The sequence below is a fragment of the Chamaea fasciata genome, unplaced genomic scaffold (assembly GCF_029207755.1).
Source record: "Chamaea fasciata isolate MVZ Bird 193981 ecotype frontalis unplaced genomic scaffold, bChaFas1.0.hap1 SCAF_6, whole genome shotgun sequence".
Classification (NCBI taxonomy): domain Eukaryota; kingdom Metazoa; phylum Chordata; class Aves; order Passeriformes; family Sylviidae; genus Chamaea; species Chamaea fasciata.
The window spans coordinates 44,809,175-45,094,701 of record NW_027094091.1 but is presented as its reverse complement, the minus strand read 5'-3'; the positions used below and the strand labels follow the sequence as shown (position 1 = coordinate 45,094,701).

Below are 285,527 nucleotides of genomic sequence, written 5' to 3'. Positions count from 1 at the left end.
AAAACACCTGAAGATCTGCCATGGCATGCCTCATCTCACTGGGAACTTGGCCTGGAGACAAACCAGGGACGTTTTTCTCAAGGCTGCCAAGAGCTGTGCTGCTGGCTCTGCCAGCTGCTCCTCTGCACTTCCCACTCCCTCCCAGCTAAGGGAAGGAAGAACATTTCACCACCATCGGCACCTTTAAACACTTTTCCCAGCAGCATTTGTGCTTTGCAACTTCGGAAACTTTGGACCTGTATTTGAGTGGAGTAGGGGTACGACCAAAGCCTGAACCCCATATCCCGCTCGCAAGCCCCAGGTCGGTGTGAGGGGACGTCCACGCAGGTGACTCTTGGACTTGGACAGGGTGGTGTTCAATCTCTTGGGACGTGGGTTGGGATTTCCTCCCTGTGTTTCCCTCTGCGGGCGGAGGGGGAAGCTGTGATTTCCACTCCCGCTGCTCGTGTGCGTCCGACGGGCGCTGAGCACGGACAGCTCATCACAGGCATCTGGGGACCGTCCTCATCCCCGCTCGCCCCTTCCCTGCCCTCCTCCCACCGCAGCACCGGGACCGGGTCTCGCTCCAGGCTCTTGTCCCAGCACTGTCCCCCGCCTCCCTGCGCCTCCATCTTCCATGCAGGGGAAGGAAATTAACAAATCCCGCCCCGTAAGAGGCAGGCAAAGCTTTGCTTCCTCCCTGCCAGAGCACCCGGAAAAGACGCAAGTAACAGGGGGGCTTTGGCCGTGGGCGTTTCGGGGTGCCCTGGCCTCATAAGGGGAGGCTGCGGGGGTGGGTGCGGGGGCTCGGTCTCCCCGAAAGTCCCCAGGAAGTGCAAGCAAGACACCAAGCCTCTCCAAAAATCACGGCTTGGGAGTTTTGCAGCTGGCATGTCCAGCGTTTCTGTCCTGAATGGTGGGTGGAAGGGCTTCCTAGGGAGAGGAGTTCTGCTGCTCGTTCCTGTCTCTGTCAAACCCTCACTCAAACCCCCTGAAAACAAGGCTTACTGTGCTGCCGTAGAATGGGGAGGAAAAAGCAAAGAGAAAGCCAGGAACCCCCCTGACAGTTTTTACACCCAGGAACAGCAGCTGCTAGCTTGGGATTGGCAGCTGCCCACTGCCGCTCTGACCTGAGCTGCCCAGAGCAGGCCATGCCCTTCCACTCTCCTGGCACTGCCCCTTGGGCCCCAAAATCCCCACAGAAAACAGGTGCCTCCTCCTGTGATGCCAGCAAACACAGCATGGTTTCCTTCCTATGGTCAGGATAGCTGGGTTCAGCAGGAACTTTGGGGCATGCAGGCAAGGAGGTGGCCCCATGATGCTCCTCACTGCCAGCCAGCCATGCCACGTGTCCCTGTCCACAGCAGGATGGCCGATTCGGACCCCTATCTGCGTCAGCCCTGGCTCACAGTGCACGGCATCCCCATGGTCAATGCCTTCGCCCACAACTGGGAACGGGTTGACAGTTTCCAGAGCCGCCCTGAGGACATCGTGGTGGTCACCTACCCCAAGTCTGGTGAGCATCCCCAGGCAGCAGAGAAGGGCCATGCTCAGGAAGGGAGGTACCAACCTGCAGATGCCTGGGCTGGGACCGGGGCCATGCCAAAAGGCAACACTGGGAGATGGTGACCCTCTCATGCCTGAGATGGGGCTCCAGTGGGAATGGCATCAGATGGACACCTGACATCTCCCCACCAGGCACCACCTGGGTCAGCGAAATTGTGGACATGACCCTGAAAGGCGGTGATCCGGAAAAATGCAAGAAGGATGACATTGTGAACCGGGTGCCCATGATGGAGTGGGCTGCTCCGGGGAAGTTGCCAGCAGGTAGTGAGAGGGCAGCGGGTGGTGGATGGGGACGGGTTTGGTTTTGTATGGGAGGGCACCACAGTGGGATCACTTCTGGGGGAAATCCTTACAGGCACAGAGCAGCTGGAGGCCATGCCATCCCCTCGCATCATCAAGACCCACATCCCAGCTCACATTTTGCCCAAATCCTTCTGGGAAAACCGCTGCAAGGTAACAGGCTGGAATGAATGTACTGGGAGGGATGCGGCAGATGTAAGGGGGCAGCCTGTCCCGTTGGGACATTGCACATGCCACCAAGCTTTCTGCAGATGATCTATGTGGGGCGCAACGCCAAGGACGTGGCTGTCTCCTACTACCACTTTGATTTGATGAACAAGTTCCACCCACACCCTGGGACATGGGCCCAGTACCTGGAGGAGTTCATGGCTGGCAGAGGTGGGATAGGGCACTCCTGGGTGCATGCAGGGCGCCCTGCGGGGGCCTGCCACTCACTGGCTGCTCTCCCCATGCAGTGGCATATGGTTCCTGGTATAACCATGTCAAGGGCTACTGGGAGCGCAGGAAGGATCACCCCATCCTCTACCTCTTCTACGAGGACTTGAAGGAGGTGATGGGGCAGGGTGGATGGTGGTGTGGGGCCTGGGGGTGGCAGGAGGGGTGAGTGTTGGCCTGTGTCACACAGGACCTCCGCCGGGAGATTACCAAGGTGGCCCAGTTCCTGGGCCAGAAGCTGTCGGATGCGGCGCTGGACACCATCACCCGACACACGTCCTTTGAGGCCATGCGGGACAACCCTGCCACCAACTACAGCAAGATGCCCTCCGAGATCATGGACCACAGCGTGTCCCCTTTCATGCGCAAAGGTGAGTGGCTCCAGGGGGTCTCTGGACCACTGTCCCCCCTGGCCCGTGCTGACCCCATCTCCCCTGCCTACAGGCATCACTGGAGACTGGAAGAACCACTTCACGGTGGCCCAGAACGAGCGCTTTGACCAGCACTATGCACAGAAGATGTCAGGCACTGACCTGTGCTTCCGCACTCAGATCTGAGGAGACATCGCCGGATGCCCCCCAAATCCGTCCTGTGCTGTGATGGCACTGCTGCCGTTCCTGCCTCTCCCCTGGGACTGCTGGAGAGAAATAAAATGTGCTCCCTGACCCTGCCATGGTGTGCTCACTGCCCTGAGCCTCTGCTGACCCCAACCCAGTTGTCCCCCTGGGGTTGCTGTCTTCTTCTTGGGTTGGGGACAAGCTAGTGTCACTCCTCAGCCACTGTGGTGGGGGGATTGCCAGAAGCAGCTCATAGGTTCACTGAGGGTTTTGGCAAATCTGTGTGTGGGGAAGATGTTGGGTGGGTGTGGGCAGTGAGAGGTGTCCTCCACTCTCTCACACACTGGGATGTGGTCTGGGATCTGTGTGGGAGAGCAGGACTGGTGGGGCTGGAGTTGTCCACTGTGGCTCTGCCTGCAGGTCAGGGGCTGCTGGTTTCTCCCTGCACTCGCTCCTCCCTCCCTGCAGCTGCTGGGCTGGCAAACATTACTGGCCTCAGCGCCCTGCCTCTTTCCTTCTCCTTCCTGTAATAACTGCTGCAAGGCCCTGAGTCTCCCTGTCCTCTGCCGTCACCGTCCTGGTGTCACCGTCCCGGCATCACTCTCCCGGCGCAGAGCAGCAGGTCTTAGGTGAGACAAGTGTCCTGGGGTGCCCTGTGGGGGTTCTGCCCATGCTCAGTCACGCAGAGCTGCATGCTTGCAGGGTCTAGGGTGGTGGTTTTGTTGCATTGTGGGTTTGTGTGCAATCAGCACCCCTAAACCTTGCCCTGAATTGTGGTCTCCTGCAATAAACCCAGGGACCCAGTTCTCTGCTCCCCAGGGGTGCTGAGGCAAGGGAAGAGGCGCTGTTTTAGTCTAGTTTCCAAGGTCTGGGTGATGCTGGTACACTGTGGGGACCCTGCCTTTGCTGGGGCGCTGGGTGTGCTCCTGTCCCTGCAGTTGGGACCCGTGTTCCCAGCAGTGAGTGCCACAATGTCCAGAGTGACCTCTGGTCTATGCTCTGGTGCTATCACTGCCGCTCCCTGAGCAGGCACAGTGCCAGGTGACCGGGCTGCCCTGGCTGGTGGCTGCCCTGAGGGGGTGGCGGAGGCCTCCCCTCATCAGCCAGCCCTGCCACGTGTCCCTGTCCCCAGCAGGATGGCCGATTCGGACCCCTATCTGCGTCAGCCCTGGCTCACAGTGCACGGCATCCCCATGGTCAATGCCTTCGCCCACAACTGGGAACGGGTTGACAGTTTCCAGAGCCGCCCTGAGGACATCGTGGTGGTCACCTACCCCAAGTCTGGTGAGCATCCCCAGGACCACCCCATGTGTTGCTACTGTGTGGGCAAGAGTGTTGTTCAGCTGAGACCCATTCCCTGAGGGCATGGAGCACATTCAGGGGCTGTCAGGACAGAGTTGTGTAGGATTTCCCTTTTCCTCCATGGCATCTGTTTGAGGTCTGAGGGATTGTCAGTGCTGAGACGCCCGATGCTGCCCTGGCTGCTCCCCTTGATGGGTTCCTTTCCCCAGGCACCACCTGGGTCACCGAGATTGTGGACATGATCCTGCAAGGTGGAGATCCTGAGAAGTGCAAGCGGGACATAATCAGCAGGAGAGTGCCCATGCTGGAGTTCTCTGCACCCGGGAAGATGGCAGCAGGTAGTGAGGTGCAGGGGCACCCCACAGTTGCTGAGTCCCAAGGGCCTTTGCCAAGGACCCACTGAGGAAGTGTTCTGGGATCCCCCAGGGGCAGAGTTGTTGGCCACCATACCCTCACCCCGCGTGGTGAAGACTCACCTGCCGGCACATATCCTGCCTAAATCCTTCTGGGATAACCGCTGCAAGGTAAATTCTAACACTGGTCCCTGCCCTGGCAGGAACTCTAGCTCTCCTGTTCCCCTGAGACAGGACTCCCCACTGCTCCCTTCAGCATCCTAACTGGTAATAGGAGTTCTAGGACCTGGAGTATCCTCCCTTTTGGGGGTCCTGGGACTGCCTTTTATACCTCCCTGGCCCATCTGCAGATGATCTATGTGGGGCGCAACGCCAAGGACGTGGCTGTCTCCTACTACCACTTTGATTTGATGAACAAGTTGCTGCCGCACCCTGGGACATGGGCCCAGTACCTGGAGGAGTTCATGGCTGGCAGAGGTGGGATAGGGCACTCCTGGGTGCATGCAGGGCGCCCTGCGGGGGCCTGCCACTCACTGGCTGCTCTCCCCATGCAGTGGGATATGGTTCCTGGTATAACCATGTCAAGGGCTACTGGGAGCGCAGGAAGGATCACCCCATCCTCTACCTCTTCTACGAGGACTTGAAGGAGGTGATGGGGCAGGGTGGATGGTGGTGTGAGGCCTGGGGGTGGCAGGAGGGGTGAGTGTTGGCCTGTGTCACACAGGACCTCCGCCGGGAGATTACCAAGGTGGCCCAGTTCCTGGGCCAGAAGCTGTCGGATGCGGCGCTGGACACCATCACCCGACACACGTCCTTCGAGGCCATGCGGGACAACCCTGCCACCAACTACAGCAAGGTGCCCACCGAGATCATGGACCACAGCGTGTCCCCTTTCATGCGCAAAGGTGAGCGGCTCCAGGGGGTCTCTGGACCACTGTCCCCCCTGGCCCGTGCTGACCCCATCTCCCCTGCCTACAGGCATCACTGGAGACTGGAAGAACCACTTCACGGTGGCCCAGAACGAGCGCTTTGACCAGCACTATGCACAGAAGATGTCAGGCACTGACCTGTGCTTCCGCACTCAGATCTGAGGAGACATCACCGGATGCCCCCCAGATCCGTCCTGTGCTGTGATGGCACTGCTGCCGTTCCTGCCTCTCCCCTGGGACTGCTGGAGAGAAATAAAATGTGCTCCCTGACCCTGCCATGGTGTGCTCACTGCCCTGAGCCTCTGCTGACCCCAACCCAGCTGTCCCCCTGGCGTTGCTGTCCTCTTCTTGGGTTGGGGACAAGCTAGTGTCACTCCTCAGCCACTGTGGTGGGGGGATTGCCAGAAGCAGCTCATAGGTTCACTGAGGGTTTTGGCAAATCTGTGTGTGGGGAAGATGTTGGGTGGGTGTGGGCAGTGAGAGGTGTCCTCCACTCTCTCACACACTGGGATGTGGTCTGGGATCTGTGTGGGAGAGCAGGACTGGTGGGGCTGGAGTTGTTCACTGTGGCTCTGCCTGCAGGTCAGGGGCTGCTGGTTTCTCCCTGCACTCGCTCCTCCCTCCCTGCAGCTGCTGGGCTGGCAAACATTACTGGCCTCAGCGCCCTGCCTCTTTCCTTCTCCTTCCTGTAATAACTGCTGCAAGGCCCTGAGTCTCCCTGTCCTCTGCCGTCACCGTCCTGGTGTCACCGTCCCGGCATCACTCTCCCGGCGCAGAGCAGCAGGTCTTAGGTGAGACAAGTGTCCTGGGGTGCCCTGTGGGGGTTCTGCCCATGCTCAGTCACGCAGAGCTGCATGCTTGCAGGGTCTAGGGTGGTGGTTTTGATGCATTGTGGGTTTGTGTGCAATCAGCACCCCTAAACCTTGCCCTGAATTGTGGTCTCCTGCAATAAACCCAGGGACCCAGTTCTCTGCTCCCCAGGGGTGCTGAGGCAAGGGAAGAGGTGCTGTTTTAGTATAGTTTCCAAGGTCTGGGTGATGCTGGCACACTGTGGGGACCTTGCCTTTGCTGGGGCGCTGGGTGTGCTCCTGTCCCTGCAGTTGGGACCCGTGTTCCCAGCAGTGAGTGCAACGATGTCCAGAGTGACCTCTGGTCTATGCTCTGGTGCTATCACTGCCGCTCCCTGAGCAGGCACAGTGCCAGGTGACCGGGCTGCCCTGGCTGGTGGCTGCCCTGAGGGGGTGGCGGAGGCCTCCCCTCATCAGCCAGCCCTGCCACGTGTCCCTGTCCACAGCAGGATGGCCGATTCGGACCCCTATCTGCGTCAGCCCTGGCTCACAGTGCACGGCATCCCCATGGTCAATGCCTTCGCCCACAACTGGGAACGGGTTGACAGTTTCCAGAGCCGCCCTGAGGACATCGTGGTGGTCACCTACCCCAAGTCTGGTGAGCATCCCCAGGCAGCCGAGAAGGGCCATGCTCAGGAAGGGAGGTACCAACCTGCAGATGCCTGGGCTGGGACCAGGGCCATGCCAAAAGGCAACACTGGGAGATGGTGACCCTCTCATGCCTGAGATGGGGCTCCAGTGGGAATGGCATCAGATGGACACCTGACATCTTCCCACCAGGCACCACCTGGGTCAGCGAAATTGTGGACATGACCCTGAAAGGCGGTGATCCGGAAAAATGCAAGAAGGATGACATTGTGAACCGGGTGCCCATGATGGAGTTGGCTGCTCCCGGGAAGTTGCCAGCAGGTAGTGAGATGGCAGAGGGTGGTGGATGGGGATGGGTTTGGTTTTGTATGGGAGGGCACCACAGTGGGATCACTTCTGGGGGAAATCCTTACAGGCACAGAGCAGCTGGAGGCCATGCCATCCCCTCGCATCATCAAGACCCACATCCCAGCTCACATTTTGCCCAAATCCTTCTGGGAAAACCGCTGCAAGGTAACAGGCTGGAATGAATGTACTGGGAGGGATGCGGCAGATGTAAGGGGGCAGCCTGTCCCGTTGGGACATTGCACATGCCACCAAGCTTTCTGCAGATGATCTATGTGGGGCGCAACGCCAAGGACGTGGCTGTCTCCTACTACCACTTTGATTTGATGAACAAGTTTGACCCGCACCCTGGGACATGGGCCCAGTACCTGGAGGAGTTCATGGCTGGCAGAGGTGGGATAGGGCACTCCTGGGTGCATGCAGGGCACCCTGCGGGGGCCTGCCACTCACTGGCTGCTCTCCCCATGCAGTGGGATATGGTTCCTGGTACAACCATGTCAAGGGCTACTGGGAGCGCAGGAAGGATCACCCCATCCTCTACCTCTTCTACGAGGACTTGAAGGAGGTGATGGGGCAGGGTGGATGGTGGTGTGGGGCCTGGGGGTGGCAGGAGGGGTGAGTGTTGGCCTGTGTCACACAGGACCTCCGCCGGGAGATTACCAAGGTGGCCCAGTTCCTGGGCCAGAAGCTGTCGGATGCGGCGCTGGACACCATCACCCGATACACGTCCTTTGAGGCCATGCGGGACAACCCTGCCACCAACTACAGCAAGATGCCCTCCGACTTCATGGACCACAGCGTGTCCCCTTTCATGCGCAAAGGTGAGCGGCTCCAGGGGGTCTCTGGACCACTGTCCCCCCTGGCCCGTGCTGACCCCATCTCCCCTGCCTACAGGCATCACTGGAGACTGGAAGAACCACTTCACGGTGGCCCAGAACGAGCGCTTTGACCAGCACTATGCACAGAAGATGTCAGGCACTGACCTGTGCTTCCGCACTCAGATCTGAGGAGACATCGCCGGATGCTCCCCAATCCATCCTGTGCTGTGATGGCACTGCTGCCGTTCCTGCCTCTCCCCTGGGACTGCTGGAGAGAAATAAAATGTGCTCCCTGACCCTGCCATGGTGTGCTCACTGCCCTGAGCCTCTGCTGACCCCAACCCAGTTGTCCCCCTGGCGTTGCTGTCCTCTTCTTGGGTTGGGGACAAGCTGGTGTCACTCCTCAGCCACTGTGGTGGGGGGATTGCCAGAAGCAGCTCATAGGTTCACTGAGGGTTTTGGCAAATCTGTGTGTGGGGAAGATGTTGGGTGGGTGTGGGCAGTGAGAGGTGTCCTCCACTCTCTCACACACTGGGGTCTGTGGAGAGAGGAGGACTGGTGGGGCTGGAGATGTCCACTGTGGCTCTGCCTGCAGTTCAGGGGCTGCTGGTTTCTCCCTGCACTCGCTCCTCCCTCCCTGCAGCCACTGCATTGGTAAACATTCCTGCCCTCACCTCCCTGTGTTTGCCCGTAAAAACTGCTGCCGTCACCCTCCTGTTGTCACCCTCCTGTTGTCACCGTCCCGGCGTCACTCTCCCGGCGCAGAGCAGCAGGTCTTAGGTGAGACAAGTGTCCCGGGGTGCCCTGTGGGTGCTCTGCCTATGCTCAGCCACACAGTGCTGCATTTGCGGAGGTCCAGGGTGGTGGATTTGAGGTATTTTGGGGTTCAATCAGCACCCCTAAGCCTTCCCCTGATCTGGGCTCTCCTGCAATAACCCCAGGGACCCAGTTCTCTGCTTCCCAGGGGTGCTGAGGGAAGGGGAGAGGTGCTTGCTCTGGGTGATGCTGGCACACTGTGGGCACCCCTGTCTTTGCTGGGGCTCTGGGTGTGCTTCTGTCCCCACAGTTGGGACCCCTGTTCCCAGTGGTGCGTGCAGTTTTGGCCATGGCAACCTCTGGTCTGTGGTCTGGTGCCATCCCTGCCGCTCTCCGGGCAGGAATGGTGCCAGGTGACAAGGCTGCCCTGGCCATTGCAGCCTGCCTGGTCTTTGCCTAGCTGCTTCCTGCCCCAGCAGCAAACTCCCACTAAAACAAACCACTGGCAGGATGACTGAGAAAGTCATGGGGAAAGGCTTGCCATGGGAGCAGGAACAGCAAACATGCATGAAAAGGTGGAATGGAGAAAGCAACTCCTGCTTTTTGGGCTGGTGATCCATTGGATGAGTCCCATCATGTCTGTACTCATGGGATTTGCAGATTTGCCCATCACGATAGCACACAGCTTTCCCAGGAAGGTTGGATAGATGTTGACAAGACAGGAGTGTGCCACATCTGTAGGGAGCTTGGGCAAGTCTGCTGCTCCTCACTGTAGACCTGATAAGGATAGGATGCAGCAGCTATTCTTCCACCAACAATGCAGATTCCTAGCAGGGACACCAAGCTTAGCCCGAACCTTCTCTCATTTCTTTTATGTTTTGGCTTTGCAGAGTGGAAATGGCTCCTGTGTCAGCCACTCTGATGGCTGTTGTTTACCTGCCAAGGTGCCCCTGCAGCATTTCAGCAGCAGTGAAGAGAGTTTGTAGAATCTTAAAATGAATCAAAAAATCGAAGTGCAATGCTATAAACCTAGCCCATGTTTTTTTCATCCTGTGTTAACAGTACAGAGGTATAAAGATACAATTTATCAAGAAGGATGGTCATGGTGAGGCTATTTCATCTCATTAACTTTTACTGGAGTTTCCCCATACCCGGGGGATTACAAGCCTTTTTCTGAGTACATGCACATGTGACTTTGCAGACTTGCCCAATCCTGTCACTTCTGTATGTAGGGATGAGCCAACTTTGAAATTTTCCCGATCTAGTATCCTCCCTTCCCCTTGCCAACCCCCCCACTTCCCAAAAGAAAAAAAAAAAAAGAAAGATAGCTGAGACTTTTAACTCTGCTTTCAGACCAGAAGCTGCTTCATTGCATTAAGTGAAAGGGAAAGCACAGAATCATTTGGTGCTTCTTCAAGGCAAAAGCTTCCCTTTTCCACCCTGGCCCTGAATTTCTGAGGTGCTGGCTGGCATCGAGGTTTCCTAGAAATCAAAGTGCCATGCACACTGCAACCCCCAGCCAGCCAGCACAATGGTGAAGAGACCCATGTGTGGAAAACATCAGTTTGCATTGCCTAACTTTTTCATGAGGGCCTTAGCCTTGAAAACCCTGTTGTTTTTTAACAAGGTTGCATCACTTTCTGTAGCACTTCTGTTAGTAATGTTAGACGTGTGAAATACAGGCACTTAACACCATCTACTTTCTTCTGCCCCACTTCTCTCTCATTTGCTGGATTTTGTTCTTTAATCCTCTCAAAATGCTTATCTTCTCTGATCTGAGTAATCTGAGTATCATCTTTAGGGCTGGCTATGGAAACAAGACAAATTTAACTCTTTGGTTCCCCTAGCAATTGCTCTCATCTGCTATGGAGGAATTTGATACTAAGGGGCTGGAAACAAAGAACAAGTTCCCATCTAAGTTTTTGTCCAGGGAAGTGGTCACAGCACCAAGCCTGAGGGAGTTCAAGAAGCTTTTGGACAATGCTCTCAGGCACATGGTGTGACTCTTGGGGCTGTCCTGCACAGGGCCAGGAGCTGGACTTCAATGATCCTGTGGGTCCCTTCCAGCTCATGATATTCTATGATTCAGTGATCTGCTCTAGCACATATGAACATGGCCTTTCCATAACTGCTGGGAAAAATTTAGTTTCTTATAGGACTTCACAAAATAAGCTAAACTAGCCTGAAATTTTTTTTTTACTCTAGATACAAAGATCTCTGGAGAGACTGTAGTGAAATTCCTGTCTGTAAGGCCAAATTATGGTTGAAACATGCTGGAATAATAGTCCCGGATTCTGAGGGTTTAGAAAAAGCCCTGTTGAATATTATGGACAATACTTAAAAATCATTGAGGTGCACCTTTAGATTCCTGTATTTTCAGGTTATTAAGCACTTAGGTCTCTGGAATAAAGGGCCACAGAAACAACACAAGTAACACACCAACATTTGGAAACTTGAACAGAGAGCACCAGCTTTTGAAAACCTCTGCAAACAAACCACAAGATTCTCTCTTTGTTCCTGTCAACAGTTTATAAACATATCTACTATGTAACAAACAATTTAGTTTTGCCACCTGGGACCCTAAAGGGAGTAAAAAAGTCTTTTTAGCAGTCAGACACCTTATTTCTTATCTCTAGGATATAAAGGCTCCTAAGAACCTGGCTCTGTAATAACATTATAGTATATCCTGGCAAGGGAAAGACCATCTCAACCATTAAATTCCCAGAGCATAACAAAGCAATGAATAAACATAGAATACCTGCCTTGTCACCATCATTACATATTTTATTACTTCTTCCTATTGAAAAGTCCAGTTCAGAGGGTAACTTACTTAAGCTCCTTCTGCCTGATAACCAATCCTGCTGGAGCAGCCTAGGCACAGAGGAGGGGAGCAGCAAGGAAAAGCAGCAAACTGGTGTAGCAAATTGCACCTTGCAACTCAGGGCACAATGTTTATGTACCTCGGAAGACTCTACTAGGTAAGAGTTTTTGCTGATTTATTTTTTGGCATTTGTTCCCCAAATTGTCTTGGATCAAGTGTATCATCATTATATGTGTTGGTTTAGTTATTGTTTTTGGCTCCAGGTGGTTTAAGAACTGCTTCCAGGCATGGTGTTTATATTCAAGGGACAACTTTCCAAGTGAGAGCCATCCCACGTGATGTAGGTTTTGCTCTTTAGCACCTTTAGGGCACAGAAGAGGTCCAGGCCCATGTTTAGACACCTGAACTGAGCCCACAGCATGACCAGGTTGGTGGTGATATGCCACAGGCTGTAGCAATGGACTCACTGTGTTAAAAGTTGTCTGGGAGCAGTTGGAAGCTACTGGAGACCTATTAGGACAAATTGCATGTTATTATTTGCATTATCATCAACCAAATGAAGGATTTGTTGACTTTTCTTAGTGTAAGAAATATCAGCACTTTTAGCATCTCACTGTGAAAAAGGATGCCACTTCCAATGTGGCCTCTCATTCCTTGGCCTGCCTCTGGCATTGCTAATTCATGGGAAAAATGCAAGGGATTTGTTTGAGTCTCAGGGCTGGCATCCAGCGGACTGGCTCTTTTGACAGCAGTGAGGATTGCTGCCATCCTCCTAACAGGAGAATAGAACTCCCTCGGTGGGAAGCTAACAGGGTGGAAGGCAGAAAGGGAAATATGAATCATCAAACATTTTTTTCTTTTCAGAGCTCAGATGAAACACGGATTATAAAGGCACTACCTGTGCAACAGCAAAGTCTCACTTCTGCAAAGAGAGTTAGTAAGGAGCCATCAAACACAACACAGAGGTGCAGCACTCCCAACTGAAAAGGAAAATTCCCAGACTATCTAGCCCTTGACTCTGCCACGGCCATGAAAACAACCGGCTCAAAGAAATACCTCCAGCTGCTCCTTTTTCAGGTTGTTCTTCTAGGGCCTGTCTTCTGTGGGAAGATACTGGTTTGGCCAACAGAAGGCAGCCACTGGCTGAACATGAATGTAATTGTACAGGAGCTCATCCGCCGTGGGCACAGCTTTACCATCCTGGTATCCAACGCTACCCTCTACATTGAACCCAGGCCTAAGGCCACAGAGAAGTTTGAGACCTATTATGTGCCCTTCACAAAAGATGTTCCTGAGACCCTGATTAATGGAATAGTGGATCTATGGCTCAACAACAGGCCAACCATCTTGACCTTCTGGCACTTTTACAAGGAGCTGGGAAGGCTGTCCGTAGGCTGGCAGGAGATGAACAAGATGATGTGTGATGCAGTGCTGACCAACCAAGAGCTGATGGCTCGTCTGCAGAGGTCTGGCTTTGACCTGCTGCTGTCAGACCCCGTGACTCCCTGTGGGGAACTTCTGGCTCTCAAGCTGGGCATTCCCTTTGTCTACTCACTACGTTTCTCCCCAGCCTTCACTCTGGAAAGGCACTGTGGCAAGATCCCAACCCCACCGTCCTACACACCTGCAGCCCTCTCTGAGCTCACTGACCACATGTCTTTTGGGGAAAGAGTAAAAAACTTTGTGTCTTACCACCTGCAAGACTACGTTTTCCAGAGCTACTGGGGACACTGGGATATGTACTACAGCAAGGCTTTAGGTAAGCCTTCTGAAACTTCACTTCTTATTATACAGTCCTTATGACCTGCAGAGCTAGGAACCCACCAGGGTCGCAAAGTGAAGAGAGAGGTCAGCAAGAGTTTGTCATTATGTCCCTTAAAACGGGCCGAGCCACTAGCAGTGAGGGTGCTGTGCTGCTATGCCATTGCACTGAGACAGAATCAGGGTCATCCCAATTGATGGATTTGACTTTTGTCATCATTTTAGTGTGGAGTTTGATACAACTTCCACACCATACAGGGTGCTCAGCAAAGGTGACTGCTTGCACAGAAAGCAGCCAAGAACAGAGACATTTTCCTCACCCAGAGGACCATACCAAGGAGGGGGGAGCTGCTGAATTACAAACCAGCCTTGTCACCCTCAGTAGCAATATTTAAGTGCATCGTGGCTTTGTAATAGAGACTTCTCTTACGTCACTGGTCATATAAAACCAATTCGCTCTGCACAAAACAAGTTTTATTTAGAACATACCCTCCCACCCACAAGGGAAACAATGAAAACAACAAATCTTTCTCTGCAGGCTTTTCTTCTGGACTGTTTTGAGTGATCATGTAGAAAAATATGTCTATTATTAATCAAATGTTGTTTCTACTACCTTCCCACTGAGCTCTTCAAAAAGATCTCTTGCAAATCTCTCAGGGTTCAATTGCCCGCAAACACCTGCATGATGCAAGACTCCACAAGTACACCAAGCTGGTGTCATGTGTACAGTACATGAGGTATCTCAGCTTGGCTGCTCACAGTCCAGCTGTTTCCATGACCCACATTTTTGTCCCGGAAAGGGTGCTCTAGGCACCATGGAAACCATACCAAAAGCCTTGGACGACAACATTAGGAAACCATTGTGTAACAGCACTGGGCAGAAACCCTGTAATAATGATTTTTAGCACAGAAAAGAGAACTTACTCTTAAGATAATTATTTTCTTAATCACACATCAGGAGGGACCATAAAAATAAAACCGTTTAATGGATTTTCTGGTTCAATTTATAGTGCATAATTGACACATAGTGGCAGGCAGGAAGCCTGCACTATCCCTTTCTGTTCTCTCTTGGTGCTCTAAAAGAGGGAAGTTCACATGAAGACAATCTTACCGAGACACTGGAGGAATTTGCTGAGTAGTTTCATCCACTTTGAGACACAACTCTTTAGCTGCAGCCGCGGATCACCACTTTAAGTGTGTTCTAAAGGGATGCTTAGTGGCTTTATAAAAGCAAAAAGGTGCCCACACAGTCAGTGAACATCTTTGCTGCCTACCCAGCTGTGTTTCAAAGAGCCAGAAGAATGAAAACTCACCTCTTCTACCAAACAGGTAACACAGAGACTGTAGTTAGGTGGGCAGGAGGGATGGGATTACCAACAGGATACAATCTTTGCTGGATTCAGCCCCCGGGGCTGACAGATCTTCTTCGTGCTCCAGAGGAATCACATCTCCCAGCTTCAGCAAGCTGTTTACCACCAGAGGGTGCCAGCTGGTGCCAGTCACCTTTTTTGTGCCCTGGGAAAACATGGTATTAATCATGCTATTATCCAGTACAGGATTTCACACCGCCAACCTTTGGCTCCCTGCCCTCAGGGTCAAGGCAGTTCATGCATGCCCAGCCCAGTTCGGGAGCGCCCCTGCTCTTGGTGAAGGAAGGCCACAGAGGCATTGCCACACAGGGCAGGCTATGGCAGGGAAGGAGGTGGCAGTGCTGCTGCTGCTGGCCGTGTTGGGCTTAGGATCTGGGGGGAAGGTGTTGGTCTGGCCGGCTGACAACAGCCACTGGCTGAACATGGAGCACATACTACAGGAGCTTGTGGTTCGGGGCCACGAGGTGACCGTGCTGCTGCCTTCGTGCTTCCTCATCCTTAATCCCACGCAGCCCTCACCCTTCCAGTTTGAGGTGATTGAGGTGCCAATCACCAAAAAGGAGATGACTGACTTAATGGATGAAATGTTTTATTTCTTTTTTTATGAGGCGAGAGAGCTACCTATCTGGAAAGGTGCTTACAAGATAGCTCAAAACATGTTGCAGATGAAGAACATAACCAAAATAATTTGTGATGGAGTTGTGAAGAATGATGCCCTGATGGAAAGACTGAGGGCATCTGCCTTTGATGTCCTTTTGGCAGACCCACTGTTTCCCAGTGGGGAGCTGATTGCTGAGAAGCTGGGTGTCCCCTTTGTGTATACCTTCCGGTTCTCCATGGGCAACACGATGGAGCGGCTCTGTGGAACACTCCCAGCACCTCCTTCCTATGTACCAACCACCCTAACCGGCCTAACAGATAGGATGGCTTTCCAGCAAAGGCTAAAAAACACCTTCAGCTATGCTTTGCAGGATTTCATATTTCATTACCTTCTCTGGGCAAGCTGGGATCAATACTACAGTGAAGTTTTAGGTAAGGCTGCTCTCTTTCTAGAAATTACATCTGCTGTACACACAAGAGTAAATACCCAGAGATGAGAGGTAAGGCACAAACCAGGAGCAAGACAGCACCAAATTCACTCTCTTTCTTTCAAACTTCCTGCATCAAGTCAAACAATCCAGGCAATACAAGCATCGCTGTTAATCCAGACCTGCTAGAGTGGTAGAGCTAAGTCTGTACGGGTACTTCCAGGATATGTAAAACACTGCTAAAGCACTTGAAACAGGGCTCATTATTAATATTCATAGATGAATCATGACAAATACTAAGAAGAGTAAAATACTGTATACCCACCAAACACTAGTACTTCTCCCATAGCACAGTTCTTACTTGCTACCTTGTCTCAAAATTAGAGACAATATCCTCCTCTGGACCTTTAAAAACCTGGGAGATCACATGAGCCCCAATTCACAGTGATAAAAGGCCCTCTGCAGAGACATGTTTTTTTTGCTTTTCTTAAAAGTGTCTAAAAATTTATTAGATTATAGTTATATTTATTTATAAGTGGTTTTAAGTTTTTTAAAAAATAGTAATTGTATAATTGTTTTCCCATTTTTGCTCTAGGTGACTATAGTAATGCTTGAAAGGAAACAGGCCAAACATGCATTGCTGGTGAGGAGATAAAATGGGTATTTCAACATGAGACTTGAAAGTGTTTTTATTTATATTTCACTAGTAAGGTGTAATTCTGTTGAGAGAGCTAAGTTGTTAAGATATCCTACTCTCAGAGTACCTAGCTGTGTGTTTGTGTTGCTTATCATGTTATGATGACAGAGACTAGAAAACCTTGTGCTGGCTGAAGCATGGTTTGGTGTCTGTTGTGTAAACCTCAGAGCTGTTTGGATCTTGTGGTATCTTTTTTTATTGTGAACTGTGGGGCTTAGCATTTAAGGCTCCATGTGCAATACCTGTTTTCTTAGCTTGCATGGGCTGCATGATGGATTTGTGCTGAAAAGAGTTTTGATAACACTGGTATGTTTTAATTACTGCTGAGTGGTGCTTACAGAGTGTCAAGGCTTTTTCTGCCTCTTACCCCACTCCACAAGAGAGGGGGCTGAGGATGCTCCCAAGAAGCTGGGAGGGGACACAGCTGGGACAGTTGACCCTGACTCACCCAAAGGATACCCCAGCCCATGACGATTTTGTGCTCAGCAAAATAAAAGATATGGGGGAGAAGTTTGTCAGGGCTGCTCTTTCTCAGGAACTCACTGGGCATTGGCTAGTAGTGAGCAACTGGGTTTTTTGCATCCCCTGCTTTTCTTGCTCTTTTTTTTTTAAATTTCCCCTTTCTTCCCCCTTAAGTTGTCTCAGTCTTAATCCATGACTTTTGCCCTTCCTTTTCTCCTCCTTCTGTGGGAGATTTAGAGGCTCTGTGGTGCCTGGCTGCCTATCAAGACTAAACAACAACACAGGGAAAAGGCTTCTGGTCTTCACGTGCTGCAAAATGCACTTTGTGGTGAGCAGATAGGAGCTGCTGTAATTTTGAGATCAGCTGTGGCTCTGCAGGACACCCCAGAACAGGATTTGCTGCTTGGCCAGTCCTCCCATGAGTGTTGTTTTGTGTTACGACATTTCATCTCACCACATTTCCTATCACCATGTTTGCCAACCTTGACACGTTTGCCAGCCTAGTCACCAAACAGATTGCCAGCCTAGTCATCAAACAGTCACTTTTAATTGGTTGGTTCTACAGTGTAGAGTGCACAGTGAAGCAGTGAACTGCTTCCAGTTCGGTCAGGCCAGAGTCGTACGTGGAATGCTGAGATGTTGGGGCCAAAGTTCCCCTGGCTGCTCTGGGCCTACACATGCTGCTGCAGCACCAGTTTTTGTGGGAGGGTGGTGGTCTGGCCCACTGATGCCAGTCACTGGATCAATGTGAAAGTGCTTCTGCAAGAGCTCGTTCTCCGGGGTCATGAAGTGACTGTGCTGGTGCCCTCAAGCAATCTGCTCATCAACTACCAGGACACCTCCTCCCCCTTCACTTTTGAAGTCCTGCAAGTCCCCTTTAGCCAGGAGACCCTGGATGCCTCCATGGAGGACTTCCTGAATTTCTGGATGAATGAAGCTGCTAATCTCTTCCCCTGGGAGATCATGTGGACGATGAAAGAGCAACTGGAGGTCTTTACCAATATGTCAAAGCAGACCTGTGACACCTTGGTGAAGAACTCTCACCTGATAGCAAAGCTGCAGCAGGCCAAGTTTGATGTTCTGATTGCTGACCCCCTGTCTGTAGGTGGGGAGCTTGTAGCAGAAATCCTAGAGATCCCTTTTGTCTACAGCTTCCGCTTCTCTGATGGGAATGTGGTAGAGCGGCTGTGTGGTGGGCTCCCGTCCCCACCTTCCTATGTGCCTGCTAGCACAATGGGGCTGACACACCAGATGTCCTTTACAGAAAGACTACAGAACTTCCTCTTTTACATTTGCACGGATTTATTTTTCATGAAGTTTTGGCGAGATGAATGGGATGGGTACTACAGTAATGTCTTAGGTAAGGCAGCTGTTGAGTGGTTTCTTTTCTTGCATAGGTTGTGCCTTTTGAATGCTTTGGGACCACCATGCTGTTGTCTCAAAATACTCCTCAAATGCTAGCGGAGATGGCTATCTTGAAGTATCTTGCAACTGCACAGTGCAGGATGCTGATTCTGAGTTCAATTCTCAGCAGTGAATGCTGTCACTTTTCCCTTTCATCCACCATTCAGAGTTTGAAATAGTCTCCTTAAACTACATACATACCTGAAAAATTTCCTCCAACATAGTACAACTCAGTCATGATTTAATATTTAATAAAGAGACCTTTTAGTTCAATGGACTTTGAATCTTGTCCAGGGTATCTCAGTTTAGGCAGATAATGAGTGAACAGCAAACACAAGGGCATGTCTTCTGTTGCTGTTCCAGTCTTTTCCTGCAGTTGCAAGGAATGCCTTCGTGCTATGAAAACTATTCCCTCTTCCCTGGATTGAATTTTAAACACCACATAAAGACTTAATTACACCTTTATATCACACTATTTGTAATGCAAGCTTGATTTTCACTTCAGCAACTGTGTAACTTACTCATTGCTCTTTAATTTAGATATAAAGAAAAAAATTACTGGTGTAGATTATTATAGTGATTAAGTAGTATAAGAAGATGCCCTACAGCTAGTTTTTATCTTGCTGCATATTTAGCTTGATTCCTGCTTGCATTAGACTTGCTTTGGAAAACTATTTATCAATACTTCTGACCCGTTTATTCCCCAGTTTCACTTTGTGGAGAAAATACTGCAAAGACAACCTGCAACATGTACCTAAGAATGTATGTTTTTCCAAATAGTAAATTATAAAACATCAGATTACCATTAGATTTTTTTTCAGATTAATTTCTAGAAATATTGGATTTTGCATACCATGACATTAAAAGTATCTATGGAGTTGGTCAATTTTTCCCAATATGTGTAAGAAGCAGCCGACCCAGTCCTCAAGAAAACTAGAGATGTCTGTACCTGTCTTTTATTGTTGTCTGAGCAGCCACTAAATGAGTCACCATTTGAAAAATGCTACAGAACTTTGTTTAAAAACTTTCCTCCTCCCTGACAGGCGATAATAACTTGGTGATTCATTCCTTTTGTATTTGGAACTAAATTTTCTGTGATTGTTCTCTTCCCTAAGTGTTCTCTGTGTTTTTACTATAAGCACAGGTAATAATTCAGCACTGCAAGAACTGCACTTCTATATTAGATACTAAATGTTTCTCGCTTATATTTCTCTAAAGTAATCATGAAGGTTCAAAATCCTTTTAAGGATTGTACCACCTTGCTCATGGCCACCTGCCAAAGCTGAACACAGGACAGGGCAAGGAATAGATTAATATTTGTGATGTTTTCACTTTATGCATGGTTTGATAAACTACACTGATTGGGAATGCCAAAAGACAAAGGTAAGGCTCCTGTTTCACAGCCTAGAGCAAACAAAGTCACTCCCATGCATGTTGTAAATTTCTTGTACCTTGTCCACAGGAAAGCCCACAACCCTGTGTGAGACGATGGGGAAAGCTGAGATTTGGTTAATCAGAACATACTGGGATTTTGAATTTCCACGCCCTTTCCTGCCCAACTTTGAGTTTGTTGGAGGACTTCATTGCCAGCCTGCAAAACCATTACCAAAGGTATCCCAGCTTCATTCTGCCATTGGTTTGTTACAAAGACTGTTTCTCCCCCTGATAACCATGCAAGCCATGTCCTGAGAAAGCTCATTGTTAAAGAAGATGCTCTGGTGCTGCTGGGGAGCAAGGAACTATTTAGCATCCATACACACTTGTCCAAACTAAGGGCTGGTTTATAGCCTGCTGTCTTAAAAGAGGATAGCTGATGTCAGCACGGGGTAATGGAGTGTCTGTTTTAGGAAAGATAGGTGCTACCTCAGGGTAGTTAAATGTAATATTTAATTCTAAGACACAGACTTGCAGCCCATGATAACATTGAAATAACTGATGCCAGAGGGCACTGTGACAAGACAAATTCTTTAGGTAAAATGGCGTCAAAATTTGTAGAAATAGATGAGTGATAAACATTTTTTTAATTGTACCTTAGTTTAAGACATCTTAAAGGGAGTAAAACACTGAGCATCTCCAGCCTATGCGCTGCTGTGAATTGCAGTATTCAGGTGGAATTTGAAACTCTCAAATACTGAAGATGAGAAGCTCTGGTGTAATCACTCCTGTAGGAGGAGCCTTGGAAGATACAGGCCATCTTCAGTGCAAGTTGTCTACTCAAAGAAATCTAACTCTCTTACCACTCCCCTGTAGCATGGGTTGAGCTTAGGGAAAATGGATAACCATTCTCTTTTCCATATTACTGCTCTAGTTCACATGACACTGACTAATAAAAGGAACAGGAAAACCTATTGGTCTGATTTGTAGAAAATGTTTTGAGCAATGTGGTGTGTTGTAAGAAATGAGAACTGTCTGACTAGCAAAGTGATGGCACCAACTTGGTGAATCTGTGACCAGGATGCTGAAACACCCTCTCAGGTTTCAGCGGAGCTATATAACACAAAGTATTTGTTTCAGGAAAATCCAGAACCATGACCATGCTGGGAGAGTGTCACAGAGTGTTGCCTGCTCATGATAATACCAGAATTCATTCCTGCTTCTGAAATATATCCTGAAACATATCCTGAAACTTGCTTTCAAAAAGACAAAGAATCTGTCCCCTGTCTCAACTTGTCCTGCTCATCACTGGGGAGAAACTGACTGTTTTCCACAGGGGCAGGCCTGTCTTTGTCAAGCCCTTCTTTCAGGAGGTGCCCACACCACCATTATTTCCTAAATAAGCTGAAAAAGGTTATGCTCTCTATCACAGAAATCTGTGTAATCTGAATTGTGTAATTACCCTTGATTTGTTTTCTGCCTCTCCTAGGAAATGGAAGAATTTGTTCTGAGCTCAGGGGAACATGGTGTCATTGTATTCACTCTTGGGTCGATGGTCCACAGCCTAAGTGACGAAAAAAGTAATGTGATCGCCAAAGCCCTCAGCCAGCTTCCACAAAAGGTGAATTTCTTTTCAAGCCTAAAACAAGTTGCCCTGTTGCCCTGCTTTTTTCACTCACATTGCTCTCAGTGAGCCTTTTATGTTTGAAGTGGCCTGTTCTTTACCTGCATCCCTGATGGATATGATACAGCCAGGAAGCTGGGCTCTCTCAGAGAGACAGAGTGCTGAGTTACTTTGTGGGGAGTTCTGCTGTTTCACCTCTGAACCAAATGACACAGAAGTGTGCCTACAGGGCAAAAAAATCACTCCATTTTTTATAATTAGCACATAATAACCCATCAAAGAGTTCAACTGGAGCCAAAGCTATTTGAATTACTGGGAGAAGGTACACGGGTTTGAGATAAAGCTCTAAATTACATGTAATAATACAGAAAGGCACATCACATGTACCATGTTCATCTTATTCTTCCTTTGTTCAAGGTCCTCTGGCGGTACAAAGGGAAAAAACCAGAAACTCTGGGCTCCAACACCAGGATTTATGACTGGATACCACAAAATGACCTGCTTGGTGAGACTGATTCTATTTGGCATGGATTGCAGTCTTGGAAAAACTGTTTCCTTTGTTTTTCCACTAGAATGGTTAATTCAGGCAACAGAACCAGGTAGTGCTTGTGGATACAATCTGTCTCACAGCCTTAACTGCAGAACTTTGCTCTTGGGGGCCTTAGTTTCCTAACAGGCTCTGACTTAGCTTGGTGGCAGTTGTCTTGAAGGGCTCAAAAGCCCCCATAGGCAGGAAAAAATACCAAAGTAGAGATGCATTCTGGACCTGGATTTGGCATCTGCAGTTCATCTCCAGGGCTCATTCTTCAAAATGCTTGACCTAAGCAAGGCTGAAGCACGGGGCTGTTCTGAACCTGATACCATGTGAAAACTACAACTGCACAATAACAGAAGGGCCGAAGTAACTGTGGGGTAGTCTGGAGGGACATGCTGATTCACATGTTGTGTTAAAATACGTATGACTGTGTGAAAGCTAAGCATGCAAGCTGTGCTGCTGATCCAGAGGTCAGGGTTGTTCCATTCTCTAGCAGTGCACTGGCCCCTCTATGTAGTGCTCACATCCCAGGGAATGCAGTCCGCCACAGCTGCTGTAACATGCACCTCTCCTTCCCTGTTCCAGGCCATCCCTTGACTAAGGCCTTTATTACACATGGTGGGACCAATGGGCTCTATGAAGCCATCTACCACGGGATCCCAATGGTTGGGATTCCCATGTTTGCTGACCAGCACGACAACATTGCTCACATGGTAGCAAAAGGAGCTGCAGTTCAGGTGGATTTCAACACAATGAAGACACAGGACCTGGTTGATGCACTGAACACAGTAATTTACAATTCCACGTGAGTTTTGTTCTTGCCTTACAGTAGGCTGAAGTTATTAAAAGCCTGGGCTGTTGATGTGAGAAATTCTGCTGGCTCTTCTGGGAATGGAAAATACAGACTAGCTGAAGTTTGGATTTCAGATGAAAACCACCTTTCCTTTCTGAGAATCAGCATTTCTCAAAAAGAAGAGATCAGTAATTTGGTTTTTCTTATACCACATTTTATGAGTGCTTTGACAAAAATAGTTCTTGGAAAGTTCAGAGGAGATTTTGAGAGTTCTCTGCTAGTGTAAATCCTCTGGAGGCTCTGAATGACAATTCTAGTTTTATTAGGTCTTAGCTGCCTTTAGTCATAACAGTTCTTTCTCCTACCCCTGACTTAGCAGTATCCTTAGGTTACTGCACCTATCAGTCAGGACTTGGAGGAGAGGGAAGTCCAGCAGCTGGGATTCCTTGCAAAGGATAAAACCACTGACAAAGGGATTAGAAAAATTCAGAAGTCCTCAATCTTTAGCAGCAACTCCTGTTCAGTGTGAAGGACAGGTATTCCTTCAAGTAAGAACTTGCAAATTCCTGAAGCAAACAGACCAGCACTGATGGAGGTTATCTAGTATCTGAGGGAGACAGCCATGGTGGAGGTGATCTGTAACAACCTGGATAGCAGCTGGTACACGTGGCTTTGCCAGCCTTCCCTCTAGTTTTACTACTGAGCCATGACACCATAGAGTCTGGGATCCCCTTGGGTCACAGTTTTCCTTGCTTTTCTTGCTGTGTCCCAATTCCTTGTGCAGCCCCAGCCTCCTCGCTGGTGGGGTGGTGTGAGAGCCAGAAAAGGCCTTGACTCAGTATAAGCTCAGCAGTAAGGAAAACATTCCTATGTTATCAACATTGCTTCCAGCACAGATCCAAAAAATAGCCCACACCAGCTACTATGAAGAAATTTAACACTATCCCAGCGCAAATCAGCAAACTATTATACTGGAGCAGAAATGCTGCAAATGTTTCCATGTTGGTTTTTTTTAAAGAAGTATCTGGAATAATTTTGAATACCTATTCTTTTTGCAAAATATTGGCTTTCTCTATTACTCTTCTTAATGCAATTTTATGCATACAGGAATAAATTGGACCAGTTTCAAATATAGTTAAATAAGACTGACGAAAGTAAAAGGAGGACTGCCAGGTGGTAAATGGTTTGTTTTAGGAATAAGTGAAAAATCTCTTTGTTGTTCTTTTTTTTTTTCCCCAGCTATAAGGAAAATGCTCTAAAGTTATCCAAGATACAGCATGACCAGCCTGTTAAGCCTCTGGACAGAGCTGTCTTCTGGATTGAATTTGTAATGCGTCACAAAGGAGCAAAGCACTTGAGACCAGCTGCTCACCATCTCACCTGGTACCAGTACCACTCCCTGGATGTTCTGGCATTCTTGTTCACCTGTACAGCCACTATTGTCTTCATTCTTTTCAAGTGCTGCCTATGTTGCTGTAGGAGATGTGGCAGAATTGCGAAGAGGAAGAAAGAATAGACACCTTGTTCCCAGCAGCAGTTTTCTTCTCCTAGGCTGATTAAGCAAGGCATTTATGCACACTCTTTGGTGAACAAGTTTATTGGGATATGCTTTAAGCTGGGCCCATCATGAATGCACCACAACAAAGCTGTTGTGGGGGAGAGCTGCTTGCTTAGCCAGCAAATTCTTTCTGGTCTAAATAAAATTGAATTATAGTTGCTTTATCCCTTGGGACCATGTTAGCTGATCACATGTGGTCCTTGCAATGGTAATTGTTGCTCTAAATTTTCAAATATCTCAAATCTTTTGGAGTATTTCATAAATTCTGCCTTGCCCTGTGTGGTACTGTGGGTCTGCAACTAGGCTCCTTATCCTCTGTCCTCTCCTCTAGTGTCATGCAGGCTTGATCACTGATTCACAACCAAAATGCCTCCTCTCTTGTCAGAAAAGCTCTCTCTAGACTAGACAGTGAATCCGAGATCATGGGCTCCTAAAAAGCACCCATCTGAAGGGCCACAATCATGAAAACTGGGAGCTGCAAGTGGCAAATGCCCTGACTACCTGGGGGCTAAGGGGAGACTAGAATCCCAAGAGCATTAAAAAAATTACTTTCCTGGGACCCATTTCTCTTTCCCATTCAGTCTGGAATTCCTACTGCACAGGCCATCATTCTAACTGCAACACCACAGGGGTGTAAAAACCACCTCTGTCTGGAACTTGCCCATCTTAACCCCCAAATGCCTCTGAGCCATGCTAATTGATAAATGCAGGAAAACATCTAGAGAGGGAACTTGCAAAAAGATAACATTCCACCTAGGAACAGCACAACAGCCGCTTGCCTTGCCTGAAAAGTTGGGGAGAAAATAGCGCTGCACTTGGGTCAAATAAGAGAGATAGTAAATGTAGTACTTCTTCAGGTGTTAAAGATACCTGTAAAATGCTGCTAGTCCAGGCCTCCTGTTCTAAGTAAGGTTATTTCACTGCTGTGCCAGCTTACTCAAGAAAAAACCTGCTAGAATTTTAACTGATTTTTTTTCAATACTCTGGAATTGTTTTCAAAGAGAACGTGATTATTTGTTTAAATAATAAAATTCCTTACACCACATCAACTTTTTTTTATTAGCACTGTCATGTTTCAACATCTGCTTAAACTTTTTCATATTATAACATGTACAAGAGCTCAACCATTTCCCAACTAAAGAGGGGTTACAAGACTACTGCATCTCATGACAACTTCTGGTGTACTGTTCCTGTTGTCATGATGGGATCATAACCAGGAATATGCACAGTGAATAGAAAGGGGCATAACACTAAGGGTCCAGATGAGAAAGGGGCTGCAGTAAGCGTTCAGAGAGCTGGGTGGGTCCCTAGGCACAGCTCCACCAAGCTGGATCACTAGGAGCCCCTGTCACCCAGTTGCAGAGACGTCAGTTCGGATGCCAGAAGGCCAGCAAGCCTCCCAGCATGCTGCACAGATATTGGTCAGAGAGAGTTAACAAAGGACACTGGAAATAGGACAGATGGGAAAAGCTGGACAAAGTTGCTGCACAGTCGCTGTAAGGAGGTGCTTTGTTTCTGTAACCTACTCAGAGAAATTTGGTTTATCTAGTATTGAATTTAAAAAGTAAACAAACAAACAAAAACCAAACAAAAAAGCTCAAACCCAATACCCCCTCTTCATTTTAGAGTCTGTATATAATGCAGAGAAAGATATCAAAGTATGAGGGTGGTCTATGATGCAATCTTCAAATTAGACACAGAATGTATTCTAAATCTGACAGACTGATCTAATCCTCCAGCTAGTAGGCAATACCACTCTGTGCACAATTGTGCTGAGGAACCCAAACACACATTCAGCCTCTTGTACTGCTTGAAGAATCCAAACATACTTGTACATTGGAGGTCTTTTTGTTTAACACATGTACATGTTTACTGTGATTGTAGACTAAAATAAAAAGAGCACAAATTATTGCCAGATCAAAAAAACACATTTCCACAAATGCCACACAGTGGCCAGTCCTATATTGCCTTTTACAATAGCTACAGCACCCAGCAGGGTAGAGCTGGAGGTGTTTGAAGCACAGTCTTGATTTGTTACATGAGAAGACACTGAAAAGAGTTTACGTAGATGTCCACCAAGGCAGTGCTACTCTTACAAGCTTTGGAAAGTTGGAATTTTCTGGATAAACCGAAGAACTTTAACTACAGGTTTTACTTTTCTTTTCCCCGTCACAGTTTTAACACTGGCATTTCGGTTAAAATACTTGCTATTTAAGAGAAGTAACAAGTGATCACTACAAAGAACACATATGCAGACTTGTGGATCTTGCAGGACTAACACATTCCTGAGACAGGTACACTGTGGCTGAGGACAGCTTCTCAACAGCTTGAAGATCATATGATTAAGTTGAACATATAAGGCCTTAATAACTCTGATGAGCTGCAGGAGTTATTGGCTACTTCACTAAGGAAACAGAAATGCAATTACCTTTTACATCAGCAGTCCTTTTCCTAAATTCAGGCTTCAGATCAATTTCACTTACCACAAAGAACATTTGAACTATTTCTGAACATAGATCTTTTCCTAGAAGTGCCGGCATCTAGCAAAGCTGTCAAACTTAGAAAACCAAGAAACCCGAAATGGAGTTTTAAACATTTCAATAGTTACCAATTTATTTTTATAAAAAAAAAAAAAAGGTAGCAATGTAGAATACAGCAATATTTTCTGGTTCCACACACGCAGGTTGTGAACATTCCAAGCAATGTGTACATTTTGGAAAGAGACTAGACAAGAGAATTGACCAAAATGTTACTGAACACAGGAAGATTTTTAAAAAAGGCTAAAAATAAGGTATCAATAGTGTCTTCTTAATATTGCTTTCCTTACTGAAGACTGAAAAAAACCCACTTGACTTCACAGATAGGGTGAAAATATGGGGGGGGAAAGAGGTGGGGAAATAAGGCTGCTACAACACTGCCATACCGTCAAAAAAAGAAAAAGAAATCATACTTCAATATTTGCATACTTGATAGCAGCATTCTCCCATCGAACCATATGAAACTACAGGAAGAAAACATCAAAGCAAAAAAAAAAAAAAAGAAGAAAAGAAAAAGGCAGTTATCCATCAGTATTCAAAAACCTAGAATGAAGTCACTAAGTAGATGAACACTTATTGAGAATTAATCAATATCTACATTCTTAGCTGCTTCCAACTCTGTTCCAATAGAAACAAGAAGTTGAGTGTCAGCTTTGTGTATTTTATTTTTGGCCTATTTGAGTTTTTCCAGTTCATAGTTCACTGCATGCTTGGAATAGAGAGGGTCATTATAAATCCTTCTACACAATGAACTTTAAGTAGACAGCTGAAAATAAAAAGTACTACTTGTAAACACACAAAAATACAAGCTTTTTTTGTTTCAAGTGAGCACTGGTTCCAGATAGATTATCTTCGGTATCTACCTCTTTCACCTCTGTCTCTGTCCCGGTCACAAATCCTCTCTCTTTCCCTTTCCCGATCCCGGCCTCTGTCCCGTTCTCTGTCTCTCCGATTATCTCGAGGCCGGTCGCGCTCCCGCTCTCGGTCCCTCTCCCGGGGCCGGCTTCTCCGGCCGCTGACAACGGCTTGTGTGCGGCGAAGGAAGTCGTCTACTCTCATGTCATAGTCGTGCTGTGATGAGAGGACAGCTCTGCTATTTTCTTTCCCAGATCAGAATTCCCTCCCTATTACCTATAGGGCTGACTAACTCTTCAGAAAGCCCAGTATTTAAAAAAACGACAAACCCAACCAAACACGTGTCCAGCATCCATGTGCAGAATCTGGGGTTCAAATGCTAGACACCAGCAAAACCCCTGAAAGCTAAGGAGCCTTTCAAGTCAGCTAACAGAAATTTAACAATCTACCCTGTTTTCCGATGTGCCTGAAAGAAGCTTTTAAACAAAATTCTGCTGATAAAGTAATTTGGTGCCCATGAGCACAAACAAAGTTACAGGCATGTCCTTACTCAAACCGGGCTCAACATGAAAATGTTCAGAGGAGGACAGACTGGAAGCCAATCTAAGCATACACTTCACTTTAAGAGTCTCAGAATTTTTCAATTCTACTTTACCAGGGAGAGAAAGGCTTTTCAAGTTTGCTGGAAGTGTGTAGTCAAGCTAAACAACTGATCTTTCCAAGGAACTCTAATGCATGTCATAAACATGCTGTTTATCAGAGCCAACAAAGCTCAGGCTAGGCTACCCCTGGACCCCACATTCCTACCCCAGCCTGCAAACTTGCATTCCCTCTGTGTGGACACTTACTACTCGTTTGTCTCTGTATCTTGCTTCATGGGGTACAGGATGATGTCCTGAGTATGGAGGGTGAGCTTGAGGTGGAGGTGCATGGTGCTGATAGTAAGGGTGGTGTGGTGGTTGCTCCATACCTGGATACGGTGGCTACAAGAAAGTTACAGGAAGTTTGTTGAAGCAAAGGAATGCACACAAGGAGTGCATCATTCAGATGGAAAACACAGCATCTAAATAAATCTGATCACAGCCTCCTAACTCAACAGCAGACTACGTTCCATTAGGCTGGCATGCTTTACTACCCGTCTACCGTTGCTTGGAGAAGTCTGGTAAACACCCTCCCCACAGCCCAATATCCCTTCCTTCCTTCCTTATTTATCTACCTTAACATGACACCGTACATAAAACTTCTGCTACTTAAATATGGTAGTTTCGGTTTGGGGTTTTTTAAACCTTTGCATATAGAATGTTAATTCTGCCCAAACGAGTGAGCTCTTATAGAAACAAGTCATACTCATTCCTTATGAATGTGTTTCTATTCTAAATTAAAAAAACCTGACTTTGCAAGACAAATTATTTGACAAAATGCTGGCATATCTTTTTTTTTTTTTTTTTTTTTTTAAAACAAGACGTATTTTGGCTGATTTCTTCCATTTCTTCAATCACTAAGATCTTCCTTTGCCATAGTACCAAAGCATCTTTGCTTGCATTCTTGTTACAAAGAAAGTAAATGGAAGCACTGGATTCTAGGACATACTTGGACTGCATGCAGAAGAGGGGAAGAGAAAAAAAAAAAGGGAGTTTCTGGAGGCTTAACTGTGTTTGAAAAACTCTTTTCCTCCCCATCTGACAACCCTGTTTACTTCCTTCAGTAGTAAAGAGCTGCATGTCAGCTGAGAAAATTAAGAGTGTCTCTTCATCTGCCACTGCTTCTTGCTCATTGCCAGCACAAACAAGAGCCAAAAGACTCATTACAGTTATGCAAAATCAGGCCAGGCTTACTAAATATAACCAAAATAATCTCCCTATGACTACTTCTCCTGACATGAAGGCAAAACCACAACTTGCACAAGTGAACTATCTACACAGTTGTAGATATGTACACTCATGTATCTGCTCATCTGACTGGGAAAAAAGTGCATTTCAGTGGAGGCTGTAATACAGGAAGACTTATTTGAATTATGTTGTGCAGCACATTTTGCTCATTTCTTGCATGCTTCATTGCCATAGCCAAAAGCAAGCCACTGCACAATGCTAGAGCCCAGCAGCCCATTCCATGAGCCTCTTCAACAAGTCTGCTGTTCGAGAGCCAAATACCATGAACATTTAGCAGAATACAGCTTGTGATCACACCCCTCCCGTCTAGGATAAAGGAGGGTGTTCTGCTATTTCCTCAGAGCTTACTAAGAATGCCAGACTAGAGTTGAGAGTAAATTTCAAAATACTTGCTATCAGTGTTTTTCCCCTAAAATTTTTACACTGTTACAGCAAAGATACATTTTAGGAAAAGCGAAGAGTTGAGAGCACACTGAATATGCCAGGCTCCGTTAGGGGGAAACAAAAAAAAGCTGTATGCTAAGGAGAAAAGTCAAATTCAACAAGACACAAACCATTCCTTGCCATGGTGGTGGTGGTCCCATGTTGTGGAACTCCCTCACGTAATCATTGTAGGACTAAAATGAAAGACAGTAATATTAAAATTTGTGTTGAGTGTTCCTTGGAAGTGCAGAAAGCTGAATATAAAGTTCCCCAAAAATTTGCATGCAGCAACTTACCCCATTTAAAAATACATCTCGTCGAACTCCTGAAAATCGTCTGTTGGAAATAAAAATTTGTAGAACTAAATCCAACTTATCCATGCAGACAAGTTACCAGGGCATAAAATGAATAACATGAACACACCTTACCTGTCTACTTCGGGATATCTGGGATCCTTTATATACCCTGTTCGAACATCAAGCAGTATTAATTCAATTCACCATCTCATCTTAACAATCTTAAAAATTATATTCATTAGAAAGTATCCTTTTATTTTGTGCCAGCTACAAAATTATGTCTACCTGCCATTACCCTCACTTTAAAAATAACTCTTGAAAACTTACAGCTTCTAACAGACAATGCAGACAATTACTTGTAATATAATGTAATAACAAAAAAGTTACATGGATAAACCTGTAAGAACTTGCACACAGTATCAACAAATATGCAAGAGGGAAACTGTGCAAATAAAGACTTGAAATTTAGTCACATGAATTAGGAATGCACATGAATTTGAAGAGCACTGTTTCCAGGCAGTTAGCATGTGGCTGTTACTACTTCCTAACTGTGTATTCAGTAGAATGTGATCATCTGGGCAACCATTAAAGCTCATTTCCTCATTTGTTTTGGATATAATGCCACACAGGAAATTACAAACAAACTAAAAAGTAACTGGAAAAGCCCCACAGGGCAAAGAATTCTTACAGCTTCAGTAAATCCCTTTAAAGAGCTCAGCAGAATGATACAAAACACCAGCCATGCTTGTGCTAAATTAAAATAGTGCTTCTGAGCTTCATTATCTTTAAAAAATCTTGTCCTGTTTTTTAAACAATGGCCTTAGAAAGATGCAGAGCAGCAACAACACTTTTTGCATGAAAGAATGCAGGCTTTGCAGACAAGCTGGACAGATAAAGGCATATTCATAACAGGTTTAGAAATCTACGACTGAAACAGCGGAATGTGCTTTTGTAAGGGATGTGAACCACAGTTTGGCAGACTAAAGTTGACAATTTCTTAATAGCTGCTTTCTGAAGAAAAGAAAAAAAGCTGCACTACCACTGCAAACATTTCTTTCAAGGGAACAACAGATTTCTCTTCATCATTAGATCCTCTTGTACAATGCAGTGCAACATTCCCCTCCCTAACTCATGTTAAGCTTGTAAAAAAAAATTCTCTCTTAAAACATAACTGAATGTCTACCATCATCTCCACACAAAGGCTGCTAGTCAGGCAGTCTCAGCTGACATTCCCAGGTAGAAATTTCTCAAACATTTTCATTTGATGATTAGCATCTTGACAAGTAGGTCAGATCTATTCTTGTGCCACATTAACACAGCACGTGTGAGGATCATTCACAACAATGTACACAATTCAAGACTCTTGGAAAGGGCTCAGCCTAGGTTAACTCAGCTCTCAAACCAGTGAAAAAGCATCACTGACTTCTGCGAGAGGTGGGTTAAAGCAGCAGGCAGCACTTGGAACAAGTCACATTTTTATATCCCAGTTTTACAAGTATTTTATTTTTGAATTAACAAGGATATACTAAAAGAGAAAACACTTGTGAATTGGTGCACACAAATCTTCACAGTAAGATATTAACCTGGTCTTTGGTGAAACTCAGGGGGATAGTCAATCCTTGGTTTCTTTCTGCTGTTATGAATATCATAATCTTCTGGTCGACGCCTACACAAATTAGATATCAAAGATTAAACAAGGTTGCTTGGAGCATTTGTCACAGCAGAATAACTCACAGGAATAGTTTGAGCTGCCCAGGATATCACTGTAATCATTCTCAACTCTATTTGCTTCAAAATATTCTACAGCTTTAAATCTGAACTGAAAGAATCAGAAATAGCTCAATTACATACACTCCACTGTTACTTTCTGCCTACAGGAATTTTGGTAGTTAAGGAAGGAACTCTACCCAACTGTACCTTCATACCAAACAAAAGGGAACAAATTTGTCTAAACCAAACTCAAATTTGGGCATTAACATTACACTTTCCACATTACATTTTGAAACAAGCTATTAGACAACAAAAAATTTCACAGAACATTGCAGTCAGAGGATATGAAGACTTCTGCATTTGATAGCTATAGGGTAAAGAATTCTTTAAAAGATCTATTTCCATAACATTTGTAAATAAAATTCTGCATGCTTTGTGAAATTGCAACTTTAACTGCAACATTCCTAGTTGAATAGGCCAATTATATTATTTCTAATAATTTCTGTTCTAAGCAATTTACTAGTAATGCCCTGGTGCATTTTACAATTTAATAACACTCAAGCTTCCTAATAATTAAAATAATTAAGGCTCTTTTCTATAGAAACAGCTCTTTGATGGAAGAGATGTTAAGAACTCTGCTCCTCCTTATAAAGTTACATTCCAGTTGCTGTTAGGCTGAAAAAAGAGCTGACAACTAGCTGCTTATTTTGCTCCAAGGTACATAAACATTACTGTACTGGGAGACTCCAGTGCTAATGTAACAGTGTTTCTAAACACAAGCAGCTACAAAACCATTCCCTTCCCACACCCTTCCCCCTCCCCAACAGTATAATTCTTTATGTCAAGACATTAACACTTTCTTAAATTGCTTAATTACTGTGCAACTTGCTGGCTGAGTATTAAGCTTATACAGTATTAAGCTTTTAGTTTTATAAATAGTGACTTCTCCCTCCCTTCCCCAACTTCAGTCTTTAAAGCCCACCATACCCAGTTACTAAGCTTTTTAAAATGGAAGCAGATTCTTTAGTATGAGCAAAAAGCCCAAAAACCAAAGCAGTTGCATCTACAGCAAATTCAAAGAAAATAAAAGCTGGTGTAAAGAATAAACATACCGCTTTCTTGTAGTTTTGAGAGTGCATTTACGACCGGTATAAAATATGATAGAAACAGTTCATATAGTAGTCCAACTACTGACTTTAAGCTGTAAGCCACATACATAAATGGAGGCCCTGGCAGGCTTGAGAAGGTGTGGTGGTGTTATATGTATAGTTTGCAGTCCATTGCAAAACCTTCATTTGTATATACTTTATTGCACTGGAAACCTCTTAGCTTAACTCCAAAAGCCATCTTGGTGTTCAGTCCTTTAAAGCCAAAAATAGGGGGGCGCTGCCAGGTTTCCTCCTACCTACTCGTTACAGTGTCCTTTTTTTAAAAGCTCAAGGAAATGGGGACTCTTGTTGGGGCTCTGTACCTACCACAGGACGTTTCCACAAAAAGGAAACTTAACCAAAGGTTTCAGCCCAAACCATACATCAGTCTGTATGCAAAGTGGCTACCACGGGGAAAAGGTGTTTGGCAGAAGGGCTAGTGTCAGTTCTTTGCAAAGACTTCTCCAATTCTGTAACAAGTTATACCCCCTTTTTTCTGGAAAATGATGTTAAGTTCATATAGCAGTGATCAATAACCATGTCGATCCTCTAAAAATACTTTAAGTCCACAGGTACTGCCAGCATCTGGAAAGGTTGTATATACAGACACAGCAACAGCCATTCTTTTTGGTTTGTTGCCGGGTCTCCAAGGGCCACTTGATCCCTTTTGGAAAGAACCTACTGTTTTCAGAAGCTCAGCAAGATGTGTGAATTCAGTGGTTACATGTTAGAGAATATTTGGCAATAGGGTTAACACATCACGGTGACACAATTTGAAACAGTCCCAATAATGCTCCTCTTGAATATCAAAATAACTTAAATATTTTATCCTCAAAATGAGGCGGCATCTTCTGTAAAATTCTAAGTGATCCTTATAAAAGTCCCATATTTGATAAGGCTTATCCAGAGACACACCTGAAAGAAAAGGCTTTTACAAGATATTAACACATTTTTGGCATATAAATACTTCCTCCTCTCCATCTAGCCTGCTCATAATCAAGCCAAGCTTACCTACGGCTAGCATTACATGTTGCATTAGCTCAATAAATGATCTAAACTAAACTAGAGACACAACTTTAAGAGCTTTTTTCTGCAAAAGCAAAGATCCCCATTTTCCTCTTGAAAAATGACAGACCAGGGAACCATGTGAAATCCTCAATGAAGCCACAAACTTGTCCATGCAGCTTGATTTGAGGATTTTCTCTCTTCTTTATCGCAGGGAAAGCTTTGACGAATCACATTCCTCCATCACGTTATTCTGACACATGTGCCTATTATCAGTCCAAAGAACGTTTCTAACCTTCCCACATCCCGAACGGGGTCTCGACGGGATGGGCGTCCTCTTGATCGGGGTTGTGAGTGCATTCTTCTCTTGTGCCTCATTTTATGAATGACTTGATACAAGTCAATACTTTCATCAGGAGGGAAGAGGAGACAAAGTTGGGTTCCACATTCCGGCTCAATTTCCTAGAATTAGTTAGAAGTTCAGTAGTGGTTCATAAACTGAAGAAATGAAACTCTCCCCAAATACACTGACAGCAAACATTTAAGGAAAAAAATAAAAAGGACACTTCAAAGATATTTCAGTATCACTAGAGACAGCAAAATTCACTTACGTTACCTTTCACTCTTTAGGCACTACTTAGAATTTTCATAAAATAGTCCAACACTTTGGGTAACCATATCTTCCCATGAGACACAGAGGCCACATCACTGTTTTGCTATAAAATCAGAGAACTGTTTTTCATCACAAAGAAAATGATCACCTATTACAGAAAGAAAAGTGACACACGTAGGAAAAAAAAAAATCCATCCCAGCTTCACATATAAAGCCATGGCATGAGGAAGTTGACTACTACCACTCAGTGTGAGTTCTTCATCATATGGTAGACAGGTCCATGAAAATATGAACTCAATGTCTGACCGCAGTCAAAACAAGGTGTTTGTGTGTTCAGGGTTATTAGGAAAGGAACACGGAATAAAAAAGTCATTTTATCACACTGGAAGTTTATGTTCCACACACACCTTAAATACTGGGTGAAGTTGTGCCTCTGAATCTCAAAAAAATAGGGGGACAACAGAAATGGAAAAGCTTCAAAGCAGGGCACCAAGAATAACTGAATGCGTGCACCAATTACTACATGCAATGACTGAGCAGGACGGATCTCCCCATCCTAGATCAGGAGAGAAATATGCAGTAAAAGGGGAACAAGACGGAGATAATGGGACTGTCGAACACCACAAGTTGTCTGGGGGAGAAAGGGACAGACACCAACTTGCTGACTCCCTCTTCCAGTACAAGAACGTGGGCCATCAAATAAATCTAGCAAGAGCCAGGTGCAAAACAATCCCAAAAAGAGCTTCTTTAAACAGGTGACAGAAGGCCTGCAGAACACCTTCCCAAATGATGTCCTAAAGGCAGAACTTCAGTGTACACATCCTCAGAACACAGATCCATTCAGAGTTGTGCAAATATAAATGGATAAATGACAACCACTTCAGGAAATAACCAGACTTGAAAAGTAGGGAGAGCAAGCAACAGACCAGATGCTTGTCCAGAACACAACAGTACAGTAATTTGATGAAAAAAGCTGAAACTCACATCCAGATTGCAAGTCTATTGTGGACAAAACATTAAAAAAAATTATTTCCTTGACCATTTAACAGAAGCTAAGTTAACTGAAATACTTTTTTTTTTTTCCCCATGTTCACACTAAACTAAAAACAAGACCAAAACTGTTGTTTTTCTCCTGCTTCGCAATAAAGCAAACATACCTGTGGGCAAAACAATGCAGCATGGAATTGACATTTTCCATACAGTGTGGAGATTACCTCCCACTTTGTCTTAAGAAAGCACAACCTGTTATTTTACCCACAGCTTAGGTACGTGGTGACAGCAGCAACATACCTGCACTCTGGTATCAGACAAGACAAATAGCCAGCCCCACTTAAAATTTGCTTAGTGTATATTCTATAATGGGAGTCTATGCCTTAAGCAACACAGTATATATAAAAAGATGCAATGCAGAGCACAACTGGAAATACCGGAACGTTTTCTTAAAACCTGATGCTATGTGGTTTGCACACCATACAATGCAAGGCACATTACATTTCAAATTCAAAATATCACACAGTTTTGAAGCAAACACTGTTTATCATGAAGATGACAACAGAATTGGCACTGTATTGTTTCCTTTTCCTTCTTCCACAACAGCATTAGAAAGCAGCAGAGTGCCTTTGCCACAGCACTCCACTGCAAATAACTGCTCTAAAAACACTCCTAATCTCCTGCATATTCAAAGCTGGAAGCAAGCACTAGAGGATGTCAGTTATAGAAAAAAAGTAAGAATTAACAAACCTGTCCATCGCGTCCAATCTTTACTGGCTTATGTTCGTTCCAAGGATTGGTCAGGTGAGCAGACTTAGTGAACGGCAATTCCCGCCTAAATATGCAAGTGGCACCATTTATAGTTTTGCCTCCATTTTTTTCTTAAGAAAATAATTTAAAATGTATACAGCAGGAAATTACATATAAAATAATCCTGTTATCCTTTGTACTGTCAGGTCTTTGAACATATTATTATGTTCTACATATTAGTAACTGAAGATTTCACTTTGACTTATTCTAGTAGTAACTAATATAATCCGTACTATGACAGGCTCTCCTTTTAAAGAAAGCATTTTGGTCTTTGTGCAATATTGAGATTGTGCTTACTTATCATCTCACCATCTGAATACACTGACCAGTCTCTATATGTGGTAGCTCTTGGGACCTACTGAAATAAATGCCCGAGCACTGACCTAACTATGAAACAAGAAGTGCTCTGAGCTGGAGGTGGGAGTCAGTAGCTTCAAGAGGACCTTTCCAACACAGATTTTTCTCTAATTCAAAGTCTCACTTTTCCTGTATTTAGTTTTTCTGGCAGTCCACAGTACTTGTACAACCAGGCAATGTGTTTCACAGGACTGCTTAAAGTTTTTTTCCTTAATAGAGATTTAAAATCTTTTCTGTAAGAACATACCCAGTTAAATCAATGAACATAATGCTCACAACCTGAACATTATGCAATACTTGCACTATTTCATATGTCGTTTTAAAACAGTAGTATTTTCTTTGCTCAGTCAGATCAAGACAGATTTGTCCTTACATCAGTTTTTTTTTTTTTCTTTTTCATCCACAGCTGTCTATTCAAGTGAGTAGTGAGGATAGATCTCTGGTTGAATCAAGTTTCAGAAGGATGCCGTTGGCACTTGATTAGCATGTGGTAATGATATTATAATGCCTTGTTACTAACAGCAACATAAATGCACAATTATTTACCTGCAAATCCAGTCAATTTTAAAGACACCTCCCAACATTTTTGCATTCATTCCTGCAGGCAGCACCCAATGTATAGGTGATCCTCCATGATGGGACTCTGAAGATAATCTTGCAAACCCTAAAGGATTTTGTATGAATTGTAACAAAGATGCAACAGAAAGGCTATTGCACATAAAACTCACTTTCACTCACCTTGATAACAGCTCATTTTTACTTACCTTGGAATTTGCCACTCTCTCTTACAGAAAATATCAAAATAACACTCCTTGCTGATCTAAATGCAGCATTAAGCTTCTTTTCATTCACTGGAAGTGTTGACCATACTCCCTAAAATAGAAAAACACCCAACCCCATCACCAAAACATAAGAATTCATCTCGAATGATTTCACTAACATATATATATATATAACATAGATGAGGAAAACAAGACCAAAATAGTGTACTGGAATAGAAGAAAATAGAAAGAAAAAGGTATTGCTAAATTAATTTCCTTCAAGAAGTGTTTTAGCCTGCCTTATGCTAAAACTTTTAAAACACTGACTTTTCAATATTTTTTTGAACACTGAAGATGCATTTTGACCATCTATAAGACTTCCACTGTAATTATAATGACAGGCAGACAACTTAAAAATAGGAAGGGTGGAAGTTTTCATGTATGTTTCAAGTGACTTAGGGAATTTATGTATTATATAGCACACAGAAATTATGAAAACCAACAATATATACGAAAAGGTGGGCAGGTAGACTTGAATATAGTATTGCAGATTTGTTGAGGACAGTTTGCAGACTTTAAAACTCTTTCAGTGAAGTGCCAGCAACATGAAAGACACCAGAGTAACACTTTAAATTGGCAAGACAAATCATTTTGATTAGCCTTACACACCTACTACTACTACTACTACTAAGCAGTATCTTTTCCCTTTTACCAGCTGTTATGCAGCCACACACAATAAAACCCACCCTGTTTTAAGGTACCAACAGAGCTAAGATATAGAATAACAGTTTATTGAATTACTCCTCTGTCCACCTTTGGGCAAACAAGCTTCAGCCTCAGAATGTCATCTACATACCAAAGGCAACGTTCCTTCCCTTGTGTTTTTTTAGTGAAGGTAAGTATTCATGCCCTATTCTGAACGCAGATCAATGTTTGTGTCATTCTGGCAATTCACTATAGCCACCAGAGAAATATTTGGGGTTTTTGCTAGCTTTCAGTCAGATAACATGGCTTTTGGCTGCCTGTAAAGCCCTGCTGTGAACTGAACAAAAGCACCACAAAAGCAAGTTTCATGGAAGTCCAACATCAAAGCACTGATGCCTCTACACTGAGACACAAAGCATCCACTCCAATAACTTCAGTAACAAGGATACTATTGCAGCTCCATACACAGACGGAGAACAAAAAAGGATAGACTCCTTCACAGAGCTAAAGCAAACACCAGTCAGAATGGTGTTCACTGCACCTTCAAAGCTGGAAGGAAGGGTGTAAACCAAACATGCCCAAGACTGTGAGATTTGTTTAATCATTTTAATGCAATTTTCATCCTAATTTAAAAAATCCTCATAAATAGAATCACCTACTTTGCGTATACTGTGTAACAGCAAATCAAGTATTCTCTCGATAACCTGTTCCAAAGAACACGTGCCGATACAAAACCACTGGAGTGGTGCAATGGACACCTAGTGCAATTCCTCAACAGCTGAAATCCAGTGCTCTGGAATCCCTCCCAAAGAACTCACTTATACCAGCACTGCCAGGCATGCGTTTCCACACAACCTTCTGAACCTTCTCAGAATACAGCAATATGAACAGAGGTGCTGATGGAGGGGAGAAAAAACCAGCCCAGCATTCCTGATGGAGGCTGGCTTAGGATGTTATAAAACAGACCCTAACGCAGGCTCTTTTTAACCCTATTCTTGCCAAGATAAATGGCCAATGGTCTAGGACCTTTTCTAGGTTACAGTGGAAGCAGAAGAACCAAGGCACAGTAACTTTTGTTGCTGCATCTACCGAGATCTGTGAGATAAAGAGAATAACACATCTAACCACACACTCTTCTTAACTAAGGTGGGTGTGTCTGAAAACAAAGGGATCAGTTTGAAGAAAATTCAACATACCTTTGCCTTAGCAAGCGATACATTTTCATGGTTATTACTCTTGATGAGAAAGAACCTTGCATCTTGGAGAATGTATTTAAGTTTACTTGTTTGGTCTGAAAAGAAAACAAAGTATCAAATAAGCTGAACTGTACATACTTACCAAACATGTTGCTATGAATACAGAGAGTTGTTTGCTTCCTTCAATATACACAGTATCCCACCCATTTCCTATCTATGTATTATCACAGTCAACCACCCAACTTGAAGTCAAAGCTGCAGAGCACAAAATGCCAGGGGAAACCAAACCAAAACTAAAACTTAGATATCCAAGTAAAGAAAAAAGTAAAGTAAAATCAGCATGATTCAGTGATGTTCCGATATGTAGGACTTATTTTCTTGCTTAAGGATCTTTGCATAAATGAGGGGTAACACTTGTAACAAGCACAAACTGTTCAATAGAGAATGGTGAATGCTGCTCCTCTTTGCAGTTTTAAGCACAGCCTTTTTAAATTTGCTGCCTCTGCAAAGAGCACAATGACTGAACTTTTTGCATATCGCTCTCAAAACATGCAAAAGTAGCTCAAGATTCAATTATCATGCTCAGAACAATGACGTGCTCAAATTGATTTATATCAGAACATCACTACTTACAGGTAATTTAATCAACAGAGACAATGGCTTGCTATGGGGCATGCATTAAAAATTCAAATTTAAATGATACCTTTTTGGACAGCACGAACGGAAGATGATAATTTCTCATGCTTCTTTTCTGAACCTGTGTTTAGCCAAAGTACATTTGTTCAGATTGAGCCTTAATAGAGATAATATACAATTTCTACAGCCTTGTCCCATACAATTTTCATTCATGACAAATTATGCTTTCTGGCGCGCACCCACACACACAAAAAATACTATTCAATGCGCACGAGTGGTTTTTTTTGTTTGTTTGTTTGTTTTTGTTTCAGTTTTGGGTTGTTTGATTTGGGATCGTTTTTTTAAAATCGTATTTGAACAATTTCTTACTCAGAAAACTAGTCACTGAATCATCATCTTCCAAGTTAAAAAAAAAAAAAAAAAGTGAAATTTCCACTTAAGCAACAGAATAGCATTAAAGTAACAAGAAAGCCTACTTCCCCCCCCAAAGGTATCCACACACAACATGCCAGAAGTCAATTACAAATTATACAAAGCTACATACCCCATAAATCTCTACAGCCAGTTACATTTATTTTAGATTACACATTAAGATTTGATGCAAGTCACAATGATAAGCAACGAAAGGGAAGAATACCTGCATATGATTCTGATGCAGAACTTCCACTTCTGTCAAAAACAATTGGAGAGATACCTCTAGCTCTCTTCCTCTCCTTCTTTTTCTCATCTAAAATAAATGATAAAAAATAAAAGCCGTATTTTAAACACAGGCACAGTTGAGATTAAAAAGTAATGAGACAGGAAAACAGCATCAGTAGAAGTGAAGTTACCATTTGGCTTGCACATTAAAATTGTGGTTGCTGCTACAAAAACTATCATGCACAAAAGAAGCAAATGCTAGTTACTCAAGCTTTTCATTCACAAAAGGAAGATGAATGGCACAAATCTAATAAATCTGTGCAATGTTTAGAGACAGAATTTATTATTATTATATTTTTAGTAAGGGTGGGTTAGCACTTCTTTCCAGCCTTCACCCAAATGTGCAACATCTAGCACAAACTGTGTAGCAATAGTGATATGAGCTCATTTGCTCAGAGCTTAAAAAATGGTAAGAGACAGGAAAACACTGTGGCACACAGGCAATTATTTCCACTCCTAAGAAAGTGTTTCGTTATACCACAGAGCTTTTTAGAACAGTTATTACAGCTTCACTTGTCTTTAGGTTACACCTCGCTGTCTCTAATTCCAAACAGCAGAGCTGAGCTAAAAAAGGCAGCATATTAAGCAGGATGACCACCTATGGAGACTTCAGACAAGGAAGATACACAATAGGAATCTTAACAGGATTTGCAAGCTGCTTTCCTAGAAAAAACAAACAACGAACAGCCACACTCAAAAGTATTTACGTCATTAGCACTTCACATCTGTAAGTTAGGACCAGCTACAATATACAAATACAACTGTTTCTAGTTTCTGCTTAAAACATTTATTCTACCCTAAATTTGCCCTAATAGGTAGTAATTTCAACTTAGATTTAGATTTCCCATGATGAACACAGCCACTATTTAAGATTCAGCCATTCTTCCCCAGGGATATGGTGGTTTTACCACACCAGTCTACCTGGTCACTCATCTAGATGGATGCCAAACAGCTCAAAGTTAAATTAAAATGAATTGTGTGGAAAACGAAGCCATTAGATACCCAAGAAAATACTAATTTTAGTGTTTCAAAGCATTGAACAGCAATGCCAAAGCAGTCAAGAATACAGTGAATCCTCAACACAGTAATCTGGATATTCACAATTTTGTTTTACTACCTTCCAGTACATTTTTTCCTTGCCTAAGGTATTTCATAATTAACATCCTCCTGACTTCTGCTACCACAGCTTACTTTTGACATGGTCAGGAAGTGATTATTTTTAAAATTAAGCCAAACTTTCAGTGGCAAGGCATTTCACATTAGCATGCTGCCTACCTGATGCATCTGAACCAGACCCAGATCTGACTGACCCATCTGTGAAAGAGGCAGATTCAGATTCAGAATCGCTGGCTTCACTTCGTGTGTCATAGTCATTTCCTTCCTTCTGATCCCTCTCATCCTGTTCATACTCTTCTTCATCTTCCTCCCCATCTTCTTCCACCTCTTCATCCTCCTCTCCTTCATCATCTTCCTCTTCTTCCATTCCTTCCTCCTCATTCTCCGTGTTGCCTTGTTCAGAGGAACCACTACTGCCAGTCTCGTGATCTGAACAATATTCCTCAGAGTTCACCTCTTCTTTAGAAGAATGGCTAGATCTGCTTGGTCTTCTATCCACATCATGCCTGATTCTCTGATGTTTAAAGAAAAAGTGAATCAGCAGTCATAAAACATTGTCAGGATGCACACACAGTCCTAAGAGAACGTGCCTTACAAAAGTCTCATAAAATTGCTTTATTTATAAGGCAGCAAGAATACTTAATACCTCTGAACCATCCGGTGTAGAAGACTTTGCCCTTCTGTCACTATCCCTCTTCCTCAGGTAAGATTTTTCTGGTTGTCCTTTGTAAGGTTCCCTGGAGCTGCTTGACATTCGCATCTTTCGATCAGCATCTGGGCGCTTGTTTCTGTCCGACCTCGGATACTCCTCAGTCTTGTATTCTGACACTGGCTTTCCTTTCGTACTCACTATCCTCTTGTTATTGCTGACTGATGAGCTGGGAGGCTTTGGCATCATCTGCCTCGAGGAATGCACAGAAGGTTTTTGCCTCTTGCTTTCGGCATTTTCCATCCTGTCAGTTTTTCTTTTTGATCCTTCAATAGAAAGAAATATCAAGTTCTGTGTTACTTCTGATATCAAAACAAAAACTGTACAGAGGCTCCTACTTTCTCGGTTTTAGGTAATTATCCTGCTGCAGTTACAGGGAACATCCTCCAGTTGTAGGCTTTGCAGCAACACTCAAAATTGCCCCTTAGGAACAGCTCATGTTCTAAAACACGTACTTTACTTCACAAGAGGTAGATAGTTCTTAGATTTTATACATGGAAATCCTAAATTAAATGCTTATGGGTTTGGCCTAAAGCCAAATCAAGAACTGAACTGGAATCAGACTTTGCAACCCCTTTGCTCCACTTTCATCTCACTTCATTGAGCCAAAAAGGACAGTCATTTTCTACCAGCAAATGAATTCAGAACAAGCCAGACTCAGCAACTGCTCTTGAGACAAAAAGAAATGGATTTGACTGTTTGCTTGGAGGGTCAGGTGAAAAAACACATGTCCATGAAATAAAGTCTTTTGGAACCCATTCACTCTTTGAACCAAGTTATAAAATCCACTACTTCAAAGACTAACTGTACTAAGAGAGACATTTTTTACCACTCATGTTTCTGCACGACATCCACTACCAAAGTCACATACCCTTTTTCTCACTTTTGTCTTGCTCACTGTCGGGGTTATACAACTCATCATCCTGGTCAGGAGCATCAGTCAAAATGTCATCCAGAACATTCAGTTCACCATCTGAAAATACACAAAAGAAGTCAAAACCAACCATAAAAAGTCTGGATATGTAAACTACAGAACTAGTATTTACAAATCCAAACACTTCCTTTAGAGCTACAGATCTGCAACAAGGCAAAAACTGACATCTTCTTGATTTATTTCCACGCTTTCATTTGGAAGGATCAAGCAGAGCAAATAAAAGAATTAAAATACGTCACAAGATGCATTTAGACCTCTAACAAGGTCCAAGTTGGCTCCTCATGTCACAAAAGCTTTGCAGGAAAGCTGACCTACAAATGAAAGCTGAACATAAAAGTCTGTATAAGATTTTAGGAAAAGGGAGACCAGGAGACAGTCTGAGTGTCATAAGTAAAGAGGAGGGACCCTTATCCCTGCAAAATTCTGAAACTTGCATGTTGAATTATCTCTCCCCCACTATTTTTGTTGTCATTGCTGCTTTGTCATCCACTTACACATAGAAAAACACAATGGGGAAAGCAGTACTTAACTTGCTGCATCATTAACTCTGAGCTGTTCTGAAAAAAACACCCCACAACTTGATCAAAAGTGCAAGTGTTAAAGAAAATTCATGCCAGAAGCAGTAAATGACCACACCTGCTCACAAAACTTTTAAAATCTGTCCCCATTTCTGGCTGTTTCACTTTGCCTGAAACCAAAGGGGATATATGGTGATTCTATTAGAAGAGGGAGCCATGAGCTTTAGGGTAGCAGATCTATATTCCAAACATTTTAAAAAGTAAGAGTGAACTAGGCCTAAGCATGCACAGGGAAAAATAAAAAAGGTACTCATTTTGGAATCTCTCCAAAATTCTCAGTTTTTCCACTTTGCGATTGATTGCATTTTCTGTGCTCAGGAAAAAGAAACCAGAGTAAACTCCAAGGATTCAGCTAGTCTACAATATCCGTAGCAGATGCAGGTAAGGACTTCTGTACTGCATGAAACTGGGGTAATGCAGCAAATTAACTCCTCCAGAGCTTGGCAGCTTGGCTATCTCAAAACATTGAGCTGAGCCACAAAAGAAAAAACCCCAAAAATAATCCACATTATTTATACTAAAAATAAATTAGTATCATAATTGTCTTTCTACTACATACTTCCAAATCTGAAGTCAGCATGTGCAGTAACTTCTCTGCTTGCACTTCTTCACATTTTCAGTGGTAGGGGAATGCAGAAGTGATCCCTGGACTGCTCAGCTGGTGTCTCTAGGACCACATCAATGCAAAGGAAATGGTGCAGAGAAGTGGATCAAACCTTTCCCTGGCAGTTCACAATTAGCAGGCATTTAAATGCGACACAAATGTGCATCATAATTCTCTTGGAAACAGAGAGAAAATCTCCTTTTGTTTGTAGACACCTATACATCCACAGCAAACATTCTTGCTGTGACTGATAAATATATGAGAGTCAGATTCATGGCTGTGCAACTGCCAAACATGGGATGCAATTTCCTGGCTTGTATTCTGCTTGCCCACAGGAAGCCTGGCAAGTCTAGAGCACAAGGTTTTTTTACTGGACACTTAATGAAAAAGAAGTGCACTGGGATTAGAAAATCAAACATATCATCCATCTCAAATCACACATATTGAACCTCAGATTCGTTTCCCTCTTGGTGAGACAACAACAAAAAGTTTACTTGAGTAAACTACATTTAACCTACCTACTGCAGCAGCATTCAAAGGTGCTAAAAAAGTCCCGTATCAGCTCATTCAGAAGTAAATGAGAAGGAAAAATTAACAGAAAACCCAACTCTGATACACACTCTCTCCTAAATCCCTTCCAGGTTAGATGGGCCTCATCTGCAGCTGGAACCTTAAAAAGAGTGCAGGAGACAGGAGCAGGATGAGTTACCCCATCTCCTTCTATAGGCACACCGACCTGATTTGTTTAGAAACACATTTCCAGGTTTATTTAGCAGCCTGCTTCCTGTCTCTCACTTGCACTGGATACACGGCTTGACTGACTAGCACAAGATGATTCCTCTCACTGAACTGCCACTGTCAGAGAGGTATCAGGAAAAACACAAAAGCAGAAACAGAAAAATGGCAGAGGACAGGTACTTTATACCACCACCACTGAAGAGGGAGGGACCAAGTGAGTTCTTTCTGTGACAGATACTCCCAACAGGGCTCTCCTGACACTTGGCTTTTGTGGGATCCTTCCATGAACAAATTTAACTCACCCAAAATAGCAGGAAGGTAGCCTGGGAGGCCATTTCCTCTGCCGAGCAGGAGAGTTAGAACTATTGGAAGGGTCAAAGCAAAAATCCGAGTTGGCACACAAAAGAAATAAGACTCTGTGATTTCAAACCAAACAGGCCTGCAAGCCTTATTTCTGTCTTTTTAAAGTGGTAAAACAGCATTTCTCTTCCAATGGAAGCACTTACAGCAGAAATCAGTTCAGCTGCAAATGTGCATCAACACCTGCTATTCGGTCAAAATAACCCATTTCATATGAGAAATAACTAAAAACTAATTGAAGTAAAAATATAACTTGACCACTGGCAATGATTAACAAACACAAAAAAATAGAATTCAAGCCCAACTGGATAAATAATTATATGAATTGAAATTTATGGATGACAACAGCAAACATTTAAAATTCACAGCTCATCCACAGTGGATGAGCAGATCTGTTTCAACACAGTCTGATCATATCCTAGTCTACCAGTCTTATAATAATACCATTAAGGATCAAGCACCACTAATAATTTTATTTATCAGTTCTAACAAAATCCACTGGGAATTTTCCATGCCATATAGCTTCACAATAAATATCAGACAGTAAACCTTTACGACTTTGAAAAGCCATTTTGCGGACACATATCCTGCAAAAGGCTTTACACGAAGCACCATTCTCCACAGAAATCCAAAGGAATGCAATCCAAACCACAATACCCTAGTGATACTTCGCCCTTTTCATAAGTCCGCAACTCTCTGCACTAACCACCAAAACCGCAATCTGCTACACCTAACTTTGGGTTTGCGGCCTAAAGAGGCTATTTTGTGAGGACTGATCAATATAATCTCACAGATGACGTGCGGATCACTTCAGCTTCCGTGAATAGCGGTAGTTAGTTATAAGAGCTGTGATTCCATTATTCGACACTAATTACCCCAGCTTATTATTATTCCTGAGTAATGACTCTGAAATCGCCCGATTCCTCTAACTCAAGTTTATTTACCCACAGTGCCCAGAAATCACAGCTGACTGCAAAAAGCCGAGCAACAATCGCCAAAATAAGATTCCAACACTAGTATCTGCTTACTGAAGTAACTACATCCCACCACAGAAAATCGTGCAAAAAACCCCAAAACCAAAACGGCCCAGCGATCCAAGCAGAAACAAAAAGCCGCAATAAAACCAGAAAATACTTTCTGCGAAAAGACAACCTGCAGTAACTCCCTGTCGATAATGTAAAACTTACGGCCCACGAACTTCTCCGTCTTCCCGCTGCTCGAGTCACCTTGCCCCGAGCCCGCTACCGCCGGGACACCAAGGTATGAGGGGCCCTATTCCCTCCTGCCCCCCAGCAAAACACAGGGAGCGCTTCCGCAAAAAAATCATCTTCGAGGGGTCACTCCTGACCCCGCCGCCCCTCCGCTCCCCTGGAGGAGACGTTCGTCTCCCGGGCTGAAGGCCCAGCACCAGCTTCCAAGGTGGCCCCGGGCACGGCTCAGGCCCGATCCCCGCCCGAGCCTTCCCCCCCCTCCCCGGCGCCTAACGCTCGCCCCCCTCTCTACCGCCACATACCCTTCTCCTCCCGGCTATCCGTCGCCATCCCGCCGCCGCGACGAGCGCCTAAGATGGAGGCTCCCTCTTCCTGCACGTAGCGCTTCCCTCTTCCCACAGGGCGCCGCTTTGTTTACGCTCCTCGCGTCAGAGCGCGCCGCGGGCGGGCGGTGGCGGCGCATGCGCCACGCGGGGCGCTGAGGGCGCAGCCGACATGTCGGGCCCTGGCAGAGCGCTGGGCTGTGATCACCCGGCCGGGCAAAGAGCTGTAGGGAGGGAAAGGAAGAGGTTTTTCTGCTCTCGGAAGTGCGGAAAGCTCGCGTTTCTCGGCGTACCCGTGCTGGTGTGATAGCCGTGTGTGGTGTTGGATCCCTTTCTGAGAGTCTTCAGTGGGGCAAAGTTAACAGTACTTACTTAACCCCTGGTGTTTTGTGTTGCTGTTCCCTGGTTTTCTCTTGTATTTTACCTTTTTCCCCCCTTCTCATTGTTTTTTTCTTTCTCCTGGCAATCAGGCCAGTTCAGAGGAGGGATACCAAGCTGATGAGGAGGCTGGAGCACCTCTCCTATGAGGAAAGGCTGAAAGAATTTGGATTGTTCAGCCTAGAGAAGACTTTAGAGTGACCTAATTGTAGTCTTCCAGTACTTGAATGGGTCTGCAAGGAAGATGGTGAGAGACTTCTTACAAGGATATGTAGGGTGAGGACAAGGGGGAATAGCTTCAAAATGAAAGAGAGTAGGTTTAGGTTATAGATCAAGAATAGTGTTTTTATGATGAGAGTGGTGAGGCACTGGCACAGGCTGGCCAGAAAAGCTGTGTGTGCCCCATCCCTGGGAGCGTTCAAGGGCAGGTTAGATGGAGCCCTGAGCAACCTGATCTAGTGGCAGGTATCCCTGCCTGTAGTAGAGGGGTTGGAACTGGATGACCTTTAAGGTCACTTTTGTCATTATGTGAATTATCAAACAAGTGTGCTTTATCCATGTACTTTTTTTTTTTTTTTTTTTTTTTTTTTTTTTTTTTTTTTATCACTTTGGAGCATCACTCTTTTCTACCATAACGTAGGTGAAAAACTTACCACTTCATCTTAGTTGCCCTTTCGGGCAGCTTATGAAGAAACTTGGGCACTAAGTGGCATTTGCTAGTTTATTAGTATGTACAATACAAGTAGGGGATCAGGCCACAGAATGGGTTAGGAAAGGCAGGTCTTTCTTGACTAACCTGATCTTCTTTTATGACCAGGTGACCTGCCCATTGGATGAGGGAAAGGCTGTGGATTTGTCTGCATGGACTTCAGTAAAGCCTTTGGTGCTGTGTCCCACAGCATTCTCCTGGAGAAGCTGAGAGCCCATGGCTCACCCAAAAGAACAGGAGTCTCAGGGGAGACCTTGTTGCCCTCTACAACTACAGGAAAGAAGGGTGTTGGGGGTTGTCCCCTTCTCCAGGCAAGTATCAGCAGGATGAGAGGAAATGGCCTCATGCTGTGCCTGGGGAAGTTCAGGATGGATATTGGGAAGACTTTTTTCACAGGAAGGTTAGTTAAGCCTTGGAATGGGCTGCCTAGGGAAGTGGTACAGTCACCATCCCTAGAGGCATTCAAAAAATAACTGGCCATGGCACTTACTGCTACTGTGTCGCTGACATGGTGGTAATTGGCCAAAGGAGGGGGAGATCTTTTCCAACCCTTGTGATTTCATGATTCTGTGATTAAGGCTGTGTGTAATTTGCAATTAGGAAGTAAAGCTTGTTTTGTCCACTGTGGTTATTTATATGTTTATATCTTATTAGCTGATATGCTACTGTTATAAAAGCTCTACCAGCTTTTTTTTTTTTTTTCTTTAACTGGAGTATATAGACTTAGTTAGGTGAGTAATGCTGTAGACTGTGGGATGACTTTTGTTTTAAAGGCTGCAGGTATTCACTAGAGTAGCTTGATAGATGCAGCTTGTCAACTTAATTGCCTTGAATTCCCCCCTCCAAAACAATGCAGTTCCAGGAATCTTCACTCCTGATATTCAGTGTGTTTGCCTGTGCTCCCAGAGTGGACAGGTTGTGCCTGATCAGCACAGCAGCTGTTGGCTAACTTGAGGGAGCACTTTTCCTTTCCAATGAGGGGGGCTGGAGTGCAAAAGGCACTCTGTAGCACTGCTTGGTGTTGTCTGTCTCATTTCAAAGCTGTGCAAGCAAAGTCTGAACAGAGGATGAAAGCATGCCCTGAAGAACGGAAGTATTTCTGCAGAGAGAGATGATGAAAGATGGAATTATGTGATGAGGTGAAAATTAAGAGGTGATTGTGATGTTTTACAGAACTAAATAAAGGTACCTATTCTTCAACTTTGTATTGGCTTCTTGATTTGATGAAAGGTGATTACTACTGTAGTGCTACAACTTGAATTCATTCAACATTTATCCCATTTATCTGTTCTCTGGAGTGTTAAATAGGCAGGACTTGACACTAGTAGTTTTACTGGCACTTCTGATTCTGTAGTCGAACACTGAAGCATTTCTTGTGTGTCTGTTCTGATCACATCAATCACCACTTGGGTAAGGTGCTTGTGGAGTGACCTTTCAGTGTCTGTTATGCACACAAATTTGTTTAACTTTATTTAACAATACCTGTATTTTCTAATTTTACTAGAAATAACTGTGTGATGTTAACTTTGCTTCCTCTTTTGCTACCTATGGAAAAAAGGTCTGTTTGCATATAATGCACTAGATGGTGCTGTCAGCACGAGTTAAATGGAAGGGCACTTCTGCGGGGCTGCTGCTGGTGTCAGTTTTTGTACTTCTCTTTGAATCTGCAGGTGCACCAAGACAGCTTTGGAGAATACTGTACTTTAAAGCCCATCATGGACCTTTTGGTGGGTTTCGTGCCTTTCATATGGGATAACATTCAAATATTGGTAGCATGAGTCCAGCACTTCTACTGTAATATGTTGTGAGTGGTAGTGGGTGAGTGAGCATAGCTGCTGATGCGTTTTTAAAGGATGTAATGGCTCTTATATAGACTAAACCATCTCCAGAGGTCCCTTTCAGCCTTAACCATTTGTATGTTTTATTTATTGATGGGCTCTTGTTCAAGAATTATAGGGTAAGAGAGACCCCTTAGTGCAGCAAGCAGCTGGTAGCTGTGGCTTCCTGTGTAGATTACAGTATAGCAAATAGCTGTGGAAAGGAGGGAAAAATGGTGCTCAGCTTGGTAGAGAGTTCCCTTTTAGATCTTGCTGTGTCAGAGATTTGATAGATACAGTTATTTAAAGGGACAGCTAATTGCTTTGCCCTAACCTGTTTTAAAAGAATATTGAAGAGTTCCCTTGGTGTCTGCTGAATGCCTTTCAAAACCAGATTACTATAGCTGCTTGGAAATTCTCCCTTTGAAATGGTCTTTATAACATCTTAGTATTAGCCAATTTGTCCTTCTTTTTTGTGCAAGTGACTGCTAATGGACATTCTCTGAAGATTGGCCACTGCTGAGAAGTGACTAAGGGTAACTGAGAATATCTTTGTTCCACATAGGAGACAACTTGGGGTACCTTTTCTGTCCAGACCTTTTGCTATCTATCAAGAGGCTGAGTGGGAATGGTTGCCGATTGCTTGAGGTGTATTTTTGGAAATTATTTTTTTCATAGGCCTGTTGCAGTCTGTACAACTTAGAGCTGTGGAGAACCAAGGTGAGGTGGGACTGTCACTTCAGTAAAGTAGATCAATGTGTCCGAGAATAAAATGCACATGTCCAGTGTTTTGGAATTTGAGTTCCAGATCAGAGGATAAGCCTTGTTACTGCTCCTGCTCTTATCAAAAGTCAGACTTTCGTGATGCAGGTTAGCAGCGAGCCATCCATGTAGCTGCTGCCTGGTATTTAAGTCTACTGATACACCCAAACATTTTGCTGGCGTTACTGTGTGTGTGATTCCTATGAAGCCTGATACCTTCCAGAATGTATGGGCACTAATGGTTGTCATCTGCCTATAACCCCAAGACAGTAAGGTGCAGGTTATAAGAAAAATTCCCTCGGCTTTGCTCTTATTCATTTATGCCTAAAAGCCTTTCAAAAGCCACCCTGTGATGCCTGCAAGTCTTTTGGCTATATCAGCCCATGGAAGATGTTTATAGTTTAAAAAAAGGTATGATCTTTCAAGAAAGCTTCAGAGAGTGCTGACAAACACTTGTTGGCGTAGATATTAATGATGTATTATTTGATTTAATTCCTGATTTACATTTGAAGTAAGCTGCAGGAGGTGCTGGTGGTGAAGTATAACTTCTGTATGCTTCTTGTTCCTGTGCCTTGGTGCACTGGCAGTTTCCTGTTTACAAGGTAACTGCTATATGCTGGACTGAGTGTGTGTCAAGGTCACGTACTTCAGGCCAAGGAGTTTATTGGATCACAGAGTAACTGCTGTGTAAACAGGAAACTCCCCATAAGGATTACTCAAAAAATTATTTTTAATTAGCAAGTTAATAAGTTGGAGGGGGGAGGGGGGAAAGGGAAACTTAAGTTCTTGGAAGCCAACAAGATTTTTCCCTGTATCCCACAAGATATGGGTTTGACTGCTTTTCCCATCGTTTTTTCTGTTTGTGTTTGTTGCCTGTTTTTTTTTTTTCCCTGGTCAGGCTTCTTCCTCCTCCCCCTCTCCCCTCAGCTGGTGTGATTTTCATGCTGGTAGTGTTAAGGGCAATATCTACTTGTTTTCACTGGGTTTCAAGGAGGGTGAGCATTTTATGAATAGATAAATAAAACGTGAGAAATGCTTTTGGAAGTGCGTGTTGTGAGACAGACTGACCCTGAAGAGTTGAGTAGTCACTTCAGTGACAAGCAAGTTAGGACAAAGCTGAGTTTGTTGAATGGTCCCATTGATTTTTGTTTTGTGCGGAGACCTGAAGAATCTGCATTTCATAGTCATCACTGCAATTTTCCCTTCTTTGAGCACTTCTGCTTTAGAGAGAAGACAGTTTCTCTGTCCTTTGCCTTTTCAAATCCCATGAAATAAGGTTAAATGATCCAGCTGAAGTGGTCTGTGTTTCTGCTGCAGGTTATGGTGACCTTCTATCTTGCCTGCTCCTTGCTTTCAGTTGTGCTGTCTCCAGTTTTCATAGTCATCACTGACCAGATTTAAATTGCTTATCTGAAATAAAAATTTCGTTTTCCTTTCATGGATAGTTTTCCAGAACACAAGTTGAAATAGCTTTTCAAGAGGCAGGGTGAGCAGAGAGAAAAGGCAACTGTCCCCTTTTGCTAGCCTTGAGTAGTACTTAGATGGGCTCAGTCCTGCTGCAACCCTATTTAGCTTTGTGGGTTTTCTAGGTCAGTCCCCTACTGAATCAGGAAGCAGCAGCATCTTGTGTTTGGTGCACATTTTGATTCCAGACCAATATGAAATATTTTATTTTCTTTGCTGCAGTAAAGGGGTCTACAGTGGTTATGGCTGGAGGAAATGCAGGACCCCCTCGAGGTCACTGTCATGAAAGTGCTGCTTGGCATCCTAGACCTTGTGTGGAGGTGGCAGGGTTTGTTTGGGTGATATTTCAAGTAGTAAATTTTTCTCCTTGCGGTGTCTGCTTCCCTGGGAAATGAGAGGCCATAAGGTTGCAATTAAGGTCATCCCTGAGATGTGTTTTTGACATTTGCATTTGTTGAATTCAGCTGGGCCTTTACAGAACTATGAGAGCTGTCGAGCCTTACAGTAGCCACAAGATCCTAACCAAACACCTGAAGTTAAGCATGGCCTTGTGGTCCTTACTAAATCCTTTTGCAGTTACTCATTACTGGCAGTGAGCCCTATACTTGAAGCTCAGCTTGCATGCTGTCCTGCACTGAAGGGGTGGGGTGTGTATTTGGTAATCTCTACTCACTCCCCTCTGCTGTGATTTATAGTTGCGGAAAGTACAGCTCTCTTCTTAGCTGTCACCTCACTGGAAGTGTATGAACAATTACCGTGTGGTACAAACTGTCTAGCCCAATTAGACAGGGGTTTAAAGAACACGCTTGACAAGACTAGGTGTCTACGTGGTACTATAGTAGACCCTATCATTAGCTAGATAGCCCTACCTTAACTTATCCTGAAATAGATGAATAGCACCCTGATGCAAACCAAGAAATTCTTTGGGTAACAAAAATAGTGTCCAGGGCTCTCCACATAGTATTCACACCCATGGGCAGTAGCACAGTTTAAAGCTGTACAAAATGGATAGATAGCTTTAACAACATCATGGAGAGAACATGTCAGGTTTCCCTGTCTTATGCCAGTGTATTTTTCTCTATTCTGTCCTGAGAAAGAAATGTGAAGGGTTTTCATTTCTGATACTTCAGATTTTTAAGAAAGAATTGAGGACAGGCAACACCATGTGCTGTTTAGGTACCAGACTGTAAAGGTCACCTTTTCGACCTCTCACTGTTGTAGCCAAGTACAGCAAGGTGCTGACAGTTCTGAACATCTTCTGCTGTGTTTCTCTCTGCAGAGAGCTGTTCAGGGTTGAAGGTCGGATTAAAGACTGAATGAAATCACTGGGATAATGTTTCTGGGAAGTCATCGTTAGAGAAAGAAGGAAACTTGTACTCGGTGAGTTTGTAGGGGGTTTTCTGTTAGTAAGTAGTTCTTTGGGAATCCTAAACAAATTAAAACACAGTTACCTGTATGTCTTTAGCAGAGTTTCCGGTGTCTAACAAGATGAGACCACAAATGGAGGGGTAGTAGCCTCTTTTCCTGCTCTGTTCCCCACCCCTTCCTCCAGCTCTTAAAATGTCAAAGCCCATTGAGTTTGTCGGGAGACACTGCCTGCAGTAATGGTCGTTCTTTGAGAAATCAGGCTCAAAGTTGCAGTTGCTCCGAGGTTTGGACTATTGGAATCAATATCCAAGGGGAATTGAAGGGCAGGAAGCAGCTAAGAAAAAAAATGCAATCCATCTCATAATTGTAGAAATTCTTCTTTGGCATGCATATCTGATTTTGGGTATAGGTTATGTATGTTTCCTTCTCTTGACCCCAAAACCATGAAGCTACATCAATGGGACCATGTTTTGTTTGTTCATTTAAAAAAAACCAACAGTGTGTAAATAGACATTAGCAATTGCATGAAGAGATACTTTCTTGTTCTGCACATATAAGGATGTGGATGGTCAAGTTGAGATATACATTTTGCACATTTTACTGTGGCAGGAAATTCATTTGCTCCCAATATTATTCCCTTTTGCATCTGCAGTCTTTATGGTCAGACTCTTGGTTGTGACTAAATGTCTTGGTTCAAATTGCAAAAGCTGTGCTGCTTTGCAAAGTAGCTTTACTGTATTTGATTGCAGATGGCTGTGTGTCTGCATCACTGTCAGGAGATAAGCTGGTAATAGCCATTTGTGTTTGTGATGGCTTTTGCTTCAGTGACGGCCATAGTTTTTCCTATTATTTGTACTCATGAAACAGGTTGCCCTGTTCTTAACCTCTCATTCCAGCACCAAAGGAGATGTTAAGGCTGTGACCGTGTGTTGTCATTACAGTGCAGGTTTTGGCCTGTCTCTTGCTTTTGTACTCTCATTGTCTTCCAGCTGAATCACTGCTGTTATCTGGTATCACACCCTATTTTTAAGCCACAATGCTTTTCTGTTTCTGGGGCTGCTGGAATACTCATGCTTCATAGGATTGGATTTTAGACTTGCTCATTCTGTGTCCTGTTTCAATTATCTTGAGTTTTGGAATTTTTTTCCGTGTGAGTTTGATTGTTTTTCAAATTGTCTGATTGCTCATCTGTGTTACCCTCATTGGATACTTAGAATCATTAGTCAGATAGCAAAACTGTGGGGTTTCATAGATCAACAGTAGAGCTGTAATAGAAACTAGGGCTCAAAGGGTATTGCTGGGTCTTCTGATTCCTCTTCCAACTCACAAATGATCAACTACAGTTCAAGTGCTCTTGGCTGTTTGTTTATTTACAGAAGTCTTAGATTATCTGTAACTGAAGTTTAGAAGAGCAGATTGGACAACTATTAAGGGCTCAGACACCATAAGAGTGGGTATTCTATTGCCTTTAAATTTTAGAAGTAAGATTCATACTTTGATGCTTTGCCTCACCATAAATGTTAAAGAAATGAAAGTAAATTACCAGGAAGTGTCGTCAGGAGACAAGTGGTAAGTGGTGAAATGTTGGAAGGAAATGATTAGACTCTGAATCAGTGATCAGAATCAGTATTGACAAGATTGCATGTGTTTGAAGCCTTGATCTCATGTACATTTCAATGTAGCACTGCAAAAGTTGAAGCTCAAAGAATTGTATATCTTTCTCAGGAAATTGTCCGTAAGTTGGATTTAAGAAATGTTTCTTATTTGAGATGGCACTTCTCAGCCTGTACATATGTTCCTCTAAAATTTTAAATTATGTCCTAACGGGCTTCTGCACATCTGGAGCCATTAAGTGTCCTCCAGTTATGCATTTGCCTCCCACACTTTCCCCCAAGGAACTCCCCATCATTTGAAATTAGGATACAACGTGACCCCTCTCCTTGTACAATGTGTGTTGTGATACAGTGCTTTGGCTGGGTAATGTATGTGAGCTAACCTTTAATGACTGAGTCCTACTGCTGGAAGCTGAGGTGCCAGTTGCAGGGCAAGGCTTTCTGTGGGGCATGATAAGTCTTGATGAAACACAGTGATTGTCAAGGAGGCAGCACATGTGCCAGAGGTAGCAGGAGGGGCCTTAGGCAACTCCTGTGCCTTCACAGGTTTGCCTCAGAGAGGAGTTATTGTGGGAGCAGGTAATGAAATGCAATAGATTTGAGATGACAGCAACAGTTGTTCATCCCAGAAGAGCTTACGAACTTAACTTGACCTTTCAGATGTTTTCTGGGAGCATCTACTCACCAAATGATTCCATATAGCTGTGGGTTGATACATATGGAATGTGGTTTATCCTTTTCTTCTCAACCTTGGTTCTCTATCTGTTGTTATTGGACTAATCTGCTTCTGCAGCTCATCACAGCTGTACTCTGAACTTTCATTTGTTCTGTCTCCTTTCTGCTCCTCCTCTGCCACCTGGCTTTCTCTGCAAGGTACCGACAAGTTCTCCTGCAAAGCAAGGCAACTGAGTACAGATTACCTTCTCTGACCCAGGTGTAGAAATCCTTCCAAGCTGAGATATTTTTTCAGACACAGCGTGCTTGACAATTATTCAGATGAGTCATAATGCATGGGTCTAATTTAATCTGTGGGGTGGTTTTGAATTTGTCAGCACCGTTGGCTCACTCATTTGCTTTTTTCTGACATAGGATTTAATGTTTCATTTTGAGTCTATTTGTAGGGTTTTGTACTTTGACTTTTGTATCTTTTTTTTTTTTTCGCCCCCAGAAGTACTTTGCATTTCTCTAAAAAGAGTTAACACAAGTCTGAGGATTTTCTGTTCCACATGTCCTAAAGTGAAAGCAGATGCAGAAATATGTAGTGTCACTGTGCTGACTTTATCTGCCTTATCTTTGTCCTGGTAGTTTAGAACCTGTTCAACCAGCTGGCTTCTGATGTATTGAATAACATACATGGAGGTTTTTTGTTGTTGTTTTCTGCTCCTGAAATCCCTAGCTGTTACAGTAAATTTCAATTCACCTGTAGTTTTTTTTTTCCAGAACCCCAAATTATCCTAAATTTTCTTTCTTCTGACCTGCATGACTCCCTGTTCCTTGGTTTGTAAGGAGTAAATCTGTCTTTTGGGATTCTGAAGGGAGCTGATCCTGGTTAGCAATTAATATCAGCTGATGGCTCAGGTCCATCCAGCAAGATGAGGGAGAGAATCAGAAGAGCAAATCCAAGAAAAACTCTTGGGTCAAGATGAAGACAGTTTAAATGAAGGACAGTGTGTATGTGTATGGACATCAACTGACACAAAGGCAGTAACTCACCACCTTCCACAAGAAGTGGGATGCTCAGCCAGTCTCTAAGCAACAATTAGTTTGGAAAATATGACACACACACACACACCCCCTGAGTTTTTTGCCAAACATGGTGTTATGTGATGAGGTATCCCTTTTATCAGTTTGGGTCAGCTGTCCTATCAGTGACTGCTCACAATCTTCTGCTTACCTTTTGGCCTACTTGCTTGGCAGGGAGTGAAAAAGTAGAGTGGGAAACAGAGAAGGTCTTGTTGCTGTGCAAGCACTGTTCAGCAACAGCTGAAATATTGGTGTATTATCAATACTATTTCGATATTTTGATTTTCAATACAAATCTAAAACACTTATGGGCTGCTGTGAAGAAAATTCATCCCAATCACATCAAGTATATTCTTCTGTGCTAGTAGTCTCTGCAATCAGTTGAACAGTTTTAATTGTCTCCTGTTTTATTTTATAACCTGCTAACTGCTGCTTTGAAGTTCTTTTTAAATTTGTATCATGTAGCAACATGTTAGTAATTCTTCCAAGTATTGAAGTAGAAATCATAATTATGTGTGTATGATAGGTTAATTATCTTAATTATGGCTTTCTTGGGTATTATAGTTGCTTCAAATGTGGATGTATTAGATAAGAACTTGACAATCCAAAGATCAGCCAAAAAATTACTTTGCTTTGGGAACAAAAATAACTTTGCTCTGGGAACAAAAATGTTTGGTTGTTTGAGGTTTTTTCCCCTTCAATGTCATGCTGACAATGTTAAATTACTTAAGTTTTAAAGCTTCTATATTTTTTTTAAAACTAAACTTAAACTGACTTTTTTTTCAAGCTGTTCTATAGGGTAAAATGATTTTTAAAAATTCAATTTCTGAGTTACTTCAAATTAATCAATTCCATTTATTCTGCTTGTCATGGCTATAAATTTGAGAGGTGGTGACAGGATATTTTATTCAACCTCAGTAAGCATCCAGTCTTAGGTCTGACAAGGTGGCTGTGACACTGAGGAAGGCAGGAACCTTCAGAGCTGGTTCCTTATCATTGTTGTCTCCTCATCTTGGAAGGCTATATGACAGCTGTCCCTCTTTGGAAAAGACTTTCCTAGGTTTTGTGGACCCCTTGGGTCTTAGCTGCCCTTTTGCTTTGGGAAAGTGTGTGGGCCCTATTTTGTGGCACAGCTACCTTACAGTGCTTATGGGATTGTTTATGAATGGGACAGGTTTCAATTCCCGTGTTACAAAGCAGATCACATCACATCTGGGTGGTTTAATCTGGACAGTCAATTAACAACTCTTAAATGGATGAAATTAGATTGTGTATGGAAATATGGGCAGTATCAAGGCAACCCAAACAACATGAAGTCTGGCTTTTTCAAAAGAAAGAAAGGAACACTACAAGGTCATGAAACCTAATGTCTAGGATGTAATCTCTGCTTGATTGGTAAGTTGCAAAAGGGATGCCAGAGCCCTGGGAGCCTACACCTGATGTGGGGATGCTATGGAGTTGGGAAGCAGGTGACCATGCCTCTTGTGACAGAAAGAGCAACTTCCTTGGGTAGGGGATTGTATAGTGTTTGCTGCAATCCAGAAACCCACCAGAGTGACCAGAGTCAAACCTTCCAAAGAAGACAAGTCTCTCAGGAGAGACCAGCCTATACATGTTTTGGATTTTTTTTTTTTAAATTTTGTATAGGCACTTTGCTTTTCTTGCCTAAAAGGTTAATTTTAGCTTGTAGTAAAATTTTCCATTTTAAATTGAAAAGTTTTTTTAAATTTCTGCAGAGCTTGCCACTCCAGAGATGTCTTGACAGATGCAGCTGGAAGGTCAGCCTAGCAGGTGAGAGCTACTACAGATGGCTGTGTGCAGGGAGGCTGCTTGGCAGCCCCAGCAGGCCTGGACTGCACAGACACTGCCTTTTTGACTACCTGCTGGCAAGGAATGGTGTGTTGTGATGACTTTCCCATCTGCTGTTGCATGGGAGAGTAGGATGTGGCTTTCTTCTGAGTGAGAAACTAGGCACTATTAGCAGATTAACAGTCCAGGGTCTTTTTGCTGTTTTCTACCATCAGAGGCTTTAGCCATTAAGCAATAGCTCCATGCCTGTCCTAGCTCCTGCTGTCTGCCCATCTGGATTGCCAGCACTGCTCATGGAGCCAAAGTCAGATTTTTGCTGCTTTCTCAAGATACCTGCTGTTGCAGCAAGGCCAAGCAACTTGGGTTTGTATGGATCTTTGTCTGACTGGCTTTTGGTTAGTGTTGTTGGCTGTATCATTGATCACCTCACCCCTAAGAGTTCCCTTGTTATCTAGGAGCCCTGAGTTCAAACACCAGCCTTTCATCAGTACAGGTTTAAACATCATCTCCCTTTCATATGTGGCATGGAACTATTGAGGGTAAGTAGAGAGGAAATGTGGTGGCAGAAGACTTTTTTTCTCCATAAGAAACCAGGCTTTGATATTTTTTTCTGGGTCTGATACAGATCCAATATCACATCTGCTATTTCACTTGTAGTTCAAAAGAGATGGAAATACCAGAAGTGAATAAAGTCTGATGATCAGGTTGTCTACTGTGGGAGATACTGTAAGGATGTGCTTATTGCATTTTCTTTCTCTTTTACTCCACAGCTTTGTAATGTAGTCCTCCAAGGGCAAGTTGGGCCAGAACAATTGTACCTCACACTGATCCTGGTTGAATTAGTGCAGTCGGTTATGTCTTACAGGCCAATGTCAATTGTGCAGAAGGTTATGTCCTTGGGAGATCTTTGTTTTTATGACCCATTTTTATATGTGCTAAGTGAGGACTTCGGCAGCATTGCCACAGCTGGAGACAAATTCCCTCCAGTTACATGCAAGTAACAGTGATGTCAGCCTAGTACTGCCCTGTTATTTGAAGTTGGATAGTCAACTGCTTTATACTTTTCATAAATATTACACAGCTGTTTGTCACATTCATATCTTGCAGCAAGGTAGTAATTGGATAATGTAGGAAAATCTGCTGTAAATTCATTGCTTTTAAACTCACTAAACGCCTGTAGCATTTGCATTGTTTGGTAATTTTACAAGTGCTGGAACTTAAACCTGGCCCTGCAGGTGGTTAAGTCATGTCTCCTCTCTAGTGTGATATCTCTGCCTGTGTGTCATGCTGTCTTAAGGAGTGAAAATTAGAGACAGGTACTTCCTTTTTTTTTTTTTTTTTGGTTTTTGTTTGTTTGTTTGTTTGTTTGTTTGTTTGTTTGAGAAAGGCTGATGCTTGTTCTGGCTATAGGTGCTTAGAAAGGTTGGCAGAGATATCAGAAAATAGAGTGATTAAAAACATCATACTCCATGGTCCCCTGCTGTTTTGGAGGCATGTTTGGTTGCTTCTCACCTTGCTAGGGAAACTGCTGAGCTTTTCAGGCCTTGGATTTGTCAATTCATTCCCTCTTGATACTTACCAGAAATTTTGATACCTACCCAGCTTCTGCTCTTGTGTTTATTGTCATGTGCTGATGGTCTCTGATTTGCTAGCTACCTTTTGTGGGGGGAGGTAGCATCTTGAGAATCAGCTCAAGTTTTAATGTTGTAACTGCTGTCACACGTCTTCAGGATGGAGAGCTTCTGTTCTCCCCTTCCTCACAACTCCACTCTGTAGGAGTTATTTTTGAATGTTTGGTTGAAATTACCTGACCTTAGCAAATGCTAATAAAAGAATTAATAAATTCTGTTCCACTGAACACAGAAGATGAACTGCTTCTAAAGAAGGACTCCAGAGTACAGACCTCACCAGGCTGGTGTGAAAAATTTCCTTAACTTTTTGTTTTGAATGCATCTTCTGTCGGTACTCCTTTAACAGTCCGGTAGTCTGTTGGTCCTAAGGACTTTCTACCCAACATGCCAAAGGAGGATTTATCAGACAGTTTGTCTTGACCAAACTGTTCATTGAAACTTTCAGTGATTCTTTGTTGTGTTGGCATTTTAGAACCAGAGTTTGCTATTTTGCCATCTGCCTTTGGAGATATCACCAGCTTTTTGAAGGGCATCTTAATAGACTCCCTTCTCCTGCTCTGTGTTTCTAAAGCCTTTTTTGTCACAAGAAGATAAACATGGCCCAGGCTTCCAGTATGGTAACCTGAAACAGCCTTCATATTTCTATAAGAAATATAATCCATTTAGTTGTCAAGACCTGATGGGAGTCGCTAAGAATAGGTCCAACACGCCTACACTGCTGTCGCTCTGAGGACCGGATGTGTGGCAGACATCCTGCAGGTAGCATTAAATTGGATGAACTGCATTCTGGAAGAAGTCTGACCAGCTAAACTCAGTATGGCAGTGCTATGTAGACAGACAGTGATACTGGGGCACATTAGTGAAGCAATTAGATATGTCTAAACACCAACAGCTTTAAAAGCCTTAGTTTGTTGATAAGATGTATCTGAATTGCCTAGCTGTCTGTAGTATAAAACTCTACACTCCAAACAGATCATCTCCCTGTTCCAGGTGTTCAGTACTAGTACACAGGAGCCCTGGAAAGAGACTGGCAGCCAGAGCTACTTCCAGTCAGAGAGCAATTCAGCTCTCTTCAGGGCTATATGATGTAACAATAAGCACTGGTGTTTTCCCATCTGGAGCCAAGTGTCTACTTGTTCATGGTGGATTTTCATTGTTTGGCTTCTCTTTCTTGAAAGAGAATGAAGAACTGAAGAGAAATAACCACCCTTTTTTATTAAATATATATAGGTATAATGTGTATCATGTCTCAGTAATATGCCATTGCAAGCAGCAAACTGATTCTGGTTTTCCTTTCCATATAGGAGTTGGTTCAAGTTTTAGGTGGTCAGAATCTAGGTCCTTGTGAAGCGTCTTTCATATTTGATACACCATTGCAATTTCAGCAGACTTTTTCTTAACCCCTGCTTAGATGTTCAGGCAGTAGGAGCTAGTCCTCTCCATCCCAGAAGTGCAACTGAATGTAGCTCATAATCAAGCTGTCATTTTAAAACCTGCCGTCTACAGAGGAAAATAGTGCAGTTGAAGTGCAGAAGCAGAGGTAGGGGGAAGGTCAAGGAAGACTTCTTTTCAAGATGGAAAGATGGAGACCTTCATCTGAAATACAGAGCAGTTCATCATATGCTATTCCAGTAATGAATAATGGTTAGAACACAGCAAGCTGCTTTACTTAACAGTTAGGAATGTCTAATGAACACCTAGTAGCATAAATGATACAAATGAGTCTTCACTCCTCACACAATTATGTTTTCCATGTTATTGGCAAACATTACACTTGGAGCAGAATAGCACGAGCTTAGATTTCTTCAAACTGATTATATTTAGATTTTTGTCTTGCCTGGGTAGAGTGTGTGGGAGAATTTTGCTTGTTAGGTTTTTATCTTGCATCTTGTGGCTAGTGACAGACTGCTTCTTGCTGTTACAGCAGCAGCTCCACCTATTTCCAACATCAATTAGGAGAAGTTACGTACAAATTAAGTAAACTGGTCCTGGGGCTATTTGTGAGGATGACCACAATGATACAGGGCATGAAGGGGAGGCAGAGGGGGAAAAGGGATTCATGGTTAACAGGTTTCTTATGCTGTCTTCTAATATTTTTTTCTGATGTATTTTCTGTCAGGATAGGGGAAGGAGATAATACTTAACCACAAATAATGCTGTGAAGGTGCTGCACCCTGGTGCTCCAGGAAGGATGGATAGGGGTGCCAGGAAAAAGGGGTGACCTCTGGATTGTTTTTGTTCAGCTTGGTACAACTCAGCTGAGTCATGTTGACTGCATGGTTGTTTCTTTCCCATCACAGCACAAAGCAACATTATATTGGCTTAACATGTTGTAAATCAGATGGAAGTAAATTCGAGTCACCCTGCAGTTGGCAGCTGACTAGTGAATGCCATTCAGCAGGTAAATGGTCACTAGTCAATGTGACTTGGCTGGTAGCAGGCATTTCTCCTCAGCCTCAGCTTCTTGCAGGACCACCTAACAAAACTTGTGCCTTGTGATCCTAACTGCCAGCATAGTGGGTTAAATATGTGGCTTTGGAAGGCAAGCTTGTGTCTTCAAACATTGGACTCTCAAAGATGTAGAGCTTGCTGTTTCTTTCAAAAATCCTTGGAGCTGTTTTCTTGGATAATTAGAAAGGTTTACTTATTGTTGCCTACTAGGTACAAACTTTTGGTCTTGGTGCAAAATTAGGTCCAAATGGCTTCAGCAATGTCTCCCACAGGTTATTCTCAGTGTAAGAATCCTGGACAATTTATGGTATAAATAGCACTTTCTGACCTGGTCATGTCTGAGAATTGTCTTGCCTCCATCAGCGCTGAACTTGCAGGGAGAATACTTGAAGTGAGTTATATTGCCAGTGCGATGGAGATTTCTGGCCCTGGAAAGAACAGTGGTAAGAGCAGTCTGTGTCCCCCTAGGGTTTGAATCAGTTGTCATCAAATTGGTTTCTAACACTATCTGAGACACCTTGCAGTATATGAAATGTGCTCCTGGGTCTGGCACATAGGACTTGGTCAGACCCTCACCTTTCCTGAACAACTGTTGGATCCTGTGTGTGACAGAGATGTCAGCACAGGCATAGAACTGCCAGCTGTTAGCCCCTTGGGTCTTGAAGAAAGAGGAAGGAGAGCCAGTCCAGCAGCACCTGACTGCTAGGCTAAGGGGATGGGGAACTGATGCTTGTGAATGTCAGCTGCTTTGCCTACAAGTGTGTCAGTGTTTGAAGCACAGCTTATAGTAAGAGAGCTTCTCCCTCCATCTGCAGCTGGATGTGTTGGAAATTTGTTCTCCTTTTCAAATGTATTAGCACTCATTCTGGTCTTCCTGGTGGTAAAACCAACTTCAGTTATAGATATCTTTGTACAGCGTAACAACTTTGAAATGTTGTATTTTTTTTTGTTTGTCCTTTGTTTTGACTTTTTGAAGTCCTCTTTCTTGACAGCCCAGGTTTTGCTGACTTGTGGGAATGTCATGGATGGCTGAACATCTTGAATACATGCTCATCATCTCCAGCATGATTTAAAGTTGCCAAGCACTTTACAAGGGTTTGGCCTGGGAAATTTCAGGAGTATTTGAACTAAAATACTGTTTACAATGGATGAGCACTAGTCTGTGCAAAGTTAACTGCCAAGCTCTTGTGGAGTCACCATCATTGCAAAAGCATTTGTTTTGTGGACTATGTCAGTGTGTGCAAGACTGCCTTCTCAAATTAAAAATTTTGCAAACTTACAGACTTTTGCATTCTGCTAGTGCTAACAGCTGTGCTGAATGAGCTTTGGATCAAGCATAGAGGGCATTTGCATGGCTTCAAGTTGTAACAAAATTGGCTGTCTTTACATTGTGGAAGGAAAAAGATTTCCTGTTATTTATTAGCAACTTAACTAATATTAGCAACTAAGTTGTATAGTCATGAAAGCTCTGGGCTAGATCTGTGTCTTGCAACACTTGTTCATACTGGGTGCAAGACCAATTTTTAATGAATATTATGCACTGGCCCTGACAAATCCTTTATGTTCACCATGAGACTGAGTGTAAAAATGGAGAGGGCTTCACAGATATTGCAATTGGTCAGCTGACTGGGAGGCCATGTGCTGGCCTGAGCTCACCTCACAGCATAATTGCCTTGTTCAGTGTACCATCCTACAGGGAAGCCACCCTTTTAGAAAGGCAGTGATCAGATGAAGGGTGAAAAGTCACCCTTCATGCATGTTTTCCTTACCTGAGCAGTGCCATAGTTAGTCTGGCAAAGGTCAGAGACCTTCTCTCTGTGGCTCAACAATGAAAATAGCTGGATGAGCAAAGGCAGCTCATATATGGAGTGGTTTTTTCCTGTCCTGTGGCTTCAAGATGTCAGCTGTGTGGTGAAAGATAGTTTACATGATTAGAAACCATACAGTCAGTTTTCTTTAAGCATCATGTATCCATTTCCAAACGGTTCTTTTCCTCTGCTTCTTTCACTCAAGTCCAGAGAATGTGGGGAAAAAAGGTTTAGTCAGGATGGAGCTGATTACTTAAGGATGAGCTACCATTCAGGAGTACCAGTGAGATGCTCTCCTCCATGTTGTTGACTTGTTCCTGTACAGGAACAGAACAAGAGCTGGCTTATCACTGTACAAACTTCTCCCCTTGTAGTTGCTGTGTGCTGGAGCATGCTGCCCTGATTCCCTGAACAGATGCTGCCTGTCATCATAGCAGAAATGATTAGATGAGATGGAGGCTTCTCCCACTTAGGTCCAAGAGCCTCATTTCTCCCCAAGTAAGGGAGGTACAGTTTATTTGTAGTGTGCAGACACAGCCTGAAAAACACAGCTGTCACCAGCACTGTTTGATTCCATGTCCCCACCCAAATGCTTTGTGAGTCCAGCTCCTTGCATCAGCACTCCCTTTTTTTAGCATCCCAAACCAAGGCTTGGCCCACCCAGTTTCAGCAGGCAGGAAGAATAAAACATCCTGAGAACTCTGCCTGGCTGCAGGGAGATCACATGTGTGATCATGTGAGATCATTACGTGCTCAGCACAAAGATGTTGCTATGTTTTTATTGCAGCCCTGTTACAGCTAAGCATTCCAGATGTATGTTTCCTGCTTTAGTGTAAGTCTGTGCACTACTGGTACCAGGGTGGAGGCCACCCTCTTATATCTAAAAGAATGGGAAAAAAAGAAATCCTAAATAATGCTGTGTTCCAGCTAGTAAAAATCTTGAAGCAAAGACTATTGGTGTTTGCAGTGGAAGGTTGCTGGTTGTAGAAATATTCTCCCACCACTGTGTGCTCTTTCTTTGGTACTGAGTGTTACAGGGTACTCAAAGCATAGTCTGTACCTTTTGTTTCTAGCAGGTGATAAAGCTCCAGACTTACTAGGGAAGTCATCTGTGATTGCTGCTAGTCTTTGCAAGAGAGCAAGAGGGAATTTGGATCAGTCTGCCAGAATAAACCTTCTCTGAGTACTGGAGCTGCAGGCACAGGCAGTTGTATACAGCCAGGGCAATGCTGTTCTTGATGGTGCATCTCTAGTGCACCTCTGCACAGCATGGACTGTTGCAATGAAATGCAACAGGTTGTGCCCCTCTTATGTTGGTGGTTACTTGTATGGTGTCTGCTCCATATTCCCTGAGTCTGGTATCTCTGTAGTGGGACTGTAACATGGCCTTCAGTGTGGTAGGGAGGTTTCTGAATCCGTGAGACTGCAGGATCCACTGAGTTGTTATTGAAGAGCTGTTCCTTTTTCCTGTCCAGGAGTTCTAACATTGGTATTTCTTTATTTGTTGCTATAGCCTTTAATTTTCCCTGCTTCTTTCTGGGTGGATGAGAATAATGTAAATTTCTGAATTGTTTTCCCCCTCTGTTTAGCTGAGTTTAGTTCTTTGTCATTTGTAGCAGCCTCAGCCTACACAGGGAAGTGCTTCAAGGTTTAATTTCCAGTATTTTTGATTCTTGTCTTACTGATGAGAATCTCACCACTACTTTCCCTTTCCTGATTTAGGAACTAGAGCTGTGCTCAAGATCATATCTATTTCCATTTCCTTGTGTCTCCTTCTTCATACAGACTAATGACAACCTAGAAATATTTTTGTCCTTTCATGAAGAGGTTATTAATTTCATTGTTCACAATAGGAATAAGTTAATTAAATATCTCTTCTTCTTAGTACTAGCTTTGTAAAACAATTATGTTAAACAGAACACACAAATACCAAATTACTTTGCTCTTTGGAGTCGTCTTTCATCTCTTAGAGATGTATGTAAATCCAAAAACAAATTCTAAGGAGATATATTTTTGTTAATCACCGTTTTCTTCTCCCCTTTTTTATTTTGCCGTTAACTAGACTTGCAACTTAGGCTCCAAGCATGTGTTACTGCCTGCACGTGAATAATCATCCCTGAAGTAATGGGAAGAAATCTTCAGCTAGTGAGTCTTAGCACAGCTCTGTACTGGGTAACACACTGAAGATAATTCGAGTCTCCGTAGACCTGCACCAGCCTATCAGTTTCTATTCTTGCACTAAGTCCTACCCAGGCAATTCATTACAGCAGCAGCTAATTGTTCTTGCTTCTCTGTGTTTCAAGGACTGCCCAAGGAGAAGTTAAATACTATGGACTGTGGGCTTATCCACATCTCAAGAGCATTTGCAGAAGAAAATGAGAGCTGTCCTGGCAAACATGATGGGGAGGAGTCACAAAGGTTGCTGAAGCAATTCTTGTGACACATTAGTAGAGCAGGATCTTGTTAATGGATTAGTGTTTAAGACAACTCTTCAGCATTCTGCAAGTCAGGGCAGTTCTGGATAATGTTCATTTCTCAATTAGGGAAGAGACTGACAAGGTGGCAGGAAGCTCCAAACAGAAAAATTTCTATGCAGTAATTTAATAAGGAGGAGAGGGTTTTTTTAGGATTATCCTAAGTGAGAGATTGGTTAAATGTTGCTTGATTCAGAGCCTTAGGTGAAACTGTACGGTTTGTTCTTAGGGGCACAAAGGAAATAAAACAAAATGGAAAAAAAAGTGAAGGTTCACAAACCAAAAATTACTTCAGTATCCACTGGCTTTGGACCTCTCTCTGTCTGTTTGCAATACATGAGTTCAATTAAGTTCATACTACAGCAGTAGAAAAGGACAGCTGAAGATTCAAGTTTGGTTGTGCTATAAGCTCGGCTGTAAGTAATATCCAGCTTGTACACAAGCTGTTCGCACTGGTTGCTGCTGAGCAGAATCCTGGCTATTCTGTAGCTTGTGCTGATACAGTTTGTAGCAAAGCAACCTATCCTGTTAGTGTTTTGTTAGGGACAAGTCAAAGCAGTGTTCTAAAAGGAGGAAGTTATCAAATGCCTTTTCAAAGGCTGAAACAGCACTTACCTTTGTTTGCTTATGGCTTGCTTACTGTATCCTTTTGCAAGGATAGAGAATGAAGTCATAGGATGTGGGATTATTTAGGTGACACTAAATGTATCAGAGCATTTGTGGATGAGACAGGATGGGGAACTCTTTATGGGAAAACTTCAAGCTCTGTGCAAGCCCTGTAGGAAACTTTGCAGCTTAAAATAAAGCTGTGAACCTGCTCTGGAACCAGTCACATGTCTACCCCTCCATGGATTTCCTTCCTTCTCTGTAACAACCAAACCAGGGCTAAGTGACATATATGCCTTGCTACCACAGGGTATTCCTGCTCAAATGTCACTTTTTTTCTTTTTTCAATTTTTTTAAATCTAGCTTTGTGTTAAAATTCTTCCAGCTTCAGTTCCTGCAGTTACTGTGCTTGAAGGCTACTTAGATTCTCATGTTCAGAGGGACTTGACATCAGCAAGATGATCTGGTTTGGACATATCAGGCAGACCAAGATTCAGACTAGAGCACATTTCCAAGCTGGGTTGAAGGCTTCAAGTTCCAAGCATATTTTGACTTGAATTAAGCAGACTATTAATAAAATAAACTTGGCAGCAAGTCCTCTGGCAGTGGTAATCAATCACGACCCGATGACAGCCTGCAGTGGTGTGACCAAGTGAAAAAGCAAAATGTTGATGAAGGTCCTTACGTGTTGAAATCTTCTCTTGTTTCCTGAAGTTTCATAATGAAAGATATTCCCTCAATAAAATAAGAAAGGAAAGGTTTAGTAATTATTGTTTGTGTGGGTCTGATAAAAGATATTCCCTTTTGTGAAAGTACACTCAAACTAAGGGACGGGCCAAGTTGTAAAGTGTGTTGGGTGTATACTCTTTTTTTTTTCCTCATACAGGAGATTGAATACGCCTTTCCTGAATACTTTAAAATGATTACTTTAAAATATAATTTTGTTTAACATTTTAAATATTGCTAATATGATACTGTGCAACCACGAGGAAAAGCAAAAGCTATGGAATTTGAACTTGCATTTGTAACGGGCAGCAAGAGAGCTGTGTTGCAAATTTTTTTTGTCATTAATTATACAGGTCTTACCTTTTCCATTCCAATTTTCCCATCCCATAGGCAGCCTTTCTTTCTTTCGCAAATGTGACTGTAGACCACAACTGTGACACAGTTCCAGTGTCCTGTGCTGAGGACTGAACTCTCTAAACTTGTGGCTACAAAGGTGTGGTGAGGTGTGTGCCTCAAGAGTTGTGCATTGTCTTTTTCTTGAAGGAAAAGGAATTAGTCAGGCAGAAGCCTCTGTAAATGCAGATGTTTTTTCAGGAGTTTTTTATTCTTATGTTAATTTAGAATTCTTATGAATAAGGGGGATTTATTTCCCTGGCAGGTGTCTTGGTCACTGGACAGCTTTGGAGGGGAAAAGATGAAAAACGTGCTTGGCTCATCAATCACTGATGTATTAATGTCATCTCAGTGTTCCCATGTGAAAGAAAAAGTAACTTTCTGCCTTGACTTCAGGTAAGTGCCTGTTGTATACCATAGCTCACCTGCCAAACTTTGGGAGTATCTAAGAAAATTACAGTGTGTGTCCGAAATTAATTTTTAAAAGGAGTGGCAAATTTTGGTCCTGTGAAAGACATGAGGTGCTTTGCTTTAAGCTCCCTCAGATCAGAAACTCTGTCCAGCTAAACTGGGGGACCACAGCCCCTTTCTGGAGTCTGATGTGTCATCAGGTGCAGACCATTCAGAGAGGGCAATCTGTAGCCAGGAATGCCTGTTGCTGCAGAGCACAAGCCTGTCTGTACCTGGAGCCTAATGCACTGTCAGGTGCTGAGAACATAAAGCCTGTAGCTTCTTGGCAGTCAGGCTAAATGATCCTTGCAGGACCCTTCCAATTGAACTATTCTGATGAGAAGTGTGCCATGGTTCCTCAGTTGTCTAAAAGAAAAGACACCAATATGTCCTTCCTGTGGCTGCTGGTCCAGGTAGGTGGGTCAGACCACATTTTGCTCAGAAAACAGATGGGGAAAACATCGATTCCAAGATATCACTTGTTCTGTTAAAGGATTAATAGTACTTTGTTATTGTTATGAAGGAATGCCTGGCAGCTAAATGAATTAGATCCTTTTGGAGTAATCAGTGGAGGGCACCTAGAGAATATGAAATAGAGCAGTCAGATCATGGTTCTTCCTGAGAGTGTTTTTTAAACTTCCAGTGATCAGAGTCAGGAAATTCTTTGATCACAAAGCAGAATCATCATGTTAAGGAGCTCTATGTGGCATTTTCTTCCAGAAAACTGGTTATCTCATTTGAATGTACAAAATATTTGACATTTTACATACCTTTCAGCAAAGAGTCACATACTTGAGCTCTTTATTATATATCAGTACTTTCTGGTGCTTCTTTTAAATTGGCCATTCTTGTTTGAAGTCCCCTAGTCATTGTATGAGGTGAAACACTGAACAGTGGTTTCCTGTTCACTCTCACTACTCCACGTGATACTCTCTAGACCCCTATCCCTTTCTATACCTTTGTCAGGTTGCACAATCCTGTTTATTTGGGCATCCCATGCATAGAAGCTGCTTTGTTCCTTTGATGAGCTGTACTGCTTCTTCCAGGACCTTTTAGTATTCCTCTGTATAAGCTTTGAGATGGGCAAATGGACCAGAATTTAATGCAATATTCAGGATGCAGGCATAATGTGAATTAACACTGGGATAGAACTTTTTTTCCTTTTACTTTTCTGTTCTCTTTACAAGTAGTTTCTAGCTTCTTGGGGTTTTTTTGGGGGTTTTTTTGGGTTTGTTTTTTTTTTTTTTTTTGGTTAGTTTTGTTTTGTTTTGTTTTGTTTTGTTTTGTTTTGTTTTTTTTACTGCTCCTGAGTTGATATTCTCATAGGACACTCTGCCTCAGTCTTTTTCTGAAAGGAATAATAACTTCTGACCTAGGGAGTAGGGTTAGGACTGGCCTTTTTTTAAAGTGTGGCACTTTATACTTTTTAATTCCAAAGTGCATCTGTTGTTTTATTACATAGTATCTCAATATTATGTTTCTGCAGCATGCTGTAGTGTTTCTCTGTACTGTGATAACTAGACAGTTATTATATGATTATCATCTCAGTACTTTTTTTTTCCAGACGATTTATTAATATAGCAGAGATTCCTATGAGATAACTGGCTTCAGAAAAAGCATTATCATTGATTTATTTTCTTTAGTTGTTGCAAATAGGTTTGTTGCTTTTTAGATACCATTATGTTTAGCTTTAGTCTTCCTCAAGGCTTTTTTTTGTTTTGTTTTGTTTTGTTTTCGTTTGCCAGGCAGGATGCATTTGCTCTGAGACTAACATGATATCTTGAAATAGTCTCTCTGTCTCCAGAGAACATGCATTTTAAGGTTGCTCTTTAAGGGTTTTTTTATAATTTTACATGATTTCTACCTTTGAATTTCAGCATGTCAGTAGTTGATCTGCTTTTTAGTGTCTGTAGAAATGCTGAATCTGATGCTGATATAGTTCAGACAGAAAGATGATAAACCGATTGTTTATACTGGTCAGGACTGAATTAAGAGTTGCTTCCAATTTTGTGGATTTCCTAGCTACCTGTTCCTTAAAAAATAATTTACAGCATCTAGAAATCCAGTGTTATCTGTGTGATCAATGTAAAATGTTTCACATTTTACTTCATAGTAATTAAAATGGAATGATAGTTCCTGGGATTTCTACATTCCATTGCATTCCTGCCACCATGTTTCCTTTATACATGCAGTGTCCAAGTCCTTTTTTAGGGTAAGCATTCTGGGTCTGCCATCAATGAATTATAGAACTCTGGAACATGGAAATGGTTGTTTTGTCTTTCTGTCACTGTATCCTACTCATATCAGGAGCTTTTAAATTTTTTTTTTTTTACTCTGTTACTTTTGTGTAACTTCTATCACATTTTTTACTTGAGGTTGCAGTGTCTACCACAGGATACATTGTTTCCTCTGTGCACCAGTCTGCTTTCTACTTGTCAGTTTGAAGCTTCTGTATAGTCTTCCTGATATGAAGTGCAGATCCAGTTTCCCTCTCACTTTAAGCAGAAATTTGTTCATCCTTTTCTGAGTTTAAGCTACTTTAGAAGCTCTCCAGTCCCTGGTGAACCTGAGCCTCACTTCCTTACTTCATTGGTATAGCCAATCATTGAAACTTTGTCTCCTCACTACCTGGATTCTGGTGGGGGTCTTGATCTTTAGCATTTGATGTTCAACCTCCAGAATCTTTCTTCTTTCTTTTACATGTTACCCAGATGGGCTACAACCTCTGCCTCCTTCCCAGCATTTCCTAACTTTTCCAAGCCTTTCTTAAAAAAGTGTTGCAGTGTAGCACCAAAGGGCACATAAGAAGATTGTCTCCGGAATCAGGAGCCAAACCTGTTTGCTACCTAGCAATGGAACTACCTGTGACTATTGCCTGTCTCTTCTTCTCGTATGAGCTTTTTGCTGCAGGGAGTTATTGCCAGTAAAAGAAGAAACTTAGACGCCTTTTACAGAGAGGGGACCACTGACCAGATTATCACATTATTTAGCAGTTGCCATGAAATTGGGTCGGCAGAAGCTTTTCAATGCCCTAAAAAAGCATCCTCAGTTTAACGTCTTTCTTTAAGCAGCAGTAGGTTTTTTGCCTGCAGGTGAGGCTGTGCAAAGATTGCCATGAGGGCTCTGTGCTGTACATCCTTCCACCTATGGCACAATCAAGTCACAAGGCAGAGCTCTGTGTCTGAACATCATGGGCTGCCTGGAATGAATGTCTTTGCATCACCTACATGCAGGTCAGGTAATCATGTGACACTTGATACTTTACCCTGGAAATTGTCACCCTCTAGCTAGGCTTCTGACTGCATTTCTCTTGCACATCTGGACTGACTCAGGTGTTCCTATATGGGATGGCAATGCAGCTTCCAGTTAAAGAATTGAGAAGCTATTACATTCAATGTGTCATTAACAACTGTATTCGTCATCTTTTGTAACAAATTATGCTGAGACATTGAATCCAAATTAAGAGATGCTGAGGCTTATCTTTAGCTTATGCTTCATTTGAAAGAAGCTGGCATTCTCCAAAAGGCAGTCTTTACCTGTGGACTTGATGTAAGGTGGAAGGAAGAGCTCCAACCTTGTAAGATGTATTTGCATCAGCGTGTTACTAAGCTGGTGATCCCTGAGCTGTAGAGGGGTCAAACAGAGGTCATTAAGGTGGAGGAAAGGAGTCCCTAGAGGTTAGAAAGTTTATTGCAGTAAAGCACCGAAACGTGTGCCACTTGTTTCTTTTTGTGAGGTCTGTCTTCCTTATTGTCCTTCTGAAACAAATCTGTGTATCAGGCTATGTGATCTTCTATACCTTCTAGTAAGTTTAGTGGTACTGAGAAAACTTAAAATTGAGGGCTCAGAAATGCTTCTCTAAGTTAGAGCTTGAACTTGTGTTGATTGTTTGCCAGCTAACTTGCTGTCACTAGCACAAGTAGAACTTCTTATTTAGACAAATTGAAAATATTTATATGATAATTGTTTATGACAAAGAAGAATTTTTCCAGGACAGAAATTGTGTGTAGCTAGGTAACCAAAATTAAAATTATCATCTAAGGAGTCAAAGAAAAAACTGAAAAAATCTAATTTAGCTGTTGTTATGAGGACATATTCTTTTCTGGCCAAATGACCGATTTCAAGGAAGTTCAGGGGATTTAAGAGGCACATACCATTGATTCTGCATCAGTTTGTCAGCTCCATACCTGGCCTAGGACTGAACATTGTCTCTTGAACATGCAAATGTTCTGCATTGGTCCTTCCCACAATTTCTGATTTGTTCTTAATTATACCAAAGAAGGAAATAAACTCTGCGTCCTTGCAAAATTTTCATGGCTCTTCTGATTTGGGGTGTTGCAGGGTGTAGCTAATGCTCTGAAAAGGCTTCGGGATTCCTGGATGAAAGGTGTGATGAAAGAAGTGTATTGTTATTGTTTTAGGGGAGGAATCATGCTACTGGGTAAGCCTCTGTCACTGAGACTTGCTGGACTTGTTTGTTCTGACTTGCCTATGACTCCTTTCTTTCTTAATTCAGGAGATAAAGCCTCAAGTCTATGCTGAGATGCTGCACAGTGTGTTGTGGTGTTCGGGACGGTGGATCTCCCAGAGAGAAAAGCTTCTTGCTCTCTCAGTGGTACTCAGAGGTGAGTGCCACAAGCTTCTGGCTTGCTTCTTGGTATTTTGGACAGCATGGCTACATTGTGTGTAGATTTATAGGGCAGTTTGAGCTTTGACCAAAGCTGTGGGGAGAATGGCACTAGTTCTGAGCTTGTTTCTGATTTGATCTGCCTTCCATGCATCAGTAATCCATCTGATATTTCAGCCTTTCTCCTCACTCAAAATGCTTTTGTTTTCTGAGAATTCTCCAGCTCATCTACAGCACAGTATGGGAAATCAAGGAGATTTGAGAGCAGGTGGAGAGTCGTCTCATGCTGCTCTGACTGACCTACCATTTGTGCTAGCACGATTAGAATGTGTTGCAGGCACAATTGCTGAACCAGAGTACAGAGCAGAGTACAGCTTGTAAATATGGCTTCTGGTGCTTTTGATTATTTTCATGGACTTCATATGCAGCCAGTGAAGTGTTAATCTGTGCAGAATCAGCTTGGAAACACACCAAATCTGGCACCTGACCATTTTGCCCGCCCTGTGCTGGAATGAAAATCAAACTGAAAATCCACAGAGAATATAACTGCTTCTATGGTGTCTTGCTTTTGGAGTAGATTTCAAAAAATCAAAGGACAAAAGGAGGCAGGCAGAGTTATTTTTGAGGGCTGGAAAACAGAGATCTACTGCTATAATCTGTGACTGCCAAACTAACAGAACAAGATACTTGTCTATGACCAAGACAGCTGGAAGGGGAAATCTGGGAGGTAAAGATGACGTAAAAGTTACAGAAATCTATCATAAACTGATTGCAGTCAGTGGCCATGTACTTAACATTTTCTTTACACTGAGATGGCCTCTCAGTGTTCATGCAGATTGTACGTCTTTGTGTAGTGAGTAGTCCTCCTACTTTTACTAAAACTTGTTTCAAGAACATGAGAATCTTTCTCAAGACATTGGCTGTGGCAGTCAACTGTAGAAAGACAAATAAGTGATAAAGATATCTCAGTCATTGGCATTAGAGTTACATTCCACAGACTGTTGTAGTGGTATGGGAGGCTACCTCTATCCCAACCATTAAAGAGCTCAAAACTTCCAAACAGTCATGCGCAAAATGGATGAGAGACTAAGGAACAGCAAACCTTTTGTGCTGATTGCAGAGCTGATTGGATAACCAGGGAAGCCTGTATGAGCAGCATTTTGGCATTACAGATATAGTTGCTGGGAAGCTCTGAGTTAAGCCATCCCGAAGACGGAATGCTGCCCTTGAATCTTGAAGCAAATGACAAGAACCACTCCGTGTTCGGAGCAGTTGTCTTTACCCAGCTGAAGTGTGCTCTGGGGAAGCAGCAAGACCTTGGTAAAATTGGATGGTTAAGGGGAGGAGCTCAATTAGTAAGTGGCAAATACATTACTGATGCTTTATCTGACTGCAGAGGGGTGGCATGCAGCACCTACTGTTTTTGTGGGCTGTTCAAGGGTGTGGGGAGATCAAGCTGATTCAGTATGACGCATAGAAAAACGCACACTTCATTTCCCTCAGCAGATCCCTTCAATGTTTGGAAGTCTTTCATTGTATCAAAATGCTTTAGGAGATATCAAATGTTGAGTAATTGAGGCTGGTATGTAACTGACCTCATCCAAACAAGGGTCTGGCAGTACTTAGGTAGGCACTAGCTTCTTCTGCTTCAGTTCTCAAAGTAGCTAAGGTTGTTGTCCCATTCTTTTAGAAGTGCCTGTCCTGAGTATGCCACAAGAGCACAGGAGAAGTGCTAGGCTGGTGTAGTTGTTTTTGGTAAAGGTTGGAGTGAATTTAGGAAGTCTTGCTTTGTAGCCCTGTGCTTTTTCTATAGGCCTCCTGGACTAAACCAGATGTATCTCATTTGCTGCCATTCCCAACCACCCTGCCAAGGCAGATAGCTCCAGGGACCTAGTCTGGATTTTCAAATCACACTCACCAGGCCAGCAGATTAGTCTGTTCAGTTGTCCTGTGAAAGGTCATATTTCTAGGAAGAGTATTGTAGGCATGTGCCTGAATCCATCAACTGGGAAAACTGGTCATGCCTATAGATGTGGAGAGACCCTCCTCATCAGATGTGTCACCCAAGCTCTGCCACTAGCTCTTCTGAGAATACTGGATTATCAGTTGGCAGGGGTATAATAATAAAAATGTAATAAAAAGTGCACTATAGGAAGACAGCAGCAGATCACGTAGAAGATGTTGCGTGTTTTTTTCTGTGCGGAACATGGCAAAACACTTTCAGTAAAGAGCTGGTACAAGAAAACATGGTGTGGATTCATCTAAAAGTAAATCTAGTTTGGGATGCTATGAAGTCGTAGCTTAAGAAGTCAAAAAATATCAAGGGCAGATCTGCAAAGGGTAGCTGTGCCCTGCTTATCCAGCAGTTCAGTGATTAGGGCCGCATGATAAAGTTACACTTTCTTTTCTTGTCTGAACAGATACTTTCTGATCAGTTTGCTGGTATTGCTCTTGCTGAGGCTTTTGATAACACACAGTAACTCAACCAGAAGAGATGGATAATCTCAATAAAGTGAATCAAATCCTGTCAAGCAGAGGTGGGAGCTGAACTTGCATCACTTGCATTGGGAATGAATATAGTAACCTTTCAGGGAGTTTGGTACAGGATGAGAGAGGAAAACTGGCTTGTCACCTGTGTATTGTGCTTGTCTTTTGCTTTTGGGCAAATGTTTCAAATTCAAAGGTAAAGAATTTATTTGGGACTGATCAGAAATTCAACCTGAAACCCTATGTGCTTTCTCATTGGTTTCACAAGGAAGACCAATTTTAGCTCTGTAAAATTTCAGTATAACACTTCTTCATAATATGCCAATAACCATTAATGTAGCTTTATTTCTTGCTGTATTTCACTTATTAAAGTGTCTTGTATCAAGGTTTGATTTAATGTATCTCTTTCTAAACACAACTTTAGTGCATTTAAAATACTTAATTACATGAAAACATATATACTTTCAGAATAATTCATTTGGATTTTTATTTTCAGAATAAGTTTTTAGTGATCAGAGTCTTTGTCTCACAGCCAAGGTTGTAAACTAGGAGATTTAACAGTTTGCTCTTCCCAACCCAAGTTAGCTGTGATATGAACTGGAGAGGTGCTGCTGTCTCCATGGATTATCTTGGGCCCCTTGGGAATGACGCATATTTTAAATGAGAACACAGATTGCTGGAGGAGGTTTAATGTTCGCTGATAGTATTGCCAAGATAAGCAGGTCTGTACTGAACTAAAGGATCTTGGGTTTGAAACTTCTCATTAATTCACTGTTGACTGAAAGCTGCCAGATATAGACCATGAAGAGGTGGTTTTAAGAGCAGAGAGGACTTGGCCTTTCAGGTCTCCCTGTGGAGTCTGGGTCTGATCTCTTGTTAGGGTTTGCTCCTGTGGAATTTGAGTTATCTCATTCATGCTAGAGGGTGAATGCATTGGTGTTACCTGAATTCCCCTGTCGGCCCCACTAAGAGTTAATTTGCAGCTTACTGGAGTTTGCGCAGTAAAAACAATCAAAGCCTGTGATATAAGGAAACAAGAAATGTGAGACTGTACAAAACACCAGACTCTAAAAGTCATCACACAAACAGCTGTGGTATTCGGGGTCTTCTGAGGAGAACACCTATCTATTAAGCAGTGTCTTTTTGCCACAGGAAGAAAGAAAGAATGCATCCATGGTGGGAGACTTTCATCAGCACTGCAGAGGATCAGTGTTTCTCTGGCCACTGAGTGTTGCTGGGTGGAGCAGAATTTGCTTGGTTACTAGAGTGCGGAGAAGACCATGTCTAATTCCTAAGCAGGGAGATCCACCTGCCACTAAATTATATAACTATGGAGCCGGATGTCCCAAGCACAGGAATCCCCATCAAGGTGGTTCTTCTGGTAGAGCACAACAGCCCTGCCCTCTGTGGCACCATAGCAAAAAAGGCTAGGGATGAAGAGCTGCTTGGAAGTATAATGTGTATGCATGATGAACATATTGAGTGGATATAACCTGAACGGTCTTTCAGTAACTATCCTAGCCTCTGTCTCAGCAGAGCTAGGCATACCTAGAAAACAAAAATACAACATGGGGGCTGCTGAGCTGGGTCCTGCACACAGACATTACAGTTGAAGGATACTGGTAACTATATACTGTGGGAATTGGCGAGTCTCTGTGCTTCCATTGCAAAAGGTTTTTTTTTCCTTATTCTGTTGCACTTAGCAAGATGGAAGTCAAAAACATCCTGCTGAAGGGACAAAACTGTTTTGGTTTTGAAGAGATACTTCCACTTTAATTTGTATATCCTATATACAAATTAATTTCCTTAATGTGGATGTTGGTTCGCACCTCGGGGATGTTGGTGGATGAGAAGCTCAACATTATCTGGCAATGTGCATTCACAGCCCAGAACGCCAACTCTGACCTGGGCTTCATCAAAAGAGCTGTGGCCAGCAGTTTGAGGGAAGTGATTCTACTGTGCTTTTACAGAGTAATGGAGTACTCATCCAGCTCTAGATAAGCCCAACATAAGAAGGACATGGATCTTTTGGAGCAAGGCCAGAGAAGGGTTGTGAAGATAATCAGAGGGCTGGAACAGCTCTCCTGTGAAGACAGACTGAGAGAATTGTGGCTGTTCAACCTGGAGAAGAGGAGGCTCCTGGGAGATACTATGAAGAAATTCTTCATTGTGAAGGTTGATGAGGCACTTGAGCAGGTTGCCCAGAAAAGTTGTGGATGCCCCATCCCTGGCTGGAAGTGTTTATGGCCACGCTGGGTGGGGCTCTGAGCAACCTTGTCAAGTGCAAGGTGTCCCTGCCTAGGGCAAGGGTGTTGGAACTAGATGATTTTTAAGAGTCCGTTCCAACCCAAACCATTCTATGCTTCTATTATATGAATGGTTTAAAATTTTTCTTAAAAAAATGTTAAGTGAAATCAGTATCAGAAGTGGCATAGGGTTTTATTCCTTATCTCCCATGTTTCCATTTCCCTCAGCATTACAGCACTCCCTAAGGTTTCTGTTTCCCTTTGCAAGTCTGTGTGACCTGTGGAGAATGAGCAGTTCCAAAATGTTGGAGGAAAAGGGGGTATGTACTGCCAGTGTTTGTGGCTGTAGCTGGTATTTGCACAGAAGGGAAATAGAGACAGATGGCTGGAAGGACACAGTTGCCCGTGAGATCATGGGTCTCACAGGCAAGGAGATGCTCCGTTTTTTTAAACTTAGGTTTTGTAGCTTTGGCATAAGGCCATGTTTTGAGGAAAACTATCTGGATACGGTTCACAAAATACAGCAGTTGTGATCCAAGAGTACAGTTGCCTCAGAGTCAGCCATACACTGCCAGGGCTCTGCTGTGTGTTCTCTGTGCTGAGAGCAGTGGAGGGATGGTTCTCCAATTGCCATTCAGATGGAAGCCCATTGGAGTGGGGACAACTGCAGGACAGGGAACCAGTCCGATTGAGATGGATGGGAGCGGCTCAGGCTGGAAGCAAAAGATTTCCAGTGGGGAGAGCAAAGTGAGATGCAAAAGCTGCCTCTTTCAAGCATGAGATATGGCTACTAAGGAGGGGCAGAGGTATGTTGCTATAGTGGGCTGTTCCGATATGCCAAGAGGCTTGCCCTCAAGGGTAATAACTGACTGCCCATGGGGTATGTTGTAATCCCCTGGGACTGGGAAAGGCTGTGAGATGGGTATGGGAGTGTTCCATGAGAGGCTGCAGCGTATTGAAGAAACTGAGGCAGAACAGTGCCACTGGTTTTAGGTTTTTATCTGAATCTCTTTTGCTGCTAAACCCTCAGAGCTGATGGATAGTGTATACAGTGAAGGTCTAGATGGTGACAAGCCAAGGCCTCAGTGGAGTCAGTTGAGCTCTAGTGGGTGTTATTTATGTGCTTATTGCAACTTGCAGTTTGCAAAGAAGTACTCTTGGCCAGCCCGGGTTTTCAGACTCCTATCAACTGCCCTACAGCCCTGACATCAGGAAACTGAGCCAGTCTGGTGGGGGAAAACCTGGGCTGTGTATTGCAAAAGCAGAACTTGCCCCAGTAAAGTAGGAACAACAGAAGGAAAGGTACTGGGTTTCTCCATAGCGTGTGACTCTGAAGCAGAAGACTTGATCTTGGTTGCCTGTCCTGTAGATTTTGGTAACACTAAGCTGCTGCTTGTGACTACCTGCAGTTGTGATGCTGGCTGAAGCTTCTCCATTTTAACATTTTCTTTACAGTATGTCACCTGTTTGAATAGGTAAAAAATTTGCCCATTTGCCTAGAACTCTCATTAGCCAAAATCGAGATTTTATATGAGGAGATTAAACTTTAGGTTCCAACTTCCCTGTCTCTTGCTGAATGCACCCTTGCTGTCTGCAGATCTCTCATTGCCTTCCTCTGTAGGGATATCTGATTGTTTGTTTTTTTTTTTTTTTTTTTTTTTTTTTTTTTTTTTTTTTTTTTTTTCTTCTCTGTTTGTTTTTCTTGCCATTTATTGCTTGTGGCTTTCCTTGGTTTTCTTCCCATCACAGCAGAGGGAAGAAAACCTCCTCTCTCACCACTTCACTGCCTTTTGCTGTCTTGGATTTGTGCACCAGATCCTTACCTTTACTGCTCATCTGCCCACTCAGCTCATTTCCTGAGATGGAGCCTCTACTGGTAACCTGCTCTGCTTTCACTGTGATTTCTTCTTTTCCACCTTGTAGTCAGAAAACCTGCAAACACTTATTCTCTCTGCCTGCCTTTCTTCCTCTTTCTGCCTGCATCTTCTTAGAATTTTGCTCAGAGATGGCTGTGCCATAGGCCTAAAAAGGGGAAAACAGTGTTTAGTATGTCTGGGTCACTGCAACACAAGCATGGATTAGGGGGCATGGTGAGTAGCATGGTGAGTAGCCAGCCAGTCCTCCTCCTGAGGGCTGGCTGCTGCCATTTGTCGCTCCAGGATATCTGAGAGATTATCTCAGGAGTTTTTGTGACATCTTGTACTAATGCAGACCATGTTGTGGAGACTCAGTATGTGGCATGACAATTATCACATGGTGTGCTGTGGAATTACTGGGGATCTTTAATAATTGTGCTTAAGGTTTTGCATCATCCTACAATAAAGCTACTGAGGGCATGTGCAAAAATGCAGTTTTCCTAATGTTCTGTTGCTTAATGCTGCACTGGAGGACATAAGTGGGGGAGAAAGTCTTCTGTGCCTTTGTCCATCTGTGAGTCAAGTTCTCAACCATTTTACAGGTCTGTTCTCGGCTTTCAGAGAGTTACTACTGAATCTTGTTGCCATATCACATTTACACACACTTTCTCTATAGATTGTCTGGCAGGAGACAGGATGTGGTCGCTTTCAATGTATGTGTGGCTTTGGAGCAGTAAGCCCCAAACCCTGTAGGTACTCAGTAAATGTTACTACTCATACCAATTAAATATGACCAAAGCTATATATTATATGGCATCTCTGGATGCCTAGAGTCTCCTTGGGGCAGAGGTTATTTCATCAGTCATGAATTATAACATTTATGTGCAGTTTAAATGCCTGTGTGGACAGCCGGCTGTACCTGAAATCTGTGTAATATTGCTTGAAGTGAAATTGTCTCTACTAGCAATACCTGCACAACTTTTTCTTGGGGTTTATGTGAGACAACAGAGGCAAGTTAGAACACAGGAAATTCTGACTAAATATAAAGGAAAAGCTTTTGCCATGAGGGTGAGCAGCGACTGGACCAGAAATCTGGAGAGACTGAGTTATCTTTCTCCTTGGAGGTACTAAAAACTTGACAAGGCCTGGGGCAACCTATTTTCATGGGGCTTAGCTTGAACAGTCATACCCCACCCTCAAAGTCCATAGGTCCTTCCCAACTTACCTCATTCCATGGGGGTTTTCAGCTGAGCTAAGCTGTGCCAAATAGGATTAGACTCTGGATGAACTATTGTCTTTATACTAGAGTTGAATTTCTCCATGTTGTTTTCTTCAATACAGGCAGTGATCCAGATGGACAGAGCAATAAGGCGCATAGAGCCATGGAAGATTGCAGTCATTGTTGTGTCAGTGATAGTAGGCTTAGCCCTCATCATTGGCTTGATTACATTTCTTTTGTGTGACGGTAAGTGCCCCATTATTTTATTACAAGCTTTCAGGAATCTGTTGTGTTTCACTTGCTACTGTGGTCCTGCCAGATGATTTAGGCATGCAATTTGCCCCTGGTATAAAACTCACATTAAAACTTTCTAAATGCTATTTGAGAACTAGATTGATCTGAAAACCTCTAAGAATACTTGAGATGTGCTTTACTTGAAGCAAGGATTTCAGTTTTAACCCTCCTTTTGTTTCTTGCCCTGGTGTTTCCATTGGTATTCAGTGTCTCCACTGACTGACCAAAGGATAACAGTCTTCTGTATAAGCCAGAGGTGTGTCTAGTGCTTAGCCTATGCATAGTAAGCTTAGTCTTGAATGGGGTTTTTGCAGAAGCTCAACCTGGCCCCTCTAGCTGAGAATATTCCAGAAAGAGAGAGGACAGAGCTTTAGGCTTTTCAGAGCTCAGGACTCAGTTCTGGTTACCAAGAGCCCAGTTTCAGTAGCAGATTATAGAATCATTAAAGTTGGAAAAGATCACCAAGTCCAACCATCTTGGCTCATGACTTGAAGACAATTAATTCCATTCCCAGTCACTTGCCTCATGAATGAAGTTGAGTCATTCCATTCCCAGTCTCTGAGATACCAGTGTGAGTTTATTGAAATGCTTTCCTGCTGGAATGGAATTAATCATGTGGACACTCAGCTCATCAAGAGTCAATGAGGCTGTGGCTTGCACTAGGACACCAGAAGGAGCAGTGGCAGAGATACAGCTCAGCCTTCCTTTTTGCCAACTCTGTGTTACAGGGCCCCTCTCTGCCATACATCTAAGAATCAGATTTTAAAATCAACCCGACCACTGAATGCATGCAAACAGCTCTGCCCCACGTGCCTCTCAGAGGGGCAGGGATGTGCCAGAGTGCAGCTGGGGAGGAGTGGATGTGTCTGAGTCAGAAGGGCTCCTTTGTCTCGTGCTGTGCTCACCTCAGGCCAACAAAAAGATGGGCCCCAAGGAAATGTTGTAGTGGGTATAATTTGGAGCTCTTTGGGATGGTCCTTAAAGAAGAAATGAGCCCCTAGATGGTCTGTGGAGCAACAAGATGGTCCAGAACCCGCTTTTCCCAAAGTGCTGCTAAAGCTGTAATCTCAGAGTTGACAGGATCACTGCCAGTGCCAGGGACCCTTGCTTGCGCCACCTTCTGTGAGATTCTGTGTATCCTGGAATTGTACTAAAGATGCTCAGCTACCTTTCCATCTTTTTCTCCTCTGTAGATCAAGACAGATATTACAATGCATCTTTCCTAATCACCAATGTCGACTATAATCCTCAGTATGAAAGGCAAACTACAGATGAGTTCAGGAACCTAAGCGAAGATATTGAAACCATGGTAAACTAAAAGCTTTTCTGTTTACACCTGACCTATGGTGAAGAGTTCTGCAAATATATGATTGAAAATAGAGGTGATTGTGCCTCATTCCTACATGGCTGGCCTTACCTTTCACACCTTGCTGTTGTGGGTTAAAGATGCATGGCTGACTTTGCTCATGCAGATGGTAAGCTCAGGTGCTGTCTGTTCCAGAAGCCCTGTGGTGGAACTGGCAACCACAGAGCAGAATGGACAGTGGAATCAGCCAACTCAGCTGTTTATTTTGGATCTGCATTATATGATGGAAATTTAGGGGTAGCTTTGGTGCAGAGGGGGTGATCTGAAGGCATTTTCATGTGTTTCAGAGGCTCGTGTGACTGTTATATTATAAAAGCATGTACTTTTTGCAGATGTATTTTAACAAACTCTTTTATTTTAACAGATATCTGCAGTATTCAGGGGGTCCTTTCTAAGTAAAAGATACATCAGGTCCCATGTGGTCAGTCTAAGGTAAGTAATGTGAAGGCCAGGAATAAGCAGGGATGTGTTAAATATCTTTTCTTCATATTTGTTGACAGTATGGAACATTCCTGGTTGCTCATGCTTTGGTTAAACCAGCAGAGTGACTAAGCCTCGTCTAGTTGTTGCTGTCCTCCAGTGCTGACAACACTGAGGACTCAGTTACCCTTAGAGGTCAGCAAGGAAGAGAAGTTGGGCCTTACACTTCTGCAGATTGGTTGCCTGTACACCAGCTGTTTGTGGCTGTGATACAGTAACTGGATTGTTGGGTGATCCCCATCTTCACTACTAGTTTACAGCCTGAGACATCCACAATAAGCTCTTTTTCACACTTATTTCTTCCTGTGTAAGCTCGAGCTGGTGTTTACCCCTCTACATGATGTACGGTAGGAGGTGATTATTCTCCTCCCTCTGTAAAAAGGCCTGAAGCAATAAATGATTCCACTGTGAGGTACTGCGATAGAGACGAGGAAACATAGACCTGGATATAGTAGAGGGTCCTGTGTGACAGATTTTTCTGTTTCCCGTGCAGTAACTATGTATCATTCTCAGTGGTAAGAGCCATTGCTTCCCTCTCTTCCATGTTACTTTATTTTGGAGTTGTACTTCCATAAGGCTCAATTCTGTTGTGGAATATTTTTCCCTAGATAGCAAAAAATGCCAGACTTCCCACAAACGTCCTTCACAGCACTTCTGGGATTTTTTGCCTTTACCTGTCTCTGGATGGAATGAGTAATTTCTTAAACTGCTCTACAGCATTTTCTGATGCTGGTTTCTTCCACAAGCCTCCCACAGTGTATGTCAAGAGAAATTGCAGAGCTTGGGAGCTAGAGTCCAAGTGACTTCTTCACACCTTTTAGGTTGATCTCTTCCAAACAAGTTTTCACTACAGATACTTGGTACAACTAGGCACTGGGGCAGTTTAGCTGCATCTCTGCTCTCTTTCTCTCAAAGTTTCAGTTGGTTTTCCTTTAGATGGTTAGTTTAAGATATTGGGCCCAATATTTTATAGTATCAGTAAGTGACCACAAACTATTGAGAATGTTTATCTAAACACAAGGGATCTAACTGGCCAATAAATGGACAAGTGACTTAAACGGAGAAAAATGCCCAAAGACCTTTTTAACTTCTGTTGTAACTGGATCTTTTAAATGGCTGTTAGGCATGGCCTGTTGGATATCTGTTGAAGGATTTTAGTTTGCTGCAGTGTTTTCTCTGTCATTTGTCTTACTGATAAGGACCTGTGTGGAGGCCAAAGAGAGTGATCCCTTCTTTGCTTCTCAGCTCTACTGTTCACACCTGTTCCCAGAAAATTCCCTCTGATCACTGTCATAGCAAGAAGCTTTTGCTGTCTGCTGACATATCATCATCTTCCTTTACTTGAGCACAGCCATGCTGTTTGTTCTGGACGTCTGTGCAGACCAGACCTGTTCTCATATAAAGAAGGCAGGCAGTACAAAGCAGAACCAGGAGCATTAGTAGGCAAAGAGAACCACACCATTTGTTTTTGTTGGTTTGTAGCCCAGATCCTGTTGGAGTGCTTGCATCTGTTGTTCTGGTATTTAAATTTCCCTCTGCTGACAGTGAAGCAACGACCTGGGGTCAAGTCCACCGTGTGTTACTCAGAAGACTGAAAGCAACCTCAACATACCTGGATGTTGACCAGTCTACTGTTAGACTCACAGGCAAGTGCCTTAGGTTTGTGTTTTCAGCTTGGAATTTGTTCCTTACATTTTGCTGTTCTCAGTGTAATACATTTCACCTTAGTATGCTAATATAGGTTATTCTTGTTTTCTTTTTTTTGCCTTCTCAAAATTGTCTGTTAGGCTGACAGCCTGGGAAGTTGGAAGACAGAGTATGGAAAGAACTAAAACGTATTGGCACTGATTTATGAGTGTGAACTCTTCTCCATGCATCAGAGGCTTTCCCTGTGTGATCTAGTTGTGTTGAATGAGATAGTCCCCCTCAATTAATCAAAAAAGGCTCAACTTTGTGACCATGGATTCACAAACAACTTTAAGACATACAGTAAATTGAACAAGAACTTTTATAACCAGGCACTAAAATGCAGAGTCCTCGAGCTTTTAAACAATTCAAGGCTGAGGTGGTTCCCTTCTCTACCCTCTGCCATTTCCTTTGTTATTTGACAGATTGCTGTAGGAAATGTCCATAGGAAGATCCTGAGGATCCCTGGGCAGTAATCTTCTCCCATGAATCTGTTATGGATTGCCATCTGACTCTGACAGAGGGGTTTTTGTAGGAAAGAAATTAGAAATGTTGCAATTTATCTGCAGACAATCCCAGCACTGAGGATTTGTGAGGACTCATCCGACCACATTGCCACACTAAACCTGAACAAAGGCCTGTAGGCATTTGCTGCTGGTTGTACATGTAGATGTAACTTGGACCCACTAGCAGTGATCTGCTGCTTTTGTTAGCTCTGAGCTAAGGCAAGGTGCATTCTGTGGCCTTTCAGTGAGGAAAAGAGACTTAACTGAACTTCTCCAACAGAGCAAATCATTGCTTCTTGTACTGTCACTCGAGGCAGAAATGCAAGCCATTTAATTTGTGTTTCATGGGTACAGGGAGAGAGTCTGGGCTAGATCATGTAGCATATGAGATAAACTTACTGTGGTCTTTACTTTTCATTCCAGAGTTGAACAAGGAAAAGGGAGATAACCTTTTAAACAACTGTAAGTACAAATGCTTTATAGTAAAGGTCCAGGGACATAGCGCTGGAGGTTCTGTGCCTACAAAATCCATATACTTTTGTGATACAAGTTGAAAATAGAATTTGTTGTAGATATTAGAGCAGTAGACAGTGCATGAGCCAGGGAAGACTTCAGCTCATTTCCTTGCAGTTTTTCTGGCTCTATACATTTATAGAATCAAACATTCTGGCTTGGTGGTGGGAAGCACTTGTTTAATGTTGGTTGTTGGAAGTAGGGGCATGTAGTGAGCTGCTGTTAGCAAGTTTGCAAGACTACAGTTTTGCTGTGGGCCATGATTCTTGCTGGAATCCTTTAAAAAGCATTTTCCCTCCTTCCCCCTCCTCCCTGAAGAAAGGTTTGGCAATAGATGTCTGTCAGATTTGAGCTAAACTTTAAGGAAAGGCCAGAGAGTGGGAGAGGGAGAAGAGCTGTCCACACTTAGAGTAAGGCAGCGGCAGCAACCCGGAGAGTGGAATGGCAGGTTCGCTGTCCTCCTGTTGTGCTCCCCCTTGAGGTCTTAGAGCTCCTCTGGAGACAGCATGAGAGCCCTCCCAGGGCACTCCACCAGTCCACTGAGTGCTCTTTGAAGCTTTCTATCTTCAAACGGCCTCTGAGAATGAACTGGTTTGAATCTAACTTTTTTCAGCTGGGTAATACCTGATTGTTGGCACAGTAGCTGTAAGTAAATTCTTGGGAAGGGGACACTATTTTTTTGTTGCTGCTGCCAAGGCTAATCTGGAGGTCACCTGACAAAACTCCCTTTTTTTCAGTGTCTCAGATACACAGCCTTCAGGTCCTATGAGAGTTCGGGCCTTTGGGCTTGTGTGGCTGAAAACTGGCTTAATGAAAAAGCACTGACTCCTCTACCAAACTTTTTTGTTTACCCTGCATCTATCCTGAGACACTTGTGACCTTGGCACTTGGTTTCCCTGCTTTAGGGGAAGGCTGTCTCTTGACAGAGACTCCTGCCCTGTAACACTTGTGCCTGCAGCCATGAGGGCCTTCAATCACCTAAAGCAGAGCTGCCTTTTCTTTGACAGGCTGTGGAATACGAAAACAGGCATTCTCCTTCACAGGAGTGGAAAGAATAACTGGTGGGCAGCGTTCACGTGAGGGAGAATGGCCATGGCAGGCAAGTATTCAGCTCGATGGGACCCATCGCTGTGGTGCATCAATCATCAGTAACACCTGGCTGGTGACTGCAGCCCACTGCTTTAGAGGGTAAGTCATCAGCACCTTTCTGATCCTACAGGCCTTAGGATTCTTGAGTTCTCTGACCTTTTGCAATCCTCTAATATCTGTATCTGCTGAAAGATAATGAAGTTTTACTCTTCCCCTTTGGCAGACCTGGTCACATTGCTTTTTGATGCTTAAATGGAGACCTAAGTTCCCTCAGGGATGTTGTTTTGTGTGGCCCTGGCATAACCTCAAACTTCTTACAGAGTAAGAGATCCTCGGAGGTGGACTGCCAGTTTTGGAATTCTGCTGAGACCTCCAAAGCAGAAAAAATTTGTCCGGAGGATTATTGTTCATGAGAGATATGGTGACAATCTCCTTGACCATGAATATGACGTGGCTGTTGTAGAACTTGCCTCTGCTATTGAGTTCACAAGTGACGTGCACAGTGTCTGCCTTCCTGAAGCATCTCACGTTTTCCCAGACAACGCTTCCTGTTTTGTCACTGGCTGGGGAGCTTTGGAGAATGATGGTGAGTGTCTTGCCTCCCTGTGCCCTGTCACACATGTGCCTGAGAAGATTGATGTTAGTTTTTGGGGGCTTTTGGTTGATTTTGAGTTCCTTAGACTTGGTGTTTAATAGGTGCATGTCCCAATGAGACTTAGTTTGCTGCTTTTTTTTCTGGCTTGGTCAGTGGATTAGAAAGGGGGGGGAAGACCTTGAAGGTTAGTCTTACTGGATTTAAGAGCAGCTTTTCTTAGTTGCTGCATGCACAGCACTAGTTGAATACATTCTGTTCTCCAGTCCCTCTGGGTTTAGCTCTGACATGAGTTCTTTTGCTATTCAGATTTTTTGTAGATGCACCATGACAATTTTTATCAGTTATTCTCTCTTTGGTCATATATGAGGCCTCAGCCAGTGATTTGAGTGAGCTTCTTTCAAATTAGTCTGTGTCATTGAGGTTAGAGAGGATGGGACTATAAATCAGTGAACTATATAGGTTGTGTTTCATGGGAGACCCTTGGGGTGTGTAGTGATTGCCCAAAGCTATGCTGCAGTTAACCAAATGGATCTTTTCAATGACAGCAAGGACATAACATGTAGCCTACAGTTGAATGCAGCACTGAAATATGTACAAAAATCCATTTGTCCATTATGCTAAAGAACATCTGGTGATGATGAAAGATGATAGGAGTTATGCTTGGGAACAAGTGAGGGACTTTGGCAGTGGGGGAAACTTTCTTAATCCTGAGACATTTTCTGGGTAGCTCCCTTGATTGCCTGTGATGGCAGAAAAGTGGCAGGAAAATTTGGCTAATCCTGATCTTTGAGGTTTTTTATATTGCTTACCCTGTCTGCAAATTCTAATGCCACTTCTCCTTCTAGGCTATAGTGTTAATCAGCTTCGACAAGCAGAAGTGAGAATTATAAGTACTGCGGTTTGTAATAGGAGACAAGTGTACGGTGGAGCAATAACACCTGGAATGTTGTGTGCTGGATACTTGGAGGGGCAGGTGGATGCTTGCCAGGTAAGTCTCTTTATCAGTAGCAGTAAAAAGGAAATAGGTGGGATGGAAGATGATGTTTTCTACAAATAAAATGTACTTTGGGCAATCTTAAGTTTATGAGTTTCAGTATCTTGACAGATACAAATGAAGAGCTTCGAGGCTCATGTGCTGGAATCTGCACTTCAGTTTCCATGAGGTTTATATACAATGTACAAGTGAGAGAATGCAGATATGAGGGTGTGGACTAGCAGAGACTGAATTAAACAGGCTGTGAGACTGTCTTGTCAGTAATCTGTGTGAAACTTGAATTATAGCTGAGGTCTACAGAAAAATACCTGTCAATTGTAACAGAAGAACTTGAGATTTTGAGTTCGTTAGTGAGGTGAACACTGTTTACATTTTTTTTCTATCTGTTGACATTTTTCTCCTTAGGGTGACTCTGGTGGGCCACTGGTGCATGCGAATTCCAGAGGAATCTGGTATCTCGTGGGAATAGTGAGCTGGGGAGATGAATGTGGCAAGCCAAATAAACCAGGAGTATACACACGAGTGACTTACTATCGAAACTGGATCCACTCCAAAACGGGCATCTGAAAACTGGAGCAAGTTTTGTGGGCTGTGTACAGCTATTCCTCTGACACATCCTGCTCTGTGGTCACCCTCTAAGCAGCCGCCAGCTTAGCTTGTGGTCGTGTATAAAGTACCTGTAAGCTTGGAGCAGTCTTGGACTTGAAATTGGTTTGGCCTACAGCCAGACAAGAACGGACTTGATCCATGTGACATTTGTTTGCTCAGGAAGTAGTCTGTCAGAGGCACAACTGCCTTCGTCTATATGCAATATATTGACCCTTTTTTCTCCATGGCCACGTGTCTTGGCCCCGGCTTTTATACCCAAGCAAAGTCTTTGAGCCCAAACAATAATCTACCAGCATCCAAGACAAGCTATAACTGAAACCTGGCCCATCCATTTGCTGAGTGCTCACAAGGCCCTATCTATCCAAAGACAAGCCACAATCCAGACCCTGACTCCAAAGGCTGCTGTACTTTTGAATTCTTGAGCTTTCTCCTGCATCATTCCAGGGAGTGCACTATAATGAAGAATGGAAGATGGCTTAGAGAAGTCCTGGTTCCTAATATCACATTGGACTGTTACTTAAGTGAATAGAGAACTTTTCCTTGTCTGAGAAAGAAATTAGTGGAAAACACCAGCTTGTGTCCACCTTCTCTGAACAAGTGAATGTATGCCCACTCATCAGTTCATATAACCAGTCTCCACCACAGCATTTGCCAGGGAAGCGATTGCTGGACTTAAGACCAAAAACCACTTTATGTTCATGCCAATTTGTTGTTAGAACACAATATTTGGCTGAATTAATTTCCACTTTTACCTTTCCAGACTGTATTTTTCTGAATAAAAGTTCTTTGCCTTTTGTGCAGGATGGAAAACTGTAACAACCTTAGTATGTCGAAAAAAGCTTCTCAAATTTCTTATTCTTGTAAATCCTGTTCTCAAGTCTTTATAGTTTTATATGTGCATCTTTATCTATATCCTGTAAAAAAAAAAAAAAAAAGCTTTTGCATTACAGTGGAAATGCCCCTCTCCTTCAGAGCAGGACAGAACTTCTGACAGACTCAGAGATCTCTCTCTTCTCACAGGAAGTAAGAATTGCTTGTATTGCATTGCCAGACTGTAACTGACTCATTTGATCTCAGCCACACAAACCTCATATTCTCTCTGGCTTCATGTTTTCAGGAGCACATGTTTCTGTCAGCCAAGTAGATATCCAATGCTTTCTACAACCCAGCAGTAGAACACACCTATTCTTTTTGGGGATGCTCTCTTTGGTGTGTCTGCAAGCTTTCCAACACTCCATGTGGATCCTGATCCTAACAACAGCAAGTGCTGTGGACTTAACTGCTGGTTAATGAGTCACTCAGCTGCTCTCTTCTCCCTCTGTGGTCAGAAGAGAAAGAACTCAGGAGAGGAGATCCTGGCCACAGTGCCAAGACTCAGAGCTGGTCCAGCATGGCAAGCAAGCAAGAATCTTCTCCCAGGCTAGAAAAGGGAAACAGCAGGCTTTCAGCATGCTCTTAGTTAGAAGGGCTGGGTGAAACAGGCTCTCAGTGATTATAGGCTCAGAGTGTCATTCAAGTTGAGCAGCAGTCAGCTGGCAAAGTCAATGGCAGTTCAGGGATCCCCTCTGGGCTGTGCAGCTCACTGACAGCGCTGCCAAACAGAACAGTGATCCTTCCAGAGCAGTGGTAACAGAAATATTTTGATTACATGTCCTGTGATCTAGTTGTCAGTCCAGAGAACTGACAAATATTCAATTATAGTGCTTTTCTAGAGCCTCAGTGGAGGTACTGGAATAGTTGGAAGCCCACAGAAGGTCTACAGCTGTTGTGTGTTCTATACTTATATATACCTGGCACTTGATTTTTTTTTTCCCCTTCAGAAACTTTTCTTGTGAAATGTTGCGAGCTTCAGAAACAAACTTGGTGGTTTAATTTCTACATAGGAAATAAACACTGTCAGACTGGTTCCATAGGTGTGAGCCCAACAAATTTCATTTCAGCCTCGTCAGCCGAACATGTCTTTGACATATATTATTTGTTAGAGGAAGCTTAAAACTGATATATGACAAATATATATGAAATTTTTTTCTTGGTTGTAGCAACCGTCTTGCCAACATGGTGAATAAAATTTTATATTTTCTTCATAAATATCGCTACAAAATGTTACGGATCTTCAGTTCTTGAAGCACTTTAGGCTTGGGTTTTCAAAGGGTGTAATGGTTTCCCCATCTGCTGGATTTCATGGTAACTTGCACACTTCACATTTTTAGGGTTACAAATACCAACTTTCTTACTGATTCCCCAAAAGAGATAAGTAGATGTCCAAAACAATAATTTTGAATCTGTGAGCTTTCCAATTTGTTTCTTTTGGGTACTATATCAGAAAGCCTTAAGCGTTTAGCTGAGTCTCAAGGGCTGGAGTAAATCTCATTCTCCAAAATAGTGCAAACAAAACTTAAAAACTCAACTTGTCATTTGCTTAAGGAACTGCCATTTCTGAGGGTTTACTTGTAGAGATACGGTACCTAATCTCCCCTATTGCAAAGTGCCAGCACAGTGCAGCCAGGTGGAGTGGGGAAGAAGAGCACCTGGAATTTACTTGGCGTATGTTTTGGAAGCCTTTATTCTGGACTACCTTGTGGAAATTCTCCTTATAGCATCGGGAAATTTCTGTTCCAGTTTCTTCTGGAAGCAGTGAGGCCTCTTGGTGATGCAAAGCAGTACAAATTGTGACTATCAAGAAGAGCATTTGAAAGAACAGACTTCATTCCAAGGGTATTATTGGTGTGGTTGGACATGATGGGCCTGAATGCCTTACTTGTGGCAAAACTACACTGATCTCAACCTTGTCTGGCTTTTCATAAGGGAAATTAAGGAAACCTGAAGCCAAAACTTTTTATTTGCTTTAGGTGGTCTGGCAGACCTGTATTTATTTTAAGCTGCATTTTCACCTATTTGTGAAGCTACAAGCTGCAGTTTCTCTCATCTGTGTTTTTAGAGGAATTAACATCTTCACTCAAGGCAGAATGGGATATATCTAACTGTACAATCATGCATGACACACAGGAATGTAATTTATATGTAAATTTAATAAATAAAATGTGTTAAATTTACCTTCGGTTTCATGTACTTACTTATTCCCTGCATCCCAGTAAGCAACTTACAGTTGGAGACTCTTCTGTTTTAGAATGTTACACTGATCCTATACCATGGATTTATGTGCTGGCTTTTATGTACTTTTATCTGGCTCTTTTGATTGTTAGAAGCTTTTGGAGGAGCAAAATGTCATTCAGGCTAGGACAGAGTTGACCCATCTGGGCAGCAGTTACCCAAATTTTTGTGCCGGTAAACAGGTCCTGTGTCAACCACTAGAGGGTGAATCATATTGTACAAGAGGCTTACACCCTTGGCAGCTGGTGGTGCTCTGCTTCAACTCACTAGAGAGGGGCTGGAGGAAAAGGTGTTCCTGCTGCCTTGGAGATGCAGAGATGCTACACAGTTTGCTTGCAAAATCTGGGGAGGCTGCAGCTGCTTAAAGCTGGAGGCTCTAAACACAGGCATCAGCAGCACTGCATGAGTTTCAATGCTTCTCCCATGAGAAAGCTTGGCATCTCTCTCCCCTTTATGTATGTTAAATACAGTAGACTATGACTGTGAGAGCAAGGGCTGAGCAGGTTTTGTCTGCTTATCTGCAACAACAAAGCCAGAGCTTTGTCCTGTGGAAGAGTAGACTGGAAAGGCACGTGGTCAGGTAATTTTGGCATCATGGGTCAGTTTTCTGAGCTTGTCAGCCTTCTTGTAAACCAGATAGCAGAGAAGCAGTAATTTTGAGAACTTGATAGTATAAAGATAGCAAGGTTTGCAGTGGCATGCTTTGGTCTCCCATATTGACAATTCCTGATGATTCTTGTAGATTAAAGACACTGATCAGATTTCTTCTTCTCCGTTTCCTGTCATAATGGGAAACTTGGTACAAATTATACCATATTCTGACCTGGAAGGGAACTCATGCTGAAGTTCATCAATCCTGGTCTATAATACCTAACAGCCAGCAGGATGAACTTGGAATTTGAGGTTATTTAAGAGGATGAAAGGGAGTGTAACAGCTTTATTGCAGTATTACAGGACATGCCATGTTGGCTATAGATGGGAAGGTGGTCATTTGTTTGAAAGAAGAGTAGCTCTTTTGTCACATTTTACTGGGTCCAGTGCAAGAAAGGGAGTGTTAGAGACAGATTTCTTAAAGCACAAAATTTTAACAAATTTTTTTATGGCTTAGAAAACAGCTTTGTGCTGGGTTTCTGACAAAGCCTGTGTTGTGTATGTAACACTTAAAGCATTTATGAGCATTCAGTTATGTTGGCAACTGTGCCATGACCCAAAGATATGCTCAGCTGTTGTGGTTGTATTTGGCTATGTGGGTGGAGTTTCTGTCAAAAGGTTTGAAGTAAAGAACTGAAGAGAAGAATAATTCTTGTGATCTTTTGTATGCGTGGCTAAACAGCATCCTTCTATAAAACAAAGCTGTCAGTATTTCAGCTTGCTGGGTGTCTCATCTATAAAAGATTTAAAGAAAACTTTTCAAAACTCATCTGGTTGGAAGACTTCAGAAACAAATAGAGCAGATGGCAGTTAATCTGCTTTATCTTTAATTTTATTTCTAATTGAACCCTTTCTAAAATCACACTTCCTTTGAAGAATATTTTGTTTGCCATTCATTGTTTGTGGCTCTTTCTCAGGCTCCAAAAAATTGTTTCAATTTAGAAAGAGAAAAAGCTTTGAGGAACTTGTCACCCAAAAAATGGAACCCTCTCTTTTATATAAGAATGCATAGGTCTGAGAAATACATAGCATATCTCCAATTTACTTGATCAGCTACGGGATTCCTTTCTCCCTGCAGTATACCAGAGTTGTGCTTGTGATGTTGTGCTATGTGATGTTTGTCCCTTCTGTGCCTGTGCTTTCCACCTTCCAGTTGTGCCACTAGGCTGTCCCTTACTTGAGGAAGGACTTGCCATCAGCCTGGCATCCAGAGCCTGTTTTAACCACAGATTGTTCTTTGCAGATCAGTACAAACAAACAGCAATTGTCAAACATCCCTGGCCTTCAGCAGGCTCTTGGGATCATCCGCAGCCTTTAGAGCTGTGACTCAGACAGTCTGGCACTGTTCTCCAGGCCAGCACATGACCTGCATACCAAAGGGGGCTGTTGATGGCAACATTCCTTCTCCAGTGGACAGACCAGATGGAGGGACTGTGCTAGGAAATAATGTCTCCTCGAGCATGATGAAAATGTAAGAAAAAACTTCTTTAGTGTGAGAGTACTTGAACTTTGAACCAGGTTGTCAGGAGAAGCTATAGAGTCTCCATCCTGGGAGATACTCAAAACAGAATTGGACATGATCCTGAGCACTGTCATCCGCCTGTGCTTGTTTTGAGCTGAGATTTTGGGCTAGATGAACTCCAGAGTTCCTTTTCTGCCTCAGCTTCTCTGTGATTCTGTTCTCTCCAAGTGCCTTAGCAGCTTCAGGGAAAGGCACATGGCCATGGCCAAGGGGTAGGTACTGTCTCAGTGAACTGACTGCCCCCCTCAGCTGTGTCTGTGACAGCCGAGTGCTCTGGTAGCCAGCCTGAAGAAGCCTGACACCAGGTTCTTTTCGTGCTTGACCCTTTAGTACCGTAACAGTCCTGTTGTCCCAAACTTGCCTTCCACTGTTGCTTTTGAATTATCAATAGAAACAGCAGGGCATGGAAGGGAAAACTATCCATTCTGTGCCACCCAAGTAGAAACCAAGTTATCCGAGAAAGAGCTCAGACAGAAGGTCTCACAGGGAGGCAGCTAACCAAGTGGGCCCCTGGTTTGGTACTCTGCATGTTTCTATCAGAGTGATTGATCTCTTAAACTGTGGCTGAAAATACAGCCAGAGTCAAAACAGCTGCAGGATGGAGGTCTTGGACATGATTTTCATTATGTCAAATTTAGTCTATGAAGCCTTGAAGGCTAATGCAGTTTATGATAAATCAGGTGACCCCTGACAAGAATGCCACATAGGATCTTGCATGCTGCTGCAGAGTAAACTCGAACAGGTACTATTTGTGGCAGAAAGCATCTCAGACTCTGGCTTCTACCAGGCAACTTAGCTGCTAACAAATAACATGAGAGCAAATCCAAACTACCTATATCCTGAGGATGTAAAGATGTAGGAAAAGCCTTGTTTTGCATCTGCTGCTATTCGCAGAACTCTAAGTGCTCCCAGTAAGTCCCTCTAGCACTTCAGATGTGTAAATCAATGCTGCTCTTCATTTGTTCAATTGGACCTGTGCCTGTAAAAGATTTATTTGTATTTTAAAGTCCTCTGTTTCTTTATAGGCCTCGTCTAAGTCATGTAAAGATCACCTGTCTCTTTGGAGATGCTGTGTGCCTTAACAGGGAGAGGAGGATTCATACACTGGATATAGAAAGTGGCTTGTTAGCCTGACAGAAGAAGATGCAGGCTGGCCTGTTTCACTGCACCAAGCAGCAGTTCTGTCTGAGCAGCTGTAGAGGACAGGCACACGTGTGCCACCTTTTTGCCTCAAACAGGGTGATGGGCTATGAATTCTATTTTAATGACTCTGGCACTGGGGGACTTCTGTTGTTGAAGGGCGTTGCTGGTATTCTGGGCTGGCCTCCCTGGCTGCAACTCAGACGGGTGTAGCAGTTTCTGTTACAAGGGCCTGGAAAGAGGGACTGTTTGGAAACCAGCCAGGGCATGATCTAGCATACTTCAGAGCTTGAGGCCATTGCTGTAGCATCCCAAAGTCTCCACACGTTCAGTATCTCAAAGCCACATGATCATGTAATAAAACCTTGCCCCAAGTGGCTTTTCAGGGCACAAGATAAAGGCCCTGGCTTCTCTCCCAGCCCTCACATTGGCTCTGGAGAATAATTCTATTTTTAATGGATTTTCTGCTTTTGTTTTTCTACTTATCAGTTCTCAACTGGCATCAGTTATTAAAAGCCATGGCTATCATTTCATGTAGCATAGGAAAGCATGGGATAATAAACTGGTGACCTTTTTCAATCAAAAGAATAAAGTCATGTAGCATGTCCACAGCTGAAATTAAAAACTATAATGAAATGCAGCTCATTTAGAGTTTCTGCTGATTTTTTAAGGCCAAATGCAAGATGTTTTTGTGTTTTTTAGGAGGGGGAGGCCTGAAGCTGTAACTGAGCTGTCCAGGTGTGCTGATGGTAAAAGGAGTGGACTTGTCCAAGGGAAGGATTTCCTCTCAGTGTACCAGTTTGGTCTTGTCAGATGGTCACAGAGAATCACAGAGTAATTTAGATTGGGAGGGATGTACAGAGGTGATCTTGTCAAACCCCCTGCTCAGAGCAGCTCTAATTAATTCAGGTTGTTTAACATTCAGGCTGTTTAACAGAGTTTCTGTCAGTTCTGTTAAACATCACTGACAGGAACACTCACTTCTTAGTTTAAAAGTAATGATTGACTGCTGTCTTTAGTCTGAAATTCATGGCCTGGCTTGAGTAACTGGTAGACAGTTATGCCAAACGTCTTTGTTTATAAATTCCGAAGATGTTATTGCTACAGGACTGGCCAGTGGTCTTCTCCAAAGGTGTTCCTTGTCTCTAGAGCCCGTGAGTCTGTGTAAGTATACAAACACAAACCCAGGTAGTCTGTTATTACCATTCTTAGGCAAGCAGTCTGTCTGACCGGCTGGGCTGATTTTGCAGGGTTAAACTGAGAGCATGGTCATTACATCTTTTTACACTTTCATTCGCAAAATCCTGTGCACCCACATTCTTGGATTTCCACCCCACGCTTTGATAGCTAGTTTCCATACTGCTTCCCTGGTATTAACCAAGAAAGGTTACTAATTGCCTGGCTGACTGACACCCTAATACCAAGTTCATTGCAATGTGATAATTTATTGTGAGGAAAATTATTTGTTAATTATTGTCTTTTCTTAGTCTGTCTGTACCATTGTTCCTGGGGCACAGGTATGCGTAAATTGATTTTGCATCATCTGAAAGAAGCAAGTGTATTTCCTTATTTCACACTGTTTTGCAGGACAGTTCATATTAATGTTTAATTAATTTGCAAACAAAAGCAACCTACTTAAAGTTTTGTTAGGCAGGTTGCAAAATATTCTTGATTGTAAAAAAATGAAATATTTTTTTATCTTTGTTATTCATATTCTGGAGTAACAATAGGAATATTCTGTTGTAGTGTGATCTGAAAGTTACCAGAAGTTCATTCATCTGTTGTCCAATTCCTTTCCTTTGGCACTTCTTCCTGAGAACCTTTGCAATTCTAATGAATATTTTTCATTCTTGTTTCAGGGCTCAAGATTTCAGGTAAATGATGCCTCAAAAATCTAGCTGTTTGGTAAAACCTACTTCTCCTGTAATACGTTTTTTACCTGATCCAGGTGGTCAGAGTTTGCCACTGAACTTCTGCACACGTCAGGGAGAATTCTTCACATCTCACAGGGTAAGCACTTCAAGGGCCACTTTTTTCCCAGCATAAAATAGAAAAAAAAAACCACCCAAAAAACCAACAAAAACAAACAAACAAAACCAAACCAAAACAAACAAAAAAATACAAAGACCAAAGAGGAAAAAAGCCCCAACAAGGAATTCTAAGGTATTTTCTTGACTCTTGCATTGAATTGATTTGAAATCAATCTCCATCACTGCATCAAGTGCTTGAGTTCCTGTGGGGATGTGTGTGTTTCTGGGGGGAGCAGGGAATATTTTTTGAGTTTTACTAATTTTGAAAAAGAAAAATAACAGGGTGGGTGGTGGGGAATGGAAGGTACAGCCCAGGGAGGATATTAGTATTTGTCAGGTACCTGTGTACTCAGTCAATTAAAGCCTCAGGTAAGGCAGGCAACGGTGACAGTGCCCTTTCCACAGAGAGCTTGGAGAAGCCAAAAAACCCAATTGATTTGATCAAAGCAAATGAAGAAATCAGAGTTACAGAAACAGCAGATGCAGTTCAGCAGTGATCAGCTTTTCCCACTGTCCTCAAAATGGTCTGCGCAGACACTCCTACAATTGCATTGAAATGTCTGTGAATGGATAACTTTGGGGAAAGGTGAAAAATGACTTGGTATGTTCAGGTAAAATTTTCCTGAAATTTTCCTCTTGTCTTTTTTTTTTCCTCCCCTCCCTTTATGCTGAGGCTGTTTTTGAAAGATAGTGAATGTTCCAACAAAAATGACTGAAATCTTGAGACTTCATGGGAAAACCAAATGCTTCAAGCTTTTTGGCACAAATGCAAGTGCATCAAACAGCAGAAAACAGATTTGCTTTCTTGTAATTTTACTTTTAGATTTGTGATTTTCTGTTTTCGATGTAAGCGCACATTTTCTCACTAGTGAATCTCCATTTTTCCCCTTTCCAGCTGGCTCTGAAGGATCACATTTGTGCTGGGAGAAGGGAATTCCAAGGAGGTTGGTGGCCCTTTTCACAGAGTAAGCATTTTCCACAGGCGGGGTTATGCCAACCATTAAATGACTAACATGTAATTAGGAGGCTGGATACTTATAGTTGTCTTGTCCCTGATGCCAAGGGAGTCCAGCACAGCTGTGGATGAGTGAGCACCGAGGTAGATCAGGCTTGGTTGACCAAGCCATTTATGTCCATATTTGTTTTTGTGTTGGCTCTCTCAGAAGACAAGTGACTTAGCGCTGTGGACAGTGTGGTGCCTCTCCGCTGTGGGTTTTGCAGTGAGCATGTGGTAGAAGGTGCAGCCACTCAGGACAAGGCCTGCTGTAGGGATAAAAGCTGGACAGAAAGGGAGTGCTGGAAAAGGGAAATCTCACCCACTTCCTGTTTCGCTGTAGTGAAGAACAAGTCTTCTTGCTTGGGCCGGTTTATCTGCTCACTCCATCTCTGCCTGGGGAGCTCTTTGATGCGGAGCTGATCGGAAGGTTACAGTCTCCTTATCAACTCCATGCTTACCTCTGTTTGTTTTTATTCTGAAGTTCGTTCCCTCATTTTGCAATAACCCACAGGGTGCTGGGTGTTGCGCCAGCCGTGCCTCAATGAAGGATCTTCATTCAACACCATTCCCTTCCCGTCACACCAGTCAATGCGACTCCTGCGTTTTCCAGCACCATTCCCTGCGCAGCCCAGGCTTTAGTCAAGCCTTCGTTGACGGGCCGAAAGGCTACCAGGCCTACCGGGACCTACCATGGGATCTTCAAAAGTAGGTGGCATGTTTTAACCTGGCAAGTTTTATTTGGGGGCGTAATGGTAGTAAAAGGGTGCTGTCTTTGGGAAAGACTTAGGGCTTCAAGGCCATAGATCCAGAGGATAAATCTGTTTTCTCTCTTACCTTTGGTGCATCAATGCTCTACCTATGCCTCTTTCATCCTTTTAGATCTGGGGTACATCGTGGATCTGTTTGAAATGTGCAGCCTGAAATGAATGATAAACAGAGAAAAACTGAACAGGAAATTGCAGGATGAAAGGGTGGTTTTTGAGGTTGTGGTCTGGATGAAAAGAGTAACATGGCTCAAGTGAGAAATGCAGAAGGAAATCCTTCTCTAGCATGGCCAGGAGCACAATGATTTGCTGTCTGTTTAGAAAAATGATGTCAGGTTGAGGAAAACACTCATGTTTTCTTCCTTCTGATCATCTTATTCTGCCTGCAGCAGGCTTTTATCACAGCAGTGCAGAAACCAAGAAGCTCTTTTGTGTCACAATCAAGTGCTAGTGACGTGATTTTTGAAAAACATAGGGTTCAGTCATGTGTAGATGCAATATTATTTCCCCCAAATCCTGCAAAACATCCTGGTTAAAGAAGTGATGACTCAGCATGACTACATAAGGGGAACACTATAGGTGTTCATCATTCTGGTTTTAACCCTTGTATTTTAACAAAGAGGCCATGATTTTTAGGGAGTAGCGAGTAGGTGATTTGCATCAGAAAGTATTTCATGCAGTCAGAGATGCTGGATAGCCTTAGTTTTATTTTACCATAACAATATTTCAAACAGCACTGGAAAATTCAGAGTAGTTTTATAAAAATAAGACTTCCAGGTGCAACACTCAACTACTGTCTCTTGGGTCAGAACAGAGATTGGGTTCTAGACATACCAGAAACCTCTTGGAATTAGTAATTTCTGTTTAACTCACTGGATTATGGATTAATGTGGCAAGAGGGGGCTGCTCAGCCTCCCATGAGTTTGGTTTTTGTTGTTGTCTCAGCAGTTGATGAAGCTTAAAAGTATGACCTCAGGAACAAAATTCTAAAGAAATTCAATTATTTTTAACATCTTAATGATTTGGCTGGATGGTTGAATTTTTGTGTGTGTTATTGTTAAAGATTACAACATTATTCTTCTCTCTGTGTTGCTTTGGGCAAATGGCTGTGGATGATTGCTATTCAAGATACTACCTATTTTTTCCATCCTCAGTATTTTTAATAATTGGGTTTTTAAAATAATTTCAGAGTATGCTGAAATAGAAAGACTGCTTTTGGATGGACAAAACTTATTCTTTGTGCCCACTGAAGCGTTGCTCTCATTTTGTGGAAACAGTATAATTTCAGACAATAGTGCTGACTTTGCCAGGAGAGGATGAAGTTTATCTTTGTGTTCTGTGCTGCTTAGTATTACCCTGCTCAATACCCAAAGATTTTCTGCCCCATTTAATATCTATAACTTAAAAGATATTCTACTCTAACTGTCAGGTAAATCAGTTGTGATTACCAGTTTGTGTTTGTTACATAAAAAGGGAAAACTAAAAGAGAGTTCTCTACCTAACAGAATGGAAAAACCTTTTTATTCTAGTTAGATGTAAATTTACTTCCCATGTCCTTGTGATATCAACACTGGTGTAAATAATTTTAATGACAGTGTGCTAGAGGATAGTTAAATAACCTCCGAGTACAGTTTGCTTGCTTCCTACTTAAGAAAGGATTTAATTATTTAAATGGTTGTTTAAATTATTATGAAAGCCAAGTACATTAGAGGAAATCTGTGTTGGATAGTTAAATATTTACATGTTTGGGAAGGGATGGAAACTGCCTAGTCTTAATCAAAGCCCCTGTGCAGCCCGTTAGATGTCCAGAGTACTTTGCTGGGCAGGGATGTGGATCTGAGTGTGGAGCTGTAAGCTTTGCTCTTTGAGGTCATCCTCTTCCTCCTTAGTCCCTTATGGAGTTTCACTGTTACCTTTATCCAGTTCCAAGATGCCTCTTTTCAAAGCATTTCAAGCTAAGTTGGAACGTGTGCTCTGTAAAACCCTTCAGGAAGCAAATCTGCTGAGGAAAACTGGGTGGAGTAGACAGCCTTGCTGGTCTTGTCCCGCTGTTGTGCTGTGTCCTGCACTCCGGGAAGCAGGTGCAGTGTCCTATCTGCAGCTTCCTTGTGAAGATCTCGTGCCCTGGCAGGGTGAGGTACAGAGTAGCTGGTGTTGTATATGGCAGTCTAAAAGTGAATATGCAGGTGGAAATGCAGTGCCACTTGCACCAATTTGTCATGCAGTAGGTGGGCAAAATGAATGCAAATTATAGACTGCTGAGGTGTAGCAGGAAATAGATACCAGCCCTGGTGCAAGGACACTCATGTGCCACTGGCATTAGTGGGAGTTTACCTTGATTATTGCAGCACGCAGATGTGGTTCCTGCATGGTGCCAAAGAGAAAACTATTCTGCTCAGTGTGTCCCAGAGCAGATCCTGAATTCAGGAAACCCTATTGAAATACTCTTGCTTCTGGTACACACCACACCTGATTTGACTCACATGCCATTGGAACCATTGATGTTTCCTTGCTGATTTCCTTCAGTTTCTGGCCATTTTAGACAGGAAATCTAGAATGAGACAAGACTTCCTCCTGAGCCTTAAAATCTTGTCATCTTCACTCCCTGAGCAAGCCCCAGTGTAATCCCAGCAGCTTTTCTGGCCTCTGCTGTTCCTTTTAGAGAACGTTTCAGAAGTGTTTCCCTTTATTGGTTTTTTCCCATGCAGTTTTATGATTGAGCATTTTGGGTCAGCATAAGCTTTGCAAATCAAGGCATTCTGCTTCCACCACATACTCCTTCTCTCTTTGTGTTTTTTATTACATGCAGATCCTCCTTTTGGACGAAGCCAAGCTTGGGATGGCTTAATTTGACATGCTTCTGGTACAAGACAATCTGAAAGCTTCATGTAGTCTGTGGACAGATTTGGTGATAACAGGGGGACAGATTTTATATAGAATTGAACACGGGAATTACCCAATTTCTCTGCCACTGGAGAGTTGCCTGGGGTTTTAGTATCAGCTGAACCACCTGTCTATGGAGCTTTCTCTAATTTCAGAAGCATTTCTCCCATGAATAAATGTGTCCATCTCTATTCAGTGAAAATACATTGCTAGATTACAGCATTTCACTGTTTATCTACCCAGCCTAGCAACAGTTTATTATATATTGTGGTTTAACCTCAAACAGCAGCTAAGTGCCATGCAGCCACTCACACCCCACACACACCACCCCTCATCCCAGTGGGATAGGGAGGATATTTAGGGGGAAAAAACGTAAAAAACCAATAGGTTGAGATAAGAGCAGTCTAATCATTGAAATTATTATTATTATTAACAATATTATTACCATTAATAATATTAATGATGATGATGATGATAATAATAATAGCAAAAAAAATACCAAGAAGGACAACTGATGTACAATTCAATTGCTCACCCACTGACCAATGCCTAGCCCATGCTACAGCAGGGAATGGCCCCTTCCAGCCAACTTTCCCTCTCATTTACATACTGAGCATGAGGCTCTGTAGTATGGAATATCCCTGTGGCCAGTTCAGGTCACCTGTCCTGGCCATGCTCCATTCCAGCATCTACTCTCTGCCAGAGTGTGGGAAACTGAAAAGTCCTCGACTGACAGTGAGCACTACTGAGCAACAACTAAATCATCACTGTGTTACTCACATTGTTCTCACACTAAGCCTAAAACACAGCTCTGTACCAGCTACTAAGAAGAAAATTAGCTATATCCTAGTGAAAACATAAAGTACATGTTTATACACGTATACTTTAAACATACACTTTAAACATATTGTATGTTCCTCACAGTGAGGACATAAAGTATAAAGCACAGAAATATGTATTGTTATCCAGAAATACAAGCTTTTAAACTGCAGAAGAAGGTCAATGCTTTGGGTCAGATTCTGAGTTGACATAAGCTGTCACAGATGAACACCAGCAGAAGAGCTGTATCAGACTTGCAGTACTCCTTGGGAGTGATAGTAAGTATAGTTTTCATGTACCAGTAAAGAGATTTATTTCAGTAAACAACTTGAAGCACATCACAGTCCTACTATTTGTGTATTTTTAATATTACATTACATTGTAATGTAATATTAGAACCATTGCTATAGTGATTTTTATAATTTATTTTTTCTCAAAGCACCTTAAGAGATAGGGTCTATACATATCCTAAAGCAGTGGAGCAATTTTGTCAGTGTAAGCATGCCTCTCTTATAGGAAGGACTAAACGCAAAGGACATGTAATAGCCCACAAGAGATCATCTCTAGGTGACTGTTTTGGGTTTGGCTTTTCAGCAGTCTGTCCTGTCAGCACCTTTCTTGAGCAGCCACTGCCAGTGGGTGCGTGCCAAAGCAGAGCCTGTGCTCTCTTTCCTGGTGCATGCTGACTTAGCTGGACACTGCCTCTGACACGAAGCTCACTGCAGGTAATGGAGGTCTTCCACTGGTGTCCAAGTGTGCTTCCAGCCTTGGTGAGGAAAACCTCTGAGGCTTTTCCTCTGAGACAGACAGTTTGACTCATAGATAGCAGTTTTAATTCTGCTTCATTGTAAAAGTGAATCTAAATTTCAGTAGGTAAAAGAATCTAATTTCTTCTATAAACTAAGAGTTCCAGGCTGCAGTGAGGCAAGTGCATTTATGATTTATCTAATGCAATGTTTATCATTTGTTTATTAAACACCCTTAAAAATCCAAGTTAGGATATTAGGTAATATTTTTAATTTTCCTTTGAGATTAACATTTTTCTTTTAATAGTCTTCTCTTACTGAAAGTCAGACATAATTAAGTGCATCCTTCTTATGCCTTCTGAAATGCATAATGGGAGGGATCCCTCTGGCTCTGTATTCATTGGTGTGAGCTCCTTGTTGATGAAAAGGTTCCTGAAAGGCTTCTTTGTGTGTGATGTGAAGGAATCCAAGTATGGAATGCAGAGCTCCAAATCACATACCACTGTTCAGGAGAGGTCTCAGTGGGTATTTCTGGGAAAATGTCAGCTGAATGTCAGTTGAAAAAGCTGAGACAATATTGGGAATTACTAGGGAAACCAAGAGAGGACAATGAAGTAAAATTGTTATGCCAGTGTAAACAATTCTATGTCAGTTTTCACTGTTTCCCTCTGCCGGCAAGTATTTCACTCCTTTTCCTCATTGGAAAAATTTTAATCTGAGACTTGACAGTCTTCTGTCAAAAGATGAAATCCAGCCCTTGTTTGCAGTGCATTTAAGATTACTGCACAGGCATGGTTTCCTGGGAAAGAGCAGCAGTTTCTTCCCAGGAGAAGAGGGAAGGGCCACTAAAGCTGCAAGCAGAAGGGACCTTGTCAGAAAGCCCTCTGAGGTCGGTGGGGAGTTTTCATCTTCAGATATTTGGTTCAGGCATAAAATTTCCACTTCTACTCTGGAGGACTTCAGGACTTTTCCAGCTGGAGTATTTTTAATCTTAGCATGCATTTCTAGGCTTCAGTCCTGTCCCCTTGCTTAGAGCACATAGCTGCCATGGAGTAAGCAAAGACTGCATTACTCTTGGTCTGAGAAAAATAAATTCACAGCGCTGAACTTTTATCAGCTCTCTCCAGAGTGTTCAAGCCCTGACAAGTCATCACATGGATCTCAGTTGTTTCAATTCTGGCATAGTTATTTCTCTTGTGTGCACTGAATCCACTTGTTTACACAATGGGACACGTAGGATAAAATAATTAATTTTTGAGGAATGAACCGCAGAAGGTACAGCAAAACACTAATAAAGTTCAAAGTTAAGGGGAATTAAAAAAAAATCAGTTCAGTGATCTTTGTGGGTTTGTCTCACAGATATTTTTGAAAATCTGGATTAGAAATCCTCTTAGTCTGCAACATATCTATTCAAGATGTTTATCCAGAGGGTACAGTCTAACCAAGGATATTTTGCTCAAAAATACCCTTTGTTTTTAAAACCAATTTTCATTTTTAAAAGAAATTCGGAGTGGAGGATAAAATTTAACAGCTGTTTCTAGTTTATGTATAAAAGGAAGGAGGAAAGATTAAGACAACTCAAGAAAAAAGATATCCAAGTCCCAAACAGCACCTCCTCTCCCTGTTCAGTGACTTTCTAAGATGAATTTGTCAAACAGCTTCTTTTTGAGGAAATTCAGTTTAGAAACTGGTGCTGAGACCCCTCTGCACCTCTTTGAAATGATGTTCTTAAACAGGTTTCATGAATTAGGTGAAAGTCATGTGTGTGAGTAGAACTACATGTGTGAGTAACTGTTGTGGACTGGGGCTTCTGTTTGTTAATGATGACATGAAACTTGTAATAGAAGAAATAAACAGTAAGAATTACAAAAAAAAACTTACACTATATACAAGAGAATGCTGAAAAGGTTTCAAATTTATAGTACTCTATTTAACTGTGTCTCAGCCATGACACTTCTGGTCTGAAGCTGCTGTTTCACTGATATGATAGGCAGTAATTTCTTCAGGCTCATCTACTGTGGTGCAGAGGTGGCATTCAGCCTTTCAAATGGGCTTCTCCAACCCAGCATTTTGGTTTGAGGTTATGCCAGGACCATTATAACTGAAAGATCTTCCTAGTGTTTTCCTTCTGTGCGGCCTAATCAAGCTAACAGCTTTTAAAATGAGAGTATCTACAAGAATACAAGAGTAGGTTGTCTTACATTAAATGCATTTTTGTGCTAGTTTTGTTGGCTTTTCTTGTAACTCAGTCTCATTTCAATCACAATGCAAAGCATGTAAGCCGTGCAAAAGACTATTACCCGGAGTGAGGAAAAAAAGCCCCAAAAAACCATAAAACAACAAATGCAGTTGAATGACTTTATGATTTCACCTAAAAGCTACAACTGAGAATTATTCTTGTTAGTGAGGTAGAGTCCTTACTATTTACACTTCCACATTTTTCATTTCTCCAGTTGAAGTTTTATGGCAGTTTTCATACAATAGTCTCAGAAACAATTTTGGAGGTGCTCATCTCTAAACTGCTAATAGGACTATTTAATTTCAGTCTTTTTGGGGGGGGTCTTGTTAGTTGGTTGGTTGGTTGGTTGGTTGTTTTTTGGGTTTTTTGGCATTTGGGGGTGGTTTTTTTTGCTATGGAGTCACAAATGAGTTTTGATGCAAACTTGATGAGAGGTTAATGGCTGTTGTGCAGGATAGCAGGAGGGAAGGAAACACTAAATAGGACATGCAGAACAAGTCAGAACAGATCCAAGTGACAAATTATTACTCCCATTTTCATTCAATCACATATCATGATATTTGGCTTGAGTCAGTTGTTTTCCAAGCCAAAGTAATAAGATTGTAATTGTAAGGCATCACAATGGAATTAGAACGAAATATCAAGATCTTCTTTGGTATTTATGAGTCATGTACTGTTGCTTGCTGTCCCTTTCCTGCACACAGCTGCAGGGGTCACTTGCAATTATTTCAACTTATTTGAATGTTTTTAACTTCTGGCTCATAAGGTGTGTGTTCTAGGAATGAGCTGCGTGTACTTTGTATGTTGGAACTCACTGAGAGGCCTCACACCCTCAGGAGAGGATCCCTACAGCCTGCTTTTCTGAGGCAGGCTGTACTTTAACCTGCAGGAGTGCATGTCTGCATGAGTGGGGTATCTGAAATAGAATGAAGGACTCTTTACCAAGAGTTCTTGTTCTGTGTTTTGTAATGGCTGATAATGTAATATAAAAATGGCTTTAAGGTTCTTAAGGAGTCTTTGAGTTTATAGACAGAGACAGAATTTGCTGTAACCAACCTTTTTTTCAGGGAGTTTTTTTTTAGTACTACTGACTGTCCATTGGCTTTCCATGAGTTAGTTTGGATTAGTACCCATGTAGTTAAGAGCACAGCAGAGAGAAGCATCTGGTGATGTCCCTACTCACATGTCCTTGTCCTTCCCTGTCATTTTATCATTTCAGCAAATACTGCTTAAAGCAGCACTTGCCTTTGTGTTTAGATTCAGTCTGAGTAAGACAGGAAGCAGAGGCCGGCCCTCTGAAATCTCTTTCTCTTTTTTGTTCAGCTCTGTTTTGAAGCCTGAAATGGACTGAGCAGCTGGAAAAATATATAGATATGTACTATACAAAGTATGGGGTGCTTTTTACCAATTTTACTGCACAGAGCACTTTTAGGAGCAAAGGTGCCAGTGTATCTGATAACTGATTTACTTAACCTATTGAAAGCTGTATCCATTGCTGTGTGAAAGTTCACCTAGCTGAAAAATAAGTTTCATTCTTGCAAATTTCTAGTCAGGAGTCACACAAGAATCTTAGTGGGACTGACTCCTATATGATTTGGCCCTAATAATACTCAAAACCCTCAAACCTGTCTGTGTTCTTTGACTTCTAGCACATCCCAACATCTATTTCAAAATTGTCTTGTGTTATGGTTTCATTTTCAAGGCTGTTGGGTGAGAAGTCAATTAATATTGCTGTGAAGAATCAACCGATGTTGAGGGAGAAAACTTTAGCCTAATTTTTTTGGGGGGGGGGAGATGGGGGCCTTAAATAGAAAAGGATCTCTTAATAATCTCCCTTTGTTCTTATTTTTCCCCAGAATTCATCAGTCACCCATCAAAATAAGACATCTTGAGCCTTGGAAAATTGCTGTAATCGTTATTGGAACAGCAGTGGCAGCAGCAATCACCATTGGACTCCTAGTTTATTTTCTGGCATATGGTAAGTTTTGCATAATGCATCACTTCCTGTGCTTAGTGAATTTCCTCTGTGCCTGTTGTGCCAGATGATGCTGGGAGTTTTCACCAGTCTGTCTAAAGCTTATCTGGGGGAAAAACACTGGCTTCTCTAGAGCACTCTTTCCTTCCTCATTTAGCATCTTTGCAGATCTCCTAGGAACATTTCCTGGTATGCAGAGTGATTTAGGGCTGTGGTTTCTGCTGGGTTTTATTTACTTTCACTCGTTTCACATTTTTCTCATTATCTACTTCTGGGATGAAGTCCACATGCAAGTGTCTGGTCTCCCTTACTTGAGTGGAAAACAGAGCCTTCTGCATGTCTCTCTGGGGTGTTTCTCTGCTCCTTTTCCCTGATCTTCCTGCCAGGGCTTGGTGGTGAGTGGACAGGCCAGGAAGGAAGGTAACTCAGCAGCAAGGTGCAGCTTGTGATTCTTCATGAGCCCCATGTGCTGTTGGTTGGCCAGAAATGTAACTCCTGGGAAAACTTGGATTAGATCACCTAACTGAATCAAGTGCTCGCTTCTAGCTTTTGGAAGATGTATTTGAATGGATTGGATACAGGTGAAGGCTCATCCACTCCCTAGATGTCAGGATATCAGCTCCAGGTGTTACTCTGAAGTTCATTCTTCTTGGTGCTTTGAGTATTGCCTGTTCCTCTTCTTTCCCTTACAGATCAGAAGCTGTTCTATTACAGTGCCAATGTAAAAATCACCAACATCCGGTACAATAATGAATTTTCCAGACAGTCCTCAGGAAGGTTTAGAGACCTGAGCGAGAGGGTTGAGAGACTGGTAAGTTTGGATCATTGTGCCTTTCCATTAAGGACTGTGTGGTAATACAAGAGTCATTAATGTGAACAGCACACTTGGAGACCACAGGGTCTGGTGTACTTTCTGTCCCCCGGTGGGCAGAACTGAGAAATGGATAGCAGGAGAGGCATGATCATACCTGCCAGATCAGGCACTTGCCACTTGGCATCTTCTAGCCTGTCACTTCTCTCTATCTCTGCAGTGGTGAAGTAGATATTTAAAATAATCTCAGCTTCCTCCTATATCATTGATCATAGAATCACAGAGTACTCTCAGTTGAAAGGGTCTCACAAGGACCATCAACTCCAGCTCTTAAGTGAAGTGCCCATACAGTGATTGAACCTACAACCTTGGTATTTTTAGCAGCAGGCTCTTATCAAACTGAGGTAATCTCAATCTCATTTGTGTGTGTTCTCTTTCCATGCCCTGAACCTGGCTTTGTGATTTATGTCCCATTGTCTCTAAGGAAAGCATTCTTTTACACCCTCTCCTTTACAGGGTGGGGAACTCTACCTGTTGGGCTGTTACTGTGTGTTGAGAAAACAACACACAAGCCCTTTTCCTGCGCCTTTGGTATGTTTTGTTGGGAAACCCTCCTACAAATAGCAGAGGTTGCTGAGTGGCTCTCAGTCATAGAGTAGCTATGGAAATAAATAGACACATTGCAATTTCCTTTCTTGTTTTCTCTTTGAGACACTACCCCAGAGATGCTAATTACAGAGTTCATCTCTATACAACAATAAGCATATGATTGTGCTTGTATCTTTTTGTGTTTCATTCATCAGAATCCGATGCATATCTTACCTCCTGTTTGGCAACCATGCACAGATACCCAGTTAATAGGACAATGCTTTGCTCCCCACTATCATTTAATTTAGGGCAATGTCACTTGTCCACAACAAAATGTGAGCTGTGCTGGACATTGCTCTGGAGAAGTAGGGTGTTGTGTAGGGACTTGGCAGTGCTAGCATCTCTTCACAGCTCCGCTGCTGAGGGCTTCAGTGATCTTAGTCAAGTTGTCTTCTTTGTATGTGTCTGTTCTCTTTCTGCCCTCTTTGTCTACTGGGACCCATACCAGATTTCCCTGGTATGCTTCTGGTGCCTATCTGTATGTGTGGAGTCTTACACAAGCCGTGTTTGCTTAGGTGCTACCACTTTACAACTCTTACATAATAATTGCAGGCTTTTCACCGTGAGATATAGGACCTTGGAGAGGGAATGTTCTCCCTCACCAAGAAGACACTGTGTATTGCTGAGGGGGAAGGAAGGCAAGGACTTTAGAAGGAGTCTGAGGAATAACACATCATTGAGTACAGTTGTATTCCTTCCTCCCAATCCACTCCTTCTTCATTTTTTTAAAAAAAAACATGTGCCTCCTTTGGCAAAGAAACACTTATTTTAGCTAAGGAGCTCTTTCAGAGTGTCCAATGCAGTCAGATTTCCTCTGAACGTGGCTATCAATTTAGATGCTTGAATGGATGCCAATGCTTTAGAAACCCCATCTCCTCTCTGGGTGTTAAGCAGTTCTGACAGTAGTGACAGTAAATACCAGTGCAGGTTGAGCAGTGAGAACCATTATATCAGGGCATGTTAATTGTACCTGATAAGTAACATCATAACAAACATACACAGAACTGTGTTGTTTTTCCTTCATTGCTGTAACTTTTCTTAAGAGCTGTCCTTAATTTAGCCATTAAATTCTATGTTCCTCTCTCAAATTTTATGAATTCTTTGCTTATATAAATGGTTCCTACCATAATTTTGACTTTTTGTTGTTTTAGCTCCAGATGTTCCATTTAACAAGGATGTATAAGATTGAGAATTGTCCGTAACCTTTTTGAAAGCAACTCCATAGAGTAATGAAAAAGTGTGTTCCTTGTAAGTCTTATTTTATAACATCATAACTCATCTTGTGGTGATAAAAATCAGAGCAATCTTTCCAGACATATGTATCCCTATTGATATCATGACAGAGAGCTGTCTCAGAAAATTTGCGTTTTTATTCGCAGCATCTTCACAGCAACTCTATGATAGAGAAGGAGGGAGTTGAGGTCTTTATCACATTTTCTAATTTTTCTGGATTTATCAAAACTCTTTGCCGTCTTTCCCTGGCTGGTGTCAGGGTTTGGATGTCCAAGCCTTCCCATTGTCTTAGTAGTAACGATGCCTTAAGCTCATGTTGTGAAACAGTGAGTCAATGCAGATAAATGCAATGTCTTTCTCAACACTTGGTGTAAAGTGAACAGAAGTGAATCATCTCTGATAATCAGAAGCATTCAAATTACCTGAATTAGTGCAACTCCCTGCCAAGTGTTCCCTTCTCTGACTCCTTCCTGATGAAGCCCTCCTCCATTTGTCTCCAGAAAGACCTAGAAAAGAGGTCTTTTCAGAGCTGGTGTTTCACCAGGAAAAATGCTTTTGCTTCCATATGGAAGTCATATCGTGACTTTGGACCTGCAGCAAATGCCTGATGTTTGCTTTGGTTTCCAGATTTGAATAGTAACACCCATTGTGTGAACAACATTCCTGACTCTTATCTCATTGAAGGTGGGAGGGAATGCAGCCAGATCATGCCAGAGAGCTGATGAAGCTGGTGCACAAGTCAACATCTCAGGGCTGACTGGAAAGTCTGGAAAAAGTCTTCTGGGGTGGAGCTGGGGGGACTGAGGAACAGATGATGAAAGGTCTTTGCTCTTTGACTGGCTTCCTGTGAGTGTCTGTGAGTGTTCCCTTTGTGCTCTCTTGAAAAATCAGACTTGACTGAATGCCACTAGGGAAAGAGATATTCCAACTCACAAGAGCCTCCTCGTTTTTCTAGTTGGACCAGTCCCTCTTCCCTTGCCAAGCTAAAATGCTCTGTGCCACACTGTCCTCTCTTACACTGGATAAAAAGGACACAGTCACAGCCATATGGCTCCTTCTCCAAGGAGCCTCTGTTTTATAGTGGGTTCACTCATTGTGTGGCTCATCTGCCACAACTTTTACACTGTTTTTCTCCAACTCCTTCACCACACTTGGATTTGTTCTTCTTCTCCCACAAAATGTATTAATTCTTTTGGATTTCCCAAGAATGCCTAGGAGATGCTAACTACTCTCTTACTAACAGTATCCTGGGGGAGATTTCCAAGTCTCTGCTTTAAGCTTTGCTTCTTCAGCCTCTCTGGCATGCCAAAGAGTGGAGGGAGCTGTGACAATCAGATAGACCTGGGTGACTGGGATGATCCCAGTTACCTGCTCTGGGCATCTGCAGGAACTGCCCTGTGTGCAGGAAGAAGGGTGGAGAGGTGTTGTGTCTTACATAGAAAGTCATCTTTGACCCCAAGGAAAGGGGATGTGCAGTCAGGAGAGCTTGAAATGAGTATCTCAGTCTCAGTGGAAGTTGTCTCAGCTGAAGGCTGGCAAGTTTCTAGCTGTGAGAGAGAGGTGGATATCAAGCAGCCGTAGCAGGTGACCCCTTCAGTAAATGGCTGGTTGTTCAATGGAAACAGACATCAGCATTTACCCTGCCTACCAAGGGTTTGTAAATATACCTGTTGGCTCTTTTTTGCCACTATGATAAATTTCTGATACTTCCCCCTGGAAGTGGTGGGCTTTCCCCTCTTCAAAGAGAGCCTATGCAACCCTTCTCCTTTCTCATGCACCTTGTTATCTCCCTGTCTCCTTCTCTGGCCAGAGCTGTTTCCAGCCCTGCTGTGTGGCTGCTTCTCCCTGTCCATGTGTCTCTGTGGAATCTTGTGCTGGACACTGTACCCTTCCCAGCTTCTGGGGCTTTGTCCTGTTATTCCCTACTCACTCCTGCTCCCATGTGCTGGTGAGCCAGGCTGTGAGCTGAGTGGATGGATGTTCCTCAGCTATGAGTGTAGCATGGCTCCCTCCTTGGCTGGTTGGGTGGCTGGGTCAGGGTTGAGGTGCTTGTTTTTCCTCCTGGAGTGCCTTGAGCCATGGAATGGACTGACTTGGGTTTCTCCTTTTGTCTCATAACGCAGAAGGCACCTGGGCTACCCCCTTGTCCTTCCAGCATCTGAAAGCAGCACAGAACTAACTGGCTGGATCTGGGCAGAGGGGTTGGGGATTATATTAAAATGGTACCTGGACACTTCCCCTGGGAAACTACTGTCTATCCAAATATTTCTATTGAATTAATGGAATTTCATCAAGTATTTTCACCTCAGAACTCAGCATTGTGTATCAGGACATCTTTTAGAAACAGACATCTTGCTTCAGCTACTTCAAGTGACAAGAGAATCTTCTACATCCTCAAGTACAGGTGTTGGGGAAAAGTTTTTAATTAATAAATCTCTTGAAGTTTTTCCTGTCTGATAGAGCTGAATTAGTGTGGGTTTAATTTATTGTCTCTACTGGTTATTGCAGAAGCACTTGAGATTTCACAGTAAAACAGTGCACAGCAGTTCTGACAATGGTGCCTGTTCTTGGTAGGTTGAAGGGCTCACTGCTGAGTCCCTGTACTGGAAATGGTGAGGGAGGAGGCAGTTTTCTCCCTTGGCAGATGATGATTTTAGAGGCTATTAAGACACATCTCTCACTATGAATTGGGTGGAGAAGAAAAAGAGGAACAACCACCTCTTTCCTTGCCCCCCAGCTCTGATACCTGATAACCCTGTTTGGTGCAAGGGTTCGCCTTCAACAGGATGCTTGTAACTGAAAGGCTCTCTGCTTTATACCCCGGGATAAGCTTGCATCATCCCAATCTCAGGAAGTATCTTGTATCCTTTAAGTTGTGAACAGATTACTGTCACATCTGCAGGGCCAAAGGGCCAGTCAAAGTTCTGATTAGGGTTTCCACCTGAGCTGAACTCCAAGGAAGCCTTATCTGAAAACACCAAGAACACCAGTGAGTGAGCAGATGAGGCTGCTGTTTTATGGCACTTGGCCTTTTAGGGTCACAGATGACTCAAGTCTTCCTGGGGAGCAGAAGTGTGTGTATTTGGGAGAGAGAGTGTGGTGAAATAAAAATCCCTTCAGAGCACAAAGCTGCAAAGCCAGGTGAAACTGTGCATGAGGTGTGTTTGTCACACCTTCCACGTGGGTGTTTAGATAAAGCTAAAAAGTCTGTGGCTTGCTCCATCAGTGCCTTATGATCCTTGTGTTGGGAGGTTAACTCAGTAGGAGCAGATCCCCAAGGCAGCAGGATTTTCAAACTCTCCTGAAGAAGACCTGGTCTGGGAGACCAGACTGTGAGGATCATTTTAGAGATGATAAGTAAACATGCCCCAAGAAAATGGAGTGTGCTGAAGATCAAGAGAATCTAACATGACTCTCATTTTTACAGCAAATGGAAAAGTGCAGGTATCTATAAGTATCATGTAGCTCCATTTGCTGTGTGAGTAAAACCCCCACTTATTTTCCTCTCTTAGCCCCTAAAACAAAAGGAAATTTAATGTAAACTAGCCAAATCAGAAATTATGGTATCTGCAGCAGCCAGATCTTTCCAAGGACTTTACAGGGTCTTGCAGCACCCAGACCAAACTCAGTAAGAATGTTCTGGCTGTAATAAATTTCAAGAGAGATTTGGAAATGTTTATGGATAAAGATCGCAAAATCTAAAATCTAAGTCTCTATTTAAACTCAAGCATTCCTAGGCTTCATATGTGATCCCTCAAGTAATTGCATACTATCAATATGAGGTGAAAAGAGCAGAATTTTAATTGAAAGATTTTCTTGTTCATCGCTAAAGACAATTTTATTTACAAATGCATCTGTAGTACAAAAGCCAGAAGAGGATTTTTTAATTTAGCTTTTTAGAGACTTTGAAAATAACAGTCTCCTTTTTTTTCTTCTGAAAAACAATATTGTAAAATCGGGAAAAAATATTTTATCTATGTAAAAAAAGTTATTTAAGGAACATTTTGAGAAGAAAAATACCAAAATAAATTTAGGGAATTTGATAACTTTATAGGCTTAATTTTAAGGGAATGAATCTTAGAAATAGGAAGCATTGCCCTTGGACTAGCAAGGTACAATCAGGGTGCCCTCTATGGGTGGCTGGGACTAGAAACAAAGCAGAAAGGATTTTCAAGGGTAATTCAGCCAAGAGGGAAACTGGTGACAGCCTGGCAACATGTTTATTTAGCTCTGGAATCAGAGGTTGACAGTGCACTTGACTGTCAGTATGTATCTATACAAGTGCGCCCCTAAAGAGATAGGTGAAATGCTCTACTCTGACAGAGGAAATAACTCACAGAAAACAACTTGATCTCACTTGTTTTTAGAAGTTCCCATTGAAATTAAAAGAAGAAAAAGACCATTGGCATAGGTATATACTGCATCAATTTAAAAACCTGCATGCTTTCTTGTTTTTAATTTTGCTTCCACAAAACATGGAAACAGGGAAAATAGGTCACATGGAAACAGGAAAAACTAGCACAGGAAAGAGTAGCACAGTAAACTAAATAGTGAAGAAAATATGAAGCAATTTTATATGCTGGTGTGAGTTGATGCAGTGTACCACATGAAGATGTGGCTTAGTGCTTTTCCTCACCTCTAAGAGCTCAAACTTTCAGTGAGATCTACCTAAATTTCATAAATTTTCAGGATGAAATCATTAGTAATCAAAAATGTGCCTAATATCCAACTTTTTTTCTCATGTAAAGTCAGTGACCCTTCAACTTGTTTGATTCTTTGACTTTCTAATGCAGTACAATTTTCTCAAGTAATAGGCATGCAAGTTGATTTTTCTTTTTCATTTTTTCGTTGGTTCATCAAAGCAGAAGTTGTATCATGCATGTACAAATCCAGAAAAATCATAAGATGCCTCACCCCCAATAAACAAGTAACTCTAATACTGATCCAGTGTGCATCACAAAAAGCTCTAAAATGTGCACAAGGAGAATGGATGTGAACCTGAGGTGGAAAAAGTAATTCAAAATGAAGTAAAGCACAGCTATCGATAGTGTGTGTGATTAAGGGTAGAACCTTATCTTAATTATAGACTCACAATCCAGAATTACTGCATTGTTTTCAAGTAATTATATCAATGAAGTGATTCAAGATGCAAACCAGTGATCAAAATCTGGCTGGTCAAGAGAGTGGCTGCTTAGATCCTGGTGTTGTCCAAAGGGAGAATCCAAATTCAATACTGATGTTGTGTGGTTGGTGGTATTTGGGCACTTGTAAGCTGAGTACATAACCAACGATCTTCCTTGGATTTCACAAAACAGTTATTTTCCTAAGAGGTATTTGCTCTTGTATTTCAGCTCCTTACCTCTAAGTATTGTTTAAAAAAACCCCAGAATGCACATAGTAATTTTCCTGGGGAAAGCATGCTCTTTTGGGAAGAAGAAAAACCCCAGCCACAAAACTCTTCTCTGGATATTGGCACACAGGCTTTTTTCACCAAATCTGATTTTCTCTCCAAAAGTTGGAAAATCCCTCCCCCTGCCCCAAGTGGACAAAATTTTAATAGCAGTGTGAAAGTTTTAGGGAGATAATTATGGATAATTGAAAGCAGGGAGTAGGAATGAGAATACTTAGGTGACCTTAATTCCAGCTGTCACTAATACACATTACTATAATGAAACACTCATGTCATTACATGCCTTTGAAATTGGTTGCACCAAGCATAAGCATGGTACTTTAAATCCTGACGTTATCCCATATATTAGTCCTCTTAATTTCTTTTATCCGAAAGACCAATCTCTTTAGGAACTACTGTACAAGGACAATTATTCCTCTTTAGTGGATGTGGCCTCTGGGAACCATCAAGCTGAGCTCTTTATTTCAGTGCAGTACAGGCAGTGCTCACTCAGCCCTCAGCTTTAGGAGCCCTGTTAGCTTAAACTCTGTGAGAAGTTTGTGATGCCATTTGCTGGTGTTTGGGACCACGCAGCCCTTGCCTGCTGTGAGACCTGCTGTCTTTGTGTGTGTGGTTTCTGATGGGGAGGTTTCTGATCCTCTGGTTTGCTGGGGGCACGGGGACCATTGCACTTGCTCTCCCCTAGGTCCGTTTCCTTCACCTCAGGCAAAGACTGTGGCTGTAGGGCTGTGGTAGGAATTGGAATGTCTGTTTCCAAGGAGAGTGTGATGTCCACATCCTGGTTTGGAACAGTACCACATTCTTTTTTTTTGCTGTCCCTGTCAGTCTTTCTCCTCGTGTCCTCTCTCAACCCTTTAGCTGAAATCAGGGCAGTAAAAATATCAGGTTCTCAAAGGGGCAGCTACTGGATTTGTAATATGGTCAGCACTAGGGGTCTCAGCATGTTGAGCTGTAAATTGGGGAGAGTCACTGAATCAAGTGGTATGTTGAAATTAATATTTATGGTCAAAAAGCTTTAAAAATCACTAATAATAGGCTTTACATCCTAAGTAGCTACTGAGGTAAGAGGAAGAATGTAGTATGACGATAGCTGTTGAAGGACTAAACTGGCAGCAGGCAAAAAAGCAATTCTGTTGAGCAACAAGAGCCTTTGTGCTCCCAAGCCTGAACACTTTTGAACATCCCATGCAAGTAACTCAGTGCCTTCAGCAAATTCCTGAGGAGAGTTCTGTCAACCAGATTTAAGACAACTTTTTGATAAACCTTGTGACCCAGTGTGTGGTGGGAGAGGGTGAGGGCTTGACACAGCCAGCCTTGCTGGGTCACTTCCAGACACAGCCACACATCTGGGCAAGCCCAGCTCATGTCAGTTCTATACTACCCTGGAGTGATGAGATCCCTGTCGTGACCTATTCCCAGAGCTTGGGTGTTTTTTGGGTCCCAGGGAGGAAGGACATCGTGTGACTCTGAAATCATAAAGATTTTTACAAAAAGAATCATAAAGATTTCAATCGGTTGCTCACTGAAAGGGCCTTAGAAAGTCGAAGCATGGTGTGACACAAGAAAAAGAGTATGATTTTGAGATCTGGAGTTTTTTGAGACAGAATAGGAAAAGAAGTCTTGTTCATCAAAATATAAAACAACTTCTGACTACAAGGAACAAGGAAGCATTTCCTTCTTCTCTGGGTTTGTACAGGTGGGAATGTTTTGCCCTCTTACTGCATCTTTGGTGCTAGCCACTATTAGTTACTGTATTGGATGGACCAGCAGTCAAGAACAAAGTCCAGTTTGTCTAAGAAAATTGTTCTGCATAGAGAGAAGTGTAGTAAAAAGTATAGAGAATGTGAAATTAAATTGAGGAAATTAGAAATGTCATTAAGCCAAGCTAGCCAGCAAACATCAGCTAAAAGAAAATCTTGTCTGGACAAATGCTAAAACAAAGGCTGTCAGGAAATTACTTCTCACTTGAAAGGAGCAGGACTTGGCACTTGGTTCAGAATGCTCATAGACTTTGCCCGCAGCAACAGCTGTCACAGTTGAGCTGTTGCTAGACAAGGGCCAGGAAAAACAGTGAGATGCACTTAAACAGTGGAGAATTTAGGAGTGTGGTCATGACAGTGTCACCTTTGAGGGGCTGTAATCAAAGCAAAACATTTAAAATTAGTGTAAATGCTTCTCCCAAGGAGGAGTAGGTCACACCTAGTCATTGGACAAAGTCTTAGTTGCTTTTGCTCCCACGGTTGTAACTCAATGTGAAAAGAAAGCTATAAGCAGGCTGGAGAGAAATGTTTTCTGTTTGGTGCACGAAAGGCTTCACCAGAAAAAGAACTGTAAAAATACAAGGCAGAACATTAATCTCTGAAAGTTTTTATCTGAAGGTATCTTCCTACAGACTCTCCTCTTATATAAACTCTGTATGAATATAAAGATTACTCTTAATAATTCAGGTTACCAAAATCATGGGTGAAAGAAAGAAGAGATTTGGGTCGTATTTGCCAAATGAATTCATCAGCAGGTGAGCGGTACGCCACAGTGCTGAGGTTTGTTTAGCCTTTCTTTCATGATAAGACACAGTAGATTGCAAAAGTAAAAAATGTTAGCTCATATTTGAAGGTGTTAAAGGCCCTGCAAGATTCACTGAAAACAAAGCCACTCTTCAGTTATTTTTTTTGTCTGTGGGTGATGTAGTGCTAAGGCAACTCTTAAGGGTGGGAAAGTTAGTGACAGTGTGTAATGGGAAAAGTGTTTACTTTCCCATTTAGATATGAAAGTGTGAAAGAGAAGGGAAGTAACATAAATTTAGTATAATTTTAAATCATATGCTTCCTGTTCTCCCCATGAAAATAACTAACATGCTTTCTGGATTGAATGTTCTGAAAACAGTGTCTGTTGCTGATAGTTTAGTTGCATTTGGACTCAATAGATTCTTTTTGTTAAAAGCACTGTGCGTAGTTGTGTTTTGTGAGATACCACTGGAAGTCTTTGTCTCTGCGGAAGCACATGGTGTTCCTAATCAGACAGTATGGGACATCTTGGTAGTGGTCCAGGCTGAGGAGAAAAGGAGAAAGCTGAACATGTTGGGAGTACAAAAACCACAATCACAGCTGCCTAGGCTGTAACAAAAATACACAAAAGAATGAGTGATAGAAGTAAGGACCCCTGTAACTGCTGCTGAAATACAGGTGGAAAGTGTAGCAAAAATACTTGACATCTGAGACAATAAGGTATCTTGAAAACACAACTGCCAGGAAGAGATAAAGGGTTTGGGAATGTTAAATGGACGCAACCTTCTCTTGCAAGGGATTGCGAATTCCTGTCCTCTTCACTTCCAAGCTGAAAGTCACTCTGCATTCACTGTACTTGTTAGCAACGCACCAGCTTGAGGTGTAGCTCAGCCCAGCTCAAAGCTGTCTTTTGATTGCAAAGCACTCTGCAAAGAAGTCCATGTCCCAAAGATCTCAAAAGTTCTCAAAGACAATGCAGCCGAAGATAGCACATGCCACTGCATGCCACAAAGCAGTGCTGCTTAGCCACATGCTTCTGCTTGCACAATCACTGGTGAAGCAGTTAGCACTGTGACAGAAATGATAAGCAAATGTTATCATTAAAAAAGGCAAAGCAATTTCCCTCTTTTTCTCTAAGGGCAACTGCTTCCAGTAACCAAGGGAAGTTGTGGTGGAACAGGATGCAGGAAATAAAACTCTTTTTAACTGGATGCATCATAAAATGTAGTGGTAGCAGCTAGCAATCTGCAAACTGAGAGGATAAAATGCATTCTGCATATCTACAGTAGCTTGTTGCAGTTGAGATGCCTTTTTCTATAGAATTTTGCCTGTTCCAAATGCCAAACTAATTGCAGATAACTGCCAGTAAGAGCAAGGTAAAACACCAGCTAAATGCATGACCATTAAAAATGTTTCTTTTTTTCCTTATTAACGTATGCTTAAAATCACCTTAAAATAATCATTGTGCAGTTTTCATCTTGAAATTATTCTGCTTCAGTATCCCTGTGTGATGCCATGAAGCTTCATCTTGTGACACCCAAGGCTGGAAAAGGGGGTGTGTGTGTGTGTTCCTGGACAGGAATCACCCTCAGACTTCATGCTTACATGCTTGTTTCTGTATCTGACATATTTCAACATACTAGTAGTTTGAGAACCATTATTTTTTCCTTTCCTTTGGAAAATGAACATCTTGAGACTTGGCTAAAATTGACTGGCTTTAAGGGCTAAAGATAAAAAAGACAGCTTACATGAGGTTGCAAAGCATTTCTGTGCAGTTTTTCCTGTAATGCATTTGATGTTTACAGGATATGTTCAATTTACTAGGTCTTATTGGTAGGAGGAGTTGCTGCATAACTCACCAGTGACTCTGCTATTTCTCAATCCTTCAGTTATCCTGAGCCATTCCTGGCAGAATTTCATGCCATGTTATATCACACTGAGCTGTCTCAGACTGATCATGCAATCTTGAGATGACATCTTGACAGGATGTGGTTAAGCAGGAATCAGTAAAGATGTTATTTGGGGATCGATTCTGCAGGAGTCCTAGATTTCCAGTTTCCTATGAGAATTGCTTGGCGATTGTCCAAGCATGTGGAAAATTACAAGGGTGATAGGGAAACATGATAATTGAATAATAAATTGAAATCATAGGTGGTTTTGCTATAGATTTCTTTAAGACCAAGGGTAAATGCTGTGTCAGAAGGGACCCCTACAAGAGAGGCTCAGTGCACTGCAGAGCACAGGATGCTCTATATGTTCTGTGGGCAGTCTTTAGGAAGCTGTGCTTTGGAAGACTGCACCAATGTGTTCCAAGGATGTTTATGTATCTCTCATTAATCCTGGGAGTGGACGGGACAGCACTGCAGTGGCACACTGTGTAGCCATAGGACATTTAGAAAAATGAGCTTGCTTTTTTATGATGTACCTTTTAGGTCAAATGGGAAATGGTTAGAAAAGATCTGTGACAAATGTTACCTAGAGGCTGGGCTGCATTATGTTTCTTGGCTCTTCAAGCTGTGAGTTTGTAACTGAATGCTGTTTTCTGAATGCTCCTTCCAGCAATATGTCTGCTTCCATCCTTTTTTGTTGTTATCTTATATTTTTCTTTTTTCAACAGATCGACAAGACATTTTACAATTCCATTTTAAGGAAAAAATACATCCGTTCACGCTTAATCAGAGTGAGGTATGTGAGATTATAATAAATGCACGCAGCTGAGATAAAATTAAATGTACACCAAGCCCAGCTAGATCTAATTCAGTAAAGTGTATTGTGTGTAAAACCAGAGCATAATCCCTAACTGAGCATAATCTGGTTCTGAACCTTGCTCTCCTTTGGATCTTAATGCAGAAGATACCCTTCAGTCAGTCCAAATTCCAAAAAGTTTGTGTTCAGATCTTGAGCAAGCTTTAGTTATTAAAGCAGAGATAACTAAAGCTATCTAAAACCAAAAAGGATTTTCAGAATTATTTCTTACACTGTAATGCAGATGTCGTTTCTAGCATTGCTATTGCGCTGGGCTTGTCAAGTAAAACCAGGCTGTGCTGGCTTGGAAAGTCCCACTTATCATTGTGGCTCTAAGAATGGGCATAAATAGGTGCCCAGGGAACAGTAGAAGCACAACAGACATGTGAAAACTGCTTCCTGGTATGCTCCCTGCCTCCAGGTATTTACCACTTGGGAGTTCTTGAAGTGGTTGTGGTTTATTTAGCAGCCCTCGATGGCATTATTTCCCAAGGACTTGTCTATTGTCTCCTGGACTCTTCCATGATCCTCAGTCCTTTAGGAAGGAGATAATTGTGAAGATCCACCTTCTTTGGATCATTCAATTACTCCTAGCTCTTGTGCTGAAAGAGATGATGAAAAGTTGATCACTACTCCTCCTCTCCATGCAATTACTGATACTGGACACTCCCATCATATCGTTTTCTCTCTTGTATTAAGTAAGAGCCACTGATTTTTTGTTTTCTGGTGGGTTTTTTTTTGGTGGGTTTTTTTTTTTTTTTTCAGTTGGAAATTCCAGTCTACTCAGCATCCTCTGCATTCAAACTGTTTCTTATCATCCTGTTCCATACATCTTTCAGGTCTGCTGTTCCTGCTTTTTTGAGATGAAGGGGTCAGATCCATAGTTGAGATTATCATCAAGCAATGTAGAGCTGTTTTTCCTCTTTTACTCTCTGTTCAACTGCCAATAATACATAATGTTTGATTTGATTTTTTTAAACCACAGTTAAGTGCTGAAAATTATCTTTTTATATAACTTTCTATGTAGTAGTAAGATCTTGTTCCTGAGTGACAGTGCCCATCACTTTGCAAATAAACCTTGAATCTCTTCATAATCATAGACTAAAGCAGCAAGACTAAGATCTAAAGATCTAATCCTTGTGAATGTGTTTCTCCTTGTTCTTACATGGTTTGTGACATCCTGCCTCTTCCTCTACCTTAGCTTAATCCCCAGTTACACACAAGTCATTACTAGAATGTAGCTTTAAGGATATTTTTGATTCTGACTAGAGTGTTGCAAGCATAGGTAGGGTGATTTAGGGATCTGAGAGGCCAATATGTAGGGATAGGCGGTATTTTTCACCACTACTTGTTCCCAAGGACAGACAAAAGTACTTGTGATGTTTGCTGTGTTGGATGCAAGATTTGTATGCGCCAAAACTTGTTTGTGTTTTCAGATATACATTTTTTATGCCTCTTCAAAGGCTCAGACAGCAAGTTCTTTTGACCAGGGTCATGGTTGTGAATTTACTTGGAAAGGACCATGCGTATCTTTTTGCTCAGTATGAGCAATGCATTAATAATAATGCCCACTGGTCACTGAGAAAGACAATACTAATCTGGACTAGGTGTCTTTGGCTCTGGATCTCTGCTATATAATAAGTGAATCAAGGTGGGCAGTACTTACCTGAGGGTTTCGAGAGGTGTGGTGTGCTTGCAAGAGCTGGTACGGTAATTCCAGTGTGGCATAGCACAGGAAGAGGAGTGGGGGGAGAGGTGAGGGAACACCTCAGAAATGCAGAGCAACACCCACAGTTGGATCAGATAGTATCTGGAAAATAAACGAAGTGGCAATCATGCTGAAGTTGGAACAAACGGAAAAAACAGTCTGTTGAAAAGTTCACATATGACTTATCAGTCTCAATTATGAGATCCTTGAGGCAAGGAGTGCGTCTTTCTGCTCACCTACGAACCACTTGGCATGCCTTGGTGTGCTTAGAACACATGGCCTTTTCTTTCTCTTCACTGAAAATACCAGGAATGTCTGTTTCAATTTGGTACATGTTCCTTTGAAAGACTAAAGCCTGATTGCATGAATTCTGTATAAGCTGCCTGTCTTCTGTTTTTCCTTTATGTAACTACAAATTTCCAAGACAGTGAGATACAACTAGGAGATCTTCTCTTTTCCTATCTAAAGACAGAGCAACCTGCTTTTACCTCTCCCCCTGTACTGGAGTAACTGTGATTTCATCTGTTGTGGCTTGTGTCTCATTGCTTCTTGGTTCAGGTGGGAGGAGGCACAAGAGAGAAGGTTCCTGGTGTAAGCTCTTATCTTCCCTTCGTGATGACCGGGGATAAGCCATCTGCAAGTACAGAGCAAGATTTACTATGCCAGATTAGTCAGTTTGATGTTTATAGTCTATCATTCCATCTATTGCAGTATCTGATGCTTTGAGGAAAAAAAAATACTACTTCCAGGTGAATTCAACCGATTACAAGACTTTTTTCCCTTTTCTTTCTTCTGATCTTACATTAAAACTGTGGAATTGTGTGTTTCAATGTGTGTGCTGTTTGCACTTTTCAATGAGGTGTTAAAGGCCCCTTTTGTGAACCATCCATTTGACTTTAATAAATAGACTGTGGGTATGCTGCCAAGTTTCATTTATTGTTGCACAACGTGAGGTTATTAGGAACATTCTCCGAGAGGTTGCTCTGGTAGAATTAGGTTGTGTGGTCCCTCCCCATCTCCCAAAAAGGCCCAAACACCTTTCTGGTGGTGATTGTAAATTTTTATTCTGTGTATGTACAAGGCCATTGAAAGAATTGTGTAGATCCCATTAATCATCTAACTCATGTTTCTGAAGTGCTGTTTATCCAGTTTTTCACTGTAATCAAATCAGTTCGTTCCGCTCTTCTGTCTCAGGCATGTAGTCAGCGACTGCTTTTCAGATTCTAATATTGGTCTGGCCATTTGTTCACAGAAAGTATCATGCCACCTCCTAGCCTATGATGCATTTGACTATTCAGTGTTCTTGGATTTCTCTTGGAAATTCCTTCTCACAAATGCTTGAAAATGTATCTAGTCTTTTATGTTACATTGCCATTGCTAGAAACGCTAAGATAAAAGCTAAGAAATGCAGAAATGGGCTGAAGGTAACGAGACTCTTTCATTGGTTTGTAGCCCAGATACTGATGGTGTGATGGCAGAGGCTTTGCTCACATTCTGGTTCTCCTCTACGGATTCTAGAGAAACATTGCGGGAAAGAGTTGGAAAGATCCTACGGAGGGGCCTGAAAAAATACACAGGACCTCTGCGAATAAATGTCCGATCTTCCACTATCTCAAGTAAGTATATTACATTTCTTTTACGAGTAATTCTTGCCATTTTTTGATTGATGGGACTTGGTTTTCTCTTTTGATGATAGCTTTTGGTGTTACTGTGTCTGAATGATAGTTTTTGTGCTCCTTAAGTAGACCAAAATCAGTGGCAAACCCCCTAAATCTTTTAAAAATACCTTAAATATGGATAAATGGGAGCAGTTACTTTGTGGTTTCACAGTACAACCTTTCACAGCCTCAGCCTTCCTCCAAACTGCAGTACTGACTTTATGTTACTGTCATGGAGTCTGAAAGTGCAGGAAATATACTTGGATGACAAGGGGAAAGAACCAATGCACTGAAAAAATAGTATTTGGTGGAAGGATCAAAATCCTTGCAAATTCCCCAGAGGACAGGCAAAGAGAGGCATGATGTTCTTATCTACATGACTTCTCAGCTAAGGATTCTATTCCCTTCTTCACAAAGCAGACATGAATCTGCAGGATATGAACATAAACTGCACTATCTTCTATACTTCAGTTCTGCTACAGAATTTTTGTGCAGGCGTAGAAATCTTGTCTCTGTCTTGGCTTCAGTTATACATAGTCAGCAATATTTCTGGGTGTCACACTTTTCAAGAAGGAGTTGCTGGTTGACAGGTAGGGACAAACAGTTGCTCCATTTCTTTTTGCAGAACTTCTTACTTCTAAGTGCAAGAGTGAGAGTACAGTAATTAGGGTGGGTGCTTGCTGCTTGCTGTTCCACACTAGACTACTTGAACCAGCAGAAATCTGCAGAAGTTAGACAGCTGTATTTAGAGAGCAAGGAACCTGGACAAGCTTCCATGCTGGATAGATCCAGACTTCCTCCCACTCAGAAATGAGCAGAAGCAGCTTCTTGTTCCTCCTCTTGGTGCTTAAACAGGGCACACATTTGATTGTGTAGGCATTGTGATAATGCAATGAAACTCAAATATGAGCTGTCACACCTCCATTGTTTCCTGATGGGCCAACCAGCCTTCCCCTTTGGAATGGCTCAGAATAATAGGTGACATCCCTCTGGGCAAATAATCACCATTTCCCTGCAGTGTTGTTTATATGCCAGTAGTTCCTGTTCAACAAAGTGCACATGTAAATTCTCCCAGATAAAAATAGTGTGTGGGCACCAGAGAGATTCAAAGAGTTTTGCTTTTTGTTTACACAGTTGGGTCATGGGTCTGTGACTTTTGAATCTTCAGTTTAATTTGATGCTTTACATAAAGGATGAAGTTGGAAAGAGTACAAAAATTATTGTTAAAAAGGGACTGTGGTCATATCAAGTCAAGCTGCTTTTATTCAGCCTGGTAAATGTGGGAAGCGACTCAAAACTGTTTTAGTTGACCTTGAACTGCACCAGGATTGTTACAGTAATGTACTAATAGCTAACTAAAAAATTGGTTAATACAATCGAATTGCAATGTTTTCATTATACAGTCTCACTAAGAGATGGCATCTGTGTTACTTTATCAAAGCTGGGTGACAAACTTCATGTTGCTTTTCTTGGCTCTCCCAGCCTAACCATAAAACACTGACTACACAGGTCAGCTGCTCATTACAGGACATTGTGCAAGTGCTACGAGTGACACAAAGGAACATAAACAACACCTTGGCATTTCTAAGAGACAACAATAAAAGGCTGTTGAAAATTTTTTTTTCCATCTTTTTTTGCTAATAGGATTTCAGCAGTGGTATGAAGCTTAGGCCAGCTCCTGAATGCTGTTGCCATTTCAGGTCGACTCAGGAGATGAGAGTATTGAATGGACAGCTCCTGTGCTTTTAGATGCTGGTCTCAATTTATAAAACTTATTCCTCACACCAGGGAGAAGTGCAATTTGCAACAGATCCTAGAGGTCCAGAGAAGAATCTAGGTTTTGCATTCTCTACTTTTGTCTCCCCTCCTGAAATATCTTGTCCACCATTAGTATTTAAACCATGGAAACCTAAGAAGCCCTAGATTTTTTCCATGCTCTGCAGGCACCTTTCTAAATCTTGCTTCATTGCACCTTTTTGCCAATGAATCCTTATTCATCCTAAGGCATTTTTAAAATGACGCTTTCATAGTGACTTGCAAAAAGTCATTAACCTGCTCTTTGTAACCACCTTATCAAAAGATTCTAATTTAGGGGCCATGATATATCTCAGTTTAGATGAGCATAGCTCACTAGTTGAACAAATCCAGGTCAGGCACTTATCTATATGGCATGCTAGGGGGAGTCTGATAAAGGGAACCTCCTTAAGTCTTCCTCCCCCGAAATAATCACCTTGTTGTTCAACACCATGTCTCAACTTGTGCTTCACTCACAAGTATTTGCCTTGAGAATCAGCTCCAACAAATTCCTCCAAACTGGGTGCTACACTTGGGACCTTCAAGCTGTTCTGGGCAGCACTATCACACTAAGGCATCTGCCAGACCAGGTGTAGAACTTGCTTTGCCTCTGCATTCCTGAGGATTGGGAATAAAGAGGGGATAAGGTCTAAACTGACAATTTAGTTAGTTAGTTCTTAGTTAATTTTTTTCTAAAACAGAAGCTTGATCATACATACGTGATAAAATAGAAAATGTGCAAAACTTCAAGGAAAACAACATATTACTGTCTCTGGTTTGTCTGTCACTAAACTGTAGATGTTCTTTACTTAAGACTGCAAAAATACATTTTTGTCAGGGTACCTTCAAATGTATTATTACTGAAGCTCCTTCTTTCTTATTTAGCTAGATATCAGAGTCTCCTGGTCAAGGATGGTTTACATCCAGACATTCCCTCTGATTTTGATAGAAAATAAGAATTCTCTGCACTTGTGTACAAACCCCACTAGAAGCCCAAATATTTTTTCAGTGAACAATTAAGCAAACTAATTTCTACCTTCCCTGAAGAGCAGTGCAAGGGCAATCAAAGTGAGACATCAAAGTGTCAGATGGCTTGGAAACACCCATGTTAGGACTTGCTCTTCCACTGGCACTGAAAGAAGGTGTTGCAGTTTGCCTTCTGTATAGTTCTGGCAACAAAGAGCTCTTCCTACAAGGCTGATTTATTTTCCTGAGGGTTTCTTGGTTAGAAGTACAGTCATGTGACAGTCTGGATCCGTATTAAGTAAAGTGTAGCGCAGCTTGCCAGACTACTTCCCTTTGTCAGGTAGGTTGGAAGTATCCCAAAATATATTTTTGGGAATGTACTTCTGACGTCAGAAAGCAGCTGGTTGCAAGATCACTGGCACTGTACAAAATGAGTAGGAAGTATTCCCACCTGTTGCACAGCCAAAGGTTTTGACCACGAATAATGAGTCATGAATTGGTTTTGATCAACAAGCCAACTGTTATTGTTTCTATTTATCTGCAATCTGGGGCTTGCTAAAGCTCCTTACAACTACAAAGTACAGAACCTGGCAGACAGATTCTTACTTCTTTATCGAGTCTTCTGTGGGAGTCACACAGATGAGTGTCTGACAGGGTTGATGAGGAATGTTCCACGTCAAATAATCCATGGGGCAGTCTTGATATTTGCTCTTTATCAGCCACAACAGCATCTCTGGGGAGTGGAACTGAACATGCATCTGTACATTGGGAAACAGTGGAGATCTGATAATCCCCCCCTTTGAGGTCACTAGTTTGGCACAAGGTGGTACATTTCAGTAAGAGTCTAGAGAGAATGATTGAAATGGAAGGCACTGAAATGTATTTTAGAATTAGTATTTTGCAAAGGTATACTTGTGATAAAGGAATTAAGCAGAAAGTCATCTTGACCTCACTTCTCATGACCCAGATACATTAATTTAATTGATTTTCTCACTCAAACCTTGTTTTTTCCATGCTTTGCCGGCAGAGGTTGAGAGCAATTTGGGCTGCCTTTACTGTAGTAAGACACTGATTGCAGCTGGGGCATGACTGTAGGTCAGGAAGAAAAGTAATGCTAGAAATCGTATCTGTTTTGATACTTGTTACAGAACTGGTACATAGCAGATCCCTCCTCGGGCTGCAGGACAACCAGATGGAGTTGGAAGTATGCTGTGAGGTATGGACCTGTGTCTGCCCCATGGACAGGATTAAGATGTTGATGGGGGACGGTGGAGGGAGTCATAGATGTAAGGACAGGTGCAGTGAGAATCAGCAGGGAGGGGACAGCTGGGTGACAGGACAATAGAGGCACAAAGCAGTTGTTGTGTCTCCATCAGGTTACTCTGCTCTGTTGAAGGAATGAGAATTGCATCACCTGTATTTAAGCCATGTTTTGCTACTTCTACAAGGGTGTATAAATCTGGAGAGGTAATTCCTGTTGAGAGAGCAGTGAGAATATTGGAAGGTTAGTAGAGAGACATTTTAGGACGTATGAACTATGTAACCACACGAGAGCATGCCTTTCCTGCTGAACCCAAAGCTCATGTTTTGCCATCTTTCAGGAAATTCCTGCAGTTCCTTTTGAGTGCAGTTTTTGGAACATGACCGAATCTGCTGCTCACTACTCTCATTCCCATTTCCCCCAATACTTCAGACCTTTATGGTCTTTACCATAATTAAAGAGCATCAGAGTAGAGCTATTATCCCCACCTCTGTCTACACCGCAGGACATGCACTCTGGGACATTCCTCTCAGCTGCCCAGTTTGGTGACCTACTGAAACTCACCAGTGATCCTCTTTTTGTCTGCATGCACAGTTGTTACCCTACATAACACTGGGTGAGGCCTCTGTTTCTGATGTAGCTGAGAATTTTGTAATTCCCTCTCCTTTCAAGAAAATTGTTATTAAAATGTGGCAATGGACAGTGGGAAAAATGCTTTCTCTGCTCCCTGGTGCATTTCCCAAAGCTGTGCTTCAAATGCATTTCAAACAATATGTTAGGAGTATTGAAGCACATACTCTTTCTTATTTTTGTTTACAATCCTTTCCTCCATTCTTATCCCTTTTAAAATAATCTCTACCTTACCTCCTCAGTGTGAAAAAATATCTTAGACAAATAAGATGTGGGAACTTGATATAGTATAGGATGGAACATGCAGTTTGCTTTTGAGACTAGGAGTTATGTTTTCACATTTAGAAAATCTATAGGTGTAGAAACCTAGAAAGTAATTCAAGTTTCTTTTATGAATCAAAACCTGTGAAACATTATGTAATTGGATAAAACTGCATCAGATTCTTAAAGCATTTATCATCTTTAATTTTGCAGCCATCTCTGGCCCTTTCTATGCTGAAAATGCATAATATCCTCTAATAATTAATTTGCTTGCCTTGCTTGCACTATGTCAATATAATGACTGATACACTTGTGTCACAGAGTTCTGTCTGATCTTTTCCTTTTAACATAAACACTGAACCCTGTGGATAAAATGAAATGAGGCAGTGGACACACGACTGATTCCTCTGATGCAGTGACACTGATACTATTTAGTAATGTAGCAAAGTGAGCATATTTTTCCACAGGAACCTCTGAACCACTCACAGATAAGCTATCCCATTCACTCTGCAGTTAACTATGAGCATTTCCTTCCATGTTTGCTCAAACATGTATGTTGAGGATTAAAAAAGTTCTTTAGTGATAATTCATTAACCTTAAATAGTAAATGCAAGTTAAACAGAAATTAAGAATCTAGTTGTTTTATTTTGTTTAATAAATATGTAAAATAACAGTATTAACAAAATTGCTTGTCCAGTTGGAGAACAAAGCTCTCTTCTGAGAGATGGAATCCCTAAGCTGCATTTCAATAGATTGCTGTGATTTTAATTTACACATTCATTTTCTCATTAAAGTTAAGCAAGCTTGAATTCATTAGCAAGCTCCATGTTACAGGTATTCAATGCAAGTTCTAGTCGAACTTGTTTACAGTAGAAGCTTGAACACTGCTTTGCTAAATGTGGCACAAACAACTACTTTTGAAGCCTTATGCAGTTGAGGCAAGATATGGAACTTTAATTGTTACTAATTGATGCTTTTTCTTGGTAGTGCAAACAACTAGGGCAAATACTAAATGAGAGGGCAGCAAAATTGTCTCTCGTGCCTTACAAGTGATTGCTTCAAGGCAGGGCTTGCAACACATTGGCTGGCACAATATGAACATCTGTGCTCTTGAACAGGCCAAAATGTGAAGCTGGCAACAAATGAAGGCAAGCCCCTAGCAAGGTAAACCAGTAAGCAACCTGATTTTCAGCGGTATCATGTAACCCAAAGTGCTCCCTGCTTTTGATGGGATCCGCTGTGGGTTCAACTTATCTGAAAATAGGGTCACTTCCTTCAGTTTTCCAAACACGTGTGCTTTGCGTTTGCGACCCTACCCTAGTGAATACAGCACTGAATTTGCTGACAGGGTATCACTGGCCTTTTTGCCTCAGCAGTGGGTGGGTAGAAGAGTACAGCAGTTGCATTGTAGTGATGCTGACATTCCAAGCTGTACAGATGGCAGTGTGCATGTGGAAGGCTTGTTTCTCCAATTACACAGAAGTTGATCCAAGTGGAATCAATGGGTAGAATTTTGCCCACGTGAGGTTTGTACATTTTTCTAGGTGCCTCATAAAAGGGCAAACAGAGATATAGACAGGTGCCTTGCAGAGCACCTGTGACTCACAGCAAAACGCCATGCAGTGGGAACATGCCAATTGAATTGCTTCCGGCACTGCACTTGAACAAGCTGGTTGCTCCTTTTGTCTTCTTGATGAGCTTTGCAACATAATGTAAGTGATAATAATTGGCTGCAGGCTTTATAATTATGAATTATGAGGTAAATGTCTCTCCACCCAGAGAAAAGCTAAAAAACACTGTTGTCAATATTGCAATTAAAGGCAAAAGGGCCTCTTTCATTGTGAATTACATTGGTTGGTTTCTTAGCAGTTTCCAGATATAAAGTATTGGTGTGATTCCAATGATAAATTAGTTCTGAAGGCTGCATGAATTTCTAGGAAAACACTGGCTGCTCATCATAGTTGAAAGAAACAAGTAGGGCCAGATTTTTCAAAGCACTTCTGGCCAATATAAATGGGAAGGGGCCAAATCCTTAGTACAGTTTAGCAAACAGTAATGTTTACACCACTGCTGCATCCCTCTGCTGACCTAGCTTTTGCTCTGTGGTATTATTCCATTTTGATGTAAGGGTTCTAGGAGACAAGCAACCATATTATCCATGGAAATTCGCAGAATACAACTATCTTACTGAAATGCAAAAGTATATGTCCTTTTAGTGTTTTCCTCCCTTTTTAGTGTGAATTGAGAAAGTACAAGTGAGCATTTTTATCTGGAAGAGGACCTTGGAAGTTGTGTCTTGCCTACAAGTGAAACAATTATCTTCATCATGTGAACAGTTCCTTTTATAGTGAATAAGACTTCAGTTTCTATAGTGAATAGACTGTGTTGCTATATAAACATCCAATTTTAACTCCTCTCTCATCCTTATAAAATAAAGCAGTGGTTGCAGACACACATGGCAGCCCTAGTGCTGCCTTTGGTCTGTAACATTCCCTGCAGACAAGCTGTACTTGTGCTGGAGTTCTGCCTGTTTCCTTTTTTTCTATCATAATCTGCTTACTGTCATATTAAGAAATGAGTGAGCACACATCTGGTGCTGGTGGATTGCAATCAGCCTGCATACCTGAGGATGTGTCAAGCCTGCAAGCAAAACACGTGATACAAACCCAACCAGTGACAAGTGTGAGCCAGACCCCTTTACATTCAAAAGAGACTCCTCCTGACTTGGTGTAGGTTTGGCTCAAAACTAGGATATTATTCTGTGTAGCAGCAAAGATAAATGAAGGAAGTGGATAAGGATAGGGATCTACCGAGAAAACCTATCCAGATACAAAATATGAAGTTGCTGACACTAGTATAGGATCACTATGTAACTAAAAAACTATATTGAAATTCTGGTTTTAAAAAAGTATTACTTAAAAAATTGTTTCAAATGCTGAAAACTACAGTGGTAGCTCTGGTGAAAAACAGCATTCTGGAAGAAAAGGGATAGATATAAACCTTGAGCCAATGCTTGTTATTGTCAGCATGAGCATGCCATATTTTCAGTAAACACACAACATGCATGTTAAAGGAGGAAATGTATTGCTAGAACCTGCTGTGCCATGCAATAAATTGCTAGGAACCACATATTTTAGTACTAATAGCGTACCAATAAGATAGGAGAAAGGAGACTGAGCCACTGCTATTGTAGGCTCCCATTGCTGCAGTGAAGTGAGTGCCCTCTGATCTTGAAGAGGGCACAGACAGAGTACCAGATCTCCTCTGGCCCTCTCTTGGGTGTAATATGTGAACTGCTGACTTTTTTTTTTTTTTTTCCAAAAAAGAGGATCTTCAAAAATTTCCCCCATATAGATTTCTCCCCAACAAAATCGTAGATCTTGCATAATACAAGACTTGTTTTGTCTGTACTCCCCTCCAGAAACACCAGGGACCAGCAGGATGGGCAGGATGAGTGCCTGGTCCTCAGACAATACTGACTGCATAGGAGGGCAACAGCCCGCACATGAACACGATAACATATGAGCTACACTGGTTTTCTAACAGCCCCCTCAGCCGTGTGTCCTGTGTGCCCTGAACTCAAACAGCTGTCAGGGAGATGACCATGGGGATGGGGAACCTTGTCTGTGCTGGCCTGGCCTTATCCTGACTGTTTGTTTTTTTGTTTCAGATGTGGACCCAATAAGAGCAGAAGCCATCTTCAATGACAGTAAGTGAGGCTTTTTTTAAACATCAGAAATCTCATCTCCATCTTTTTAAATTAGCATTAAGAGTCCCTGAGCACTTTTCCTGGCCCTTAAGAGCCTTTTCTCATCCTTCTGTCTAACGGATGTGACCTTGTACTCTTCAGAAATTTGGACTATATCATTTTCTTTAGCATGCATTGAAAGGAGAAAGGTACCACAAGGAAATGTATAGAAGTTACATCAGCCTCTGATTAAAATAAAAATGTTCTCGAATTTGCAATGGCTGACAGCACAAAATTGTTCCTCATGGAAATATATGGAAATGTGACTGGTCTTCTCAAAGCATCGCTGTAGGTGCTAGATAGAGATGCCTTGTTTCGTAGAGATTATTTTTAATTTTTCAGAGAAAGAAGTCAGCTTGCTTGCAGATTAAATAATCATAAAAGCTATCTCTGCTTACAAGTTGTGTTTCTTTTAACTCTGAGAAGGTTTAATGAGTTCCTTGGCAATAAGTTGTTAAACAATGGAAGATGAAATTACATCACTTTTTGGGTCTGATGTAGGTGCTGGTGTTCTGGGGCACTGATGGAACTGGGTTTTTTTCCCTTGTGTTTTGAACATTGACAGCTCAGGTGGTTGATAGGTTGTGCAGTTTTAGGATCAGTTACTGAGGATTAGAAAGAGCTTTCAGGAGGGAAAAATGTTAGTTCAGACAGTCTTATGAACTATGGTATATTCTGAAGTTTGTCTTTTACACTAAACTTTTGGACAGGTAGATTTTGATTTCACTGATTTCCTTCATTGTGGTTTTAAATCTCAGAAGGCAGCCGACTCTGCACTGAGCCCATGAACTTCTCAGTGTGGTGTAACTTTTCTTCCTTCTTCGAAATTCATGGACAGGTTTCAGTCTGCTGTGGTATTCCTGCCACTTTTGACCATGAAGTACTGTTAACATAATGTTGTGCAGATCCTAGCAGGAAAGGAATAACATTCTCTGTGGCTACAGTTTTCCACTTCTGAGGACTTCAAGGGCCCTGGGGCTGGCAGCTCCTCAGTGATGAATTAACGAGTTCTGCTTTGGCCCTCTCCTGGGTCAAAGTCTGGGAGATGAGCCATGCAGCAATGGTTTGGATTGTGTGGTCACTATGCAAATAATTCTCAACTCTGCCTCTTTTTCAATGAATTGGGATAGTCCTGTGTGTCAGCTTTCCTAATGTCTAGCTGAAATTGGGACCTGGATGAAAACTAGTGGGTCTTGGTCCAGGTATGATGGATTTGATGCTGTTTGGATGGGGGAAGACAGCTGAAGTAGGTCTGTTCATTGAGGAAGTTTCTAAAGCTATGCAGGAGCTTCAGGTGCTCCTGAATATCCTGAGTTTAATAGCTGAAACTATGGATATTTTCAGTTTCTCTCTGGGTTTGGATAAAAATGTTTATTTTGTGTCATGGATGCAATACCATGCTGGAGGTATCCATGCCTTTTGTCATCTCTGGTTGAAGCAGTGTGATGCTCTTTGCTTGAAGTGCCTCTCCAGGTCCACTTGCAGACTGCAGTGATCAGTTGCCTGTCTCCAGGTGACATCTTGCTGATGTAATCTGCATGCGTGCATGGCAAAACCCATGACTTGGGTCATTCCCATTTTAGGCTTTGCTTTTTTCATATTTTATCTTAAAGAGAAATTACCTGGGACATTAAAGTTGGCAATGCCTCTGGGAATTGTCTTGGGTGTGTGGTGAAGACTTTGATTCCTGAGTTGGGCTGCTTACACAGCTAAGCCTGAATGTTTGACCATCATGACTTTCCATGATAGTCAGTTGTTCATTCAGGCTTCTAACACATGGGTTTGTGCATGAGGAGCTCTGATTTGGGAGGGCTGGCGAAAGGTATGTTTTCTTGTTGATGGCAGTACATTTTTACGGAATGTACGGTGGTGTGTAATTTCACTTACGTTTCCCACAGCTGTTTGCAGGATTTGCTAAACAAAAGAACAGCTAAAACTCTCTTGGTCCTTTCTGACAGTCTGTGGGTTACGGCAGAATAGATCAGTGAAGTCGATGGCAAAATCCTCATCGCTGCGAATCGTTGGCGGATTGTCTTCTGCAGAGACGGGGGACTGGCCGTGGCAGGCCAGTCTGCAGTACAATAACATCCATCGCTGTGGTGCAACACTCATCAGCAACACATGGCTGGTGTCTGCAGCTCACTGCTTCAGAGAGTAAGTTGCCATCTTAGAATCCGCAGCAGAATGTGTCCCTTCCGTATCAAGTTGTGTGGCTTTCCAGATTTGCACCATACCCCTGACTCTTTCCCAGAGAAACAGTTTTGGAAAAGTCAGGGTTAAGTAGGCCAATCAGCTGGATGTTTCAATGAGAAACTAAAGACTGGCCCTCGGGAGCAGAACTGGCAATTTTATGAGTGAAAGTCAGTAGTCACTGGCGTACTGACCAAAGAAGTGCAGAAAAGGTAAGGTGAGTGGAATGGTGGAGTATTTGTTTCCTGTTATACATTCCTTAAACGTATTTCTTCGTGTTACAGTGGGGTTGTGTGGAGGTGTTACCTCTAGCAAGGTCTGGACAGAATACACTACACATGGTGGTATCTCATTCAGACTTGGTTGTTTATCGTATCTTATCTGTGGTACAGCCTCATGAGGTGTGAGCTCTAACAGGACAAGAAAATGTCTACTTCTACTTTGTTTCAAGGACTTTTAAGCAATAAGCAAAACCAGACAAAACCCAACATCCAAGTTCTTTTTATTTATAACCCAATTAAAGATCACACAATGTCCACACTGTGGTTTTCACAAACCAATTAGAAAAGATCACCCAAACCTGAAAAGAAGGAGGAAGAAGAAAGCAAAGAAAGAAACTCTCATACATGTGTGTATATATGTATATATATATGTATATATATATAACTATTCTATATCCTAAAACCCTTAACCTTAAATATTTCACCCTGTGACATCCCACACTTCTATATAACTGCACACACATACTCTCAGTGCTATCACTCAGTTTTGGAAGCTGTTCCCACGGCCTCAAGTCAAAGGCAGTACCTCTCTGAGGGTCACCACCTGTCAAAGCAGAACGCCTGATATTTTCAGCATCCAGGGTTCCAACAGGGTTACTGCCACTGCACACTGCTACCAGCAGTTATCATCTCATGTTCCTGTCCCTGTGTTCAGCCATGCACTCCCAGTATTTTTTTGTTTAAAGCATGGCAATTGTGAAGCTGCAAGATATTTTAAGATGGAACAGTTGATTGAACAGATTATCAATGTGCAAAAAGAGTAAGGGGAATGAAGAGTTTACAGCAGAAGAGCTTTTGGATTTGATGACACCCTACAGCCACACAATGGTTAGATCAGGGGCAAGGAGCAGGGGAGGAGTACAAGACCATGGCTGAGGAGGGAATGCAGGAGTGCCCTCTTCTAGAAGCAGCCCACAGTTCTGTTATGGAAAGTGATATATATCCCGCCTAGTAGGGAGCTGGTTTGAAGGAGTTTTACAGTAAAGGTACTCTGCAAATTTAAAGTCCCAAACACATATTTACAGCAAAATACTTACAGCACTCTTACCTTTTTCAGCATGACTCATCCTCAGAAGTGGACTGCTACTTTTGGAGCTCTTTTGAAGCCACCAAGCTTGAAGCGATCAGTCAAGACAATAATTATCCATGAGAAGTACCTCTACCCAGAGCATGACTATGACATTGCACTTGTGCAGCTCTCTAAACGAGTTGAGTTCACAAGTAGCATACACCGTGTCTGTCTGCCGGAGCCATCTCAGACTTTTCCCTACAATATTTACGCTGTCATCACAGGCTGGGGAGCTCTCACCAATGATGGTGAGTCCTGAGTTTGCCAGGTGACCTGTATGGTCCATAAACAGCAGCTCTGAGTGAACTGATATCATTTCTGTAGCCGCATGTGATATGACAGCAAGCCTAATGTTTGCAATAGGTTTGTTAAGTTGTAGGCATCAGTTTCTTGTTCTAAAACTAGAGTGGATAAAGACAGAACTACAGTCCACTGGAACAAAAATAAAAAGAAGACTCTTCTGGTTTTCCAGCCTTTCCATTTCATATTGTAAATTTTTAAGACAGGTAGTCCAGCCATGCACGTGTTCATATAGCACCTTAAAAACTATTTTGCCAGCACTAGTCAGAAGCTGTGAGCTTTCAGGTAAAGATGCAGAGTGACCTGTGAATTACTCAAGCTCATACTCTCACCAGGCCACACCAAGAGTAGATAGAGCAATGGAATCAAGATGTCCTCATTTTGTATCATCTGCCCAAATTGCTAGGTAATTTGTGTTCCATGGAAATTGTGTTATATGGAACATGTGTAAAATACATGGCTTCACACTTACAGCACTATGTACCGTGCGATCATTACTTCAGTCTTAGTGGTACAGTTCCTAAGTGAGTCTGTGATTCTCTGTACACTCTCCTTAAGGGCCTGACCTAGGGAGATCAGCAAGCAAAACCTCCACAATAAACCAAGCCAAGCTGGTCCTCCATAAGAGGACATTAAACACTCTTGCTGCATATTAACTACTGCAAAGTAATTTTGTTGATAAATGCCCAAATTGTATTTTCACTCAGGTCCAGCCCCAAATGCTCTTCAGGAGGCAACAGTGAAACTTATTGACTCAGACACTTGCAACAGAGAAGAAGTGTATGATGGGGACATAACACCCAGGATGTTGTGTGCAGGATACTTGGAAGGAGGAGTAGATGCTTGTCAGGTAATTGTAGCTGAAAATTAGAAAGGAAAACTATTTTAATGCTGACTCCAGTATCTTAATGGTTGACCAAATCTTAATGGACAGTGTATTAGTCCTTTAAATAGGCTCCATTCAAACAGCAATTTAGTTGTAAAGTGAAACAGCATTTAGTACATATTGTTTAGCACTAAATGCTGTTATACTAATTATGAACTAAAAATTAAATGTCTCAAGTAGCTAACACCGGACATCTGTAGAGGTAAGAAGGAAGAAGGTTAAAAATGTTAAGTTACCAGCAAAAATGCACTGTCACTCACTGAAATTAAATTCTGGACTGGATCATATCAAACCAGATCTGTTACAGTGTGATCTTTGGTCACTGACTTGGCTCAGTGAAAGGAGAACTGTCTGAAACAAAGATAACTATAAGGAAGGTAGGTGTAAAAGGATGGGAATGAAACATCCATGCTGCAGGTTTACAAATGTTGCAAGGAAATGCTTATTTTAAAAAAAAAAAAAATTCCATAGTGATAACTTTCAAAAACATAATTTCTATTTATGTTATTTTTAAAGATTGTACTCTTAAAGTGCTGGTTCAAAACAGACTCTTCCCTTAATCCCAGTCCTGCAGATTTTTGCCCAAAGACAAACTCCCTGCAGAATAGCCTGGAAAGCTTATTCCTCTGTTCCTGGCTCAGCACAGAAAAGACCTAAGCAGAAGGGTGCAAACTGCTGTTTAGTTCAGTAACTAATTTTGGTGAAAGCTGGGGAATTTGGTCTGTTGTGTGAGGATTGCCTCTCAGTCTGTAAGGTTTCCAGTTTAACTATTACTACCATGTCATGCTATTAACAGTATCAGAACTGAGCCCTGGAAAGTGGGCTCCAAATACCTTATGGAGATATCATCTAACTAGAAGACCAAGTTCTTGATGAAAGCTCCAAGCAAAAAGGAGCTCTAAGCTCCTTTTTGAAACATTATTGCTGAAAGTGACTAAAATAATTTATTTTAAGAATATAAATTACTATTAAAACCTATTCAAAAAAAGGTTCCTGCAGTCTTAGATTGCTGCCTATGCGGGTGTTTCCATACTCTGTACAAGGAAGAAGACAAGGCAGGTGGGAAGCAGTGTATAACAAAACAGAACAGAAGCTTTTTGTTAGGTTATTTTACCGAAACAGAGGTCAGGAGGTGCCCTGGCAAACAGGAAAATGCCACAGACTTCTGACTCAAGTTTCAGAAGCAGCCTGGATTCTGCATAAATGGCTGCTCTTGAAATACCGCTCGTTAACTTCTCTTATAGGATAGACCCTCCTGTCTATGGACAAAACTATATTTTCTCTTCTGATCAATTAAATATTTTTTCCCCCTCCTCTTTTTCTAGGGGGACTCTGGGGGACCACTGGTTACTCCAGACTCTAGACTGATGTGGTACCTCGTGGGAATAGTGAGCTGGGGAGATGAATGTGCCAAGCCAAATAAACCTGGAGTTTACACAAGAGTGACTTATTTCCGTGACTGGATTACCACAAAAACAGGCATCTAATTCCAAAGCAAAACATGGATTTAACTACATAGACTACATGTAACTCATATTTGTCTGTAATTCTGAAATGTTATTTTTTTAGTATACATATTCCTATGTAATTTTGGTTGAAGCAACCTTAGTCCACAGCAAGCGCTATCCTTGCTGTCAGAGATCCTAACCCCTTTTGAATTCATGCTAAATGTATGAAATTGTCTGCCTCATCTTTGAGCTGTGAAACTTTCTCCCTTACCAGAAATTATGAACTGACATCATTAAAATTATGCTTAAAAGCCACCAATTTACCTGCTTTATAAATGCAAACATTTTCCAGGGGAAGAAAAAAAAAAGAAAAAAGAAATTTTTCTTCAGGCATGGGCAAGGTCTACAGCTGAATCTTCCTCCTCCAGTGAAGCAAATGCTGACACAGCTGTGTTTCTAGCAAAGTGGACCCTTGGTGATTATTCTTGTTAGAGACTATCATCTGCACTAACTCCAGCTGAGAACCTGGATGCTCACCTTGCTCCGTGGCCTTGGTAACTCAAAGTGGATCAGCAGGACTGAGGTTAGGTCCTAGCTAAGGAAAAGTAGGATTTCTGTGCTTGCAGTAGGTTGGAAGGGGAAAGAGAAAATCTTGATGTACTTATTGCAAAGCACACTTTAAACAGGAATGTTTTTGTGGATTCTGTGAAGTTCAAGTTGCTATTGTGGAAGTGTTTCATCACAACATTGTGCTGCTACCTCTGTACCTGTTGTCTTCTACATCTACTCTGCTCAACACACTGTATGCTTAAGACGCAGAAACACAAGCTCTACCCAAACTGTTTTCTTTAAAAAAAATGCCCCCATGAACAATCTCTCTACAAAGAAATATGGCATTTAAATTTGTTTTAAAGGAAAAATAAATACTCACCACAATGGAACCGGGAACTACCTTTTTTGGTCAAGAAACAGCATGTTTTCCAAGGGCATGCCAGCCAGTGGAAACCATCTCACTGCAAAGAAAGTGATTACTGATACTTCACTGATGGATTAATCTCTGCTATGAATGAATATGATCCTGAATATGAATATGTCTCATGAGAATGAAGAGTAATTTCATATTAAAGAACAGTCCCAGTAAGAACTTCAGAGTAAATGCAATCCTTACACATTGATTAAGCTCTTTTCCTACCTCTGTGCACAACCTCTCATGGACTGCTGGTGGAAAGGGGTCCTCTAGAGCCAAGGACTTCAATATGGGGATCCAAAATGTCACTCTAGTACTGTCACCTGTAGTTTTCAAATGGCCACTGGACTGCTTAGGCTCTGAATGCAGGACTCACAGGAGTCTGTATGAATGAAACTGCAAGTCCCAAAGCTGCACCTACTACAGCTAAAATTCTGCTGAAGCATTCTGCCTCCCCCATGCTCAGGACTGGATCTCTCCTTGGCCTTCCTACGTGTAAGCTCTCCAATACTCAGCATCCCTGGGAATGAGATGTTTGGCATTTCTTGAAAACTCACAGCTGGAATTACAAGTCTACATATGAATGGAAAAACCTATGCTTAAGGCTTGCTGGTGTAGGAGGGGTTGTCTTGTAATTGGGCTACTTCCAGTCATTCTGTATATCTTTTGAATTTTGGTAAAACACAAGTTGCCTTATCTCAGAAAGGAATCTACTGAGGATTTTAGATTAGTTTTAGTTTCAAAATAGTAGTAACTTTATTCTGATTTTCCATGTCATTGTAAAAATAAAAGGATCTTGGGACAGTTAGGAGGATAGTTAGATGCAGCAAATCCATTTCCTTAATTTACTGATGAAGTTAGTAATTTATGCACTTTTGAGTTGCTGCTATTTTTCAGTTAAGAATTTACTCCAGGCTGGGTTCAGTTACAAAACAGCAACTTCACGGAGCTTTGAATTAGATAATGTGAACACGCTGTTTTCTTCTAGTGCTCAAGTCTCCTTTTTTCAAAGGCATCCTTTTGGGGGGGAGGGGGGAGAAGTTACATCTAGTTTTTTGAGCCTCTTATTGCTTTGAAGGTGAAAATAATGACAAGTGTCCTTTACAATCAGCTGATGAATTGTGACTGGAAATAAATTGTGACTGTCACTTTCATAGACAGCTAAGGCTTTGTTTTGCACTTAAATCTCTTTTTGCATAGCAAATGGAGGGGCAACAATAAGGAGGTGAGGCCCAGATACAGCCCCTAGAAACTGGTTCCTACCTCACACAGCAAGTGACATGTAAATGCAGTACCTTTAAAATGAGAAAGGCAGATAGTATTTCAGATTTTCTCATGAGTGGCTAAATAGCCAAGAGGTGTGTGGGAGAATGTCTACCTTACTCAGGGAGTCCTGAGCCAGCCAGATGCACTTTTCATAAACTTTTTAGCAAACTGTCTGGCCTGGGTTGGTCTTATATTCCATGTCAGTGTTTTATTTATGAGTCTGTTTGTCTTCTGCCTTAGAGTAAAACAGTGAGACTACTGTGTGAATAAAGGATAGGTTTTTAAAAGCCTTTTATTATTGTTGATGTTAAGATTTGGCAAGGATTTAAACAAAATAAAGGCAATATGTTTCGTAACATTAAATGTATTTAAAAACAAATGATCTTTTTCTGTCCATTTTCTTTGCATAATAATAATCAAGCTAAAATTTAAATATGACAAAAATAGACTAATCTTCCTTATTTTATATAAAACTATTCTAAAACTACAGCTTCCTGTCCAACCCCTGTCCTAGGAATTGTTTTGTTATTAACAGTGGTTGAACTTTACAGGTGTTTCAGTGAAGACAACATAAGACATTTGCATTTCTAAAATACTCAAAGGTGAATTTCAGTTAAGATAGTTCTATGCAAATTTGAGTATGGATGTGAAGCTTCATTCAAGACTTCACCACCTTGCTTCTGCCCTTGTGAAAAAACCTGTGTGTGATGTTGCATCCTTGCAAACTGGCTATTGGGAGCTCTATGCTGCTGGTACCAAATCTCCTGAAATTTCCCAGGTATATTTAAAGCATCAAGAAATGTGTTCCAAACCTCTCTTTAATCAAACTGAGTTGCCTGGGGCTTTCCCAGTGCTAATTTTCAGCTTGGAGCCGAAGTAGGAAAGAAAGAAGAGGCTGATTGCACAAGGCCAAATCATATGAAGGAGGTCTGGTTGAACGACATCAATCTGTCATCAGGATTCCTTAAGTAAGTAAAGCTTGTGGAAAATCCCATTCTGTATCTGCTATTCCTGTTAACAAATTAGATGAGCTGAAAGCCAAAAGTCATTATTTAACCCAATGAATGTTTATCTGGCAACTTGCAGCCTGTGATGCAGATTCACAGGCATGGAAAAGCTGGCTCTTGCTTTTGGAAATACATCTCAGTGTGAAATCAGTTTAGGTAATTGGTGCCCTTGTTTATCTGGATTTATCAACATTATTAACGTGGTTTCTAGGAAGGTGTCACTTGCTAGAGCGGCTTTAAGTGGCAAGATCCTTTGGCCCACCCTGCTGGGAAGCTGGAATCCTTTTAAATATGCCATCAAAACATTCCTACACTGCATGGGTTGCCAAAAAGAGGAGACAAAGCCTTTCCAGTCAGCACCTTGCCTATGGCAGAATGTTTGGAAACCCACTGAAAGATGATGTAGATTTATGGTAACTTCTGGACTGTCCAGTGCGCTAAACTGAACTGTGTTTGCCTTAGTGTTTTCAAATAACACATTTTTAGGGAAAAAATACAAGAGTTTTGTGTGCTAATTTGCTTATTAAGTAAAGCAATCAGGGAAACAAATGTACGTCCCCAAATCTCCACTATGAAGTCCCCACTGAGAATGTGAAATTGCACCTGTAAACCAGGAAATTAAAGACTAAAAATACCCAAGTGGCTTGGATTTTCCCAGTAGATGGAAAAGAGATTTACAGCTATTTCAACTTCAGCTCCTTTTGAAAATACTGGCTCTAAAGATGTACTCAATACCTGGATGCAGAATGAATCTACAGTGGTGCACATAACCTGAAATTGCAGAGATCTGGGACATAAATAGGCTCAAGTCTGGAGGAGGTGATGTTCTCCTGGCCAAAGCCTCATCCCACTCATTGCTTCAGCAAGTCTGTAAACTGACAGCTCTGCTTCCTACATCAAAAGCTATAGCTGACTTTAACATGATGCAAATATGGAACTGGGATTTCCTTTAAAATTAATTTATTTAACCAAATTTACTACAATCTTAATGTCATGTGTAGTTTTTAAGAAGAAGAATATGGGGAAAAATAAAAGTCAAATGACTCCAGATGTTTCAAATTTTGCAGTCTTAGAAAGGTAGGGAGAAAACTCTATGTTTTCTGATTTGGTACCATCAGCCTACAGAGTTCCTGAGTCCACCTGCTAATTGATGCATTTGGGAACTCATTTCTTTGGCTTCTGGGGTAAATAGAATCTGTCCATTGCTTTGTGGCATTTCATATTAGAAGGCCCATATTCATGGTTTCACCGATGGTTAATGTTTGCCTGGTTACTGTTAAGGGGTTATGTGAGAATTAACTGGATGTTGCCGTTTCTCCACTTAGGCAAAAGGCTTGTCAGTATTTGCTGTGACTATGCTAAATCTGTTTCATGTGAGATGACTGTATCAAAGTGGACTGGTCTTGAAAAATGTAATGACCTGGACACAAAGACGGTAGGTAGCAGATTTTAAAAATTGTCATTATTTTTTGTAACGAATCTGATGGGTAAGTGCTTGAAAATAAGAATGGTTAGGTTACCCTTGGAAAAAAAAAAGTTGATTTTTAAGGAAAGAAACCACAAAAATAACGGTAAAAATCACCGACAAGACTAAAAATTATACAAGTGACAAAACTGAAGCTGACTTTTTTTGGTGTCTTTAAACTTATCTTCATTCCCCCCACCTCCATTTGTCACTGGGAGTGCTGTTAATTCCGTTCATTAGATACATGCACTGCTCTTTGAAATTACTGTGTTGAAATAATGGAAGTAATTCTTCCATGTTCTGATTTTTATGCGCTACAGGAAAAAGCTACAAAGCAATTACCAGGCTTAGCATCAATTCCTTTACTGGTAAGGGTTGCAGTCGACACCCCGAACGGCTTTCTCCGATTTTCCCGTCCCTAAATTCGGCATTCCAGGCTTCTAGTGGCCTCTAGTGGTTCCCCGAAATTTGCCCACATCTTCTCTATTTCTCCGAGTGTAAAAAGCAGTGCAGCAGATAAGAACCTTTACCATGATCCTGCCAAAGCACAGCCCAAGTTTGAACGAGCAGTGTTGTCCAGCTGTTCTTAATCTTTGTTTCTAATTAAGTAAAAAGGCTGTGGGCTCTTGGACTGAGGTGCAAATCTTGGTTGCTACAACTCTGTTAAAATAAATGCCAAAATAACGCACCGGATGCTCACAAAGAGCACAACACTTGGGTCATCTTGGCCTTACAAGGTCCCCAAACCCCAATCAAGATAGACAAAAAACTTGCGCTTTTTTTTTCTCCTTGTGTACTGTAGGATGCAGGTAGTCGGTTGGTCAGTTTTAAAGTTATAAATATTTTAAAATACAAGGTGACCATTCTATATTCACCGTATGCAAGGACACTTTTGAGCGCTTGAATTCCTCCCATTCTAGACAAGATTTGCTAATGCTGTCAAGAACGATTTAAACTCGTCTCACCTGCTCCAGTGATCGGGGTAACAAAAGGGAAGGCAGGGTTCAAGGTGAAGGGAGATTAAACTGGATGATGGGAAGGTGGGCTGTGCTGGGATCTTCATCAAGAGTTTGGGAAATGGGTGAGAAAATATTGATAGGAAGAGATGTTGGGTTTACGGGGTGGTGTGGAGTTGGTGGTGGAGGCAGCGCAGTGGCTGCCATGGCTTCCTCTCTCCTGCTTCATCACCACGAGACCAAGACAAAAGGTTTCCACAAGCCTAGATACCACCCGGCATGGGCTGTACTTTGGTTTTGATAGCTCTTTGTAGATCTCCTCTACGGCCTTGGCCACTATCTAGTATTTCGCAGTTGGCTCCCTAGACCCTTTGAATGAAATTCTGCCTGTTTGTGTGGTCGGTGACATCCTGCTGGTGCTCTCCTGCGAGATGCAGAGGCAGGTATCGCAGGAGCAGGGCCTGGAAGCGCTCTTCATCATTTAACTGGTCATGCTTGAACCTAAGGAGGATTTATTAATTTTATTATTTTTAAGAGCTCGGTGTGCTACTTTTCGGGCAGAAAATGGCGGGGATTTCAATGGCTCAAGCGGCCCCGGTCGGGCATTCCCTGCGCAGCCCCTTCCGCTGCCGACTCGCGGCGGACGCGCCTCCTCAGGGCGGCACCGGCCCGGCCCCTCTTGTCGGCGCAGGCGGGGAAGCGGCGCGGCACCGGCGCTGCCGCTTCCCACCCCTTTCCTGCCGCTTCCCCTGTCGCCGGCGGCTGCGCTTGGGCCTGGATCGCCACGCCAAGGCCGCCGCGGGGTGAGGAGAGCGGGCGGCGGCGGAGGCGGGCGGGGCGCGGCGCGGCCAGCCCGGGCTGGCCCGGCCGGGCGGCGGTGCCCAGCGCCGCGGGAGCGCCCCGGGAGCGGCGAGTGGGGCTGCAGCCGCCAGGCGCTGCTGGGGTCGGGGTGGCTCCGAGGTAGCTCGTGATCTCTGTCGGTGTTCCTGCATTGGCCCGGCTGCGCAGGAACTGGATTTGAGCCTCCTCTCTCTCTCTCCCTCTCTGTCCCTCTCTCCGCCGGCTGAACAGGGAGCCTGCATCGACTGGGATCAGCTACTGGAAGCTCCGCGTAGGTGGGATGAGTCCAGGCCTCTGTGCCATCCCAGCGTGCTAGACATCGAGGAGTTAACACTGCTTCAGCCTGCGCTGACTCGGAGGTAAGAACACAGTGAAACCAGCACACCGCTACAGCTCCTGTGCCTTTGCTGCTCTTCAGAGCATCTTAGTCCTTCTTGGTAACATGTTTCTCGGTTTGTCCCTGGGGTATTTCATGCAGGCAGCTGAGGCTTTAAAAAATGAAGAACATTACTTAGTGTAATGCAAGGCTGACATTGAAACTGAATGTGTTGGCTTTTAAAAGGAAACAGACAAGAGTATAAATGTTGAGCTTCTGGTAAGAACTAGGACATACTGTTAGAATGACTTTTTTGCCTGCAATTCTTTGCAGCAGATTCAATACCGGTGGAACAAGAATGAGAAATAACTTGGATGCAGAAATACATTGACCAAGTTTGTCCTACAGTCACTTGACCATAGTGTCACTAAATCCTCCTTGTGGAAGGAGGTGTTTTGCTCTACCTGATGGGTGCACTGGCAGGATCTCAGTGCTGTAACTATGATTGTGACTGCAGGAGGAGAATGGGGAATTAAAAAGTATATTGAAAGAGTCACTGTCAAATGAGTCTGTGTGAAACAGGTGGCTGAGTTTCTCTTGCCAGTTGATCACACGTCGTAGTTGTTTACAAAGGACTGGGAGGGCACAGAGATTGAGGTGGCTGAATGGCTGAGCATTTTTATCCAGGGGTGGATCACCGTCCCCATCTTAGTACCCCAATCCTTTTAATGTTGTGTAGTCCCAGAGTGCCACTGCTGTTTGTGGAGGGTTATTGTGGTGGAGCAGAACAGCTCTGGTCTGTTAAAAGATGATGCTGGCTTGCTTTGAGGGGGACTTCCAGTTTTGTGTTTCAGGCAGTGGCTGAAATGAAAGCCCTTATTTAAGCAGGGACTGAGGCCTGTGACTGTAAGATGTGGTGTGTTGCACTCTAGCTTGAGATCTGGCTCTAGTAAAATGCTCATTGCTTGTCCTCAGCCCATGTGGTGTCAAGGGCGTGGGAGTTGCATGGAAGTGGCTGGTGGTGTGGACTGTGATGGAGCTGTCTCATGCTGACTGCCTTGAGTGCTAGCTGAAGGGTAGGAGTTAATATGCACACTGTAGAAGAGCTTTGTGGATGGGATTTGTGGCCTGTGTTCACTGTAACTCTGTCCCTTTCTGTGCTATTTCAGTGCTTTGTAAAAAACCAAAAGGAAGAATTTGGGGTCAGAATGTTGAGGTCTCCATGCTGTGAAAGACTGCAGGTTCCATACCTCAGAAATGTTAAAATGTTTGCCAGAGTCACCTGAACAGTGAATAGGAATTAGATTTTGGTCAGGTTTGAAAGCTGTTTTAGGGTATATCTGTGCTGTCAAAATAAAAGTCCTTAGTATGTCTGGGCCCTTACTTTTCAGTCTCAGGAGAGAGGGTTGTCAGCTATGCGTAATTTCCAAGGCAGTTTGGAGAAAGCTGAAATAAGATATGTGACCCAGAAGGTCAGTTCCTATCACTACTACTAAAGTACACACAGGGTCTGTTTGGGTCAGCCTGTTTGGTAGCAGTCACCTGCCAGGTTCAGGAAGCACCAGTTCCCAGTGTGCATAAGTAAGAAACAAGGTGCCCGGGGGCAGCTTGTTCCTAATTCTGGTGCTTAGCTATCACCAACTTAAGAATGAAAACATCCTTGTTAGTGGCCAAAGACCTTCATAGCATAAATTATGTTTTTTCTTACAATCCTATCAAACTGTCTAACTGCATGTCTCAGTTAAATGTTGCAATAATTTAGATCTTTGGGTGTTGGTTTCTTTAGTTAGCTGAAACGCTTGTTTCTTAAGGATTTTCACTTAACACAGAAATACTGCAGCATAAATGCCTATTTTTAGCCATTCAGTGATCTTCTATCTTCTTTTCAAAAAAACCCACTGATCAGATGGATGCAAGTTGATCAGCCTGGCGCTCTTCATATAAAATGAAGTTGCTTTTTCAGTAAATCTAACTTTGGCAGATATAAGAAGTAAGTCTTGCCTTTCCTCAGTGGGGAAATTAATGTTTGTATTTTGAAAGCATTTATTGATGATTTGGGGGTTCTTGTCTCCTGGCTGGTGTGTGTTTTCCTTACCCAGGTGCTGTGATGTTCCACAGGCTGCTTAATGTTCAAAGTGATTCCTGTGTAACATCACTTTTTTATTTTTCAGTTCCTTTAATGAAGACCTGGATGGGGCAGGGAGGGGCTGCCAGCTGTGAAATTGCATTGACATAACCAGCTCATTTCTTTCTGTAACCCTTCTAGTGTAAACAAATCACATTGAATCATGGCAGCAGACTCTATGGAAATTGATGATGCTTTGTATAGGTAAGATTGTCTGATTTTTAAGTGCTGCTCCTGACTTTTCAGTATCACTTACATTTACATGCAGTAATGTTATAATTTCACTCATCCCTCAGCCTTTGCTGTGCTTTTCAGTCCTCATCACCAATATCTCTGTTAGTCTCCAGACTTCAAGGTGGTGGATTTTGAGGAGTTTTTATAGATTTCAAAAGAAAATATTTTTCTTTCTTTTGGTTTAGTTTTGTTTTAATTTGTTAGCTGGGAGTGTCTTGAGATCACTTGGCATGGTAATAGTTCTGAAAGTCTCTACTGGGACAAATGGTACCCCTGTAAAAGCATGGTGGGATGAAAAGCTTCTTTGTATGTCAAAAAATAAAAAATAATTTTAAAAATGCTTGTATGCAGAACAAATAAGGCTTCTTTTTAATTCAGTGCAATACTTCTGATGTTGTGTCACTTTACTTTTTATCAGTAGCCTCATAAAGTTGTTCTTTTCCTTGGTGAAAAAGTTGATGTTTAGAATGGTATAAGTTTAATTACACAGTTGGAAGTTAGAGCTTTTTCAGATTCCAGGGTGAGCCTACAAAAGCTGTGTCACCCTCTGTTTTGAAGATTTCTGATAACAAAAAAATTCCTATGCATGCTTGTGTCTTCAATTGTTAATTCCAAAAAGTTTGTTTCTCCTGAAGAAGTTTTGCATTGATTTAAAATTATAACTTTATTTATCCTCTCTAAAACCTGGCACTGTACTAAATGCATTTCGCTGTATGCATTTTGAGTGCAAATCTTGTGTTTGTTTGATAAACATTTGAATTTTTAAGAAGTTTTTTAATGACTGGGAATTCTTGACTTGCTTTAATATGCTCTTGACTTTGTATCTTGTTTTGATCTGAATTTGTCTTTTGTTGTAGTCGCCAGAGGTATGTTCTTGGAGACACAGCAATGCAGAAGATGGCTCAGTCCCACGTGTTCCTGAGTGGTATCGGTGGCCTGGGTGTGGAGATTGGTAAGTTAGGTAACATTTATTTAAGAAGACACAAATATGTGTAAACATGTTTTCCCAGAATACTTGTAAGCCTTAAATTTAAATATAATAAGCATGTCTGAACTATCTGAGTGAATTTATGTGTGCATGATGCCTACATATTTCTAACATTGCAGATGCAGGAAAGATCCTGGACTTAAGTTCTCATTTTACTAGAACAACATTTCAAATTTTACTGTAAAATGTGCTTCCATAAGCCAGACTGCTTTACTTAAATATGGTGTCCTGGGTGAAGGTTTAGGGTAGGTAATCCAAGTTACTCATTTAGGCATCAGTATCAATGAATGTATTATAGGAATAATATAGCCCAAATTTTTCCCGTGTATGAAATGGGAGGGTGTTTAGGAGAACAGAACTATTCGGTGAAAATGCATAACTGCCCTGATGCCAGAGACTCCTTAACAATTTCCCTTACTCCTCATGAGCAAGACTTGTTTTGGCTGGTTTGTGCCTGGGGTATTACTCCTTCAGTTGGCTCTAGTGGTTCTCTGCACCAGATGCCAGAACAGAGTCATGGGGTTTTGCAGTTTATTGTCATTACTATCTCTGTAATCACAATTGTGGGATGAACAGCTGACAAGTGACAAATGTAGAGAGTCTTTTTAACCTTGCTTATGTTATTTTGCTTTCAGGGGTGCTGTAGAATGCTTGAGCCAAATGTAAAAGAGAAAAAACCCTTAAGCTGTGAAATTCTTAACAATGAAATACTGTCATTGTCCACCTGAATAACTATCCATTTATATAGATTTGCAAGTAATCTGCAGTAGTCCCTCCCTCTGTTTCTGCTTTGTTTTTTCAGCCAAAAACATCATTCTGGCCGGGGTAAAGGTATGTAAAACAGTTCTGTTGTTGGGTATTCTTGGGCAAGCATGAGAAAAGGGCAAAACACTACTAGCTAATTAATCTAAAATTTCTGAATCTGTTTTTCAGTAGAAGTGTTGCAAAACGTTTGAGAACATAGGGGTGAAAACTTTCAACAATCTCATGTTCTAGTGGTGCAGTCAAAATCTCATGTTAATGTCCACTGCACTCTGAAATAGCTCATAAAGTATTTTACCAGCTGCTGATTAGATACTGAATCCTTTTGTACAAAGTGGCTTCTAAATGCAGTGGTCCAAATTCGAAAGCCAAACTATTCAAAATATGTTATCTTATTTTGTGATCCTTTAGAATCCTTTTGCGTAGACATTAGAATGGTTGGGTGTTTTAATCCAACAATTTCTTTTGTGCTGCTGGGATTAATTTTATTAGCAAGAAGCCTTTTAAAACTCTTCTTTTCAACAGAAAAAAATCAAGTGAGTCCATTAATTTTCAGATCACAATTACCCCAGTATCATAGTCTGGCAAAAATCATCCTTCATTTTTAAGTGTTGTCTGTTACCACTTCAAACTGGGAGGAAAATGCTGAATGAAGTGCACGTTGCAGAATGTATTTTGCTCTCTGAAACAGTAAGAGTTTTCTTGGGAAAGAGGTTGGAAGAGCTTGTTCTTTTATGTGCTAGAACTAAATCTTCTGCAGTTTTAGTCCTCCAACATTTTATGTGAGCCTTAATCCATGCTTTTTGGGGCTGTGACCTTGTATATTTCCTCCAGCAAATACTTTTTGACAAACTTTTCTTAGGCACTTACAGTTCATGACACCAAGCACTGCACAAAATGGGATTTGGGGATCAACTTCTTCATCCATGAAGATGATGTTACCAGTCAAAGGAACAGGTTAGTGAAGTCTTTGGAGTGAGAGAGGACTGAGCTTGACAGTCTCTGTCATGGGCAAAAATAGCCGCTGGTTGTCCAAGAGCTGGTAGTACATATCAAATACCTGTTAAACCCTTTCTCTGGAGCTGCTTGCTGTGAGTACAGTGCCCAGGTAGATATTAGAGCAAGTCTAGACTGGGACTGAGGTTCAGAGTCACAAGTGTCACTGCTTGTAATGCAAATTTAACAGCAAGGGCCAGCATGCATTTCTTCCTTGGGCTTTCTCAGCCACCTGTACAAGCTTGGACAGCAGCCATGACAGCAGACCATCCGTGAGTCCTGTGGGATACTGGAAACAGCAGTTTTCCTCAGACTTGTTAGGAATTCAAGTGTGAATAAATTAGTTGTTGTTGTTGCCAGGAGACATTGTGAGGGTCTCTTGTAAAGCATGTGTAGTATAAAATTCTGTATTGAAAATAAAATTTTATATCAACATAAAAAATTTAAAATTGCTTTTCTTTCAGGGCTGAGGCCACACTTCCTCGTATTGCAGAGCTCAATCCATATGTCCATGTAGCAGCATCAGCTGTGCCACTAGATGAAACCACAGATCTGTCTTTTCTAAAGCACTACCAGGTATGTCACTCTTAAAGCAGTTGTATGTGTATTCGTGTATTTTGCTCAGAGCATACAACTTGGATGTTTTATGTAAGTAAATAGAATTAAGAACGTTGAAGTTTATTTTGAGATGGTGTAAAGAAAACAGTAGGTCTTGTATTTGGTCAGATGAAGTGTTGTGCTTGTTTTTTTCAAGACTGAAACAGTGGGTTTGTGTTCCCACCACTTTCTTAATGCACTTACTATGGAATTTGCTAAGACAATAAATAGCTAAGTGGGGTCACTGTACAAATTTTTTTCTTTGAAGGTGAAACTCTGACTTTTCCTGGCAGCTACGTAGCACAGTTGTTCTACATATATTCTGTGTGCTGTATTCCAGGCAGCAGAGGCTTAGGCTATATAATTTGATCATTCATGTATGTATGTATGTAATGAAATGTAGGTGCCTCTTTGTGGAGTGAGGGCACTTGCAGTTGTTCAGTCAGCTGTCTCCTGCCTGTGTGCATGGCTCAGTCTGAGTGGGGAGCCTTTACTGTGTGTCTTGCATGCAAGCATACCAAGTTTCTCAATGTCCAGCTACAGCAGGCTATGTGTAACTGAATGAGTTGCTGTGCATGTGCCTTGGAACCCAATACTGTCCTAGGCATTAAGGGAATGTGTGTAGAAATTCTACGTCTGCAGTTTTATGACCACAAATACTGGAAGCCTATGCAGACTTCTTGGTGTGCACTGATGAGTATTTTTTGTATTTGCTAGCTTTAATCCTGAATTTCAAAATCTACATTTTTGCTGAGATTATCCATAACTGTTTTGGTAAATATTCTATTGGGTTTTAAGTTTCACAGCTGCAGTTAAAAAAACCCAACCAAACAAACAAAAACCTGGGAATTTGCTGTTCCTGCTCTTCCTCATTTTTTTCCCAGAACTTATGGGGTGGTAGCCAATCTGCTTTAATAAGAAAACTTCCTCCAGACTGCTTTCTCTTAAGTGTGGAGGATAGGAGTCAGGACACCTAAGTAACTTACTCTAGGTACTAAGTTTTCTCATAGCCTGAAGATACTGGTTACTTTCAGTGTCTTAGAAGTATTTCTGTTCTTGTTCACAGTGTGTCATACTGACTGAAGTAAGTCTGTTGCTGCAGAAGAAAATTAATGACTTCTGTCATGCTCAGCAGCCACCTATTAAGGTAATAGAAAAAATGCAACACATGAATAATCTGTGGAGCGGGCATTCTGGACTTCCAGGGTGTTCTTTCCAAAAATGGAGAAAGCTTGTTATGAGGTATATAATTCAATGCAGATGGCATGTTGATGGAGCAGCAGGAGTTTTGGGAATACAGTGCTGCTGCTGGTATTATCTGGATACCAGCACAGGTAACCACAGCTTGGTCCTTAATTAAAAAGCAATTGTGTTAAAGAAATAGTTTGCACTGTTAACTTAAAATGGTTCTGAAGGAATGTGCTGAGACTGAAGGACATGCTGAGGCTAGATGTGAGGGAAGTAGAAATGGCAGCATTTCACTGTGTAGTAAAGTTACTCCTGTGTTGTGAATGGGCTCAGAAATGCTCCTGCAGGTTCAAGGCCTGTCCTCAGTGCTGTGCTGTGTAGTCAGTGGCCTGAGTACCCAACAGGTTTCCACTGTATTAAATTCTACAGAATTAAACCTGCCGGCCTTGAACAAGGTCCAATGTGAGGCATCATCTTTGGCGTGTGCTGTTCTAGAGATGCTCATGATTTTTGCTTTCTCTTGTAGTTCATCAGTGCAGATGTGTATGGAGTATGTTCACGTTTGTTTTGTGACTTTGGTGATGAATTTGAAGTACTGGATACAACAGGAGAGGAGCCGAAGGAGATCTTCATTTCAAATATAACACAAGTAAGGGATAAAAATTATTGTGTTGCTTTAACTGTTTCTAAAAGGACTCATTATCGGCTCTTTGAAAAGGAGAGTGCCAGAGTGCTTCACTTGAGCAGTCTGCTAATCAATTTAAAAGTGACACTATAGGAGAAGCAAAGCTACTTTCTTTACTTTGTTCTTACCCTTGCCTCCTGGTTGTTACTTTCTGTGTAACACACAATACTGTTTTTTTTAATTTGAGAGAATGAGAGAAAGAAAATAAGGAGATGTAGAAAGAAGAGGTTGTAACTTTGGTGTGGGAATAGGGTAAATCTTCCTTCTAAGGAAGTGTGAAAATAGGTGTGAAAATAGGTGTGAAAAGAGCCCTTTTTATGAGAAACTGCAGCACTTACAGGCGAGTTACTGGAATAATCAAGGGGGTTGAGAGGATATTTTGAAAAGAAATTTAAAGGTTTGTTTTAACCTACCAAAGCAGAGGCAACGAGAAGGGGATAATATTGCTAGTACTTCCAGTGCAGAATGTTAGGATGTCCGTTTAATCTTGTATTATTGTTTTATAAATGGAAATTACTTCAGGTTCTTTTTTCAGTGCTGGAAGTCCAGACAGTAAGCTTGCTCATCCAGCAGCAAAACTTTTGTCCTATCTCCTATCTAGATATAATAATAACCAATCTAGGAGGGGTTGTACAGCAAGTTGGGTTTGGTCTGGATTAAAGCTTATGATATGATGATTTGGGTAGCCTGTTCCTTGGTATCTTTTGAAGGGAATGGATGACGTGATTGTTCTCATTAATTATGTAAGGAATGCATAACTGAGTTTCATGGCTTGTGCTGATTATCTGCCAAATCAAGAAATGAATATGCATTTGTATATATGTTCTGTGTTTAATAATCTGTTACTTAAATTTTGTTGTATATTCTTCCACTCTGGAGTGTAAAACTAAGTGTTGAGAATTAAAACTTAAGTGCCGTCAAGTTCTTGTCCCATAGACAAGGTCAAGGTGGCACTGTGTCCCTAAATGAGAGCAGAATTTTCTCCAATCAACTCCTTTGTCATTGTTCATTGTCCACTGAGAATGTGGTCTACTGTAATTAAGTTCTTTGCTACTTAACTGAAAACTTTGTTATACTGGGGACTGAGGAAGGGATGAGAGGAGACTTTGCAGGCCAGGTTTGCTTGCAGATCCACCAGGTTACAGCCTGAGGTTCAGCACAAGGTCTTGATGAGCTGTGTTCAGACTGCAGTGAGGTCTCTATGTGCATGGCAGGTTGGCATCACATCCCAGAACAGGATGAGGTGTTGTCTGAAATTCCTGCAAGTGTAAGCTTGTCTGTGATGTGCTGAAGCTGTGTCTCTCTTGTATGATGTTCAGCTTTTTAAGCTTCTAAACTTTCGAGTTTGGATGTCCTCTCTAAGGATATCTGACAGAAAGGAAGCATGGAGTAATAAAGACCATTCACAAGACTATTTTTTAATGCCTCTGAAAATTTCTTTGCACATAGGGACTATTTTTAGTTTGGGAAAAGGGCATTAATCTGCTACTATTTTAGAACATGACAATGGATCTGACTGCTGAGAACTAGCAAATGCAGTTTGCTAACATACTGAGAACTGGCAACAGTGAAAATGACAAAGTTGTGTTATAGAAACACTGTTAAATTGAAAATCTTAGGACTGAAAAAGCTGTCGTGGGTAACTCTTGCTGTGACAGGAATGAGATGTTAAAAGCATTAGAGACTGCAGTTTCAGTAGACAGTAAGCTGTGTGCCTGCAATACAATGTGACCCCTTTGCACGAGGCACTTTCTTCCTTGCTGACTGCTGTTTTTTATTTCAGTCAAATCCTGGTATTGTCACTTGCCTTGAAAATCATCCACACAGGCTTGAAACAGGACAGTTCTTAACCTTTCGGGAAGTTAATGGAATGTCCTGCTTGAATGGATCCACACACCAAATAACAGGTAAAGTGTTGCTGACTCATTTGCAAGGTACTTACTTTCTGGCCTGATTTAGCCACAGAAGTGTTGGTTCCTTTTGGATGCTGGGGAGTTTTCCAGTTTCCACATCTGAATGTCTGTTTGGAGGAGAAGAGAGAGCAAGTGGGTGGGGGTTGTTTGTTTTTAACTGTTTTGTGGTCTGAGACAAAAAACAGTACCCTTGAAACATGTGCTTGAATCTGTTTCCTCTGGGCCCTTGCATTTTGCTAGAACTGATGCTGCAGTCAGTTCCTTCCTGCTATTCATGGCTTAGGTTTTGGTTTTAGTTTTCCATGAATTAATAATTTTTCTGTCTTTTTTCCCTGCCTGAATAATGCTTCCTGTGTATGAGGGGGAAGATATGACAAAATGCTTCAGCTGCCTTTTTTGATTGCCTGTAGTTCTCATCACAGGGCTAAAATCCTACTCAGAGCAGTTAATACTGGACACTGCTGTGCGCACTCTAAAGAAAATTAAACGTGATTTCATTTTTGTTACAGAGCTGTGGTCATCAGAGTTCTTGTTAAATCTGCTGCCACTTAAAAAGCTCATTTCACAACAGGTCATGTGAAACTAATACTTTGTCCCTCTGCCAGTTTCTGGGTTAATCCTGTTAGGAGGATCAGCTGTGCTTTTGCTTTCAAAACAAGGTTGTCCACTGCAAAACTGCAGCACAAAAAGCACTGGCAAACCCCCACTTTGTTGTATACAGAACTGTAGCATTCAATGACACTTTGAATTGTCTGTCACTGTTTATTCTTTTCTCTTTTCAGTGGTGTCACCTTATTCCTTCAGCATTGGTGACACGTCAGAGATGGAGCCTTACCTGCACGGAGGCATAGCTGTCCAAGTGAAGACGCCCAAGATGTGTTACTTTGTAAGTGTGTGCTTGACAGAGTGAGCATTAATGCTCTGAGCACTGGAAGCAGAGTTCAGCACGTACATGTTTCCTAGAACTATGCAATGTCCTTTGTTTGGAAGGGACCCACAAGGATCCTGGAGTCCAGCTCCTGGTTCTGCTCAGGACAGCCCCAAGAGTCACACCCTTTTAAAGATGAGTCTTGCTACTAGGATGTGAAACATCTTTCTGACCATTTTTGATAGAACTTGCAGCAGATAATATTTTTAGCATCTAGTTTGGTGTGAATAATGAAGAGAGCAATGGCAATGCTAGTCAGAAAGGATATTTACTTCTTAATCACTATAGGAAGAGTATGTTTTGTCAGGTAGCAGTGTCTGTTGTGTTCTTAAGTAGTGTGTTGTTGTCATGAATTCTGTGTTTCCAGGAACGGCTGGAGAAGCAGATAACAAACCCATTATGCCTTGTTGCAGATTTTAGCAAGCCTGAGGTAATTAGCATGTGGGGATTTGGGCATAAGTGCTCTAATAGTAAAAATATATGGATTGTAATCTGTAGCTTTATGTTTAGAATAGTATAATTTCTACTTTTTGCCTTTAATGCTGGGCTTTGTTATTGATGTTTGGCAAAATGCAATACATTAAAATGTCTAGTTAAAGGAAGATTACTTCACTTTCCAATTTCAGCTCTAAATTCTTTTGGGGACTCTTCAGTTGGACTTAGTTGAAGTGGGTGCTGAATGTGTGTGAAGAGTGTTGCATTACTGAGCAATGCTTTTCAAAAAACATTAATAAAAGGTATTTCAAATTCACTTTTTAATGTTATTTTAAAACTTTTTTGAGTGTTATACTTGAGAGACAAAAAAAGAAAGGGTTCAGATAGTTGTTTTTGTGTACTTCATTTCACTCTAGTTTGTAACTGATCAACAGTTATTGTTGTCTTAACAGGCACCTTTGCAGATCCATGTTGCCATGCTTGCCTTGAACCACTTCCAGGAGAACTTTGGTCGCAGACCGAACATTGGGTAAAGCAGCAGTTCTGCATTTGCCAAGCCTTGAATCAGACAGATCTCTCCTTTTTGTGTAGTTGCTGTCTGGCTGTGCAGCATGGTACCTTCCCTGTCTGGTACCTGATAGACCACATAGAAATGGAAACACAAAAAATGTTACCTGATGTGTGTCTGGGTTTGTAACCGGGCTTTCCCAATACAGCAATGACACTTTCTGGGCCCAGGTAGACAGAAGATACTTCTGAAGGAAGTAACCTTCTGTTCTAGTTTTTTTACATTGTGGGATTGATATGGAAAAGTTGTTTCAGTGATCCTGAATTATCTTTAGTTCATGGATTTAAAAAAAATCTGAATAATTTGGGTTTAATTTTCAGTGTTTTTCATTCATCTGTAGTTCTTTATGGGTGTAATTTTGAATTAAATGAGACAAAATTACTTAAAAAATAGAAATCTTATTACTGTATTTGCACATGGGCTTTTTCACTGAGACTCCTGTTCTTGAGCTAACCCTAATCTTTAGAAGGACATCTTGAATGCTCACTGTTAAGGATAATGTGAGATTGCAAGCTTCCTGCTGTATCCATTGCTTTTTTCTTCCATTGATGGTGTTTCTAGAAGAACTCTGGAATGTTTAAGTCATCATTATTGTTTCTACCCTTGTGTCTAGATGCCTTCAAGATGCTGAGGAAATGCTGAAAATAGCCATGTCTATAAATGAAACACTGGAAAACAAAGTGAGTAAGGAATCATTATCATTATGAGTCATTTTTTTTAATGGGCTCATTTACTTGCCTAAAGGTCATGCATTTGTTGTTGGTCCTTGTTCTGGCCTTTGAATCCATCTTTAGATGGATCAGCTGGCTGTTTGAATGCTGTCTGAGGAAACAGAATTGGATTTCAGCATGGGTTCTACTGAATGTAGACCTGACATGAAGGTTGATCCTGTGGCAATGTGAATCCAATTTTTAGACAAATGCATATGATGAATTCAGGGTATATGGTGGATCTGTTTTGGCTGGAAACTTTTTTGCTAGTCAGAGTGAAATAATCTTGTAGTGAAGAATAATGGTTTGTGAATCTGTCCTACACTGATTTGTTTACTGTGGGGGTAAACCTGTTCCTGTGTCTTATTTTTCAGCCTCAGGTGAATGGAGATGTGGTGAAATGGCTGTCTAGGACTGCTCAGGGATTTCTTCCTCCTTTGGCTGCAGCAGTGGGTGGTGTTGCTAGCCAGGAAGTCCTGAAAGCTGTAACAGGAAAATTTTCTCCATTGCAGCAGTGGGTAAGGCTGTCTTGGATTTTGAATGGATAGCTGTTTGTAAATGGTGTATGATCAGAGTAACCTGAGGAACTTCTGTAACATGGAACTAAAAAAAAAAAAGATTTGAGACTATATTTAGAAAAAGCAGTGGTTTTATATATACAATAGAAGTTCAACCAGTTTTCGTTAAAATTTTTGTTTTGGGGTTCAGACAGCATGTTGTTTTTCCACACTAGTGAAAAGAGTATTGGCTTCTCACTGCATGGATGCAAAGGTGTGATATAGTGCAGATACCAGCTTAAGCTACTGTACATAAGAGCAGGGCTTTCCGACTCTCAGAAGAAATGTCAGAGTACAGTTGGATTAGAAAATTCACAATCTTCAGAGTTTTGTATGGAGGGATAATATGCCTGTCAGAAGTCAAAAACTTGTAGCAAACTCACCTGTTTGAGTGAATGTTTTTTCCCCTCTGTGTGCAAATGCTTTCTCCTGTCCACTAAAATTGTGAACTGTAGGGTACCAGATGCTGTGTAGTCTTTCACTGACAGTAAAAACTTAGTGCTTCTAAATTTCTAGACTCTGTTGTTCATACGAAGTAGTTAGTTTTTAAATTAAAATAACCTGAATGTTTTTCACAGGTCTTTTTTGGATTTTTTCCTTTTTTTCTCTCTTTTTTTTTTTTTTTTTTTTTTTTTTTTACAGCTATATATAGATGTGTTAGACATTGTAACACCTCTCAGGAAGGTGAGCTCTGAGGAGTTTCTCCCAAGGTAAATACAACTACAATCTGCTGGTTTATGTACTGTTCACATCTGAGTCTGAAGCATGCACAGATGTGTTTTAAAGTTAATTCAGTGCTGTTTGCTGGAGGGACAGGTTTGGGGTTGAGAAGGTGTGTTCTATTTCAGGATGGGATGAACAGAAATTATAGACTCTGTCTGACTTTCTTAGTTCACATCAAAGTGCAGTTTGGCATCAATGGTACTACCCTGATAAACAGTAGATTGAAGTCTCCTGTTTTTGTCTCTTGTACCTGCATAGGGGAGATAGATATGATGCCTTGAGGGCTTGTATTGGAGACTCTCTGTGCCAGAAGCTCCACGATTTGAATGTTTTCTTGGTGAGTATGACTGACACTGTTATACTGTTTGCAAATGCTTTGTTTGTACAGCTAATGCCCACTGTCCTCAAAATACATGAGGACAGCTCTGATGTGTGCCACTGCAGAATAAACGGTCCAGAATTGCAGTGGGACTTGTCTTTGTGGTTTCCACTTAACATTTCTGATTCTATGTCATGTTCTTTAGGTTGGCTGTGGAGCGATAGGCTGTGAAATGCTGAAAAACTTTGCACTTCTTGGTGTTGGTACTGGGCAAGAAAAAGGATTGGTAAGTCACCTGTTAACCTTACTTCTCATTAGAAGTACTGTGACAGGGAAGAATTAAATAATTAGACTACTAAAATTGTTAAAAGCCTAAGACTTATTTCAAGTTGATCTCTGCGCAGAGGATACAGTGGCCTTGGCATAGAACGGTGTGCAATTAGAAGCAGAATACACTTGGAGTAGTCTTGCTGTATTTTGATTTTAAGACAAAATTTAGTCCATCAGTATAAGGAGAGCTTTGGCCACAGTGGATGCCAGTAGCAGTGTTTTATTTGGACAAGTGTCTGTAGAAGTTTCATCAAGATCATTGCTCAGTGTTACACTTAAATTGTAACTTCAGCTGTTGCTTTTGCCCCTTCTGACTTAGGTTACAATTACAGATCCAGATTTGATAGAGAAATCCAACCTGAACAGGCAGTTTCTTTTTCGACCTCATCACATACAGGTAGGCTTGCTTATTCAGTAAATTTTCTGGACTGCTGTGTTTCCACGTCCTGTGTCCCCACAGAGAGATGAACTTGTCTGTACTTCTGTCCAGAAAAGACTTAAAGGCTGTAATGAAATGTAGGGGCTTTTTTAAAGGGTGCCTAGAAATCCTAATGGCATGCAACTCATCACTAGTATCAGTTGAGTAAAACTGGCTTGTCTAATTTGTACTGGTATTTTTGACTAATGAAATCTCTCAGATTTGACAGTCGGATGAGTACTGTATTGCGTAAGAGCCTGCCATAGGTTGCTGTATCAAAAATGCCCCACTATGCCATTGAAATTTGGGGGAAATAAAAAAACCAAAAAAGAGCGCTGGCAGAAGTGTTCATGATAGAGCTCAGTAGTGCTGCTGCTGCTGGAACTTGACCAAAGTTGATGTCTTCTGACTTAATTCAGTTTTCACTAAGATGGTAAATAGTTTTGAAATCCCCAACATGTACATTCAGTACATGCATAACCCAGAAGCTGTTAATTCTTTGAAGCAGAGAGAGCATCCTCTTACTTGCAAACACAGCACAAAATAAGAAAGGTGGCTTAGATCTTGACAGCAATGTGGAAAAAGGTTTCCCCTGCCCAAAACCCAGCAGTTGAATTTTCTGCCTCCTGTTTATGTGTAGTAAATCTGGGAACAGATTGCACTTTGGATGATGGGTAGGTAAATGGAAAGTGAACCCTGCAAGCTTTCAGAAGCCACAGGCTTGAGTGCTGATCCCTAGATAATTGTGGTATGGCTAGAAGTGTCAGGTAGATCAAGAACTCTATTTCAGTTTAGCTTCTGAAATCGATTTTGTGGGGAATACCTTGCAGTAATGTGATTATTCACAGGTGCTTGATATCTGTGCTGCACAGACACAGAGTTACTAATGGATTTATCCTGAGACTGTCATGAACTGCACCCTTCTTGTGAAGAAATTCTTACAAGAGGCAGCACGTGGCATCAGTTTCAGTTACTTGATAAACCATTTAAGCACTTCTACAAGTGGTCTCTGAAATACTTAATAAAACAAAAATAAAACTAGATTAATAAGATGTTTATAATTTTTATATGATAAAAAATTTCATTTATTGTCTCTTTTGCATACTAACATTACTGTCAGTGGATTTTGCCTGGTCAGTAAATGAAGTCGGTATTTCTGTGTTCCTGATATTCTTTATCAACATATTGCTGATCTCTGTGTTTATGCTTTCAGAAACCTAAGAGCTACACTGCAGCAGAAGCAACTCTGCACATCAATCCTTACATAAAGATTGATTCAGATATAAATAAAGTTTGTCCAGCCACTGAGAACACTTACAGTGATGAATTCTACACCAAGCAAGACGTGATTGTGACTGCTTTGGACAATGTTGAAGCCAGGAGATACATTGATAGGTAGGGGGTGGAAGGGGGAAGCAAGGGCAGCTGTTAACTTCTGATGAGGGTGAGAATACTCTGGCAGTTTTAAGGTTGAATTATTTAAGCATAAATATATGTATCTGAATATAAAAGTAGAGGTATTGACATTTACAAATAATTTCTAATGCTCATAATCCGCACATGCTGAGGTGTACGGTATTCTGATCTAACCTGAATAGTTCTTACTTAATCTCTTTTTTTCTTGAGTTTGGTGTAAGCTTTCCACTCTTCTTAAAGTGCCTAGAGACAGCTCTGGTTGCATTCCAGTAATGTTTGCAAGGCAAGAACATAGAGATTTTTCTGTACTCTGATAGTCTGTGTCTTTCCATGTCAGTCGTTGTGTAGCAAACCTGCGTCCTCTTATAGACTCTGGAACTATGGGAACAAAAGGACACACAGAAGTTATTGTGCCCCATCTGACAGAGTCCTACAATAGTCATGTAAGTCTTTCATTGCTCACCTTCTGTAGCTTGTCCCATGATGCCCTCTGATTCTTTGATCATTTTTATGTGTCTTTCTAAAATAAGTGGCCTGTTTGAGCTTCTGAAGAGCAGTACTGTTAGGAAATAATTACTTCCTTTGTTTCTGAAGAAAAACTCACAGGAAGTAAAATTTGAGCAGTTCTTTACAAGCGTACCTAACAGTTCTGTTTGAATGGGAAAGGGGAAAATCAACCTTCAGGCACTATCACTGATAGACACTACCTGCAGTATTCCTCTGTTTTAAGTTCTTGTGGAGAAATTCACGGGTTGAGAACACCATGAAATAGTGCCATGTGGACACAAAGACAGGATTTTCAGCATCCTAGTTGTCTTGTTAGGGTCCATAAAGAATCCTTTCTGGCCTTGGGTGACAGGGTATGCTTCATGTTGAAAGTGTACATGCATGCCAGCTGCACATCTTGCAGACAAGCTGGCTGGCAATTTCACCTGTTGTTTATGTTTCACAGTTCAGTTTTTCTTTCCAGTGTTGAGTTTAGACTATTACTGATAAAGAGGAATGGACAATGCTAGCTAGTGTTTGTAAAACAGATTGCTAAGCATAAAAAGCCACTTTGTGTTCTATGAGAGCAGAGTTTTTAACTTAAGTAGTGTACAAGTTCTTGGTAGTATTATTAACAATTAACCTGGATAAGCCTGCATTGACATGCAACCCTATTTAATTACAGCGGGATCCACCAGAGGAAGAAATACCTTTTTGCACCTTGAAGTCTTTCCCAGCTGCTATTGAGCATACAATACAGTGGGCAAGAGATAAGGTAATGGATTAACCTTTCTGGCATTCAGCACAACTCCATGTATGTTTGGAAAGATGGGCACCTGATATACTTCCTGCACAATGTCACATTTGTTCCTTTTTTTTTTGCAGTTTGAAAGTTCATTTTCTCACAAGCCTTCATTGTTTAACAAGTTCTGGCAAACCTACCCGTCAGCAGAAGAAGTTTTACAGGTAAGGGGATGTTGCCAAGGTAAAATAGAAGGTTTAAACTGCTTTATGGATTTTGTTTTAAGGCCAGTGAGATTAGGGTTAGTTCCTGACTTTTTTCAGAAAATCTGAAGATCTACTTGGCCAAGTCATTAGTTGATCATATGAACAGTATTTCTGGTGTGTCTCATAATTAAAAGCTTCTCCAGCTCATGGGCTCTGTACATGATGTAGAAATACCAGAAAGACTGAGACGCTGCTAGTGTGTGATTAGTGTGTGTCACACTAATGTGTAACTAGCTGGAGAAGGTGAAAGTAAGACTGAGTTTGAAATTAATTCAAGTAGTAATAAAATTGATTGAAATTGTTTACTATCCTTTTCTTGTGAGTTTGTGATGGCATGTGGTCCAAAGGGCTGCTGGAAGTAAATGGGGCAAAAACCCCCTTGGAGAGGAGCACATAAAGAATAGTATTTCACGAAGTGAACCTCTGTTTCCTCTTGCCTGTGGATTAATAAAAACATATTTATTGTTTGACTGGATTAGAAGGAATCTTGTCTGTTTTAACATTTTCATGTTTCTTTATCTAGAGAATAAAATCAGGAGAGAGCTTGGAAGGCTGTTTTCATGTTATTAAAACACTCAGTAGAAGACCCCGAAGTTGGACTCAATGTGTAGAACTAGCAAGAGTAAAATTTGAAAAGTATTTTAGCCATAAGGTAGGTAAGACCTATAAATGAGGTAACACTAGACTGATGAGGAATTTAGAAAACTTGGTGGCCCTAATAACAAGGTGTCCAAGTCTTTACACTCACTTCCATCTCTTCCTAAACAACAAATTATATTTGAAACCTAAAAAATGCTGCATCCCATTTCACTGTAACACTTCTAGGTCTGGTTTATTAACTCAATCTCAGTACTCTGTGCAGTAGTCTCCATGCAGTTTCTTGGCATTTTTCCAGTGTTTTCCACAGTATCAGGATTATCAAATCTGATATCACTTCCAAAGTATCAGTCTTTTATTATGTAGTGGGGTTTTGTTTCCCACACTATACTCCCGTTGCTGAACTCATCTTTGTACCCTGATTTTCTCCAAGATTTTTCTGAAATGAGAGCCAGTTATTCTAACAGTCTGGTCGACAGTATCGCTTAAAGTATGTGTGTAACTCTGTAGGAAAGATAGGATTGGGATGCTGTGGATTAATAAGCATTCCTGTGCATACAGAATTCCTGGTGGTAGTTGTCACATTGAGAAAATACTGCATTCCAAGTTGCGAATCCATAAGCAAGAATCCTAAAGTGACAGTAAGGTCACTAGGAGAATGCTTTGCTTCTTGGATTAATGTCCTGCTTGAGCTTTGTATGGATGAGGTGACATTGTCATCTCTGTTCTGTGAATGAAATGGACAAACACTCTGTCTAGTAGTACTTGTCTTTAGGCTGTCTGTCTTGACAAAGGTGTTTCATGATTTTCTTAATTCTTTAAATTACTTCAGCTCGACAGGCTTGGTGTAGTGTGGTTGTGTCAGTCTATTTGCCAAAATAATAAAGCTTCTCTGGCTTTTCCTCTAGGCTCTTCAGCTCCTTCATTCATTTCCCCTTGATACACGATTAAAAGATGGAAGTAAGTACAAATGCCCCTTTATGCCTGTTGAAAATTCATAGCATATGACATGTTGTTGCTGCTCCTCCTGGTTCCTTAGGATTTCATCTTAAGTCTGTTTTCTTACCAGGTTTGTTCTGGCAATCACCAAAGAGGCCTCCTTTCCCAGTGAAGTTCGAATTTACTGATCCTTTGTAAGTATGGTACGGTCCCAGATGCACAGTATAGCATCCTATAAAACTGACAGCAGGAGGTGCAAGGCAGTGGCTTTACAGCCCTGGAAGTTGGTCTGGAATCGATAGGTGTTAGTGTACATTCTCATCCTGAGGCAGATTTGGTGAGCTGTCAGATACTTTCACTGCAGATAATTTAACTTTCAGTGACATGAGATTGCAGGGTACTGTTTTGACTTCATCTAATGTGAAATGGCTTAGAACAACCCATTTCATGTCTTATATGGCTGCAGAATAACTGAGTGCTTGCTGTCACACCTCCTTGCCCCCACTGTCCACATCATAAAATGCAGGATGTGCCAAGTGACCTAGTGAAGGGACTACTTTCCTTGTTCATCACAATTTGGGTCTGATCTAGATGGCTTGGGTATTACAGATAATTTAAAAAATTGATGTCGTTGATGGATTAAACAGCTTTTATCTGCTGTATATCTACAATTGCTTTGAGAAACTGGAACACTGTTTTTAGTTTGAGTGAAAATTGACATCATGATAAATATCAAAGTAATTCTGAGATTAAGCTTTTTATCATATTGATGTCATGTGACCATTTTTAATTGTTTGCTTGACTGCAAAGGTTAAGGAGATATGGTTTTCATTAAGGAACTCCCCACTCATCAAAACTTGCTTAGTTTTGGGGACAACTTCTGAGTCACTCAAAATATGCTATTTTGTACTGCGTACACTGAAGGATGGAAATTCTGTTTCTCAGTATGTTTCTTCAAGATCTTGAACATGATTGCAAACATTTGGGCAACTAAAGTAGAAAAAACAACCAACCAAAAAGAATTCTTTTTTCTTTAGGCACTATGGCTTCATCGTGAGCACAGCAAAACTCTTTGCAACAGTATATTGTGTTCCTTTCACAGAAAAGGTAATCCAGACTGTAAGATTGTTCCCTTAACTTGGTGTTCAGTCTTGGCCGGATGTCCAGCTGCCAGTTCTTTTTGAGAGCTGATTAAATTGATTCTTACAGTAATCTACCATTCAGCACTGGCTGTTTGGCAGCTACTTACACTTTCTTTCTTTATTTAAATCCCTAACCTGGAGAAGAAATGAGTAGTGTATTGGGTATTTTCAGTAAGCACTGAACTTGGGAATTACTATTTTGATGCAATATAACAACTGAACTGAAAAAAAAAATCTCTTTAAGGCTTTTTTAAAAATTAAGTGTCTTAGGTATAGTATGGGGGGGGGGTTACTTTTTACTGCTTTCAGCATCTGCATTGCTTATCCTTTGTTTTTTCTTGTTTGTTTTCTAATTGGACCTTCCTGTAAGTCAGGTTTAAACTTCTGTATAGTTTTCAAGTGCTAGGTACTTAACGCTGCTCTGGTTTGCTGTGGCAAATGAATTGCCATTTGCTGTTTTAATCATGATGTTTGGCTGAAATATCATTGAATATCTGTGAGACTTTTTGGGTCTAGTAGTCTTTGAAATCCTGTTGTATCTACAGTCTTTTTGTGGAGGCCTTTTTGAGTTGATATGAATTTAAAATGTTTTTCTTCAAAATCGTAACAGGACTTGTCAGAGGAAACCATTTTGGGCATTATTTCATCTGTGAAGGTACCAGAGTTTAGGCCATCAAACAAAGTAAGTGTGATATTTAATTTAAAGAAAAAGAAGAAAATATTCCACAAGCAGTGTCCCACATAACCAATGACTGCATTGATGCTAATGAGAAATTAACACAAATTATAATTTGTGTTTTGGGGAAATAAGTGTTTTAAGGTTAGAGGGAACCTCTGAAGACCACCTAGTTCAATCCTCTTGTTTAAGCAGGGGCAGCTAGAGCAGGTCATCACGGACTGTGTCCCATTGGGTTATGAATATCTCTGAGAGTAGAGACTCCACAGCCTCTCTCTGCTACCTATGCCTGTGTTCAACCATCTTCAAAGTTTTGTCTGGGATGTTTTTGTTTGTTTCTTTTCCTTAGGAGTATTTTTGTATGTTTCTTAGGGAATTTTATGTGCTTCAGTTTGTGCCCTTGTGCTGTCACTGGGCACAGTGAAAAGAGTTTGTCTGTGCTCTCTGTACTTCTCCCCCAAGAGATACTTGCAGTCATTGCTAAGATCCCACTGGCCCTTGCCTTTTCCACTCTGAACCATCAGAGCTCTCTCAGCTTCTCCTCATATGAGAGATGCTCCTGTCCTTAGAAACTCTTGGGTGGAGTTGATCCAGTAAATCTATGTCTCTTGAGCTGGGGAGGAAAGCCTGGAAGAAAGACAGGAAATTTAAAGCACACCTGACACTTCTTCTGTATGAAGCTCATGTATTTCATTACTCAAGCACTGTGCACATTTGCAGGTTGTACAGACTGATGAAACTGCAAGAAAACCAGATCATATTCCCGTCAGCAGTGAGGATGAAAGAAATGCTATTTTCCAGCTGGAGAAGTCTATACAATCCAATGAAGCTATGGAAAGTGAGTAGCGCAAATCAGCTTCATAGTTTAGTAGTATCCTGCATTTGCATTTGCCACTGGTGACATTCAGACCTTTGGATGAAGCAGTTCTGGAACTCTGCAAGAAGTAGAGCTGATACCTAAAGCTTTCTGAAGTGCCGTGTCCTGTTGCTTGACATTACCCTGAGATTCTGTATTTCTGAGATTCCTGGAAGTTTTAGAGCTTTCTGTTACACTTGTTTGTAATTATAACATGGATGACAGTGAGCAGGCAGCAGCAGGGAGTTGAACTCTTGAGGGGGAAGAGTGCTGACTGGATCCCAGATGGACTACAAGTGATTCAGGCATGAGAAGGCTGAGTCACTACTTAGAGCTCTCAATCTGAAATGGTCCTAAATTGTAAAGACCTCAGCGTCTTCTAGATTTAAAATGAGGATGCTTACATCCCATTATTGTGCTTGGCCACGTGAAGGGGTCACTGGGCAACAACTACAGGCAAGCTTTTTCAGCCCATGAATCCAGGAGAAAGATTAGCTTATCCCTAACTCATCCCATGAAGTGTCAACCCAAAACCCTGCCTCTGAGTCCATATTTTGAAATTTTTGCAGATAAACTAAGCTTTAAAAGGGAATTTTCACAGGATGGAGCTTTAGTGAAGTGGGGTGTATGAGAAACATCCATAGGAATATTCAAAATCTATTGCTGGTAGTGCAAGCAGAGTAAAATTACGGAGCTCTGTTGATGTTTGTTTCATTATTTACTTTTAGCAAGTGGTATTGAGAGGGGCATTTCCTAGCATAGGAAAACAAGTAAGGCACCAAGCTCCAGGATGTGAAATTTTTAATTTGTTAAGGTTCTGGTTCCTTTAAATTAAGTTTAGGACATCTTCAGTTTTCTAATAATAATTTTTGCTTTTTTTTTTTTCTTTTTTTATAAGCAGCTGACTTGCAAATGAAGCCCATTTCCTTTGAGAAAGATGATGATAGTAATGGGCACATAGATTTCGTAACAGCAGCATCAAACCTGCGAGCCAAGATGTACAACATCGAGCCAGCAGATCGGTTCAAAACAAAGCGCATTGCTGGAAAGATTATTCCTGCCATTGCAACAGCTACTGCTGCAGTATCAGGGCTGGTGAGATTGATTTTTAAAATGCATATTTCTTTCTCTTACTGTTGTTGTCTGTTGTCTGGGTATTGATTACTGCTCCCCTGACAGAGGCTCATTTAAAGAAATGTATTTTTTTCTTATGTACCAATAGCAAAGGTCATGGCTGGTTCTAGATGTGGTTGCTGAGGAATACATGTAGTGCCGGTTGCTCAGTGTGGAGCTGCAGTCCCAGCTGAAGATGAAGCTCTGGGTGGGAGCCTCAGGCAAGAGGTTGTGAACTGATGCTGACCCATTGCACAACAAAGGGCATGGGGACGTGTGGCCCAGCCCGGTGACTGGACACTCAGGGATGCAGCAGGAGCCAAGGACTGAGCTGGAAGACCCTGGACTGTTGGGCACACAGACTGTGAGGGTACAAAAGCCCAGGCAGTCCTTTTTTCAGGACCCCTTCTCCAAGGCACCAGCTTCAGTTGTTATTCTGTTGCTACACCATGATAAGATTACTTAAGGAAACCAGAAGTCTGAGACTCTGCCTAAGGGAAACCCAGGGTCCAGCCAGCAAGGAAACCTTGTCTGTCTGTGAGAGTGGGATGGGTAGTGAGGCAGTGATTGAGAAGCCGCCCACTGTGAAGGGGATTCAGTCCCAGCAGTGAAAGTCTTTGGCGGTGTGAGTATGGCTGCTGGAGTGGGTCCTGAATGGTTAAAAAGAGAAGTTTCCTTAACATGTTGAGCCTTTGGTGTTTTTATTTTTGATTTGCAACACAGAAAGATGGGTTGGAATTCAGCATTTTGGTTTCTTTTTGGACAGTAATACTAATTTCCAACAGAATGCCACTGCCAAGAGTGGAAAGGATCTGTTCTGTAGTAGTTCATGTTCATGCATCTCAACATAACCTCTCCTTTGTGGAGATTGCATAAACCAAACCGTTTTGGAAGAGTACTACATTAAGAACAGTTTTGAATGTTTTAAGTATTTCCCTGGGGTGCAACAGAATCTATTTCTGTGGCACAATGGGTTCCATTTCTGTGTTACTTACTCTGCTGATTGGACAAAGGCTGATCTCATTAACGGCTTCCTTGGTAGTTGCTGGCCTCTGAACTACACTAGAGTTGATAACGCTAAAACCTAATAAGTAAATTCTAATTTACTGCAGGTTGCACTGGAACTCATCAAAGTTGTGGGTGGCTACCCAGCTGATGCATATAAGAACTGTTTTCTGAACCTAGCCATTCCCATAATGGTCTTTACAGAAACTGCTGAAGTAAGAAGAACGGAAATCAGGTAGGAAGAACAGTGTCAGAAGGGCAAGGACAGTACTTGGAAACTACTAATTGATGCTTAGAACTTGCTGAACCATTCCAACAGGTGTGAAGTTTGAATAGTTACTAAATCCAGATAGCCACATTAAGACCTTATGTGCTCACGTAGCAGAACTATGATGGACCCACAGCTCATGGCCATACTCTAGTTAAGCATTCTAGATATTCAAGGGTATTTTTTTGTTGTTTAAACTTGGAAGATGATGAATTGCTTCATGCTTGCTATCAAACTCTGCTATCCACTTACTGTGTACTGCTAGAGGTGTAAGTGATCCTTGTAATACGGCCAAGGGTGTCCCATAATGCATTGCCCAAGAATTTTCTGTTTGGAAAATGCAGTCCATATTCATCTGTCCTTGTTTAAAAAATAGTGGGTTTAAAGGCTTAGTTTGATTTTCAGTGGAAGCTGTTACTTAAGAGACTTTAAAAATCTAGAGAAGGTAGATTGTTCTTAGGAAACATCCAGGACATGCTTTTGCATCTTGTTTAATACAAGAGCTATTTTCCAGTATGTCTGAAAACTCAGTAAGTTCATTGTCAGATACCACATTTACTTAGAGGTCTTCCTCTGTCTTGTGCTTAGCAAGGTCAGAGGGCTGGAGAAATGGCAGCAGGGAAGAGATCTTTTTCTGAAGATTAAACAGTAGCACATTGCCAAGAAGACATGGCAGTTCTTCAGTACGCTTTTAAAGGGAGTGACTGAGTTCACATTCTAAAGTAACAACCTTTCACTTTTTAAAACAGAAATGGGATATCGTTTACCATCTGGGACAGGTGGACAATTTATGGGAAAGAGGATTTTACTCTGTTGGACTTCATAAATGCTGTCAGAGTAAGTTTTCTACTGTCCTGGGTTAATACAGGACAAGAGGAAAGGAATTTCTTGTTTTGGGTTGTTGAACTGTGTTCTGTTTTTCTTTTTTATTTCCATCAAGTTACTGTTCAAACCAGAACATTTAGTAATTAATAATTAGTAATAATTTTAGTAGTAATTAATGTCAATGGGGGATGTCTCTAAAGAAAGGCATCCAAGTCTGTTTTCAAATTCCTTGTTAATTCAGTTGGCTCAAATGTATCTTAATAAAACTTTCTATCAGCATCCATGCATTAGCAGCTTTTCTGGTTTGGATCCTATGGATTTGAATAATTAGCTGTAGTATTAGCAGCAGTAGTATCTGCTGGTTTGGGCAGCTGTTCCAGTCTTTAAACAAATTTTAATTTGTGAATTCCAGGAGAAATACGGAATTGAACCAACTATGGTTGTACAAGGAGTCAAAATGCTCTATGTTCCTGTGATGCCAGGCCATATTAAAAGATTAAAGTTGACGTAAGTATAATTGGAAAATTGATTAGGGATGCAATATAAATTATGTTCATTGGTTATATCAAAAGGACATGTGTCTGACAGCAGTATTTTCTCCCAGAGTGGTTTCTAGCCATTAATACTTTGGAAAGAAAAAAGATACTGGAAAGAAAAAAAATAATTTCTTACTTTTTGTAAAAAAAAAAAAAAAAAAAAAAAAAAAAAAAAGAGGAAGTAAATTAACTTCTGTGATGAGGAAAGGAGACTTGCAAAATGCTGCTTTAGCTGTTGAATACCAGAATGAGAAAGCTAAAGAAAAGAAGTCTGACAGTAATTTTTGCAGGGGAAATAATGGTTCAATTAGAGCAAGACTACTAGAACCTTTTGAAACTGGCTTAAAACTAATACTGATGTTTAGCAACTTAGCTCTGAAGGAATAATGTATTGCTTGCAGTTTAAGATTTTTATGGAAGTCTGTTCAGTTATAGTAATTGCTTGAGATTCTACATAACTTTAGCCCTTTTAAAAATGATGACATTCACAAAGGCTTTGCAATACTGCTTACACACAGGAAATGGAGGTATTTCACCCCGGCAGTTTGGCAGGATGTGAAGGCAGGTCATTGGGTTTTGACTGAAGGCCTTTCCAAATAACAGCCAGATTCATCCAGGTTTTGTTCTGCCTTGCATCTGTGGATTGAGCTACTTTAGCTCAAAATTTGTTCCTTACAGCTCCTGTGAAGTGTGTGCTAGTCACTGCTCACAGGCTTTGCTGAAGCAAGTGGATGCACTGCTCAGTACTGTTTTGAAGGCCTGCCAGTAGGTATCAGGCAGAGAAGTATGAGTAAGCTACTTCAGACTCCTGGGGAGAGAAGAGCTGCTAAGCTGTAGAGTGCCTGGCATGCTAAGATGAGAATTTACAGCCTCTCTCCAAAAACATTGCTTATATGCTTTCTCTTACAGCTGTATAAATAATATTGAATGAGTGGGGTATGCAATGAAGTCAAAGTCATGGTATGAAGCTGCCTTCTTGTGAATATCAGAGGACTTTTTACTACTCTGAGACTTTATTGGGCTGTGTCTGTCAGGAGAATGGAATATGATTTGCTGAAGCTCAGGTGGAGGAACAGCTTTTGTGTGCAATTTAGAGGTGGCTTATCCTCTATTTTAATTTGGTCTGTAGTATGCTGGACCAGTACATACTGCTGGCAGTGAAATTCCTCCTAGTCTGGCCCTGAATTCCCACTGCCAATCCTCTTGGTACATTTATGAACCATTCTTCATTTCTTTAATAGAATGCAAAAGCTTGTGAAACCATCAGCTGATAAGAAGTATGTGGATTTGACAGTATCGTTTGCTCCAGAGACTGATGGAGAGGAAGACTTGCCAGGGCCACCAGTGAGATACTACTTTGTTCAGGAAGAAAATTGACAGTAGAGACACAGAAGTCACTCACGGACCGTTTGTTCTGGGAATGTGCTAATTTTCAGCTATTAAAGATGGTACTATATATTTCTTTTTGGTGAAGCCTTAATTAAATGGTGAAAATCAGTGGCTTTGCACGGAAGACAAACTGGATTTGTTTCTTCTGCTCCTGTATTCTTCAAGCCTGTTTGCTCAAAGGAGGATTGGTCACTCCATGGGATGGAATGTCCAGTACAGTCCTTACCTTAAAGGCAAGATTGGTATTGAGGAAAGCAAGAAGAATGGTAAACCTAAGAAATGGTCCCCATATGCAAATTAGGCAATTTGCATTTACTTAGGGAAGATTGCAAAAAATAGGAAAAGCACCATTTTATGATACTCCTGGTGTTCTAAGAACATCTCAAATTCATTTCATATGTTACTTCATTCTCAAACAAGAATTCCATTCTTGCCATCTACATGTGAGATTTAATCCATCTGAAAGGCTTAAACTCCCACTTAAAAGCAGAGGATCTGCTTTCTTGTGTGGCTGGTTAGTGGTGCCATGGCCAGCACAGCTATCTTGTGTCAGTCTCAGCATGGAAACATAGGCAGGGAGTGTAAATTGTCAAAACTCCCCTGAAGTCCAGAGGGCTGGAATTGTTGGTTATCTGCACTGACTCTTCTTTGTGGAATACTGCAGTACGGGGAAAGTGAAAACCTATCAGAGAGCCGAATTAGCACTTTCAACAATAAAACTTGGTCTTCAACAAAGAGAAAATGTGGTTGAGCCTTTCTCCCCTCATTAAATTCACTGTAGCACTTGATGACTTTAAAAGGTAGGAAAAGACAACTACCTCTGGATGGTCATAGCAAACTGTTACCTCAGCTGCTCCTTTTGGTACCATTTCCCTATAGCCAATTGTGCTGTACACCTCTCCTCAGAACAAGTCTGAACTGCACTGAACAGCAAGGTTTTTATCCTCATTGGGTCAGTTATTGGGATATCTAATTATAAAATTCCTGCGTAATTGGAAATCATTATGGACTAATTTTGCTGCTGTGGTGAGGCAGAGGTGTGTTACAGAAACATCATCATTTAACTCATTTAAACACTTGATACTTGAGGTAGTACTTTTTTTGTCCCCATCATAGTAGAGCAAGGCAAGGTTAGAATAAAAATGTACAAACTGAAATACCTTCTCATAATGTTATTGAACATTATGTCCAGTTGCTGTTGGAAAAGCTATTAACAACTTAGCTGTTTATCCTCAAACATAATTTATTAAGTTTTAGGGATGTCTTCACGTTTAATTTAGTGATGTCACTTATTAGTGCTAAGGATCACTTAAAGGTTTAGGTCAAGTTAAAAACACCGTCACCTCTCACAGTTGGAGGCTGGGAAACAAATGAAAAACTTTGAGTAAGTATACTCTGTTGCATTAGTGTGGTGTTAACATCATGCTTATGAAATAAGCAGCATTTAAAAATAGTAGAGTCTCAGATCTATTCTGGAATGCCATATGACTGTCCTCAGGGTTTACAGTAAACTGTCAGATATAATTCATTCAATGGGTTTTAGTAATGACAACATGTATACCTTTGAGATCCTTGTAAAACTTCCAGGTCAAGGCTGGCAGGGATCACAGCCAGAATTTACAGATGTGGCTGTATCTTTATGCTGCTCTTACTGTGTGTGTCTGCTGGAAGGATGGATGCTCTGTGGATGGGTTCTGCTCAGTTAAAAAGTAGGGTATGGAAAAACTAAAAATGCACAATGGCTCTAGGTATTGATTAGCACGCCTTTGAAACTTTTGTATATAAATAATCTAGGTAAAATGTCACATCTAGTAACTTCAAGAGGACTTTCTGTCGAAGAACTTGGCATGTCAAGTGCCTTGTTAAAACTGTTCTTCATGCTTTAAACCTTTTTGAATTGCTTATATGGTGAGCAAAGGTGTTTATATGGAAGATAGTGGAGTGCACATTTCAAATTCAAATTTCAAATTCAGTGTGAATTTGTGTTTGATAGAGCCTGTTTCTCAATCTGTTCCTGCTTTTTATCCAAAGTCTCTGCAGGTGTTCAGCATGATCACACTAAAAAGGCTCTGTCAAACTGGGCAAGTGAATTTTGGAGTCCTGATCTTCCAAATCTCCAATGTTGTCACAGTGCTACCAAGCTAAAGGCTTGTAGCGTTACCCGGAATCTGAGAACTGCTTTTTCTCTTTTCCATTTTTTTTTTTTTTTTTTTTTTTTTGTTCATAGCAGTGAAAGCTTGTGTTTGTCTAGGACTGTTTGATGCACAATTCCTGTGGAGCAGCTAAAGGTTGCTGTCTTCCTGCAACAATGAAGAACTGTCTTTTCACTAGAACACTCCGAAAGCTTTCTTTCAAAATGTTACTCTTTGAGAGAGTGGTTGATTTGGAGGAATGAAGTTTTGTATCAGTGATGAAGAGCCTTCTCACTCAAATGCTTTCTTGAAGAGTTTGCTTGTATTTGCACTAACTTTCACTGAATTTCTATCACTCTTAATAGATACATTTAATTAATTTGTGCATGCAAAGCGTTAAGCAGCCAGATCAACCTTTCTCTGGTTCGTCAGTATGTTTATTTAATGTTAGGAGTAGTGAGGATTCTGTGTGAGGGTCTCAATTCTGTTAACAAGACTGCTTTGATGGATCAGATGGATTTAAGCTTTTATCTACATCACAAGTAAAAAGTAGATGTTTCCATATTATTTTCCCACCCTTTTCCTATGTATGGTGAAATATGTGACTGCTTATTAAAAAGATAAAGCTATTCAAGAATAGTTGTATCTAGGAAGAACAACTCTGGCACCGGTTGGGCTGTCACCTCTTCATGGCTTCTCACATCCTGAAATAATACGGGTTTGAGCTAGACAGAGTTCATACTTCTGTCAGACTTGTCATCAAATACAAGTAAAGATTTTAGATAAGTTCATGATCCTCATTTTTGTAAGTTTTCCTTCTGTCTTTGAAACAGTGTGGATGTAGGCCAGTTGTTTTAAGAAAGGAGCTGAATTTCAGCCAAAAGCTGAAATTAACTTGAAAATTTATCAATCCCTGTACAATTACAGAAAGCAACTGTGCAGCACAGTGCAGCCATCTAAACCTTTGTCCAAAGGTTGATACATTTGACCAGAGACCTTCTGAATATTTCTTTTAGTAAAGTTATATTGTGTGTGGTTGATGAAGTAGCTGGTGCAGGTGCTTATCCATGGTCCACAAAGCTTATTGAGGCTCGAGCTTAAAGGTGCCCTAAGTTCCAGCACGGCTGACAGCAGAACTGTGTTGCTGAAGAGTATCCTTTTGTATGGCACAGGTGAGACAGGGAAGAAGTGTTGAGTCAGCACTTCTCCCAGCAGCATACAAGTTTCCATTTCAGAGGGGAAAAGCTGCAACTCTGATTCCATACATACTGAGCAGCATCCTCTTCACAAAGCCATCTGAACTATTTTCATGGAAGGAAAGGTGCTAGCCTCTCACGTTATGTACTCTTAAAATATAATGGGCCTTCCCTTTAGTGGTCAGAATAGGAATCGGAGACCTGGTGTTCGGTCACAAGCGTGTGATAAAAAGCATCATTAAAACTGTATTTTTGGGCAGTGTTTTGCTGGCACTGTAAGGTACTGCGGCCTTAAGTTCTCAAACAGTTGGTTTTTTGCTCGTTATTGAGTCCTTCAGTAGAATTTTAAAGAAAAAAAATTGCAACGCCTCGTGATGACAAGGGATTTTTGTGGCGTTTGGAAACCCGACGATTTGAGCTAATGTTTACCTACGGGGTAAATAAAGGGAAGAGTTCCCTGCCCGTCCCCTAAGAGGAAGGCGGGGGTGGGGGCAGCCGCTACTTCTGCGCAGGCGCAGCAGCCGCGCGCGCCTAAATCAGCTGCCCTGTCTGACGCGCGACGGCCGCCGACCAATGGGACGGGGCCGGGGAGGCGGGGCCGGGGAGGCGGGGCCGGGGCGCTGCCGCTCGCCGGCCGTGCGCGCGCGCCCGCCTGCTTGCGAAAGGCGCGCGGGGTTTGAAGGCGGCGCGGGGGGCGCGCCCCCGCCCCGGTCTGGGATGGCGGAGGCCTTGGTGAGAGAGCGGCCGGTCTGTGTGTCTGTGTGCGTCTGTCTGTCTGTCTGTCGTGTTTGTTGTGGGCGGCGGCCGGGCCCGTGCGTAGCGCAGAGGTGCGGCCCTCTGCGCGCTCCTGAGGGGAGGGACGGGGCAGGTCTTTCACTTCCCCCTGAGGATAGCGAGGTGGCATTGGGGTTCCGCGCTCGCTCCGTATCCGGGCTGTTGGCACAGATATATTTGTGCGCTGAGGGCTGCTCTGTTGGGAGCCCCGTTCCTCTCAACGCACAAGTGTCTGTGTCAGACCCCGTTCCCCTCAGGTTGCCTCTGGAGAGCCGACTTCCACGGGTGAGTGAGCACATCAAGAGCAGGACTCTTGTGCAGGCACGCTCGAATCGTGGTTAAGTTTTAAAATTCTTCATGTGTAGCGCGACACGAACGCAATAATAAATGAACTGTTAAAGGCTCTTTTAGGTCCGTGACAGGAATTTTTTATTTCTTTAATGCGCAAGGTCACTTTCCAGTGCATTATGCTGCGCTCTGCTGCGAGGAGAAGGGGGTTTAAGCTCCAGTGCCGGATTGACAGCGGAGTGTGGTTCTGCATAGTTTCTGAAGTGGTGGCTTTTGGTCAGTTGTTTTCCTATGTCACCTGTAACTTCCTTCTGCCACTTTAAACTGATATTGAAAATTTGCAGTGAAGTCAATCTGTATGGAGTTTGGTTATTTTTGATACCAGAAGTAATATTCAAAGGGGAATCACGAAGAAGTGCAAAGTACTGTCAGTATGGCAGACTTCAGAAAAAATGTGCTGAATTCTCTTGTGTTAGGATTAAATAATCTCCACACTGAATATACTCTTTAAATTTACACAAATTAGAAAGAGGTTATAGTTGTTTTTCAGCTAAACATTTACATTTTTTTGAGATGTTTTCCTGTCACATTTGTGAAGAACTGCACTCTGCTTTGCTGTTGAATTTTTCTTGTTCTTTCTTCCCATTTTATCCTCTGCAACCATTGCCGGTTCCCAGGTCAGTGACTTTATTGGATTACACAGAGAACGTGCTGCTGCTTGAATTATTACTGCTCTAGTTGTGGAAAATGACTGGAGTCCTGCCTGCTGTTTGAATGACTTTGGTTATACTTGGGTTTCAAGTGTATGAAGAGGCACTGTGGCATTCTAAGAAAAACAATGCTGCAATAACTCCCACTCTCTCACTACTTTAATATGTCTCAAGAATCCTCAAGATCTTGTTGTTCTGTCAAGTGTCATCATGCTAAGTAAAAATTGATTCTTATATCTTCACAGAATCATTTAAAAAAAGACTACAGAGCAAGATTCTGCCATGGAGGAGGGTAATTTGCATTTAAACACCTATTCTTAGATTCTGGAAAACTTACCTTGATTTTTATCTGAGAGCTAAACGTCAAAACTACGTGATGTACCTTATTAAATTGATCAAATGGCGTTTGCCAAATTTCTCGTATTTCTTAGTGGTAAGAGGAGCAAGCTCGGTGGGGGGACATGGCTCCAAGGTTTTCCTTTGCTGAGGCAGCAGGTTGTGGTTTGGCTATGCCTAAGGTACCCCTCACTGGGCTGCCTGAGTAGGGAAACAGTGATCTGTGCAAACATGTTGCCTTTCAAGGAGTAGAGAAATGAAGCCCATGCAGAGTTGCAGCATATTTGGACCTTGCTGCTAAATGTTGGAGATGAGTTTGAGCACTTGCAGTGCTGTGACATTCTTTACATGTGTGTTCGGAGTCTGTGAAGGTTTTGTTACTGAAATCCATTTTTGGACATGAGCTTCATGAGCTTACCAAATCTACCCAATTAGTTGTTTTTAAAGGTATATAAAGACCACTATGGGATTAATACTCCATGGCTTTTCTAGTGTTGTTTTGGTTTTGATCTCTATTGTCTGGCTGGTGAATCACTCATTTCTTCCCTTTTCATTTGTGCTGGTTTGAAGTAATAATTCAACCAGCTGAGCTGTTCACTTACTTATGGATTGGATATGTCAAGCCAGTTCTTGCTACTGGAACTTTTGTAAAAGCACAGAAATAGCTTCTTTTACAGGGTGACTCCCTGCGTGGAGGGATAGATGTGTAGCAGCACATTTCATTTCTAGGTCTGCTGTGACTGTATCACTGTGCAGGCAACATAGCTCAAGGTCTGATTCATTAAAAAATTATTTATTTCAAGTGAGACTCTAGCCAGCCTAAAGGCCATTTACTTCAGGGCTGTTGCAGTAGTTACATGTTTTCTTTTGTATAGAGAGAATTCTTCATTCTTATTATAATCTGTGGCAGTGAGACTTCTTTTCCTGGAATTCATACTTAGACAAATTTCTTTGCAGATATCTATGCATGGAAATGGTAGGTAAAAATATATTGAAGTTGGAACTAGGGAAAATAATAACCTAAAATATTAAGAAGTAAAACTTTGCTGCTTTAATATTTGGGATAAGAGCATTTGGCATTTTTGATTGAGAATATTTTTTCCCCTCTTCTTTCTAGAAATAAGATTGATCTCCAGCCAGGTCAAAACGTACTGAAACTTATACAGGATTGTTTTGAAAGTAAGCTCTTATTTGGTGTTTTGCTTTATTTGCTGATAAAAAGAAAAAAGTATTTTCTTCCTTGTGTTATTTAGTAGTAAGTAGATAGAAATAAAAAATAGGGATAAAATGGATAAAAATAGTATTTCCCAGGGTTTTTAAGAATAGCCCCTTCTCAGCTTTTTAAAACTGTCTTAGCTTCTTATGATCGCTTTCTCAAGTAGCTGATTCCTTTCTTGTTTGGATTAACATGACATTAATAAGCCTTAGAATTGTTAAAATAAATGAAACCTGTACAATTCCAAGATTCCCATATTTAATGTTTTTTTCTTCATAGGTTGCAGCAGTGATCTTACTATAAACTCTCCAAATTGCTCAACCAATTTTTTGAAAAATAAGAAGAGGACTTCAGCGCAGAGACAAAGGATAAGTTCTGTCAGTGTCATAGGGCAGCACTGGGTACAAGTTCAATTATGTAGCATTTAGTTCTGGATGAGCACCTGTGAAAGTATATAGGCTATAATTTAACCATCTATAATAGCTGTTGAAAATGTGGGGTTTTTTCTTAGTTTGTTGTGCTTTAATAGTAAATATAAGTAGAATTATTTAATAGCTTTTTTCTTTGGGTTTTTACTAATGAAAGCTCCTTCAGCTTTTTGTCCAGGACAGTTAAATTTCTCATGGTCTCAAGCTGAAGCACGTTGCCTTATTACTGGTGGTGGGTATGGCTGTCTTGGATTCCACTGGAGTTGGTTGTGGTCACTTTGCTAGATAAATGGACACAGTTCTTAGCTATCAGATGGACAGTTAAATTTAAAGGTGATTCATGTAGAAAAGCAGCTGGTTAACTCCTGACAGTTATCTGTGCAATAACTTCATATGGCTGTAACTTTGTTGATGAGAGGAAACAAATTGAAGGCCTTGTTTTATGTGCTGCCTGAGAGGATGATGCCAATAATCTGGAATGTATATTTAGCTTTAATATTTTGATTTTACTTTTTTCTTTTAAATCGGATATTCTATTAATGGCAGGGTTTAGAACAGGCAACCTTATAATGGTGTTTGTTTAATTTAGTCTGATGTTAAAATATTATCTCAAGTCAATTCTTGCTAAATCTCAGCCTGTCTTAGTAAAGTGTAATTAAATAGTTTTAATAAATTAATACTAATGACAATAATAAGTAGTTTACCTCAAGATTAGCAGGATGTGTGGTTAAAGCTGCATATAGATTTCTACTGTACACACTGTTTTACCTGTTTTCTGAAATTTACAGTTACTTTTAGAAAGTTTTACACAATAGAGAGTGTTTAGGTAAAATAGAACTGTGATTTAAGTGAGCATGAATTAAGGGAAGGAGATTATATCCCCTTCTGTAGAAATGCATATTTCTGTTAAAATACCTCTACTTTATCAAATATTTTATTTTGTCTCAATATTTGTTACCAACTATGACAGCCCAAGGCAGGGTCAGCCAGCTCTGTGAAAAGGGCCCGTAAGTCTGCAGATCCCTCACCCGCATCACCGCTAAAACCAGTCAGCAGCAGAGGTTGGTCACACTATTACTGAACTAAGGTTTTTAAAGTAACTGTTTCTGGGGATTTTGTAGGGTTTTAAGTAAAATAATTGAACCTATTCTATGTATATGGCAGGACAGTCATGTGAATCACACCTGAAGCCTGCAGCACATGTAGCTGCTTCTGAAAACACAGAGTCTCCTGTGTCTAACAGTGAAAAAAAAAATACATTAAAAGATGCTGAAGCACTGGGGCAGCATCCAGACGTGCCTTTGGACTCTGAGAATAATCGTGGGTCTGTTGCATCGCCTGTTCCTGTGGAGGAAGCTAAGAGTTCTCCCGTAGCTAAGTAAGTAGAGCTGAACATGGTTGTAGTGTCATATTCTGTGTGTGCCCTCCACCTCAGGGTAAATCGAGTTTGGATTGTGAACTCATAAAAAATAATTCCAAGCTTTTTAGAAAGTTTTTATGTCTGGGTTTAGAAAGGGCAGAATTATTTTTTATTTAATATTCTGGTGATAAGTGCAGTACCCAAGTGAAGGAAGCCTGTCAAAATAGATTTAAACTCTTTTTTTCCAGGAAAGTGCACCAAATTATCAGCTTCTCAGATTGTCTAGACTTCTTCACTGAATCCTATTGACAGTGTTGATGTTAAAAGTTAACAAGAATTTGTTAAAGCAGAAATGAGCAGTTGTTGTTCCTCTTGCTCTGAATATGCAAATACTTTGTACCAAGTAAAATAGCTTCAGTTGTGATTATTATCTCCTTGTTGGAAGATTTGAAGCTGAACTGCAGCACTGGCCACTGTCATGGCCACAGTTTTGCTTTCCTAGAGGTCTGAATCTGGGGTGGATCGTAAAGATGGACTGACACTGATCCCATTGATTCCCATTGATGGAATGAGATTGGAAAAACAATGCACCTACAGTCTAGAAGAGCTGATAATTTCTCAAGCACATTCTCCTAAAATTAGGAATTCATCTTGCTGAGCGGTCTTTACTTTAATCAAGAATCACATGCTGACTCCATGTTGCCTGTGGACACTTGCTACAATGCTGGAAAGTACTGCTGCTAACCTGTGTTGCAGCAAGTTTCCAAAGGGAAGCTCATTCATAAGAAGTGAGATGCTGTCAGCCAGGAGCATCTGTTCATCCTCACGATACTGTTGTGCCCTCAGGATTTATAGCAACATGTTTGAATACTGTTTCTGATTCATAGGTTACATTCTGAAAACTGGAATACGCCAGCTGCAGCAAAGAGCCGTGGAGAAGTTGAAAATTTGGAAGGCCCTGAGCCTGGGAGAGATGAGCAGGTTGTTCCTGTGCTAGGAGCAGGACATATTACTGCATCGTCTGTTCGGCCAAACAAGTCTTTCTCTTCAGCTGTCTTAGCAGCTGTAGCAACAAGAACACTTGGACAGAGGTTTGTTGGGAGGCTTAGTACAATGGATGAGCTTTATAATAATTCTTCTGAGGAATGTTCTATACTGTGTCTAGATGTTGGGAGATTTGGAAGACTGGAAATCAATGTCTCCCCCACCCTGAATGATATGAATTTTTTTTCCTTCCATTCTTTAGATATTCAACCTTGATATCACCACCATCACCTTGTCCTGTGAAACATCAAGATATAGAGATAGAAAATGAATGTGAATTTTTAATTGATGAATCAGGTGGTGCATCTTCTACTTCTTGGATTTCGATACCCACTAAGAACAAAAAATCCAAAAAGGATGGCTCTGCAACTGTCACTTCTAAACCTCAGCCCTCTGAGAAGGAGAAGACACAGAATAAGAAAGTCAAGGACAGAAAAGTGCAGGTTAAAGCACTTACTAAACAGAAACTGGATCATCTGGATGTTGGAGCTTTTGACTTCAAAGAAATGTCAGAGTCAGATCCAATCCCTAATAGCGAAGAAAATGTCCTTACATCTCAAAGCCAAAAGAGTGCTCGTATTGGTAAGTTATTTAACAGCTCTTCAGACTTTTCCTTCCAGGTCACATAATTTTACTGGATTATTTTCTGGTGGTTTATAAGGAAATTATAATAAAGCAGATGATAGACATCAGTGGATTCCTTTTTGGTGTTTCAGTTGCACAGTTGGATTTGGGTGAGACAAAGCGGAAGTGAGACTGCCTTCACTTTTTTTGTCACACCTTTTACCTTTTCTGTTGGGACATAAAAAATTAAATTAGCAATGTTATCTTTTATTACGGAGAGTCACAGAAGGTAGGTACCCAACAAAGCTTTTATTCCTTTCTCCGTAGAAAAGTGGTTATGTGCTTTGAACAGAAATGGAATTGAGTTTTAGGAATGATTTGTCAAGGGTTTTGTAGCACAAAACACTGAAAACTGGAAAGCAGATGGAATGTAACATTTCTGCCACCCTTTTTTATAAGGAAATACTGGAAGTACACCAAAAAGTTTTTTGGTAGACTGTAGTTTAGTGAAAGCCTTCTTTTAGCCAGTGGTGATAAAACTTGTTTTGTGATACCTTCCTTCCCCATTTTGATTCTTTGGTTTGTTTGTGGTTCTTTGTTTTTTTTGCATTCTGATGTCAACATGTATCTTCAGGTTTAATGGGAAAAAGTATTAATGTCCAAATTATTTGTGTATTGACAGGAAAGACTAAAAAGGATGCACTTAGACAAGAGTCTCCAAACCAGAAAAAGATCACATCCTGGAAACCAGAAGCTGAAGACCTGATGTTGTCATGGTCTGGATTGGAAACAAAACCATCTGATGAAGAGCAGTGTAAAACGAGGATGCTGCCAAGTGAGGATTTACCTACGCCCTCATCTGGACATCAGGAAGAGCAGATTGTGTCACTAAGAAAGTCTTCCAAGTCTTCTAAGAATCTGCAGAATCTGGCCAAGAATCTGGCTTCTAAAACTTCTCAGGATTTAGTTAAGAAGAAACGAACTGCTAAGGAGAAACTTCCAAAAGTCAAAGTAGCTAAGGGAGGGACAGCAAGTTCATGGAAGAAGCTTAAAAATTCTGTCCAGAAAAGCAGTGATAAAAAGCTTCAGTTACAAAGAGAGGAGAGTTCTGACAGTGAACCTGGTGAAGAAGAGCTTGAAAGAGAGCCTATGGAATTGAATGAAGTGTGCACCACACCCTTGCAGCAGAAATCAGAGACTCCTGTGATTCAGAAGTTGACTAAGTCTGAAAAGCATAGAAATGTATTGCACACATCAGAGTCACCTGGTGGTGCAAATAACAGAACTCCTCTAAAAGCACTCCAGCAGCCCATGGAGAGTGTGAAGAATCCTGAGAAGAAATTGTTGTCTGCCAAGTCTTCAGGGAAGATACCCAAAAAGATTCCACGTAGAACCAGTAAAGCTCTTTGCTCAAGCCCTGAAGATGCTGAATCTGAAGCAGATTTTGCCAGCTCTTCTGTACGCGACATGGCAAGGAAAGAACAGAAGTTATCAGATATGAAAACAAAAAGTAACAAAAGAAAACATAACAGGCAGCGTGGACCACTGTAAGCTTTTTGTGTGATTCCTTACAAATTTGTGTAACTTGGTAGATGATTAAGCACATCTTGTCAACTTTCAAACAGTGATGGCCCAGTTGAAGTATGTGATAGTTTGAGGCTGGTAATAGAGAACCAAGCAGTTTAATCAACATTCTTTTCTGAAAGCTGGGTGCCATATTTGGTGTATCCTACATGAGGAAGCTTGTTCTAGTTAGTGTTCTTGTGAGACTTGCATAGCAGATCCAGTTGAACACAACCCCACCATCCACAGAGTAACTTCTCTGTCAAGTTTGTTCCTTTTAAAAAATAAATTTAGAAAGTACAGCTTTTAATTCTTCAGAAATACTTATTTTTTGTCAATCTAAAGACTAAGTTTAAGTGGTCTAAAATCTGGTTTTTAATCATTGGTCTTTGCACTGCTTTTAATTTTTTTAATGCCTTTTTTATATTTTTGTTCAGATATAGAATTATTGACCTACAGGTTACTTTCATTAAGTTTACTTAATACCAAATGTAATAAGAATGTTTTTTTTTCTTTACCAGGAATTCCCTTGTAGCTGAGAAGGTTGTGAGTTGTGAAAGGTAATTTCCTGAGTAGTCTGAAAAACGTTAATTGAATCCTACTTGTGCCCCCCTGAGACTGGGCAGCTGGTACAGCTGCTGTGTTCTGTGCCCTACTCGTGAAACACCAAGTAGAACAGGATTGTGATTCTGCTTCAGGGCTTTAAATACTGTGCTAATACAGTTAATAAAGTAATACAATTTTTCTTCCTGTCGTGAATGAGGGGTCATAATAAGCTTCTTGCCTTTGGGGATTTCTTTCCTTTGAGGCTTGCTTTCACATTAGTGTGTAATTTTTGAACAGAAAGACCAGTGCTCCTAGAACTAATTACAGCAGCACTGACATAATTGATGTCAAGTAGGGTATAGAACTCTGTCTACAATCCAAACTCTTTGTGCACGTACATAGGCATATATCTTCCCCTTTCAGGAGGTGGGAACTTAATAACAAAGCAAACAGGAGTGGCAGTCTGTGAATTAAATTCTTACGCAGTCATTCTAATGAACATGTTGGGGGATTTAATTCTAAGGGAACCTGCTGCGGACTGGCTAGGTCAAATTTGTAGTGTAGGTTTGCTAACCCAGATGATTGAAATGCATCTTTTGGAGTAGAAGTGGATAACACCTGAATTTCACTGGCACAGTAAAAGCAGTGAAGCACAGCCTCATATGGGGGAAGAAGGAAGGTCAAGGGTACTGATGCTAAGGCTGTAGGAGAAGTTCTGTTACAAGTGGCTTGATTGCTAGAGCATCTCTGTTGGAGTTAGATGTGTAAATTGTTGCCATTTTATGGTGGAGATTTCATGACAGACTACATATTAAAAGCTGTTTAACTGTCCTTTCCTTAGTGTATGCAAAACAATTCTTTAAAGCACTTCCAAAATTATGGTATATGGAAAATCGTTCATAAGGTAATGCTACAGAGGCAAGAAGAAGGTCTGTTCTGAAATGGAGAAAAAAGAAAACGTTTAGTAAACCTCTTTAGAGAGGAGGTCTGAACTCTAATTGTCTGCTGATGACTGAGTGGAAGAGTAATTCATGAACTTCTGACCTGTGATTTCTAAGGAGTAGTCACTTGTGTCAGTGTCTTAATTGGTATAGACTTGTTTAAAAGCAAAATGTAATCCAGCCCATGTGATCTGAAAAAAATTTAAATTCGCTATTCTTGGTAGTGCTGTAATGTTCCTTTGACACTTAACATGTTCAAGCAGGTGTATTTTTTTTCCTTTGCAGTGGGCCTGTTCTAGAAGATTGTGATAAACTTGCTTTCAGCACTAACTCTCCTGAACAGGATGATATATCTTCAGGTAATGTTTAAACGTGGTATTTCCTTGAATTTTATGTGTAAGCTTCTTAAAAACTGTAACTGACAGTTCACTAATTTCTGTTGTATTCGGCTTGTCCAGAGCAAGAAATGCAGATTTTATCGGCTGTGGTTACATTTTTGTCCGAGTGTGTGGTACAGCATGCCAGCTTTATGTTGTTAGCTTTGGGAGAACATAGTCCTCCATGGTTTGGCATCTTGCCTACCAGAATAAAGTTTTATTCTTTCCAAAATACTTAAACCAAATTTTTCAGGCTCAGTTTGTACTGGTTTGATGTGTTGCCATGTGATGGTCCTGTATGCAGTCACTTCTGGCAAACCTGAGCCAAATTACAGCATTGATAGAGCCATGATCTGTTCACCAAAGAATACTTTGGTTTAGTGGATTTTGGGGAGGATTGTTTGTTTGCTTTGTTTGTTTTTTTTTTGTGTTAGTGGAGTTTTTTTTGTTTGCTCTGTTGTGTTAAGGGGTTTTTTTATTAGTCGTTTGGTTTGGTGTTCGGTTTGGTGTTCGGGGATTTCTGTGTGGGGAGGGTTATTATTATTTGTTTGGTTTCAGTGTTAAATTTCACTACGCAATTCCATATGTTGTCATAATGAATATGAGCCCGGGAGATACAAAATCTTTTCTTTAGTGTTTCAGTGCCAGATGTGAATATTATTAGTCCATGCAATGCTTTCTTCAGATACCTAGTTTTCTGTGTGTTCTGGTAAAATATTGTTCTAAAATTAGGTTTGAGTGATATAAATCTGAGTGACTTTGCACTTTGATCAATAAAATTATATAGTTTATAATTTGTTAATGTTCACTTTATCAAGAGGAATAGATCTGAGGAGTATTTACTTGAATGTATCATTTTCAAGTAATTTTTAAGTTTACTCTGTTTAAAACTAATTGCAGATACTGTTTATCTACACTGGATTTCGTATATGTTTACAGCAAAAGGTATTAGTGGAAGCACTATCCTTGGGACTTCTGTTTGTGTTACTTTTGGTTGCTTCTAGTTGGCATATTGAATAAAAGTCAGGAATAATAAATGCCTTTGGTGGTGGGGTTTTTGAATGTGTTTTCAGATAATTCTGAGGACTTGAATCACAAATTAAGACATCTCTTGTCAGATGAAATGACAAGGCGTAAAATAGGTAAGAATATTTTAAAATATCATAATGTGTGTAAATGAAAATGCATTTTCAGCTTGATGTAAAGGTTGCTGAAGGAGACACAGGCAAACACCGAGAAATGGGTTCATCTGTTTGTATTTACAGATAGGGTTTGTTATTGCTTCAGGTATAGCCCTTCTCTTAATTTAAAAGTTATTTTTAAAAACTTCTGGTGTTTCTTTTTTTTATTGCTCTGTTCAACAGTTATCTTTTTAACTGCCACACTTTGGTTTTTCGTGGTATTTTGTTAAGGAAACTTTCATGTCTGACCATCCAGGAGCCACTCGGGCACTCACACTCCCACCACCACAGACTTTAAGTCCTGGGACTGAAACTCCTTTACAGTGGGTGGCTCCAGTGCCCTGACAGGTGCCCCATTTGACTCCCTTCACAGCCAGACAGGGTTTCCTTGCTGGCTTGACCCTGCTTTTCCCATAGCAGTGTCTCAGACCTCTGATTCCTTTAAGTAATTTTATGGTGTAGCAACAGAGTAACAGCTTAAACTGGAATGAAGGACTGAGTATCTGGGATTTTGTACCCTCACATTCTGTGTGCTTGACACTCTGGGGTCCTTCTGGCCCTTCCAGCTCAGTCCTCGGCTCCTGCTGTGTCCCTGAGTGTCCGGTCACCAGGCTGGGGCACACGTCCTTGTGCCTGTTGTTGTGCAAAGGGTGAGCATCAGTTCATAACCTCTTGCCTGAGGCTCCCACTCAGAGCTCAATCTCTGGCTGGCACTACAGCTGCACACCCAGCTACATGCACTGAATATATTCCTAAAACACTGAGTCAGGACAAACTCTTACTGTTCAGTAAGAACAGTAAGAGTTTGAATGGGTTTTATGCTGTGAAACTGAGGGTGCAAATAACCTGCCTTCTGTGGTGGTCTGAGTCTGGATAGGATGGAACAATGGTCATGCAGTCAGTTCTAGTCCCATGCTTGTCTGTTTTACATTGTGGGTGTTTTTTATTGGCTTCATTATTATTTTATGCACTACACTTTAGTTGTCTACCTTCAAAAACTGTTTAAGGAACTGTTTTGTATTAACCATTTTTAACATTTAAATATTCTTGATTAATTTGCTCTGAGATCTTAAGGGCCTTTTACTCTTTCTTACAGAAAAGAGTAACTTTCTGTAAGAAGGTAATTACAAACACTAAAATAATACTGTATTCATATATGGCAGCTTACACTACTTGAAGTTGAGACTATGTGATTAGTACATCTGAAGATAAATATCTGAGAAGTCATGGAAATGTGTGTAGTTTCTTTTTGCAAAAGTGCTGCTCTTCTGGACTCTAGAAACAGGACTTCTGAATCTGGAAGAGGAGTATGTACTTGTGCAGTCTCTGTTACCCTCCCCGTCCCATAACTGAGGCAGTGCCTTTTCATGGCTGCTAATGAAATCCCGCAGATTCAGGCAGGGTTCTTAGTCTTTTGAGAGCCTTGTCTTCACAGATGCAGCGTGTTTTCTGTCCTTGAGCTTGAGTTCCTAATGTCTGTGTATCAGTGGTTCACTAAGATAGAATGAAATCTAATGTTAAGTCAGGATGGTGATTGTTTAAGAAAAAGAAGAGTGATATACTGATGTATGCAAGAGAAGGCATTTGGCAATACTTGCATCCTATTTTCTTGACACGATAGCAATGGGAAGTGCTGACCCTCTTGTGGTACAGAACAAGAGGAAAGAGTACTTAATATTTTCTGTCTCTGAATTTTTCTTTCATACTTAATGTGAATGACTTCATTCTTCAACTCAGTAATGCCTTCCAACACACCTAACGTTCGTCGGACAAAAAGGATACGGCTGAAACCATTGGAATATTGGAGAGGCGAGCGCGTAAACTATACTATGAAGCCTTCAGGTATTGGATCTGAAATACCTATTTGCTTCCTTCTGATAGAGCAGAAGAGAGAAATCTGTGAGTTGATCTTGTGCTGTGCAAGCTTTGAGATGCATATTATTGGGTAACTTTTTAAAAAAAGATTGTTTGTGGTCTCCAGTTATTTAGTCATCTCTCCACATAGTTTTCTTCTCTTCTGACACTCCTGTGTCGGCTGGAAATAATATCAGCAGAGCAATTTAAGTACTTTTGCCTTCACTATTGAAGGAAGAACAGAACAGTTTCTCTGTACTAGTGGGTTTTTTTATGTCAGAGATTGTGCATGTTAGTGGAGAAAGAGGCAATCTACTGCATCATTCATTGGAGCGATTCTTTTTGTGTGAGGATTGTTTTCCAGAGCAGATACTATAACATTTTATAGTCTCAGTGTTAAATACCCTAAGTGAGAAAATAGGTCTTGTTCTCAGGAATTTTTTTATTGACAACTCAGCCTAATTTAGTCCTTACCTAATTAATTAGTTCACTTGAAAATAGTATTTTTTGTGTCCCTAAAAGTGGTATTTTTTCTTAAAAAATTATTTGCATGTCATGGCTTTCTGAAATCTTCTTTGACTGAAGTTTGATCAAATAATTTTCAAAATGTCTCAAGTTGCGTTGCAGTCCAAAGTGTTTAATGTTGAAAAGCTTTTTTGTTTGTTCTGGCTTTCTAAACGAACCTGAAAAGTTCAGCATCAGGGAAGTATATTCTCAATTGAAATGCTGGTTGGTTGTGCAAGTTTGCATTCTTTTAAATTTACTATGAGTTAGTGGACTTTGTTTAATTTCCTTTTGTTTCAGGAGGGCTTGTGATTAGTGGACTAGTGCATCCAGAAACCAACACTCCCAGGAAGAGTAAAAGGAGGAAGGATCCTCCCAAGCGGAAAGGAGATAAAACAAGTAGGAATACAGACTTTTTTCCTTTGGATACTTGTAAAAGTCTCTTTAATGAAATGTTCTACTGCTCTAAGATTTTTCTCCTCTAAACACTCAGTTCTCTCTCTGGGTGAAAATAATTCTATAGCATAATTTATTAATATGATTTGATGAGGGAAAACCTGCTCCTACTGGATCTATAGCAATGCTGTACATTCTTCTTGTAAAATTGTTCACTTAGCATAAGAAAGGAAGAAATGCTGGACATACCCAGAAGTGCTCTTAAGGCAGGGGCTGTAGAAACTAAACTGTACTTATTTTGTGTTCAGATCATGATGCTAGTGTGCATAGTTAAGGTATAAAAACTTGTAGCCATTTTACTGATACCTGTAATAACACATCTAAAAATGCAGCAGAGAGTGTTAGTAGGGCTTCAAGCTGTTGTAGTTTAAATGCAGAACCACAACATGGTAGGTGAAGAGAGAATTTTAAGAGCAGTGCATAAAATGGTTAAAAGTGGCCTATAGATCTATGTTTAAACAGAGACTCTCTGGCCAGTAGATAATAAATATATAAGTAGTGCTCAGAAAAAAAAGTCAAAGTCCAAAAGCTAAATTATTTTTGCTGTGCTCTTTGGCAGATGTTTTAATGCTAAAAAGCCTTTCTTTATGGGGACTGTCTAGAACTTTTGTTTGAAGCTCAAACATTTCTCTGTTTAGTTATAAAACTAATAAAACAAGTGCTAAAAAACATACAAAATGCCATATGATTCTAGCACTAAACTAATCAGGACTGACATAATCACCAGAGAAATAAGGAACCAATCACTGTTGGTGCCACTTTCTGATTTTACATGTGTTTCATGTAAGTTTTATTCCTTACCTCAAAAAGAAAGTGGTAGGACTGGAGAAGGTGTGGGGAAAGCTTATCAGAAGCCTAGAAGGACTTCTGTAGTGAAGGCTCCTTAGTCCTGAAGAGAATACTATGGAGGTCTCTAAGGAAGAGGTCTAAAAATGGCTCTGAAACATGGAGAAGGGAAGTAGAAGTAAATGGTCTTGTTGGGGTTTTCTGCTTGTTTTATTAAATACAAGAACTGGAAGGTGTGGAAGGAAGACGGTGAGAGCTGGGTTATTCAGCAAAATAAGGTGGTCATTCTCACTGTGTGCTTCCTGCCCAGAATATTGTGCATAAAAATATTTATGTAGTTTCAAGGCAAAAACTAGATACATTAACAGGAGACTTAACAGGAGAGTTAATAGCTCTAAATAAAGTGTGTGAGCTCCAGGTTAGAGGTGGAAAGTATTCCATTGAAGTGTCAGTATATTATTATGGCATTTTGTGGAATGGAAGGAATACCTCCTTTGGGCCACTGATGGGAGACAGGACCCTGATCAACATCAATATTTGATCTAAGTACAGTTTATATTGTAGTATAAATCATTTGCAGCCCATGACAACCTGAGCTGGTAGTAACTGTTCATACTGTATCTTGCAAGAACTATTGGTTGCTTCAAGTGCCTTTGAACTGTCTTCCAGAAGTGATTGATTTCCTCTGTGACAGACATTGATCCTCAGAGAGTCTTTCGCTCACATGCTTGAGTCTTAGTGATGCATGTAAGGCCTGTCAGCCACGTAAAATTTCTAGCAAAAATTCTTAAATGTTATTGATACAATAAAAAATCTATTTTTATAGAATATATCTACAGAGTTACACCTGTTGCTGCTTCTTTTTATGGAGATACAGTTATGTTGGAACAAAGCTGTTCAAACACAGTGACTTTCTTCCTCCCCCTGATTGTCTTGCTGTAAGAGTATTTAAGCTGTCATGAGTGCCTACAAAGTGCTATAACTTGCCTTTAGCATGCTTCCTCTGTCTGTGTTTAAAGAAATTTCCTGTGCACTGTAGAGCTAAAATTGTCTGCTTAAGAGAATTCTGCAAGAGAGCTTCGGGATATTTATTCTGCCATGAACATTATAAAGCATCTCTTTTCTGTTTGAAAAGCATAGTGTTGTCATCAATTCTTAGGGTATTTCTTTTTCTGGAAAAAACCCTTTTTATTGTAGCAATAGATCTCAGGTTTAGAACTTACAGTGAGATTCCTGTAATGTTATTTCTTGAGAAAAGGAAAATTGGACATGTGCTTCTCTTTTCAATGCTTTCTGTTTAAAGTCTCCTGATGCCCATCAACAGTAGGTTGAGCTAAAACACTTGTTCTTCACACACTTCATCATGTATTTCATATTCTCTCAGCATCTGTTGCTAGAAAAACACTTCTCTCAAAACATAGAGTTTAGTTTTGAGTAAATACAGTTGTTAATAGCATAGAATAAATAGTTGGCATTTCCCTAAGAAATTCCTTCGGATTTAGAGAGTGTTCATCTATTACACACAGATTTTATTTCAATGAAAAAGACATTTTCAAAGAATTGTTATGGATGGCTTTCTTTGTTTGAAGGAAGAGTATTCAGTCTATTTAGTCACGTACTAAAGAAAATGTAAGTACTTAATGCGTGACATTAGAAATGTGGAAAAGTTGTGGTTAAATGATCAATTGTTTAAAATCTATATTGACTACTTTTCTGGTTTTGTTTTGGTTTCTTTGTATCCTCAGATAAAAAAGAGATACCTGCAAGAAAAGAGGTATCTGCAAGTTTGGACCACATCCTAGCTGATGCGTCTAAGCCAGCTGTTGTACTGGACCCAGTTACAGATGAGGAAGTGCGGCTAGGTGAGTTGAATGGATGTAGCCAAGGGATTTCCTGAGCTGTGTAGACTTACAAGAAAAATAAATGTTCATGCCACACTGGGCATAAAAAGGTGAGGTTTTGAAATATTCCATTGCTCTTCTGGAGAAAGTTCTGAGGGAGACACAAGAAGTGTCCTGATTTTTTGCCTAATAATTGAGTCTAGCTTTTGTTGTGAAACAATATGTATTGCACTGAGCATGTAACGAGAATAATTATGTGGTAGCATTAATGCTAATCTCCTGGACATTTTTTGTAGATTGTATAAACACTGCAAGCAGTCCCTGTTACGTCTTCAAAGATGAAGCAGTAGAAATATACAAAAATTTGAACACATCTCTTTTTGCAACTGGTAGATTGATTCTGAAACCATATAAAGAAAAAGGCCACCAGTTTGTCCACATGGATACAATAGTAAGTGTGCTTTTGTAAAATTTTTATAAAATGGACTTTGTAAACAGAAGATCTGTTGGGGTGGTTGGAAATAACACATGAAGCTGAGAGGTCCCCCCCCCCACCCCCCAAAACAAACATTAATGAATAGTTTGCTGAAGGTACTTTGCATGCACATTGCCCTGCTTTGCATGTGCTTCTACTTTCTGGATCTTGCAGGCAAGATCGAAATATCAGAAAAATAAAATTGGACCCCATCTACTTTTGAGTTGTGCATCTTAGTTTTCACCAGTATAGGGAAAATGGATTGCAGCTCTGCTGGCTGATTTGGGTTTTTATCTTTGTTAGGTGTATGCAAGTGTTTTCTTGGATATCTTCTTAAATGTTGCTAACCTTAGAACCCTTTGGCTTCCATTAAGGCTTTCCATATTATCAGTGGCAAGGTTATGGTAACATTACACAAGACATCGTATAACCTGACTGCAGGAGACTGGTTCTATGTTCCATCAGGTGAGTGCATGTGTCTGGGACCCATTTGTTGGGAGGTGCACAAGATTAAATTATCATGCTAGGAATCAAAACCAAACAGAATGATTGAATAGAGAATGGGATAGTACAGCATGATGAAGAATGGAGTGTGACACAACACTGGACATTGATGATCTAATGGTTGAATGCAGGGATACACATACCGCTTGTTCATGTGAGTTGGTCTCAGTTTTGATGACACTACCAAATTCTAAGAGTAAATTTCTCTTGGTATTCTGGTTCTGTCACTAGCTGTAATGTTGAGGAAATATCACAGACAGCCTAATGTTACTAGTAATTAATATAATTGTTTCCATCACCATATGCTTCCTGCTTTTTTCCTGTGTAAAATTATGAAAATCCATTTAGATCAGTTCACCATATTTTGTGCTTTGTGCTTGTGGGTAGAAGGTTCAAACAATCTTGTTGAATCACATGAGGTTGTAAATTCATATGAGTTTTTGAGAATTTAAAGACCTAATTTTGTCCTTCTGATGTAAAAGTGACATAATTCCATATAGGAGGCTGTTCATCAGTGAGTTAAGACACTAGTCCAGAGATTTAGTAGTAGTATTAAAGCAGGCTGTCCATGAAGCTGTAGGACTTTTTACAGCTTTCTTGTGAAGAGGCTTATCTTTAGAAAATAAGGAATTAGCCCTTTTTTTCCTTGTTAACTTTTCAGCACAGTGTGCTGACTGAACAGTCATTGCTCAGTTAATGCTTGGTGCTTTGAAGCTGTTTTTTGATGTTTCAATCTTAAAAGTCTAGTGGGTCTGCAGAGACAATTTTGTCATTTGCTTTTTGGGAAAGCAGATTATACAAAATGCTGAAAGTTTTGTATGACCATAAGAATCTACACTTCATTCTTCCCTGCTTCCTGATGTCTGGTCTCAGTATGGCTGGATGGACAGTGAAGTGTTTGTGGCAGGTGATCCCTGTAAATTCATTGTGTGACTGTATATGAGTGTGAGGATGTTGCTTATTTCCAGTGTTCAGGGTGGTCATGTTAGATCATTTGTGGTCATGTTAGCATGCATATCTCAAGTGAAGATCTGCAGATAAGTTTCCATGTGCAGTTTTTACTGATAGTTTCTGTAGGAAGAAATTAAAGTAAATTCAGTCACTGTTAAGTTTTATTGTGGGTTTTGAGAGCTGAGAGCTCATGCCTGTTACATCCTTCTCAGTAAAAATCTTCTAAGCGAAGATGTAAATGACACTAGCTGTATTCCTTGTTCTCTCTTTGAAATGCACCAGCCTGTCTGTAGAAGTGGCATCCTAGATTAAGAGCTCATGTTCCTTCTGTTAAAATATATAAAATTAACTATACTTGACTGAAGACAGAGAGGACTTCAAAAATTGCCAGTGGCTCCTAAGAAAAACTTACTCTGTTTTTATTTGCAGGAAATGGATATAACATACGTAATCTTCTGAACGAAGAAAGTGTTCTTCTCTTCACACAACTCAAAGACAGGTGAAGAACTTTCTGCAAAGAAATTTGCTTAAACACCTGTCAAATTTTTATGTGTTCTGAAGTTCTTTTTATGTACAAAAATACTTGAATGGACCCAACCTAACATTAAAAATGAATACAGAGCAGCTGAAATCAACATAAGAAGAGTTGAGGGAAAAAAACCCAGAAGAATGTTGATAGTTTGCTGTCAAACTGAAATGACATACTGAAGGGCCTTGCTCTGCATCAATTACTGTTCTTGTGCCATCCAGTGACAGAAAGATATAAGTATGAAATGTGTGGGTATATTTGTTGTTCCAAATTGTATCAATATGCTTAATCTCCCTAAAGATGCTTAGCACTTGAAAAAACCCTGGCATCGTCAGCTAACATCTGATAGATAGTCTTAATGACTGCCTGGTACAACCTGCTTAGAATAATCTCTGTTTAAATGACAAACCTGCTGTTTGCATTCCAGTAATTGTTGTCTAGGAGATGGGCTGCTGCAAGGCTGCTGTGCTGGGGTCCAGCTGCCTTCTCATATGTTAACGACAGGCACCCCTTCCTTGTCTGGCAGCTGGATGATTAGTGCCTCCAATCTGAATAGGAAAATAGGAGCTCTTAAGTAGGAGCTTATCAGTTCTGTCTTTTGGGTGGAAGCTATGGCCTGATTAGCTCTGAACATTGTTGATAGCTTTATTTTGTGTAACAGTGATAGGTCATTGCCAAATGTATTACTTTAATATCTCCTTTTGATTTGCTTGCTATGTTCCTGGATAATAATGAGGACCTTTGGGAAAGCTGTAATTATACTGTATATTCCAGAAGCCAAGTCTAGACAGCAGATGGTATACATAGCATTTGTCTCCCAAGCTCTTCGAGGTTTCTTCTGGCTGAAGATAAGCATAAACTACAGCTATTCTCCTATGCTGCTTTCTCTCTCTGGTCATTGCTATCCTTGAAGAGAAATAATAATATAAGGAAAACTGAATTGGAATTGTGAACTTTAAAGGACTTGAGGGTTGAGCTTGTGCTAACCTTGTAACCAGTCTTGGCCATGATCTTTATGCTACATCTAGAGTATACATTTAAAGTAGGAAAGAGGAATTGGCTTTTAGGTGTCACCTAACTTCCTGTGTCTGTGAAAGGGCTTGGACACCAAGATTACCATGTCTCTATGAAAATCCTTTGGATTGGGGAATTTGAGCTAATACTTTCTGTCATTCTCTTTCAAGCAGTAGTTCCTATGGTTAGTGTATATATAGACTGACAGTGGAAGTACTTGGTAGAAGTTGTGTGCTGGCTTTTCATTCATGGCTAAGTCACGTGTAACTCTGAGAAGGTGAAACAGGAACATGCCCATTGCCATTTGGTTCTGTCTTGAAACAAACTACTGTCAGCATTCAGACTATACCAAAAGTCCTTTTTTTTCCAGCCTCAACTTTTGTGACCACTTTAAGAGTTAAAAAGGAAAAAAGTCGTTTAGTTACTAGGTAAAAATTCCATGGCAACTTTTGTAAATTTTGGGCTTGGGTTTGTCTCTTCAAGGTCAGCAAGATTCAAATAATGTCCTTCCTGTGCTGGAGCCATATGAGCTACCAGATGGGCACACATGCTGTCTCACTGCTTGAGGTGATGCCACCCCCTAAAACATTTAGTTTTTTAAGTCTTTCAACTCCTCAGGCCTACAGAGATCTGGAACTTTGCCACTTGGAAAAAGTACAGGGCTAGGATTAAACCAAAGACTCTAACCTGAGAGTCTTCTGCTTCTAACCTAAGCAGGTCTCCCAGTGGTCAGGCCATGGATGTGATGTCTCTGATCCCAGCAGCAAATTGGTTCCAGTTGAAAATCAGAACAAGAAAACTTTTCGGTTGGGTTAATGGCCAGGGAGTTCTGAAGAAAAATACTCTACAAATTCTTTTCTGTGTTACCTGTCTGTAGATTGAGCAGCAGAAGGATGGATACTTAAGGGGTTAGTGTAAGTAATTTACGTGGATGGACTACAGGGCTTGTGGTCCTAAAGGAGAGTGTGGGTGGCTGCTGTCGCAGAGCTGTGGCACATCAGGCACTGATGTGTCTTTGCCCACTGCAACTTGGCAGCAAGGTCATGAGCAGGTTTTCTTTTGGGTGGAGAGAAATAAGTCCTTCAGGATGGTTTCTTAAGCAGAATTAATGTGTGCAGACCTTTCCTGACATAGGCTGGAAAGTGCAGGTTTCAGGTCAGCATGCCTGTTTGTGTTTTCCTAATTCTGTGGCTTGGAGTGTCAACAGAACAGGGCAGATTTGGTAAAGTATGTCACTTTTTAGGCTGGCTGGTTTTGTTGCTCTCTGGCTGGTTGGTTTCTTGAGAGAAATGTCCTGTGTAGTTTGCAGAGAACATTTTGTAGCTGCACTACATCTGAACATGTTTATGGTTTGCTTTTTTTTTTAAAGAAGCAATATCAGGTTTGCCAAGGGACATTCTCTGGAATGTTGCTCTGGTTAGGAACAATTCTGTTATTTGTCAGTAGATGGGGCTTCAAGCACAGCTCTTAGTCCTTTGCTGGCTTCTATGCTCATTAGGGTCTGGTTTTGAAAGGCAGGAAGAACAGTATGTTACAAATGGAGATAAATTTAGTTGAATTCTCTTGCAAGGAGATGTAGATCAGTTGCTATTCACAGTAGGACTTAACTACTGAACGTTGCTAAGTTCATTCAGTTACATGGATGTTGTACTTGTTGCAGCCACTTGCACAAAATTGTTCTTAAAAACATTAGTACACAGCAGGACCTGGGTTGTTCAGCGTTTGTCTGGATTGCATTTCAAATTTTTTTCGTCAACTTGGCACTTGTTAGAAATTTACTGCTGTGTCATTAGCCTAAATATAGTGTGAGGAGGTGCAGGAGAATGTTCAGAGTGCCAGGACTCCTATGGCTGCTGAGCTGTGCAGTGTGTCAATCAATCAGTTGTTAGTCAGAAGCAGCAGATGATGTTTCACCTCTGCCGGGTCTTGTTTTGGTTCCTGCTTCCTGTGTTTTTGTATACAGGAGGCCAACTAGGATATTGCAAAGAAATAAGCCTTTTCTGAAATTGGGGAAGTTAGTGTTCTTTCTGCATATGTGTGAGTCTTTTTGCCAGCCTGTTTTCTGCTCTGCTGAGTAATCTCACTTCCACTGGCCACTGTGTTTTAGCCAGGTGTTTGTGGAGGTAGGCTGAAGTTGGTTAACCAGTGTTATCAGTTGTGATGTTGGGATCTTTGTCTTGAAAGAGACATGGCCTTTTCTGTTGTCTGTGAGATACACTTGATATTCCTGGAGGATACATACTGATATCCCAGTGGATATCCCTATATCAGTATTTTTATTAAATAATAATATAATAAATTATTGAATTATTGAATAATAAGTATTCATTGCCTTCTATCAACAGTAATTGAAAGAGTTGGAAACAAAAGCCAAATCACATATTTCAGCTTCATCTTAATAGGTTCATGTGTTCTATATCAGGTACTATGGTAACATCCAGGAACTTGTTTTAAGAGGCTTAACTGAGAAGCCATGCCCCAATAAAAAGTCAGAGTTTTGGAGGCTTTGGCTCCCTTCAAAAATATTAAAGGTTAGTAGGTTCTTTTGCAAATCTATATTTTTGTAGTTTCATTTGGTTAGAAAGCTGTTCCTTTTACTAAACAAAGCTTTTTAAAGCTTGAATTAGAAGAAGAATGATTGCAGAACAGTCAGATGTGTATGCACATCCATATTTGTACAACTCTGTAAACATAAAATAGGAGATTGTGAGCTGAGTAATTATAGACAAAATAAACAGGACCAATAAAACAAAGTGTTGAGGCACATATACAGCTTCTTCTATTTTTCAAGTGCACAACTAAATTGGTTATCTGGAGATGATTTTAAATTAACATTTGGGGAATACAATAAACCTAAAGAGCTATTTCCTCATTTCATAACAGCTGAGAAGGCATTTCAGCATGAAGGAATATTTCTTGTATTTCTACTGCTGTATAGATTCTGCATGATGTCTTTTGTAATACAGGATTTACTTTTAAGTGGTGATTGATTGCAGGTGATACATCTAGCTGAAGAGCATGGACCATGCCTCTTTAATGGTATTGACAGCTGTTGTAACTGAGTATCTTACTTTTTCCAAGCTGGTACATTTCCTTGGCAGAATCCTGTCACTTCCCAGATGTTCACAAATACAGTCAGAAGAGATCTCAAAGGCAAACTTTTTGGGTTGCATGGATGAACTTCAGTTAGGATTTGACAACCAAAGTGAGTCCTGTGATCCAGTTCTAAAATGAAAACATGGTTGAACATCAGTCAGAACAGTAGGCTGCAGATTATTAGGAAACAAATGTGTTAAAAGGTTTGCCTGCAGAGCTGTTCATTGTTTTTAGCCCAGTCACAGAGCTTCTGTTGTGATCTGCTTCATTTGAGCTTCCTTGCCCAAGTAAAGGCACAGCATAAAAGGTTGTAAAACCACAGGTACTTTGCACTCCTTCTGCAGTCCTGTTTGGAGCACAAGAGCAACAGTGATTGAAACAAGGAGCTGGAAGAAACAGAATGTTTACTTTGTCAGCCTGACTGTTGAGATGCAAGTCTATAAGTGTTCACAGAAAAGTATGTCTAGAATAAGATTTTTGATTTCTCTTTGCAGCTTGATAGGTAAGGACTTTTAAATTTGAAAACTGAACAATTTCAGTACTCTTGACAAATATTTAGGAAGTTTATTAAATGGGTGTGATAGCTGTTAACACACATTATTTCATTTAGCTTATTAAATTTTTTCACTATGATGGTGTTTAAAGATGCCTTTTCCTGTATTTTCAGTAACAGTATCTGAAATGAGAGTTGCTCAAGATGGCAGATTCATGGTAATGCTGTGAGGGTGTCTTCTGGAGTCAACATGCCGTAGAGAGGGAGAGGAAAGGAGTGATGAGAGGTGTTAACATAATGAAGAGCTCTATTTTAGTGCTCTAGGTGTTACAGACTGACTGGTCTAGGTTATGCGAAGCATTTTCAGTGAAGCTCAATAACTGTGAAAAGATTGATGTGGGAAAGGTTTTCTGGTGTTGATGCCACAAGGACACAGCTGTCTCTGCTGGTAACCCACACTCCTGGTTTGGGATTCTAGTAGTGATCTAATCACTTGCATTTAAGAGCATTATGTCATTTTATCTAAAACTACGGGGTTCAGCTAATGAGCATGATGTATAATCCATTGAAAAAGGAGCCTGAATTTAATGAATTTTACCCTTTCTTTATGTTAGCAACACTTTCGTGTACAGTGGGGGTAATTACAAGAATTGAAAGTTAATTGCAAAAAAGTTTTTTTCAAACATTATCTGAAATTTTATTGCTGACAAAGAGGGGGCTCCCATAGGATGCAGTAGCCTATACACGAAAGAAACTGAGCACTTCTGTATTTCAGTTAGTGCCAAGTGAGCTCTGAGGCTAATTAATCAAAACAAATTCACAATTAAACCCAGGAAGGAAGACTAATTAAGTAGACAGTTAAGAAAAGTGCTGAAGAAGGGAGCAACCTTAAGGGGAAAGTATGAGACTCCCAGTACTGGCCCATGAAGGACAATTAAGTGATAATTGCAGAGGCCTTTTTACATCCAGCAAATGTTGCCTGCCTTTTATTATGGCTGATTTTCTTAGTAGAAGCAGACATTTGCCTGATGAGTAACTCAGCTTTACTGTGCACTCTTAAGGTAATTCACAGGTAAAGCAGAGAGGTTGCAACAGCTATAAATTGGAACACAGCTCCCAGACTTGAACAGTATTTTAGGTAGTGAAAATGCCCCATTGTGTTTTAAAGAAAAACTAACTTTAAATGTTTGCTTTATTTCCCTCTTCATTTTGTGGCATACCGAGTCCGTGTTAGCATCCTGTTTAACCTCTCAAACAAATTACATGGAGTGAACTATCAGAATTTAAAATAGCTTCATTTTGTTCAGTTGCTCACCCCACTGAAGTTCACAGAATCACTACCTTGTCATGAAATGGCGTCTGCTACTTAGGTCCTTGTATTGGGTTTTGTATGGCCAGGTTTTGATAGTGGGGGGGGGTGGTTGCTGGGATGGCTTCTGTGGGAAGCCAGTAGCAGCTTCCCTGCGCCTGACAGAGCCAATGCCAGACAGCTCCGGTGCCCACCTGCCACTGGCCAAGGCTGAGCCCACCAGAGTTGGTGGTAACTATTCTGTGATAACATTTAAGAATGAAAAAATGTTACTGTGCAGAAGTAATTAATGCCAGAGAAGAGAGAAGGTGAGCATACGTGAGAGAATGCACCTGCCCGCACCCAGGTCAGTGCAGAAGGAGCAGGGATGAGGTCCTCCAGGCACTGGAGCTGAGATTCCCCTGCAGCCTGGGATGATGGGTGAGTGATCTCTCCCTGTCCTCATCTCAACCCAGGAGCCTTTCCTTATATTTCATCCAGCTAAACAAGGAAACTGTTAGGGCAGCTCTGGTGGGCACCTGGCATTCAGCCAGGATCAGCCCACAGTCCTGCACTCATGCTTCATGTTATATTTGTGGGTTTTGGTGGGGAAAAAAAAAAAAAAAAGAGAGAAGGAACCTACAACACTAGTATTGTTTTTACTGAAAATATTTTAAATTTTCGTCTGAAGACTTCTTAAGTTAGCAAAGCTAATCTCTGATGAGATGCTGAGGCTTTTAGATGAGGTGCAAGCCCCAGACCCCTCCTTGCTCATTTCCATTGAACTGTGATGCTAATGAAGTACAAAACCTCTCTTAATTAATTTGCCTTAGCATGGGCTAAAAATTTGCAGAAGTGTTCCCTTTTTTTCCCCCCCCTTCATATCTAGAACTTGAATTATTGCAAAAATTACAGTGGAGAGGTCTCCTCAAGTATTTATTGAAATGTTGATAGTAATTTCCTTTTCTTCATTAAATTCATTATGACTATTCTGCCACTGTGGTGTACTGTGTCTTTATATGCAAGTTGGCAGTTGTCTTCTTGAAGTGTCTGTCCAAGGTATGCTTTTGTCTCATTTTTTCGTCCTACTCTTGGAACAGGCTGCAGGATGAGGCATTCACCTGCTGCTGTTTCAGCTCAGCTGTCCCATCAAGTTTCAATCTGCTCCTTCATTTTTTGTCTTCCTGCCTAAACTAATTTCCTGCCCTATTTGGATGCATTTTCCTTACCAAAGGTTTCTTTTCTGTCGTTTTGCCACTTGCAAGGATTGAATAATTTTTTAGCTCAGTTCCAGCTGTTTGAATTATTTCAGAAGTGTTCTTGTGCCTGAAGGTTCCTTTGCTACCTCTCCTGCAAGTTTTTTACAGGGCCTGGCATAGCTCCCATTTTTCATCCTCAGGGAAGTGATGCAAAGCTTTCTTTGGTCTCTGTTCTTTAAAATACTTTGTAGTTTTAATCCCAAGAAGGTTGGCTTAGGAGGTCACTGGCAAAGTGTTTGTTGTTGTCATCATCTGCCGTTTTCCTGGCTGCAGAAGTGGAACTGGGACTGCTCTAGGCCCACTTGGTTGCCCTTGAACCTCATCCATCTGTTGAGGCTGGCACTGCAGTGCTGGAAGAATCCATCCTAGCACCATTCCCCGTGGCCAGACTTACCCTGGAGCACCATAGAATTGTGCTTTTTGCTCCTCTTAGAGCACTAATTCAGCGTGCTGGTGACTTCCTTTGGCTTGGCACAATCTTGATGTATGTCTGCCATCACTTAGGCACCACGCCATACCCTAATTTTGTATTGGCAGGCTAGTCCAGGCATTCACCTGCTCTTACATCTCCATTCCTCTTGCCTGTAGAAATGCTGCCTGGCACCAGCTAGTTTTGGCACAGAGGTGTGCCCACTGCTGCACCTGTGGGTGTGGATCTCTCATGTGCCCTCTCACACCCTGTTGCTGCTTGACTTTTCTGGTCAATTCCAGGAGAAAGTAATCTTCCTGGTTTTTAGTGTTTCTGCGGTGTCTAAGGAGTCTAGACTGAAAGAGCTATGAAGGCTGGGTGGCCCCTCAGGATCAGCTTCATACATTTCTCTTGGAGATGGAGCTGAGACCTGGCAAAACACATGTGACATACCCTTCCATGTGGAGCGGTTCTGTCCACAAAGTTCAGATCCCGTCATCTCCGTTTTACCATTCTTAGTGCCATGGGTGGGAGTGTGTATTTGCAGAGCACATCAGAGTGTTGGTGTGCACACTTGGCATCCTCATTCTTATTGCTGTGGTTACTGCAGAGAGGTCAAGAGGTACAGAAGAGATCAGGAAACAGAAGCTCTATGAGAGGAAAGAGCTTATCTGAATCCAGGGCAGCTGGCTCTTGGTGGTTGTGCTTGAGCAGAAGTGTTGGATCAAATGACTTTCAGAGGTCCCCTCTGACCTCAGACATCCTGTGAAGTTGCAACCTGTGCTATGGAAGCTGCTCTTTTTTAAGTTTAGTTCATGCTTTTGTTGGGAAGACCCTTACTTCTGTATCCCTCAAGGGAGAGCAATCTTTTCCATGTCACATGGCAGCCCACCAGTATTGCCACCAGAGTGCGGGGTGTGCCTGAGCCCCAGCCAGTGCCATCCCTTTCTCCACAGTTAAGGACAAAACTAGCACATTAAGTAGAGTCACGTTAAGAGGTGTCAGCTTTAACCTCACCTTTCTGGTCTTGGCTCTGAGGAGTCCCTCTAGGGCAGTTACATATCTAGGTTTGATGAGAAGCCCACTGCTCAGTTTGGGTGAATTAGCTTACAATTTTCTGCACATAAACCCCAAAACATTTTACTGTATTTGGATAGCGACTTACTATTTTCACCTGTAAGTCTTAATAGCAGTCTTTATTCTGTGCATGGGCTTTAAACCAGTTGAAAATTCGGCATCTTGCGCGGTCCAGGCTATCAAATGTCTGCTTTTCCCATATAATTCTACATGTGGAGTAACAGTCCTCAGCTGTCACTTGATGTGGGGAATTGCATCAGATATTATTGTCTCAGGAAGCATTTTAGTTCCTGGTTATTTTCTCTACTGTCAGCAGCTTTTTGTGACCTTTGGAACTGCAGACCAGAGATTGTGAACCATTTGTGTAAACCTCAGTTAAAGGGAATTAAAATACATGCAAGATCTTTATAAAAATTACATGAAACTCACACGCACATTAACTACTGAGGCCTCTTGGTCCTTCACAAGATATATTTTGTATTCGAAATAGCTTAAGAAAATACCTGGAGAGCAAGTGTCAGTGCCACAACCAGGTGTGGCTTTGACAGCTCCAGATTTTGCACAGATGAGCCCATTTGTCAGAGACCACTATTAGTTAAATTAAATTAGGCTAATGTGCTCTTTTGAGCATAACTGAAATGATTCTAATATTTTTATTGATTTGCCACTGAAGTAGGTGGATGCTCTGATGTCCTTGCTGCTGTGAGTACAATTTGAAGTTCCACTTTACTGTCTAGTAACTCCCCAATATTATGGCATGAATAGGCCTATTTTAAACTGTGTTAATTTGAACTAATTGCTGTTTTTTTTATAATTTAGAACAAAATAATGAAATGAGTTGTTGGACACCTCTTCCCCATAACTTTACCTGCAAACTGAAGATCATCTAATGCAGAGGAGTTCTAAAGAACGCTGAACATTTTCATCTGACACCCCAGTTTTAGGGGCATGTTGTTTCATTGATCTTAGAGATCTTTCTTCAGTGTAAATGGTAAATACATAGTTTGTTATGAATTATGTTTTCTTTTGTATCAATAAATATTAAGTAACGCAAATCAGTTTTGATTTCTTTGATTTTAAATAATTTTAGAATCAGTTTTCTAGCATTCCATGTGGTTTTGAAAGTGCAAGTAATTGCATGTGTTTGACTTGTAAATATTTATGAATAAATATGTAAGTTATCTTGAGTGGCTTCAAAGACGTCATGAACTGAAATGTTTTGCTGTTCTCTTGGAGTTGTTGAAACATTCAAAGGGTGTTTGAAGGTGAAATAGTTTTCAAAGGACAGAGTGATAGAATCATTAAGGCTGGAAAAGACCTTTCAGACCATCCAGTTCAACCACTAACCCAGGCCTGCCAAGTCCATCGCTAAACCATGTCCCTAAGTGCCATGTCTCTTAAATACTTCCAGGGATAGTGATACCACTTCCCTGGGCAGCCCCTTTCAGTGCCCGACAAGCGTTGGAGTGAAGAAGCTTTTGCTGATATCCAGTGTAAACCTCCCCTGGTGTAACTTGAGGTCATTTGCTCTCATCCTGTTACTTGGGAGAAGAGACCATCCCTCACCTGGCTACAGCCTCCTTCCATGTGGCTGTAGAAAGTGAGAAGGTCATCCCCTGGAGGTTCACGCCTTGTTAAACCTCAGATACCAATGGAGGTGAGGTTTGAAAAACAGTGTTTCTAGTTGCGAGTGGCTTTGGTTGCAGTTTGAATCCCTGGTGTTCCTGCCCAACTTACAGAGAAGCTTTGGGTTGAAATGGAGAATTCTTTTGGTTTTCAAGTAAATTGTAATCAGAGCTACATTCTGCTGCAGCATGTGATCATTCAGGGCTCTTCGTATTTTGTATGTGATGACTTATGCTCTCCTCCACGTTTTCTACAAAATTTTCAAGGTGTTTCCATTTAGCTGGAGATGGTGCTCCCTGAGAACAAATCTTGCCTAGTCATCAGGGTGAAATAAAAACACCTCCTATCCCTTCAAGGAAAATACGGTCCATTAGTTTTTCATTTGCCAGGAGCATCAGTTCTTAATGTTTTTCCCTTTCTCTTTATCTCCTGGGAATATCAATCTGCATAGATCTATTATTAATTCCACAGCAACGAGCTCATTTTCTCAAAAATCTTTACAGTGGATAGTAAAAGTAGGTCTTCCCAGGAATTATTTAATAGCCAAATTGAACTCAAGTGTCCTATGCATAGTGCTGGGTGGCTGTTGTGTTTCTTTTTGGTAGTGGTGGTTGGTTGTTTTTTCCAAAAGCATCTTTGCCTCATCTGAAGTCACTGTTTTCTATGGTAAGGTGACTGTTCTAGGGTTGTCGATCATTTAAAACTTGAGAGTGTGGATGAGCATTAAAAATAATTCTAGAATCAAAACAATTTTTGGAGGTGAAAGGGTGAGGAAAAATCCTCTTGAATAGCAGCATACTATGCTATGAATGATAGTGTATTGTATACGCATTACAGAGAAGGGAGTAAGAGAGGTTTTCCACTCCTGGAAAGGTTCTGGAAGCTCTGTTTGTAATGTTAATTCCTATCAGCCATGCCCCAGGAGCACTGGTGAGCCTTTTTGCTGGCAAGAGCCTAGCCAGAGGGCAGCATTTCCACCTGCAGTTCCTGTGGTTCTTGAAGCCCTGTCTCGTTTCCAGTAAGTATTTACCATTCACTGAAGCAGCAGAGAACCTGGCTCTACAGCTCAGCCTCTTGTGACCTCTTCTGTGCACCTGGGTAAGCCCACACCCGTCCACAGTGCTTGTGTCCCTGGGCTGTGCAGGTCGGGAAGGGGAGGGTGGTTGCTAGTGTTCTCCAGAGAGCCCATACTTGGTGTGGCCTGAGCACTGTTCTGCTTCGCAGCTGTGTAGGTCACTGTAGGATCTCTCCAGGGATCCCCTCTAGGGCAGGACCTGGATCTGGAGTCTCTTTCATCACCCTGACTCACTCAGACAGGACTCTTTTGCTTGTGGTTGGACATGAGGAATGATTACTGCTTACCTTTGCAGTGTTTAGGAGATGCTTTCATTCAGACCAGTCTCACAGTTAATTGGCTCAAACCAATGCACTGAACAGAAACAGCAATAACCACATAGATCATATGCTGTATTTTGATAGTCCAAGAAGATTGTCTTTTTCTTTTACCTGCCCTAACCTGGAAGGATCAAAACATTTGCCCTTCCTATGCCAGTTAGACTCAGTCATGACTCCATAGACGGAGGGCATTTCCAGTAAAATCTGCACAGTGACCCAATATTATTTTTGTAAGCAAGGAGCTTCTTTGTCTGTTACATGGATGTATTGTTTGGAGTTTGTTATGTCCCTTGAGGGTCACAGTTTGAGGAGCTATAAGAAGTGATAAACAGGTGAGGTGCACAGTTCATGGGGGCACATTAGAAGATGAGGCTGAATTTTTTTTTGCACGTGAAGGAATTCAACTTAAATCTTTTTATCCTAGGGGACAGAAAGCAGAGTGTGGGTCTTGAAAATTACCCCAGTCATCCGTCTTTCCACAGTGCACAGCAGGAGAAGGTGGGATATCCTGTGGCTCATTCCAAGCTAAGGTGCTGGTGTTTTTTACAGTAGCCCAGTTTTGGGCATGGCATGTGCCACAAACCACAGAGTCACTGCTTCAGGATTGCCAAGCCAATTCTGAGCTTGTGTGTTTACTCATGCCATAACACATGGTGGGCATAAAGATACATGCTTGTACTTGGGACTTGGGAGCAGCCAGGGAGCTTCATGTTGTTCTGTGGTGGTGGAAGAGATTATTAAAAGTCACATTTATTACACGTCTTTGGCAGCTCAATGTTGGTTTTACCATTTGAGTATCTTGTGTATTTTCAGTATCTCGAGTTTCTCTCCTGTAGGAAGCCACTTGGTCATGCTGATATGTGGTCTGCTGGTGCACATCTGTGACTACCTTCTCATGGGACTCAGCTGTTACTAAAAAAAGATTTTCATTCCTCTGCAGATAAGCATGTTTAACTTGTCTGTTAAGGATAGTGTGATTTTTATTTTTTTTCTTTTCTGTTTTCAGCTGAGTGTTATCCATATGCATACTTGTCTTGGTTTGGGTTAACCGAAAGACTATATATCTAACCAGTGCCAAATGTTTTGTGGCCTAAGGAATTAAGATGAAAGCGAGTGAGATGCAGACAGCTCTCCTGGCTGCCTCTCTTCACACTGAGGAGAGCTTTCCTGTGCCACAATAGCCTTGCTTTGCTTCAGGAGCTGCCCTAGCCTGTTGAAGCTCTGCCATGCACCAGTCCTGCTGCCATCGTGCCTGCTTTCTACTGCTCTGAGATCCCAGTCTGTGCAAGAGGCAGAGAGAAGCCCATTTCCAGCTCAAGCTGATTATATTTAATATTTTTTCTTTATTTTTTTCTTCACTCATGAAGGAAGTAAATAGAACTAATCTGTAGGATTTACAAATGGGAGCTCAGCCAGCCCTGAGGATTCAGGGTCTTGAAGTCCTGTGCTTGATTATTTTATATTTTTGTCATTAAAATTAGGCTGCTTTAGGTTATTGCTAAATGTTGCAGAAAAAAAGGCACTTGGACCAGCACTAAGCCAAGGATACTTAAACAGAAGGTAGCCTGGTAGTTTCCCTGCTGCTGGTTGCATTTCTCCCGCACAGTCACACAAGGTAGTGGGTGCACACACTTCTGAACTCACAAAAAGTATTGAAGTGTTGGCTTTTGGACGTTGGTCTTTTCCCTTCTCTCCTTGAAGGGAATGCAACCAATTTGACCAAACCAAATGAGTCAGAAGATTGCATCTGGCTTTCAAAAATGGGGGTTTTTTCAGATTTTTTATGTAGCTCACATCACCTTGCTCTGAATGCTCTGTTGTTTTGGCATGGGGTTTGTTTGCACTTTTTTTGGCAGTTCAGCCTCCAAAGAAACTTCTAATAGCAACTCCCTGTAACCTTGGCAAGCACAGAGACTGCTAAAATGAATGCAGGAGCAAGCAGACACAAAACCCACTCAAAATACACTGCAAGTAAGTTTTGAAGAAGTTTTTCCTCATGTTTGAGAATGCCTGTTGCTCTTTTCCTTTTCCCTGTGTGCCACGGCTCCCAAGGGCCAAGTGTCTGCAGAGAGGATTGAAGACATCCTGGGAGCTGGTGTGCCTCTGCTGAAGGCCAGCCAAGCAGCCCGCTCCGCGGGGAGGGTGGAGGTTCCATCTGCCTTCCACCATCTCTCCAGACTGCTGTGGCAGATGCTGTTTCCCAGGGAGCAAACCTTGCTGCGTTGCCCTGGGCTCCAGAAGGCAGGTGTTAGAGGAGGGAGGAAACCAAGCCAAGCTTATGGAGATGTTGGAGGATGGATGCAGACAGATTGTACTCAGCCAGACGAGGATGGCACTCACCAACACCAGCACCCCTGCCCTACTCAGGAGGTATCTGCTCATTGCTGGTGTGCACAGTTCTGCTGGGGGCACTGTTTGCTTTTTCAGCTGGCCCTGATTTTGAGGGTTCTGCTCTGCCCAATAAGATGTCTTGCTCCTGTCTCTTATCCAGTAGCTCTGTGTTGAGCCTTCTGCCCTCCATTCACTCACCTTCTCGGAGGTTTATTCCTCTGATTCTGCATAATGCTTTTTCTGATTATTGTTTGTTTTTAATGAATTGAGGAGAGGTGTCATCTTGTTTATAGCCATGGAAACTGGAGCCATGGGTTTCGAGTCATTTAATTTATATCTGGGCAGGACTGCTGTTGCAGTCACTGCCTGCTGCATACAGGCATATGTTTTCATTTTGAGAGCCTGGTTTGCAGAAGATAGCAACTGGAATCCTGATTTAGATTGTTCTTTACAGTCAAACTGCTGTGGTGTGAATACTGCAAGAGTTAACTTTCAGTGGAGCACATACAGTGGTGTCAAATTTCTAGCCCAAATGTAACAAACTTATTGCCTCTGTAGGTGAAATTTTATTTATTTTATGGCAGACAACTATGGCTCACTAGAATGGGAACGCATGTAGGAAAAAACCTAATATATAACTCAGTCTCTTCCCTGAATAATAGCAAAACCAAGACTCTGTATGTACCTGATGCAGAATAGTCATCCCTTTTCATCACATGCCTTGCATTCCTTCACCAGGTATGTATTCAAGCTCTGTGTGAGCAGTGGTGTATTTGTCTGTGCTCTGTAAATGAAATTTTGTGATCACAAGACATAGCTTCTGTTTTCCACTAGAGGCCAATGAAGCACAGGACAAGGCTGCTGCAAGGCTTTCAGGAAAAAAACCATCTTTTTTTTTCCCTTCCAGACCTGTTGCTGAGCAGTAGTATCTCCATCTTGATGATTATTTCTTCTTTTAGAAATGATTCTCCCTCTAATGAAGAGGAATTCAGTTGCTGTCTTCCTCCCAGCATTTTGTTCCCAAAACCTTCAGAAAGTTAAAGAATTGGCATCTTGATTTGCTGATAGGTGTTCCTTCCATGTTTCTAATTCCTAGCTGTTGACTATGTAGCACCCTGCATGGAATGAAGGGCACATCGAAAAGGCAGTGGAAACAGTGAGTAATTCCAGTGCTTGGGACTTTTGAGAGTTTCAGGAAATGGTACATCTTGAGCTACTACATTTTACTGGGGAGCTTCCTAAATTTTGTGCTTACAAGTAACTGAGCCAATGACATCCTATTCCAGCTGAGGCACAGGGTCTCCTGTCCCTACTGTGACATCATTCAGCCTGAGTGCCTTTGCCTCCTGACTCCTCAGATCGTATCTCAGTCCTAAGTAATAACACTGGCCTTTTAAAAGTTTTTAAGAGGTCCAGAACATCAGAAGTCCTCAAATGTGAGGCTGATGGTGCCAGCTCTGCGTCACAGACAGAAGAAGCCATCTGGGATAATGCTTCTTTGCCTGGGAACCACCCCATGTTTTCTGTCTCAAGTAAGTGAAGAATAATGCTGCCTAATGTGTTGGTCAAAGCCAGAAATGTTTACAGTAAAACAAAGGCACTGCTTGGGGCACTAGCTTGGAAGATGGTTTAGGATTTTGTTGCTGTCTGGCAGGGGCGTCATGTGGCATATATGTGTGAGCCTCTCTGGATGCCACACTGCTGGGCCTGGTTAGAGCACTGTGCTTTGGCTGCAGATCCTTAACCTGTGAGATTTCTCTGGGGGTTGTCAGAAACCTGACTTTAGAGGGAACTGGACTTCTCCTTTGGAGGGATATACTGCTATGAATACGCTGCTATGCTAGGAAGCAAAACTAAGGTGGGATTGCAGCTCAGAGGGTTGCCTGAGCCAGCTCTAATCACCTGGTGGCATGACATGGCTCAGTGTAGCCCTTTGAGCTAGGGCACACCCATGCCCCCTGCCCCCCCCCCCCCCCCATCCCAAGATTTATCAGCAGGCCCGCGACCCAGCCTATCAGCCAGAAGGGCTCTACTGCCGCCTATCTGTGGTTAGAGAAGAGAGGTCAAGCCCAGGCAGATGCTGCATGAAGACAGGCTATAACCCATGAGATATCTCTTCCAACTTCCTTCATCTGCTGTCTCCAAAGGATTTCCTAATGTGGCAGGATGGGCTGCTTTGAAGTTTATACCACAGAATATGGTAGCTGGCTCTTCAACAATAAATGGTGTTTGCAGTATTGCACTGTTTGCTAGGCAGGGGCCTCTGGAAACTGCCTCTGAGTTGCCAGTGGCTTCAGCGAATATTGAACACCTTACTGTCAACTGCAGAAAGCTGATTTATTACTATTATTTACTCCTCATTAGCACTGATGTAACACAGCAGGGAATCGAGAGCAGCAGCAGCTTCCTGGCCGTTATCTGATGCTGCTGATGGCCGTGTGTGTGTGCCGTGCTTTGGTGTTATGTTTGTGCAGGACCTGAGATCAAGGGGAGGTAGCATCTGGCAAAAATGGAGAAAAAAAGGGAGAAAAGGGAATCTAGCTTAGCTTTATTTATCCCCTGGTGCGAGTAGTGTCAGAAACACTCATACAGTATATCACATAAATTGAAAAAATAAGTAGGAAGTGAGACTGACACATCAGCTTTCAGTCTAAAAGAGTCTACAGCTATTTTTGCAAAATGAGCATTTCTCCCTATTACCGGTCACACATGCTGTTTTAATTTCCCTTGTTTTCCTGCTGTGCATCTTCTTTTTTTCTCATAGGTGGATGTCAAATAAAGTGTCACTGGGAATCAATGTTAAATTCTCAGTACCTGTTTTAGAATAGAATGACAGAATCATTAAGTTTGGAAAAGACTTCCAAGATCACTGATGATCGTAGACCTAGCAAACAGTGCCCCTGTCCGAGCCATGACCATGCAGGAAAATGCTGTGGGAAACAGTGTCCAAGGTTTTACTTGGAGTCCAGGTAGACAACATCCACAGCTTTTCCCTCATCCTCTACTCAGGTTGCCTGGTCACTAAAGGAGATCACGTTGTTCAAGCAGGATCTGCCTCTTATAACCCTGTGCTGGTTGGGCCAGATCCCCTGGTTGTCCTGTCTCTGCTGCATGATGGCGCTCAAGACAATGTCTGTAAATTTCCCCAGCACTGAGGTGAGGCTGACAGACCCATAGTTCCCAGAATCCTCCTTCTTGCCCTTCTTGTAGCTGGGTGTCTTATTTCTTCACCTCCTGTCAGCTGTGGCCTCCCAGATTAACCAGGACAGCAGGTTAAGTGAAGAGAAGTGGCTTGGTGAGCTACTTTGTATTCAGATGTACCTGAAAGATTAGGACCTTATGGTACAAGGTGCTGTGCAAAAAATCCCCCAGAATCTCTTCCTACGGTGTTCTTATTCTAACTGATAAGGGGAAAATAATTATAAGTGTAATTTTCCTAGTGTTTGTACACTCCTTGAAACAGTGGGGCCACCCTTATAAACCAAGTTAGTATTAATAATTCTTCATTTTCTGAAGGGTAGTGTTACAGGGTGACTGCCTTGCTGTAACTGAAGCACTGTAAAGCAGGTGTGTAGACAAAAATGTGAGCCCCCAGTTTCTTGGTGGAGTTTCAAGACAAGCACATCTGTCTGCTGAGGTTTGCCACGTTAGAAATGTTCAAATGAGAAAAGGGGCTTGGGGCATTTTCCTACCTTTAATTCCAAGGTGCTATTTCCCTTGGCAAGTTACATTACCTTTCTGCCCAGCTGTTTCACCCTCATGTAAAATGGGCGATTTGGAAACTTGCACTTTAGCAGCAACGGGGGAAGAACCTTGAGTAAGTACAAGTCTGGCAGATGCTGAGCAGAGGCAGTGACTCTTGCATCATCTGTGATGCACAAATGGGGGATATTATTGATGCTTCCTGATATGTTAAATTAGAGGAACATTCAGCCTTGTTTTCTTGGTGCAGGTATTAACTCTAGAGGTTGATTGTGTCCAGGGAATAAGTTCCTGCTCCTTACAGCACAGGCTGACTTTGGGTGGAGCTGGCAGCCCTCTGGCCGTGCTCAGGCTCTGGCACATGGAGATGGCAGTTCTGTGTTTGGCCAAGGCAGAGATGCTGGCATCAATCCTCAGCTGCCATTCAACTCAAGCCAACAACTGCATCAGGGTGCACTTCAAGCTGCTCTGACTGGGAATGGTACTATTAGATCAGTGCATGTAGTATTTTATAGTAAGCCTTTTATCCATCCCCAATATCACAAGTCAGCGTGATGCTTGCGAATGAGCAGGAATGTTTGATCTGGGCCTGTAATTTTGTTAACCATTTCTCCTTATATTAATTTACATTTGGGTGATTCTGTGAGAAACTATAGCAGAATTTAATAACACTAATATTAAAAAACCAATATCAGGTCTGCATATTTCAATCTGATTAGTAGTTTTTCTCCTGATTAAATTATGCATTTTTAATGCAAGCCCTTCATTTGTCTGCAATAACATGGCACTGTAACCCTCTGTGTAAAAGGGAGCACAATTCAGTGCCCTTTTTGCTCCTGCTGGTCCTGGATGCAAATTTCCTTGTTTCTCAGTAATCTTTTCTCTGTATCCATCATAGCACTTGCCATTGCTTGCCTAGAATAAAAGGTCATTGTAAATCCTGATTACTCTTGAAAGTTGCTCACACATTTATTTCCTAGACTTCATATATTTCATCCTCTGGTACGTTGGAAATAGATTTAATCAAAAATGAGAATTTGTCTGGGAGAAACAGTTCATGATTCTTTTTCTTTGTGTGTTTTTTTCCTCTCCATATAGAATGATTTTGATAAATATACCCCCCCTCCAATTTAAACTGTTTTTCATTTTAATTTTGACCGCTGACGTTGAATAATTATTCTTTTTAAAAATCTTCCTTTTTTTTTTTTTTTTTTTTTTTTTTTTTTTTTTTTTTTTTTTTTTTTTGCAGGGGATACAGACAAGAATTCATTCTTCACCTCGCTGTAACATTTCAGTGATTCTCCGAAGTCAACCCCACCAAAGTGTGGTTAAAATGATGACAAGAGAGCTCAGGATTGCATTGCAGTCAATAGCTAAAGGAGTGTTGGGTTTAGTGACACCAGGACATCATGCTGCTGTAAGTACATCTTTTCCTGATGCCCCAAAGGTTTATTTGGTATATATTTTTGTATAATTTTTGTGTGAGGTTGATTGCAAGTTTTGCCTTTTCCATGTAAAGAAACAAAGATGACACCTTCACTCAGATCACCTCTTTGTGGCTATCTCATCAGAACCTTATATTGGTCTGGAGAGCTGTGAAAAAGGGACAGCTGGGGCCTCAGAACCAACCTGATCTGCTTTTTTCTTAATTTTTAAACTGTCTTAAAAGTTTTTTCTTTAATATTGCTACCTGCTAGGAGGCAACAGTCCTGTTTGCTACTACCTTAATCTATTTTTTACTACCCTGTGTCTGCACAGGAATAAGCCAGCATGATGAGCATCCTGCATGATGAGCAGCTACCATTTTTGTTTCAAAAAACTTAAAAGATAATGCTATTTTCACAATGTAGTCTGACTATAATTTTCCAAACACCAGGCAAAGTGCTAGGCTGTGAACTTAAACCCAAAGAGAAAGGAAAAAAAAAAAAAAAAAAAAAAATGTTCCACCAGGAGATTCACAGCCAGCATTAGTGTTATAATAATTTGATATCTTTTTACCATGGATCTGTGATTTGTTTGCTTTTCCAAGCAGGACTGTTTCCCAATCTCTTTTCCCTTATATTCTCTCATATACATGTTTATCAGTTACACACAGAAATAAAACTGTTTTATGGTGAATACCCTCATTAATGTGCTTTAAACACTGTTGACTTTAAAATGATCCACTCCAAAGCTCCAAAGGCATTTTCGAGATTAAAAGTATCATTCCCCTTTTAGCACAAACAATGTGAAGGCACCAGGTAGAAGGCAGAGATAGGGGAAAACCATTTCCAAAGCTGAAAGGGATTCAGGAGATTTAGCTACAGCCTATCCAGCTTAAAATAAAGTTACAGCCCTGTCCTTTCCCGTGGCTCATGTCTCTGACAGCAAACGTCATTAAAGCTGTGGAGAGAGGCATCGCTGCTTGTTCTGAATTGCTGAAACTTGACGACCGAGAAAATAATGCCAACTAATGCATCCCCTCTGGGGCCCAGCCCTTTAGTGATATATATATATATATATATATATAGATATAGATATAGATATATATATAGATATAGATATATATATATATATATTTATTTATTTATTTATTTATTTATTTATTTATTTATTTTTTGCCTCCATTTGGGCAGAGAATACAGTGAAGGGGAAGCTGTGCATCGGGAGGAGATGTCTCTGGGTACTGGATATACATCTTGTCAAAATTTAGACTTTGCCCTTGCTCTGAGGATTCAGGTAGTTTTCTGAAGGACTAAGCGTCATTTAAGCTTTCCGATGTTTTAAATCAACTTCCCAATATGTACCAGCATGATCTCCTACCTCGTTCACCTGCAATGAGCCTTAAACCTAATTTTGCACATGCATATACTTGAACTGCCTTTGCTTTCACGTTCAGTTTCCCTCTTACTAAAAAGACAAAAAGGCAAAATATTCACTTCAATGGCAGACATCATTCAGGGACTTCCATATTCAGCCCAGCTTTACTGCATAGAAATCTCCCTTGTTTTTGTGTTTGCAGAGGAACTTGGCTTGTGGTCCTTTCTGCAAGACAGAGCTCTGGGCTCCCAAAAACTCACCTCAGCTTCTCTACAGCTGGAATTCAGATGCCCACCAAAGCCATTTTATCACTCCTCTCCTCAGCTGGGCAGGGAAGAAATATATCAAAAGCCTGATGAGTTGAGACGAGGACAGTGAGAGATCCACTCAGCAATTACCATCACAAGCAAAACAGATGTAACTTGGAGAAAAATTTAACTTTACCAATAAAATCACAGTAGGGTAATGAAAATAAATACTAAATCTTGGAAAACCTTCCCTCATCTTTCATCCTTCCTGAGCTTAACTTTACTCCCAAGTTTTTTACCTCCAACCGTGCAAAGGGATGGAATTGTGATCAGTTCATCACATTCTCTCTGCTGCTCCTTCCTCTTCAGGGGCAGAAGTCCTCCCACACTTTCCTTGCTCCAGAATGGGTCCCTCCTACAGGAGACAGCCTTTCATGATCTTTTGGCAGCATGAGTCTTTCCCGTGGGCTGGAGTTCTTCACAGTCTGCTCCAGTGTAGGTCTCTTCCACGGGGTGCAGTCGCTCAGACAGACTGCTCCAGTGTGGGCTCCCTGTGGGGTGACAAATCCTGCCAGAAAAGCTGCTCCAACATGGGCTCCTCTCTCCACAGGGCCACAGGTCCTGCCAGGAGCCTGTTCCAGCGTGAACTTCCCACAGCGTCACAATCTCCTTCATACATCCACTTGCTTAGGCATGCAGTCCTTCATGGGCTTCAGGGACACAGCTGCCTCACCATGGGCTGCACCATGGGTTGTAGGGGAACCTCAGCTCTGCTGCCTGGGACTCTTCCTGCCCCTCTTTCTCCAGTGACCTAGGTATCTGGAGGGCTGTTCTTCTCACATATTTTTGCTCCACTCTCTGGTTGCAGTTGCTCTTGAGGTAGTTTTTGCCCCTTGTTCAATCTGTCATCCCTGAGGCGCTACTGTCACCACTGTAGGGCTCAATCTTGGCCAGCAGTAGCTCTGTCTTGGGGACAGCTGGGACACACTATCAGACACAGGGGAAGCTTCTGGCAGCTTCTTGCAGAAGCCACCCCTGTAGCACACCTTCCTACTGTACCCTGCCCAACCCGGCCATGCAAACCCAACGCATGCAATAATATTGCACTTTTAAGGGTTCTCTGCACAGATGCTTCTAATTTTACCCCTGAGCCTCTGTGGGTGGGCTGTGGAATCAAAGATGTCCATTCCCATGGCTGCTCCCTGCTCCTGGCCCGCGGTGCCTGCCATGCATCCTCAGAGCAATAACGAAGCTGTCAGTTGCGACCAGCCTTTGCGGATTACCCATATACATTTTGTTCCTCTAAAGCCTCTATTAAGGATGCCATTCCGTGATACATATTTAAGTCGGTATCTCGGCACCACGGTTGCCTGCGTGAAAGAAGCTGAGAAACTATTACTGTGAAATTGCCTGCAGCTCTTGAGCACAGGAGGTAGCAACTGGCTAATAGTTTCTTAGACAGCCCTGGCAGATGTGTCAGGTTGCTTCGCAACTGTGCACCTCGTGGGAGAGCAGCATGTGCGAAGCTCCCCCCTCCAAGTGTCCCCTCCTGTAATGACTCCATAGCATCATTTCTATAGTGTCAGCAGCAACATATGGACCAAGCACTATTTTGCAGGACTAACCACAAAGAAGGAAGACTGCAATTAGGTGTCTGATGATTCTCCAGGGTAGGTGTAGGTTGTTTTATGGAAGGCAAAGGAGTCCGAAAGAGGTGGGATTATGATGATTGTGGCCATGGAAGATGAAGCAGTGGATAAAATTACCTTTCACCTTGTGTAGTGCTACTGTCTTACATTACACTGTTTCCAGTCTTGCTTACAATGGGAATTCAAAAAGGGCAGCTGCAAAGTAAAGCATCCATTTGGCATTCAACTTAAGCCAAGTTCTTCACTGCATAGTACATGTTGAGTGAACAGATAAAAAAGGGTGCAAGGCCACATTACTCTGATACCAAAAAAACAGCCTCCTCTTCCTGAAGCTTGTAAAGGGCTCCAGGGAGTTCCCAGTCAGAGGTGAGTGCCTGGGCATTTACAGATCTAGATTTAGGTGGAAAACTCCTGTAATTGTCTTTTAAATCCTACCCTAGAAAGATAGAACTACTTTTTAAGACAGGCTATCCTCTTTAACCCTGAATTAAAACAACTTTGTTGCCAAAGCCCTATTTACCAATTTTCTACTTAATTTATATGTTTGTATAAAATGCATAATCAGATTACATATAAACCGATTTATTCAAGGAGACAACTGAAAAAGATTAGACACATTTTTCAGGTCATATCCACATTGCAACAGCAAAACTCATGCCAGAACCCTGTAGGAGAGGTCAGCAGAGTCTGTGCTGCCATAAATAACCCCAAACCTCCCAGGGAGTCCCTGTAATGGCTGTGCACTGGATAAGTCACATTGGCTGCCTCCAAGGCTCCAAGAAAGTCCTACCAAAAAAACCCAAATGAGAGTTCGTTCGTTCGTTCGTTCGTTCGTTCGTTCGTTCCTTCCTTCCTTCCTTCCTTCCTTCCTTCCTTCCTTCCTTCCCTCCCTCCCCTTCCCTCCCCTTCTCTCCCCTTCCTCTCCCTCCCTCCCCTTCCTTTCTTCACCTCTTCCCCACTTCCTTCCTCCCCCCGAATTTGATGTTTACCAGGAACAATTTTGTCACCACTTCAAAGAAGGGAAAAGAGTTTACACTTAAAAAAATAATATCAACTACTTACATTTGATTTTGTCTTACAGAGATGGTGGAAATAAAGCTGTTATGATCTCTGTGACAGTCACTACTGCTAATGCCTGTCATAAAAGCCAGTAAGGAGGCAGATATGTTGATTTATCATGCATTGCTGCTCCCATATATCTACTCTCTAATAAAAATCTGTGGAATTATTGCTTACACTGAGGTTCATGTGCCCAAATTTGTATAGCTAACTTCTCCTGGAAGATTTCAAAGCTTTATTTATGGAAGGCTTTTATCTAGCCGTAAGAAAAGCGTTTGCAATGGGAGCATGCCTACCCTCGAGACTCATACCCGTTAAGCATACAGATTTATGCCACCCAAATTCCCCAGTGGAAAACATGCTCTGTATCTGCGCTCTCGATTAAAGCCTGGCTTCAACACATGTTTGCTGGCACTGTGGGTACTGGTAACCAGGGGTTTTTGTATGAGCCCCTGATAAGTCATCCAGCACTGTCTCTTCAGCAGGACCTCATGTATCACCTAAGATCAAGCCTTCCTTCTAAAGCCCCTAAGGGTTTTTTCACAGCTGTGGTTTTGTTCCTCCCAGAAGCATCGCTTTCTTGCCTGCTTCTTAATCTTATCACAGAAGGTGTTTTTTTCTGATTTTAGAAATCAAATTATTTTAAAGTTCACTACCTGCACACAGGATGTGCTGAGAAGACCAATGTGTAATTTTGAGCCAAACTATCTTAAATATGGTCTTCAGGACAAGATGTCTCCCTATATTTTCTCTACAGTTCTTGCAAATTATGATGAATTTTGCCAGATTCAAGAAACAAAGAAATATACCAAGTGTCAAGCTTCATCTCCACAAGGTTGAGAGATAGAAAAATATTGATGCCTTGGAGAAAAACACCTGTTTAAGGATGGAGGTAAATGCCGTGAGGAGTCAATTCCTGTTTCCAGCAGCAGTTTGGAGCTGTGTCCATCTTGCCTTGCCCCTCTGAGCCCTTAGATTCATGCTGAGAGTATATACGTCCATGTTCAAGTGACATACCATCACAGATCTGCCTTGGATTATGGGGAAGGATCAGCACACAGTGCTGAGTTAAATGACTTGTTTTTGGACAAACATCCCAAACCAGAGCTGACTCTGGAAATTTCTCTGCACTTGTATTTTTCCAGGTTTGGGACACAGTATCCTGTCCATGTTTTTGTGAAATCTCACCAGGCCCCTTAGGCACAGCACTAAAAGGGACATGCAAAGGACAACATTCTCAGCACATGGCATTACTTGAGGGACAGGTTTGTGTAGCATCCAGCAATAGTTATTTTCAAAAGCTAACCACTGCTCTGTTTCTTTCCTTGAAACCAAATTGCATCCTCTTGAACCTCTCCTTTTTTTTTTTTTTTTTTTTTTTTTTTTTTTTTTTTTGTGGACCTGTTAGTGAAGTGGGAGGTAGTGCACTTCATAGCTTCAAAAGACCATAAGAAAAAAACTGGTTGGTTGGAAACTCTAAAAAAAACCCCAGTAACTTCCCCATTTCCCATCCTGGTTTAGACTGAAGAGTTCAAACTAATTGTTCTCTCGGCATTGAAGCCTTGCTTCTCTTTCTCCCCTCTAAATATTTCTTCATTTTCAAGGTTATGCCAACATTCTTTTTCAAGACACAGAGATGATCTTCAGCACTAACAAGAAGTTAGCAGAGCAATCAATGAGAAGGCTTGATGCTTCAGGCAAATTGGGTCTGAGCCAGTTAAATATTTATATGGGGAGAAAGCAAAACTCTCCTCATGTATGTATCACCCGTGCTGGAGTGAGGGCTATGTTTGCTATAAGAGTGCAGTCTGGGCTGATGCTCTATTTTCAAGTGTGTTCCTGGAAGCAGTTTTTGCATGAAAGAAAGAACGGATTTTTTCAAGTAGTATATGAAAACATGGTGGAATTGGGAAATAAAAAAGAAATGCCACAGTTTTTAATTTTGGGAGCAATTGCTTTCAGCAATATGAAAATCCTGTCCTCAAACATGGAATGAGAAATTTCATTTTGAGTCAAACAAGTTGTTTTGGTTAACCTGAAGTGTGTCATATGGTGCTGCTCACATCTTATTTTATACACCATGGGTCCTTAATCAGATGGAATAATTTGGAGGATTATTCTGCAAGTGGAATAGGTTTTGTAAAATATTTGCTACCATATATGGCTTCCCTTGCATGAGAAGCATGCAGATAAGGAAACTCATTCTTAGGAACTTTGTGCAATTTTCACCCATCATTGTTCTCTTTGAACAAAAAAAATCCTTCACTATATAACAGCATCAAAATATTCAAGCAAGTAAGTAGTTCTGATAAAACTGGGGCATTTGGACAATTAGCTTGTGGTTGAGGATGGGGATGAGAGACCATAGGTGTTCACCAAGGCATTTGTCAAAGCCTGTGTAAGTACAATGAGCCAGGGACCATGAGTTTGGGGTCTGCACCATTGGTTCTCTGTGCCACAGAATGCCTGGCCCACAGTAGCATGAATACTTTTGCATAGATACTTGGTAAGTTGATGCAAATACTGGCATGGTGATGTTTTTGCAGCTGCCCCTGGAGGCTGTGGATTCCTTAGAGATGCCTGGAGGAAAAAAACTGAGATGAAGGGAAGCTGGAGAAAAAACATCTTCAAGAAACCTCACTAGAAGTACTCCAAGGGAAGCAGTGTGGATGTCCTGGGGTGCTGGTGAGAGTTTGATGGGGAAAAGTAATCTTATTTGACCATACTTGGACTTTGCAAGGCAGAGCTGCAGCTGAATTGCAGGTGGGTGGTGCTTCCCATGCTGGAGCTGAGGAAGGCTGTTTCCATTGGGTGTAATGGGGCCACAGAAAAACCTCCTGTTGCCTTGCCTGAGATGTTTAATTGAAAGGAAAAAGTCTTTCTGGTCAGAATGACTGCATCCCTCCCTTTGGGCCAGTGTTCAGTCATGGTATCAGATATTGCTTAAGAGGTGGGGATGTAAAAGCCATCTGCAGTCACAGATACATGACCCAGTGGTTAAGTAATGGAGCAACATGCCAACACAGCTGGCTGCTCCTTAAATGTGTGTCCAGAAAATGTTGGATTCCATTTTTGAATTGCTTTGCTGGTGCTAAGTGGAGCTATTGCATTACCAACAATTAAGGCGCTTTCCCCCGAGGCTGCTCGGGTGCTGCTTCGCCCCAGCACATCAAGTGATGCAAGCTCACGTAGAGGGTGGGCTGACCTGTCACAGAGGATGAGGATAATGGAAAGCTTTTCTTATCCCACTGAAAAATGAGCCTTTTTGGAAGATTCTGCAAAAGTGTCTCTGTATCCTGGGAGGTTGCACCCTTTGCAGGAGGCTTTATATGGAGTGTGGTAAGAAACAGATTCATAGAATTCTTTAATTTGAGAGGGACCTTTACAGGCCAACTTCCCTGCAATGAGCACGGACATGTTCAACTAGATCAGGTTGCTCAAAACCCCATCCAGCCTGATCCAGGCATGGGGCACCTATAACCTGTCTGGGAAACCTGTTCCAGTATTTAACTGTCCTCATAGTAAAATTTTTCTTCCTTGTATCTAGTCTGAATCTACCCTCCTTCAGTTTAAAGCAATTCCCCCTTGTCCTATCACAATAGGCCCTGCTAAAAACTTGCCACCCTAGGCTGGCTCATCACTCATCTTCATTTACAGACAGACTTTCTCCAGCCAGTTCATAGCATCTGAAGCACTCACTGCAGTAATTTTTATTCCTCTCTTTTTAAGGCATGCCCTTTTCTTTCAGAGAAGATAGGTGACATAATGGTTTCCCAGACTTACATGTAATGAACATGCTCTTCCATACGTGCCTTGGAGAGTTGAAAAAAAGAGCTGGTTTGAGTAACCTGTGTGTAAGCAGTTTTTAATAAGGCATATTCATGTGCTGAAGTGAATCATTCTGGTCCATTGAGTAAATATGTATTAAAGTAATTTTCAAAATACTTTTCTGCAGCCAATTAGCTGGAAAGGGTCAGTCCAACCATGCATTATTTTTCAATGCATACATTTATTTATGGAATAAAAGGAGGAACACAGAATTCTTCTGTTTACCTGCCTGGACAAATGCATCTTTAATTTCTTCAAGCAGAGCTATAATGTTTGGAAGGAGAGTCAGCAATGCTCTTTCCTGGTGTTGGGATTGCTCAGTGAAGGGGTCTATATTTACCTTATGAAGGCGAGAGCTGTGACCACATCTCTCTCTCAGCAACAGCTCCTGTTGCTTTTGGCATGAATTCCTAGGATACAGGAAACCTTGGAGCAAGCCCAGGGGAAATGGGTGAGGTACTCTTGGTTTGAGGTTGTTATTAGAATTGTATGGAGCAGAAATCCAGTGGCCTGGCCTTGATTTTTCCAGTGTGCACAGCAGGTCTGGAGCACCTGGAAACTTTCTGGAATTTTAGAATAGTATGATTTTTTTTCAGCACCATGGCTAGTCTTTGGTCATTTAAATTCCAAAGAGGAACCTAAATTTATTTTTTAAAGGGGATAAAACATAGGCAGTACCCCTATTTTTGAAGATGTGCAGCAGGGAAGTTGGAGTCAGTAGCAGAAGTGTGATTAACCTTGGATTCATTCACATGTTTTCAGATTGATTTTCATTTTGCAAGAGTAAATCATAAAACATCTGGGACAGTTTGACATACACACGCAGGCAGCAATTAGTTGTAGCCTAGGGGCAAGAGGGCAGAGAGGGAGTTTTTGCCAAAGTCCGAACATTTGTGGATTACTTTATGTTTATTGTACTTGTGTGGACTTAACACCTGGAAATGGAGGCATAACAGCAGAAATGCCCATTTTCCACTCCAAGCACCTAAACAACAGAAGCAGTTAGTCATTTGCCTCCTCTGGAGAAAAAGAGCATTTAAAAATATATCTCAGGCAGGAATATGCATGTGTGCCGTATTCCATCATTAATGTATCTCCAGCCAGTGTACTTTATAAATATGCACAGATGGCTCATGTTGCTGGTTAGGATTTACAAATTAGGCAGTTCATATTTTTAAACAAAACCACAAGTGCTAAATAAAGACAATGTCATGACTCTTTCACAATGGGGGAAAAAAAAGTCTAGTTCAAAGGCACAGCTGTGGGACATCATGGGAGTAGAATAAGACAGGAGGTCTTTCCCTTCAGGAGCTGGATATCGTGCATTTAAACCATTATTTTTGTGCGTACAAAGTGAAGTCTGAGTCTGGTGTCACCTTATGGACCTTCTGCCTCCTCAGATTACTTGGAGGGGCTGGGAGCCATGGGTTGCTTTGCATCTGTTGTCTCCCCTGAGTACTGGTGGGTATGTTACAAGAGCAGCCAGCAGCTCCAAGAGAGTTGGGACTCTGAGGCTGCAGTAGCAGAGCAAAAAGAGATGATCTGTCCCAAAGAATCTGCTCCATGAGGATGGTTATATCCGTGTGTGTATATATATGTAGATGAAAAAATATAAACAGTATACCCACCAGCACATTTGGGTGATGACAGATGGTGTTAATGGGGATAATAATAATGCATAATTTTCTTTTATCTGCATTTTAACTTACTATTGCAGTGAAATGGGCATCAAACTGTTCCTGTCTGTGCCTTCCTTCATACAAACAGCTGGGGAAACCCTTCATTTAAGTTATTATCAAAAAGAAAATACTAGTGAATTAGGTTAAGGGGAAAAAAACCCCAAACAACCAGACACTACTTGAAGCACTGCTTTAAAGTCAGTAGAATTCTCTGTGTTGTGTACATGAATATTTTTAATTGTTTGGTCTGTGTTAACCTCCTGAGCAGTGTGTGAGGTTCCCTGAATTCTGTAAGATGCTGAGCTGGGAAATAGCTGGCCTCTTGTGCCAATCTGGGGAGAGTGCTCAGCTTCTTGTTTTTAGTGTGATTATATGTCCTCAAAGAAGGTCCTGCTGAATGACAGTCTTCTTAAAGAGGCAAAGCTAAGAGGGTAAGGTCTGTATCAAGCCCCTATGAAGATGCTTCTGAAATAACACTTTGCATTTTCTGTGATTGCCGTTCAAAATGAAAGACATAGGAGCTGCCCAGAAGCTCTGCACATTCTGTTTGACAAAGAGAAAAGCAGAAAGTGATTTGATCAAAGACTGAATGTAGCCATGTTTTCTTTAGCTAAAGAGCTCTTCAGTTGAGCACACAAGGGTGTGTTGAGATCTGAAGGCTGAAAGCTGAGAGCTGCAAAACAAAAGGCAGATTTTAACAATGAGGGAATTAACTCTGGAAGCAGTTCACTGAGATGTGGTGTGTGTCCTTTAGCCTTAAGTCTTCAGAGCAAAGCTCTGTGCTGTCTGAAATATGTGGTAGGACTCAGACTAAAAGTTTCCAGCCCAGCTGCAGGCATAGCTGGGTAAGAAGTTCCCTGTTCAGTGTTTGTAGCTTTCAGACCCTTAAAAATCTTCCTGGCTGAGCTTTAGTTAGTTGCTTGTGTGAGGAAAAATTATAAAATCTCCTTTCAATCTAACACTGGGAAATAGTTTCAGAAGACCTTTGCAATCAATTCTTTTTTTAGTAGTTCCTGATGGTTTCTCTTCGTGATTTGAACTGTGCTGAGCTGAGTGAGGTCCAAGAAAGCTGAACTATGCTGAACTTGACAAGACCTCCTCTCTCTGGATTTGCTCCCCTTTGCACTTCTTAATTTGATAGCAGATACCCTGTTAAACAGCTGATAAACAATCATAAAATTCTTATTTTATTCACTTGCCTAAATTAACACTCCGTTTTTTTCACCATACTCATCAGGCATATTTCACATCCAAAGTGAAGTTCATTTTTGATAGTGATGGTGCTGAACAACTAATTTTCATGGCACTTAGGCTTGCTTAGTCATCAGGAATAATCTTTTAATTGTTTTCCATCTCTCAAAAATGATAATTTAATGATGACTAATTTAAATAAGTCACAGCTGCAGGAAATACACCTCAGCTCAAGCATGGGGCTTCTGCTCCACCAGCTGCAGGGGGATCACCTTATTCCCCTTCCTCTTTTTGCTCTGCTTTCAGGGCATTTTCCCCCCTCACTCCTCACTGTTGGCTTTTTGCTCTTTCTTGAATGCATTTTTCCCCTGAGGTCCTGGTGTGGGGTTGCCGCAGAGCCGTCACAACTCGCGGGGAGCTCCGCTTTGCAGGCCGGCACCTGCCATCGTCGCAGAGCCACAGGCATGGAGGTGTGAGGGCAGAGCAAACATACTGCTTTTCCACGGAGTGTTGGCTAAAAGTGTCTTCAGCTGAGCTTCGCCTTCAGGCCTTATTTCAGATCAGCTGGCCCTGGGGCCCAGGTGCGGCTGTTTTGTGGAGTCCTGGGGTGGCTCACCTGAGGCAGCTGCCTGGCTTTACAGGAGGGAAGAACTCGCTGATCTTTCTTGACAGATTTTGTTTTAAGACTGTGAATGATAGTTGGTCTTTAAATTTTTTTTTTTCTTAAAAAGGCTGAATTATTGTTTTGTTTATTTTTAAGCAAACTCTTCTTCATGTGATCAAGCTGGTGACTTGAGAAAAAGCAGGAGGAAAATGTGTGTAGCACCCCATGCCCAAGGACAGCCTAGGGTTTGCCCAAGGCCTGCAGTGCTGGGGAGAGCTCTCCTTTTCCTTCAGTGCTTTTCCCTAGTTTTATGACTGCAATTTAGACATCTCCTACAAACGGTATCACGAAAAGGTATGTGCAGTTGGGTTTTATTTCATTTTTATTTCTCTGATGTCTGGTCTGGCTCTTTTAGTGGCTTGGCATTTCTGTATCTTAATCTTCCCAGTTTGCTAGCAAGGAGAGGAAGAAATGTACAAATACTGGAACAAATATTCAATAGAAAGACATTTATCATTTTTTATCATTTTTAATTTTTCTGATCCATCTTGTGAGGGGCCCAGGAGTTGAGAGTTTTGCCACAAACAGAGGATTTCAGCTGAACAAAAGCGAGTACAGAGAAAATTGGGCAATTGAAACCATGTTGACCTTTGCAAGGTTGTGTTCATCCCATTTTCTGCCACCTGGTTGCATGGTCTGTGTATGGGGAGCAGACAAATGCACACGTGTTGAAGACCTTCTCCATGTGCGTCTGGTTTTTAAATCTACCATATGACTTGATTTCCCACAGGAATTCCTCATCTCTGGTCTGTCTATGCATCTCCATTCCATGGCAAGCATTTGCACTGTGGCTTTACAGTAAACTAAGTTTCTTCTCTGTCTGTATTACTCAGTCTTGATGAGGCTACATGAAACGTATCCACTTAAAAGCATGCTTCATAGATTTGTGGTCTTTGATTGAGATTTTCTGCACTGAGAATCTGTAGGAGTTACCTTAATTTTCAGACAAAAATCTTATTGAAATGGGTGAAGAAAACTAGGGCTGTTATTGAGGTGCCTGAGTACAAAGTCAGCTTTAAGCACTGAGCTCTGCCAGTCTCTGCTAGTGCACTCAGATGCACTCACTGCTAATTGCATAACAAATCAGGGCAAATTGCAAGGTGCTGTGGTGCTCTGGAGTGGCCTTTGCAAACCTGCAGCCTCTGCTCACCAAGCAGCCCTTGCCCCATGTGAACTTACTGTCCTGCTGCTCCTGGATGCATCAGCTAAAATTAGTTATAACCAGACAGGAAAACATGTGTGCTGGTGAATTGATGAACCAGGGATCCCTGGGGTTTAAAAGCATTAATCCTCTTAATTTCAATAGCAGTGAAGCTTCTTAATTGCTGAGATTGTCTTCCAAACATTCCCTAAGGGAAAAGCTTGTCTTAAAAAAAGAAGGAAAAAAACAGGAAAAAGCTTCCCCTGTTGTGAGGTTGGATGTCTTCCTGGGAATATAGATGGAGCTCATGGGAACTACAGCTAGGGACTGGACTGGATCTTGGGTAAAATTGTCCAGTATGTTGCAGGTTCACGTGTGTCTCTTACTGTGGTGGATAGACCTCTAGCAAAGGATGAAACTCACGCAAATGAGAGGCAGCTGTGGCTTCTTGAGCCCTAAGGGTCTGGGAGCAATGTGTGCTGGCTGTCTCCTGTACCAGGAGCAGTTGTTGCGATGGGGATGATGGTGTGTTGCAGCATACTTGCAGTTAGGTTTCATTTACAAATAATTTAGTAAGGCTCTTCTGGTTTTACTTATTTATTATTTATTATTGAAGGGCAGGCCTTTCCCACTGAGTTGTCAATTGCCAGACATCTAGGTGTGTTTCCGTCCTTTCATGGTGATCAGAAGAAAAAAGAAGAGGGAGTGCAGCAGTGGTTTTGTGTTAGTCCTTGGGGATACAGTCCTTGGTGTGAAATGTATAAAGACCTTTTTATATGATAAATCACAACAGAGACAGGCACGTCTATCACAAACAGATTCCTACTCCACAAGATGCTGAACAAACAGGGAACAAAAATCTGGCTATTGTCCTAGCTAAGTCAGTGGGACAGTTCATATGTAACCTGAAATCTGTGCGCACAGCTCCTTGCATTGGTGCCAAACACAGAATGGTGCTCCCATCCCATGTAGATATTCTGAGTTTCAGAGGAGTTCCCAAATACAGCCAAATTCTGACCCAAAGCTGCAAAAATCAGAAGAAAGTTTTTATGTAGCTTTTGAATAAGATTTAAATTTAAGCTAAATTTAAGTACTTTTTTCACAAATTTAAAATTTTATATTGTATAAAATTGTATTTATATTCATTTTTACATTTTGTTTTTAATGATACCTTTTTATTATGAGGTTTCTAAACAGATGAAGTGAAAAAAATGGGATTCTAGAAGCCTAAGATTTTCTGTTCCCTTCTTCCTGATTTTTTTTTTTTTGTTTTTTTGCCATCAAAAGTTAATCACAAATGACCCTTTTATAAAAATGGCTTTAATTTTGACAAAGTGTTTGCTTTCTGATGAAAAACTATTTTGGTAGAAAATCTCCAGACAGTGTCAGTAGCGAAGACTCTTAGCCTCTGTACCTTAAATATTGTTGGTATGTCAGGGTTTTGAAATTAACTCAAGGATCCAGATTTTATGGGGGTTCAAAATGAAGAAAGTCCCAAGCTGTAAAACCTGTTTTAGCTTTATCTGCACACAGCTCTGCCCTGTTTGTTTGTTTCTTCTGAGAATGAGTATTTGTGTGTGTGTGTTCTGTTTAGTGTTTTATATAAGGGCAACTGGTGAACAAGCACACTGGAGATAAACTATTTCTCCATGAGTTTCAGGCTGAAGCCCAACCTGATTTATTAATGTTTTTCCCTATTTGTAACAAATGTTTTTCTATTTCCCCTATCGGTTGGTGACACCATTTCTGTGGTAAATGAACTGACATGTGAAGGTAATGATGACAAGGGGCTGATAATGGATGGTGAGTGGAAAGGGGGAGTTCAGTGCAACAACATGCATGCCCTACTGAGGTTGATCCAAGGACACTTATCAATCAAAATGGTGACAGCAGTCAGGGAAATTTAATTGGAGATTCATTGAACCCTTAATGATGTGACAAAGAAAAATAAGGAGGTTAAAAAAGGCTTTCGGGCTTTTCTTCCTCTTCATTCAGCCAGTTCTCAGAAGGAGAAGGGGACTGTGAGATTGCCAAAGGCTACTCTTGTCATTGCATCTGTGAGTGGTAACCATCATGCTTTGAAAGGGAGCAAAGCTGAGCCAGTATATATATATATATATATAAAATATACATTTTATTGTTTCAGTTCAGAAAGGAGGTTGCCGAAGACGTTTTCTTTCGCTCACATGGCAGGCCTACCTGCTCTTGATCATAATTGGAGTTATGTAACGAAAAGCTAACAAGGTTGCCTGTGCCTTGCATGTAAATGGGGAAAATCCATATACTGGTGTGGACAGTGTTCCCCATAGGAAGCTTTATTCCAACCCCCTTTCTCCTAATCTTGTTTTATCACCAACAAACATGATGAGTTACATTTGGGAGTGCGCAATCTGCTGGAACTTGAGAGCTGAATTACCTGGCTTGTAAATGACAGGATAGATAAAAGGCTACCATTCCTTCTGAGCTGCCTTTCAAAACTAGCGTGGGTATTTAGTGCACACAGATAGCTCCTCTTGTTTGGCTTTTGCATACATTTCCATGAATAATACACTATTATTATTTTAGTGGAATGCCCAATATCTGGGATGGACTCTCTGCAGATGCAGAGAATCTGTTGTTTTTTTTTTTTCACCCAGCAATTCTCTGTCTTTGAATATGCCATGTAAGAGATGGCTCTTTGGGCTGGAAGGACTCTGCTTGGAAAATCCTTCATACACTTGAGATATTATTAATCTTTTTTGTTGTTTGAAAAACCCATTCCCTCCCCTGTTTTAATTCAGTTTGCTTAGTTCAGTGTTGAATCTTGGTAAAATGACAGTGAATGGTGTGTTTTATGAGATAATGGTGAATTTTATCTGTATCTTTAAGTTCTCTTTAGTCTGATCCATTTCCACCAAACAAGACTAAGCCATGTACCTATATCTGTCTCAGTGATAGTCCTGAAGTACAGCAACAACTACTGCAGGCACATCTAAATATTTGTATTTTTAAAGAGCTAAATACCTTTATATTTGGATAGCTAAAGAACTAAATACCTAAATATTGTGGTCACGAGCCCAGTCACTGGGCAGATGTAGCCATTAATGTGATGGTCAGAATTTGTTTTGGCCAAATTTGTAAAGATGTGGGCAAAATGAAAATATAAGGGGAAAACCTTCTTGGTTTTCCCCTCCCTTCCCTCAGTGAGCTGAGAAAAGCTGATAGGAACTGATCAGGATGTAGAGTGTACGATAACACACAGCATAAGATGGGATTCAATAATCCTCATCTTATCTCTTCTTATTTCTGAAGCTGGTGATGTGCATCGATAATTAAAGTGAATGGCAAGCTGCAGTGCCACCCTGACCTCTGGGATACCAGTTGTCATTAATAATAATGCAGTCAGACAATAAGGTGTTAGCACCACGTTAACACAGACAGGATGAGAAAAGGGGGATAAAGCTGAAGGGATAAGCCAAACCCCTTGGTTTCATCTGGGTATCCTTTCATGCTGATCTCTCCCTTCATGCTCTTTGATTCCAATTATTCCCCTCTCTTTATAGGCAGGAATATTTGTTTAATTATGCTATGGGATGGGAGGAGCGAGGAAGAACAGATTTGGATCTACCCTTTTTGGGTCTACTAAAGTTCTATTTGCTCCACAGAAATCCATACTCGCCTTGTTGGAGACTGCATTTGGAGACCTTGCATGCCCAACCGGACCTGCAGATTGGCTCCACGTAGTTTTTAGTCAAAAACCTAAGGGCCCATGCTGGAAAATTCAGGCATGACTCCTTTCCTGCCAGGTGAGAGTGTGGCTCACAGCATCTTTGAGCTCACACCAAAGCTTTCAGGAAAGAGCACTTCTCTGTTATGCTGCTGTCAGCATAACTGTGTAGCTGAATTAGCCTGGGTTTATCATTGTGCAGAACTTTCCCAATGTAAAGTGAGAGCATCTACATTTGCCAGCCTCCCTGTGCTTGCCCTAAAGCCCACAGACACCTGTGAGATATAATACCAGAAGAATCTGTGTTAGAGCCTGCATATCATTCCTACACATAAAAAAGGTAAAGGCATTTCTAAAAGCTTTCTACTTTGCCCAGGCTTTGCTGTTTGTCAAGGTAGGTGAAGTTTTGCCACCAATTTTTATGACTTGCTGGGCTTGGAAACAAAGTCAGCCCTGTACCAGTGTCCTCTACTGCTCCTCTTTGTGCCACAGTTCAGCAAAATGCCTTGAACCCCTCATAATACAGGAGTAGAAAAGAAAGTTTTGTGTCAAATAAAAATGTTTATATATAACAAATAATTGTTGTCAGAACTGGACTTGCAATTTCTTCGTCCTGCCTGAGAAGGCATTTCACAGCAGCATCCCCCATGAGCACAGCCCACATGAAGAGGCCTCCTTTTGTCTATGACTTTGCCGGTACTCCCTGTGCACAACCTGTGGGACCGCACAAGCTGTTGTCATTAAGCTGCCCAAAGAGTCTTACCATCCATGCATAATCCAACCAGCCTCTGGATAATGTATTCACAGTCATTTTTGTATGGTTAAAGACTGGTCCTTCTCCCCTTCTCCATATTTTCACAAATGCAGAGCAGTTTCTCTTTCATTTGACTTACAGCCTTTCTGTGCGCCTCTTGAAATTGTTTCCCTCCCCTCACTGCATTTCCAGTTTGGCAGTGCTTCCTATTGCCAGCACACATTCTCCTAAGTTTAACAGTTGCCCTTGAAATGAGATTAGGCTTTCAAATGCATCTGGCACCAGACAGATTTGTGAGAGGAGATTTAGGGTGTTACAGGGTGTTTAGGGCCACACAGGGTGTACTGTGTATGGGAGCCAGTTAGCAAGAAACTGATGTTAATCTGTGGTACAAGTCGTATGCACTTCATCTGCTTTTACTGCTCTGCTTAGCTCTCAGAAACTCAGGTTGGCACTAATCTTAAAATTGCATCTTTTCCAAAGGGCATTTTCCCTGACTCCTTCAGCATACCTGTATCTTCACCCTTTGGGACAGCTCTGTTGAGCCAGCATTTTGATTATGGTTGATCTTCTGGCTAAAACCTCAATATGACCACTGGCACTGCAGCTGTCATTGTGTGCCATTTTCCCCCCAGTATTTGTACTGCAGGAAAATGTGCAGAAAGGAGTGATTTGGGAAATCATCTGGATGGGAAAGGTAGTCCCAAACACATTTATTTCAGAAATGGCTTTGCCCTAGAGCTCCATGTCCCAACAGTCCTGCAAACTTGGGAGGAACAAGAATCCTCCTCTCTTCTTAGCCATTTCACCCAATCTCCAGTTAATTTGATCTCTATCTGAGACCACCAGGGAGAGAACATCTATTAAACAATAAAATAGACCGATTGTGATGTATTTTCAACCGCTTTGGGGGAATTCTACAAAATTAAGTATCAGAATTGTTTTTCTTATTGGCAACTATTGATCCCTGGCTGTGCCAGTTTCTCTCATTAACACTTTTATTACCTTGTCAATCACAGCACAACCTGCACTAACCAGAGGCTAAAAGGATTTACTGTTATTAACAAAACTGTCTGGTGCCTCAGAGCAATAAAAACAGCTGAAACCACTGGGGGAGGGAGAAGTCTGCAGAGATTTTGGTACCATTTTAGTCTGGAGACTGTGATTCAGAGGGAAAAAAAATCCATAAAATAGGAGCCAGTTTCTCAGCTGATGCAAATGATCAAAACCTGTAAGAAGCACCAGAGTCATGGGGCCCTCTGTCTGCAAGCAAAGGTCCAGTCAAAAATTCAGGGTAATATCTAAAAATAGAGTAACGCTAAAAATGCTGTTTGTGAGCCAGAAGCCTGGTACACGAAGCTGCAAATACTGAATGAGGCAATGCCTGCCCAAGCAGACGTGTGGTTCAGGGGCTGTGACTGCATTCCACAACCTGAGAGTACCCTTTTGGAGACTCTGTAACTTTGTAAGCCAGTCCCTTTGGGTTTCCCTTTACATGTGTCTGTACAGACTGGAAAAATATGTTTTAGGCTTTTGAGAAGCACACAAAAGCCTCTCTGTGAGGGGGACTGACTGCTGGCAGGGATTGGGTGAGCACTTGTCATGAAGCTAGGGGCATCTGTTATCATATGCACATGATAGGAGGGTGACAGCAAATGAGATAGTGATCTTGCTGCTGGCACCTTTCAATAATAATAATAGTAAATAAAAAAAAATCACTTTCTTCTTAAAAGTATTCTAAAGTTGGTAGTTTGAAGGACTTGGTCCTTGGTATGGTCAGAAGCGGAATTCAGTTGCTTCAGGATGTGATGTCCCAGCACTCTGAAAACTGACTCTAAACTGCATTGGGACATGGTTATTGAGCTTCTGAAGAGCTTCTGCAAGCCTCTCATGCCAACCTCTGAAGTGAGGTACTTGGTAACACCTTCTGGCAAGATAAGGCATGTTGTTTTTACTACCTAGGTCTTCTCTCAGGCTTAAGTACCTTTAAAGGCACTGTGTTTAAAAATCTCTTGTAGTCTGTGGTGCTACAACATTTGTAAATAGAAGACTTTATCCTTTTTCTCAATTTCTAGGTGACAAAATAGAAGCCTCAAGTTCTGGTGTGACTTGCAGAGCTGGCCCTCCAGTTCAGTGTGAGAACGTGCTCTTTAACACTGATTGGGAGAGATGCATGTCATGGAAATGCAAAGATGGTAGGAATGGATGGTGTCATCCTGAGTATTTAGCATCCTTCAATACCTGAGCACTCAACTTTCTTGCTTTCTTAAGGGAACATTTCCAGCAGCATTAATTTTAGCAGTACAAACTACTGGTGTGCTTGCTGTGAGCTCAAGGCAGCCACCTCACAGCCCCACTGTGTCTATGGATGGAGGAGCAGGGCCCCTGCCTGTGCCTCAGGCCATGGGATAGGTTATGCTGTGTATGCTGGACCACAAGATATATATGAAACCCTCTCCTCTGCTCCACTTCTCCAGACCAGCTGTGTGATGGAGTCAGACCTGGATCCTGGCTTCACTCCTGAGCTCTGCAATGTGGCAATGAGCATCTCATTTCTCCCTTGCCCTTGCTATTGCTCCTGAATGGGCAAGGCTCCAAGGTCTTTCTTGTTTTAATTTTTTTTTTTGAAGAAGGGGGCTTCCTTTTGACAGTGTCTTTGCAGCACAGTGAGATTGTCTCATTACTGCTTGGAAATATAGTCCAGATTTTTTGTCTCTTTCCTAACCTCCAAGGTCACCTAGACACTTCAGGGATGCGAGACTGCTCACTGGAGTAAGAAAGCAATTGACACAAGGCACAAGATGGGTGAAGACAGCCATTAAAATCCTGCTCTGGCTCTAAATATAGCAATCTTGCCATGCCAGTCTCCTGTAATTTGCATGTTGAATTAGCATCTCATTAATATCTTATTAGGGACACTGGAAACCTAATGACAAAAACAAACGCAGCATGTGCAAAGAAGAATAATAGAAGGAATGAACTGAATAGAAGAGCTTCCCCCCCACACACCTTTTTTTCCCCTTGTGAGTATTCAAATGAAGGCTCAGCTGCACTCTGTCAGCTGGGCTGTGGTTTCTGACCATTTCAGTGTCCTCTGAGCCAAGAGGCTGGAGGTGCTCCCATTGCACAGATGATGCCAAGGGCTAAAGACCTAAAGGATGTCCACAGACCCCCAGTGGCTGGTGTGCCTTGGCATACCTTGCAGTGATTTACATGCAAGATCAATTTTAGTGGAGACTCCCTATATCATACACAGCTTCCCCAGGACTTCAAGAAGTAAAGTATTTAGATCAAAGATCCTGAGCTTCAGGTTTTGAAAAAAGTCATCCCAATAGATGAACAATAAGAGAGAAAATTTGTTGGGCTTTTCTGGAATCCACACAGGCTTCTGTTTAGTTCAGGATTTCCTCTTTCACAGCTCACCTCTATCTAATTTTCTGAGAGCTCACAGCAATGAGCCCAGTCACCACAGTTCATATGAACTCTCCAAATGACCAAGCACTTCAGTGTGCATGTTCTTGTCACTGATTTTGCTGTTAAAGTAATATGATACCAATTAGATTACCTCCCTCTGGAAGTATATTGCAGCTGCAAAATGGACATTGTATCATTAGCAACTTTCCCTTCCATTGTCCCAGGGGATGGAAACACCAGGCAATGCAAGTAGCATAGTGCCAGCAGCCCTTCATTTTTCTGGTGGAGAAGTGTGTTTAAAGGATGCTGCCCATATTTTCTGCAAACTGCAGTAGGGGATAGCTGCTGGCAGATTTTCAGAGTCTGGAAGTCAAAGACTATCTGATAGAGAAAAACGACTCTCAAAAATGAGAAACTCGAAAGCTGAAGCTAGGAAGTTTAAGGGAGAGACATGGTAGGAAAATGATGTACATCAAAGGGAAAAGCATGGTGTTGCATAGGCCACAAGTGCGCTTTGCTGTAAGGGCAGGATCAGACCTCAGAGCAGATGAGAGAAGGGATGTGAGTGCCCCTTGCTCTGCAACCTGCAGTGAGTGGCATGTAGGCTGCAGCTTGGATAGGATAGGTTGCAATTAGAAATCCAGCACAGGAAAGTGAAATCAAACTCTTGTAAATCAGGTAATACAAATAATTTTTTCCTCATCAGATTTAGCTGTAATATATTGGATTACATTATTTAAAAACCCACACCAGTAATGCAAACCATGCAGGGCATGGAAATGCTCTTCATTTCCTCTTTATAAGCATGTTACAAGAAATAATTTGGGTCTGTATTCATGTGAACTGTTGAGTTCCTGGGTGCTGGCATTGTACAGTGTAAATGAGTTACTCTAAACCTGTTTTGCAGCCTCACACTGAGGGAAGCAGAAATTATGTTCTCCACAGTGCTCTCTGACACAGTGCATGGAGCCTCACATGGTGAATGAGCTCTCCCTGTGTTCCCCACCATTGCATGCCAACCCTGGCTGTCATTCCAGAAAGTCCTCTATGTGTTTTTCCACAGAGAAGAGATGGCGAAGAAAGAGAAAGTGTTTAGTAGAGTGTGCAAGGGTTTGTGACTCCTGTGTTGTGGTTCTTGGGTGCTTATGGCGGTTGGCAGCATTTCTTGATCTCGTCTAGTGCCTCCAAAGCATGGGATTGAAACAGATGATAATTTGGTAATGGGTAATGAACACATTCTGTGTAGGAGTTTTCATTTTTTCTGCACACTGCCATTGCACAGTGCCCTAGATTGCCTCTGTGTCAGCGGATACTTCGGGTTCTTTCCTCTGAACCACCTTGTAGTAAGTTTCTCTCTCTGCAGAGGCTCACCCCTATGCAGAAATCCAAGTACAGGAAATCTGTTTATGTGACCCTCATGAAGAAGGAAAATTGGACAGTGGAGGTTGCTACTGGGCCTTAGCTATTTTCCAGATTGGAGGGTACATTGTTTCAGTCAATCAGTGATCCAGCCAGAAATTTTAATCTTTCCTGTCTGGAATTTTAAAACAACATGACCCAAATCCTCAAGAAGCCCTGCTGTCACTCACAGCCCTATTTTCCCACCTTGCTGACAAACGCCAAAATGCATCAGCACATTGGCAGTTGGCATCTGTCTTTCACAGCTCTTTTTTACATAAGCAAAGTGATTGATCCTTTAAGCAATGGTTCACTAATCATATTCATTTATTCAGGTACTGCCCTGCTACATGTTATGAAAGAGCAGAGTTGCCTTGCTAGATGTATATTTCAAAGATCTTGAGCGCTGAAATCTGCAGGGGACGGAGAAACAGGAAAGAGAGGGCAGTGATTTTTGTTGTTCATATGTGTCATTATATGATGCCAGGGCAAGATGGCTGTACACCATGCACTATTTTCACTCACTGAATATGCAGAGAGGTGACATGTTGAGTATTTTATCTGGGTCCAAAGTGTTATTGATATGCTACATTGACATGCAACTGTTTAAGTGTCCTCAGCAAGCAGCGTTGTGCTTTTCTACTATACAGAACACTTGCTGAGGAAGTGAAAAATCCAAACCAATTCACATTTCTGCTCCACTCGTGGAATCTCTGATGAAGTCAGCATTCCTTATAGGAAGATAGACAAGCTTTGGGAAAACTCCAAATTCCTTTTTCAACCAAAAAATTAAGACAGTTTGTCTTGTCATTTGTGGTCCCTGGGGTTCCTCTCATTTTGGAGTACTGTGACTCTACCATCATGCCTACGTTGAGCCTCAGTGCTGCAAGAGCTGGTTGGTATGTCCCCCTAGCTACAATAGTTGCTTTACCTCATTGCAATGAAGAGGTGCCCTGCATAGGAATGAGACTTTATCCTGAAGCACTAGATGCTGATCTATGCCTTGCTCAAAAGAATTTGGGCTGGTTTTTGGTGTCACCTGACCTTGGGGATGTTGCTTAGCCTTTAGTCTTTGAGGCTGTTGCTTCCTGTGTGATAAGATAATCATAACAGAGCAGAGCTGACAAGTGGTGTTTTGATGTAAGCAATGGGCAAACAGACAGATCAATAAGTGCTGAGCAAGGCACGCTTCACCTCATATCGTATCGACTTACTGCAAAAATAATGGGGCAACAAAATGAAAATGTGTTGTGTTCTGAGTTATGGTCAGTGGTTATATATAATATAAAACAATATATTAACTCAGATGGGACTTGCTGTTGAAAAAAATACAAATGGGCAGGCACAAAATGTACTGTCTCTTGATATACATGGCAACACATCGAGATTAATTACACAGAATATGGGAGGAAACCAAAGCAACAATAAATTTCTATTATTATAACCATAGAAATAACATGAGAAAGATTTATGGCACTAAGAGCAAAATTTCTGTGTCCTCTTAGTCTGACTGTCTAATGTGTGAGAGATTTATGAGGCTAGTGAGTAATGATCAGAAGTATTTATAAAATTTAGCATTTGTGAGATTTTTTTTTTGCTCTCATTGAGGCTGTTTATGAGCAGTGGAAGGATGACTCTGGGCTGACTGGCTGTTGGTGGGAGTTGTTCTATAGGTTGGTTATAAACATTTTGATGTCAGCAGCTCTGATTTCCAGAAGCCAGATGGCAGCCAAGGTAGAGGGAGATACAAGAATACACTGAAGGAAATCTGGTGTGCTTAGAGACTTTGGGCTCATGGAGGTGTAAGTGGAGGTGCACTGAAGCAGGGAGGCACCCTCTGGTGCTAAGGGTGCTTTTTATGCACCAGAGACTCTTCTGCTTTGCCATCTCTTGCTTTTGCTGATTAATCCTGATGGGCACACCTGTGAGGGTTAAATTTTTCTGCTGGTTCTTGATTTCTCCAAGTGCAGACAGGCATTCTCTATCTGCTACTGCATGCCCATACTTTGAGGAATGATGGACAAGTGGATAAACAAAGCTGCTGCCAGGAGAGCGGCAGAGTGCCTGTGATAGTCAGGTTGCAGGAAGAGAAGGGTTATGGCCGAGAGCAGCATAGCACACTGCTGGGCATTTATTGCCTTTGAAATGGATTGCGTGTAGCCAGGAAATAGGACGTTTCTCACAGCTGTGTGGGCATCTATCTTATCTCTCAACAGCAGAGAGCAAACTGCCTACTCAGAGGCTTTGCAAGATGGATGGTTATTATGGCTGCTTGGTTAATTGTGATATGACATGACAGGGAATATAATTTACCTTGATGATAATTATCACTGACCCAGGTAGTTTTACAAAGCTTGGACAGAGTGTATCGGGTTGCTGTTACGGATCAGCTGCTTCCAAAAAGGCTCTTCTCGCAACTCTTCAGCTTCACAGGCCCTTTCTGAGTGTGCTGGGCTGTTTTTCATATGTTTAATGTAAGAATCCACACATAGAGATAAAAAAAAAAGCCCAAGGTAATATGCTCAACCCCTCCCTGCAAAGTAAGTATGTAAATCTGGAATGCCTTTGCAATGGGTTTTGGCGGCACAGAGATTCACAGAATCAAATAGCCATTGGGGTCACAATATTGAATCCAATTGTTCTGTCCTTCAGGACTTGCCAGGACTTGCTGTCCTCTTTTTCTTTTTTTTTTTTTTTTTTCTTGTGAAGCAGGGAAAATCTGTAGTTTTGTCTTTGCTGTGATCTTAGGTCAGGCATGTAATAAGACTCCTAAGCACAGACTGGAGAAGGGAAGTATTTTAAAGCAAACTGCAGCATTTTGAATAGTTAAGTAGTTTGCCCAAGTTTGCCCAAATTTGTCAGGAAATTGTAAGATTTTGAAAAAGCTTTTTTTTTTGCTGGTAACATCATTCAAATGATTAAAATATTGTTGTCATCAAAATACTTCTGTGGCCAAAAGGAATTATCAAAATAGTTTTGTGCAGACAAAAGTCTGACACTACAGACAGGATTTGCTAGACAATCCCAGGTCATTTAAAAAAAAGTAAAACTGTATTTCAGATGTTTAAATGCTAAAGAAAAATCCCGTTTCTGAAAAATAGATGCAGAAAAATACTTGAATATCTACTATTCAAAAAGATCTGCCAGACAACCCTGAACTTAACCTGATAAAAGAGGTGACTTCATTACTTCAAGTAACCCCGGTAGAAATGAGAGCAGAACCTGGCATAGTGAATAGATTCTTAGTATAAAATGAGTGTATTCAGGCAATTCATCATGGTGCCTGATTTCACAAAATTATGCAGAGCTCCCAGCAGCGACTAGTGCTGTTGAAAGGAAGGGAAGGCCTGCTATTTAGATGTGAAATTTAATTTGAGGATCCTGTTACTGATAGCTTTTGTCTAAAAAAGTATTATGTGCTTCAGGGACCTCTGACTGCATTTTTTAAAACCTTCCTGTTACTCTTTTGGGAATTTTGGAAGGAACTTCCCTTTAGAGACTCTAAAAAAGGTGTGAGTGCTTGCAAAAGCCTTTAGTTAGTGGGAATTGTGTGACTCTTGAGGACTTCATCAGGGCCAATGGGCATGCAGTTTTAGGATCTGTCTTTGTGGCTGTGACGGTGTTGTGGCGCTTTGCTCCTCCTGCAGATTCGCCCCCTGGGTCAGAGCAGGGCAGCATCAGCTGGCAGAGCTCCGTGGCTTGCATACCTTTCTTACATGGTTAAAAACTGCTTGCAACAGTGGCTTCTTGCTGAGACCAAGTTGTGTTTTCTGCTCATGCCTGTACCAATGGCTGTGGTCTGGTTTTTCTGCTGCATCCTACTTTGCTCAGGGACTGAGCTCTCTCTCCTGCTCTTTCATCTCCACACCTTTCATCTTGTGCCTCATTTTTGAATGGTGACAGAAGTATATGGCAGGAAAAGATTGAGAGGATCAAAGATACCACTTTAAAGTCTGAGAATGCTGACTAATGCAAGGTGAAAAAGGGTACAGCAGGGTCTCCTGGCCTAAAGAGGGACAGGGGCAGGGTTTTGTCACTGAGTGGATTTTGTCAGAGTCACCACTTTCCTTTTCATGGGGTTCAAGGATCTGAGGCCATTGACTGATGGCTTTGCGGCACGTCAAATGCTTTCCCTATGCTAAATAAGCTGGAAACAAGAGAAAAAAATATGAAAGAAAAGTGAATGGGAGTAATTTGAAACACAGAACAACTGTGTGTTTGTTATTTAAAGAAAAATAAAACAAATCCTTAAAAAGCCAAAATGGTCTCTGAAGAGCCCTCACTTAGCAGGTGAGGACTTAGACAGCATCTACATGTAGAGATTTATTTTTCCTGCTTTCTCATCAGTCCTTCCAGGCTGGAGTCAGCCCACAGCCATTTGCACTCTGACTAAAGCCTCACCAGTACTTGCTCTCTTGCAAGTTTTGGCTGGGGAGGAAAAGGAGCTCCAAAAGGAACCCAAGAAGGAACTTAAGTGAAGAATAAAATCAGGGGGAAATAATTTGATTAAATGTCTTTTAGCACCTGCCAGGAGCAGAATACACCTGACATTGGGTGTTATCTTCCTAGTGCTCTGATAAAAACTTAATCTGCTTGGGGAATAAGGCTGAGGTGTGGTCATGATTTATCTCCCCTGATTGCTTACAGCCCTGTTGCACAATCCTGTTTGTATGGCTATCAAGATCCATTTTAAAACTCATGGACAGCTCACTCCTGGAACTGTGGAAACCTTAGAGTCATTGAACTTTGCCAGCACCATTTGCAAACATCCTGGCACATGCTGTAACATGAGTGAGCTGTCTCATAAGTTAACCTAAAAATGCCAGAAGGAAATGGCTTTGTCCTTGTTGTATCAAATCTAGGCCTGATTAGAACGGGAATTTTCTAGAGGAATTTTTTTGTCATGGACTATACCCAGAAATTTGCAAGTCACACAGTCTTTGTAAAAAGACTGATATCTTAAGTACTGTCATGGTGACACATCACACTATTAAGACTCAGACACACCATAGCAAAATCATGAGTCTGTCCCAGCTGTAGTATTTTAGCTGTAAGATAGCAAAGAATATGTGCAAATTGCTAGGGCAGTACCTTCTTCATTTCAGATGAAAGCTGTCTGAGATAAGGAATCTCAATTTCTTCTCCAGGATGAAAAATAAGGAAGGGGTTTTGCCCCTGAAGAAGCACCTTTCCCAGGTTTCTTTGCCAGTCTGATGGAATGTCCATGAGGGTCAAAGGTCTTCTGTAGGTGTGCGTGTTCTTCTGCATGAGGGTCTGTATCAGCCATTTGAATCAAGATCAGCTTGCCTTGGGAGGAAAGGATGTGCATGGCAGCACTCAAGGTCCCATCAAGCATCTTTGCTTGCTTATGTGATCTCATGAAGACTTTGTAAAAATCTATGCACACTGCTTGATACATCTAATTGTGTGTTGTGGTTGTGTAGAACCACGTTTGCGATTTGGATGTGGAAAACAGCTGTTGGGAAAAATATTTTTGATTATGTTGACTTTTGAAGGAAAATAGCTTCCGAAAACCAAACCAGTAACCTCTCCAGAAAAATGATGGGAAAGATACAGATGAGAAAAAAAAGTCTGATATTGTGGTTAATCAGTACGGGAAAGAGAAGGATGGAGACCCGTGTGCTCTCTGTGAATATTTGCAGGCAGGGATGTGCTCCTTTCCTGCAGCTGAACAAGTTTCATGGTCCTGGTGAGAGTTTTGCTGCTTTGTCTTAGAGCTGTCCTGCAAGGCTGCATATTCAAGTGTTGTGCACGGGAGAGTGAGGCCCTCCAAAGTCATAAAATTCACAAAAATGGCAGAAATTTGGGGTTTTGTTTTTCTCTCAGATTTGTGGAAGTGGCTTCTGCTGAATTACTGGCCTGAGGGGCTTTAGGACTGGCTGACTGTTAATAGTAGCATTAAATAAATCAGACCTTTTCTGCATCAAAATAACACTCTTCCAAAAAATATTCAGAACTTGCAGACCAAGACAGTTTCATATCAGGGAGCTTTGGAAGGTGTCTGGCACGATTTGGAAGAAAGCTGCCTTTGGTGGCCCATGCTGAGATACACCCCCAGTGCCTGCAAGGCTCCCCTGCACCAAGAGGAGTGCGAATGAATTAATTTTGTCCGACCAGAAATGCAGTGAGGATCAGAAAAACTGCAAAAGGCAGGAGAGAAGTGTCTGGCACTGTCCTAGATCCCTGCTTTGGGCTTCAAGAGAGCTCGGTGCAAGGCTTTCCCTGAGGTCTTCTAGCTCTCTGAGGGCTATAATGTGCTCCCAGCCTCCCGCGGAGAACCACTGCAGCGCTCTTTGCATGCAAATTGTTAATGCATTGTGCATGAGGCCTCTAATTAATACTCTGCTGCAGATAACGATTTTACATTATAGCTATTAACCTTGGCATATTTCAAACTAAATGCTGGTGCGTTGGGGAGGATTTTGTGTACACTGCATTGTGAAATAATGAATAATGTTTTTGCATATTTTATACACTGATTTTCTTTAGTCACACTGAGACTAATGCTGGGGAAAAGAGGCATGCAGTGATGTATTTGCTACTCCAGTGGTAAGGGTATTAGCCAGCCATTTTGGAGGTTTGGGTTCAGTTTCTTGTTCTGCATTTGTCTTCTGCAGGTCCTTTAACCTTACATGTGCAGTGGAAATAGAATTCATCATAGAGATGGATTCATAGTCCGGAGAGAAGGCAGCCCGCCTTTTCTGTGCCCAACATCCCTTTAACTGAGATTTTATGAGAAAATCTCCTTGATTCACTTAGGTTTCCATCCACAGATCCAGATTCCTGGATCAAGATTATGAACCATATATCATGAAAGTTTGCATGCTAATGAGTTTTTAAAGTGAGACTTTTAAAAGATTTCTCTCTGGGGTTTAATTAATTTGTCCCAAATAGTAGACCCGAATTGATGACAAGAAGTAACAATGCTGAAAGCCTGGTCTGGTGGGGTTTGTCTGAGGGACACAGTTCTGAAAAGAACATTTGGTTCAGGCTGAGGACAAAGACTTGGAGGCTAAACACCACTTCTAGCTTTGAACCCTGGTGCTAATGGGGGACTCAACTGTTTCCACCTGCAGTTCTCTGCCCTTTTGTCTTCCTGGGGTTAGGAGTGACCATCTTCCGTTGCCTCGCCTGAAAAAAAAAAAAATTATACTTGTCTACAAAGTGCCTTATAAACCAGGTTCCTCTGCCAGAGCAAGTGTAATGCCCACAGAAGGACTACAGTCTGCATTTACTTTGAGGAGAAGAATGTCTAAGGATTTTTCAGTCCTTTTCAGCTCACCCATCTTCCTATACTTGGTCCTTGAGTGCGGTTTAAATTCAGAATGACCCAAAGTGTCAAATTTTGAGGAAACCTGGACCTCATTTACCCTGCAGTTGCCATGATGTGTAATGGAAAAAGGATGCTTATAAGGCCACTTTCCTTCAGAAGAATTTTGTTTCTGATCCAACTGGCAATAATATAACTCTGCGTAAACTATTTTATGGATCTGTATAGTCAACAGATCAATTTTATTATACTTGGCCACAGCAGAAAAACTGTAAACTCCTGCTGTTAGCTGAAGTCTGGGAAATATGTTTACAACTTTATTCTTTTCCTTTGGTGGCATCAGTGTGTTTACTTTTTTATTTAATAAAAGATGTGTTGTGCTCTCTCCCGTACTATTTTATCATCCAGAACTTTTCCACATGGCCAGCTCTAGCACAACATATTGCACTAATCAGAAAACAATTCTAAATAATGACAGGTCTCTTTGATTTTCCTGAGCTGGTAGAAATTCAGTTCTGTTTTGTCTTTTGAATATTAGGTTACAGTGGGTTTAGAAGTATTTTATGTAGTATGCTTGCAAATATCAGTTTCAGCAAAGCCCTCAAAGTGACTGAGACAGCAAGATTTTGTTTCTAAATGAGCTAACTCTCTTTAACATTATGTAGAGAATATTGAATGTGTAAGACTGAGTTGCTTCTATTTGCAGCCAAGGCAGCCAGTATGTCAGAGCAGCTTCCTTAGGTGGCCATGATACACCCTGGACAGAGGTAGGGCTGGGAACTGCCCCAAGCACAACCCTCTTGCTGTTTAGTTGGTTTATTCAGGGAGTTGAGTTGAGACAGTCAGATACTCAGGGACCCATACACTGCTTGACTGAGAACCAAGGCTTATCTGTGGGACAAACTGATACCTTTTTGCAAGCTGGCACTGCCTCTCCAGTAGGATATATTAGAAAAGACTGTTGGATCAGTAACTTAAGCTGGTTTTTAAAAATAATCAAGTTTGGGAACATGTTTACATGTGATCTAAGCTTCCTCTAACCCAGTACCCCATATGTAAGAAGTACCAGGGCCAGATGTTTCTAAGATATGAAACTCCCACAGCAATAGTTCTGTGATTATTTGCCTTAAAGAAAGGTCTCACCCTGACCTTGCACAGTTACAGATCAATCCTGGAGCAGGTGTTTTACTATGAATACCTGGTGGACAGAGAAAGCTCACGATACGATATAATGAATTATACTAAATAAAAATATACTGCTTCCTGACCACTCTCAGCTGCACCATCTTTTTAGGTACACTAAACTGTCATTTTCCTTTGCAAAAGAACTGATTGTAGACTCACAGGATAGGCAAAGTAGGAAATGACCGCTTGTGTGGGCTTCAGAGATGGGTCGCGTTTTTGAATTTTAAAATTAGCAACACAGAAAACAAATTACAGACCTTTATTACTTGAGTGGGCAACAGTGATAAGTACTCCAATGAGCCTTGCATTTGCAAAGTCACTTTTTGCAGTGAGTCACACCTCAGCTCTTTCTAAGGTATCTTGGTAACTCTATTATTTCACGTTTTCTCTTGGCTCCTATGCAATTTGCACATTCAGGGTCAAGCCTTCGCTAATGACAACTCCTTGCGTTTCAAGGTGGCCGAATCAGCGGGATGTATGGCACATATCCACAGAGCTTTAAAAATATCTCTACATGACATATGTTGTTTGTCCCTGAACACCGGATAGGTTAATTGTTAAAAAAACATTAATAACATTAACTGATGGTATGGCTTCCCACTGCCTCTGCCCTGGCAATCTCACACTGGCAAATGGATTAATAATACTATCGGAAATGAATGTCGTTGCTATGCAAGTAACTCCAAACTAGATAATTTAAGAATAGTTTGGATGATTACTAATTAGATCCACCGACACGGGGGAATTTGAATTATTCATGACTGGCTGAAAACAGCGGGTAATTCATTTGTTCACTTCTCTGCAACTAATGTGGAAGTTGTTTATTTTTTACACGCGCGCGCGCACACACACACACAGAGATGATCTGCTAAAAATGATCCCTGGTTTCAAAATTGATTGTTTCTCTGTGAAGAAATGTCAGACCTGCAAGCTTAGGATATGAAGTCTTGAAAAGTTAGTTGGACAAGCCACACTTTGAGACAGGGCTCATTCAACATCACCCTGTTTCCCTGCAGCACAGGCATCCCTGCAGCACCCTGCATCATAGGGTGAACACTCTGAGGATTTACCTCCTCTGAGGACCCTGTGTACATGCAAGTGTACATGCAAATGCACATGCCATTCAAATCTGACACTCCCAAATCTGCCTCCTTTGCAATTCTGCACACAAATACTGCTGGACATGGAATTTGCTACTGTGAGCTGGTTAATTCTGTTTGAGGACGTAGGAGACAGTGAAAGGTGGTCTCCAGCTGCACTCTGCCTATCCTTAATGGCAGGCAAAAAACTTCAAAATAGTGTGCGAAAGCTGTCTGGGCTGTCTGGTAGCTGCTTCTGTCCTGGAACTGAGTTCAGAACTCCAGACAAATGAATTTAGGACTCCTCCTTTTTACCTAGTTCCTTCCCTGAAATGGCTCTGATTAGTTTGAATAGCAGAGAGAAAAAAAAAGAGTACTTGAACAGGAGGATAAATAACCCCACACATGAAATTATGCAGCTCGTTCAATATGAGGCTCAGCATATCCTATTCCCTTTATGAATTTATGAGCTTTATTATCTTGATTTTTTCATTAAAATACAATAAGTTGGTCTAACCCATAAAATAGATAAAGTGCAGGACAATAGTTCATTTAACATTGATCCATTTTTGTTACCCAGAGTACACGATGGCTACGGCTGTCATATGCAAAGTCATAACCAATTCAGAAGTGCTATACAACCATGAATAGCTAAAGCAGAGAACAGCACCTCATCCTTCTGCCCTGGCTCTCCAGCTTACTTCTTGCTCATATTTTTACCAGGTTCCAGCACAGCAGCACTGGCTCATGTCAGTGTCTTAGATGTGTCATGTATGAAAGCTGCTTTAGAAGAGATTAATATACAAAATAAGACAGATAAAGCACACCATGTGGCAGTGAGCAAATTTTAACCATGAGAGGCTTGCATCCTGTTTTCTTTGTTTTGTGTTTTGTGAAATACTAACTCCAGGCCTTTCTTACACCTTAAACAAGCCAACATTTGAAGACAGGATATCTGTGTTTCTCTGCATGTGCGTGTGTATGCTACATATATCTGTTACTGGATAGAAGAGATAAAAAGCCCAAGCGCCCAAGTGTGTTTTCACACTAATTCCCATATACTTGAACTTCCTAGAATTTTTCTTTACAAAGATGCATTAGGAAGCAGATGAGTAACATGAATCCCCTAGAGAAGCAATGTTAATTGTCTGAAATGGTTTTTACAGCAGTGGCTGTAGTCATGTATTCCTCAGCAGCCTGCAGCAGACACATGGCTCTGTGTACCCCTCCCAACTTCATCAATGATGAGCTACAGTTTAACCTGGCAGCCGTCTCCTCATTTTGGTATTCCTCAATAATAGCAGCACTGTGGGACCAGAGACAGCATGAAAACACAACAAAAAAATATCACTCTGTGACTTTTGCTTAATGTATATTTTTATTTCCTCCTCCTGGCAAGCAGGGGAAACCTAATTGGCTATTTCATACCACTGTCCCTTTCACCTTGACCCCAGACATTGCTTGCTGGCATCTCCAGCATCCCTCCATAAATGACAGTAAAACACCTGATGTGGCAAGTGGGTGCTTTATGGAGAGTGATATGCCATCAATCATAATTAACCCCCGTGTCCCTGTCACAGGCTGGGGCAGGCCCCATCACATCTGGTTTCCTGTTTAAAAATACTTTGGTTTATGTAGGTTTCACTGAAAACAACCAAGAGACTGATCTTTAGGCAACAGGAGCTGGTAAAAGATGAATTATTTGTCACTCAGAAGGATGCCCTGGCTGTGGAAACCATCAAGCACATTTGTAGGTTTGCCTCCTCCCCATGCTTGGTGTTTTTTGCTTATTGGGTTGGTTAGCGGCCCAGCATCTGCTCTCTGAGACTTTTGCAAAACACTTCAAGGGGTGCAAAGCACCTGAGTCCCACAACAGCATGATTTTACAGCTGCTCATAAAAGCAGGGTCATTCCCGTTGCTTCTTGAATGAAATGCCACACCGTGAGCATTTCAGACCTGGCATCTGTTTATGCACAAATAAATATTAGTCCAGTAGGTGCAGAACACATTGATGCTCTGCATTAGCACAAGAGCTGCTGTGGCTTTTGTATCACTGGGCTGTAAAGCACTGGAGAGTTTTGCTGCTCATTATTGGTTCTTAAGGCAGAAATTGGCTTCCAGATCCACTGGGTAAGTGGGATTGGGATTGTCCTTTGTGCTGTCTGGTCTGAGTTCTTTTGGCTGCTTTGCTCCTTCTTGCCCAGCATTACAGCAACTTCTCCTTTTGTGCCCTTAAGCATTAAATCAGCCCCTCCACATTCTAATCTTCAGCTACAGCTTATTGGGTTTTTTTGTTTTGTTTTTGTGGGGTTTTTTTGGTTGTTTGTTTTTGGTTGGGTTTTTTTTTTTTTTTTTAAATACAGCATAGTCCTGTACTGTATCCCATTGTTACTATGGCAATAGAGGGGCTTCACAGCAATCACTGATGCTATAAGGGATAGTAAAAGTGTACTATGGGACATTCACTTAACTTCACTCAAGAGATATTACATTGGTAATACAGTATAATACCATATATTGATATTATCAGTATAATAAGAGATATCATCTGGAGTGCCATGACACAGGATGTGTAGGACAACCAGGGGATCAGGCCCAGCCAGCATGGGCTTAGAAAAGTCAGGTCCTGCTGGACCAACTAGATCTGCTTCTTTGCCAAATGGCAAAGTTGCCCATTTGGTGGAAAAAGCTATGAATGTTGTCTGCCTAGACTTCAGTAAAGCCTTTGACACTGTTTCCCTCAGCATTCTCCTGGAGAAACTGTCTGGTCATGGTTTGGGAAGGCATATTGTTCATTGGGTGAAGAACCTGGCTGGGTGACTGGGCCCAGAGAGTGTTGGTGTATTTATATCCAGCTGGCAGATAACCACTAGTGGGGTTCCCCAGGGCTCATTTTTGAGCCTGGGGAAGCCCTGCTTAAAATCTTCATCAATGATTGGGACAAGGGGTTTGAGTACACTCTCAGTCAGTTCGCAGACAACACCAGGTTGGTTGTGAGTATCGATCTGCTGGAGTGAAGGAAGGCTCTGCCGAGGGATCTGGACTGGCTGGATCCATGGGTGGAGACCAGCTGAATGAGATTCAACAAGGCAAGTGCATCCTGCACTTGGGTCACAACAACCCCAGGCATTGCTGTAGGCTAAGGAAATAGTGACTGGAAAGCTGCCTGGTGGAAAAGGACTTGGAGGTGGTGCTCAGCTTCCATCTGAACCTGAGCCAGCAATGTGCCCATGTGGCAATGCATCCACGGCCAATTGTATCCTGGCTTGTATCAAAAATAGTGAGGCCAGCAGGATCAGGGCAGTGATTGTCCCCCTGTATGTGGCACTGGTGAGGCCACAGCTCAAATCATGTGTTTAGTTCTGGGCTGCTCACTACAAGAAAGACATTGAGGTGCTGGAGTGTGTCCAGAGAAGAGCAACAGAGCTGGTGAAGAATTTTGGGCACAAGTCCTGTGAGGCTTGGCTGAGGGAGCTGGGGTTGTTTAGCCTGGAGAAAAGGAGTGACCTTGTTGCCCTCTACAACCACCTGAAAAGAGGATGTAGGCAGGTAGGGGTCAATATCTTCTCCTAAGCAAAAAGTGACAAGATGAGAGGAAATTACCTCAAGTTCCACCTGCATAAGTTTAGATTGGATATTAGGAAAAATTTCTTCAAGGAAAGGGTGGTCAGGGATTGGAACAGGCTGCCCAGGGAAGCAGTAGAATCACCATCTCTGGAGGTATTTAAAAGACATGTAGATGTGACACTTAGGGGCCATAGTTTAGTGATGAACAGTGCTGATGGCGGTGCTGAGTTAAAAGTTGGACTTCATATTAGAGGTATTTTTTATCCCTAATGATTCTGTGATTGTAGTAAACTCTTTTTCTTCTTTCCTTGCCCTTCAGATGGATGAGGAGGCAAGCAGGATACAGTTTTGGGTATTAGATATTACTCTGTGAATGATTGCAGTGAAATTCATAGAAATGGTGGTGAAGGTGATGCTCAGCAGGAGTTATTGATATTGGACTCTGAACTTGAAGCATTTAGAACATAACTGATCCTAGCACAGCTAAGGAATTGCAGTGCACTTGAGGATTTAAATCCTATTAAACATAGAGCCCAAGCAGCCTTTGAAAACACCGTGTGGAAGCCCAAATTGCATTGGGCCCCAAACACTTTTGCTTGCTCTCAGGCAAGAAGCAGGAGCTGTTGCATTATTCTCTTCTCCACATATTAGCCTTCCTACGCATGACTATATGTAGGTTTCTAAACTGGAATGATGTTTTTATAATCTAGTGTGTCCCTTCCAACTATCAAGACAATTGCATTCTCTTAATGTGCCTTACTGGTTCATTGTGTGCTGTGCCTTACTCAACTATTGGAGTTGTTAATGCATTTAAAAAAAAATCTTGCCTACTTCAAATGTGTGCACTTCTTTCTGTCCTTCTGAACAGCGTTTTGTCTGTATTGAGAGTTAAACTGGTTGCTGTCTTGGACTTGACGTGGTAATAAATCTAAAAATGTCCAGTTAACAGAGCTAAACACCTCATTTGAGGAAAAATGAAGCAACATTTTTCCCTGAGCTGTAAAATATGTTGAGTGATTTCATTTCCTTTGTATGGAACATTAGGGCTTGGCACAATCCTCACTCACTCCAAAAGAGCATAAAAGTAGTCTCCCATGTGATAGCACAGTTGCCTCACTGCCAGGTACCCACTGCACACTCTGCCCTGCCTGGCTCGCTTCTAGCAGTAACATGTGTGGTTTTCCTTCTTACTAAAGAGAAAAGAAAACAGGACTGTTCTGGGATTCAGTTGCAGGCTGTAAAATTGAAATTAGCAGTCAAGACACAGCTGTCACTACCTACAAAGGGCCACCTGCACCACTGATGCTTCGCTTTCAGACATGTCCCTCAGTCTGTCAGGGTCCAAATGTGAGATGCATTTTGTGGACAAGTCTTAAAATTATGGATGGATGAATGAAATTTGAGTGGGGGCAGTGAAGTGCCAAAATATTAAATTTTAAAAATATAAATGGCTTTCCTAATGGCTCTTTCTGGGTGTTTTTATTTCTGATACAGATTTCAGTGGAGAAGTGTGGGAAAGAGAGAGATTATTTGGGAAGAGTCTTAGTAATTTCATTACTATTGTGACTGAAGTTCCATAAAATAAATTCGTTTGTTTTTGGAAGGCAAAGGAGAAGGATGCAGGGAGGAATGTTGCAGGCCTCAAACATTTCTGTTATCTTTGCTGTTTGATTTCTAAAGACAGAGCAATTAAGAATATTTTGGGATACAGCTTTTTGAGATTTACTGTATAGAATATCCTGATGAAGTTTGGCTCCCATTTAGCTCTATTTCAGCTCTATAAGTACACAGATGATGATGATGATTATTATTATTATTACTATTATTATATTTTATATTATAAATATTGAATCTTCTTTTTCTATTGGATGTTTTGTCATCTTAAATGAGTACCTATTTATTTTTTCTAGTCCTTTTCATCTAATTTCTGCAAAATCAGTTCCAGTTTTTTGGACTGGACTGTGTCCTTTTATTTCTATTGAAGACAACCATTGCAAATAAATATGAGAATAAACATATCCAGCCCCTCACAAATGTGTATACACATGTATCTGTCATGGTTCTCGTAATCCACCTTTTTTAAGCTTATTCTTCATGCTCCAGATACAACTAAATCTTTGCTTCAAACAACTTCTGTTCTTCCGGAATGTAATTTCCTTGGTCCTTTCCTTTACACCACAAGCTTCCTTTTCATATCACCAAGATGAAACCAAAAGCATAGCTCCTTGTGTATCTCCGAGTTTTTTACATTGATTATATATGGATCACTTGAAATTGTCTGTTGTGGAGAGACCTAAAACAACAACAATGTTTTAAGCCCTGCTCTCAGTCTTACCACTAAGTTCCTGTTATATGTCTGTGAGCAGGTCATCAGTAGAACATTGTGCCAAGAGCCTTGACAGACTGCATTTGTTGTTGAGTTACTGCATGGGGTGCTGTGTGTTGCACGTTTCCTCAGCAAAGCTGTGGCGGAGCACCAGGAAGGAAAGCTTCCGATTTGTGTTGATTATAGCAATTGATAATAATAATAACAACAAGTGGATTCTAATTATCATGGATGCAATCATTTCACACCTGTAATGACGGAAGACGCATAGACAGCTGGAAAAAAGTATGGGAAGACAAGTGGAAGAGCTCTTTGAATTGCTTGTTCACATTTTGCTGCCTGAAGCAAGGAGAGCTGAAAGAAGCCAGCTTGTGGACAGGTATATTAGGAGTATTTGCTCTTAGTCCTTACTGAAATGTCTATGGAAAAATATCTCCCTTTAAAATACACAGTGGTTTAAATGTCAGTAATAACCAGCCCCCGATTTTTTAACCTTTGCAATAGCAGTTGCTACTTATAAGGAATTTCTATGTTGATACAATTATTCCAAATGCTCTGAAAACATTCATATTCAACAGGAATTAAAATAAGAGGAGTATATATTGAAATTTTAAAAGAAGACATCCAGTGACACTTTGTAGCAGGTCTCCTACTTTCTACTTCCTCTGATGATTCTCTTTGGACAACAGGTCTATCCTGTTGGGCCCATCCTTGTCTCATCATGGATACTATATCTTCACTGCCTACCTGCTTGCCTTGCATATGTAGAAAATAAGGATTAATTGCTGGGCTTCTTACAGCTTCTTAGCACTGTAGTTGTCTCATGTGCAAATGGAGAAGGCAACACTGAACTCAAGCTGATTAATTTTCCTTGTGATGTGAGTTAAAGTTTTGGGCTAGCCTGGGCTATCAGGGTTAGTAGTGACAGAGGTAGGAGGGACTGATTTGCTCTAAGGTATCAGTCATAAGGATACAGTTCCCTGTTCTACTTGGATTTGAGTCTCCCACCCAACCAAACTGACAGGTTCCTGTGTGATAACCTGGGGAACCATAAAATCCATTTCCATTAAATGGGTCTATGGCCTTCCATAAATATCACCGCTTGCTCGTCAGTTGTGAGTCTGCAGATCCAAAGAGCTGGAATGTTACACAGTTATGCAGAAAATGAGTTCTGTGGAAGGAAATAGGCTCCATTATACACTGTTTTCACATTAAGCAGAAAAATTCGGAGGTTCTTGTCTCAAAATGTGGAGATGAGAAAGCACAGAAAAACCCGACAACTGCAAATCCAAAAACTTTTGGTTTTCAAAAATATTTCTCCCTATTTTTAAAATATCAGGTGTCATTTGTTTTGCATTTTCAGATATTGTTTTGCCCTAAGGAGAACTGGCACCTTAAAAGCAAGCTGACCCCCTGCTGACAGTTAGTATTTTTCAAAAATTGCATAACTCTGTGAGTAAAATGTCTAAGGCTTGCACCATGGCCTTGCATAATCCTCTTCCCGTTGTATCCCTTGTTAGGTCTGCAAAGCTCTGCTGGATTAAGCGTGCTGAAGACCTGCCATCTGTGGTGTTAGCAGCATTCATTAGAAACCACAGTGCTGATAAGTGTTGCCATTTATGCTGCTTTCTGGGCAAATGACTAAACTTCAGTCCCACTGATTTTTACTAGAAGGGTGCAGGACACCACCTACGTTTTTGTATTAAACCATCTTGGCTACTTCCCGCTGCCACAGGTTGCAATAACATCTTTTCCTGTCTTATGGCTATTGCTTCTGTTGACAGGCTGTAATTTAGGTTGGCATGCAATAATTCTGTCACTGAGTTTTTTGGTGAAATAAAGTTATTTTTAATAGTACTAAGAATCTTTACAAAATAACACAAAGAAAGGATTTATTACCATTTCATTGCTATGTTCTCAAAATCTAGCCCCTTCTCATCCATTCTGCAAAATTTATTTGGACTTTGGCTTCTTGAGCGAGTGATGAACTTGGAAGGTACTGGGTTTCCTTTATAATTATGTTCTCATCCTGCTAACCTCAAGTGCTCAGAAATGGAGTGAAAAATCATAGCTTTGGGATAGCAATCTTTGTTTTCAGAACAATTTTGTCTTTGGATGTCTTATTTTAATTTTGCTTCTTCTTTTTTTTTTTAAACTTGTGTTTGAATTTTGATGTATTCTTTTTTTATATTTTTCATTCCCAGAGTCCTAAGAATTTTATTTTGAATAAAAATTGAGGTTCTGACATTTGAAGTTGGGCTGTTGAAGAAACCCCCTAAAATTTACTCCTAGGAAAATCAAGGATTAACAACTTGTCCTCTTCACTGGTATTGCTGTGGCTTATATCATGTTTTACCTACATTCTTCTTTAATGTAGTCCGTGGATGATACATTGCTGTCAATTATTTATATTGCAGACTTCATTCCCCAGCACTTGTTAGTTCACTTCAAGGCAGAGCCCAGTGAAAGGTCTGGAGGGTCTTTATGAGAAATCAATACCTATGTGATTTAGACTGTAATAATTAAAGAAGGGCAATTAAATGATCAGCTTAGTCTGTCTCTATGCAGTGCCCTTTTGTCTTGTAAAAGTGAGGTAGTTCATGTATGTGGTGATTAAAAGTCACAGCGAGGTGTCTCTTACTGGAAAGTGTCCTTTCCAGCTGCAGGGTGCCAAGGTAGCTCAGACATCTCCATGCAACTTATGGTCTCTCTTAATCTGGACTTGGGCCATTTGGCTAGTGCATGCTCTCACTTGCTGAGCTGCTGCAAATTTGTCTGTTTTAAATTAAAATTATTTTTGATGTATTCACAGTTGCGTATAACCACTTACTGTAAGCAGACTTGGGAGTGCCCAGGTCTGTGACCCTTCTCCATGTTCTCCTTCTGCTCCACACAACACTGAGGTCACATCTTTCCCACCTGTGCTGTGGTTCAGGACACATTGCTTGGCGGAGTGGCACATGCAGGCAGGTGGCTTTGGAGCAGGATACATTGCCAGAAGGGACAGTAACGGTAGAGAAAGGTGTGCTTACAGGCTGTCGTGTGGGATCCAACTCCTGTTAAGGGGCTTGTTGCAGGCTTTGACTTCTCTCTAATTGGGATCATACTGATTGGTTGCTAAAATGATGCTCCCAATAGGCCAGAGTGAGTTTTCTTAAGAAAAGACTGAATCACGTCTCTCAGCATGGTAGTCTGGCTGACGTGAAATAAAAGGTGTTTGTCAATTTAGTGTCACGCTTCCTCCCTCACCTCCTGCTGGGGAGTAGGGCTGATATGATTAGAAGCAGCTCAGACTTGCCTTTTGGATTGCCTGCAGCAATACTAGCAGGGACTTTTGTTTTTTGTTTTCCATTTTTAAAGCTGGGCTTGGTTTCTTCCAGTTCTGTTTTTCTGTCTCTCTTCTGAAGATTGCTCAGCTCACTGAATACATACAACTATTAAAGCATTGCTTAAAATAGCCTCAGATTACTGTCTTAGGTCACAAACTAAGGAGTGAAAATATTTAGTCAGATATAACCTGTGTGTTTAAGCAGCAGACAGCAATGTTTGCAAATAATCTTGAAAAATAAATAGGGACCTCTCTGGAAAGTCAGAAATGAGGGTTCAGTTGGGAGCCTGCAGAAGTTGATTAATGGTTGTGTTTGCACTGGCAGTCAGGAGGGGTGTAACTTGGAAGGGCAAAATCCACAGCAACATTTGCAACTTTGATGCCACGCTTTGTGTCAGTACACACTGTTTAGACTGTGCACACCTTCACTTTCAGATGTGCACAAGGGAAAATTGATTCAGTACTTTCCGTATAGATGGTATTGTGGCCTATGTGAAACAAAGAAATGTAAAATACTAAGGCATGCAAAAGCCTAAATATCTCAGACCTTTGTGGGTGAGCCTGTGATTAGCTTTAAGTCCAGTTTTTCCAAAGTAGGCAAATAAATTTTCAACCACCTCTCTGCAGCCTAATTTGGGAAACTCAAGCCCTCAGCTCTAGGCTATTGAGCACTGGTATTATAATTTCTGAAAACTTGGGCTGGGAAAAACATTCCAGGTCTCACTTACTCCAAGCATGTGTGATCAACAGTCCTGCTGTGTGTGCTGTATTGTATCACAAGCCCTTCACTGCTGCCCTTTGCAGTATCATCTCCTTTTGCTGCTGGAGCTACGTCCCAGCTGACAGTGCATTACTTAAGAGCTGTCTGAATTTATGAGGACTTTATGAAGACCACACTGAAAATCTCTGTAGCGTCTGAACCTCCATTAGCTTTTTTTAGCAGGCTCCATGGTACAGAGGGAAATTTTGGGTTCCCTACTTCACTCTAGAAGTGCTTTATTCTTGCCTGCAAAGCCCCTGTCTGGACAGTGTGCCATTGTCTTCAGCCTGCAATAAACTGCCACTGGCTGATGGTGCAGTGGGCATCTAGTTTAATGGTACCAGTATTATAAAAAATGTTGTGTGATGCTAAATTAGCTCTGCTAAGGATTGATATGACTTTTATCCCATTTTTTAAATACATATAAAAGTGTCTGTGCTGTAAAGCTGCCTCCTTTGGCAGATTTATGTGCACATTTGGGAATAATGGTGCCGTATGATGATTATAAAACTATATAAAGCATCCTTTATTGTTCATTACCATTGTTCTATATTAACTCACCATTATCTCCTGATGCACTGCAATTGCAAATCCTGGGCCCCTCCACATGGGAGTCTGAACAATCTGATCTCATTTGGACACTAGATGTTTAGGGGAGGAATGTACTCTCACTTGTTTTCGTGCAGAGGCAATGGCCTGTCTTCTTTCTAGCAGCTTGCAGAGTTTCCCAAAAACTCTGGAAATGAGTGGTGGGAGGTTTTTCTATGGGCTGTGGGCAACTTATTTTTAACCCATGTTGCAAATATGCTGATATGCCCCCAGGCAGTCAACAGGACAGTGACGTTCCTCAGTACAAGAAGCCTGGTCAGCTCAAAACCTGATCAGGGACTTTAACAGATGCCATAGCCAAAGCAAATGCTCTTCCTACAAGGAATCAGTAGTGGTGTCACTTCTAAACCTAACGGGCTTCAACAATAAACTGTTGCCAAATTTTCAGCAGCTCTTAGCATGTTGCATACCAATAGAGAGACACTTGAAAAAAATCTGTCGGAATTACATTAGCAGGAGCTGAGCCTCTTTTGGATACCTGGCCTAACTGGTGTGAATTTAACAGCAAAAAAATCCAGCTCTGAGCACCTCTAAACCTTTGTTTTTTTGACATGAGGCAATTCCCAGAGATGGGCATGAAAATAACTTTCATTTCCTTCAGAAGGATTGGGATAATGCCATTAGCACCCCAGCTGCTCTTCTTTCTGTCGGTGAACACGTATATGTGGGAATTGCCCACTGATTTTTTGAACATCAGACTTGCATCAATTAAATATCACAGTGTACTGGGATCGCTCCTTCACTGCTTGTGACTTTTGTTTGCGTATAAGACATCTGGCTCTGTGAATGCAGCATCAGTTTGATTTTTTTTTTTTAGTTGCTTCTTTCTCTTTGAGTAAAACAACTCCCATCTTCAATGCTTTCCCTGAAAGCAAGAATACACATCTATGTCTCATAGCCATGCGTGCAATGGCACCCTGATTGCATTTTGTGTGGCTGGCCGATGGTAACATTTTATTGAATTGGTGCATAGATTAAATCCCTTCAGCCATGACAATTAAATATGAAAAAATGTTTATGCCATTTACAAGGATAATATTTAATCAGAAATAGACAAGAACATGAGTCATCAGCTCAGGAACAAACCCAGTCCTTATATAAATTCAATTGTACTTGTTCCAGCTGTTTGCAGCAAAAAAATAGCATTTTTCGTAGATATGGCAATTTCAACTGAGCCCAGCTGAACATGACCAAAAGCAGAACCTTCAGGGCACTTTGTAGACCTCACATCACTGTTTATTGATGGCAGCTGTGGAAAATAACTAAGCAGTGGCAAAGGCCAAGTCACTGTGGGAGCACTGAGGGTGCTGAGCAATGTGAGGCTTGAGAATAAGGCACACAAACTTTGCATCTCACTATGAATTCAGTTTGCAGATATGCATGGCTGCCAATAGCTGCCATGCTCTTGTCCTGGCATCCTGACTACAGTGACCCTGCCTACCCAAATGGGGCAGAGACAGAGAGGGACAGATGTTTTAGGTGGAGCCACAGCTGGAGCTCTGTGAAACAGATTTTTTTATATACAACCTGTTCCTGTTAAGGACAACACAGAGAGCACTGGGCTGCATTTTTGACAGTCAATTAGTATTAATAAAACACAATACATAGAGATAAATTATTAAGAATAGTCAGAAATGAATAGCAGAGGGAGGTCTGCTGGGACAACAGCAGTCTGGAGACGTTCCAGTTGTTTTCAAGTTTACTATAACCTCTTTGGCAGAGAAAGCAAGCTGGATGTTTCAGGCTGACGGGTTTCATTGCGCAAGATGACACTACAGCCTGGCTGGAGACAAAAGCAGGAGGAAGTTTCTCATTGAAACTTTGCTCCTATGTTCAGGGTATGTAGGAATTGCAAATGAGTATGCATATCCACAAGCAACATCTTCTTGTCTGCTGGAGATTTTTCCCAAAATCACGACTTGTCAATCAATTCCTTTAAAATCCATTCAATCTGTTCATCTGGTTCCAAACTTTAACGATTGAAGTTCTTCATGGTCCCAAGCACAGAAGTCAGAGCAGGATGCAGTCTTTATGGCAGCAACCTTAGGACTTCTCCAAAATTAGTAGTACATTATCTTGACAGGGTCTTTTGCCCTCATAAACCCATGTTAAGTGAGGTTAATTATTTCAGCCTTTTATTCCTTACTAACCCATTTCCTCTCACCTGCCCAAACTAATTTTGACTGACAGTCCTGTACATACTATTCCCTTTACTAGTTTTTAGGCCTGATTCTTGTATTTATTTTATTCTGGCCTCATGAGATCAGGATACATTCCAAGCTGAAAAATCAATGATGATTTTGCTGAGTGCCCCTCGGCCACCTCTTTCTAAAAATCTTGGCTATGAAGTTGACTACTGCTCTTAATATGTCTGACTTGAGTAAATGAACTGGTTCAGCCTAGATGGGAATGAGTAACATTAGTTTCACCTTCCTAGACATTTGCCTTAATGAATGGCTCAAGGAAGTTTCAGTGTGGATCAGCTAATGACACTGAAATCAGCCACTCTGCTAAAAAGACAGGAAAATGAATTTATGTCCTCAAGGAGACCTTGTGCATCTGTGTACGGCTCAGTAAAGAGGATATGCACACATTTACTTAGAGGAAATGCTCAATCACTCTGCTGTACAAGCAAGAGCATGAATGACAACATGCAAACAAGTGACACACGTGAGGGTATTGACTACAGCAGCGCTTTTCCTGGCATGGTGGTAATGTCTCTTATTTACCAATCCCTTTCAGCCTTCTACTGAGCAGAGATGCATTTTCAAAAATTGCAAGAGGTAACATCTAGGGCAATTTAATGTGGTGTTTAATCAAAGATGGGGAGTGTGGGGAGAAAAAAATCGAAGCACTCTTTTAGGAGAGAAAACTGAAAATTCAGCATGAGGCTAGTGTAGAGGAACATCAGCTCATTCTCTCTCTGGAGGTCTATCTGCAGCCCAGTGTGGGAGCACAGTTTAGGTAGGTGTGCCTGAGATCCCACTGCATGTACAATTTGGGAACTCATGGTCACAGACCTGCAGCTGCAGAGACCAGCACATAGTGTGTGCGCATCAAAATAGAAATACTCCTTTGGCGTCAGCTATTTGCATGCCAGCTAGACTTGTCTCATGCCCTTGAAACCCTAAGAAAATATGTTTCTATTTTCATCAATCATTCTTCTGCAAGTGCAGGCTCTACTGAGTGCTAGGACAGCAGCAGGAAGGTAATATTCTCCAGTCTGTAAGACTGACTTGCCTTGCTTGGCAAGCTGGCTTGCTTAGTGTGTGAGGGAGAAAAAAACAAGTGGATCAGCAACTCAAAGATGCCCACAGTAGGCAACAAAAAATAGGCAAGTACTTTAGCAGTACTGGCTCTACAAATCCCCCTTGTAACCTGCTGCACAGCAGTGAGCTGCCAATGCTCTTCTTGTGATGACAAGAGTCTCATTAAGTAGGGATCTACATGTCTCTGACAACCTCAGACTCCCTGGCTGTAGAAATAGCTGGTTTTTTTAAATTGATCAGGTGTGCTCAGTGTCACCTCACTTTCTCTCCTTCCTCACCATTGAAGTCTCCTTGGGCCACCAGGAGCGCACACTGAAAATAGGCTGGAAGGAAGTGACACAAGGGGGAGAGCAAGTTACACTCATGTTTGTTTTTTTTTTGTCCAAGAAAGCCATTTAGATGTGGCTTTCCTTAATGACTTTATTTGATGACTGCCACACTCAGTTGTTATCCAATAGTCAGTGGAGCCTCAGATTGAAGCTGGGAAAAATCTATGGCAAATCAGATTCCTTCTACAAAAGAAGTTGTGTTATAACTTCAGTCATAGCTTAGCTACAGCTGTCTGCAGGTACTCAAAATATTACAGGTGTATCCTGTGAAAGAACGTCTCTGACATCAGGCTTTGATTGAGGGTGAATATTACATTATCTTTTTCCATAATACTAGTAGCATATTTCAGAGAATGGAGGTGCTCTCTCTAGAAAAAGGAAAAAAGACACACAAAGAAAAGTAGCAGACAGAGCAATGTGTGTTCCTGTCTGAGGGCAAATAGGTCGCATTTAAGACGTCAAGGGGGACTTGGGAGATTTATGTTCAAGCTTCTCTGAAAGCAACTTTTTGCGTGTCTGGGAGCAGGTCCTTTAACCTCCCTGTGTTGCAGTGACCTGTTTGTAAACCGCAGACATTTTTTGCTTAATTTGGGCTTGATGATGCCAGCAGATTTTTTCATGTGACCTTGGCAGGAATTGCTCATATCCTGAGGCTCTGGGGTCTTCAGGAAGACTGGAAATGTATGATTGACTTACGGATGTTCTATGAGTTTTTGTGTAGCATCTTGCAAGGTGTGATCCTGATGCTCTTTACGTACTGCCAAAATATGTGTCATGTTTAGTAAAACATAACCTTTCCTGTTACCCTCTGCCTCAGTTTTAGTGTTGCTGGAAGACTGTAGTATGAACTGGTAACATGTCTCTCTGTATGAATGCACATGTAGTGCTGTACTAAGTAAGTAGGAAGCTGTCACTGTCCTAGGAAGTTAGGAAGCAGGAAGCTGTTAGCAGGACAACTATTATAAGGCACAGAAATGTTTGTGTTCAAAGTAGACAGGCATTTCCTTATAGGCTGTGCTAAATTCGTAGGCAGGGAAATAAAATGTGTATCTGCTTTGACAAGTTCATGCGTGCCTATGCAATAACTGCTAGAATAGTATTTTATCCCCATCTAAAAGACAAAAACTTTGCTTTTGTTGTTGAAGAAGGCCTGGTTGAAAATTGTTTAGGAGCTTTTCTTTTCCCTCTAGATCTGCCTGTGTGTCTGTGTGTGTGTATGTGTGAGAGAGAGGGAGAGAGAGAGGGAGAGAGTTGCTATGGTGAACAAAGGGTAGGAAGAACTCTGATTTTTGTCCACAAAACTATAATCTTATTCATCCTGGTACTGCCTCTTTTCTGAAATATATATACATATGTATATATTTATTTGAAATATATATATATGCATGCAGTCACACACATTCATGCACACAAAGCTGCTTTGGAAAAAGGGATATGTGACTTGTCACCGTGTAAAGCGACAGGCTTCTAGAGCCACAGAGCTATTTTTTTTGTGAATGGCTCAGCTGGTGACATTACTTGGCTATGTTTCCAATTTAAGCAAAGCAATCTTGGGAGGACTGGATGAATCAGAAAAAGACTTCCAGATTATTAGCATTTTAATAGCAAAATGAGGCCCCCTCCCCTTGCAATCTTCATGTGGAGGTGCAGTAGGAATGTGTATGAAGAACTGGAAGCTGTAATATTAAGCCCATCATCCTTAACCACTGCAAACTGAAAAATGAGCAGGGACAGTTTTCTATTTAATAACCTACATTTCTTTGTTTAATGTTTTGTTAAAATAGATACAGTGAGAAAAGTTTGAGCTCAATGGTTTTATTAAGGATAGAGAAGGTTCCAGCTTTGTGTTAATTTTGCCACAGCCGAATTTCTTTTAGGTCTTAAACCTGTGGACTGCAGCACATTCCTGCCTTTGCAGTGAGCTTGTGGGAATGTTTTAACCCAAATTCATATCAGGGCTAGAGAAGTTTATGTGAGTGCATATTGTTTTCCACTGGGGACTGACAGTGAGCTGAAAAGAAAAAGGGAAGCCTTTCAATGGCATTTTAAAACTTCATCTTGAAATACAGGTGACTTCAGAGTATACTGACTCTAGCTTTTTAGACTGGTGTATTTCAATGTACTGCTTTAAAATGACTACTTGTTTCAATCTGTTTCTCTCAAGCAGTATCATTTAGCTCTATAAAATCAGAACTGACATAACTTTATTTTCACAGAATAAACTTTCACCAGATAGACCAGATAAATATGGTTTAAGTAAGGAATTCCTGCACATCTGTCTCTCCACTGCCTGGGTTGTTCTTTTTTTTTTTTTTTTTTTTTTTTTTTTGGAAACCCATCCAATTTTTTTTCTCACGTGATGTTTAGACATTTTAAAAAAGATTGGAGTGCCTGGCCCCTTTTGACTAAAAATACTCAAAAGTGGTGACGCTGGCATCAGACTAGGACAGATGCTTGCTAAACCCCCAACATTTTCCAGCACTTTCGGACACAGGTAATGCAGGTCCATATGGAGAGCCTGGCTGGCAAATTTCATGATCCATACTGTCATAGTATATCCTACTCTTCAATACAACAGGGCAAAGTGTCTCAGTGGTCATTAAACATAATTGCTATAATTTTTGTTCTATGGTTTTGTAGCTTTATTATTTTACAAAGGTCAGCATTAATTTAGCAATTTTCTTGCTTTTGTTCCAGTAAAAACCTTACAGTAACAGTTTGTTCCTTACAGTTTATTATTCTAAGCCTAGTGCCTGCTGATCAATGCTTAATGGAAATCCTGCAAAATATGATTTCTCACCTGTCTGTGTGAGTTTAGTACTTACAGCAGTTTTGACTAATTTCTTAATCTGCTCTGTCCATAATTACAGCTGTGCCTAAATATAATGTGTAGTCAAGCTAAAAACAAAGGAGCTCTGCTGATATCCTGCTTGATTTTATTTTTAAAGTGAAGAACAACCAGAATATGAGGATTTTTTAGTTTTGCAAGCATTTGAAATTGTATTTTGTCAAATTATATTTTGTTAGCTAGGTTTAGCTCTTAGCTTAGTCATAGCCTGAATATCCTTGAGCAAATAAGTGATGCTGAGGTCTCCACCTGGTGAGGACAGAATCCTTTTTTAAGGGCTGGCAGTGAGATAAATGCCACTGACGAGTGCTGCATATTGAAGACTGTAGTGACAGAGTCCAGCAGAAGTGCTCGAGTACCGAGGCATCTGTCTCTTTCTTTGTCATGCCAGGTTCACCCTGCTTTGCCACCCTGAGTCTCAGCAGGGCTTTCAGAATTAGCTTTGACCTTTTAGGTGGCTTGCTTCCATCTAATGAGCGTGGCAGCTTCTTTAACGAACATCAGAGCCGGGTGCCGACTCAGCTAATTTGATTGCGTTTTATGCATTAATCAAAACCCTCATAGTAATCTGACCTTGACTAGGACATAATGATACTGAGTGCTGGTCTGCACTTCCCTGTCAATGCTATGGTGGAGTGTTGCAGTGAAGAAAGTCCTCTGGGCCAGAGTCCAACCTGCCCTCTAACCCCTTCTGTAACATATATTCCCTGAGAATCTTTACCCTCTGCTTTATTCACAAAGGCACAGTGGACCTTTCTTCTTCACCTACAGATATAAGACCCTGATAGTTTATCTCCCATCCCATCTTTTAGGTCACCATGCTGTGAAACTTAAAAAAATCCCATGGAAAACAAAGTTCTCTTGGAAACTGTAAGAGTGCTTTTATTTAAAGGGAGGGCTGCTCCCTCATTTGTGACATTATTAATGGAGAATGTTGCCTACAGGCTTCTAGCAAGGCAGCTAGATAACTTTCATAAAATATGAACTCCTGAAAGGACTTTAGAACATGATGGTAGACAGTAATTAATGTAATAATTACCAAGGTATCGATTCATGATGTCTTTAAGTTTTTGTTGCCATTGAACCAACTAATAACTTGACGGAAGTAATGTTGGTTCAATGTTTCTATCAAGCATCCAGGCTCTGTTCAATCTATCAATCAACTGGACTCGGACTTCAACCATCTCCCACCTGGCAAAAAGTGCACAAGTGCTTTCCTTTGGCTTTCCCACACCTGAAGAGGGCTTCAATGGCTTTATTACAGTAGCAGCCAACATGGAACAGAGGTGGAAAACTCAGCACCTCTTTACATGACCCCATCAAGGGCAGAGACCGCCAGAGGTCTAAGCCTTGTAGATTTCTGTGCATTATCCACATAAAGAAATCCATCATAAAAAAATGCTCTAGAGGTGAAGTCACATACCCATGTACGTACCCACATATCAGTCTAGCAAATACGTTTCCAATCAATCCTGCTGTTTATTCTCAGATGATCTCGCCTCAGGTTAGTTGGCTTAATTATTCAGAGGAGTTAGATTCTAAAAGCAGCTGGGTTTGTTTTCTGGACTATGAAAGAAGATAGACCTTAGTCCATCTGCAGCTGTTGGTACTGTAAATGTGTGAAGTTCGTTGCAATTCTGTCCATATCAGTCCACCCGTCTCATGTGTTTCCCATTCATGGATGTCAACAGTGGATTAAGGGCTCCCAACATTCCTGTAATCATTTTTTTGTGTGCGTGTAATTTCTAACCATGAAGGCAAAGACAGGACTAAGTTTAGTGACCTGCCTAAAACTGCACATTGACTTACACCTGAACTGTAGCCAGCTTTCCATTCTCAGTAAAGAACTTAAGTCTGGGCTCAGAAAAAAAGGAGAACTCTGGACTTGGAGGAAGCTTTGACCTTGGGGGAAACTTTGGTCTTGGATAGCTGTGTTTAGAGTCCAGAAAGCTCCCCATCAGAGCTAGGGACTTCAGCTTTAATCCCAGGTTTGTGTCTGATCTGATGAATCACCTTGCTTAAATAATTTCTATTACCTGTTCTTATTTCCCTTTCCTCAATCTGTCTTTCTTATCTGACAAGAGAGGAACAGCTCCCTTTCACTTTAGCACGATGGGGCCTGTGGTGTCTGTTGAAGCTGCTAGTTGCTACTGAAATGTAAATATTGATTATGTAGAGAATATATTAAAAAGCTATTAAAGCGGCAGATGGGACAGTCTGAAGGACAAACAGGTCAGCTTTGGAATGCCTCTGTTGTCAAGAAAAGAATTTTTGAATGCCTTTGAAAAAAGACACGTCAAAATGTCCAGTTTTCTTTAAAACAAAAGAGAAGTTTTGTGTATTAATTTCCTTTGCTTTTTGTTTCTATTTCTGGGGGAAAAAAATCACCAAAAAGAATTGCTGTTTGTTGTACTTCTTTACATTAAAAATTCCAGCTGCATTTGCAACTTTAACACTCTTTCTAATTGTACAGTATATTGGGCAGGTTATTTCATTCAAAGCAAAGTGAACCCTTCTGGTTTTGCCCAATCCCCTTTAATGTGAAAACCGTGAAAGCAGTCCCAGCTCACAGATCCCTCCTTCAGACAGCCCTTCATATGTTACATGTCATATATCACATGGCATATTCATGCTCTTTCAGTCTGTCCTACTGTAGCCATCCCACCAGCTCAGCTGGCATGTCTGTCCATCCTGACTTCTGTCAAACACTCCCTGAATGCCCCTCTTCCTGTTTCCCCTATCTGTCTTTCCCTATGCCCTATATATCCCAGATGTTTAGGGCTTACAGCGGTCTTGTTGAGAACACAATATAGTAGGGTCATGTTGCCTGTGCACGTGTACAGGCAAAGTCCCCATAATTTGCCTCTGGCCTTTGTTCTTACACACATTTTATTCTCATCCTGCTGCCAGACGCCTTTGCTCCTGTCTCACCCCAAAGGGGTGCTAGCAGCTCTGAAACTACAGCTCCAAAGAGGAATAAGGGCAGGAGTAATTCCATAGTCTGCAATGGAATAACTGGCTTGACAGACTGAGGCAACTATTGATCTTTGAGTGCTCACTGCCACAGAGATCGTCAGCACTTCTGCAATTAGCTGCTGATCAGGGTGAGAAAAGATTGGCAGACTGACTTCTTCTGCACAGAGACACCACATTACTATTTTTTTTTTAGTGCCACAATCTCCTTTCCAGCAAGAATAATTTTCTTCTGCATTTGAAGGTCTGCAGGTTTTTCAGTCAGTTTGTTCTTCCGAGTTCCTGGTTGGCGCTATCCAGTTGAGCAATATTCCCAGGGGACAAATTTTAAGAGGGTTTGTAAGAGGAGAAATAGAGATGTCTGAAAACTGACAGGATTCTGGCACACATGAAATTAAAATATTTCCCTTCCATGGCGGTGCTTTTGTCAATTCAAGACTGACATCCAAGCATAACCTGGAAACTGAGACCTCATTAGCAATTCTCTAAATTGCTATGTTGGGGTATATCTCTTTTGAGCATAGGCACATGCTTATTGGTGTGACTGAAGTGGTTTCTGTGTGCCACTGATTGGTTCATCAGTGGGTCCATCTCTCCATATCTATACACAGGACCACAGATACTGTTCTACTGCCATTGCTGCTTCACAAAAGAGAATTTGCCCTACTGTTTTACACTTTACTGCTTGAATTCCATCGCAAAAGTTATTTGTATTTTAATTCTGAATCTCTTCAATGCAGATGAGAGCTTTCTTCACTATAATGAGAGAAAAAGACTTCAACATGTTTGTCATGGGATAAGGTTTTAAAAATGCCCCCTATCACAATTTGGATTTATTATTTTTTTCCTCACACAATTCTTTATTCTTTTCTGATTTAAATTTAAAAAAACCCAAAAAACGATTCACAAACCTCAGATATTCTTAACATATCTGGAGCTAGGCTGGGATGGGAAACTGCAGGATTGGAAGAAAGTGCAGTTGGTGACTAGGGTAATAAGGCAAAATAACCTGGATTATCAGATAGCCAAGGAGCGGAAAATGAACTACGGTTCCTTGTATGAGAAAAAAAGCTGAGGGACTAGTCAGGCTTAGAGAGTCATGCAAGCCATGTAAGAGACAAGGTGCTTTTTGTAGCCTGTCCTTTGCCGGTAGTTTGTGCCTTTTTCCTGTGGACTTGTTAGCTCACCTCTGCCTTGAGCTTCCTCCACTGTTGGCCATCTTGTTGCTGCGTTGGGCACAAAACAGTCCCATTGTGTGCCCTTCAGCGAAAGGTAATTCCTGTTCCGAGGGAATTACCATCTGAAATCGGCAAAAGCTTGAAGGAGATAAAAGCCGAGGGATGCCCTGTTGTGTCAGCCAGCAGGTCAGCATTGCAGCCGGGCACACAGCTCAGGTCGCAGCTCCCCCCGGCGCTGCCTTCCCGGGCCAACAGGGTCACTGATAAAACCAATTTGGAAAATTAAGCTGTTAAATATAAATGTGATTTGGCTTTAACAGCAGTGGAAGGCTGGGAAGCAGGTCGTGTCGGAGAGGGCTCTGTACAGCTATGTTTGAAAATAAATTGTTTCTCTGGAACAGATATGATGGGAGATTGGGAAAATTGAAAAAAACCCCATCAAATCTACCAAAAATATTACAGCAAAATTCTGTATAAACATATACAAAGCTTGCTGGCTTGTCTTTTCATGCAGACTCTGTTTTATGCAAATAAAACCGAAAAAAATTTAAAGCAAATCACCTCAGAGAGAATGAGCAACTAATGCACATTGAATATAAAAACCCATGTGAGTTCTTTCCTTTTTCAGAAGTTAGCAAAGGTCATTGAATCCTTTGAAGATTAATTCCCTTTTTTAAAATCCCAATTCCCCCAGATGCAATCAAATTGTTTCTTCCAATGACCACAGATACAATCTCAGAGCCAAATGCTGTATTGTGCATCTGTCAGAGCTGCAAATCACTGTCCTAGTATCCTCTTTCCGAAGAATGGATGCAACCTTGTGGCGTGTTCTTGTTTGTTGTCTGCACTCACTGCTTCTGTTTAATAGCGTTGGCTCCCTCCCTGTTATCTTTGCTAAGAATATCTTTGAGTGAATTGCACAGCCTACCAGTGGGAACCTCGACTCAATCTCTGAGCCAAATGTACCTTTTTCAAATTGGGGTAGAAACCAGGGTGCCCTTTTTGTTACTCCTCCAAATAAACCAGTGTAAATCCTGCTCCTTTCCCCCTGCTGTTTCATTTGGCTGCAGCTTTCTTGTATTGCAGATGGAGTCCAGGTGCCAGGTACCAATGCAAATGTCCCTCTGTTCACCTGTCTCCCTTCCCTGACTAGCCAAATTGACCTGCACTATTTTATGTAACTTGGAGGAATGGTGATTGCAAGGAGAGAGCAAATCTAAGGGTTAAAAGCTCCCTAAATCATGTGTTTTTCTGCTGACTTCCCTTCCCTTTCCTTTGAGCGCACTGATTTTGCAAGCTTTTCTGCATAGCCCATAGTGCTGATTGCATTTGAGATTCCTCTGTGATCACATGAGTGCAGGAGCCAGTGTTTTAAGAAAGACAACAAATATTTTGTGAGTCATGAGAGTTGAGGCATGGTGTTGTCTTACATCTCTTCCCAGTGAAATCAATATAAATTTCCATATGGACAGAGATAAACCACTGCTAAGTGCTAAGTCTGGTACAAGATACCGGACTATTCATCTTACTCCATCTAGCATTGCCTTTTATGGAGTAAGAAAATTCTGGTCCTAGTCTGGCCTTGGTAATGCTAAACTTATACAGTTAGTCCTTTCCTGGTTCAATGGCAAGAAAGGATTCCTGTGGAGCAAAATCAAAGGCTGTAAGAATGGAAAGGTCTATATGTCAAAAACCCCCACCATCCACTCAAAAGCAGTTGAAGCAACGATCTCCTTCAGCAGGTGTTCTCCAAGGGAGAGCCACTTCTCTGTTAAATGCTGCATCTCTCATTTTATTCTGAATATATCCAGCTTCAGCTATCTCAGCCTCAGTTTGGGGCACTATAGAAAGGCTTGGCCTATATATTAGTCTCTCAAGTTCAGCCCACTAAGATGAAAAGACTTAAACATGCCAGTCACTTTGAAATATTAGGACTTTGAATATATATTTATATAGTCAGAAATATAACAATAAAAAGAGAGAGTGTTTGCTCACTGTTTTCTTCTTGCTGAATTTTATTTGTATGTGATTGTGACTTGTAAAAATAATTCCCTCACCCCAGTAAATTTTATTCATTCTGTGTCCTTAACCGAGTTCTCTGGTTTTTTCTCACTCTTAGATAGCAGGCTGATGATGTGACCTACATATTTGACATAACATCAATGAAGAAATAATGAATTGAGACCTTCTTTAGTGATAAAGCCCATTTTTTAGAATGGACAATTGGAATGTGTTGGCTCTGATTGCTACATCAGGTGATAGCAGGTTCTTTGTCATCTCTAACTTTTATTTTCAGTAACATTCTCTTCTGCCTTATGGGATCATTTGTCTTCTGTTGGTAAATTTCCATCTACACTCAAAATGACTTTTCAGTGCTGTATCGATGGATGGATATAGTCAGCCTCTGTCCCTTTAGTCTTCATCTGTGTCTGTCCCCACGTTCTTTTGTATCACAAATTACAGAAGGGGTCTGTTTACAAAACCACTTCTGTTGTCATTTTTATGCATGTCAATTTATCAATATTTCTTGCTTCTAAAGTGATGTTATATCTGGAGAAAAAGAAAATGCCATTTAAAGCCCATTTAAAGTACTTCAAGAAATAAAATAGTATTAATAAATTTTGATGCAAAATCAGTTTGGTTTCCCTGAAAGTCAGAAGTCCGTATTTTAAATTTTATTAATTAAAGTGATATAATATTTTTGTGTCTTTTTTTTCAGGTATGAAAGTAATCCTAACAATCTTCTTGGGTACTTTTGGTCCTCCAGTCCAAATCCATATATTTGCCTACAGTATAGTATAGCTTTACATGATGCTGAGCTTCTGTGAGAAGATTGAATCAGAGACTACATTTGTCTTTCCAGTCCTTCATTCAGGAATGAAGAACCCACTGGAATTTTCAGCAGGAAACAGTCCTTGTGCACTCAAATAACAGTGCAAGGCTGCAAGAGCTGGAGGAGTTCTGGCACAGCCCTCAGGATTGGTCATGATTGCATGGCTGTCCATCATGGAGACTTGAGTGATCCCTTGATGGTGAGGTTGTCCCTGCCCTGCTAAATTTTACTTATATAACTTCTTCCAAAATCACTTTCACCTTAAAGGCACTGCATAGCCAGAATGAAATACAAGAGGGCAATATGACAAAAGAAAAGTATGCAACCTATATTCTATTGGTAAAGCACAGTAGTTTCACTTTCAGTCTAAAGCACGTGCCACGAGCAAATGCCACTTCTGTGTATCACAGGCAGATTTCCTTTTAGCTCAGTTTTATCTCTTTTGGAAAAGTTTGCTTTTCTTTAGCCTTTTAAATGTCACGTTTGAACAGCATTACTGTAGACAGCACTACTAGTTGCAGAATTTTTAAGGCCATGTGTGTATGTACTGCTTATCTCTGTGTCACAAGTCCAGACCCTAAATCCACAGGCTAATTTCAGCCACTGTCAGTACTAATTCCCTAAAAGGTTTCAAGTGCTTTGTCTTTTCTGAAGTATCCTCTGTGAACTCTGCTGCCCTAACACCATCCATTTCCATCCTACTCCTGTTTGCAAGGGTCTAACTCTTGCTATCACTCCTATTAACCAAACTTCATGACATAAAAAAATTTGAGATTATTTTTCTAATCAATTGATGGTAAACTATAGAAAGAGTAATTTTTTCCCCTCTGGTATCTGGTTACTAACTCTCTAGTAAATACTAAGTGCTGTGATATTAAGTGACCGTTCTTTAGGATGTTTAATTATCCCCCCAAAAGGCCCCAAAGTGCTACTAATGGATCCTCTGGCTCACGACACACATTACTGTCAGCTTCCTTTGCATCTGATTCTCATTCCAGTAACACCAAAAAGTGACACAAGTCCTGGGAACAGAGGAATTTTTTGCAACATGATCTCAGCCTACTTCTGTTTCAAAACACAACATTTTTGTAGTTCACTGACCTCGAGACAATCTAAATAGGTCTCTTTTGGGGCTTACTTTGCAGTGTGGTGAAACTGCAGGTGCTTTCCTTTCTTTTGTGCCATGGGAAATCAAGTTAATGTTTCAAACCCATTCCTCTATGGCTATTTTAGGTATCTTGGCTATTCATCCCAATCCTTACATTCGTTACTACCCTGCCTTCCTCTGCAGGGAGGAAACAAATCCCTGATAGTGACAGGCTACTGATGAAGACTTCTCTCCTTGAAGTAGCTGAGTCCCTTGGACAGGTGTATCCTTTGGCCTCATAGAAAAATAGAGTGAAAAGTCTGAATTAAATGGCAGCAGAGCAGTCTCAAAAAGCCAGTCAGGGCAAAAGCAGTCACAAACACCAAGTACCTTTTCTGAACAACCTTGGCAAAGATGGCCAGTTGTCTCAAAACTGGCTTTTATTTCATTTTTACATCTGTATGGATATTAATTGCTGTAGCTTGAAATACATCTAGTCTGATTCCTGGTGACGTGATGTGTCTGGTGAAAAATGAGGATGATAACTTCCCAGGGAATGGCTAGTGCTTCAGACCAACTGCTCTGTTAAGCGTCTTGGCTGCCAGATGTATTGCAGACCTGCACTGCTGCATTTCATAAGCCATGGAATACAGTTTGTAAGAGCAATCATCTTCCCAAATTGGTCATTACCAAAGTTAATGACCTGTTTATTAGAACATCAACCTTGGCTTTGCCTCCTGCTGTTAATTAACAAATCTGTCATTAACTGCTGGTAGCCATGACTTTGTGCATGTGTGTGTTTATGGGGGAATAGGATAGAGATCCTACATCAGGCATATTTAAGGTGGTATCCCTGCATATTGATAAGACCTCATTCCTCTACGATTCTTAGAGAGTGCACCATTCACATGTCTGTGGATTTGGCTAACCCCTTTAGGGACCTGCTTTGTTTACTGTTTTAATCAAATTCTGCATCAGTTTCTGCAGGTGCTCCCTGGTTCTCATATACAATATATTCTCAACAAATGACAGCTTTGCACTGACTTTACCCCTGCCATAGCTGTGATTTGTGATCACTGTGCATTTGGAAATGCACCCAGAGGGGCAAAGGGTTAGCCTCAGAGCAAAGAAATTGTTTATTATCAAATCTTCTCCCTGCAATAAAATTTTTTGTTAAGCAAGAGGTACCCATAACTAATTAGCTATTTGTTATTTTCAAGAAGAATGAAATCTATAATTGTGAGGTCTGACATAACATCTGTCTCCTTAGAGAGGGTTTTGAAAACCATAATTCAGGTGAGAATCACAGATTTTATCTACCTTTGTTGAGATAAATGTATTTTGCCACTCCTCCTAGCCTCTAGTGCTAATTACACTGTCATAAAATGCCCTGGATTAATGAGGTTTCAAAACACACACATCCATTTTGGCCCCTTCCTTGGTTCTGTCATGAGGTCTTCCTCCCCCTCTACAGGTGAGTTTGTTTGACTGTGCAGCTGAGAGTGACTTACCACAAGGTCCTTTGAGTTATGCCCAGTGTGAACAAATTTGAGAAAAAAGTCCAACGAAGAGGTTTGTAGAGCAGGGGCAACCTTCTGTGAGGTGACTGAGTTGGTGTCATGATGGTTTTCCCAACAGGAAGATCTCCCTATCCCAGCTCCTATCCATTCATTCTTTACCTGCCTTGGCATCCATCACACTTGGCACCGGCCCAGTTCAACTCACTAACCCACTGTGAAAATAGCTGTATTTTCATGCTCAGTTTTACTAAGCAACCCTGACTTGAGGAGGGTCTAGCAAACATCCTGTCTGGGTGGAGACAACAGAGCAAGTGTGGCTGAGCACATGGCATGGGAAGGACAAACGGAGGTGCAGGGACCTGGCAATGGTGAAGCACCCAGGCAGCTTGATCCAGTCTGTAGCACAGCTCTCTATAACAATGAACTCTCAGACAAAATAACTAACTCAGAAAAAATAGCTACTTGGGCAGATACCCCATTTTCAATCTGATGGGAATCTGTTTAACAGGGCTACTTACGGACCTGAGCTTGTTTTTGTATGTGCTCAGGCAGTTTGGAATCCAAATATCTCTCAAATCACCTGAAAATTAAGTCCCTAGAGTACAATTAAAAATTTCCACCTTTGAGCTGTATTAGCTGAAGGTGTAGATAACCTTTTCAAGGTCATGAAGAAAGGCAGGAGTTAAACCTTCTCCAGTGCCACTCTGAGCAGGGTGTCCTGCCACTCTGGCACAAGATAAAGGGAGATGATGCTGAGGTTACCACATAGGTTGTTGCTGTTTTCAGTCTCTGTAAGGATTGTCAGCACCCAAAGCATAATGTATTCTACAGAGAATAGCTGAGCAGTCCTTTTACTTCCTTGGTCATTTTACCTGGTGCTCTGGATTAGCCAGGAATTAAACTGTTTGCAAATAGGAGCTCCCTCACACTGCAGACTCTCTTTTTCTTCTTTTTTTCCATGGGGACTTTGCTGTTTTAAAATAATCTGTCAATATTTCATCAGTGGACAAAGGAGAGAGAAGAGGAATGGACTGATGAGACCAGGGTGTTTCATACATCATGGACAGATACAAAGCAAAATAAAATGTAAATTTTAAGAGTCACTCAGACGAAACCTCAATCCCTGAGCTCACTCAACTGGCAAAAGACAAACCCTTTGCTTTCCATCAACTCTTAGTTTACACCTGGAAAAACAAAATAAATAGGGTATTTCAGAACAGGTCCTTCAAAGCTATTTTTACCTTTGAAATGAACCACTGAAAACAACACCTTCTAAGTAAAATAAAAAGAAGAAAACAAATGTTACCTTATTCACCAAGTTTTCAAGGAAGGAAGGTAATGAAAGACTCAAATCTTGAAATTTGTGTCTTGGTTTAACCTCTGATAGCAAATAGGTGCCATGCAGCTGGTTGTTTACTCCCCCACCTGAGGGACTGGGGAGAGAATCAGGAGAGTAAAAGTCGGGAAACTTGTGGGTCGAGATAACAATAGTTTGATAGGCAAAGCAAAAGACACACACGCACAAGCAAAGCAAAGCAAAAGAAGGAATTATTTCGCAGCTTCCCATGAGCAGGCAGGTGTTCAGCCATCCCCAGGAGAGCAGGGCCCCATCACACATAATGGTGGCTTGGGAAGACAAACACCATCACTCCAAATGTCCCTCACATCCTTCTTCTTTCCCCCTCCTTATCTACTGAGCATGATGCCATATGGTCTGCAATATCCCTTGGGTCACTTGGGGTCAGCTGTCCCATCTGTGTCTCCTCCCAATTTCCCATGCACCCCAAGACTTCTTGCCAGAGGGTCGGTACAAGAAGCAGAAAAGGCCTTGACATTGTGCAAACACTGTTCAGCAATAACAAAGCCATCTCCATATTATCTACACTGTTTTCAGAACAAGTCCAAATCACAGCCCCACACTAGCCACTGTGAAGAAAATTAACTCTACCCCTGTCAAAACCAGCAGGGACAGCAAGTCCAGTTTTAGGGTGAAAACATTCAAACATTTTTTTATGACTTTGGTTGGCAGGTGTCTTAGCAAGTCTGAACTCAGAGGTGCTTTGTAGGCTCCAGACTGCTCTACCACCTAATCAGAGCCCTGGTCCCTTTGGAGGTCTAGTGTGATGCCTTGAATATCTAAATAAGAGAAGCCATCAAACAACCCAAAGCTTTGACTGGACACTGGAGCCTTCATTGAAATGTCAAGAAAGTAAATGATTCTCCTATTTGTGGCAAAAATCCTACCCTTTCAGTGTTTGATGTGCTAATAATAATCAGGCTGCTTACTGAATGCATTTAAAGGAGGAACAGGGACAGAATGGAACTAGAAACATCATGTTTTCGGTAAATAATTTCTTAAAAACAGCAGTCTCCTTACCAGCTAAAGATCCACTCATCTTAAGCCCATCTGGCATTGTCAACAAATCCTGTGTCTTTTTGCTTGACTGATCATGGAGTTTAAAGAAGTGGTTTTGTCCATCGTAAGATATCATATACATTCATCTATTACAGAACTCCTGTAGATAATTAATCACTGCCATCAGCTCATTACAGCTTTTAAGGGTATGTGTGATTCTCTAAGTTAACAGAACAAAAACTCCAGGTGGAAGGTTAATAGTACTTTTAAAATCAAAACGACATTGTAGAATAGGTCAGCCAGTGCCTTTGTGGATTTGGTGCTTGCCCCACAGGATCTCTCAAGACACCATTTCCAGTAATGACAGGCCAAGGTCACACCTTGTGGGAAGCAGAGTAGTGCTGAAATCTGGGGAACCGTCCCTGTTGGAGATGCAAAGCTCTATGGCTACTGTCAGCTAAGAAAGAACCCTGCCTTGTCATTGGGAAGTGTGACACAAGGCTAAAAGCAGAACACAAAATGTGTCAAACACACACAGCATCCAGCAGGCAAACTGCCTCTGGACCTCAGCAGTCAACACTAGGTGTGATCATTTTATGCCTCCCTTCATTCTTCCTAGCAGTGGGTAAGAGTGGACCTGCTCAACAGTGATGATAAATGTTCACTTTAGGAGAGGTGATTGTCACACTACCAGTTTGTTCGGTGTCTGCATTGTTTTCTTTCAAAGGCTTGTCTTTAAAAGCAGCAGCATAAGATCGACTCTCCTGCTGAGCTGTTGGGAAAGATTATAAGGAAATTTTTTATTTCTGCCAGCAGTGGCCACATCAGATAGCATGAAATCTCTCACCTGTATGTGCACAGCTCCTTGGGAAGCCATGGACCTCACACCTTGCTAACTGATGCTGTTCATTTTGATATATTACCTCCTACTGAATCTCTCTCCTTCAAAGCCTTTGGGGAAAAGTGCAGATAAATGGTGAAAGTTTTGTTTCTTTACCCACACAGTTCACTCATTGGTTTGTACAAATACCTGTGGGATGTCTTGAGCCAGGCTGGGCTATGTTCATGCAGAAAAGGTCTTGGAGGGACCAGTAGAAATGACTGAACGTGCTTCCTAAAGGATTTTTTTCATAATCAACATCGAGGCTCTTGCTTGCAGGGTCTGCTCAAGATGTGGTAATAATAACTGCAACAGAAAAAGAAGTTTCAACATGAAACAGTCAGGAGAGCATTTTAGAAGAATAATTTTCAAAAAGAAAGACTTGTTTTGCATGCTTCTCCAGATTTCTGAGTAGGATTAGCACTGTATTTGTGACTTTCTAAAGGGTAACAGTTTTGTAGAAAACATTTACTTTTAGCAATGTATTTCTGAGATGTAACAAATTTGAAAACAGTCTTGTTCTGAGATTAGAATGTTCTACTTTTTGGTTTAGAATTGTTGCAGCAGAAGGAATAAAAGGAATAAAAGCTTCAAGGAATAAAAAGCCAGGGTTACTCTCAGTCTTTGAAATAGACTGTTGAAATAGATGAATTTAAGCATACGCAAAGTAAGTGGTTGAAGAGGGCAGAAGGTTGTGGAAACAAGAAGATGGTGACAATGGGACAAATGGTACATTTGAGACGAGTTCTCCTTTGAATTACAAGAGGAATTTTGCTTATGGTTTTCTCTGTCAACTGTAATAATCCTTCCACTAGTGAAACAGGGAAGAGCTCTGTCAGGGACTTCAGGTTGGAGCTCGTGCTCAGGAGAGCTCAAAACAGGCAATTCAGGCCTTGATCAAGTGAAGGATCTCAGCACATCTTTAATTTGACATTAATGGGTAATCACATCTTCAAACAAGAACAGTTTGTTCAAGTTTGCTCTGCAAGATGGTCTTAAAGTGCCAAAAGTCCTTTCTTTAACCTTGTTAAAAATTCAGACCCATGTTTTCAAAGGGAGCCCATTCACAGAGCAGACATAAAACTTGGAAATCATGAGAGAACAAAGATTTTGGCTTCGCTGAAGCCAGAGAAGCAATGCATAGAGCTACAAGGAAGAAGAAACAATGCAGGCAGCTCTGCTTGCCAGTGATGTACCAAAAGCCCCAAAGAGTTGGATTTTTTGAAAGCTGTTGAGGGATATGAACCCATACACTTAAAAGAAGTTGCCTTTTGAGCAAAAAAAAACCAAAAACAAGCCAGCCCTATCAAAGGAAGGACTAAAAGCAACTTGATGTATTCTGACAGTGCAATTAGAAAGCAGACATGTATAAAAGCCAATGAGCAAACTGTGCAAGTCAAGAAATGTGATGTGCCCTGTATTCTTTTAATAGTTTATTACTTAGAAGATTACATGATATTGACACTGGTGCTTGAAAAGTCTCCTACTGTTTAACAGTACTCTGCAATAAAATGCTGTAATCTGTTAATGCACCATACTGTCACTACAACCCAGAGTTTGTGGGGGAATACTTCCCTTCCTTTCAGTATGTCTGTCATTTTGCTTAAAGAAAGAGAAGAAAGTGTGACTTCTCTCCACCCTTTTTTCACTGATTACATGCCCCCAGCCCTGATTGTTGCTCACTGACAGCTTCCTTCTGCCTGGGTTTTCCTTGCAGTTAGCCTTTCCTGGTGTTGCTCAGAGACTGCAGAAGGAATGGCAAGAATACACAGAAGATCGAAGCAGAAGCAGCAAGGCAGCAGTAGGTGGAGGGAAAGTTGCCATGTCCCTCATTCAGGGAAAGAAGTTCTGCCATGGCAGAGGGCAAAGGGCCCTCAGGCATGGGGAAAGGCTCTCGTGCATGGGATTAGGGCTCCAGCTGAAGGGTGCTGAAGGGGGAATGATGTTGGTTCAAAAAACAGGCTGGAAAGATCATCACTTGGCAGCATTTGGAGTTGGCAGTAAGGGATAGGGAATAGCTCCAGCAAAGGATGAACTCACCAGGCAGACAGGAAAGGCTAGATCTTGGAAATGTTATCTAGTAAATGTCCAAGATATGGATGTGGCTTTAGCTGGAGAGAAGGCCACTTAAGAAACAAGACTGAAATGAAGATAAAGAGTTTGGTGGTTTTTGCTAAGTGTCTGGATGCAGAACTGAATGGAAACATGGAGCAGAGCTCTTAGTTTTTTCATCATAACAGTGTAAGCAATCCCTGACAGTGCATTTCTTTAATATTTCTCTCCTTCAATAGTTATAGCAGTAGCTGCTGGAATTAATTATGATTAATTTAATTATAGGTATAAACCAGGTCCTTTTCAAAGTGAATTATAGTTTCCTTCAGTAGTATGTGGTGGTTAAGTGCTGGTAATTAAGGGTTTGAATGAGGGCTTGACAGTGCATTTTCCCATAATTGAAATTCCTCTGCAAACCCCATAGTGTTTGCAATCCAGCACACAGCAATGAGATTTCTCTGGGGGTTTTTTGGTGGTATTTTTGTATGTATGTATGTGTATATGTATATGTGTATATATATATATATATATATCTATATCTTCACATCCACCCCAAGTAAGAAATTCCCCCTACCTCACAAGTCACAGGCAGTTTCCATGGCACTACAGCACAGCTCCGGACTTATTTGCAGAGCCACCCCCCAATGCCCCACTGTAGGCTGAAGCAAAGGCAAGACAGTCTGCTGTGGCAGGTACTGCTGCCCCATTTCATATCAAACACAGCAAAACACAGCTTTCCCACTAACCTACAGTAACAAAGAAAAGCCCAATTCCTTTCCTAAGGCAGACAGCAAGTGGTAGACAACCACAAGAAGCACATACCTGTTTCTCTTCAAAGTGGAACATCCAGGTTATTCCTTTACAGCCAAAGCACCAATCCAATATTCTTTTCTTCGTAGGTCCTCACAGCCTTTTCCCAAGCTCCTACTCTCTGCTTGTATGAACAAGGTTTGCATTTCACAGATGGATCTCACTAGACCTAATTTCCCCAAGACGTTTGACACTAGTGGAGGTGATTTTATAGCCCTTACCAACAACAAAGCACCTGGGAACCCAAAGCCCACCAAAGCCTAAAACTTGAAACCACCCCCAAGTTTAAAATCACAAAGCTTACTTTTCTTTCACTGACTATGCTATGACTTGAAACAAGAGTCAAAAATCTCAGACCTAGAAATGCTTCTTCAGACCATGATTTTCATGTTTCCCAGCTAAATAGCTAAAAACCTCTAGCACTTTCTCAAGGGCGGGGGCAGCTTTTTACTTAAATAAAACCCCAAAACAACAAACCAACCAACAAACAGCAAAATGCCAAACCAAGCCCAACAAATAAAAATAAAAACAACCCCAAACAATTAAAATACCCCAACCTTGGGCTGAGTATCATCTCTGTGTAAGAATTCTCAAGGGTTCTCTAAAATTTGCGTTAAATGTTCATATTATTAAAGTTTCCCTTTGCAGCTACAGTATCTAGAAACATGTCTCCTGTTTATTTGCTTATTTTGAGTGTTTCATTCCTCCACATGGAACCCTGCAGTTGTAGAACTCCAACAGTTTTTCAGAAATCAGCAAATACCATGACAGTGTGAGAATGAGAACTGACAAGACTGCAGATCTCTCATAGCAATAACAGGTTTTTCCTCTGTGATTGCAATAAAATACATGAAGTTACATGACAGATGAACTTTATTTTAATTTGCTCTTTAAGAATAAGCCTGGACATTCAGTTGTATGTAGGCATAGGGGCTGGATATGTCTCTGGGACAGGGTTGCTGCTCTTGTCCATCAATGCTGTATGACCAGTGAGACCTATTGAGCACAGGACTGTTCTTTCCACAAGAGAAGTTCATATGCCCTGGTTTTGGCTATTCTCCCAAGTGTCTCTTAGGGTTCTGATGAATTTCTCTGGTGAATTTTGATTTTGTAGTTTAAATACCTTTACTCTTGGAGGCCAGTGCTGGAGGCAAACCCATGTACCCCTAGGAGCAGAAGAAAATCTGCTCCAAGACCTCAGGCCCTGAATATAAAAGCTCTGTCTCTGTTCCAAGCGTTGGCAAACACAACTCCCCACCCAGACACATGACTGTGACCTATGGCAAATGTTCTCTTTGGCAACTGTATGCAAATACAAAAGGACACAATTAATGCACCCTTCCTTCCAATCACACAAAATACATATTTATTTGTTTTCTCCTTTGAATTTGGATTTTCATGCTGAGATGGGTGACAAAAGGACAGACAAGTTTTGAGGTGATAGCCTCCTCTCTGTGAACAAGGGGAAAGTCTTTTGCAAAGAAGAACAAATTCTGGCAGAGAGCTTTGCATTCAGTTATGCCGAGGTACTTTTCCTTGACTGTTTTTCTTGAGCTCTTCAGCCAAGATGATGTCACCTCTGGGAAAACACGTAAACTTTCCTGGGTCAAGACTGTTTTGTCAGTGATGCTAACTGTAAGTGATCTTTCTCTCTTTATTTTGACCCATGAGCCTATTTTTCACTTCATTTCCCCTCCTCTCCACCCCCCATCCTTTTGGGAAGGAGAGTAAGCCTCCAGGTGAGTACCTGGTAGCTGATCACTGCCAACTTGCCACACCGGCACCACAACGACAGTTCTGCAGAGAGAGGATTTGGAAGGAGCTCTCTCGTTTTGGAAAAGAAAAACAAAAACCAGCCTAAGAAAAAGTTTGTGACTCAATCTGGAGATTCACCAGTTAAAAGCTTTTCTCAGGGACATTTGTGCTCGTGGGCCCACTGCAGCCTTGCTGGGTCTACTTGTAAGAAGGCCAGCATCTCTTTTCTTTTACTTCTGTTTGCTGGAGGTCTGGCATGCAGCCTGGTTTACCACCTTGTTCTAAATTCCAGGACTGTGGAATAAAAATCATTTGCTGTTAGTCAACAAAAGCTGTCTTTTCTCTCTCTCTATTGATTACTCCTGAATAATCAATTGACATTTGGCACAGTCTTATTTATAATAATTCAAGTCAGCAGCAACATAATTTAGAAACTGGCTACGAGGCATGTGTTGGTAATGAATCGAATCCATGGATAATTCAAATTCATAGACTAAAAAATTACATTTAAATAATGTTAGGGTTGTGACAACCTGACAAAATACCACAAATTTAATATGAAAACTCTTCCTCCTTCTATGGCTGAGGGGAAAGCCCAGAGAAGACTTGAGAAGGGACTGGCATTTGCTGCCTCCCCCATGATCCTGCATCTTTGAGTTCATACCTAATCGACACCACCTTTGTGATCAGCTGAACTGAGTCCCTGGTCCTTCTTCACACGCTTCTGGTGATGTCATTTTATCCCATGGAGGGAGCAGAGGAATATTTTTACACAACAAGTTGGCTGACCCAGTACAAAGTCAATAGAGTGTGGTGTGCAAACCTCCTCTAGTTTTGTGGGTTATGGAGCTGTTGCATGGATGCAGGAGAGACCTGAGCCATTCCCTGCTGGGCACTGAGCTTCCACTTACACCCATGTCTTGTCACAACCCCAGAAACTGCCTTTTCTCCTTGTTGCACCCTGTGACAAATTTAACTCTGAATAGAACCTTAATGGAGGTTTACCCTTAAACCTAAAACAAGAGACACACGGAAATTATAGGTAACTTCAAGCTGAATAAACTAATGGCTCTTTTAACAGCTGGTTAACCAGTTCATTTTCAGATAGGATTAAAATGCCACAGAAACCCACCTGGTTTGGGTGGGCATGCCTGCAGTCAGTCCAAGAAGGACAGGTATTCCTGGGAAGCAGGTGCTGGGGTGCTTTGTGTAGAATGTGTTATTGGCACATGAGTTATAGAAGTGCACAGTCCACAAACATATCTTCTGTGAAATAACTGGCTTTCCCTGAAGAATGTTCTCCCAGTAGTCTTCAATAAACTATTTCCCCTTGGAGGGTCAAAGACGTCAGGCTCAGTGCAAATCCTCTGTGAAGAGACTGCAGAGGTCTTGAGGAATTATTTTCTCCTGTACCCACAGTCCCTGTGCAGGGCAGGTGTGCAGCTGTACACCTTCCTGTTCCCCGAGCTCCACTTTTATCCAGGAGGGCTATGTGGGTAGACCAGTCCTCTTTTTTGGCAATATCCATGGGTTACTGTAGCTTTTGGCTTTACCCCAAAGTAAGCACAAAAAAATGCTCCAGCATCCTGAACAAACCTGCAGCATAGGGCATGACTAGACTGAAGCCTCATCGGAAAAACATTTTTTTCTTTGTGCCAGTCTGGTCTGGGCCACTTTGACTAAGTTTGCTGCTGTCTTTTATGGCCAAGCCCTCATACCTGACCTCTTGGGAAGAATGTGCCTGGCAAAAAAACTTAAGGAGTGCTTTTGAACAAGGTGAGGGTACTTCTACTTTGTGCTGCTGGTGGTGATTTAAGCACAGATTAAAGAGGTGGAAAAAGCTCCTTGTAGTATTTAAATAAAGATACAGCCTGAGCTGTTTAGTAGGGAAAATTTTTGCAGATGGTGATGAGGAGAATGGCAGCCAAACCATTACAGAGAGCTGCAGGTTTCCACCAGGCTACCAGCACATGCAAGCATCAGTATTTCAGCTGCTAAAATATATTGCCTTTAATTCTTCTTTTCTATAAATTTTAACTGAACAGGAAAGAAGGATGTTCCTGTATCTATGTGATCAAACAACTCCCTCTTATCTGGGCTACCCTCCACACCCAAAGTGCTTATGGAACAGGTGACTAGGATGTGCTTTCAAACTGACTGCCAGCAAGTCTTTTGTGCTAGACATCCAAACACCACTGAAGTGACAAAATGTTCCAGACGAGTTGTAATTATGTGCACATGTGCTACAAAGGCTGCTAATACCAGAGCAGTTCAATCTGTGAAATATGTTGGCATATAAATGCTTAGCATCTTTCTGAGAGACTCATTTCTATAATGCTTTGTGTTGTACCAAAAAGTTTTCATGCGCTGGAAAGTTTTTTAAAAAAAACAAGAATTAATTGCTTGGCTTGAAATATAGTGGAATAACTCAAGAGAACCAGGCTTTTAAAAGTGACATAAATCAATGGGGGCCCTAACTTGGGATTTTCGGCAAGCAAGAAGCAATCAATGTGCTTGGAAGGGTTCCTTACAAAAAGCACCTTACTTCAAATTCTTGGAACAGCATCCATGGAAAAACTAGTGTTTTCTTAAATTTTCTTTTCTTATTCTTTATACCACACCTTCACTGAAGGTCTGTGGTGTGGGCATTCCCAGAAGGACTGCCTGCTGATTATTCTGTTTTGTGGGTTGTGGAGGGTGACTTTAAAGCAGCAAAATGCTTATCAAATTAACAGTGGCTTTCAAGGGAAAAACTACAGTGGATTGTTTTGTGCTTGCCAGTCCAGCAGTGTAAGGCATTGTTTCATTTCACATGAATCGCTGGCTGGGAATATGGTACTGGAAGCTTCTGCAACAAGAATGCAAGGGTTCCCTGGTGCCCCACTGGCAGAAATGCAAGTTTGCTCTTCTGCAGCAGAGTCAAGACAGAGCATCAGGTGGCTTGGGGCAATACTTCTCCAAGTGGCTGCTGAACATTCACTGGCCTTTGTGATGCCAGGTAGTTCTGTTCCCCAAGCTGTGCAGCTGACAGTGGCTTTTGCTGCTTAGAAGTAGGGTGGGTTGAGTGACCTCAGCATGTTTGCCCCAAAATGGTGCAGGGTGGGTGCCTCTCTTGCATGTGTCATGTAAGGAATTTTGAGGAATACAGTGACTTCACTGAGTGGCTTATAGAAGGAAGTACTTTGAGATTTGTCTGGATACAATTTGTTTAGCAACTTGAACTTCTTGCGTCTTGATGGCTGCTTAAAGAAGTCTGCAGTGATTGAAACCCCCAAAGACACCCAGTTCTGTGACAAATCTCACAGGGTGGCTACAAATAGTTTTTCTCTGCCTGCTGTTCTTTCTAATCACAGGATGATAGTTTTTATCCTGAGTTGTGCTTTTATCCTTCAAGGCATTTTGATGTTGTAATGGAGAGCGTTGTGTGTAGGCAAGGCTGGTAAAACCCCAGTCTGTGCTTATGAACAGAGGGGATAGATGCTTTTTCAAGAAACTGAAACTCTCCAATTCCAAGATGCTTTTCCCCTCTTCCCTTGGTTTCTAAGCGCAGGGAGCACTGGCAG

The 285,527-nt window shown here is 41.7% G+C and overlaps 7 protein-coding genes, 2 long non-coding RNA genes and 1 pseudogene across 21 annotated transcripts; 8 read left to right on the top strand and 2 right to left on the bottom strand.

Annotated features, from left to right (window-relative positions):
- The first annotated feature begins 620 nt into the window (after nucleotides 1-620).
- LOC136290778 (uncharacterized) lies at nucleotides 621-5,583 on the top strand (annotated as a pseudogene).
- A 472-nt stretch (nucleotides 5,584-6,055) lies between these two features.
- Nucleotides 6,056-8,321, top strand: LOC136291278 (sulfotransferase 1B1-like). Of its 3 annotated transcripts, none has more exons than XM_066186203.1 (8): nucleotides 6,060-6,212; nucleotides 6,719-6,867; nucleotides 7,050-7,178; nucleotides 7,273-7,370; nucleotides 7,469-7,595; nucleotides 7,673-7,767; nucleotides 7,843-8,023; nucleotides 8,097-8,321. In XM_066186203.1, the coding sequence occupies exons 2-8, from the start codon at nucleotides 6,720-6,722 to the stop codon at nucleotides 8,207-8,209; spliced, it is 891 nt and encodes a 296-aa protein (XP_066042300.1). In that variant the 5' UTR covers nucleotides 6,060-6,212; nucleotide 6,719; the 3' UTR covers nucleotides 8,210-8,321. The 3 variants fall into 3 exon arrangements, with proteins under 3 accessions (XP_066042302.1, XP_066042300.1, XP_066042299.1); XM_066186202.1 differs by having other exon boundaries at nucleotides 6,716-6,867; XM_066186205.1 differs by lacking the exon at nucleotides 7,050-7,178 and having other exon boundaries at nucleotides 6,056-6,212; nucleotides 6,716-6,867.
- Nucleotides 8,322-8,750: 429 nt separating this feature from the next.
- LOC136291277 (UDP-glucuronosyltransferase 2A2-like) lies at nucleotides 8,751-25,252 on the top strand. Of its 3 annotated transcripts, XM_066186201.1 has the most exons (8): nucleotides 8,751-8,800; nucleotides 12,462-13,355; nucleotides 15,130-15,760; nucleotides 19,782-19,930; nucleotides 21,183-21,314; nucleotides 21,735-21,822; nucleotides 22,438-22,657; nucleotides 23,885-25,252. In XM_066186201.1, the coding sequence occupies exons 2-8, from the start codon at nucleotides 12,627-12,629 to the stop codon at nucleotides 24,159-24,161; spliced, it is 2,226 nt and encodes a 741-aa protein (XP_066042298.1). In that variant the 5' UTR covers nucleotides 8,751-8,800; nucleotides 12,462-12,626; the 3' UTR covers nucleotides 24,162-25,252. The 3 variants fall into 3 exon arrangements, with proteins under 3 accessions (XP_066042298.1, XP_066042296.1, XP_066042297.1); XM_066186199.1 differs by lacking the exon at nucleotides 15,130-15,760 and having other exon boundaries at nucleotides 12,462-13,356; XM_066186200.1 differs by lacking the exons at nucleotides 8,751-8,800; nucleotides 12,462-13,355; nucleotides 15,130-15,760 and adding an exon at nucleotides 17,552-18,275.
- A 1,532-nt stretch (nucleotides 25,253-26,784) lies between these two features.
- On the bottom strand, nucleotides 26,785-47,492 carry YTHDC1 (YTH N6-methyladenosine RNA binding protein C1). Of its 4 annotated transcripts, XM_066186195.1 has the most exons (18): nucleotides 47,386-47,492; nucleotides 43,530-43,631; nucleotides 42,596-42,924; nucleotides 42,109-42,463; nucleotides 40,772-40,861; nucleotides 40,202-40,255; nucleotides 39,499-39,593; nucleotides 37,601-37,709; nucleotides 37,383-37,500; nucleotides 36,420-36,504; nucleotides 34,362-34,528; nucleotides 31,787-31,869; nucleotides 30,336-30,372; nucleotides 30,204-30,243; nucleotides 30,039-30,101; nucleotides 28,444-28,578; nucleotides 27,604-27,811; nucleotides 26,785-27,204 (listed from the first exon to the last, which is right to left on the bottom strand). In XM_066186195.1, the coding sequence occupies exons 1-18, from the start codon at nucleotides 47,411-47,413 to the stop codon at nucleotides 27,155-27,157; spliced, it is 2,148 nt and encodes a 715-aa protein (XP_066042292.1). In that variant the 5' UTR covers nucleotides 47,414-47,492; the 3' UTR covers nucleotides 26,785-27,154. The 4 variants fall into 4 exon arrangements, with proteins under 4 accessions (XP_066042292.1, XP_066042293.1, XP_066042294.1 ...); XM_066186196.1 differs by having other exon boundaries at nucleotides 26,785-27,811; XM_066186197.1 differs by lacking the exon at nucleotides 40,202-40,255.
- A 94-nt stretch (nucleotides 47,493-47,586) lies between these two features.
- LOC136290658 (uncharacterized) lies at nucleotides 47,587-49,672 on the top strand. Its single transcript, XR_010721284.1, has 3 exons — nucleotides 47,587-47,770; nucleotides 47,877-48,031; nucleotides 48,602-49,672. It is a non-coding gene; the product is annotated as an uncharacterized lncRNA (long non-coding RNA).
- Nucleotides 49,673-53,835: 4,163 nt separating this feature from the next.
- Nucleotides 53,836-93,186, top strand: LOC136290657 (transmembrane protease serine 11E-like). Its single transcript, XM_066184999.1, has 12 exons — nucleotides 53,836-53,916; nucleotides 69,424-69,554; nucleotides 74,125-74,233; nucleotides 82,166-82,289; nucleotides 83,531-83,646; nucleotides 84,068-84,135; nucleotides 85,729-85,829; nucleotides 86,799-86,837; nucleotides 87,896-88,076; nucleotides 88,298-88,563; nucleotides 89,418-89,560; nucleotides 89,972-93,186. The coding sequence occupies exons 3-12, from the start codon at nucleotides 74,144-74,146 to the stop codon at nucleotides 90,131-90,133; spliced, it is 1,290 nt and encodes a 429-aa protein (XP_066041096.1). The 5' UTR covers nucleotides 53,836-53,916; nucleotides 69,424-69,554; nucleotides 74,125-74,143; the 3' UTR covers nucleotides 90,134-93,186.
- Nucleotides 93,187-100,167: 6,981 nt separating this feature from the next.
- On the top strand, nucleotides 100,168-140,642 carry LOC136290656 (transmembrane protease serine 11E-like). The gene is made up of 10 exons (XM_066184998.1): nucleotides 100,168-100,331; nucleotides 108,934-109,055; nucleotides 109,745-109,863; nucleotides 122,276-122,343; nucleotides 125,564-125,727; nucleotides 134,352-134,390; nucleotides 136,388-136,583; nucleotides 137,958-138,217; nucleotides 138,977-139,119; nucleotides 140,481-140,642. The coding sequence occupies exons 1-10, from the start codon at nucleotides 100,168-100,170 to the stop codon at nucleotides 140,640-140,642; spliced, it is 1,437 nt and encodes a 478-aa protein (XP_066041095.1).
- Nucleotides 140,643-146,323: 5,681 nt separating this feature from the next.
- On the top strand, nucleotides 146,324-174,224 carry UBA6 (ubiquitin like modifier activating enzyme 6). Of its 3 annotated transcripts, none has more exons than XM_066186191.1 (34): nucleotides 146,324-146,389; nucleotides 147,336-147,463; nucleotides 149,687-149,749; nucleotides 150,637-150,731; nucleotides 151,570-151,598; nucleotides 152,392-152,486; nucleotides 152,990-153,101; nucleotides 154,189-154,269; nucleotides 154,837-154,959; nucleotides 156,779-156,902; nucleotides 157,691-157,794; nucleotides 158,204-158,266; nucleotides 158,724-158,800; nucleotides 159,453-159,519; nucleotides 159,924-160,067; nucleotides 160,749-160,816; nucleotides 161,088-161,166; nucleotides 161,354-161,434; nucleotides 161,798-161,875; nucleotides 163,110-163,291; nucleotides 163,650-163,755; nucleotides 164,484-164,573; nucleotides 164,684-164,764; nucleotides 165,330-165,458; nucleotides 166,312-166,363; nucleotides 166,473-166,536; nucleotides 167,380-167,449; nucleotides 168,095-168,166; nucleotides 168,881-168,998; nucleotides 169,915-170,111; nucleotides 171,242-171,369; nucleotides 172,152-172,239; nucleotides 172,640-172,734; nucleotides 174,005-174,224. In XM_066186191.1, the coding sequence occupies exons 3-34, from the start codon at nucleotides 149,709-149,711 to the stop codon at nucleotides 174,138-174,140; spliced, it is 3,069 nt and encodes a 1,022-aa protein (XP_066042288.1). In that variant the 5' UTR covers nucleotides 146,324-146,389; nucleotides 147,336-147,463; nucleotides 149,687-149,708; the 3' UTR covers nucleotides 174,141-174,224. The 3 variants fall into 3 exon arrangements, with proteins under 3 accessions (XP_066042288.1, XP_066042289.1, XP_066042287.1); XM_066186192.1 differs by lacking the exon at nucleotides 146,324-146,389 and adding an exon at nucleotides 146,980-147,067 and having other exon boundaries at nucleotides 169,918-170,111; XM_066186190.1 differs by lacking the exon at nucleotides 146,324-146,389 and adding an exon at nucleotides 146,980-147,067.
- Nucleotides 174,225-178,109: 3,885 nt separating this feature from the next.
- On the top strand, nucleotides 178,110-206,513 carry CENPC (centromere protein C). The gene is made up of 19 exons (XM_066186193.1): nucleotides 178,110-178,212; nucleotides 179,498-179,544; nucleotides 180,706-180,767; nucleotides 181,084-181,181; nucleotides 182,203-182,293; nucleotides 182,397-182,610; nucleotides 183,480-183,683; nucleotides 183,839-184,218; nucleotides 184,883-185,747; nucleotides 186,285-186,323; nucleotides 187,536-187,609; nucleotides 188,701-188,769; nucleotides 190,546-190,650; nucleotides 191,467-191,565; nucleotides 194,154-194,270; nucleotides 194,546-194,700; nucleotides 195,099-195,189; nucleotides 196,609-196,678; nucleotides 206,164-206,513. Exons 1-19 carry the CDS (start codon nucleotides 178,198-178,200, stop codon nucleotides 206,171-206,173), a joined length of 2,805 nt encoding a protein of 934 aa, XP_066042290.1. The 5' UTR covers nucleotides 178,110-178,197; the 3' UTR covers nucleotides 206,174-206,513.
- A 63,858-nt stretch (nucleotides 206,514-270,371) lies between these two features.
- Nucleotides 270,372-280,373, bottom strand: LOC136291273 (uncharacterized). Of its 4 annotated transcripts, none has more exons than XR_010721476.1 (6): nucleotides 280,222-280,373; nucleotides 277,498-277,653; nucleotides 277,315-277,418; nucleotides 276,489-276,627; nucleotides 275,418-275,544; nucleotides 270,372-275,295 (listed from the first exon to the last, which is right to left on the bottom strand). It is a non-coding gene; the product is annotated as an uncharacterized lncRNA (long non-coding RNA). The 4 variants fall into 4 exon arrangements; XR_010721478.1 differs by lacking the exon at nucleotides 276,489-276,627 and adding an exon at nucleotides 277,159-277,239 and having other exon boundaries at nucleotides 277,391-277,418; XR_010721477.1 differs by lacking the exon at nucleotides 276,489-276,627.
- Between the last annotated feature and the right edge of the window lie 5,154 nt (nucleotides 280,374-285,527).

Bases quoted from the DNA above. Each gene is read 5' to 3' on its own strand.
- LOC136291278 (XM_066186203.1), top strand. From the start codon at position 6,720: ATGGCCGATTCGGACCCCTATCTGCGTCAGCCCTGGCTCACAGTGCAC. The intron at 6,868-7,049 runs GTGAGCATCCCC...TCTTCCCACCAG, and splicing joins GGTCACCTACCCCAAGTCTG to GCACCACCTGGGTCAGCGAA. The intron at 7,596-7,672 runs GTGGGATAGGGC...CTCCCCATGCAG, and splicing joins GGAGTTCATGGCTGGCAGAG to TGGGATATGGTTCCTGGTAC.
- LOC136291277 (XM_066186201.1), top strand. From the start codon at position 12,627: ATGAAAACAACCGGCTCAAAGAAATACCTCCAGCTGCTCCTTTTTCAG. The intron at 19,931-21,182 runs GTATCCCAGCTT...TGCCTCTCCTAG, and splicing joins CTGCAAAACCATTACCAAAG to GAAATGGAAGAATTTGTTCT. The intron at 21,315-21,734 runs GTGAATTTCTTT...CCTTTGTTCAAG, and splicing joins TCAGCCAGCTTCCACAAAAG to GTCCTCTGGCGGTACAAAGG.
- YTHDC1 (XM_066186195.1), bottom strand. From the start codon at position 47,413: ATGGCGACGGATAGCCGGGAGGAGAAGG. The intron at 40,862-42,108 runs GTAGGCAGCATG...CATTTATTTTAG, and splicing joins GTCTGGTTCAGATGCATCAG to ATGAGAAAAAGAAGGAGAGG. The intron at 34,529-36,419 runs GTTTGTTAATTC...AACTAATTCTAG, and splicing joins AGATTGGACGCGATGGACAG to GAAATTGAGCCGGAATGTGG.
- LOC136290657 (XM_066184999.1), top strand. From the start codon at position 74,144: ATGCTGAGATGCTGCACAGTGTGTTGTGGTGTTCGGGACGGTGGATCT. The intron at 74,234-82,165 runs GTGAGTGCCACA...TCTTCAATACAG, and splicing joins TCTCTCAGTGGTACTCAGAG to GCAGTGATCCAGATGGACAG. The intron at 88,564-89,417 runs GTGAGTGTCTTG...TTCTCCTTCTAG, and splicing joins GGGAGCTTTGGAGAATGATG to GCTATAGTGTTAATCAGCTT.
- LOC136290656 (XM_066184998.1), top strand. From the start codon at position 100,168: ATGAAGGATCTTCATTCAACACCATTCCCTTCCCGTCACACCAGTCAA. The intron at 136,584-137,957 runs GTAAGTTGCCAT...TACCTTTTTCAG, and splicing joins GCAGCTCACTGCTTCAGAGA to CATGACTCATCCTCAGAAGT. The intron at 139,120-140,480 runs GTAATTGTAGCT...CTCTTTTTCTAG, and splicing joins GAGGAGTAGATGCTTGTCAG to GGGGACTCTGGGGGACCACT.
- UBA6 (XM_066186191.1), top strand. From the start codon at position 149,709: ATGGCAGCAGACTCTATGGAAATTGATGATGCTTTGTATAG. The intron at 161,167-161,353 runs GTGAGTATGACT...CATGTTCTTTAG, and splicing joins ACGATTTGAATGTTTTCTTG to GTTGGCTGTGGAGCGATAGG. The intron at 165,459-166,311 runs GTAGGTAAGACC...CTTTTCCTCTAG, and splicing joins AAAAGTATTTTAGCCATAAG to GCTCTTCAGCTCCTTCATTC.
- CENPC (XM_066186193.1), top strand. The intron at 183,684-183,838 runs GTTTGTTGGGAG...TCCATTCTTTAG, and splicing joins ACAAGAACACTTGGACAGAG to ATATTCAACCTTGATATCAC. The intron at 194,701-195,098 runs GTAAGTGTGCTT...GCTTCCATTAAG, and splicing joins TTGTCCACATGGATACAATA to GCTTTCCATATTATCAGTGG.